General features: G+C 39.8%; 2 protein-coding genes and 2 non-coding genes across 5 annotated transcripts; 1 reads left to right on the top strand and 3 right to left on the bottom strand.

The window, feature by feature from the left end:
• Nucleotides 1-50,845: 50,845 nt before the first annotated feature.
• Nucleotides 50,846-50,977, bottom strand: LOC114116283 (small nucleolar RNA SNORA70). Its single transcript, XR_003590265.1, has one exon. It is a non-coding gene; the product is annotated as a small nucleolar RNA SNORA70 (small nucleolar RNA).
• A 53,791-nt stretch (nucleotides 50,978-104,768) lies between these two features.
• Nucleotides 104,769-218,820, bottom strand: EPM2A (EPM2A glucan phosphatase, laforin). The gene is made up of 4 exons (XM_015097458.4): nucleotides 218,467-218,820; nucleotides 162,875-163,049; nucleotides 115,917-116,158; nucleotides 104,769-107,175 (listed from the first exon to the last, which is right to left on the bottom strand). The coding sequence occupies exons 1-4, from the start codon at nucleotides 218,762-218,764 to the stop codon at nucleotides 106,898-106,900; spliced, it is 993 nt and encodes a 330-aa protein (XP_014952944.2). The 5' UTR covers nucleotides 218,765-218,820; the 3' UTR covers nucleotides 104,769-106,897.
• A 24,208-nt stretch (nucleotides 218,821-243,028) lies between these two features.
• Nucleotides 243,029-243,101, top strand: TRNAG-CCC (transfer RNA glycine (anticodon CCC)). The gene has a single exon. It is a non-coding gene; the product is annotated as a tRNA-Gly (tRNA).
• A 10,612-nt stretch (nucleotides 243,102-253,713) lies between these two features.
• Nucleotides 253,714-277,380, bottom strand: FBXO30 (F-box protein 30). 2 transcript variants are annotated; one of them, XM_060419294.1, is made up of 3 exons: nucleotides 277,325-277,380; nucleotides 266,384-268,433; nucleotides 253,714-261,347 (listed from the first exon to the last, which is right to left on the bottom strand). In XM_060419294.1, the coding sequence occupies exons 2-3, from the start codon at nucleotides 268,415-268,417 to the stop codon at nucleotides 261,144-261,146; spliced, it is 2,238 nt and encodes a 745-aa protein (XP_060275277.1). In that variant the 5' UTR covers nucleotides 268,418-268,433; nucleotides 277,325-277,380; the 3' UTR covers nucleotides 253,714-261,143. The 2 variants fall into 2 exon arrangements, with proteins under 2 accessions (XP_060275277.1, XP_014952945.2); XM_015097459.3 differs by having other exon boundaries at nucleotides 277,190-277,380.
• Nucleotides 277,381-288,358: the final 10,978 nt, after the last annotated feature.

The following is a 288,358-nucleotide window of genomic DNA, read 5'->3' on the forward strand; positions in this document are numbered from 1 at the left end:
TGCCTATGTTCTCCTCTAGGAGTTTTATAGTTTCTGATCTTACATTTAGATCTTTAATCCATTTTGAGTTTATTTTTGTGTGCAGTGTTAGAAAGTGATCTAGTTTCATTCTTTTACAAGTGGTTGACCAGTTTTCCCAGCACCACTTGTTAAAGAGATTATCTTTACTCCATTGTATATTCTTGCCTCCTTTGTCAAAGATAAGGTGTCCATAGGTGTTTGGATTTATCTCTGGGCTTTCTATTTTGTTCCATTGATCTATATGTCTGTCTTTGTGCCAGTACCATACTGTCTTGATGACTGTGGCTTTGTAGTAGAGCCTGAAGTTAGGCAAGTTGATTCCTCCAGTTCCATTCTTCTTTCTCAAGATTGCTTTGGCTATTCGAGGTTTTTTGTATTTCCATACAAATCTTGAAATTATTTGTTCTAGTTCTGTGAAAAATGTGGCTGGTAGCTTGACAGGGATTGCATTGAATTTGTAAATTGCTTTGGGTAGTATACTCATTTTCACTATGTTGATTCTTCCGATCCATGAACATGGTATATTTCTCCATCTATTAGTGTCCTCTTTGATTTCTTTCATCAGTGTTTTATAGTTTTCTATATATAGGTCTTTAGTTTCTTTAGGTAGATATAGTCCTAAGTATTTTATTCTTTTCATTGCAATGGTGAATGGAATTGTTTCCTTAATTTCTTTTTCTACTTTCTCATTATTCATGTATAGGAATGCAAGGGATTTCTGTGTGTTGATTTTATAACCTGCAACTTTACTATATTCATTGATGAGCTCTAGTAATTTTCTGGTGGAGTCTTTAGGGTTTTCCATGTAGAGGATCATGTCATCTGAAAACAGTGAGAGTTTTACTTCTTCTTTTCCAATTTGGATTCCTTTTATTTCTTTTTCTGCTCTGATTGCTGTGGCCAAAACTTCCAGAACTATGTTGAATAGTAGCAGTGAAAGTGGACACCCTTGTCTTGTTCCTGACTTTAGGGGAAATGCTTTCAATTTTTCACCATTGAGGATAATGTTTGCTGTGGGTTTGTCATAGATAGCTTTTATTATGTTGAGGTATGTTCCTTCTATTCCTGCTTTCTGGAGAGTTTTTATCATAAATGGATGTTGAATTTTGTCAAAGGCCTTCTCTGCATCTATTGAGATAATCATATGGTTTTTATTTTTCAATTTGTTAATGTGGTGAATTACATTGATTGATTTGCGGATATTCAAGAATCCTTGCATCCCTGGGATAAAGCCCACTTGGTCATGGTGTATGATCTTTTTAATGTGTTGTTGGATTCTGATTGCTAGAATTTTGTTGAGGATTTTTGCATCTATGTTCATCAGTGATATTGGCCTGTAGTTTTCTTTTTATGTGACATCTTTGTCAGCTTTTGGTATTAGGGTGATGGTGGCCTCATAGAATGAGTTTGGAAGTTTACCTTCCTCTGCAATTTTCTGGAAGAGTTTGAGGAGGATAGGTGTTAGCTCTTCTCGAAATTTTTGGTAGAATTCAGCTGTGAAGCGGTCTGGACCTGGGCTTTTGTTTGCTGGAAGATTTCTGATTGCAGTTTCAATTTCTGCGCTTGTGATGGGTCTGTTAAGATTTTCTATTTCTTCCTGGTTCAGTTTTGGATAATTGTACTTTTCTAAGAATTTGTCCATTTCTTCCACGTTGTCCATTTTATTGGCATACAACTGCTGATAGTAGTCTCTTATGATCCTTTGTATTTCTGTGTTGTCTGTTGTGATCTCTCCATTTTCATTTCTAATTTTATTGATTTTATTTTTCTCTCTTTCCTTCTTGATGAATCTGGCTAATGGTTTGTCAATTTTATTTATCCTTTCAAAGAACCAGCTTTTGGCTTTGTTGATATTTGCTATGGTCTCCTTTGTTTCTTTTGCATTTATTTCTGCCCTAATTTTTAAGATTTCTTTCCTTCTACTAACTCTGGGGTTCTCCAATTCTTCCTTTTCTAGTTGCTTTAGGTGTAGAGTTAGGTTATTTATTTGACTTTTTTCTTGTTTCTTGAGGTATGCCTGTATTGCTATGAACTTTCCTCTTAGCACTGCTTTTATAGTGTCCCACAGGTTTTGGGTTGTTGTGTTTTCATTTTCATTAGTTTCTATGCATATTTTGATTTCTTTTTTGATTTCTTCTGTGATTTGTTGGTTATTCAGAAGTGTGTTGTTCAACCTCCATATGTTGGAATGTTTAATAGTTTTTCTCCTGTAATTGAGATCTAATCTTAATGCATTATGGTCAGAAAAGATGCTTGGAATGATTTCGATTTTTTTGAATTTATCAAGTTTAGATTTATGGCCCAGGATGTGATCTATCCTGGAGAAGGTTCCATGAGCACTTGAAAAAAAGGTGAAATTCATTGTTTTGGGGTGAAATGTCCTATAGATATCAATTAGGTCTAATTGATCTAATGTATCATTTAAAGTTTGCATTTCTTTGTTAATTTTCTGTTTAGTTGATCTGTCCATAGGTGTGAGTGGTGTATTAAAGTCTCCCACTATTATTGTGTTATTGTTGATTTCCCCTTTCATACTTGTTAGCATTTGTCTTACATATTGTGGTGCTCCTATATTGGGTGCATATATATTTATAATTGTTATATCTTCTTCTTGGATTGTTCCTTTGATCATTATGTAGTGGCCTTCTTTGTCTCTTTTCACAGCCTTTGTTTTAAAGTCTATTTTATCGGATATGAGTATTGCCACTCCTGCTTTCTTTTGGTCTCTATTCGCGTGGTATATCTTTTTCCAGCCCTTCACTTTCAGTCTGTATGTGTCCCTTGTTTTGAGGTGGGTCTCTTGTAAGCAGCATATAGAGGGGTCTTGTTTTTGTATCCATTCGGCCAGTCTTTGTCTTTTGGTTGGGGCGTTCAGCCCATTTACGTTTAAGGTAGTTATTGATAAGTACGATCCTGTTACCATTTACTTTATTGTTTTGGGTTCGGGTTTATACACCCTTTTCGTGTATCCTGTCTAGAGAATATCCTTTAGCATTTGTTGGAGAGCTGGTTTTGTGGTGCTGAATTCTCTTAGCTTTTGCTTGTCTGTAAAGCTTTTGATTTCTCCTTCATATTTGAATGAGATCCTTGCTGGGTACAGTAATCTGGGCTGTAGGTTATTGGCTTTCATCACTTTAAGTATGTCTTGCCATTCCCTCCTGGCCTGAAGAGTTTCTATTGACAGATCAGCTGTTATCCTTATGGGAATCCCCTTGTGTGTTATTTGTTGTTTTTCCTTTGCTGCTTTTAATATTTGTTCTTTGTGTTTGATCTTTGTTAATTTGATTAATATGTGTCTTGGGGTGTTTCGCCTTGGGTTTATCCTATTTGGAACTCTGTGTTTCTTGGACTTGGGTGATTATTTCCTTCCCCATTTTAGGGAAGTTTTCAACTATTATCTCCTCAAGGATTTTCTCATGATCTTTCTTTCTGTCTTCTTCTTCTGGGACTCCTATAATTCGAATGTTGGAGCGTTTCATATTGTCCTGGAGGTCTCTGAGATTGTCCTCATTTCTTTTAATTCGTTTTTCTTTTTTCCTCTCTGATTCATTTATTTCTACCATTCTATCTTCTATTTCAGTAATCCTATCCTCTGCCTCTGTTATTCTACCATTTGTTGCCTCCAGAGTGTTTCTGATCTCATTTATTGCGTTATTCATTATATTTTGACTCTTTTTTATTTCTTCTAGGTCCTTGTTAAACCTTTCTTGCATCTTCTCAATCCTTGTCTCTAGGCTATTTATCTGTGATTCCATTTTGATTTCAAGATTTTGGATCATTTTCACTATCAATATTCGGAATTCCTTCTCCAGTAGATTCCCTACTTCTTCCTCTTTTGTTTGGTTTGGTGGGCAACTCTCCTGTTCCTTTACCTGCTGAGTATTCCTCTGTCTCTTCATCTTGGTTATATTGCTGCGTTTGGGGAGGCCTTTTTATATTCTGGTAATTTGTGGAGTTCTCTTTATTATGGAGCTTCCTCACTTTGGGTGGGGTTCTATCAGTGGCTTGTCAAGGTTTCCTAGTTAGGGAGGCTTGTGTTGGAGTTCTGGTGGGTGGAGCTGGGTTTCTTCTCTCTGGAGTGCAGTGGAGTGACCCGTAATGGGTTATGAGACATCAAATGTTTGGGGATAGTTTTGAGCTGCCTGTATATTGAAGCTCAGGGGAGTGTTCCTGTGTTGCTGGAGAATTTGAGTGGTATGTCTTGTTTTGGAACTTGTTGGCCCTTGGGTGGAGCTTGGTTTCGGTGTAGTTATGAAGGCATTTGATGGGCTCCTATTGCTTAATGTTCCCTGAATTCAAGAGTTCTCTAATGTTTTCAGGCTTTGGATTTAAGCCTCCTGCTTCTGGTTTTCAGTTTTATTTTTATAGTAGCCTCTAGACTTTTCCATCTATACAGCACCGATGATAAAACATCTAGGTTAAAGATGAAAAGTTTCTCCACATTGAGGGACACTCAGAGAGGTTCACTGAGTTACAAGGAGAAGAGAAGATGGAGGGGGTAGTTAGAGGTAACTGGAATGAGATGCAGTGAGATCAAAAGAGGAGAGAGCAAGCTAGCCAGGAGTCACTTCCTTATGTGCGCTCTATAGTCTGGACCGCTCAGAGGTATTTACAGAGTTATACAGGGAAGAGGAGAGGGAGGAAGTAGACAGAGGTGACCAGGAGGATACGGGAGAGGAATGAGTAGGAGAGAGACAAATCCTGCCAGTAACCAGTTCCTTAGGTGTTCTCCACCATCTGGAACACACAGAGATTCACAGAGTTGGATAGAGAAGAGATGGGGGAGAAAAGAGACAGAGGCCACCTGGTGGAGAAAAAGGAGAGTCCAGAGGAGGAGAGAGTGGTCAAGCCAGTAATCTCGCTCTCAGGTAAACTTGGGTAGTGAAGTTTGGGTTTTTAAATGTACAAAATTGACAACAAAAACCTAAGAGCAAAGATTAAAAATCTAGAGTAGAGGTTGGATTTTCAAAGATACAATATTAAAGAAAAGCAGAAGGAAAAAGGAAGAAAGAAAGAAAAAATTATTTAAAAAAAAAAAACCACCAACAACCATCCAAAGACTATATATGGTGTTTGCCTTAAAAAAAAAAAAAGTCTTTTTTTAAAATAGTAATAATAGGTTATAGAAATAAAAATTAGAGGAGAAATAGAAGACTTAACAATTTTAAAAAGTTAGAAAAAAAAAGAAAAAAAAAAGGAGTGATTTTTAAAATAGTAAAAATCTATCTGGGCCCTTCTCTGGTGTTATGGGCCGTGTGGGATCACTTCCAAGGTGGTTCCCTCTGTTTAACTTCTTCTGTTTGCTGGTTTTTAGGCTCACTAGTTCAGTCGCGCTGTGGGGAGGGGGGATGCTGCAAACAAATAGCACTGTCGTGTGCACACAGTATCTCTGCTCTGCTTGACCTGTCCTTTCTCGCGGCGCACAAACCGCTCCGGCTCTAGGATGCTCAGCCGGGAACCGTCTGGGGCCGGCCCTAGGCTGCGTGCACTTCCCCGGTCCAAGCCGCTCAGGTTCAGCGCTCAGGCAGCCCTCAGAGGCACAAATTCAGCTGGGACTGCGCTTTGTGCCCTTCCCAGGTCCGAGTAGCGCAAGAGTTTGGCGAGTGCGATCGCCGTGGCTTGTCACCTTTTCTGCCACTGCTGCTCAGCTTTCTGGGTGGACCGCTGGCGCCCCACTGTGAGGCAGATGGTGACTGTCCAGCACCCCCAGAAGTCTTAGCAAAGGAGCCTGCTTGCAGTTAGGTAAGTAAAGTCTCTCCGGGTCTGCAATTGCCCCTTTCCAGCCCTTACGGCTCTGGCTGACTGTCCCTGGCGGGGGATGGTCTGCAGCCGGCTTTTCCGTTCCGTCCTTTGTTCTGTGCTCGGTCCTGGCGGTGTCTTATGTTCGAGCTTTTCGCGTGGTAGCTATCCCACAGTCTGGTTTGCTAGCCCAAGTTAGATCGTTCTGGTTGCGCGTGGGGCGTTCCTGCCCAATTCTTACAAAGCACTGCAGCCCGCGCCTCCCGCGCGTCCCTGCCCTGCCCCCACTTCCCAATGGCGGATGCAGGCGTCTCTGCTGCTTTTCCGCTGGGGGAGTTACTGGTGGGCTTGTAATCTGTTGGTTTTAATTATTTATCTATTTTTCCTTCCTGTTATGTTGCCCTCTGTGTTTCCAAGGCTCGCCACAGACTCGGCAGGGAGAGTGTTTCCTGGTGTTTGGAAACCTCTCTTCTTAAAATTCCCTTCCCGGGACGGGCTTCCCTTCCCGGGACGGAGCTCCCTCCCCACCTTCTTTGTCTCCTTTTTCGTCTTTTATATTTTTTCTTACCTGTTTTTGAAGACAATGGTCTGCTTTTCTGGTTGCCTGATGTCCACTGCCAGCCTATAGAAGTTGTTTTGTGGAGTTTGCTCGGCGTTGAAATGTTCTTTTGAGGAATTTGTGAGGGAGAAAGTGGTCTTCCTGTCCTATTCCTCCGCCATCTTTTTGTATTCCCTGAAGAGAATGGATCTTGAGCTGCTTTGTTTATTGTTATATATCCAGTGCCTGGATCCATGCATGGGGCTTGACAAACATTTACACAATATTTTTTATTAAATTAACACAGCTTTGGAAACGTTTGGTAAGAAGAATTATTGGATTTATTAATTAACTTTAAGGGGTTGGGTAGCAATGAATACATAGAGCACAAAGCACTTTTAAGGCAGTGAAGCTATTATGTATGATACCATAATGGTGGACATATGTCATTATACATCTCTAAACCCATAGAATGTATGACATCAAGAGTGAACCTGGGACTTTCCTGGTGGCTCAGTGGTAAAGAATCCACCTGCCAATGCAGGAGACATGGTTTCTGTCCCTGATCCAGGAGGCTCCCACATGCTATGGGCAACTAAGCCCGAGTGCCACAACTACTGAAGCCAAAGCACTCTAGGGCCTGTGCTGCACAGCAAGAGAAGTCACTGCAATGAGAAGTCTGCACACCATGACGAGAGTAGCCCCCGCTCACTGCAACTAAATAAAACCCTGCAGAGCAATGAAGACCCAGCACAGCCATAAATAAATTAAACTAAAAAAATTTTTTTCCAAAAAAATAGTGAATCTGAATCTAGAAAAATTATATAGATGATCTTACTTGCAAAGCATAAATAATGAAACAGATGTAGAGAACAAACGTATGGATACCAAGGGGGAAGGGAAGTGGGATGAACTGGGAAACTGGGATTGATGTACACGTGTGTGCTGGGTGACTCAGTTGAGTCTAGCTGTTTGCCACCTCCTGGACTGTAGCTTCCCAGGCTCCTCTCTCTTTGGAATTCTCCAGGCAAAAATGTGTCTCAGTCTTTGCGACTCCATGGACTGTAGCCTACTAGGCTCCTCCATCCACGGGATTTTCCAGGCAAGAGAACTGCAGTGGGTTGCAATTTCCTTCTCCAGGAGATCTTCCCAACCCAGGGATCGAACCCTGGTTTCCCGCATTTCGGGCAGACGCTTTACCGACTGAGCCACCAGTGATTCTCAGATTCTCTGTAAAACAGATCACTAATGAGAACCTACTGTATGGCACAGGGAACTGTACTCAGTGTTCTCTGGTGACCTAAATGAGACAGAAATCCAAAAAAGAGGGATATATGTATATCTATATGTATAACTGATTCACTTTGCAGTACAGTAGAAACTAACAACGGAGAAAGCAACGGAACCCCACTCTGGTACTCTTGCCTGGAAACTCCCATGAATGGAGGAGCCTGGTGGGCTGCAGTCCATGCGGTCGCTGAGTCGGACACGACTGAGCGACTTCACTTTCACTTTTCATTTTCCCTTTTCCCTTTCATGCATTGGAGAAGGAAATGGCCATCCACTCCAGTGTTCTTGCCTAGAGAATCCCAGGGACGGACGAGCCTGGTGGGCTGCCGTCTATGGGGAACACAGAGTCGAACACAACTGAAGCGACTTAGCAGCAGTAGCAGCAGAAACTAACAAAATGTAAAGCAAATACACTCCAATAAAAATGAATTTAAAAAAGAGTGAATCCTAATGTAAACTATGAATTTTGGATGACAACGATGTGTCGACATAGGTCCACCAGTTGTAACACCCCTCTGGTAGATGATGTTGATAATAGAAGAGGCTATGGGTGTGTGGGGGCAGAGAGTCTACAGGAAACCTTTGTAGCTTACACTCAATTTTGCTGTGAAGTTAAATCTAATTTTAGAAATAAAAACCTATTAAAAATATTTGAAAACTTTAAAAATCTTTAACTATAATATTTTTATGGTTTCACATATTTATGCCCCTTGTTCCATTAGTAAATGTAATTGAAAATCTGTTGAATGTAAAAAGCAGCAGTTAAGCTGAAGTGATTTAACTCATAGAACATCTTTGTACTTTTGCAAGACTAGTCTTCATTTACTGTAAGCAATAAAGGCATGATTCGGGCTGCCAGGGTACCTCTCCTGCTCTGAAAGACATCATACACAAAATGTTATCTTTGAGGCACTTCTATACGCTGAGTGAGGGTGCTGTTGATCTTGTTTAGTTGCCAAGTCCTGTCTGACTCTTTGCAACCCCATGGACTGTAGCCTGCCAGCCTCCTCTGTCCATGGGATTCTCCAGCAATAATACTGGAATGGGTAGCTATTTCCTTCTCCAAGGGATCTTCCTGAATTAGGGATCAAACCTGTGTCTCCTGCATTGCAGCTGGGTTCCTTACTGCTATTGCCATGTTGGGGAAGGCACATATTACCCGGAAACTCTTTTCTCCTTGACTAATTAGAAGTTCAAGGACAAGGAGATTATTTTCTATCTTTTCAAACGCTAAGGAAATCCATACCCATCTAATAGGGGAAGTGGCTCTGACAGTCAAAGGGGGTGGAAGAAACTAAAAGACAACCTAAAGCAGTCATTTCTACAAAAACATATGCTAAGTAAATCAAGAATGCGGTCCTTTCTAAGTTATTCACTCCTCAGGAGGCTTCAAATGCTGTCACCGGACATGTCTGTGCAAGGAAAGTTCCAGGCAATGGGAGTTTGAAGGCCAGACTCTCTGCTGCTACAGAGGAGGATTAGTGAAAGAGCAGGCACTCTAACTTTTCTTCCCTAATTGTCTGGATATTAAAGGTTTTTGACAGTCTACTCACACTGTTATGATTCACTCTGTCCTGAAGGAAGTTCATTTATGATCTCATGAACTCTAGGAAACTAAGTCCCTCATAAAGAGTCACTTGGTGATATCTCTGCTTCCAAGTCTGAGATTAGGAGGCACAGTAACTGCAGATCCCAGGTGTCTGAATCAGTTTCCTGAGGCTTTCTCTAAATTCTTCAGTGCAAAGACACCACCGAATCTGCAGGTCCCATGTCCTTTGGGTGGTCACTGGCAATGGAGAAAGAAGACGAGCCAGCGTGGGATACTGTGTCATCACCAGCCATTCATACAACCAAGTTGGCATATGATCACTCTTCAACTCTTTGCCTCCTATACTATGTATCTGATCATTTTCATATTGAAAATCGATGCAACAGAGAAGTAATTCATCAATCTGCCTTCCACATCCTATTATTTCAAGTCAGGTCACCCCCACCACCACCACTCTTGGGTCCTGGGACACAGAGTATTGACAAGCCATTTGAGGGTCTGGAGAGTCCAGTTTGTAACATCTACGATACTATCACTTTAAAGCAACAAGGTAAAATTCTTTTATTAAATTTTGACAACCCTCAAACAAAGTGAATGCAATTCAAGGTGACACTTACTGTCAAGGAAATCTTGCCTTTTCAAGGAGAGTGTTTTTTCGACACTCTGTTCACATTAGAATCACCAGGGGAGCTCTTTTAAAAAATGTACTGAGAGGTTATGATTTAATTGGTCTGAGATGGGCTGGCTATAATGAACCATCATGGTTAAGAACCACCAACCTAAGGTGGTAAGTGGGAGCCTCCAGATTTCTATAACCCCAGTGAGGCTCCCTGCATTGCAGTGATGACCTTTGTAGCTAATAATGTACAAATATGAAACAATCAAGTGAGTGAAGAAACACAACTCAATTAGCACTGAAAATTAGGTAAGGAAGATCCATTCTACAGCTTAAAGGTCTCAGTCACAATTGTGTCCTGTTTACAATTAGTTTTGCTAAGCGAAATTGAGTGAAAATGCTCTGTTGTTAGTAGCTTCTAGTGTGTTTTATTTCTTCTGATGAGGTCCTTTCCTTTGCATGTTTACCTTTTCCAAATTGACTTTCATAGGGCTGAGTTATCCATCTGCCTGAGGCCCTGCTTTGATGTGTTTAAGGTAGGGGAAAATCCTTTTAAATGAATTTCAAGGCTATGTCAAAAACAGTTTAAAAGTTAGAAAAATATTGTCATAAAATTGCTCTAGTCAGTAGTGTTTTGAGTTTTCACAGCAGTGCATTGAACACTTGAAAGTACCGCTCAGTTTGTATTTTGTGGTTCTTTGCAAGCTATTGACTTTCCAACTTAATCCTCTCAGAATCCTGGAGGAGCGGTGCTATTTTGTTTTTGCCATTTCTATATCCAGTTCCTCTGGTTCGTTGCTAAGGTGTGAAGTTTGGTTGCCCGCACACACTCAGGTCTCTATGTTCACGCACTTGCACACAAACACAATGGACTGTCCACTTAGAACCCAGATACCATTGGCCAGCCTTGGCAGTCACTGAGTTCTCCCCCAGGGACAGATGGGAGGTAAGGGGAAGGATTGTTAATGAGCCTTCCAAACTCAGCCCACTTGTCCTTAGAACTAATGGAAATACATGAAGACCAATCAAATAAGGCTACTCTGAACTTGCCATTACAAGAGTATCAGCCTTGTTTCTGAACTTGCCATTACAAGAGTATCAGCCTTGTTTCTACCAAAACACATCACCTGTATTTTGGTAGAAACTCAAGGCAGGCAAAGGAGTAGGGATACTTCATAGTGGAAAAAAAATGGAAGACTTCACGTGTGCCTGTATTGGAAGCTGTCTGCACAAAGAAGCTGTAGGCGAAATAAGGAGATGTACTCTGTGATTGATTAGCTATAGGTGGGACAAGCATGTGTGCTCTGTGATTGGTAGGGTACATATCTGGCTTTCTCTGGATAGTCCTAAGTTGAACATGGCCGTAAAAATTAGGAAAGCTGTTAATTATTTATCATGTCCTGGCCATTTGGGGCTGTTATAGAAGTCATTGTTTAGCTTTATGGCCTGTCACTAGAGCTAGAAATCTGGCTTCCTTCAAGTGTGACTTACAGCAGGCGTGGTCTTCCTGCATGGCTTACTGGGGATAAGGGGTTGATTTTCCTAGGCAGGTTGCTGCAGGTTGTGGGTCAATGTTATTTTTTTAATCTGTGGTCTGGCCATTGTCTGTTGCTATATTCAGTCTCTCAGAACTAACAGAGTGTGGGTTATGGGGACTGTTTAATCCTCTGCTTTCCAGTCTGTCCCACATCCTGACTGTAGTGATTAGCCACAAATATACTGATAATTGTAGTTATTAAATATAACTTGTTTTTATATGCAGAATAACCAAGGAAGGTCCAGAAGTATCCTATTAGCTACCTATTTTAGTATCCTTTCTATTGGTGGGAAATCCTAAACTTTGGTTTAAAAGAAAAAGAAGGGCCTGGTAGTAAAAGCTGCACTACAACAGGGTTTTCCTTTATTTGCTTAGTGCCATGCACTGTAGGAGCTTAATACATATTTAACAATAACTTGGAAATAAGAGGAAAGCAGCTATGGCAAAATCAAGATGCCTGGGCAGTAAATTCTTGCTTCTTTGAATGCAAATCAGAGAGTACTTGCAGCTCTTCATCAAGGGCTCTTCGTGGCCCCACTCTGCACCCTGTCTCTCTCCAGCTTCTTGAAGCACCACTTATCTGATGATGAAGAAGCCTGAACCACAATCAGCAATGCTGGTTCCCTCAGGAGTATATCGTACCATCAGGCTTGATTGCCCCTCTAGTTCAGCTCAAAAAGTTTGCAGCTGACAAGAACACTAGCCAACATGTATCTCAAATGTAAATCTCTGTCCAGTTTCTTTTGTCCTTAGGATATCTGAATGTTGTAACAAATATTGTGTCCATCCATCAGTTGTAGACACATGAAAATACTGACTATGCTGAGATTTAGGTTGTAATTGCACTTGAGATTAATTTAGCCAAAGAACAGCAACCGCCAATAGTACTAAACTTGAGGCTAAACGCTTTTAAATACATTCTTCAGAGTAGTTCATGAGGTCATGTGATCCAGATGTTATTTCCATTTCTCAGAGGAGATTGTGAGCCTCTCTCAGGTCCAAGAGACCGCAGCGGGAAAATGGCACAGCTTTTATTCCATGGACCAGGGATCCTCACTCCTGGTTACTCGCGTATGACTCAGACTCTCCAGAGAATCACAACCAACAGGGAACCGGGAAAGCTAGGGTATAATCCAGTTTGACTCCAAACGCCTGAGAACTGGGAATACTGGTTGTCCCAGCTTGGAGACCAAAGTTGCCTGACTGCCTTTCTGATTTTTTTCAAGCCCCCAAAGGAGTGGATGATGCCAGTTTGTAACCAAAAGCGGGGTCTGAAAGCTCGCTGATCAAAAGGTGATAAAAATGTGAGTTTGGTGTAAAGAAAAGTTTGCTTTATTTTGGATGCCAGGGACACCTGTCCAAAGCCTGACACCGCCCCCCCACCCACCCATGACAACCAGGGTGCAAGTGCTTTTATAGACAGAAGGAGGAGATTATAGGCAGAAACAACACAGTCAGCTCTGACAGTCATCTTGAAATTGGTCATTGGTGGTCTGTCCCACATCATCTTGATTGTTTTAAGTACAGCTAGTCCTCAGTTCCAGGGTCCATTTGTTCCCATTTCCTTGAGGTCAGTTCTTGAAATTGTGGCACTTATGAGTACAGTCTGATTATCATGTAGTTAACTTCTGCCACCTGAAAGGGGTTTCAGTATCTGTAAGACAGCTCATGGGATATGGCTCAGAATATCATCTATAGCCCTTGAGAAGAAAAGTTCTTGACTTTGCTTAAGGACTAAATTTTAATATTTGGTCTCCTTTGACTGTTTTCCTTCATGTACTTTTTCACTTCTCTAATTAAAAGTATTCTTTGGCTACAGTTTCTTCGCAGACAAAAGGCAGATGGAGCACATTGAGAGGGGGTGATTGGCTGTGGGCGAGCCCGAAAGGACCACAGTGTACTGCTCCAACTCAAACTCACATGGGAGTATGGTCTTTATCCCATCTACCAGGTCAAATGCTAAATCTCTTCTAGGAACACTTTCACAGGCACCCAGAGATAATGTTTTACAAGTCATCAGGATATTCTGCAGATATCTCCTTTATGTAAAGGATATCTACAGATATATCTTTATATAAAGGTACTCAGAAATTGTTTTCTGATTATTCTCGCCCAATATAACCAGGGTTATAGAGATCACTAGACACCGGGTGGGCTTCCCAGGTGACTCAGAGGGTAAGGAATTCACCTATAGTGGAGATCTGGGTTCAATCCCTGGGTTGGGAAGATCCCCTGAGGAGGGCGTGGCAACCAACTTCAGCATTCTTGCCTGGAAATTCCATGGACAGAGGAGCCTGATGGGCTACAATTCACAGGGTTGCAGTGAATTAGACGTGACTGAAGGGATTTAGCACACACGCACACGCACACACACACACACACCAGGCAGGATTTATATGTTCATGTTGTCCAGCAAACCGTCCTCGATTCCCCCAAAATAGTAACACAAATTGCATTATGATAGTGTTAGTCGCTTAGTCATGCCTGACTCTACTCTTGGGACCCCATGGACTGTAGCTGCCCCAGGCTCATCTGTCCATGGGATTCTCCAGGCAAGAATACTGGAGTAGGTTGCCATTTCCTTCTCCAGAGGATGTTCCTGACCCAGGAATTGAACCTGGGTCTCTTGCATTGCAGGCAGACTCTTTACCAACTGAGCTATAAGGGAACCCTGCATTATAATAATACGAGCACATAACAGTAAATTCCTTCTACAAAAGTTTACAGGCCACGCCCTGTCTCAGAGAGCAAAGTCATGATATGCTTATCAACACTGCTGCCCAAACTGTCACTCAGGAGTCAACAGCACCACATTCTGCATCTTCACTTCAGGTTCAGTTTGTTCAGTTCAGTTCAGTTCAGTCTCTCAGTCATGTCTGACTCTTTGCGACCCCATGAATCCCAGCACACCAGGCCTCCCTGTCCATCACCAATTCCCGGAGTTCACTCAGACTCATGTCCATCGAGTCAGTGATGCTATCCAGCCATCTCATCCTCCGTCGTCCCCTTCTCCTCCTGCCCCCAATCCCTCCCAGCATCAGAGTCTTTTCCAATGAGTCAACTTTTGGCCTGAGGTGGCCAAAGTACTGGAGTGTCAGCTTTAGCATCATTCCTTCCAAAGAACACCCAGCACTGATCTCCTTTAGAATGGACTGGTTGGATCTCCTTGCAGTTAATTCAAAATCACGTATTGCATTTGTTATTTTCAGTTCTCCTCCATCCATCTTATCAGTGTGATGTTTATATATGTTTTGATGTTATCAGTAAGAGATAAGGAATTTTTATTTTCTTAGAAGTTGACAGAAGCATTTATCACAGGGAGAAGAGGTCCACCAGTGTTCAGAAAATTATTTGAAATCACAATTGTGGTCGAAACTAAGACTTTGGATAACCTAAAGGTAAGAATTTGCCCTACTGGAGGGAAGGATTGGGAAATCATTGTTTATACCAGACAGAGGAGGAGCTAGAAAAAGACAGTTGTTTATGATTCCTTGTAACTTTCCTTCCTTAAGGCCTAAGCTAACAAAAGTCTTGGTGTGATGAGGACTTTTGTGGGAACTGATGAAAGGGATATCTAAACTTTTGGTTCAAGTCTTGAAGGGGATGTACCAATATAGGAAGTTGGACCTAGTGTTAACTGGCCTTTTGTTTTCAGTATTCTGATGCTCTGACATCTGGGGTCTTTTGGACCCTCCCAGAATTAGCCAATTCCTAGAGATAGTCAACAACTCAGGGCTTCCCTGGTGACTCACACAGTAAAAAAAAACCGCCTGCAATGTGGGAGACCTGGATTTGATCCCTGGATTGGGAAGATCCCCTGGAGGAGGGCATGGCAACCCATTCCAGTATTCATGCCTGGAGAATCCCCATGGACAGAGGAGCCTGGTGGGGTAATGTCCACAGGGTCACAAAGAGTCAGATATGACTGAGCAACTAAGCACAGCACAGGAGCAGACTTTTAAAATGCAAACCAACCAAAGCAGAGCCCACAACCCCAGCCACCCTGATTATCAGACTCTCACATTCTGGGACACTATCCACCTGCTCTCTCACCCCAGTGTCAGTTACCAGACAATTAGAGATAGTTCCTAAGACCCAGAGCCCACTGAAATTGTTCAACTAGCCAATCTTAAGCCTGCTTACCCTCCCTCACCTGTTCTTTCTTGCAGAAACCCCAGTAAAGACCCTTGCTTACATGACCCCCACTTTGCCTCATGCTGACCTTAATGATTCCCCAAGCGGCCTCCATAGCTTCACATGACACTTTCTCTCGGGAACTGAGAGTAACTATCTTCACCATGGCAACCATCTCCTGACCTGTGGACCTTACTATATCTTTTCTATTAATGTACTATATTAGGAAAAAGTCCAGAGGAAAACACAAGGAAAAAAATATGTCAGAAGCTACTGACTTGGTGAGAAGGGCTCTAAATTCTCAAACACTCAAGGCTGAGGTTCAGCCAAATTTCCTTGTCTCTGAGAGTCAGAAAAGCCCCACTCTTGCTTCAGAAGGATATGTCTTTGCTTTATTCTCAGCACTACCTACCTTCCTTCTCCTTTTACCTGGTATGAATTTGTATTTCAATAAATCAACCCATAGCAATTTTCTTTCATGACACCAGGGGTTCTCATATCTATATCAGAATCACATGGTAGGGAAAGATCTTAAAAGTGCATATTTTCAGCTTTGAACCAAAGCAAGGATCTCCAACCTATGTCCCTGGTCAAGTTTGATCTGAACTGAATGGTGAGTAAAGAATAGAATGCTTTTTCTTTTTAGGGAAATGTGTCTTTTATGAAATAAGGACACAATGTATAACCCAAACTTTATACAAGAGAGGAGGGAAAGACATGTGAAAAAAGTAGTATGAAAACATTCATTCTTTCATAAGATCTCTTAACTTCTAGCTAAACATTTAGGTTCTTAGAAATTCCCTTTACACACATTCAGGAAGCTTAAAAAATGTACTAATCAAAATTTAAAAGTAAGGGTACAGTGAACTCAGAATCCTAAAATCACTTAGAAATGTGGATAATTTAGAAGCCAGGTGTATATGATAGAAATTATTTTCAATTTCCACGTAAAAGAATGTATCAAAATTTAGAATAACTATATGCACAGTCTGTTCTTATTTCTGATCTACAAAAAGATAAAAATAAGCAACTTAAAGTCAAATATAAGCTTTGGTCAATAAAAGACAGAACTAGAAGTCCGTTGGACTGTATGTGAGGATGCAACACACATTAACACATGCATGTATGGGCGCACACATGCACACTCAATTTTTTTCTAATTTAAAGGTATGTGACCAATTTTTTGTAACCGACAAATTAAGCATGTATGAAAACAATTTTAAGAAGAACTGAAAGCAATTTTAAATGATATTTAAGAATTTATACATTCCTAGATATTGAAATATTGAATCTACCTATTCATATATGTATTGGTTGCTCTTATTGGAATCAGTCTTTATTGGTAAGCCAGTGTAATAGACGGAGAAGGCACTGGCACCCCACTCCAGTACTCCTGCCTGGAAAATACCAGGGACAGGGGAGCCTGGTAGGCTACAGTCCACCGGGTCGCAAAGAGTTGGACACGACTAAGTGATTTCACTTTCACTTTTCATTTTTATGCTTGGAGAAGGAAATGCAACCCACTCCAGTGTTCTTGCCTGGAGAATCCCAGGGATGGAGGAGCCTGGTAGGCTGCTGTCTATGAGGTCGCACAGAGTCTGACACGACTGAAGTGACTTAGCAGCAGCAGCAGCAGCAGCAGCAGCAGTGTAATAGATGAATATACTTAGGTCTATTTTCATTTCTTATGCCGAAAGGACCTTCTGGGCCCTTATTTGCATGCAAACAAGCTATGTCATTCACATAGTAAAAATTAGAGATTTCATAGGCACTTGACCTAATTTTCAGCAAATGCCTCCATATTAACCAATTGAAGGATTCAAAGTCAAGAACTCAGGATTTTCATCTTTGTATTCTCAGTACTGGCAGTGTGCGTCATATTTTAACTATTAAATAGATGTTTTTAATAAATGAATGAAACAGAATTAAGGACACAGCCATAATGATGGTCACTAAATGCTAAAGTTCCTCCAGAGATAAACACTGGTCAAATTCACATAAATTTCTCTAAGTGTGATACATTAGAGGAGATTGTTGTACACAAAAAGATATTCAAATCACATTCGGCTTGGTTTCTGGCCCTTGAAAATCATAGAAAATTATATGGCAAAATACTATACATTTACAAACAATATGTGCCATGTTTTAGACTTTTTAAAAACATTTTTCTTTAAAACCTTAGCTTTATTTATAAGAAACTTAGGTAAATCAACTAAGGTTTCTTAAATAAAGCAGAGTTGCTTCAAAGACATCTGAAGCAAATATGCAATTAGTGGAAAAATTTATCAGACTACAAATACAAAAAGGAAAACAGTCAGAAAATCAAAGTCTACACTGAAACAAGGATATAGTTACCAAAGAAGGTGACAACTTTCTAATCATGAAACTTCTCTGCTAGCCAATTCCATCTGGGATCATTGCATTCCACCTTCCTGAATTTCTTCTGCCATTGCAAAAATCCAGATTCATTTCTTCTTCCTCTTTAAAAGATCACAGTTAAGGCTTGCTATCAGAGGGTCTCCTGGCCTTCTGGCAGGTAGGTAGATTTCAGATGTAGGGAGGAAAAAAAAAAAATAAACCTTTCCCTCTATTTTCAAATTCAGTAGTTGGGGCCTATGAATTAAAATGACAAAATACAGGTTAACAGAAGGAAAGATATACTACTTTTATTAACATTTGTTTAACTGTATGTGCACATGGGGTATCACAGTAAAGAAACAGAATCCAAAAGAAACAGACTCAGGGACTTATATACTTTTTTAAAAACAGGCAGTGCCTTATGTAGATGTGACTAGATAAATGAGGGCGGGGTCAGGCTTCCAGGGATGATGAATTGTGAGAAAATGACTAGGAAGTACATGGCGGTAGTGAATGGAAGATTATTTTAGTAAGATTTGTTTTTGCAGACTAATCTCAGTATGACTCTCCATTCTCAGTGATAAGAGTCTCCTTACCCCAGATGGTTGTAGGGAGGGTATTTAGGTTTTGTTTTCAGGCAGACAGAAGAGGGCAGTGAATTCTTCTTGTGTCTGATATTTCTCAACTGCCTTTAGCTGAAAAAAAAAAAAATCAATATGCCAAAATGGCATAATTTGGGATAGTATATTATGATCTCCTTCACAGAAATGGGTCAATAGCCACATATACTGGTTGAAGGCTGCTGAAAGTCATCATCAGTTCTTTCTAAAATGTCCCTCAAGACACCCAGATAAACAGCATCTTAAGAAACAATACTTTGGCCACCTAATGTGAAGAGCCAACACATTGGAAAAGACCCTGATGCTGGGAAAGATTGAGGACAGGAGGAGAACGGGAGACAGAGGATGAGATGGTTGGATGGCATCACCAACTTAATGGACAGAATTTGAGCAAACTCTGGGAGATGGTGAAGGACAGGGAATCCTGGCATGTGGCAGTCAATGGAGTCGCAAAGAGTTGGACACAACTTAGCAATTGAACACCAACAAGACACATACAGGTGAGAGCAGGATGTGAAGAGGATGCTGAAATAATGAGGCCAACTGCTAAGGCAAAGGGATTTTAATAAAAGGTCAAAATAGCTGGGGAATGAAACACTTTTCACAAAACCAGTTACATTGTCTTCAACTGATGTCATGTTGTGGGTAATTTAAATCACAGTTCCTTTCTAGATTCCTCTAAATCTAGCTTTGGATTTTTTAGCCTCTGGATTTATCCTTTACTTACTTATTTATTTATTTTTGTTTAATTATGTGTTTGATTTTGCCATTTTGTTTGTGTGTGTGTGTGTGTGTTTGCATTTCCTAGCAATTCATTCCTAGACTTACGAGATTAAAAGGTCAAGAAATATAGCTTCAAAATATAGAATGGAAGCAAAGGATGTGTTTTTATCTTAATCATGAAAAAGGAACGGCACTTATTATAATCAATCTAATCAAAACAAATTACTATCATATCAAGTCAAAGAATGATTAGTTAGTGAATTCTGAGAGTTGTTTACACATGCAAAAAATATTAATATGAAAATAAGCTATCCAGGTTCGTGTAAATTGCAACCCATGGAATGAAGAACATAACCGTTTGCCTAAAAACATCCTCTGGAGGTCACCTAAGAAAACCATTTCATTTACAGGATGAGGATTCTGCAGCTCAGAAGTGTTACATTGACTTGCCCAAGGCTATACAGTGAATTCTTGGCAAAGGCAAAACTAGACAAATGCAAAGTTTATCGGTTCCAAATCTCCTGCCCTTTCTGCTGAAACAGTATCTTTGTTAAGCAAAAAGAAAAAGAAAAAAAATACTTATTTGTTTTGTCTTTGGTTTTACATAAAAGAAGGAGCTTCCTTTCAGGATATGGGAGAGGTAAGGATGCTAAAATCATATTTCAGGTAACTTGAATATGAGTTGTTGATTACATTGATTACACAGCTTAAGGTTTTTTAGACCTCGTTCTGCGTTGATCTTTGTGCTGTCCTTCCTCCACAAGCAGCCTTATTTCCCCCAGACTTTCAAGAACTATGAAATGAAAAATCAGTCAATATATATTTTAGCATTTATTATCTGCTGCAATGAAAATCTTAAAGGAATATTGAACATGGGAGCCAAATGGAATATGTATATCTCATCTTTTCCAAGTTAAGACACTTATTAAAGAATTAACTTCTAATTAATCTTTCTAATTTTGGTGTCAAAAAGTGAACTTTTGGATAATTCCCACAGTGGCTGAGCTCTGTTGAAAGGAGAAAATCAACAAACCATTAAGCTGGGGCTAAATTTAATAGAGGCAAGTTCAGCCGACAGAACCCAGAAAATCAGACCTAATAGTTCAGATTGCCTGATAACGGTGCTTCTGATTCTGTAACCTCCATCAGAAAGGTCACAGCAACTGTGCTGCTTACAGACCTTTACAGACACCTAAAGCCCTCCAGCTGCTGGGAGAGAACCAATGAAACAATGAGTCAGTCTCTGCCTGGATCCGTTAGCTTTTCTGATATTCACAACCTAATTTTCTCAACAACTGGGCTGCCAAACATTTATTTTCTCACAAATTTAATGAAAACCATGCTGTTTACAGCTCACTAGCATTGGACAGAAAATATTTCCTTGCTTCCTTGAAAAAAACCAAAGGAAGAATTAGGATCGCCCGAACTAATCAGGAAATTGTGTGGGGGAAAGGACAGGCTATAAAACTGTGGATCTGAGTTCAAGCCCAAAGTGTGCTTTATGCAGAAAAGTCTGACAAGCACCAATGGGGATTTTTTTTTTCTTTTTTTGCTGCCTTGTAAAAGTGATAGGTTTAGCACTTCTTAACGGCAGAGGCTGGCATGCCTGTAACAACCCCCAAACGTAAACAGGACATCAGATATCAATCATGTCAGAGCCCAGGCTTTCAGCCCAGAGGCAACAGGTCCTCTGAAGCCTGGCCTGGTATTGCCTCCTTAGCAAGCGATGGTAGTAAATGCCCAGAAGCCTGGATCCTCCCCCACAGATCCCCAAGAGAAGGGACCCTGACTATTTAATTTTTTCACCAAAATAATAATCTCTATATTCACCTTTAAAATGACATACATTACTTGAAAGCTCTGGGCATATTCAATTGTCTTTAGAATTATAAGGGATGTCCCTGATGGCTCAAGCGATAAAGAATCTGCCTGCAATGCAGGAGACAATCCCTGGGTCAGAGATATGGATTCAATCCCTGGGTCAGGAAGATCCTGATAGCTTACGGTGAACGGTGTTGGATTCATGATCTCCAAACAAGAAGATTTAGCTTCAGGACCAGGGACCAGGCTTGATCACTCAGGAGTTTTTGTGTCACAGAGTTTTATAAAAGGGGACAGCCTTGACGTACTCCTTTTCCTATTTGGAACCAGTCTGTTGTTCCATGTCCAGGTCTAACTGTTGCTTCTTGACCTGCATACAGATTTCTCAGGAGGCAGGTTAGGTGGTCTGGGATTCCCATCTCTTAAAGAATTTTCCACAGTTTGTTGTGATCCACACAGTCAAAGGCTTTGGTGTAATCAATTAAGCAGAAGTAGATGTTTTTCTGGAACTCTCTTGCTTTTTCTATGATCCAACAGGTGTTGGCAATTTGATCTCTGATTTCTCTGCCTTTTCTGAATCCAGCTTGAACATCTGGAACTTCACGGTTCATGTACTGTTGAAGCCTGGCTTGGAGAATTTTGAGCATTACTTTGCTAGCATGTGAGGTGAGTGCAGTTGTGTGGCAGAAGTAGATATTTTTCTGGAACTCTTGCTTTTGCTATGATCCAACAAGTGTTGGCAATTTGATCTCTGATTTCTCTGCCTTTTCTAAATCCAGCTTGAACATCTGGAACTTCACGGTTCATGTACTGTTGAAGCCTGGCTTGGAGAATTCTGAGCATTACTTTGCTAGCACGTGAGGTGAGTGCAATTGTGTGGTAATTTGAACATTCTTTGACACTGCCCTTCTCTAGGATCAGAATGAAAACTGATCTTTTCCAGTCCTTTCCAGAACCTTTCCAGGGAACTTTTCCAGACGTTTTCAGGGAAATGACTACATCAAGGCTATATATTGTCACCCTGCTTATTTAACTGATATGCAGAGTACATCATGAGAAACGCTGGGCTGGATGAAGCACAAGCTGGAATCAAGATTGCCAGGAGAAATATCAATAACCTCAGATGTGCAGATGACACCACCCTTACGGTAAAAAGTCGAGAAGAACTAAAGAGCCTCTTGAGCAAAGTGAAAGAGGAGAGTGAAAAAGCTGGCTTAAAACTCAACATTCAAAAAATGAAGATCATGGCATTCAGTCCCATCACTTTGTGGCAAATAGGTGGGGAAACAATGGAAAAAGTGAGAGACTTTTGGGGGGCTCCAAAACCACTGCAGATGGTGACTGCAGCCATGAAATTAAAAGATGCTTGCTCCTTGGGAGAAAACCTATGACCAACCTAGACAGTATATTAAAAAGCAGAGACATTACTTTGTTAACAAAGGCCCATCTAGTCAAAGCTATTTTTCCAGTTGTCATGTATGGATATGAGAGTTGGACTATAAAGAAAGCTGAGGGCCAAGAATTGATGCTTTTGAACTGTGGTGTTGGAGAAGACTCTTGAGAGTCCCATGGACTACAAAGAGATCCAACCAGTCCATCCTAAAGGAAATCAGTCCTGAATAGTCATTGGAAGGACTGATGCTGAAGCTGAAACTCCAATACTTTGGCCACCTGATGTGAAGAGCTGACTCATTTGGAAAATACCCTGATGTTGGGAAAGATTGAAGGCAGAAGGAGAAGGGGACGACAGAGGATGAGATGATTGGATGGTATCACCGAACTCAGTGGACATGAGTTTGAGTAAGCCCCGGGAGTTGATGATGGACAGGGGAGCCTGTCATACTGCAGTCCTTGGGGTTGCAAAGAGTAGGACCTGACTGAGTGAACTGAACTGGGAAGGGGACAGAGAAAGCTTCTGATATAGACTCAGAGAGACATCAGAAGAGGGACGGAGAGTGTCCCTCTTGCTAGTCTTAGAAAAAGTTATATACTTTTTCAGTTGGTTATTATAGTAAATCAGAAGATTGTCTCAAGGTTGTAGACACACTCCCACAATATACATTTTAATATAACAGGATTAGAACTAACAATAGAAAGATCTTACCAGACCCAATCTCATAATATACATTTTAAGATGACAGGATTAGTCAGAAGTTTCTCAAGAAGGAGAAATATGTCCTCAAGCAGGATACATTGTTGTCATATAATTAATGGCACAGAGTCTAAGGGCAAACATATCCTTGAGCAAGAAGAGTTGTTTTGTTGTGCATCAGCTCTGGGTTTAGAGAAAAAAAGGTTTGTCCTTTTCTCCTCCTTGAGAACTCTAGACCCCTATCTCCTCGAGAGCCCCAGATCCATTTCTCCCCCTCCTCCTCCTCCAGGACCCTAGACTTCTTATCAACCTGCCTAGGAATTTCTTCTCTCAATTCCCTGGAGGAGGAAATGGCAACTCACTCCAGTAGTCTTGCCTCAGAAATCCCATGGAAAGAGGAGCCTGGTGGTTGAAATACCATCTTTGGTGTTGCCTTTCCTTACTTTTTCCTTCAGTCATCCATATTACCAATTCCAAAGCCTAAATATCTCTGGAATCTCTTCTTTCTATCATCTCCACAATGCCAACGATTTTAGTCCAATCCACCCTTATCTTTTACCTAGAACACTAACTTGTCTCTTTGCGTTCATTCTTATACCTTCCTGTCTGTGTTAGCAAAAGCTGCAGTGAGCACTCAGTGGCTTACAGCAAAAGTCATTTGTTTTGCTCACGTGAGGTATATGGGTTGGCTGCGCTCAGCTCTGTCTGTGTCTCCTTATGGGACCAGTGGCTGCAGAAGCACATTCTTTTCATAACTGATGTGGAGGCCAGAGGCCAAGACAAATCATGCCTGCACCTCTAAAACTTCTGCTCCAGGCACACACGCTAACATTTCATTGGCCAAAGCAAGTCACAGGGCCACCCTACAATCCAGCAGGTGAGTCTAATGATTGTTTCCGTTGCTAAAATGTAAGCTTCATGATTATAGAAACATTGTTTAGTGTAGGGATATGTTATGTTCCTACCATCCCCGTGTGTGTATGTATTTAGATATATCAATATTAATAGTTGCGTACTTCTGTTAACGATCTCCCCTATTCATTCTGCCCCTTCACCACTTCCTTGCTTAGCAAAACAGAAAGAGTTTTGGGCAGTTTAATTCTCAGTTCTGCCATTTAGTAGCTGTGCGGATTAATGATTTAATCTTGCTGAGACTTACCTATAAATTAGAGATGATAAGTTTTACTTTGGGAGGTTGGGGGACTTAAATGAGCCATGCATGAACAAACACTCAGGCTGTTGTTCCCTTCTCTATGCCAATTCTCAAGCCTAATTACCAAGCCTGCTGCTGCTAAGTCACCAAGCCTAACTGGTCCTATTTCTACTGAACGGTTTCATCCAGATTTGCTGACAATGATACATAGCTTCAATCAAACCTGTCAACTTTCTATCAAAACTGTCAACTCATCCTTGTTGTCTATTTCAGTTAGTTTTTCAATAGGTTCAGCTTGAAAATCTGGAAATTATTGCCCACTAATCCAACCAGTCCATTCTGAAGGAGATCAGCCCAGGGATTTCTTTGGAAGAAATGATGCTAAAGCTGAAACTCCAGTACTTTGGCCACCTCATGCGAAAAGTTGACTCATTGGAAAAGACTCTGACGCTGGGAGGTATTGGGGGCAGGAGGAGAAGGGGATGACAGAGGATGAGATGGCTGGATGGCATCACCGACTCAATGGGTGAACTCCAGGAGTTGGTGATGGACAGGGAGGCCCGGCGTGCTGAAATTCATGGGGTTGCAAAGAGTTGGACATGACTGAGTGACTAAACTGAACTGAGCTGAAGCCCTCCTCTGTCCCAATCTGTGGTCATTCCCAGTTTCTCTGTACTGACCCTGACATTACCTCCCTTGAGATGTCTCCTGGGCTTTGCCAGTTATCCAGGCTCTGGCCACTACAGTCAAGCACTTCATTCTAACATATTTGTTCACATAGGGTAGATTTCCAATCAAGTCTTCAAGGATATGCAAAGTGCAGTAGTTGACAAAGCAGTATGTGAATCATACTGACATTTTTAGTTTTTAAAACCTGTGTCTATACAAAAGAAAAAGATCAAATCCAGAAAGATTACAACAAAACATAGGTGCTAGGATTACCAAAGTATCTATTTTCCTTTTTTAATACTGTTCTGTGTTTCTTGGCTTTATATGACAAGAAAGGCACTGTTTTTAGAAGTAATAAAAAGACATTTTATAAATCTAAATTACCACCCAAAAACAAATATTCTCTTACACTTTTTTTTCTAAAAAAGATCCAAGTACTTGAGCCTGGGATTCAGATCTTTTGTGCATAAAAAGTCTTAACATGCTTTGGCTCCAGATTATGTTTCCAGCCTTGTCTCTCACCACTTTCCTTTATATTCCCCCATATTACAATCAAACCACACTCTATTTCTCTCTCCACATAGAGCTGAGATGGCCCCCCATTCCCATAAGTCTTTGACAAGACTCCTCAATTTTCACAAAGGCACAGCAGTTTCACTCTGTTTTGTGCCCTCTTTAACACTTTAATGAACTCTCAATCAAGGACTCAGTTTATTTGCACTTTAAGCACTCATGAGGAAATACAGCCTCAAGCATCTGCTCTTTAACTTCTATTAAGAGCCCAAAGAAGAAAAATATCACCCTCCACAATCGTATCTGTTAGGAATCTGTTAAATCTCTATTTAATTCACAACAACCTTAAAGCAGGGCATGGATAGATCTAATTCTAAAAATGTTAATAAAAAGTAGATATCTAATATGTATTGTGAAAAGAGCAGGGGAAAGAGTCACACAGTAGCAACACCTACACAAAACCCACTGTGACTGCCCATTCACTTTCTTCCTCCTCCCCTAGAAGCCTGAGATTCCTTGAGACACCTCATCTGTCTTCCACGTCTGCTCTCTACTGCCTTTTAAAATCCTCTTTATTTTCCTAAGAGCTAAATGCAGCTCACACTCACTTTGCTTGCTCTACTCAGTAAGTCAAAAGCCTAATACATAAGCCTGCACTTTGGTGGTCCCTGGACCCCAGGCCAAAAAAGAATTATGAAAGCATCCTTCAGACAAAATAAGGCTCCTCCTAGAAGAAAATTCTTTTAGCTAAGAAAATATGGTTTTTCCATAGTAGTGTTCATTCTTTAAAGCTTGATTCACTGCTGTGCCTAAATAGAATAAAATAGTAAGTTAAGTAATACACTCTGTAAAATTATGTTAAGAATTTTTTTACTACATAAACTACACCGAGGAGTAGAGACACCTGTACCTAACTTGGCACCTCCTTAAATATGACTTTAAGTTCTCTCTGTTATTGTACATAAAAATTCTCCAAAAATAACATTAAAACCTTCTGGGCAAAATTGCATAGCAAGAGGTCACGGCCCTGAGACATGATGAAAGTGCATGTGTGTGAGTCATAGACATTAAGATTCTTCCTCCCCTGCCCAGTTCTTTAGATGTTATTATCTGCTAGATTTAAAGAAGACAAAGGGCAATTTTGCTTCAAATGCCATCCTTATTTTTGCTTGAAAATGTACAAGCCTGCTTGACATTGCAAAATTGTATACAGGAATATGACATTTGTTTTGAAGAATTAGAACCCTAAAATTGTTTTTATGGTTTAAACAAGGTATTTTATCTGCAGTGCTGTAATTCCATGTCAGAATTTTACTTACATGCGCTGGCTCCAGACTCAAGTAATTGGAACAGGATTTTCATGAGCAGAAGTGAGCTCAGAGCAAGGGAGTATTTTACTCTTCAAATTCATGGACAGTAAATTGTTACACTTCTTAGTTCCTTGCCAAATAAATAAATAAATAAATAAATCCTCACACTATTCACACTGATACTACAAAATATTCCCAAGGAACAGATGACAGAAATCTATCCATTATGGTAATAGAACCAACCATAGGAAAATTGCTAAGGAAAATTGCATCTGGATAAGTTGTCCCAGATGGTGTCTTACGAGGAGCAGCCTGCCCTTCCTAGCACAAAATTATGGTCACGAGTCCTCCATCCCAGAGAGAGTGTGTATGTGTGGCATAATAGTGTCAGGAAGCTTTGCAAAGCCATATGGCTCTGTTTCTGTGCATCCACCTCATTACCATTCACTTCAGTATCCTCCATCACCTGCCCAGACATGATCTGTAATACCCAGGTAAGAGCTAATGGTAGCCAAACTGAGTCCAAGAGGCTTCTAATTAGAATTCATGTGAATTCTCCTATATTCATACATTGCGAAGTCTAGTATAATGGAAAGCTCATGAAGCGGTGTTTGCAATTGTAGCTTTCAACCCCCAAGCCAGAGAGTTCCCCTCAATACACTCAGTCAGCTCTCCTGATGGGGGTTCTGTGTGAGTGAGATTTCATGCCTTCAAATCAAATGGCCCTTGCAGAAGTCTGAGTAAAAACATGATATAATAAAATTGGATTTTGACTTCTGCTTTCAGCATGGTAACATTACATAACTTGAATAACTTTTCTGATGAAGACAAATTATTTCTTTGGAATTATTTTAAATGCACTGCTGAAGTAGCACACACACAAAAAATGAGGAACTCAAAGGCCTCAAATATCACATGGGCAGTAAACCTGGGAGGTTAGTAAATATCAAGACTGGCTTTTAATCCAAGGATTTTTGCTGAACTATGAATAACTTGAGTTTCCGATGTATTAACTTAATACATGAGGACAGCGGAAAAATCCCAAGGCCTGCTGAAGATAGAAAACCTTACAGGAGACCCTCATAACGTGGGGACCCTTAATGACACTAAAGGGAAAAGTAAGGAACTTCGCCTGTCTTGAATTGGACACTAGTTGAAGAGAGAAAAATCTGCTCTGAGAATTTGAAATCTCAACCTGGTCCTCAATTGGGTTTTGGCCCAAATTCGTACTTTGTGGTCCAAAAACCCGAAGTTAAGAAATAAATTTAAGTTGATTTTAAGTTAGATGTGTCATATAGAAGCGAATAAAATAAATGTCAACCCTCTTTGATAGTATCAGCATCAACCTTTTTTTAAAATTTATTTTTGGCTACATCAGGTCTTCATTGTGAGGTGTGGGCTTCTCTCTAATTGTAGCGCATGAGCTTAGTAAATACAGCACGTGGGCTTGGTTGCCTCATGGTATGTGGGATCTTAGTTCCTCCACCAGGGATTGAATTCACATCCTCTGCATTGGAAGATGGATTCTTAACCACTGGACAACCAAGGAAGTCCATGTCAGCTTCAACCTTAACCGAAACTTTGACACAGATATAGACCAAGAAAATAAATAGCTCACAGTACAAAATTCAACAATTCACAAGAATAAGGCACCATAAGAGAAAAACCATAGAAACAGATTTAAAATAATGTCAGAATTAGAATTATCAAATAAAGGATGCTAAACTGTTATGCATAATATGCTTAACTAAATTTTAAAAATAAGAAGCTTAAAAGCATGACCAAAGAGCAAGCATGTTAGAGATTTATCTGGTTTGATGAACCAAATAAAACTATGTTTCGATAATATATCTAAAATAAACCAAATCAAATTATATTCAGATGAAAACCAAACAAGTAAAAATAATGAAGTAAAGAATTTGAGATCAAACAGCAGATGAGATGCATGTTCATAAAGAATCAGAGAAGTGGAACATAACTATGAAGAAATTAGGTGTAAAATATGAAAAAATCTAGAGAAAAGAGTGACAAGGATTCTCCTAATGCCTAATCAGAAATTCAGAAAAAGGTAAAGAATTGAGAACAGACAATATTTGAAGGTAAAATAGTTAAGAACTTACAAGAACATTGTAAGATCGTTAGATCCAAGAGGGTGATACGTCTCAAATACGACAAATAAAAACAAATTCAATTTTAGACAAATATTAGAGAGACCAAAGAATGAGAAAGAAAAAATGTATTGAAAACCTTCCAAGGAGAAAGAGCTTATTGCTTCAGAGGAATGACGATTGGACTGATTGCTGACCTCCTATCTTAAAGAACAGATGCCAGCAGACTGCAAAAACATCCTGACAGAAAATCACTGTCAACCTGAATTTCTATACCATGAAAAGCTGTCTTTCAATAGCAAATAGGAAACCTGGGAAGCCCCTATGACTCAGTGGTAAAGAATCTACCTGCCAATGCAGGAGACACAGGAGACTCGGATTCGATCTCTGGCTGGAGAAGATTGCCTAGAGTAGGAAACAGCAGCCCACTCCAGTATTCTTTTCAGGAGAATCCCATGGACAGAGGAGCCTGGTGAGCTACAGTCCATGGGGCCACAAAGAGTCATCATGACTGAGCAACTTAGCACACACGCACAGAGGAAACAAAGGCACTGTCAGACAAAACAAACAGTCCAGTGTGTTTCTCACTTTAAGATCTAAAGTGACTTCTAAGCAATCTATGCATTTCATAAAGAAGAAAAGTCATTCCAGATGGAAGGCTTGATGTGCAAAAAATGGTATGCAAAGACATTGATAAATATGTGAGTAAAAGTAAGCAACCAATGACTGCTTAAAACTATGAAGTTAATGTCCAGTTTGTGGGGACATATAAGAGAAAACTGAAATACTCCCTAACAGTAATAGATATTTCTATCCTGGTATTGGCTTTAGACTTAGACCCTGATGGCTAATTCTTCTGATCCACCAAACATAGTCCTAAAAATATTTGTTAATTTATATGATTTTGGTGATTAAGGGGGAAAATGATGGAATGTGTATGTTAAAGACAGCACTGAATAAGCTGACCTTCACCTAGACAGGGGGCATGTTTTACCTGTGGTTCAAGGAATTTACTCTAGCTCCCTTTTAAACTGAAGCTTTATTCCTTTCCTTCCCAACAGCAAACTTTGCTAATTCAAAAAACACCAAGAGGACTGGTCTTGTATTTCTTAAATCAGGGCAGGGAACAAAACATCACTCTTGCTGCACTCACCCAACCCTTTGGCCAGGATGGAGCTTACTGGTTAATCAGGGAGCTCTTTGATGAGGGCCCATCTGCAGTCTCACAATCTTCTCAGATGCTGCAGGCAGTCACCACCAAAATCAATCAGAACTAACATTTGACATCAAACCTGGTTGCCTTTCTGAACATAAGGCTGCTGACTTTATCCTGGAAAAATGGTTTGTGATTCTTACTTCTTTCTTCAGTTGTTAGGGAGAGAAATGCATTTTTTTAATCTCAGAAATATTCTTTCACCCCTGGTTGCAGTCAAAGGTTAAAACAAGCTTATCAAGTAATAATACTGGCTTAAAGTTTCACACTGCCTTATGCACATAGTCAGACTTTTAGATATACATACTATATTTGTTTATAAATAACTGTACAAGAATGATGTGTTTGCCACAGAACAGAAAGGTCTCATATTTTTATAGTGCTTTACAGTTATCAAAGCACATAACCATAAATATTTTGTTCCAAACAAATATGCACAGAGTAATGCCATGTGACAGGCATTGTGCTGGATACTGAGGTCACAAGTTCCTGCCCACATGAGCTTATAGCTTAGAAGGGGGAAGCAAACACATAAATGGTGCGAACAGAGGATGACACCTTCTATAATGAAATGGAGGGGACAGCATGATGTAGTGATTAAATGTATGGACCTTGGAACCAGGAAAACCTGAATTCCTGTATCTACTCTATAATTTATTGGCTGTATATTAGTTAGGGATCTTCAGAGAAACAGAACCAATAGGATGAGGATGAGTATATATACATATATTGAGAGAGAGAAAGATATTTTAAGGAATTGTCTCACATGATGATGGGGCGGCTGGCAAGTCTGAAATTGAAATTCTGGCAGGCATTGATGTTGTAATCTTAAGTCCAAAGGCAGTGTGGAGACAGAATTCTTCTCATCAGGAGACCTCAGTCTTCCTTTTAAGGCCTTCAACTGATTTGATAATGCCCACCCACATGATGGGGTTTCCCAGGTGGCCCTAGTGGTAAAGAACCCACTTGCCAATGCAGGAGACATAAGAGACATGGGTTCAATTCCTGGGTCAGGAAGATCCTCTGGAGGAGGGCATGGCAACCCACTCCAGTATTCTTGCCTGGAAAATCCCATAGACAGAGGAGCCTGGCGGGCTACAGTCCATGGGGTTGCAAAGAGTCAGACATGCCTGAAGCAACTGAGCACACACGCATGCCCAAATGAGGGAGGGTAACATGCTTCACTTGAAGTCTAATAGTTTATATGCTAACCACATTGATTTCCTCTCTTCGCAGCCAATGTGCATGAGGCTTCCTCTGCCTGGAGCACTTAAACCAGTCTCTGTGCCTGAACTAGCTAACTCCATATGGGAGATGGACTATAATTTATGTTGAAACAGGAAAAATCAGCAATATTTGACATACAAAAATCAGCAATATCATATGGTTCAGCTTAATAAAATAAGTTATCAATACTTTGTAGCACTATCAGTGGGATTTCCAGGTGGCACTGGAGGTAAAGAACTGGCCTGCCAATGCAGGAGACATAAGAGACATGGGTTCAGTCTCTGAGGCAGGAAGATCCCCTGGAAGAGGGCATGGCAACCCACTCCAGTATTCTTGTCTGGAGGATCCCATGGACAGAGGAGCCTGGCAGGCTACAGTCCATAAGGTCACAAATTGTCAGACACGACTAAGGCAACTTAGCATGTAAGCACAGTGTAGTTGAAAAAGAAACCACAGGCCAACATTAAAAAATAATTCAAAGGAAATAAGGGAATTAAATTGTTAATCCAAAAATGAAATCTCTAAAATTCCTTTTCTTCTTTTTCTCTCAATACACACACACAAACGCACAGACACATAGCTAGAAAATTGTGTTTATGTGTGTATATGCAAAAGAGTTGGACAAGACTTGGCAAAAAAACAAAAATAAATATTTCTGTATAAAGAATCCATGCATGTGTGTATGTATTTCTGTATCACATGGGCCGCTAGGCCAGTAGCTCAGTCTGTTCCTCTGACTGGGCCTTGGCTCAGCACTCTCATCTCTCTTTTGTCTCCCCTCTCACCTTCTGGATTTATTCTTTTGCTTTCCCATAAGTAGTTGACCTTTCTGATGTAAACAATTCAAACTTGTTGTGCTTACTTAATAAAGGTGCAGCCCAGCAAAGACAAAGGTTCTGTAATGCAGGAAATTAATTGTTACACATTAACCTTTTTTCGTAGTCACAGCATGCTATGCATACATAATCTCTTTCTGAATTCCATTAATATTTTATATGCTTACACTGTGTGCTCTACAACTGAAGTCACTTTATTAAACACAATTTTTTTTAATGAACGTAAACTTTTACAAATTAGTTTGTTGTACCACTATGTTTTTTTTAACAAATAATGCTTTTTATAAATAAAACATGTCAAGATTCCGCAGGTCTCAAACTGCACCAGAGATATCTTCAACTGACAAATTGCTGAACACTCCCTTCAGCTGCACTGAAGGGTGGTGGGGGGTGACCAGAAACTATTTTTGTATTTCCTTGTGCAAAGCCAGAAGGTTCTAATTTGTTTTTATCTTGAAGCTTGACCCTGACGTGATAAAATTTTCTGAACTCAGAAAATGAGTAGCCCTTCCAAATTCTCCTGCTGGCTTCCTCATGGCTTTAGGGTTAAAAAGGAATATTTAGAAGGAACAAAGTGTTTAGAGCTCTGGGGACTGAGGTAAGCAGAGGTGAAGGAGAAGCACTTATAAGGTAATAAATGGGAAAGGAGAGTCAAACCGTTTGGTTACTGGAGAGCAGCCTTTGGCATCAGGCTCTACAAAGGCTTCCTGGAAAACAGAATTTCAAGTTCTCAGCTTATCTTACAAGGTAGTATTCTCCTTGGAATAACGGTCACCTATGTGCTGAAGAAATCCAAATTTCAGGCATGTCTGGTAGCTCAGTGGTAAAGAATCTACCTGCCAATGCAGGAGACACAGGTTTGATCCCTGTCCAGGAAGATCCCACATGCTTTGGAGCAACTAAGCCCGTGCACCACAACTATTGAGGCTGTGCTTTACAGACCATGAGCTGCAACTACTGAAGCCTGCATGCCCTAGAATCCACGATCCACAACAAGAGAAGCCACTGCAATGAGAAGCCCAGGAGCTGCAATGAGAAGCCCAGGCGTCGCAGCTAGAGAGCAGCCCCCACTCACTGCAACTAGAGAAAAGCCCACACAAAGCAATGAAGACCCAGCTCGGCCAAAAATAAATAAAATTACATTAAAAAAAGAAAGCTGACTTTCTCCTCCTTAAAAATATATGAAACCAATCACATAACTACTTATGTCTATGATTTTCATTCCCTCAATGAATATATTTGAAATATTTACAATGATTTTTGTGGACTTTTTGTGTTTGTACTTATATTTGTACATCGCAATCATTCCAGAAAGTCTGGTTGTATATATTAGCAAATATTGTACATAATCATGTTAAAAAATCAAGACAGATGGCCTTTCACTCATAGAAAAGCATAGTATGTCTTAGTTCTAGTCTGTCTCCAGTGATAAGGCACATTCATATGAAGACAGAAAATAAAAGTGTAACAAGCTTAATAGATTATCTATGCACATTTGTCTGAATGTAAAAAAAAAGTATCTAAATATGCAAATATCATATTATTACAACAGTGTTTCACTGAATTTTTAAATTCAAAAATGCTGTATTTTGAGGGTAATCTTTCCATCCATTTTCTGGCAGGAATTCCATAGAGCTGTAGGGAAGAAAAACAACATTTTCCTCAACCCAGAGGCCCTGGCTGGGTCTGAAAATTAAATTTACAAAGCTAGGTTAACAGAAGAAAAGCATACAAGCTTTATTGCATCTTTATATAAATACATAGAAGTCTTTACAAGAGAATGAAGACCTGGGAAAGTGACCACAACAGGAAACTTTTATACCTTTTAGACACTGAAACAATACATTGGTGAATAATTGACAAGGCTAAGGGGTTTGAGCTGGGATAGTGAATGATTGGAGAAGGAAATGGCAACCCACTCCAGTATTCTTGCCTGGAGAATCCCAGGGACAGAGGGGCCTAGTGGGCTGCCATCTATGGGGTCACACAAAGTCAGACACAACTGAAGCAACTTAGCAGCAGCAGCAGCAGCAGTGAATGGTTAAGGGCTTCCCAGGTGGCATTAGATGTAAAGAACTGGCTTGCCAATACAGGAGAAGGGACATGGGTTCAATCTCTGGATTGAGAAGATCCCCTGGAGAAGGGCATAGCAACCCACTCCAGTATTCTTGCCTGGAGAATCACATGGACAGAGGAGCCTGGTGGGCTATGATCCATAGGGTCGCAAAGAGTTGGACATGACTGAAGCAACTTAGCACATAACACATTGCTGGGGTCCAGCCCTGGTGTATCCAGGGAATTCGAAGCAGGGACAGAGTCAGCATCTGAGGAATTAATTGCTTAATTAAAGATAGAGAGAGAGATTAGAAAGAAATACTGTAGTAGGAAAATTAGTGGAGAAAAGATGCTGAATAACTTGGTTTACGTGGAAAACCAATAAAGTTCCAAGACAAGGAACTTGCACCATCTACGTAGGCCACTGGCGCCTGCTTGAATAGCAGAGGGTGCCCCGCCTTGGGCTCCCTCTCACGTGGGTCTTTGAAGCCAGGGCAAATAGCAAATAAGTAGATACGGTGAGCCTCCACACTCCAGATGGGAATTCAGCCAGAAAAGGGAGAAAAGAATGACATGAGGGAGCCAAGCATCGCTGCCAGACCCACAACTTTACTTTCAAAAGCAGCTTATATAACCCAAGTTGTATATAAAGAAATAATGGAATGTGCAGAGTTATGCAGGGGCAGCAGTCCTGACCCTTATTGAGACCAGGCTTTCTTTTTCCATACCTTCCCGTATACAAAAGGTCTCAGGTGGTTTACATTATATTCTGGCCAAGAGGCCTGCTAACATTTTTATGGCTCTCTTCCTAGATAAATGTCTATCAACCAGAAAACACTTTTTCCCTTGAAGTGTTTTTTCTTTAATCTGCATCACCCTCAAAATACTAAATAAAGTTACATTCCTGTAGAACAAAGGTGCAGTGGGTTATAACAAAGAAAGTACTTAACTCAAAGATCTAATGTTGCTAATACCAGGGCTACTACCTGTTTTTTCTATATACCAACTATATCTACAAATAAAAGATATGAAAACTTGGCAGCAAGTATTGGCTCAACAAATGAAACCCTGAATCAGTTCTATTCGAATGATTTTGATTCCTCAGAAGCCCCCACATTCCTAGGATGTTTTAAGCTTCCTGTGCCTCTAGCAGTCAGGAGGCCACAAACAATCACAGGCACAGCAGTAAGAGTCCAGCAGGTAGGCTAGAAAGCCATCAGAGGGGTTTTTGGATTGAAACACCCTTATTATGCCCAAGAGACTTATTATCTAAAAGCTCTAAATTAACTTTTTCCAGAAAAATGTGGTGGGGAGACAGCCCCCTGTTAATGTCAGAAGAGCAGGTGGAAAGCATAACACAGTAAATCAGGCAAACTCTGGTTTTGGGGGGTAGATGCTCGGGAACAGGGGGTCTCCTGAGGCTCGATCCCGCCTTTGCAGATCCTTCCTCATGACCTTTGCCACAGGCCGAGTTCCTCACGCTGGCTCCCAGCAGTACATAGTGAGTGGTAGAAAAGAAACTAAGGTTTAGTTTAATGAGGTTTATTTGAATGGATTTCTTGGCCCCAAATTCCGCATCTGTGGTGACAACCATGTCTGAACTGACTGAAATAAGTACAAGTGTATGATAACAGGAATCAGATAAAAATCTCAAGATTGAAGGGTCACCTGACCTCTTACTTTACCAAACTGTTATTCTAAATATTGCTTGAGAAAAACAACTTGTTAGGCTACATTAGAGAACTTAGATTTGAATAAGAGATAAAACTTGATAAAGTTCCAAATTATTAATATGGTAGGCATAGTAACAGTTTAAAACGGACTGTTTCCTACAGGTCCTGGGGCACCCTAGACCCCTCACCCCACCCCTTTTTAACAGTTGATGAGGCTGGCAGGCTGGTGCTTCAAGTTTCATCATGACAACTCTATCCCTCTTAAAATAGATACAACACACAGGAGAGATATTATATGGTCCATATTTGTCCAGTAGACATGTCTGTGAGTAAGGAGCTCCCCAAGGTCAGGGATGTTGTCTTCATTTTTAGAATTCAGAGGCAGGCAAGATGCATGGTGAAAGGACATCATGTTCAACTCACTGTAGAATATGTAAATGAACTAGTTCCAATCAGTCCCACTGTGAATTAATTTACCTTATCTCTGACAATCAGCAACCTATCTGGGAGCTAGATGTGGTGAGAAATAGAGAGGAAACGTAAACAGGCAATGCATAGGGCTCAGGGAAATATATATTAAAAACACACACACACACACAGGATTGAGTAGATGGTCCTGCTGACAGACAACAGAGGCAGAGGATTTGGGAAAAAATATAAGCTAGGATTCATCCCAATTTCTCTTTCTTGACTAAGTGATTTGGGCCAAGTTTCTTAGCTTTCTTAGTCTCGGTTTCTATTATAAAAATAATAGAATTATGTAAATTAAAGATCAGTTCAGTTCAGTCACTCAGTCCTGTCCGACTCCTTGCAGCCCCATGAGCTGCAGACACCAGGCTTCCCTGTCTGTCACCAACTCCTGGAGCTTGCTAAAACTCATGTACATCAAGTCAGTGATGCCATCCAACCATCTCATCCTCTAGTTTACATGATTTATAATAATTATCTAGTTATCTTCAACATCATTAGTGTCAATTAGGACAATAATCACTTGCAGGAACGAGATTTTTTGAATCCTGGTAGAAGGAACACAGAGAAATGTCCTCTTTCATAATGTTATATGGGGATGGCCCATATTTCCAAAGATACTTTCTCCCCAAAAATGATGGTCTTTTAAAATGTAAAGTAAGTGTGTGCATTCTCAGTCATGTCTGACTCTTTGCAATGTTATGAACTGTGGCCCACCAGCCTCCTCTGTCCATGGGATTAGGCAAGAATACTGGAGTGGGTTGCCATTTCCTCCTCCAGGGGATCTTCCAGACCCAGTGATCAAACCCACACATCCTGCATCTCCTCCATTGACAGGCAGATTCTTCACCACTGTTCCTCGTGGGAAGACTGTTTAGCATGTAAATACCAAATCAATAAGGTAAATTAGTTGATCCCAGCTTCCTAGGAAGCAACTCCCTTCACCACAATTAATCTAATTTGCAAAGTCATTACTTAAGAAGACATTATCCACGCTGGGAGAAATATCAATAACCTCAGATATGCAGATGACACCACCCTTATGGCAGAAAGTGAAGAAGAGCTAAAGAGCCTCTTGATGAAAGTGAAAGAGGAGAGTGAAAAAGCTGGCTTAAAGCTCAACATTCAGAACACAAAAATCATGGCATCCAGTCCTGTCACTTCATGGAAAATAGATGGAGAAGCAGTGGTAACACTGGCAGACTTTATCTATTTGGGCTCCAAAATCACTGCAGATGGTGACCGCAGCCATGAAATAAAAAGATGGTTACTTCTTGGAAGAAAAGTTATGACCAACCTAGACAGCATATTAAAAAGCAGAGACATTTCTTTGCCACAATGTGCATCTAGTCAAGGCTATGGTTTTTCCAGTAGTCATATACAGATGTGAGAGTTGGACTATAAAGAAAGCTGAGCACCGAAAAATTGATACTTTTTAACTGTGGTGCTGTAGAAGACTCTTGAGAGTCCCTTGGACTGTAAGGAGATTCATCCTAAAGGAAATCAGTCCTGAATGTTCACTGGAAGGACTGATGTTGCAACTGAAACTCCAATACTTTGGCCACCTGATGTGAAGAGCTGACTCATTGGAAAAGACCCTGATGCTGGGAAAGATTGAAGGCAGGAGGAGAAGGGGACGACAGAGGATGAGATGGTTGGATGGCATCACTGACTCAATGGACAAGAGTTTGGGTAAACTCTGGGAGCTGGGGATGGACAGGGAGGCCTAGTGTGCTGCAGTCTACGTGGTTGCAAAGAGTCAGACACAACCGAGTGATTGAACTGAACTGAACTATCCACCCTACTCTCTGCAGTCATAACCCAAACTCTAAGGTGTGCAATTCATAAAGCTTTGCAATCTATGTTACCGTATTGAAAGAAGGAAAAGAGGGAGGAAGAGGAGGAGAGGGAGGCTTGATTGACTTCTCGCAATGAGACAGCCCTGAGCAACACAAGGCCCCAAAGGTGGAAAGGCAGTTGAAAGCCACTCCTAGAACATTTAAATCCATTTAGTAGGAACAGCTAAAGGTAAAGGAGAAAAGGTAATATATACCCATTTGAATGCAGAGTTCCAAAGAATAGCAAAGAGAGATAAGAAAGCCTTCTTCAGGGATCAATGCAAAGAAACAGTGGAAAACAAAAGAATGGGAAAGACTAGAGATCTCTTCAAGAAAATTAGAGACACAAAGGGAACATTTCATGCAAAGCTGGACACAATAAAGGACAGAAATGGTATGGACCTAACAGAAGCAGAAGATACTAAGAAGAGGTGGCAAGAATACACAGAGGAACTATACAAAAAAGATCATGACCCAGAAAACCACAATGGTGTGATCACTCACCTAGAGCCACACATCCTGGAATGTGAAGTCAAGTAGACTGTAGGAAGCATCACTATTAACAAAGCTAGTGGAGGTGATGGGCTGCCGTCTATGGGGTCGCACAGAGTCGGACATGACTGAAGAGACTTAGCAGCAGCAGCAGCAGCAGTGGAGGTGATGAAGTTCCAGTTGAGCCATTTCAAATCCTCAAAGATGATGCTGTGAAAGTCCTGTACTCAGTATGCCAGCAAATTTGGAAAACTCAGCAGTGGCCACAGGACTGGAAAAGGTCAGTTTTCATTCCAATTCCAAAGAAAGGCAATGCCAAAGAATACTCAAACTAACACACAATTGTACTCATTTCACCTGCTAGCACAATAATACTCAAAATTCTCCAAGTCATGCTTCAACAGTACATGAACTGTGAACTTCCAGATGTTCAAGCTCGATTTAGAAAAGGCACAGGAACCAGAGATCAAATTGCCAACATCCGTTGGATCATCAAAAGCAAGAGAATTCCAGAGAAACATCTACTGCTTTATTGACTATGCCAAAGCCTTTGACTGTGTGGATCACAACAAACTGTGGAAAATTCTGAAAAAGATGGGAATCCCAGACCACCTTACCTGCCTCCTGAGAAATCTATATGCAGGTCAAGAAGCAACAGTTAGAACTGGACATGTAACAACAGACTGGTTACAAGTCAGAAAAGGAGTGCATCAAGGCTGCATATTGTCACCCTTCTTTTTTAACTTATATGCAGGGTACATCTTGAGAAATGCCAGTCTGGATAAAGCACAAGCTGGAATCAAGATTGCCAGGAGAAATATCAATAACCTCAGATATACAGATGGCACCACCCTTATGACAGAAAGAGAAAAAGAACTAAAGAGCCTCTTGATGAAAGTGAAAGAGGAGAGTGAAAAAGTTGGCTTAGAGCTCAACATTTAGAAAGCTAAGATCATGGCATCTGGTCCCATCACTTCACGGCAAATAGATGGAGAAACAATGGAAACAGTGACAGACTTTATTCTGGGGCTCCAAAATCACTGCAGATGGTGGCTGCAGCCATGAAATTAAAAGGTGCTTGTTCCTTGGAAGAAAAGCTATGACCAACCCAGACAGCATGTTAAAAAGCAGAGACATGCCTTTGCCATCAAAGATCCATTTAGTCAAAGCTATGGTTTTTGCAGTAGTCATGTATGGATGTGAGAGTTGGACTGAAAGAAATCTGAAAGCTGCAGAATTGATGCTTTTGAACTGTGGTGTTGGAGAAGACTCTTGAAGGACCCTTGGATTGCAAGGAGATCCAACGAGTCTATCCTAAAGGAAATCAGCCCTGAATATCAATTGGAAGGACTGATGCTGAAGCTGAAGCTCAATACTTTGGCCACCTGATGCGAAGAACTGACTCATTTGAAAAGACCCTGATGGTAGGAAAGGTTGAAGGCAGGAGGAGAAGAGAATGGCAGAGGATAAGACGGTTGAATGGCATCACCGACTTGATGGAGGTGTGCTTGAGTAAGTCCCAGGAGTTGGTGATGGACAGGGAAGCCTGGCATGCTGCAGTCCATGCCGTTACAAAGAGTTAGACATGACTGAGCTACTGAACTGAACTGAACTATGTACATCAAGTACCTTTATAACAGGTGCACGATGCTAAAGATAGACCTTAGCCTTGGAAATCAGCCCAGAAGACAATAGCGAGGATAGCAGCGAAATTCTTCTGGAAAAGACAATTTGCTGCAAATAGAACCCTCCTCTTAGTAAATCATTTCTGTTCAGGGTGGAATCTACTGACTTAGAATCTTCGAATGCAATTCACACTTTTCTAGGAACTGAAAGCAACAGAGTTATCTCAAAATTTATGAGTCATAGAGCACTCATCATATAATAAACTGAATCTTATTTTTTCCAGTTATTTAGGGGATGTTCAAGCCAATTTTCTAAGTTAGGATTTGGTACACTTTTTCTGTAAAGGGCCAAATAGCACATATCAGGCTTTGCAAGATATTCTGACTCAATTCTACCTTTAGCACAAAAGCAGCCATGAACAGTACTTAAATGAAAAGACATGGCTGTGTGTTTACAAAGATAGAGGGCAGGTTTTGGGCCACAGGTCATAGCATATCAACTCAAGCTAAAATACAAATCAACATCTAAATTATGCTATGCCATAAAATTAAATAACAATTTATCAGTCTTTCTGGTTGGAAATTCTATCAAGTAACTGTGTGATTTTTTTTACCAGCTTCAAGTAACTTCAGTGATTTAGAGCTAAAACTATAATAGGTGATCATGGTAAATGATCAATAACTACTTGTTGGGTGGATAACAGGATGTATCAAAAAGCAGCATCTCAGTCATGCTATATCTCCAGATGTTCCAAGTTTTTTTACCTCTCTGAAGCACATCTTCCTTTGTGTTATGGTGAGGTTTTCTTTATTATAGCATGTGTATGTTTTCAGTTTTGATCATTACAATGAAACTAGCTTATTTAAGAAAGTACATGCAGGTACTTCAAGGTATATAGTTGCTTATCCCCAAAACTTAAGGACAGAGTTTCCCTGGTGGCTTAGTGGTAAAGAATCAGCCTGCCAAGGCAGGAGACATGGGTTTAATCCTTGATACAGGAAGAGCCAACATGCTGTGGAATAAATAAGCCCATGTATCACAACTATTGAGCCTGTGCTCTAGAGCCCAGGAGCCATAACTACTCAAGCCCACGTGCCTTGGAGCCTGTGCTCTGCAGCAAGAGAACAGCCACCACTTTCTGCGATGAGAGAAAAGCCCATGCAGCATGGAAGACCCAGCATAGCCAAGAACACATTTTAATAAAGTTTTTTTTTTTAATTTAAGGACAGAATTTTGGTGGAACTTGAAATGTTTAATAGTTTACAAAGTTTATACAGTACAGACACTGTATTATATGTCATGCCCCCACATCTCTCAAAGTTTGCAGTAGCACCATTAATCAAACATAGCATTTCTCTAGTGAAACACATGAATATTCATATTAGTTCAGTCGCTCAGTCGTGTCTGACTCTTTGCAACCCCATGAATCGCAGCACGCCAGGCCTCCCTGTCCATCACCAACTCCTGGAGTTCACTCAGACTCGCGTGCATCGAGTCAGTGATGCCATCCAGCCATCTCATCCTCGGTCATCCATGAGATAAATAGAGATTATAATAATCCAGCCACTGTCAAAGTATAATTTATGGATCCTTGGGAATCTTCATAAAGTCAAAATTATTTTTATAAAGATACTTTACCTTTTTCACTCTTAATCTCTTATGAATGTATAGCAAAGTTTTCAAGGGGCTGCATGCTGTGTGATAGTACGATAAATTAAATGTAGAAGCAGAAATGAAAATCTGGCTGTCTCTATTAAGCAAGAGTGAAAAGAGATTTGAAAGAATATTAAATAATTCCACTCTTCTTACTAAAATTTGGTCTGGAAAAATACAGTAGAAATTTTCATAAACTATCACTTATGCTAATATGTAATGAACTTGTTATTTTTAAATAAATACAAAGTAATACTTTTTAACTTTCCATTTTAAATTTATAATGTGGTAACTGGATAGAAACACCTCATATCAGCAAATGAACTTTGGGGTCCATGAAAATTTTCAAGAATGAAACTCCCAAGACTAAACCAAAATGTCTTATAACTGCTATAAAAAGTTAACATCAGTTCAAAGAAAATTTAGCTGCCAAATGAAGGGAAGTGAAAGTTGCTCAGTCATGTTCAACTCTTTGCAACCCATGGACTATACAGTCCATGGTATTCTCTGTACTGGAGTGAGTAGCCTTTCCCTTCTCCAGGGGATCTTCCCAACCCAGGGATCGAACCCAGGTCTGCCTCATTGCAGGTGGATTCTTTTAGCGTCTGAGCCACAAGGGAAACCCAGCTGCCAAATGAGTTCAGCAAAAACTTTCAATTTTCTGAGCATATGGATGTCACAATTACAGTTGAGGGACTGCTGACTTTTTAGGAAGTCTGATACTAGAGGTTGTCTGATGTTTATTCTAAAGCAAAGTTCAGACCCTGGTGTCTTCGGTTTAGGAGGCTTTTATAGGTTGAAAATTAAATGCCTGCAGGATCTAGGCAGGTAAATGAATTGCATGAAACAAGGCAGTTGGAGACTGTGATACTTGGCCTATGTGATGCCTTACAGAAGAGCCTGGTTTTACCAAACCTTTAGAATTCCATAGGGCTTCCCTGGGGGCTCAGACTGTAAAGAATCTGCCTGCAATACAGGAGACCCAGCTTCCATACCTGGGTTGGGAAGATTCCCTGGAAAAGGAAATGGTTACCCACTCCAGTATTCTTGCCTGGAGAATTCCATGGACAGAGGAGTCTGTCCACGATGTCGCAAAGAGTCAGGCATGACTGAGCAACTAACATGGACCAACTGAGTAAAATTCGATAGAAACTGGAAATCTAGTATTTTTAAGTGAAAGTTTCTCATCGTATTTACTATTTAAACAGTTTTTTAAAAGAATACTTGAATCAGAAACATCCACTGGTTCTTGTCCATGTGATGCTCAAGCACTTATGTTAGGGGAGACACACCTACTGAAACTGCCCACCCTGGCCAGGCACCATCGTAGCCATGTGTGTGTTATTTTATGCCAGGAGGTCCTGGTAAGGAACACAGAACTAACAGAAGAGTTCTGTTAGTTAGGAGCACAGAACTAACCAGAAGAGTTTGGGAAAAGTCAAAAGGAGATGTCACATGTCCTCCCACCTCCCAGAATCCTCCTCATTGGCATTCATCCTGGCTGAGCAATGAATGCGCCACTAGGAAGGACCTGAGTCAGGATGACTGGCCAGAGACAACCCAGAAACTAACCCCATTATCATAAAACCAAGGACTGCAAGCCACATAGCAGAGCACTCTTCCTGGGTTCCTTACCCTACTGCTCTCCACCCAGGCACCCTTTCCCAATAAAGTCTCTTGCTTTGTCAGCATGTACGTCTCCTCACATGATTCATTTCTGAGTGTTAGACAAGAGCCTCCTTTCAGGCCCTGGAAGAAGCCCCCCTTCCTGCAATGCTTACATGGACTCGGCCACGTAAGTCTCCTGCCTGCCCTTGACAAATGCTGACTGAATGTTAGTTCGCTTTCTCTCAAGGGCATGGACAGATGGAAGTGGTGACCAGATGTGACAGTAAAAGGCATGGGGAGGCTCCACCACCGACTCCGCTGTTATTGCTGGCTCAGCTCCAAGGTCATGTAGTTTGAAAAGTCAGCTTTGTCAAATTCCTCGATCAGAGTTTTCATTTTGAAACCATCACTTTGAATTTTCTTTCACATATTAGTTACAGAGATATAAACAAACTGCTATACCTTCTGAACATTAGTTATTGATTTCCAAATGTCAGTAACACGATGCAGAAACATCTTTCACTACAAATATTCTGAGGAATACATATCACGGGATGAAAATAATTGAACGTGTATAATTATTGTGATTCTTCTTTTTCTCAGTTCCATGTCATACTGTGGATAAATACTGTGCTGATTTGGTTATAAATAAAGTATTGGTCAAAAAACAAAGCATCTTCCCTCTCTACCCATTTGCCTTATAAATAACTAAACCATTTCCTGTTTTTTATGATTATTAAAAAGTGCACATTCATTGTGGAAATTTTAGAAAATGTAAAAAAACTCACCATCCAGAGATAACTAGACTACATGTACAGGGATAGTTACAGATATAGATGTACTTACATGCACATCAAAAAAAATTTGCATATGTGTGTATTCTCCAAATACATACATATGTAGATAAACAATGGAATAGGAAATTGAAATGTTGTTCTGAATTACGAAAGATGCCGAGATTCTTGGCCTCCGACGGAAAAGAATTCAATTTGGGCCCAGAGACGAGGCTTGATAGCTCAGAGCTGTTGTGTAATAAAGTTTTATTAAAGTATAAAAGAGATAGAAAAAGCTTCTGACATAGATATCAGAAGAGGGCAGAAAGAGTGCCCCTTTCACTAGTGTTAGCAAGGGAGTTATATACTTTTTAATTAGTTATTCAGTTCAGTTCAGTCGCTCAGTCGTGTCCGACTCTTTGTAACCCCAAGAATCACAGCACGCCACACCTCCCTGTCCATCACCAACTCCCGGAGTTCACTCAAACTCATGTCCATCAGTTCGGTGATGCCATCCAGCCATCTTATCCTTTGTCGTAACCTTCCCCTCCTACCTCCAATCCCTCCTAGCATCAAGGTCTTTTCCAATGAGTCAACTCTTCCCATGAGATGGCCAAAGTATTGGAGTTTCAGCTTCAGCATCAGTCCTTCCAATGAACACCCAGGACTGATGTCCTTTAGGATGGACTGGTTGGACCAGTCCAAGGGACTCTCAAGAGTCTTCTCCAACACCACAGTTCAAAAGCATCAATTCTTCAGCGCTCAGCTTTCTTCACAGTCCAACTCTCACATCCATACATGACTACTGGAAAAACCATAGCCTTGGCTAGACAGACCTTTGTTGGCAAAGTAATGTCTCTGCTTTATAGGTTGGTCATAACTTTTCTTCCAAGGAGTAAGCATCTTTTAATTTCATGGCTGCAATAACCATTTGCAGTGATTTTGGAGCCCCCCAAAATAAAGTCAGCCACTGTTTCCTCTGTTTCCCCATCTATTTCCTATGAAGTGATGGGACCAGATGCCATGATCTTCGTTTTCTGAATGTTGAACTTTAAACCAACTTTTTCACTCTCCTCTTTCACTTTCATCAAGAGCCTTTTTAGTTCCTCTTCACTTTCGGCCATAAGGGTGGTGTCATCTGCATATCTGAGGTGATTGATATTTCTCCCAGAAATCTTGATTCCAGCTTGTGCTTCTTCTAGCCCAGCGTTTCTCATGAGGTACTCTGCACAGAAGTTAAATAAGCAGGGTGACAGTATACAGCCTTGACATTCTCCTTTTCCTATTTGGAACCAGTCTGTTGTTCCGTGTCCAGTTCTAACTGTTGCTTCCTGACCTGCATATAGGTTTCTCCAGAGGCAGGTCAGGTGGTCTGTATTCTCATCTCTTTCAGAATTTTCCACAGTTTATCGTGATCCACACAGTCAAAGGCTTTGGCATAGTCAATAAAGCAGAAATAGATGTTTTTCTGGAACTCTCTTGCTTTGTCCACGATCTAGCAGATATTGGCAATTTGATCTCTGGTTCCTCTGCCTTTTTGAAAACCAGCCTGAACATCTGAAAGTTCACGGTTCACATATTACTGAAGCCTGGCTTGGAGAATTTTGAGCACTACTTTACTAGCGTGTGAGATGAGTGCAATTGTGCAATAGTTTGAGCATTGTTTGGCATTGCCTTTCTTTGGGATTGGAATGAAAACTAACCTTTTCCAGTCCTGTGGCCACTGCTGAATTTTCCAAATTTGCTGGCATATTGAGTGCAGCACTTTCACAGCATCATCATCCAGGATTTGAAAGAGCTCAACTGGAATTCTATCACCTCCACTAGCTTTGTTCATAGTGATGCTTTCTAAGGCCTGCTTGACTTCACATTCCAGGATGTGTGGCTCTAGGTGAGTGATCACACCATCATGATTATCTGGGTCATGAAGCTCTTTTTTGTACAGTTCTTCTGTGTATTCTTGCCACCTCTTCTTAATTACAATGTATCAAAAGAATGTCTTGAGATTGTAAAGATCTTACTAGACCCACTCCCATAAATTACATTTTAAGATAACAGGATAAGCCAGAAGGTTTTCAGGAAGGAAAAACTGTCCTCAAGCAGGATACATTATTGTTATATAATCCTAAATAATGTAGAGGAAAAAACTTTTGTCCTTTCCTGCTGCTTGAGAACCCCAGACTCCTCTCTCCTTTGGGACTCCTGGACGTCTTATCAACCTGCCTAGGAATTGACTCTCTCAAAATGACGACCCATTTCAATATTCTTCCTTGGAAAATTCCATGGACGGAGAAGTCTGGCGGGCTACAGCCCTTGGGGTCGCAAAAGAGTGAGACACTTCTGAGAGTGCAGGGACACATGCACATAGATATTCAGTTAAGTTCAGTTCAGTTGCTCAATCGGGTCCGACTCTTTGCGACCCCATGGACTGCAGCACACCAGGCTTCTTGCTCAAATTCATTTTCATTGAGTCAGTGATGCCATCCAACATCTCATCCCCTGTTGTCCCCTTGTCCTCCCTGCCTTCAATCTTTCCCAGAATCAGGGTCTTTTCCAGTGAGTCTGTTCTTCCCATCAGGTGGCCAACGTAATAGAGCTTCAGCTTCAGCATCATCCCTTCCAATGAATATTCAAGACTAATTTCCTTTAGGATTGATTTTTTTGATCTCCTTGCAGTCCAAGGGACTCTTAAGAGTCTTCTCCATCATCACAGTATAAAAGCATCAATTCTTCGCTGCTCAGATGTCTGCATAGTCCAACTCTCACATCCATGTAAGACTACTGGAAAAACCATAGCTTTGACTAGATGGACTTTTGTTGGCAAAGTACTATCTCTGCTTTTTAATATGCTGTCTAGGTTGGTCATACAAATGGTAAAATTAGGGTAATATCTTGTATTCAGTTTTGTCTTCTGCTTTTCTTTTTTTATTAATGGGCACTTGCAGATTTGATTTTGAAGTGGGATTTCTTATTTTACTGACACACAGCTCTGAAACAAAGCAAGGGAAGATTCAGCAGAGCCCATCTCAGTAAGGACACACAAATAGGAGCTATTATTATAAATGATAGCTATGAGTCAGGCCAGCCCTAACAACTATCTGTTTTGCCTCCTGCTCTCTGACTCACATATCTCCTGTTATTTCTATATCTGATGGGTTACTGAATGCATGTGAACTACTGCTCAGCACTTGTACTATTTATGAGGAAATGATGATCAAGAAACTAAAGTCTGCCCCCCAGACAGTGTCGCTAGCCTTCCTGTCACAGAAACCTGGTTGTTACTTACGTGCAGCAAATTCTACTAGAGTCTGAAATGACCCAGTCCTCCAGGAGCTTCTGACATAGCTTGGGCAATATAATGCAAATATAAAGGAGGATGAATATCAGTGATAGATATAATGCTAATTTAATAAGTTAAATAAATCACTAGAGTAGTTAGTATAAAATAATAAGTGTGCAGTTCAGTTCAGTTCAGTCGCTCAGTCGTGTCTGACTCTTTGCGAACCCATGAATCGCAGCATGCCAGGCCTCCCTGTCCATTACCATCTCCCGGAGTTCATTCAGACTCACATCCATTGAGTCGGTGATGCCATCCAGCCAGCTCATCCTCGGTCGTCCCCTTCTCCTCCTGCCCCCAATCCCTCCCAGCATCAGAGTCTTTTCCAATGAGTCAACTCTTCGCATGAGGTGGCCAAAGTACTGGAGCTTCAGCTTTAGCATCATTCCTTCCAAAGAAATCCCAGGGTTGACCTCCTTCAGAATGGACTGGTTGGATCTCCTTGCAGTCCAAGGGACTCTCAAGAGTCTTCTCCAACACCACAGTTCAAAAGCATCAATTCTTCGGCACTCAGCCTTCTTCACAAGAATAGCACATATGTTTCTTTTCTAGATCAACCTTATTCTGGCCCAGACTGAAAGGAAATTCAACTTGAGTCAATGCCAAGGGCTCCCCTCCCTGAGTTAATGCAGCATCCCAGGTCTGGGTAGTCCACTGGTCACATGCTCACATGAATTATTTTGAGATACTATTGTTTGGTCTGCATGATTTCTTCAGGATCAAGGACTCTGCCACTTTGAAGCTCTGCATAGGGCTTGACAGTTCTTGGAGAGGCTGAATTCTGGCATCTAGGGTGCTGCCTCCCTTGCCATAACTACAGCTAAGCCCTATCAGTTTGCTCCTGCCCCTGGGATGTTGCCTTAGAACTGCTACCCAGTCTCCACTCTGTTGTGAGCCTCAGCACTCCCTCCCTCCTGTCCTATATCAGGGGACATTCACCTAGCTTCCTCTCAAAGACAATCTCTTCTCTCTACTGCTACTCCAGGGCACTAATGTCATCAACTCAATGGATTATGTTTTTACAAAACACAGGAAAAGATGTCAACTTCTCACGAGGCAAAATTCCTGAGGGTCTGGCTACCTTTTGAAATGAATGAAGGAACGTATAAGGAGAAAGCATGCCAGCAAATATTTCTACAAAAGTTGAGAAGTGGCAGTCATCATTGAGCTTTGACATTATTTAGCAGGGTTCATGGAAGAAATCTGAGACTTGGTGGATGGATCAGTCTTGAACAAGTAGAGGAGTCAGGGCTTTCTAAGTGAGTAGAGTGGCAATAAGAAAAAAGGTAGAATGGGAACAGTTATATCCTAGTCAGGACCTGCAAAGCCTAGTTAGTTGGGAGCTCAAAGAGCAGGGTAGACATGTGTAGAGATGCAATGGTCAGTTTGTAGAAGGCGTTGAATGTCAGATTACTTCTACTGCTATTTTACTTGTTTTGAAGACAACAGAAAGCAGTAAAGACTTTGCTGAGGACTATATTATTGAAAATGTGATAAGACAGAGAATCATGGACAAAGTCATCTTAGGGTGATTGTTAGAGAAGGCTTCTCTGAGGAAGTGTGCCATGGGGTTGCACCATGGAGGGTAAGGTCAAGCCACCCTTCAAAAGTGGATTTTAAATGGAGATTGATGAAGCCACACAGACACTCAGTTCAGTTCAGTTCAGTCGCTCAGTCATGTCCAACTCTTTGTGACCCCATGAATGACAGCACGCCAGGCCTCCCTGTCCATCACCACCTCCTGGAATTCACTCAAACTCATGTCCATCGAGTCGGTGATGCCATCCAACCATCTCATTCTCTGTTGTCCCCTTCTCCTCCTGCCTTCAACCTTTCCTAGCATCAGGGTCTTTTCCAGTGAGTCTGTTCCTCACATCATGTGGCCAACTTATTGGAGTTTCAGCTTCAGCCTCAGTCCTTCCAATGAATATTCAGCATTGATTTCCTTCACGATGGACTGATTGGAATCTCCTTGTGGTCCAAGGGACTCTCAAGAATCTTCTCCAACACCACAGTTCAAAAGCATCAATTCTTCAGTGCTCAGCCCTCTTTATAGTCCAGCTCTTACCTTCATACATGACTAGTGGAAAAACCATAGCTTTCACTAGATGGACCTTTGTTGGCAAAGTAATGTCTCTTTTTTAATATGCTTTCTAGGTTGGTCATAACTTTTCTTCCAAGGAGCAATCTTCAATTAATTTCAAGGCTGCAGTCACTATCTGCAATTTTGGAGCCCCCCAAAATAAAGTCTGTCACTGTTTCTACTGTTTCTCCATCTATTTGCAATGAAGTGATGGGACCATATGCCATGATCTTAGTCTTCTAAATGTTGAGTTTTAAGCCAACTTTTTCACTCTCCTCTTTCACTTTCATCAAGAGGCTCTTTAGTTCTTCTTCACTTTCTGCCATAAGGGTGGTGTCATCTGCATATCTGAAGTGATTGATATTTCTCCCAGCAATCTTGATTCCAGCTTGTGCTTCATCCAGCCCAACATTTCTCATGATGTACTCTGCATACAAGTTAAATAAGCAAGGTGACAATATGTAGCCTTGACATACTCCTTTCCCAATTTGGAACCAGTCTCTTGTTCCATATCCAGTTCGAACAGTTGCTTCCTGACCTGCATACAGATTTCTCAAGAGGCAGGTCAGGTGGTCTGGTATTAGGGAGGCCAGATCATGCCAAGAGCTTAAATTTAAAGCAAGAATAATGGGAGGTCAAGAAGTAAAGGTTAGAACTGGACATGGAACAAAAGGAAGATTCTGAGGCTGGAAACTCATAATTATGTACCTGCTGGGGGAAATAACCTACCTTGGCTCTTTTTTCTCTGACAAGAAAGTAGGATTTATTATTGGAATGAGTACAGAGGGGACAGTGCCAATGCTATCATGAGTGCAGGGGCCCACCATTGTGCCAGAGGTCCAGGAACAGGGGTATATTTGACCCCATAGCCACCCGAGATGAACCACTTTTCTGCAATAATGTTTTCAAATGTTTTCAAATTCATCTGCATTAAATTTAGAAAATCCCCCTTCTTGGAGATGTGGAGCTTCTGGCTGCCTGAGAACTTTAACTTGACCCTGAGGAGGGCCTCAGTCACATGCTCCTTGTTCTGCAGCTTGGTGCAGATGGACATTATGACTTAACCAGTGTGGACCCTAGCCACTGCCCTAGGGCTTTCCAAAGGCACTTCACATACCTGTCTGGAGCCTAGATTGCAGACAGCATGCCAGTCATGAATGTCCACTGTAAAGGGATGTATTCAAGTTCCTTAGGGCAACTCATACAGGCAACAGGCTGTATACACTACTGAGGAGGCTGTTATTTGCAGCCATTGCACACTGGCCTCCAGGGGGGAAATAGCACAGTTGGCTTGCTTTGTTCATGCTAAGTCACTTCAGTCATGTTCGACTCTGTGCAACCTCATGGACTGTAGCACGCCAGGCTCCTCTGTCTATGGGAGTCTCCAGGCAAGAATACTGGAGTCGGTTGTCATGCCCTCCTCCAGGAGATCTTCCTGACCCAGGGATCGAACCCATATCTCTTACATCCCCTGCATTGGCAAGTGGGTTCTTTACCACTAGCACCACATAGGAAGCCCATGGTTGGCTTAATTGGCTGCAGATTGTTGCTTCTTTATGAGGAATTCCTGCATCAAAGCTCACATCACTTATTTTTAGCTAAGAAAATTAGCTTTAGTGATAGATTTAAAATAACTGCCCATTTATTTTAAAAGCAATTGTTGCTCAAAATGACCATCCCTTTAATAACAATGTAATGTAATAGTTCTTATTCATTCTGTTTATGACCAGAGTGATTTATAGAACCTCTCAAATGATTGCTCCCCATATTCTTAATTATCACCACATTGCCTTTGCACTCCTAATGTAGGCAAGGTGACAGGAAGTCACCAAATATTAGTATTACATTCATCTTTAAGACCTGGAAATGCACAGGACTTCAGTGGGGTGGAATGTGCCCATGGTGAGGTGGGTGCCTGGGAATGTTGAGAATTTTGTCTTTAAAGTAGTTGATCTGTTTGAGAAATATACTTGTGTCTTTGACTTCACAAGATTTATGTTCTTGATCATCTAATTTTATATCTTAAATTTATCCTTTTAATATCATACTATTTCAGAAGTTACATTCTACAAAAGTAAAATGAAGTCAGTGCCAAATCAGTACCATTGTGTGCCCAGCTTTTTTTGGTTGCTATTACCCAGAACCTTTTTCCTTTTCTTTTTTGCCATTTGTAAACTGTTATGCACTAAGATATATCTTGAAACTTCCCTGGTGGTCCAGTGGGTAAGAATCCTCCTGACAATGGAGGGGACGCAGTATTGATCCTTGGCCGGGAAGATTCACATGCTGTGGGGCAGCTAAGCTTCTATGCCACAATGACTGAAGCTTGTGCCCTAGAGCCTGTGCTCCACAACTAGAGAATTCATCACAGTGAGAAGCCTGTGCACTGCAATGAAGGATAGCTCACACATAACAACCAAAGACCCAGAGCAACCAAAAATAAGCAAATAGAATCTTTCACAAAGAAATAGCTTGACAAATTAACATATATGATATTTTACATTTTGAGTTAGCAAATGAATTTAAGACTGAGGTGTCCCCAAGTTAATACTTAGAGCAAGCAGATAGCTATGGAATGTGATTTTGGAGACAAGGAGTTTCTCTCTTCTTGCTGATCACAAAGCTTTACCTTTCTACCACCTGGCAGTCAGGGCCTGAACTCAGGGGAGGCAAGAGAAGCTCTTCGGGTGATAAATCTAGGATGCTCACTCTCAGTGTCCTGTGAATACCTCCTTGAATTTTAAATCTGAGGCACCATTTACCTGGCTCTCATCCAGGCCCTGGCAGCAGACCATTTGCGATAAAACTCAGGACAGGTTAATATGCAAATATGCTCTCCAAACAGTATAACACACTGTCATTAATGACCAGCTAATGGAGCCAGCTTATTAGATTAGAACCCATCCCATCAAAAAGGTTCTTAGGAAATGGGACACTGAACAAGTCAGTTCTGAGGAGCTGAAAGCATTTGAAAAGGTTTGAAGCCTATGGTGCTGTCCAAGGCACAGCATGGAACCATGACCGAGAAATAGCAACTGATGGGGCTAATGTGGTGGGGCGCAGGGAAGGGTGCTAGCCTGAGGAAGGAGGAAATCACTGGATCTTTGGCAAGGGTACAAGAGTCTTGAAAAATTCAGTTTTGCGTGTGTATATGTATGGATGGACACATACATCATGTATATAATATTTCATGTTCATTATTCATGTATATAAACTATATAGCACATACACATGTATATACACACATGTGCACATATTTACACACATACTATGCATGTATGTGTATTTAGGAGTAGGGGTGGGAAGTCTTACAGTGGACACATAGGTAACAAATTCACTTCAGGTCCAGGGCTTACATTTACAAGGAAGGCCACCCAGCTAATCTGCAGGCCTTTCAATTTGCCTGAAGCTTATTTCTATGTTTGTGCCAAAGGAAGGGCTCATACCATCCCTGCTACTGTAATACAGGCGTCAGGGAGGTTTCAACCTCATCCTCTGTCAGTGGGCAGCACTCTGTCTAAAGAGAGAGCTATATGGTGAAGACTGTGTTAGAATGTCACACCTCTCAGCTTACAGGGGCCCTATGCTCATCTTCCCTCTCTGATTGGTCTGCATTTTGATTTCCCTGTTTGTCCTCAAGCCTTCTGTCTGACTGGGTCTTGCCTCCAGCCTTGGCCTCCAAGTCATAGGATCCATGGACTGTGTCCTCTTACTCAGCTTGGCATCCTCAGGTTGGCCACCTTTTGTAGTGCAATGCCCATTTTATGATCCCCAAAGGTATGGCCCATTGTGTTTTAACTCACCTGCTGTTTGATTCTGCTTCCAGTGTGTCTTATTCCCAACACACGGCACTAATAAGTGGTGCTCATGGCAACATGACTTTATGTGGTGATACAAATAAGAGCTCAAAACAGGGCCCCCAAGCAGTTGCAACATAATTTGTAAGCCCAGAGGAGGTGGTTATTTATGAAGCAGAGGGGAGGAGATGTCTAGGGAAGAAAAAAACCAACATGCTATAAACTTCAGATTCAAATTAGAATTCCTGGACAAACATGATCCTAGAACATGTACCTAGCTCCTACCCTTGCAGTCCCAACCCCCTTCCCAGGCAGGGCAGCTGCAGGGGCCTTGCTCATAAGAGAACGCATGTTCGTTCTCTGAGCCTGACTAAAGACCAGGGGCCGAGGAAGGGAAGGCCAAGAGTGAGCAGGAAAGCACTACTCTTCCTGGAAAGAGGTGGGCCCCAGGGGATCCACATAGTCCTGAAGGAAGGATGGGTGTCAACCTGTCTGATTGGTCCTGAAAAGACTCTCCATCTTGTCCCTGACGAGTTCTGGAAAAACAGAATAGGTGAACTGTATCCTCTCTTCTCTTGAGGCAGAGAGACAGGCATTAACCACTGTTGCTGTTGTTCAGTTGCTCAGCCGTCTCTGACTCTTTGCGACCCCATGGACTATAGCACACCAGGCTTCCCTGTCCTTCACCATCTCCTGGAGTTTGCTTAAACTCATGCCCATTGAGTCAATGATGCTATCCAAACATCTCATCCTCTGTCACCCTCTTCTCCTCCTGCCCTCAATCTTTCCCAGCATCTGAGTCTTTTCCAGTAAGGTGGCTCTTCACATCAGGTGGCCAAAGTATTAACCATTATACCCCAGGAAACAGAAATCAGGACTGGGGGCGGGGGGGCTCATTGTGGATTATAACTGCTTAAGACTTTAACCCTGGCAAACACTTAATAATGCTTAATAAGCAGAAGTATGCACTGCTGCTAAGTCGCTTGAGTTGTGTCCAACTCTGTGCAACCCCATAGACAGCAGCCCACCAGGCTCCCCCATCCCTGGGATTCTCCAGGCAGGAACAGTTGAGTGGGTTGCCATTGCCTTCTCCGAGGAATATGCACATCTCTCCTTTAAGTCAGTGTCAGGGAATACATTTTATGTAAGCATGAATGCTCATTGAAATCTGAAACAATGAATGAATGAATGATTGCCATAGAAACTCTACAATCTGAGGCCTTCTTTTTTTAGGTGGTTAAGTTGTACCAAAATTTAACTGCATAGTACATCTCCAAGGAATGTATCAGAGGTACAGATACAAAAGGCAATGATTGGAAAGTTGGGGACTTGAATGTTAGTCCTGCATTGGCATGACTTTGCCTGCCAGGAGTAAGAAAACTCCTGGAAATTAGAACACTGGGAACTTAGAAGAGCTCTAAGCTCCCTATGTTTTATTCCTTTCTGAAAAAAATTGTTTTGCTTAAAATAAAAACTCTAAATAGCCCTCAGAACAGTGCTTGTGTTGCTGGTGGCCAGTTCATAAGAAGATAATGTTGTGTTTGCACATGACTAACTTGTTGTCTTGAATTTTTCCACCTCAATATGCAGGTTCCAATTTCAATTTCTCACTCACCTCCTTCCCCTGATACTTCTTTTAAGGTGAGAACCACAGTCTGCTGAGTGGTGATTACCTTGGCCTCCATATTACCTCTTGTCCTAAGCATAAACCAGTGAAGGTTATTGAAGGTGAGCTGCTTTTATGGGGCCTGAAATTAGCAAAGCAAAGAGCCATTGACACCACCCTAAACAACAAAGAACATTCTGGTACTTCAGGCCACCTTTCAAAATGCTAGTCAATCTTTTTCACTTTTCACTGGGGTCAAAAGAAACTACCAAAGTTTGACTCTTTTAAAAGATGAACTTCTCTGTGGTGTTAGACCAAGGGCTTTAGGCTGTTGCCTGGCAATAATCATAAAGGCAAGAGTAGCCTAAGTCCTGAAAAGATCTAGTAAATTAGGAAAGAAAAGTGCCTGCTGCCCTAAAGCATGTCAAAGTCATCCTGCTTTAGGAGTCCTGTAAAATGACAGTGAAAATCCAATCAGTGGAGTCTGAAGTCTTTTCTTCCTTAAAAATCACAGAACAGTGAGTTGACTTTGACAAAGGGAGACATGCTCGGTACACTTTCAACAAACCCATCATTAATGAGTTAACGCTGTCTTAGACTCGCATAGCCTTTCACAGGCGGCATCTTAGCAAGTCTCTTGATAGTCAGGGGGACCAGAAGTGGGAGGAAGATTCCCAGAAGCTACTTAACAGCATCCTTGCCCACAAGATCTTCTTAAACTCTGTCATGCCCCAGAGCTCGCTATCTCACTGAATGAGTCAATATTTTTTTTTTCTTGACCACTATATTTTTGTAAAGTTCTCTGAGAATACTCTTCCTTAAGAGCTGGAATTGTTTCTAGGTAACTTTCAAACACTGGTTCTCACTCTCATATATTTTACCGTGGAACAATTAGCACTCACTACTGCAACAGACAAGCCCCTAAATGTGGATGCCTTAACACAACAAAGGTTTATTTCTTGCTCAAGTCCAGTCCAGCATAGGTTGGACAGCCAGCTCCTTCTTAGAGCTCACCAACCTGGAACATGTTGCCAAGCCAGATAACAGAAATTTGGTAGAAGAAGGCTAGCTTTTAGTGCTTCAGTCTGTAAGTGGCAACAACATACCTGCTCCAAATTCATTTGTTGGAATTGCAACTGACAAGCCCCCAAATTTGGATGGCTGAGAGCCTGGGAAATGTAGGACAGCATGAAGGTAGGGATTCAGTGGGTGCCAATTCTGTCTGCCACACCCTGTTCCCCCAGCCAAGCACACTGACGGGAAGCATGAGGCAGGTACCAGGACCTGACCCATCAGAGTGACATTGAATCCTGAAAGCAGGGCCATGCCAAGGAACAGCTGGTGTTTCTATGATCCAGAGGGGGCCCAGCAGTCATTCCTTCAGAGTCTGACATCTGGCCTTCTGTCTCTGTGCAGTGCCCCAAGTACGTGACTTTCTCTGTGTCCAGGCTGGGTGTTTAGAGGGCCTAGTGGTGTGAATCCCAGCTGTTCACACTTGCTGTTACTGTAAATATCTGTACTTGTGTCTCAAATCCACCTGCCAATGCAGGAGACACAAGTGACCCAGGTTCAATCCCTGGGTTGGGAAGATCCCCTGGAGAAGGAAGTGGCAACCCACTCCAGTATTCTTGCCTGAAAAATTCCATGGACAGTGGAGCCTGGCAGGCTACAGTCCATAGGATCACAAAGAGTCAGACACGACTGAGTCAATGGGCACACTCCAGACTCAGAGATTAAGAATTTGACGGGATGAAGGAAGGAAGTCACTTAACTATGTCATTTTAGATTAATTAAAATCATGTTAATTAAAATCTGCATTTCAGATACTCTCAAGTGACTAAAAGTGAGATGATATCTAGAAAAAGGACATAAGATTCTCTAATAGGCTGAAGAATTATGTTGTCATCAGACTCTGAATTGGGAAACTGAGACTCAGAAAGATTGAGTAAATTGTCTATACTTACCAGAAGACGAGCCTGGGAACTGCGATTTCTCATCCAGCACCACATGCTCTGTTAAGGGCGTGCCAAGAATTAGATTACAATCACCTCCACGCTTTCTCTTTTCAAATGTCAGAATACCCAGCTGACACTGCAGGGAAGGAAAAGATAGACAGCCAGGCCTTCTCTGATCCTGGCACCTGTGGTGTCAGCACCAGGCAAATAATAGGTGGTGGCAAATGCAGATTTAAATCATGCAGAAATTAGTGGCGATATGAGGACAATAAGAGGCCTCTGATGGAATAATTGCTTCCCCGTGGGGTGTTCCAGCAGCTCGAGGTTGCCGGTGCCCAGACTATAAATGAGTCTGCACTGGAGGTGTCACCGCAGCCAATACAAGGGAATATGAAGAGGGAGGAGGCAGCCACAGGCACGGAGTTTCTGAAACCAAATGATATGTGAATTGCTGGAATGCTATTCAGGAAAATTTACACCTCTTTAAAAGCTTTACACTTTGAGGAAGAAAAGGCAAAATGGCACTTTAGCACTGACTCCATCCTGACTCCTGCAAGGTTGGTGTTGTCAACATTCATTGTTGTAATAATAGTCTCGACAGGTATTTTAAAAAACTACCGTTAGGCAACCATAAATTTTTCAGACATGTTTTATTCCTCACTGGTACTAGAATTTTTCCATGACAGCGTCTGTGGTCCATGATGATGTGGATCACGACTACGGAAGGGACAGAACGCTCATGACAACACAGGGGATCTCGTGAACCCGCAGCAGGCAGTCCTGAGTAGCAGTTTACAGAAGCTTTTAATGAGAATTCTCACGACCGTAGTGGCAATGGCAAATGCGTTCTAGGAAATAAATGGATTGATTCTCATCTGCGGCATTTGCATGGTACTCTTGCAATCTCATACTCTTGCTTCTTGATCATTCAAGAAGGCAGAGTAGTTTCATTTGTCCCCATACAAAAGCATATATTCAAATGCATTACTTAAAAGCCCCTTTTGATTTTTGTAGTCCCTATTCTCTTATGCTTCCCTAGTTGCTCACTTGCAATGTAGGAGACTTGGATTCGATTCCTGGGTCAGAAGATTCCCTGGAGAAAGAAATGGCAACCCACTCTAGTGTTCTTGCCTGGAAAACTCCATGGACAGAAGAACCTTGCAGGATACAGTCCATGAAATTGCAAAGAGTTGGACACAACTGAGCAACTAACACTTTCACTTTCATTCTCTCATGAAGAGTAATAATTATTAACATTTGATAGTTTTTCCACGCACACAGCCAGACATTATTTTAATAATGTCTTATTCAAGACTCATATAGCAGTTGTAAAGTAGACTGGACAGACATTATTTTTTTAAGATTTATTTGTTGCTGTTGTTTAGTTGCTAAGTCACGTCTGACTCTTTGCAACGCCATGGACTGTAGCCCAACAGGCTCCTCTGTGCAAGGGATTTCCCAGGCAAGAACACTAGAGTGGGTTGCCATTTTCTTCTCCAAGGGATTATTTATTTATCTGGCTATGTCGGGTCTTAGTTGCCATACTCAGAGTCTTTGCTGTGTCATGCTCTGCATGGACTCTAGTGCTGGTGTAAGGGCTTAGTTGCTCCCTGATTGTGTGACCTTGGTTCCCCAACCAGGAGTCGAACCATACCTCTTGCATTGCAAGGCAGGTTCTTAACCACTGGACTGCCAGAGAAGTCCCATGGACAAACATTATTATCCTCATGTTTAAAAGTGAGGACGTGTGAGATTCAAGATGTTAGGTATTGATACTTTGCCCATGATCACACAGCTAGCAGGAAATAAAACCAAAATTCTTCATCAGGACTCACTCCCTGGTTCCTTTCAAAAGGCTACAAGACCTGTAGCGTCTCATTGTTCCCAAGTTTACCAGTCAGACTCATTTTAAAAAATAGACCCTGGAGCACAGATTGTGTCCAGAGTCCCAGTACCCTGAGGGCATTTGAAAACAAGGTGATTGAAGATACAGGCTCTGAGCCTGGAATCCACAAACAGCTGGGGCTGCATCTATAGAACCCTGACAGTTTTACAAAACACTAAGTCATGTTCATTTTCCTGGGGAAAAAGGCTCTGGCTTTCAAAACTCTTCAAAAGTTAAGAACCAATAATTCAAAAGTAATAGGAATATCCTAAAATAGCATTTCTCAGTCTTCATAAACCTTCCTCTCATGAATCAAAACAAAGAAAAAATCATAAATAGGACATAGATCTGCTTTGTTTTTAAACTACATACATCATCCCATCCTCCAAAGACTTTAATATACTCTTGCTCTCCATCCCTCCCTATCTCTCTTACCCCACAATTCCTTCCCTAGAATAAGTTCACCCCAGGCTGATAAAAGCTACTGTCCTTGAACTCAGAAGCAATGTCTGATGGGAATGGAAAGAATTCATAATTATGGATTTCTGAGGAACACTGCCTTCTTCTGTCTTGCATATTTATTTATTTATTTATTTATTTATTTATTTTTTGTCATTTGTTGTCCAGTTAATGAGATTAGTTGGAAAGAGACTAGAGGTCAGATTTAAGAGTCAAGAAATATCCTCATCGAGACAGCATAGCAGCAGTTTACCCTAATTTATGAAATAGCCAAAGTAAAAATATCGCAGTTTAAAAGCCAATGGACAAGAATAAATGGCAATTTAAAAAAAAATTTATTGGAGTATAGTTGATTTACAATGCTGTGTTACTTTCTGATGTACAGCAAATTGAATTAGATACTTGTTTAGGTATATCATCTTTCGGGGATTTCTTCCCCACTTAGGTGACCACGGAGCACTGAGTAGAGCTCCCTGTGCTCTCCAGTAGGTTCTCACTAGTTACCCATTGTGTATATAATATCAACAGTGCATACACGTCAATCCCAATCTCCCAGCTCATCCCACCCTCTTTTCCCCCCTTAGTGTCCATACATTTGTCCTCTAAGTCTGTCTTTATTTCTGCTTTCCAGTAGGTTCATCTGTACCATTTCTCTAGATTCTATGTATATGCCTTAATATATGATATTTGCTTTTCTCTTTCTGACTTACTTCACTCTGTATGACAGTCTCTAGGTCCATCCATGTCTCTGCAAATGGCATAACTCTGTTCCTTCTTATGGCTGAGTAATATTCCATTGTCTAATGTGCCACGTCTTCTTTATCCACTCCTCTGTTGATGGACATTTAAGTTCCTTCCAGGTTCTAGCTATTGCAAACAGTGCTGCCGTGAACACTAGGATGCATGAATTTTTTGGAATTAAGGTTTTCTCTGGGTATATGCCCAGGAATGGAGTTGCTTCTTTTTTAAAAACAATTTTATTAAGGTAATATTGACATATACTGAACTGTACATATTTAAAGTGCACAATTTGATAAGTTTTGATATATGTAAACTCCATGGAATCATCACCACAATCAAGATAGTGAACATATCCTTCATCCCCCAAAACTTCCTCGTTTCTCCTTTGTAATCTCTCCCTCCTGTTCTTCCTCAGTCTCAGGGAATCACTCATCCGTGTTTACTTCCATTTTCTGGAGTTTTATACAAATGGAATCAGTCATACATTGCGCACTCTTTTGTCTGGCCTCATTTCTGAACATGTTGGATACGTGCTCAGTTGCTCAGTTGTGTCTAACTCTTTGTGACTCCATGGGACTGTAGCCCAACAGGTTCCTCTTGTCCATGGAATTTTTCAGGCAAGAATACTGGAGTAGGTTGCCATTTCCTCCTCCAAGGGATCCGGACCTTATTATTGAACCCATGTCTCTTGCCTCTGTTGTGTCTTCTGCATTGGCAGAAAGATTCTTTATCACTAGCACCATCTGCAAAGCCCTATGTTGGATATATCAAGTTTATTCTTTCTAGTGTTGAATAGTATTTGACTGTATATATATATGCCACAATTTGTTTATGCACTTACCTAATGATGGATATTTGGGTTATTTTTGATTGGAGGTTATTACAAACAAAGTTTCTGGGAATGTTCCTATAAAAGTCTTTGTATGGCTTTCATTTCATTTGGTTAAATAACTGAGAGTATAATCATGGGATCACATGGGGCCAAGAGTTTAAATTTTTAAGGAAGCACCAATTTGTTTTCTAAATTTTTTGTACCATTTATATTCCCAGCAGCCATATATAAAGTTCCAGTTCTTTGACATCGCCTCCAACATTGGTATGGTTAAGCCTTTTTCATTTTACCCATTCTAATAGGTATGTAATGGTACTTTATCATAATTTTAGTTTGCATTTCCTTAATGGCAAGTGAAAAAGTTGGCTTAAAGCTCAACATTCAGAAAACTAAGATCATGGCATCCGGTCCCATCACTTCATGGGAAACAGATGGGGAAACAGTGGAAACAGTGTCAGACTTTATTTTTGGGGGCTCCAAAATCACTGCGGATGGTGACTGCAGCCATGAAATTAAAAGACGCTTACTTCTTGGAAGAAAAGTTATGACCAACCTAGATAGCAAATTCAAAAGCAGAGACATTACTTTGCCGACTAAGGTCTTACAGTCAAGGCTATGGTTTTTCCTGTGGTCATGTATGGATGTGAGAGTTGGACTGTGAAGGAGGCAGAGCGCCAAAGAATTGATGCTTTTGAACTGTGGTGTTGGAGAAGACTCTTGAGAGTCCCTTGGACTGCAAGGAGATCCAACCAGTCCATTCTGAAGGAGATCAACCCTGGGTGTTCTTTGGAAAGAATGATGCTAAAGCTGAAACTCCAGTACTTTGGCCACCTCATGTGAAGAGTTGACTCATTGGAAAAGACTCTGATGCTGGGAGGGATTGGGGGCAGGAGGAGAAGGGGAAAACAGAGGATGAGATGTCTGGATGGCATCACTGACTCGATGGACGTGAGTCTGAGTGAACTCCGGGAGTTGGTGGAGTGGGAGGCCTGGCGTGCTGCAGTTCATGGGGTCACAAAGAGTCGGACACAACTGAGTGACTGAACTGAACTGAATGGCAAATCACGTTTAGAATTAAACCAGATACCCATCAGAAAGAATCAAAGGGCTCAAACAAACCTCTGAGGTCCTGCACACCAGGACCCAGAGACCCCACAAAGACTGAGACAGAACTGTGTTTGAGCATCTGCTGTGGAGGTATGGGTCAGCAGTGGTCTGCCACAGGGGCGGGGCTCTGGGTGCAGCAGACTTGGGTATGGCATAAGCCCTCTTGGAGGAGGTGACTGTTAACCCCACCATAGAGCCCCAGAACTTACACAGGACTAGGAAACAGACTATTGGCAGTCACAAACAGAATCTTGTGCACCAGGATCCAGGAGAAAGGAGCAGTGACCTTGCAAGAGACTGACCCAGACTTGCCCATAAGTGTCCAGAAGTCTCTGGTGGAGACATGGGTTGGCAGTGGCTGCTACAGGGCCAGGTGCACTAAGTATAGCAGTGCATGCATGGGATCTTTTGAAGAAGGCCATTATCTTCATACTTTCACCATAGTTTTGCCCCAGGTAAATAACAGGGAGGGAACAAAGCCCCACATCAACAGAAAATTGGATTAGAGATTTATGAACATGGCCCCAACCCAGCAGAACAAGACCCAATTTCCCCTTCAGTCAGTCTCTCCCATCAGAAGCTTCATAGCCTCTTATCCTTCTCCATCAGAGGGCAGATGGACTGAAAACCACAATCACAGGAAACTAACCAATTGGACGACAGCCTTGTCTAACTCAATGAAACTATGAGTCATGCTGTGTAGGAACACCCAAGATGGACGGGTCATGGTGGAGAGTTCTAACAAAACGTGGTCCACTGGAGAAGGGAATGGCAAACCATTTCAGTATTCTTGCCTTGAGAATGCCATGAACAGAATGAAAAGGCAAAAAGATAGGACACTGAAAGATGAACTCCCCAGGTCAGTAGGTGCCCAATATGCTACTGAAGATCAGTGGAGAAATAACTGCAGAAAGAATAAAGAGATGGAGCCAAAGCAAAAACAACACCCAGCTGAGGATGTCACTGGTGATGGAAGTAAAGCCCAGTGTTGTAAAGAACAATATTGCATAGGAACCTAGAATGTTAGGTCCATGAATCAAGGCAAATTGGAAGTGGCAAAAGAGAATATCAATATCTTAGGAATCAGGGAACTAAAATGGACGGGAATGGGTGAATTTAACTCAGATGACCATTATATCTACTACTGTGGAAAAGAATCCCTTAAAAGACATGGAGTAGCCATCATAGTCAACAGAAGAGTCTGAAATGCAATGAAGTGAGCTCGCTCAGTCGTGGCCAACTCTTTGCGACCACATGGACTGTAGCCCACCAGGCTCTTCCATCCATGGGATTCTCCAGGCAAGGATACTGGAGTGGGTTGCCATTTCCTTCTCCAGGGGAACTTCCTGACCCAGGATCGAACCCAGGTCTCCCACATTGCAGGCAGGCTCTTTACCTTCTGAGCCAATGCAATACCTGGATGCAGTCTCAAAAATGACAGAATGATTTCTGTTCATTTCTAAGGCAAACTATTCAATATCACAGTAATCCAACTCTATGCCCCAACCAGTAATGTTGAAGAAGCTGAAGTTGAACTGTCCTGTGAAGACCTACAAGACCTTCTAGAACTAACACCCTAAAAAAATATCCTTTCCATCATAGGGGACTGGAATGCAAAAGTAGCAAGTCAAGAAATACCTGAAGTAACAGGCAAATTTGGCCTTGGAGTACAGAATGAAGCAGGGAAAACCTTAATAGAGTTTTGCCAAGAGAACACACTGGTCATAGCAAACACCCTCTTCCAACAACACAAGAGAACACTCTACACATGGACGTCACCAGATGGTTAACACTGATATCAGATTGATTATATTCTTTGCAATGAAAGATGGAGAAGTTCTATACAGTTAGCAATAATAAGACCGGGAGCTGACTGTGGCACAGATCATGAACTCCTTATTGGCAAATTCAGACTTAACTTGAAAAGTAGGGAAAACCACTAGATCATTCAGGTATGACTTAAATAAAAGCCCTTATGATTATACAGTGGAAATGACAAATAGATTCAAGGGATTAGATCTGATAGACAGAGTGCCTGAAGAACTATGGGTGGAGGCTTGTAGCATTGTACAGGAGGCAGGGATCAAGACCATCCCCAAGGAAGAGAAATGCAAAAGGCAAAATTGTTGGCTGAGGAGCCTTTTAAAAAAGCTGTGAATAGAAGAGAAGCTAAAGGCAAAGGAGAAAAGGAAAGATATACCCTTGTGAATGCAGAGTTCCAAAGATTAGCAAGGAGAGATAAGAAAGCCTTCTTCAGGGAACAATGCAAAGAAATAGAGGAAAACAATAGATGGGAAAGACTAGAGATCTCTTCCAGTACATTAGAGATGCCAAGGGAACATTTCATGCAAAGCTGGACACAATAAAGAACAGAAATGTTATGGACCTACCAGAAGCAGAAGATATTAAGAAGAGGTGGCAAGAATACACAGAGAATACACAGAAGAATTATACAGAAAAGATCCTCATGACCCAGATAATCACAATGGTGTGATCATTACCCTAGAGCCAGACATCTGGAATGCGAAGTCAAGTGGGCTGTAGGAAGGAAGCATCACTATGAACAAAGCTAGTGGAGGTGATGGAATTCCAGTTGAGCTATTTCAAATCCTGGAAGATGATGCTGTAAAAGTGCTGCATGCAATATCCCAGCAAATTTGGAAAACTCAGCAGTGGTCACAGGACTGGAAAAGGTCAGTTTTCATTCCAATCCCAAAGAAAGGCAATGCCAAAGAATGCTCAGACTACCACACAATTGCATTCATCTCACATGCTAATAAAGTAATGCTCAAAGTCCTCCAAGTCAGGCTCCAACAATATATGAACTGTGAACTTCCAAATGGTCAAAATCGATTTACAAAAGGCAGAGGAACCAGAGATCAAATTGCCAACATCTGTTGGATCACTGAAAAAGCAAGAGAGTTCCAGAAAAACATCTATTTCTGCTTTATTGACTATGCCAAAGCCTTTGACTGTGTGGATAACAACAAACTGTGGAAAATTCTGAAAGAGATGGGAATACCAGACTACCTGACTTGCCTCTTGAGAAATCTGTACACAGGTCAGGAAGCAACAGTTAGAACTGGACATGGAACAACAGACTGGTTCCAAATAGGAAAAGGAATATGTCAAGGCTGTATATTGTCACCCTGCTTATTTGACTTATATTCAGAGTACGTCATAAGAAATGCCAGGCTGGATGAAGCACAAGCTGGAATCAAGATTGCCAGGAGAAACATCAATAATCTCAGATAGGCAGATAACACTACCCTTATGGCAGAAAGTGAAGAAGAACTAAAGAGCCTCTTGATGAAAGTGAAAGAGGAGAGTGAAAAAGTTGGCTTAAAGCTCAACATTCAGAAAACTAAGATCATGGCATCTGGTCCCATCACTTCATTGCAAATAGATGGGGAAACAGTGGAAACAGTGTCTGACTTTATTTTTGGGGTCTCCAAAATCACTCCACTGGTGACTACAGCCATGAAATTAAAAGAGGTTTGCTTCTTGGAAGAAAAGTTATGACCAACCTAGACAGCATATTAGAAAGCAGAGACATTACTTTGCCAACAAAGGTCCTTCTAGTCAAAGCTATGGTTTTCCAGGTGTCATGTATGGATGTGAGAGTTGGCCTATAAAAACAGCTGAGTGCCGAAGAATTGATGCTTTTGAACTGTGGTGTTGGAGAAGACTCTTGAGAGTCCCTTGGACTGCAAGGAGATCCAACCAATGCATCCTAAAGGAAATCAGTCCTGAATATTCATTAGAAGAACTGATGTTGAAGCTAAACTCCAATAATTTGGCCACCTGATGCAAAGAACTGACTCAGTGGAAAAGACTGTGATGCTGGGAAAGATTGAAGGCAGGAGGTGAAGGGGATGACAGAAGATGAGATGGTTGGATGGCATCACCAACTCAATGGACATGAGTTTGAGTAAACTCCAGGAATTGGCAATGGACAGGGAGGCCTGGCATACTGCAATCCATGGGGTCGTAAAGAGTTGGACACGACTGAGCAACTGAACTGAATGGCAAATTGTATTTAACATCTTTTCACTTGCTAATTTCCCACTATCTTTGGATAATCTTCATTGGTGAAAGATCTTCCTCAAAATTTTGCTCAATATTCAGTTGAATTTTTTTTCTTGTTGATTAAGTATAGTCTCTGTATAGATCCTCTTATCACATATATCATTTGAAAATATTTCTTCCAGTTTGGGGACTTGTGGTTTCATTCTCTTAAGAGTGACATTCTAACCCGTATACTATCATGTGAATTGAATCGCCAGTCTATGTCTGACGCAGGATGCAGCATGCTTGGGGCTGGTGCATGGGGATGACCCAGAAAGATGTTATGGGGAGGGGAGGTGGGAGGGGGGTTCATGTTTGGGAATGCATGTAAGAATTAAAGATTTTAAAATTTAAAAAATAAAAAACAAAAAAAAAAGAAAAAAAAAAGAGTGTCTTTCAAAGAGCAGAAATTTTAAAACTGATGAATTCTAATTTTCTTTTTCTCCTTTTTACAGATAGTGAATTTGTGTCATACCTAGGATTTTTGTCTAGCCCAGTGTCACAAAGATTTTTCTCCAATATTTTCTCTCAAAAGTTTTATATATTTAGTATTTCTTTGGCCTATTGTCCATTTTGTGTTAATTTGTTTTACGGTGTGAGCTATGGATCAATGCTCCTTGTTGCTATTCTGGAATTTTTTTGCCCATATACACCCAATTTTTCTAGCACCATTTGTTGCAAAGACCATACTTTCTCCCCTGAACAACCTCTGTACCTTGTTGAAAATCAGTTGTCACTTCTATCTGAATCTACTTCTGAACTCAATATTCTGGTTCACTGATTTGTTTGTCGTTTTCTATGCCATTACTACACTATCTTGAAAACTGAAGCTTTATAGTAAGCATTCGTGTCAAGGAGCCTTTCAAATTTGTTCTTATTTTGCATTTCCTTATGAATTTTAGAACCAGATTATCTCTACTGAAAAGAAAAGCATGCTAGCTTCTGAATGGAATTGCTTGAATCTGTATATGGAGAATTGACATGTTAGTCATAGTGACTTTCCCAGACCATAAACTCTGTATATCACTCCATTTATTAAGGTCTATTTTTTCTCAATTTTGCGACTTTTAATATACTAGTTTTATACATTTCAGATTTATCCATAAGTATTTCATTTTTAATACTATTGTAAATGAAACACTTTTTGAATTTAATTTTTGGCTGTTTATTGCTTGTACAAAGAAACACAATTGATTTTTGTATTTTAATTTTGCTTTCTATTGTACAATATTGCTAAGTTATTAGTTCTTGAAGCTTTTTTTGTACATCTCATCAGATATTCCACATGGATGACCATGTTTTCTGCAAATACCAACAATTTTACTTTTTTCTTTCCAATCTATAGTATTTTGATTAAGTGCTTTTTAAAAAATGCTATTCTTATTGGACTGACTAAATCTTCCAGTACAAAGCTAAAAATAAGGAAAGTGAATGTACTTGTCTTGTTCCTGATCCTAAAGGAAATCCATTCAGTCTTTCATCATTAAGTTGTGATAGCAGCCCAAGTTTTTGTAAATGCCCTTTTTTAAATATTCAAGATATTCCCTTTTATTTCTCTGTTTCTGACAGTTTTTATCAGAAATAAATTTTGAATTTTATTAAAATATTCTTGCATCTATTAAGATAACCATACAGAAATAATTTTTAATTTCTGATATGTAATTTTCAAATATGTGAACCAAACTGGAATTCCTGGAATAAACTTTACTTAGTCGTGACGCATTACTCCTGTTATATATTATTAATTTAATTTGCTAAAATTGTGGTTAGAAATTTTGCATCTAAGCTCAGGCAAGATATTGGTTTACAGCTTAATTATTCTTGTTAGATCTTTGTTCTTGGGGTAATGCTGAGATTTGGACTGTGAAGAAGGCTGAGCGCTGAAGAACTGATGCTTTTGAACTGTGGTGTTGGAGAAGACTCTTGGGAGTCTCTTGGACTGCAAGGAGATCCAACCAGTCCATTCTAAAGGAGATCAGTCCTGGGATTTCTTTGGAAGGAATGATGCTAAAGCTGAAACTCCAGTACTTTGGCCACCTCATGCGAACAGTTGACTCATTGGAAAAGACTCTGATGCTGGGAGGGATTGGGGGCAGGAGGAGAAGGGGATGACAGAGGATGAGATGGCTGGATGGCATCACTGACTCGATGGACGTGAGTCTGAGTGAACTCTGGGAGTTGCTGATGGACAGGGAGGCCTGGCGTGCTGTGATTCATGGGGTCACAAAGAGTCGGACATGACTGAGCAACTGAACTGACTGACTGACTGGGGTAATGCTGGCCTCATAGAATGAGTCAGAAAGTAATTCCCTCCTCTTCAATTTTCCCAAAGTGTCCTGTAATATTAGGAATATGTCCTTAAAATTTGGAGACAGTTTGATCTTTTGGGGTCTTGTGTTTAAAATATATCAAGCAGGACAAGAACAGCTTTGGTCTAAGGCTAATTTTGCCTCATTACTGATGCAAATCTTTTCTATGTATTTACCCAATTTTCCATGAATTATTAGGTTTTCCAGTCTGGTTGGTAGGAACAGGCACAATTTCCAATCCTGCATGAGTGCTGGAAACATTCACATCTCTTCTTTTTCTCAGTCTAGTTCTCATCTCTTCAGTACTCTGTCTTGCAAACTCTAGCTGCTTTGATCATCCTAAATCCTCAGTGTGTGCGTGCATGCTAAGTTGGTTCAGTCATGTCCAACTCTGTGTAACCCCATGGACTGTAGCCCTCCAGGCTCCTTTGTCCGTGGGGATTCTCCAGGCAAGAATACTGGAGTGGATTGCCATGCCCTCCTCCAAAAATCCTCAGTCCATCTCCTCAACTCAGGGCATCTTAGAGTCCCCCTCCCTGGGCTTCAGCCTGAAAACTCTTTGAAGCCAGTATTTCTGGAGCAGTCACTGAGCTCAAGCCACTTGTTTCTCATCACTCAGCATCAGTTTCCTTCATTATCTGATGTATAGCATCTTAACCATTTATTCGTGTTTTTTATCTAGTGTTTTGCTTTAATGTGGGATGATAAATCTTTTTGACCCTGTTATATCATATTCACAATCCTTTAAAAAATAACTTTAGTCTTTTTTAATAGAGATCTTATATTTTCTATGTTTTTTCTGAGCTAAACTTTGGCACTCAGAATATGGGCTTGGCCTCAGGAAAGGAGCAAGCAGCTTAGGTGTGATAGCAAGGTATTATTAAATACTGTAATACTTAAGATCTATCTATGCTTTGAACTTATATTAACTCTGTGTTATTGAGACTACAGCCCAAGCATCCTTTTTTTGAGCAGCAGTGAACGACATTATATTTGACGATAAACTGATGTGATAAGTTATATACAAGCTATATACAAGATACACACTCAAAAATGTTTTTCTTTATTTAGATTTTTTAGTGATGTGAAGATAATCACTTTCCCCCAAAAATTATCTTTCCTATTTGTTGTTTTTCAGTTGCCAAATCACATCCAACTCTTTGCAACCTGATGAACTGCAGCATGCCATCCTCTGTCACCTTCTCCTTCTGCCCTCAATCTTTCCCAGCATCAGGGTCTTTTCCAATGAGTCTGCTCTTTGCATCATGTGGCCAAAGCATTGGAACTTCAGCTTCAGCATCACTCCTTCCAGTGAATATTCAGGGTTGATTTCCTTTAGGATTGACTGGTTTGACCTCTTTGCAGTCCAAGAGAATCTCAAGAGTCTTCTCCAAACTGTTGATTCTTCTTCAGTGATTAGCCTTCCTTATGGTCCAACTCTCACATCCACACATGACTACTGGATAAATCTTAGCTTTGGCTATACAGACCTTTGTTCACAAAGTGATGCCTCTGCTCTTTAATGCACTGTCCAGGTTTATCATAGCTTTCCTTCCAAGGAGAAAGCGTCTTTAATTTCATGGCTGCAGTCACCATCTGCAGTGATTTTGGAGCCCAAGAAAATAAAATCTGTCACTGTTTCCATTGTTTCCCAATCTATTTGCCATGAAGTGATGGGACCAGATTCCATGATCTTTGTTTTTTGAATGCTAAGTTTTAAGCCAGCTTTTTCACTCTCCTCTTTCACCCTCATTGAGAAGCTCTTTAGTCCCTCTTTGCTTTCTGCTATCTTCCTATTTACTTAGTGATAATTTCTAAGCATCCTCCACAAACCTTAGCCAACTTCCAAACAGAAAATTTTAGAAATTACTATGATGGGAATATTTGCATATTATTCCCAACTGAAAGAAATGCATACTGCCTACTCTATCTGAAACAAAACTCCAAATGAACTCTAATGGTCTTTAATGCCAATCTCTTTGAAAGAGTTATCAGTCTCTACTCTTTGCAGTATAGTTCCCAAGTGTACTGAAACATTACCAAAACCTTTCTAACTGCCAAATTTAATGACTGCTCTTAGATTGGAGGGATTTTTTTCATTTACTTTTATATATGATCTCTTTGAAGTTTTCAAAATACTTGAAAACTTTCATCTTATTGAAATATTCTTAATCCAATCACTGTTCCTCTGGTTCACTCTCATAATATCTCACTTGGTCTATTGCAATAGCTGTATAATTATAAAAGGAATGCAATAATTGGTAACAACATAATACAGCAGAATATAGAAACCGCTAAATCAGGGATTTGACTGCTTTGAAAGAAATATTCCCATCTTAACATGATGTTCTTAAGATTAATGAGAAAAGTAAACCAAATCCATGTTCCTATTTTGTACTCATTTTGCTCAATAAAGAACTGCATTGCACATGGCTCAGAATATATGAATTACTAATGTGCCTCAAAGTGGTATTCCTCATGTAGTGAGAGGAAGAGTGATTGCCTGATGTTCACTCTCACATACACACTTTATAATCCACAACAGAGGACAAAATATTGAGAAACAAGTTGCTCAAGAGTGAAAAATATCCTCTGCCCAGGCTGCTGTGTTTATTCTCCCGCTGTGATCCATTAGTAAACAGCTGTTTCTTGACATCTGTAGATAAGAATTCTCTCAGTGCAGCAAGTTGGGAAGAGAAGGGACTCATTTTTTTCAAACAGGTAAAGCTGGGACCAGAATTATTTGCAATTTCTTGCAACATATCACACAAAGTGAATACCCCATTCATATATTCTAATTGTCATTACTGAGTATAATTCTCAATTTACTCCATTCTTTTGCTTTTTTGTTTTATTTTAATATTTATTTTTTAATTGGAGGATAATTGTTTCACAATATTGTGTTGGTTTTTGCCATAAAACAATATGAACCAGTTATAGTTATACATATATGCCCTCCTACTCCCCACCCCAAGCCACCCCTCTAGGTTGGCACAGAGCAGTGGGTTGAGCTCCCAGCATCATACAACAGATTCCCACCGACTCTGTCTCACACATAGGAGTGTATATGTCGCAATGCTACCCTCTCAATATGTCCCACCCTCTCCTTCCCTCGCTATGTCCACAGTCTGTTCTCTACATCTGTGTCGCTATGCACCCTGCAAATAGGCTCATCAATACTACTCTTCTACACACCATATATATGCATTAATATACAATATTTGTTTTTTCTCTTTCTGACTTACTTCACTATGTGTAACTGGCTCTAGGTCCATCCACCTCACTATAACTTACTCAAATGTATTCCTTTGTATGGCTTAGTAATATTTCATTGTATATATGTACCAAACCTTCATCTGTTCATATCTTGATGAACACCTAGGTTGCTTCTATGTCCTAGCTATTGTAAATATCATTCCCAAGAGGAGAAAAAGAAAAAAAACAAGAATTTGAGTTAAAGGAACTTTTGATGACATATAAAACATACCAAAATATCTAATATCTTGAGAGGTGTGCCATTTTTCTTAAACAAATCCATCTTATTCTCTATAATTCAATTTGTCATCAAGAGACTTCAAAATGAAAATGCAATGTAGGTGAAATCTCATAAATAAAGCTTCTGAATTAAATACAAGTTATACATGCACAAATCAGGTAGTAGGCTGTTTGGTAAACTGCTTACAGATATAGCTGTCATTCACTCTGTTGCAAAATGTATTGAGGCCACACTTAACTGCTGACAATGAACACCAAAAGCCTCAGGATAAATTTCTCTGATGAACCATAATGAGTTATGCAGATGACTGGAATGCCTTAATAATGAGTCTTCATTGCCAGATATAGAATTTTTTAGACTTCATTGAGTATAGTATTGACATGTTTATCTTCTGGGAAAAAATATAATCTCACAGTTTAACATCCCTTAATATTGGAAAGAACCTAATAAAAAGTATGAATGCTACAGGAAAATAAATTAGCTTTACTTTAGAGGCTTATGTATTCTTTACTTAACAAGAATGGACAAATCATGCATTTCATGAATTAATACCTTAGAGAACAGAATTTAAATTCCTCATGTGGGGAGAATTGAGTTATTTTTGAGAAATGTCCTTCAGGAAACTTTATTCAATTCAAACTAATTCAAATTTGGGAAAATATTGAAGTATGAAAGTTTAAAAATAATCATACTAACCGTCATTCATTGCTGTAAGTTGTTTTTCCCTTTGTATCATAAATATATATAAACATTCCCAGATTATTGCTAAATAAATCACCACTATTATTCATTTATTTATTCACCAAACTATTTTTGAGTACTTGTTGCATGCCAGAAATAGTGCAAGATGTTAAAGGTTAAAAGGGGACCAAAATATAGTCTGTGATTTATGTTTTATAGTCTATAAACTTAAACATTTTGTATCAAAAAGAAACAGGTAAAGACTCAGAAACAATGTGTTGACAAATGGCTCTGGTCCATCCGAATAAAGAAACCATGCTGATATTTGAACAGAAAAACTGTACTACAAGGAATTATTCATTAGTTATGAAAGAGAACTCTAAGGGGTCCAAAGGTAGCAGATACTAAAAGCTGCTACTCCCTAAGGAAGAGTAGAAAATACAGAAACTAATGACTAGGAGAGTACCTTGCCCTCACCCAAGGCTGAGATCTAGCCCTCTTTGAAAAAGGTATGTCTATGACAGGAGCACAAAATCTGAGGGTGACAAGGAAAATTGCCAGAGGGAAAGGGACAGTGCTATTCTGTAGAAACAGCCCACGTTTCTGAAGTCCGAGGCAGCCCAGGTTTGGTTTGCAGATGCAGCCCACCACTGTGAGAGAGTGCAGGCGGATTAGACCTTCTTGGAAATGGCTACTGGTGAGGGAAAGATGATCAGAAATGCAACTGGATAGAGTATTTCATTATTTCTCTCATTTACAAATGGGCTTATTTCCACAAAATAATAAATGCATTATGTGTAGAATCTGACTTTCATTTGAGAAGTGGAAGCTGAGTCTTACTGCTGAGGAGGGTACGTAGGGTATCCAGGGCATTGGGCAGTAGACTACCAAAAGCAGCAACAGGACAGAGAGGTTTTGTAAGAGTTGTGTTCAGTGGGGATTTGTCTAGGGGCAGGATGTGTAGTGTGTGACTGTCATCCTTTTCAGTGCCTCTATAAATCTTAAGTAGAGCTTACAAAAATAAGAAGAAAAAACGAACGATGATGAATGGTAAGTGCAATTGGATTTCATGCGAAACTAAGTAAAGGGGCTGAGTTTCATGTACTGATTGATGTTAGACCAAAAGTAGGGGTGAGAAGACCAATAATAACTGGGTTACTCAAGCAATGCATGGTCACTGCACAATTCAAAGTTTTAAAAGAAAGAAACATGAAAAAAGCAAAGCAAAACTTTTGAAAAGCATTCCCAACTTTGAGTTTCCATTCTGACATATAAAGAGCTTGGCAATTGTTGCTCCCATCCTCAAAATGAGAAAAAGAAAGCCACACAAATTAAAAAAAACAATGACCTCCATTAGAAAACTGAGGTCATAGGGCAAACTGCCACTCTGAAGTCTGGGAAGGCAAGAGAATACAGAAAACCACAGCTGAGATCTGTTTACCTTGAGCAGAAGTTGCTGGAGCCATCTACTGTAGGAACACGTAATGATAACTTTGACAAATTTCTGGAGTTTTGAGAGTGGTCTAGACTGAGAATGAACAACTCCTGGGGGCCACCTTCTAAGGGAAACCCTCACACGGAGGCCTTTCCTTCCAGAAAACTCACACGGTTTTCATGGAAAAGAACCAACAGAGATCTCCTCACAGTGCTAGCCAGGGGAAGGAGAGTAATCATCTTGAAATATGGCCAGAATGTTCTCCAAAACAAACACAAACGTGGCAAGATAGGAATAGGGGATGAAGAGGTACAAAATATTATGTATAAAATAGATAAGTTACAAAGATGTATTTTACAGAGCAGGGACTATAGTCAATATAATAACTATAAATGGAGCAGAACATTGAAATATTGTGACTCACTATGTTACACATCAGTAAATTACTTCAACTAAAATATATTGAACTTTAATAAAAAAAATTAGAGCAGAAACCAAAAAAAAATTAAAACAGGTAAATAACAGAGAAAATCAATAAAACCAAAAGCTGGTCCTTTGAAAATATCAATAAAAAGACGAGAGAGAGACAGGGGAAGGAAGGGAGGGAAAAAGGGAGACAAGCAGAGGGAAGACACAAATTAACAACCTAAGAAATAAAAGATGGATTGTTATGGATTGTATGAATATTAAAAAAATAAGAAAGGTATCCTATGAAATAACTCTATGCCCAAAATTTTGATAATTTAGATGACACTGACCAATTCCTTGAAAGTTATAAACTGCAAATAGTTTTATGAATATATTAATTAATATGTTGCTTATTATTAGATCTGTTAGATGAATTGAATTAATAATCAATGACCTTAAAAAGGAAAGCACCAGGCCCCAATAGTTTCACTGGGGAATTTTTTCACATATTTAAGTAAGAAATGATACCAATTCATCAAAAATTTCTTCCAGAAAACAAAAACAGAGGAAATACTTGCTAACTCGATCTATGATGGTAGCAATACCTGAATACCAAAATCAGACTGACATTATAAGAAAGGAAGTCTATAAGCCAAAATTGCTCATGAATATACATGAAGAATATTTAATAAGATATTAGCAAATTGAATCCATAAATGCTTTTAAAAGATTTATACCAGGGTATATATTGAAGAAAGTAGGGAAAACCACTAGACCATTCAGGTATGACCTAAATCAAATCCCTTATACAGGGGAAGTGACAAATCAATTCAAGGGATTAGATCCGATAGACAGAGTGCCTGAGGAACTATGGATGGAGGTTCATGACATTGTACAGGAGGCAGTGATCAAGACCATCCCCAAGAAAAAGAAATGCAAAAATGCAAAATGGTTGTCTAAGGAGGCCTTACAAATAGCTGAGAAAAGAAGAGAACCTAAAGGCAAAGGAGAAAAGGAAAGATATACCCATCTGAATGCAGAGTTCCAAAGAATAGAAAAGAGAGATAAGAAAGCCTTCCTCAGTGATCAATGCAGAGAAATCATGTAAAAAACAGAATGGGAAAGACTAGAGATCTCTTCAAGAAAATTACAGATACCAATGGAACATTTCATGCAAAGCTGGGCACAATAAAGGACAGAAATGGTATGGATCTAACAGAAGCAGAAGATATTAAGAAGAGGTGGCAAGAATACACAGAAGAACTATACAAAAAAGATCATGACCCAGATAACCATGATGGTGTGATCACTCACCTAGAGCCAGACATCCTGGAATGCAAAGTCAAGTGGACCTTAGGAAGCATCACCACGAACAAAGACAGCAGAGGTGACAGAATTCCAGTTAAGCTATTTCAAATCTTAAAAGATGATGTTGTGAAAGTGCTGCACTCAATATGCCAGCAAATTTGGAAAACTCAGCAGTGGCCACAAACTGGAAAGGGTCAGTTTTCATTCTAATTCCAAAGAAAAGCAATGCCAAAGAATGTTCAAACTACTGCACAATTGTATTCATCTCACAGGTTAACAAAGCCACGCTTACAATTCTCCAAGACAGGCTTCAACAGTATGTGAACTGTGAACTTGCAGATATTCAAGCTGGATTTGGAAAAGGCAGAGGAATCAGAGATTGCCAACATCCGCTGGATCATTGAAAAAGCGAGAGTTCCAGAAAAACATCTACTTCTACTTTATTGACTATGCCAAAGCCTTTGACTGTGTGGCTCACAACAAACTGGAAAATTCTGAAAGAGATGGTAATACCAGACCACCTGACCTGCCTCCGGAGAAACCTGTATGCAGGTCAGGAAGCAACAGTTAGAACTGGACGACAGACTGTTCCAAATCAGGAAAGGAGTACGTCAAGGCTATATATTGTCACTCTGCTTATTTGACTTATATGCAGAGTACGTCATGAGAAATGCTGGGCTGGATGAAGCACAAACTGGAATGAAGATTGCCGGGAGAAATATCAATCACCTCAGATATACAGATGACACCACCCTTATCAAGGCAGAAAGTGAAGAACTAAAGAGTCTCTTGATGAAAGAGGAGAGTGAAAAAGTTGGCTTAAAACTCAACATTCAGAAAACTAATATCATGGCACATGGTCCCATCACTTCATGGCAAATAGATGGGGAAATAAAGGAAACAGTGACAGACTTTATTTTTTGGGCTCCAATATCACTGCAGATGGTGACTGCAGCCATGAAGTTAAAAGACGCTTGCTCCTTGGAAGAAAAGCTATGACCAACCTAGACAGCATATTAGAAAGCAGAGATGTTATTTTGCTAACAAATGTTCATCTAGTCAAAGCTATGGTTTTTCCAGTAGTCATGTATGGATATGAGAGTTGGACTATAGAAAAAGCTGAGTGCCAAAGAATTGATGCTTTTGAACTGTGATGCTGGGAAAAACCCTTGAGAGTCCCTTGGGCTGTAAGGAGATCCAACCAATCCATCCTAAAGGAAATCAGTCCTGAATATTCATTGGAAGGACTGGTGCTGAAGCTGAAACCCCAAGACTTTGGCCACCTGATCCGAAAAACTGACTCATTTGAAAAGACCTTGATGCTGGGAAAGATTGAAGGCAGGAGGAGAAGGGGACAACAGAGGATGAGATGGCTGGATGACATCACTGACTCGAAGTATTTGAATTTGATCAAGCTTTGGAAGTTGATGATGGAAAGGGAAGCCTGGCCTGCTGCAATCCATGGGATCACAAAGAGTCAGACACAACTAAGCGACTGAACTGTGAACTGTGGACTGTGATACCAGGATCATGTTGCATAAACATCTTGGCATGTATATTTTTGTGTGCTTATTTAATTATTTCCTTGGGATAAAGTTCTGGAAATAGAATTCCCAGATTATAAGGTGTGTATATCCTAAAGAATTTTAATGAATATTATTAAAACTACCTTCAAGAGAGCTGATCTGATTTTTATTTCCACTGTAAGAACCTATGACAACTGTTTGATTATATATATATATTTTATTTTGTTTCTGTTAGATTTTCTCTAAAGTTTTAAAACAATGATTCATAAAGTAAGAATTTATGAGAATTTTGCATATTTTGCACCTTATTTTTCCTGTTTTGTCATTTGTCGTCTAGCTCTAGTCTTGGCATTTTGGCCATAGGAATTTTTTTTTAACATGTATGTAATTTAAAATCTGAATATTTAGTCCATTGTATGTTTTGAAATAGTATCTCAGCTGTATTCCCCACTGACTTTAATTTTTAAATTTATTGCTATTCAATTGTAAATTTAGGGATCTATTTTACATTTTTTATTTTATTCTTTTGATATATCTTTCTTCTCTGACAATAGAACCTTCTTTAGTTATAGAAATCATGTATTACCTTTAAATTTCTTTAAACTTTACAGTTACTCAGATTAATTTATTTTTTTTAGGTTGAGTATAAAATCATGTAATAAATTCTCAGAATGTATTACATTGATTTCTGTTTAGCTGAATTGCAATTTTGAGAGAATTAACAGCTTTCAATATACACTGACTGCACAGATTACATCATCTCATTTGTTCAAATACACAAAGATGTAACATGTGCATCTTAGGTTGAGATTTATTTCACATTTTTGTTGTTCTTTTAAACAATAAACATATTTAAACCTTTGTTTTCTAGCCACTTATTATTCTAGGTAGGAAGCAAAGCTACTGTTTTTTTATATTGACTTTGAAGCCAGTCACATTTCAACTCATTAATTTCCAGAAAATTTTTTGAAGCAGTTACATTATTGCAAATAACAGTGAGTTTTGCCTTCCTTTACAGTCATTTTTAGACCTTTTTTTTTCCTTCTTGCTTGCTTATCCTAGCTGCATTTCCAGAAAAAAAAAATGTGCACTAGTAGCTACAACTGTTTGCGTCCCCATTTGCATCTTGGTTTAATGAGAAAGCCCTCTGACCATGGCCTTCCCTTTCTATTACAGGAAAGCCCTCTGACTAATGATGCTGGCTGTTGGGATCTGTCCTCTCAGAACACAATGCAATAAAACAGGGTGTTAATAAAGAATGTTAATCCTGAACAGTAATACTACAGTGATCATTTAGTTATAACTATAATAGAAACTTAAAAGCCCTAAACAACTAATAACATTAAGTGTTATGGTTGATAGTATCCTTCTCTTAGTGTTCTTAGGCAACATATCAGTAATGTATATTATGATTCATCAAATATGTTTATTAGTGTTGAGACTGACAAATGTTTTCTATCCTTTGATAAAATACATTAATAGATTTCCTGATAAAACATTCTTCCATGACTGGATTGTATTGTATTGTATTGTATTATACAATTTTCAATTTAGTGGTGCTGTAGTTAGGCAATGTTAGTGACAGTTGCTCAGTTGTGTCCAACTCTTTGTGACTCAATGGACTGTAGCCTGCCAGGTTCCCTCTGTCCATGGAATTCTCCAGGCAAGAATACTGGAGTAAGTATCCAATCCCTTCTCCAGGGGATCTTCCCAACTCAGGGACTGAACCTGGGTCTCTTGCATTACAGGCAGTATTTTTACCATCTGAGCCACCGGAGAAGCCCAGCAGTGCTTTATATATTGCTTCTATATTTGCAAGTAAAATAAAGTCAGTCCTCTGGATTTGTATATGTGTGTGTGCTCACATTTTCCATTTTAGTACTGTTGCATGAAAAACTTTTCAATTCTTTTTATAAAAGAGTCCCAATGCTATAGAAATATTTATGCCTTGAAGGTTCCTAGAACTCCTGTATAATATAAGCTTAATGTGTATTCTTCAGTTGTGTGTGTGTTTGTTTGAAGATGTTTTGAATGATAAATTTCTCCTTTTCTTTCCAAAGTTACTTTTTCTTGATTTCTTATCTTTCATAATTTCAATTTTGCTAGGAAAAGTGTTTCATTAAAATTTTCAAATATGTGCATAATATTATATAATATTTTAAAATTATTTTAATATATGTAGTTATATCCATTATTTTTCATGTTATAGATTTGTGCTTTACTGATTTTTTCTTGATTAACATTGCCAGAGGCTTCTTTTGATCTTATGTATATCAATTCAGCTTTTTTCTTCTAATTCATTTACTTCTGTTCTTCATAATTTTCCCATTTTCTTCACTCCTGCTTTTCTAGTTTCTCAAATTAAAGGCTTAATTTGTTTATATTTATTGCTTTTTTTAGAATAATACAATGTTTTAGTGCTGCGGTTTGCTTCCGAGTACAGCTTTCTCTGCATCCTACATGTCCTACTTATTTTTTTTATTATTTTTATTAAAGAGATATAACAGTAACTTTCAGCTGTAAGTAGTGCCATTTCTTTTCAGAGAGCTTGAGGGAAAGTGTATATGTATTTAGATTTCTCACAATGAACAATAGATTCTGTTGGCATTAGACACCCAAAGATTGGGGCTTCCCAGGTGGCTCAGTGTTAAAGAATCTGCCTGTCAATGTAGGAAATGTGGGTTCAATTCCTGGGTCAGGAAGATCCCAGAAGGAAAGGAAATGGCAACACATTCCAGTATTCTTGCCTGGGAAATCCCATGGTCAGAGGAGCCTGGCAGGCTATAGTCCATGGTATCACAAAGAGCTAGACATGACTGAGCAACTAAGCACACACACACACACATCCAAAGATTAGGTGTGCCAAATATTCTGCAATGCATAGGTGTGTCCCACAGAAAGAAGCATCGCCACAGAATAAAGCCTGGTTGCCAGAGGAACCAACCACATGATTAAGCAGTTGGAAATTACAACCCTCCTTCTTTCTCCTGGCAGGGGAGAGGGCCTGGAGTTTGAATCAGTCGCCAGTAGCCACTGGGTTTAATCAACTGTGCCTATATAATGAAGCCTCCATAAAAACCCAAAAGGGCAGGGTTTGGAGAGCTTCAGAGGTGAACATATGGAGGTGCTTCAAAAGTGACATGCCCAGCGAGGACATGGAAGCCCCCCACCCCTTCCCGCATGCATTGTCCTATACATCTTCTCTGGAAGAGAATCTATTATTCCTAAATAAAAGAAAAACTTTTTTTTTTCTTTGCTTAACTATTAAAAGTCAGTAAGCTGGATCCCTTTAGTTTGTGGGTTATCCCAGCGACTAGATGAGATGGAAGACTTTCCTGACTTGGGGAAGTCAGTCAGGTCCCTTTGTTATGTGCCCTTCTAGAACTGCATTCAAGACATCAATATTAGTTTTTATCATACATTTTTATCTGATTTGTTTACTGACATCTGTCCCCCAAAAGACTACAAACCCTGAGATCAGAGACTGTCGATTTTACTTCACCAATACTTATTACCTGGCACTTCGTGTAGGTAACCATCAGGAACATTTCCTGGAGAAGGAAACGGCAGCCCACTCCAGTATTCTTGCCTGGAGAATTTCACGGACAAGAGGAGCCTGGCAGGGTACAGTCCATAGGGTTGCAAAGAGTCAGACATGACTGAAGTGACTTAGCACGCATGCATGCACCCAATAAATGCTAGTTGAAGAAAAATAAAATCACTTATCAGGTGAATCCATTCTTCTATTTTTATACTTTCATCCTGCACTTGTCCTTATTACTGTACTTAACACATTATATTGATATTATCTATTTACTGGTCTGCACATCCTAATAGAGTATAAGCTCTTAGAAGGGCAACATTATTTCTCAATTATTTAAAAATCCTTAAGAACTACTCAATAAATGTTTGTTGAACTGATCTGTGCCTTGAACTGCGAATTAGTGTTTCTGCCATGTATATCAGATGGCTTACATAGCTTCTTTGAGATTCAATTTTTTTATCTGTAGAATGAAGAAGTTATTCTAAAACTAATCTCTTAGAATCCCTTTCAATTAAAAAAACTAAAAGTTATATGATTTTAAACATAAAATACACTGTCATATCCCAAATCACTAACAATATCTTAAGCAACTTAAATGAGAAAAAAAAAAAGGACCTTCAGGGAAATTTGAAGGTGTGGGGAGAAGTTTCATAAAAGTATATAGGATAGAATTTTGCTGATTATTTTATTTTTACTCAACAGATTTATAAGCAATAAAACATTTATTCACAGAAACCTAATTGGATAACAATAAAGACTTTATGCTCTTCTGGGGGCATGGGAGGTGGGGGGAAAAAACCCTTAAAATGTGGGTGCATTTTTAAAACTTATCATTTTAAGAAATAAAGTAGTTTGTACTTCTTGGGAATTTGAGAAATGTGATTATGCCTGCTGGATAGTCTTACTGTATACAAAGAGTTGAAAGTTTCCTTCAGGAATTTACTATTACACTCCAGAACAATGTGTTAGATTTTGGGCACATTAGACCATTTATGATAATTCTCTTTTAACAAATGAGATTTCTGGTAAAGAATAAAAGATATATATTTGAATGATTCTGTTTTCTATATTGAATCTACAAAATATAACCATTGGAAAAAACCTAACCCAGACACAAAAGAGTATCTTGAAATACTCTATCCAACATGAAATAATGCTTTCCTCATAAATAAAACTTTCCCCACATAATTTTATGGTGGTGATGGTTTAGTCGCTAAGTCATGTCCAACTCTTAGGATCCCATTGACTGTAGGATCCCAGGTTCCTCTGTCCATGGAATTTTCCAGGCAAGAATACTGAAATGGGTTGCCATTTCTTGCTTTAGGGGATCTTCCCAACCCAGGGGTCGAATTCACGTCTCCTACATTGCAGGTGGATCCTTAACTGCTGAGTCATCAGGGAAGCCCATTAAGCTTTCTAGCAATCTTCCAAATAAATAATTTATTTAGTGGCATTTAGAGCCTAAGAATAATTTTCATAAATCAAATAGTTTATCAAGTTGTTTCAAAGAAACAGAAAAGAATGGTAGTTTGAAAACAATGGATAAATGAGAGTAGCTGCTTTCTTTCTCATATCATCATGCAAAATATACATCCCTTAGGCAACAATATTACTTCTTTTTGGAAAGCATCAGATAGAGTATATTACCTCCAATTCCCTCCAACCTTACTTTCAAATGACCATGAGGACCTTAAATATAAGCATGTAGAAAAAGATCTGAGTTTGAGAAACACTAATGAGGTCCACTGGCCTCTAAAGATGAACTCACCTCAACTGTCAGACTATCAGACATTTCACTACTAGGGATTCACTCCTTGGGGATTTTTGCCATGTGGAAACAGGTCCCTTTTTGTGTCTAATTTTGGATGGAGCACCAAATACATCAAAATTTTGCTATTCAATCATATTATATCTGGAACTTAGAATACTTTGTTAGCCCAACCATGAGAGTAAGTCACAAGCAGGAAGTAATATCAGATAGGCTGGAGAGATGAGGAGAGGCATCTAACCATCTGCTCAGGGACCAGGGAGGCATGCCTTATTGGCATCACTAGGGGTGGGAAGAGGGAAGGAAGGAACAGGAAGAGTGATGGATGCTTAACGGAACAGCTGGACATGAGTCTGAGCAAGCTCCGGGAGATGATGAAGGACAGGGAAGCCTGGCGTGCTGCAGTCCATGGGGTTGCAAAGAGTTGGACATGACTCAGCAGCTGAACAACAACAACAAAAGGAACAGCTACATTATGGCAAAAATTAAATTTACAACTTTTCCAGTGACAGATTACATGTTTCATGGTCAACTTATTATAGAAATGTTGCTTCTGAAAGTCAGAAAGTGGCTTTAACTACTAATCTTCCTTTGAGAGACATATCAGAATTTCTAAAAACAACATGTATTCCCCAGTTATAGCAATATACCAACATGCCATACATGGTAAGTCAAATATTTTTTGGTTTAACACGTTCTCATTTGAGTATTAAATGGTTTTTTCCCTATTTTTAAAATTTTTTATAAAAACACAGAGGAACATACTCTGAACAGTGTGGGCACTACTCTAACTTTTGATATCACCAACCCCTGGTACCTGACCCTGTACCAGGACATGTGTACTGCATAAACTCAGGCTCTTCCATTAGACTGTTCTCTGAAACAGGGATGCGAAACAGAAATTCTTCATTCTGAATTTCAGCCACAAAAAAGGTAAGAGTATGATTATGCTGACTGCAAGCTTCAAAAAGGAATATATATGGCTGCTATATATGGCTCAGAGGTAGACCAACATCACTGTAATTCAGGAAAACTGACATTCAAAGCAAAGACACATTGCTTATGCTGTTTTCCAGATGCAAAAAGGGAGTGGTAACGTTAGCATCAAATTTTTATTATCATTATTTAACATTTATGTCCATTAAAAATATTTAAAACAAAAAACTTCATGGTCAAAAAGAAACAAAAAATCTGTTTTCAAACAGTGATACATCGAATGGCAACATATTTAATATGGTTAAGAAGAAAGTGTGGGGACTTCCCTGGTGGTCCAGTGGTTAAGAATCTGCCTTACAGTGCAGGGGATGTGGGTTCAAGCCCTGGTTGGGGAACTGGTATCTCACATGCCTCAGAGCAACTAAGCCATGTGTTGCAAGCACTGAGCCCATGCATCACATCTAGAGAGTCCACGCACCAAAAAGAAAGATCCCTCGTGGCACAACTAAGACGTGGTGCAGCCAAATAAATAAACATTAAAAAAAATTTATTGAAGAAAAGAAGAAATTGTGAAAAAATAAACGACAGGAAATTTTCATCACACCTTAGATTCATTGACAAAGAAGCCACTTATAACCCTACCTATTCATCATACAGTTTTTCACTTCTGCTAATTGAGAATTCCTTTAGAAACCATCTAAATTCTTATTAATTTCATATCCAGTAAAGAGACAAAGAAGAAAATGAAAATCAAGTCCAAGAACAAGAGTAGAGAAGTTTGACTCTGCATGAATAAAAGCCAAATTGCTTATGGCTCTTATGCCCCCCTACTCAGCTATTTATGTGCCTTGCATGAACTTCTGGAGGTAGCACACATGTATAATTTAATTTTTCATTTCTTAACTGTGCAATTTATTTTATTTTTTAAACATCATCATTCATTTTCCACATTGGTGCATTTTCTACATGTAGGAAAAATAATACTCAATACCCTGGTGTAAATTAAAAATATATATGCTTTTTAAAGCATATGCTTACATTTTACATTAATTTAAATATTTATACATTATATTAAACTTTTATGCAGAAAGCGTTTCTAAATCACTAACCAGAATCCATTTGAGCTATTCCAGACAAAAATAAAGGCTTTATAGTTTTTTATTAACCATTTTAAATACTATTCTTCTACTTTAAAAGATATATACAGTTTGTCTTCAATACAAATCTTAAAAATAAATCAGCTGTAATGGCAACAGGCACAGTGGTTAAGACTGGGTTTGTGATATCAGAAAGCCTGATTTTAACTCTGCCTCTAACGCTTTCAAGCTGTTTTGCCTTAGAAAAGGTATTAACCTCTCTGCATCTCAGTTTTCTCATCAGCAAATGAGAACAATCATAATACCTACATCAAAAAATTGTTATGAGCCGTATTCATTAAAACCATTACTGTTTCGGTTACCACAGGAGAAGAATAGGGGTGAGGGATAGTTAGGGAGTTTGGGATTGACATGTATACACAACTATACTTAAAATGGGTAACCCATAAGGATCTATTGAATAGCACAGAGAACTCTGTCCAATATTATATAACAACCTAAATGGGGAAAGAATTTTTAAAAGAATACATACATGCATGTGTAAAAAAAAAAAAAAAGAATTTGAACCTAAAAAAAAAGAAAAAGATTACTTTTGTGTCTGGTGCCAGCCAAGGAGACAGGTATCTTGACAATATCTTTTCATTGTCATCCTGAAGAATCAATTCTGTACCTTTATACACATGAGAGTGTTTGCTTTGATAGACACAAGGTACATGAGTTCATCAGTTGAGTCCTCTCAGAACCTGCAGACTCACACGTGTGCACATGCATACATACACACATCCTGCAAGAGAATGGCCTGTACCAATCTCTGAGATACGCAAGTAAGAACGTCACCTATGGATGTGCTGGGTTGACATTAGAAACAGGTCAAAGGTAAATTGGAAGGGATATGGAGTTGCACGTGGACGTCCATGGGAATTATGTGTTTCATAAAGAAAAGAGCTGATCCCCTCTGGTTAACCCAGAAAGGCTTCAGAAAAGACTAGTGATGGCGACAATTTAATGACAGGAGAGACACACTTGGGTGGATTTGAAAGAAAACCTAATCTAGGCTTACAAGGATGTTATCTTAAAGGCTTTGCATTTGCACTGGAATGACTGTATCATGGGAGTGTGAGATAACGTTGTCTAACAAGACATCCATCAGCCTCTAGATGGGGGCATATGAGAGAAGCCCGAAGGCCCTCCTTCACACACAACCCAGCCCACCATGATCGCTCCCACGCCCGCATGCAACCCTCACAAAAGGGGAGGGAACACAGGGCATGCACCCGGCCAAAAAAGTCAGTTCTCCATGGCAGGTGGTGAGGACGACAATGACAAAGCAGCACTTCGCCCCCCAACCGAAGGGACAAGGTCAATAGGCACACCTCTCTTACCATCTTGAAAATTGCCTCACAGAAAACTAACCAAACTGATCACATGGACCACCGCCTTGTCTAACTCAATGAAACTATGAGCCTTGCCATGTAGGGCCACCCAAGATGGATGGGTCATGGAGGAGACTTCTGACAAAACATAGTCCACTGGAGAAGGGAACGGCAAACTATTTCAATATTCTCGCCTTGAGAACCTCATGAACAGTATAAAAAGGCAAACAGATAAGAAACTGAAAGATGAACTCCCCAGGCCAGTAGGTGGCCAACATGCTGCTGGAGATCAGTGGAGAAACAGTTCTAGAAAGAATGAAGAGATGAAGCCAAAGCAAAACTGATGATGGAAGTAAGTCCAATGCTGTAAAAACAAATATTGCATAGGAACCTGGAATGTTAGGTCCATGAATCAAGACAAATTGGAAGTGGTCAAATAGGAGACAGCAAGAATGAACATCGATGTTTTGGGAATCAGGGAACTAAAATGGACAGGAATGGGTGAATTTAATTCAGATGACCATTATATCTACTACTGTGGAAAAGAATCACTTAGAAGAAATGGAGTAGCCATCATAGTCAATAAAAGAGTCTGAAATGCAGTACTTGGATGTAGTCTCAAAAGTGACAGAATGATTTCTGTTTGTTTCCAAGGCAAACCATTCAATATCAGAGTAATCCAAGTCTATGCCCCAACCAGTAATGCTGAGAAGCTGAAGTTGAACAGTTCTATGAAGACCTAGAACACCTTCTAGAACTAACACCCCAAAATGATGTCCTTTTCATTATAGGGGACTGGAATGCAAAAAGGGAAGTCAAAAGATATCTGGAATAACAGGCAGATTTGGCCTCAGAGGACAAAACAAACAGACCAGAATGCACTGGTCAGAGCAAACACCCTCTTCCAACAACACAAGAGAAGACTCTACACATGAACATCACCAGATGGTCAATACTGAAATCAGACTGATTATATTCTTTGCAGCCAAAGATGAAGCTCTATGCAGTCAGCAAAAACAAGACCTGGAGCTGACTGTGGCTCAGATCATGAACTCCTTATTGCCAAATTGAGACTTAAATTGAAGAAAGTAGGGGAAACCACTAGACCATTCAGATATGACCTAAATCAAATCCCTTATGATTATACAGTGAAAGTGACAAATAGATTCAAGGGATTAGATCTTATAGACAGAGTGCCTGAAGAACAATGGATGGAGGTTCACGACAGTGTACAGGAGGCAGTGATCAAGATCATCCCTAAGAAAAAGAAATGCAAAACGGCAAAATGGTTGTCTAAGAAAAGAAGAGAAGCTAAAGGCCAAGGATAAAAGGAAAAATATACCCATTTGAATGCAGAGTTCCAAAGAATAGCAAAGAGAGATAAGAAAGCCTTCCTCAGTGATCAATGCAGAGAAATCATGTAAAAAGAATAGAATGGGAAAGACTAGAGATCTCTTCAAGAAAATTAGAGATACCAAGAGATCATTCCATGCAAAGCTGGGCACAATAAAGGAAAGTAATGGTATGGACCTAGCAGAAGTAGAAGATATTAAGAAGAGGTGGAAAAAATACACAGAAGAATTATACAAAAAGATCTTCATGTCCCAGATAACTGTGATGGTGTGCTCACTCACCTAGAGCCAGTCTTCCTGGAATATGAAGTCAAGTGGGCCTTAGGAAGCATCATTATGAACAAAGATAGTGGAGGTGATGGAATTCCAGTTGAGCTATTTCAAATCTTAAAAGATGATGCTATGAAAGTGCTGCACTCAATATGCCAGCAAATTTGGAAAACTCAGCAGTAGCCACAGGACTGGAACAGGTCAGTTTTCATTCCAATCCCAAAGAAAGGCAATGCCAAAGAATGCTCAAACTACCACACAATTGCACTCATCTCATATGCTAGTAAAGTAATACCCAAAATTCTCCAAGTCAGGCTTCCATGAACTTCCAGATGTTCAAGCTTGATTTAGAAAAGACAAAGGAACCAGAGATCAAATTGCCAACATCCACTGGATCATCAAAAAAGCAAGAGAATTCCAGAAAAACATCTACTTCGGCTTTATTGACTATGCCAAAGCCTTTGATTGTGTGGATCACAATAAACTGTGGAAAATTCTGAAAGAGATGGGAATCCCAGACCACCTGACCTGCCTCTTGAGAAACCTATATGCAGGTCAGGAAGCAACAGTTAGAACTGGACATGGAACAACAGACTGGATCCATAGGAAAGGGAGTACGTCAAGGCTGTATATTGTCACCCTGCTGATTTAACTTATATGCAGAGTACATCATGAGAAATGCCCAGTTGGATAAGGCATAAGCTGGAATCAAGATTGCCAGGAGAAATATCAATAACCTCAGATATACAGATGACACCACTCTTATGGCAGAAAGCAAAGAACTAAAGAGTCTCGAGCAAAGTGGAAGAGGAGAGTGAAAAAGTTGGCTTAAAACTCAACATTCAGAAAACCAGGATCAAGGCATCTGGTCCCATTTCTTCATGGCAAATAGATGGGGAAACAAAGGAAACAGTGAGAGACTTTATTTTGGAGGGTTCCAAAATCACTGTAGATGGTGACTGCAGCTATGAAATTAAAAGACGCTTGCTCCTTGGAAGAAAAGTTTTGACCAACCTAGATAGCATATTAGAAAGCAGAGAAATTACTTTGCCAACAAAGCCCTATCTAGTCAAAGCTATGATTTTTCCAGTAGTCATATATGGATGTGAGAATTGGACTATAAAGAAAGCAGAGTACCAAAGAACTGATGCTTTTGAAATGTGGCATTAGAGAAGACTCTTGAGAGTCCCTTGGGCTGCCCGGAAATCCAACCAGTCCATCCTAAAGGAAATCAGTCCTGAATATTCATTGGAAGAACTGATGCTGAAGCTGAAACTCCAAAACTTTGGCCACCTGATATGAAGAACTGACTCACTGGAAAAGGCCTTAATTCTGGGAAAGATTGAAGGTAGGAAGTGAAGGGGATGACAGAGGAAGAGATGGTTGGATGGCATCACCAACTCGATGGACATAAGTTTGAGTAAGATCCAGAAGTTGGTGATGGACAGGGAAGCCTGGTGTGCTGCAGTCGATGGGGTGGCAAAGAGTCGGACATGACTGAGCGACTGAACTGAACTATCTAACAAGATTAAAGACACATGAACCGCAGAACAGAAATAAGGAAGTGAAGTCGAAGGTTTGTCCATGAGAGACTGTGATGTATGCTATGTGCATCTAAACTCTCCAAGCAAGAGTACTAAAGTAGGTAGCCATTCTCTTCTCCAGGGGATCCTCCCAACCCAGAGATTGAACCTGAGTCTCCTGCATACCCGGCTGATTCTGTACTGTCTGAGCCACCCGTGAAGCCCAATTCTGGAGAACATAGTCAGTGACAAGACACTGTAACCTTTTGGGGAAAGGGCCAAGAGCACTTTAGAAAGAACTTCAAGGGGCTGAGGTGTGGATGAGGAAAACAATGCTGACCCCACGGATGACATTGAGACGTGCAGAACAGCTGTAGGTAGGGAGTCCATGAGAGACTAAAATTGATCAAGATACAAAATTAAATGCATCTGGGACAGGTAGCTATCTGGCTTGGAAAAAAATGTGGGAGAGATGTGAGAGGGAAACACAAAGCAAAATGAAGTGTAGTTTACCAATAAAATGTATGAACAGAATTCAGAATGCAGAGGGGGTGAAATGACACTAGTTTGTGGCTTGAAAGGGAAAAGAGGTGATGATGGCACAACTGCTTTGATTGACAGCAAGGTGGAAGGGAGGATCAGGAGGAAAATATATCACTGTTCTTGAATCTTCAGCTGACATGGGATCTCCATCCCTGAACCTCACTCTAGGTTCAGGGAAATATAAATCAAGAGAGTGAGCAGGCAAGAGGAAAACTCCATTTGTATTTTAAAACTCTTGATATCATGTGAGGTCAACACTCACTGTCTAAACCCTTTGCTCAGATCAGTAGCTCAAACATATCTGACGCTTTGCAACCCCATGAATCTCAGCATGCCAGGCCTCCCTGTCCATCACCTTCTCGCAGAGTTCATTCAAACTCATGTCCATTGAGTCGGTGATGCCATCCAGCCATCTCATCCTCTGTCGTCCCCTTTTCCTTCTGCCCCCAATCCTTCCCAGCATCAGAATTGTTTCCAATGAGTCAACTCTTCACTTACGGTGGCCAAAGGGTTGGAGTTTCAGCTTTAGCATCATTCCTTCCACAGAAATCTCAGGTCTGATCTTTAGAATGGACTGGTTGGATCTCCCTGCAGTCCAAGGGACTCTCAAGAGTCTTCTCCAACACCACAGTTCAAAAGCATCAATTCTTTGGCGCTCAGCTTTCTTCACAGTCCAACACATCCATACATGACCACTGGAAAAACCATAGCCTTAACTAGATGGACCTTTGTTGGCAAAGTAATGTCTCTGCTTTTGAATATGCTATCTAGGTTGGTCATAACTTTCCTTCCAAGGAGTAAGCGTCTTTTAATTTCATGGCTGCAATCACTATCAGCAGTGATTTTGGAGCCCCCCAAAAGAAAGTCTGATACTGTTTCCACTGTTTCCTTATCTATTTCCCATGAAGTGATGAGACCAGATGCCATGATCTTCACTTTCTGAATGTTGAGCTTTAAGCCAACATTTTCATGTTCCTCTTTCACTCTCATCAAGAGGCTTTTTAGTTCCTCTTCACTTTCTGCCATAAGGGTGGTGTCATCTGCATATCTGAGGTTATTGATATTTCTCCCGGCAATCTTGATTCCAGCTTGTGATTCTTCCAGCCCAACATTTCTCATGATGTACTCTGCATAGAAGTTAAATAAGCAGGGTGACAATATATAGCCTTGATGTATTCCTTTTCCTATTTGGAACCAGTCTGTTGTTCCGTGTCCAGTTCTAACTGTTGCTTCCTGACCTGCATATAGGTTTCTCAAGAGGCAGGTCAGGTGGTCTGTATTCCCATCTGTTTCAGAATTTCCCACAGTTTATTCTGATCCACACAGTCAAAGGCTTTGGCATAGTCAATAAAGCAGAAATAGATGGTTTTCTGGAACTCTCTTGCTTTTTTGATGATCCAGTGGATGTTGGCAATTTGATCTCTGGTTCCTCTGCCTTTTCTAAAACCAGCTTGAACATCTGGAAATTCACGATTCACATATTGCTGAAGCCTGGCTTGAAGAATGTTGAGCATTACTTCACTAGCATGTGAGATAAGTGCAATTGTGCGGTAGTTTGAGCATTCTTTGGCATTGCCTTTCTTTGGGATTGGAATGAAAACTGACCTGTTCCAGTCCTGTGGCCACTGCTGAGTTTTCCAAATTTGCTGGCATATCGAGTGCAGCACTTTCACAGCATCATCTTTCAGGATTTGAAACAGCTCAACTGGAATTCCATCACCTCCACTATCTTTGTTTATAGTGATGCTTTCTAAGGCCCACTTGACTTCACATTCCAGGATGTCTGGCTCTAGGTGAGTGATCATACCATCGTGATTATCTGGGTCATGAAGATCTTTTTTCGTACAGTTCTTCTGTGTATCTTGCCACCTCTTCTTAATATTTTCTGCTCTGTTAGGTCCATACCATTTCTGTCCTTTATCGAGCCAATCTTTGCATGAAATGTTCCCTTGGTATCTCTAATTTTCTTGAAGAGATCTCTAGTCTTTCCCATTCTGTTGTTTTCCTCTATTTCTTGCATTGATCGCTGAGGAAGGCATTCTTATCTCTTCTTTCTATTCTTTGGAACTCTGCATTCAGATGCTTCTATCTTTCCTTTTCTCCTTTGCTTTTCTCTTCTCTTCTTTCAAAACTATTTGTAAGGCCTCCCCAGACACCCATTTTGCTTTTTGGCATTTCTTTTCCATGGGGAAGGTCTTGATCCCTGTCTCCTATACAATGTCATGAACCTCTGTCCATAGTTCATCAGGCACTCTTTCTAGCAGATCTAGTCCCTTATATCTATTTCTCACTTTCACTGTATAATCATAAGGGATTTGATTTAGGTCATACCTGAATGGTCTAGTGGTTTTCCTACTTTCTTCAATTTCAGTCTGAATTTGGCAATAAGGAGTTCATGATCTGAGCCACAGTCAGCTGCTGATCGTGTTTTTGCTGACTGTATAGAGCTTCTCCATTTTTGGCTGCAAAGAATATAATCAGTCTGATTTCGGTGTTGGCCATTTGGTGATGTCCACGTGTAGAGGCTTCTCTTGTGTTGTTGGAAGAGGGTGTTTACTCTGACTAGTGCTTTCTCTTGGCAAAACTCTATTAGCCTTTGCCCTGCTTCATTCCGTATTCCAAGGCCAAATTTGCCTGTTACTTCAGGTATTTCTTGACTTCCTACTTTTGCATTCCAGTCCCCTATGATGAAAAGGACATCTTTTTTGGGTGTTAGTTCTAGATGGTCTTGTAGGTCTTTGTGGAACTGTTCAACTTCAGCTTCTTCAGTGTTACTGGTTGGGGCATAGACTTGATTACTGTGATATTGAATAGTTTGCCATGGAAACGAACAGAGATCATTTTGTCGTTTTGAGATTGCATCCAAGTACTGCATTTCAGACTCTTTTGTTGACCATCATGGCTAATCCATTTCGTCTAAGGGATTCCTGCCCTCAGTAGTAGATATAATGGTCATCTGAGTTAAATTCACCCATTATAGTCCATTTTAGTTTGCTGATTCCTAGAATATCGATGTTCACTCTTGCCATCTCCTGTTTGACCACTTCCAATTTGCCTTGATTCATGGACCTGATATTCCAGATTCCTATGCAATATTGCTCTTTATAGCATCGTACCTTGCTTCTATCACCAGTCACCTCCAGAACTGGGTATTATTTTTGCTTTGGCTCCATCCCTTCATTCTTTCTGGAGAACCCTTTGCTGCTTCTCTTCTATTGTTAACTCTTTATTTCTTATCAATTATCATGTCCGTTATCAGGCACTTCACCTGTGCAGGGCGAAGACAGTGCATAGGTTTCAAAAATGGCTTTATGTACACACAGACTGGTGTATGCATGCACACACATCCACCTTCCAAAGCTGCAAAACATACCAGAATTAAACGTTGGTTGAGACTTCACTTTCCAGTGCAGAAGGTGCAGGTTCAGTCTTTGGTTGGGGAGCTAAGAGCCACCGTGCCTCAATGCCAAAAACCCAAAACATTAAAAAAAAAAACCAGAAACAATATTGTAATAAATTCAATAAAGACTTTAAAAATGATCCACATCAAAGAAATCTTTTTTAGAAAAGCTACTTTATTAACACCCTTTTCATGTCATTTTCTTCCCTAAAATGACTCATGCTTTCTGTACTTACTTATATGAAAATACTTTTGCTATTCCTTACACTTGTTTCACAAGTTTCACTTCATAAACAGTTGAACTGTGGTAAATGAGGATTATGCACATTACCTCTTTAGCCGGTCATCTCTCTTCTCCAGCGGTACTAAAGAAGAAAGTCATATAATCAACACACTTTTAAGCAGCAAACAGCACAGAAGAAGTGCTGCTTTGAGGGCCATTTTAGTTTGATGTAGTTTTAGAGAGCCATACAACAAGGTTGAACAAATAGGCTGTGCCTCAGAGAAAACAGCAAAACAAAAAGTTACTCTCAGGATAAACTTCTGCAAGCCACTTCCCATCCTGAGCTAAGTACCTTCACTTCAGCCCAGACAATAAATATCTAATTAACACAAATATCTAATTGCTTTAACAGAATAAGCAGTAAATTATATCAAAGGGAAAAATTGAAACAGTAGGGAAAATGGGGAGAAAACTACTCAGGGTTTATTTATGTGAGAAATGTGCTTATACTCACAAATATTCTTCTCTGTAATGTACTCGGCTAAGACATTTCCTCAGCAAACAGCTCTTGTCCCATGAAACAGTAAACGGAAGTAAGTTCTTTCAGCAGGAGGGAGAGGATGGTGGTTGGCCACAAGACTAGGTAATTAGGCAATGGCAACCCTCTCCAGTACTCTTGCTTGGAGAATCCCATGGATGGAGGAGTCTGGTAGGCTGCAGTCCATGGGGTCACTAAGAGTTGGACACGACTGAGCGACTTCACTTTCAATTTTCACTTTCATGCTTTGGAGAAGGAAATGGCAATCCACTCCAGTGTTCTTGCATGGAGAATCCCAGGGATGGGGGAGCCTGGTGGGCTGCCATCTATGGGTTCACACAGAGTTGGACACGACTGAAGCGACTTAGCAGCAGCAACATGTTTAATACACTTGCCTTGAGTAGCATTCTGAGTCAATTGATCTGATTCTATGCTTGACTCAAAGTTAAAAAATGAATAGGTGAGCAGGAACTGATCAGTCAATATACCTTATCTCTCAAGAATCCCATGGACAGAGGAGCCTGGTAGGCTACAGTCCAAAGGGTTGCAAAGAGCCTGACGCAACTGAAGCAACTTAGTATGTATGCATGAACATAAACCATAGAATTATCTGCCAATAAACTAGAACTGTGTCCAGAAATGATCATATTTAAATAAGTTTTCCTGACACCAGGTTGGATTGTTGTTAGAGATGTTTTAAAGTAAAATTTTCATGAATTCTAGATAAACATCTTACATGGAAAATGCAAGACACTTATATGAACTCCTAATGATTTCAGAGATTGACTCCTGTGGCAAAGGTAGCCTCTTCTCTCCTGAAGGCTATGAGCTTCTTTTGCCTTTAAAGTTCATCTCATTAGAGTTCTCTGCAGCTCATTCCATTGGCCTCAGATATGTTATTCCAGTGTTGCCTACATACGTATTGTGAACCCTTGCATCTCAACAGAAGGTTATACTTATTTACTTATCTGTTCATTCATTCATTCATTCCTTTACACTATCTTCTCCATCATCATTAGGGAGGAGCAAGAGCCAGCTGAGCATTTAGGTTTCTCTTTGAGCATGGTAGGACATCTGTACTGTCCTCTCATGTCCTTTGATAGCCTTGGTAAATGTCAGTTTGTAGCTTTCAATGTTCAAGGGAAAAGAGGAAATTGAAAATTGACATAAATCATTCATTAGAAGCATAGATTGTTAAGTTTGAAAAGGACCTCAGAAGTCACAAAATCAAGTCTTCCATCTAGGAACTAATCCTCTTTAAAATATTTGTAGAGGGAGAGGTTTCAACTTCTAGTTTAAAATCATTTAGTGGTGTGAAGCTCATTATATCACAAAGCAAATCTGTTTCACCATTTTCCAGTTCTGTTCAGAAAGTTATTCCCTAAAGGAAGCCAAAACTGAAAGTGTTAGTCTCTCAGTCATGTCCAACTCTTTGCTGACTGTAGTCTGCCAGGTTCCGCTGTCCATGGAATTCTCCCAGAAAGAATACTGGAGTGGGTTGCCATTCCCTTCTCCAGGGGATCTTCCCAACCCCAAAACCACCACCATATAACTCCCAGCCATGAACATTTCTATTGGCCTCTGGAGAAGCAAGTGCAAGTGCAAAAATTGCCTTATTTATATGTCAGTCCTTCAAATATTTGGAGTGTTATTTCTTTCCGTAGTCTTCTTCTCTCCAAATGAATTGTTCCAAGCTCGTTTATATATATTTTGATGCTTGCATCCATTTAATAAAACCATTGTGAATATTAAATGAAAGTCCCAAATACCTAAAAAATAGTAAGCATTTGCACGATTGTTCAAAAGTTGAATTTACTAGTGCAAAGAGATCCCACGGACTATGTAGTCTATGGAATCTCCAGGCCAGAATATTGGAGTGGGTAGCATTTCCCTTCTCCAGGGCATCTTCCCAACCCAGGAATTGAACTGGGGTCTCCTGCATTGCAGGCTGATTCTTTACAAACTGAGCTATCAGGGAAGTTCACAAAGCAATCTCTGGATCTTGTTTTCTCTATCCATACTTCTGAAGAAATCAGAAATCCTCTTTGGAAAACCGTCTAATCTGTAAATGTCAATATCATACTGCAAACTTGTTAATAAAACAGCATAATTCTTCAGTGAACTCATGGTCAAAACAAAAATTACGTACTAAATACTTTATGTGGTCAAGACCTGAGTGCTCCTTGTTTGTATATTTTTGTATTTAAAATCAGTGCATCATTTTGTTAGTCTTTTTAGCAACAACAGCAAATGGTGGGCTTATTTAAATACCCTAGATTTTTTTCACTATTCCTAAATCAGGTTTCTCTCTTTTTTATTTTTGCAAAATATCTCATTGATAACATTTTTATTATGAGCTGAGGGAAGATTGATTCCTGACTAAAATGTGGATTTTGTTTACATATCTTCTATTTCTTTTATTAAAAATGGCAATCAAAAATCATATATCATATGAATCAGAAAAGTTTTCTCTTTGATCTAAAAAAAGTAGACTGCTGAGGGATAAAACCTATTCTGTGCTAACAACAAATTCCTGGAGAAAGACTATTGGCAAATACTTCAAACTGAGACATTTGCTTATAGACACTTCAAAATCACTTTGCAAAAGACACTTGAAACATAACAGTTGTTCTTTCTCATGCTTAATCAGAACTATTTAAATAACTTAATAATAAAAAAATTTTCTTTACACAACTCTGATTACTGCTTGCCAATGATTATACACAAGCCTACTTTATCTAATTGGTTTTCATATGCAATGATCTATTATTTTCCAAAGAATGTCACCTCCATTTTCAAATAATAAGCTTAATATATTTAAAACACTGAAAAATTTCTGTGTACAGAAATTTGAATCTTTTTAAGAAATAAGTTAACAATTTTTTTATTATTCTTTGAGAAAACAGTATACAATATACAGGAAAAAGTTAAAATGATGTTAATTTCATAAGGGAATACTGCTAATGTCATAGAAATACTATCAGATCTGCAGTTTTCTCTGGCAGAGAGAATTCCACTATTCAGACATCTGAAGTGTAACAGATCACTAGTTTGTCTGATCTTTCAGTTGTGAGTTTTATTTATGACTTTCTGAGGACTGCAGCTGTATTTATGCTCAACAGAATAAATAGCGGAAGAACAGGTGTTCACATCTGATTACTTACTCCATTGATTCTAAATGAAATAATGGACATGAGGCGATTTTTTGGATTAGTCAGAAAAGGAAAAGAAAAACACATCCCTCCATCTGTAAAGTTTTAGACATACAGGAAACTTACAATGATGACCTGAATTCTAGCTTATCCTTGCCTAATCGTAAGAATGCATCTATCAGTCAAATCAATACATAGGCATGAAGACAGTCTGTGGATTTGAGACAATCCTCTGATATTTGTGTCCCTGAAGCAAAGGATGAAGAATACTATTTTTAGAGTATCTTCTGGGTTCCAAGGTGGCACTAGTGGTAAAGAATCCTCCTGCCAATGCAGGAGACATAAGAGAAGTAGGGTCAATCCCTGGGGAGGAAAAGAGGCCTTGGACAAGGAAATGGCAGCCCACTCCAGTACTCTTGCCTGGAGAATCCCATGAAGAGAGAAGCCTGATGGGCTAAGGTCCATAGGGTTGCAAAGAGCTGGACACAACTTAAGTGACTTAGCATGCACGCACACAGAGTATCTTCATTACTAAAGAGACAGAATTTTACCCTGAAACACAGACATTTCACTTCTTTTTGACATTTATACAAATAGTATTCATTCTTTATTGTGCAAATGCTTCAACATGGCAACTATTTTATTTGTGTATTTATTTACACTGCTCTTTCTCCAAAAGGAATTAAATATGACACTTATAATGAATTAAACAATATAGAAAAATAAAAATAAAATTTTCAATAAGTAAGAAAGATGAGGCAATGGAGTAAAAATGGGTAGAAATACAAGGCAGAGTAAAGTTAGTTCAAGAAATGTGTACTACATAATCCTAGTTGTTACTGAGAAGAAGAAAACAATTATTTGTAAGCTTCACACTCACATGAAGTACTTTTTATTGCTCAAGAAAACAACAACTGTGCCTAATTCCTTGATCAGAAGGAAATTTCTTCCACAAGATCACTCACCGTGAGAAGACTAAGCAGTACAATACAATCAATAATATTCTTGGTACACATAACATTGTATTTCATAAGGCTGTTCTTTTTGGAAAGCCATCAGTATTAGCCTATGATGGCAGACCAAAGGGGGATTGAAGAAACGCAACTTTCAGCAAGAGATTGGGTTGAAAATGCAATATAAAATTTTATAGGATCATGGCTTTCTGATATTTGCTATGACTGCAAGGAAATCCAACCAGTCCATCCTAAAGGAGACCAGTCCTGGGTGTTCATTGGAAGGACTGATGCTGAGGCTGAAACTCCAATACTTTAGCCACCTCATGGGAAGAGTTGACTCACTGGAAAAGACCCTGATGCTGGGAGGGATTGGGGGCAGGAGGAGAAGGCAATGACAGAGGATGAGATGGCTGGATGGCATCACGGACTTGATGGACGTGAGTCTGAGTGAACTCCAGGAGTTGGTGATGGAAAGGGAGGTCTGGCGTGCTGCAATTCATGGGATCGCAAAGAGTTGGACATGACTGAGCAACTAAACTGAACTGAACTGAATATCATTAAATACTAGTGGTATACACAGAAATGGATATTAAACAAAAAACAAAAAAAGCAAGCCTCTTATAGTAGTTTTCAATAAATTACCCAATCATTAACTTACATGAAACAAAGTTATTCTGAAATGTTTTCTTCACATTTCTCTTAGGTTAAAATGTACATTTGACCTGAGCACCAGTGCTAAAGAAGTATTTAGCTAAATTAATATCTAAAAACGTGCAAAAGCCTATGTTGCTAAACACTATTTGCAATTCTTACCTAAATATGTTATGGTCCTGTGGGGTAAGTGCTTGAAGAACAGCAAACATGGGTCCTATGAAAATAACAGAGAGGAGCCACTTTAAGCACCAATGAAGACACCTCTGCGAAGGTGACCTTGGAGAACAAAGAACAGGCCAGGCGTAGATGGAAGGTAGAGGGTTCCAGGCAGAGGAAAGAGTATGTGCAAAAGCCAGAGGGTAAGAAAAGGTCACAGAACATTTAATTCACTGTGTGCTCTTGAAAGATACAAGAAAGAAGGAAAGCATGATCTGGATCATAAGAAGCTGTGTGTGTGTGTGAATGAGTGCTCTGTCATGTCCAACCCTTTTCGACCCCACAGGCTATAGTTCATCAGGCTCCTCTGTCCATGGGATTCTCCAGGCAAGAATACTGGAGTGGGTTGCCATCTCCTCCTCTAGGGCATCTTCTCAACACAGGGATCAAACCCGTGTCTTTTGTGTTTCCTACACTGGCAGGTAGGTTCTTTACCAACTGAGCCACCAGAGAAGCCCTCCATTTCACAATAAGAACTTTTTAACCTTTTCCCTAGAACCATGAGGAACCATTGAGAAATGCTGAGCAAGAAAGAGACAGGATCATATTTGAATTTTAGAAAAATTTCTCTGGTAGCCATATAAAGAATGGTCTGGAAAGGGGTAAGAATAACAGTAGGAAGATAAGTCAGAATGTTTTAATAATCATGTCAGAGAAGATAGTTGGAAGTGGAAACACTTAAGAGATGTTTAGGAAGCTGAAAGAAATAATTGATAGAACTTGTTGAATCATTAGAGGGTTGGTGAATGTGAGGAAAGTGGCAAAAATGACATTCAGCTTCTGACTTGAGTAACTGGGAGAAAGATGTGGCCACTGTCTGCCCAACGGAAAAAATACGGGATGCTCAGTAAAAGAAAGAAAACTTCATTTTGTGGCATGTTGAATTTGAAAGCTATTCTTGGAGATGTCCAAATAAAAATGTTCAGAAAAAAAAATTTGATATATGGGCCTGGAACTCAAGAAAGAGCTTGAGGATTGAGGTTTGGGCGTCACTGGTATAGACGATGATTGAGAAAATTCTGATTTAACAAGGCAAACCTGCTATCCCTCCTGACATCTTAATGGAAATTACAACATAAAATTTGAGGATAGAAATCCACCTGCAACAATTAATAAAAAAGTAAGAAGGATGACCAGCAGATAAGCTCGTTCAGCACTTGTTTCTGGAAGTGCATTGATGGATGATCTAAAGGAACGAAATTGTGGCTCAGAACACCTAACAGGGAGATGTGATACTGCAGGGAGATGGGCAGTAATGTGCTCATTGGTACCTTGAAACTCACTAGGGTTAAAATTCTTACATATAATTGAAGTTGGGAGAGATACAAAGAAAATCAGATAGGGTAGTAACTGTAAGTCTGGCAAAAGAAGAATGTGTCCTCATCAACATTTGCTCTGCCCTCCCTAACAACTGAAAAACAGAAATACAAAAGGAAAAAAGAAAGTAATCTAAAACAATTCATAACTATAATTGTGATAATGTCAATAGGAAGGAGAGATAAAGACCCGTGGCTGTAGGGAAATGTTAATGTGCTTTCCTTTAAAGAACAGGAAATAAAGTCAAAACTAAAAGCAAGAAAGGAGTGAATAAGGCATAGAAAAGCAGAAAAATATTGGGAAATAAAAACTAAACCATAGAAATATGTCCAAATATATAAGTAATCATAATAAACAGAAATGGCCTAAGCCCCTGAAACATGTGAGATTCTGGGCAGACAAAAGTTTTGTTTGAACATCATTCTGTAAGAAACGGGGTATGCTTATCTTGTTCACCCACAATGGGTACAGAATCTTCACTGCAATTGTCTGGACCATGAATCCATGTTTGGATTTGTCATTTAGCTTTAAGAAAGCAACAATAGGGATCTCTATTGAATGAAGAATATATTCTATCAAACTAAATTTTATTCAATGAGTTTTGGGTTTTCTCTCACTAGGAATTGATGAAAGCCTTGATAAGTATGACAATTACCTGTTCAGCTCTTTATTCTTTCAATGTCCAGTTTGTTCTGAATTTCTTTTTTGTAATCCATACCAGGTCATTTAATACTAATCATTTACAGTTCAGGTTTTAAATGACAACAATCTTACTCACTGAATGCTAAGTAGTATTTCCTTTAGTAATGTTGCTATAATGCCTGATATGACTATAGTACAGGAATTCATCCTGCCTGTTACTTGAGTGGCCCCGCATTTTCTGTCTGCCTCCAAATATTTCTTCAGCTGTCTCTGGATTTTGTTCTTTGGTTTCTGTCCTTTGAGGCAAATGATAACTTCCCAATTGTATTTGAGTTTAAAGCTTTTCCCCATTGGCCAGATTCTTAGGTACTCTACTATATCTTCTAGTTACAGGAGCCTAACTGTTTAACTACTCTATGCCTACTATAATGTAAACCAACCACATATTTTATGTTGACACTAAATTAGTGCTAAGAAATCAAAGAAAAAAAAAAAACAAGAAGAACTAATAAGACATCTTTAGAAGGTGATAAGAGTTGATATGGTTTTTCCAGTAGTCATGTATGGATGTGAGAGTTGGACCATAACAAAGTCTGAGCACCGAAGGATTGGCGCTTTTGAACTGTGGTGTTGGAAAAGACTCTTGAGAGTTTTGGACTGCGAGGAGATCAAACCAGTCAATTCTAAAGGAAATCAATCCTGAATATTCATTGGGAGCACTGATACTAAAGCTGAAGCTCCAATACTTCAGCCATCTGGTGCGAAGAGTTGACTCACTAGAAAAGACCATGATGCTGGGAAAGACTGAAAGCAGAAGGAGAAGGGGATGACAGAGGATGAGATGGTTGGATGGCCTCACCGACTCAATGAACATGAGTTTGGGCAAACTCCAGGAAATGATGAAGCACAGGGAAGCTTGGCATGCTGCAGTCCATTCAGTCACAAAGAGTCGGAAATGACTGAGCAGCTGAACAGCAAGAGTTGCTCAGTAGAAGACTAATGATATGAAATACACAAACACATTTTTACCAAACTATGAATAATCTTACACAATTAAAAATAGCTAATTATTCAACCAAAGAAAATTCTGAATGTGTTTTGTGTTAGGGTTTTAAATAAAATACAAAATGTTTTTGGTGTTTAAAAAAAAAAAAAAAAAAACTTGGTCCGAGGGTCTTCCCTGGTGGCTCAGTGGTAAAGAATCCTCCTGCCAATGAAGGAGACCCAATTGCTGGGTCAGGAAGACCCCCTGGAAAAGGAAATGGCAACCCACTCCAGTATTCTTGCCTGGGACATCCCATGGACTGACGAGCCTAGAGGGCTACAGTCCGTGGGTTTGCAAAGAGTCAGACATGACTTAGCAACTGAGCAGGGACACCATCAAACCAGGAGTGAAACTGTCCTGCTTGCCTTAGAATAAGTTCACATTTTCTCTGTGACTCTAGATTTCTTATCTGTAAAATGGGGATAGTAATAATATTTACCTTATAGGATTTGCTGGGAAGATGAAATATACTGATATATATATAGCACTTAGACTTACACGGACCACGTATGCTTTCAATAGTTACTAACTACTCTTGGCCTTAACTCATCAAACCACACCAAGCTCCATTACAGGCACTGTAAGTACATCATCAAACATTATGTTATGATTAATGTGAAGTCACTCAGTCATGTCTGACTCTTTTTGACCCCATGGACTATAACCTACCAGGCTCCTCCATCCATGGGATTTTCCAGACAAGAGTACTGGGGTGGGTTGCCATTTCCTTCTCCAAACAAAATGAATACAAATTTTGGCCTTTCTGATTTGTACATTTGTAGTAAGAGGACGCAGACAATAAAACAAATAAGCAAATGATGTGCTGTACCAGCCAGTAATATGTTCCATGAAGAAGAATGAAGCAGAGAGTGAGGAGTGGGAGGCTGGGACTGGTGTGGTGATTTTAGTAGGGTGGTGCAGAGAGACATTGCTAGAGAAGGGATGGGAGTGAGCCCTGCGCATACGAGGGAAGAGACCACTCCAGGCAGAGAGAAGAGGAGTCTACATGGAATAATCAAGGAGCACGACGGCCAGTGTGGGTAGAGCAGAGTGAGGCAGAAAGCAGTAGGAGGTTAGGTCAGAGACGTAACAGGAGACCAGGTTGTGGAGGTCCTTTTATTCTGAGCGACAAAGCAAGACACTGGAGGTTGTGAGCATGGGAGTGGCATGATCTCACATAAATTTTCTAGGATTGCCCTGGCCACTGATGAGCATGGTTAGGGCAGGAGGAGAGGCAAGGTGAGACACAGGCAGGGAGATCAGGTAGGAGGCTGTTTCTGAAGTCCAGTCTACATAGATCATGGTGGCTTTACCTAGGGCTGTTTGAGGGAGGAGGTAAAACATAGTCAGGTTATATAGATATTTCTTAAGGAGAGGTAACAGGTTTTCCTGACGGATTAAATGTGAGCTTTGAAAGGAAGAGTGGGGCAAAAAATGACTTAACGCCACCAAGGTTTGTCAGCAATCAGATCAACAGAAATGGAAATCTGGAATAGAAAAAAAAAAAAGAAAACAAAAAACAAGAATGACTTAATTCCATTGAGGTCGGAACCTGAGACTTTGCTAGCTTATTTATATTAACCGGATTGGGGAAGACTTCTGGGGTAATGGTTTGGGGAAGGAAGGAACAAAGTTGTCACTGTTGTTCTATTATTGCCATTATTTTTGTTGTAATGAGAGGGAGTTTCACCAGTCCTTCTCTTTTTATTCTTAATCCATCTCCTATCAGATTTTCTCTTTTTTTCCCAGCAGGTAATAAGCACTGTGCATCCCACTCCTCTATTTGGTCAACACACTACAGCAAGCTGATCCTTTTTCCTATTGTGATCTAGTCCCATAGAGAAGTAGATGGATACTTAGCGTGACCCTCTATCCAGGGAACATAACCTTGATCCTACCCCTACCCCTCGTTTCTACATTCATATCTTCCTTTTCAATCTCCTCAGTAGTATCGTTATAAAAGGAAACACCTGCTTTTTCTTCTTTTGGAAATTTTGCTGTTCTTTGCTTTTTTTCATTTTAGCCATTTCTCTTCCACTTACTCCAGGTTCCATTAATCCTCCCACCAATTCTTCCCCACTAACAACACTGTCTGCTCTCACTCCCATGAAACTCTCCAGCAACCCATCAACACGGCAATAAATCTCCTGACCTATCTCCCTAGCTCATCCCTTTCCACCGGTCCTCAATCTTTTTTTTTTTTTTTTTTTTTTTTGCTGCAGGAAGAGTCATTTGAGGTCTCTGAGTTCGATCTTCTGTAAAATAAAGGACTCAAACTAGATTATCTCCAAAGATATTTTCAGTTCTAACTTCTGACCAAATTGACTCTGTTTAGTTATTCAGGATTTTTTCATGTATGGCAATTTCTCATTTCCTAGTGAGCTCATCCTCAATTTTTTACCCCCTTCATTACTTCCTATAGTTTCCAAAATCCTAACCACATTTTTCCTTAAAATGGTCAAACCAAATAGTTTTCACCCATACCTTAATGTCAATCAAAAGAGTGTGTTTCTTTTTTTAATTTTTCCTAACATTAGCACACAAAATAATTAAAGGAAAATGTTTCGAGTCTAAGAGAAAGTAAATTTATTTGGACATTTCTTCACCCTGGGTGAGATGTTATGATTTTCTTTGAAAAATGTGTGACTGAAAAGTATTGTTAATGCCAGTGACAAGCAGCTAATAGAACAACATCACTTTGATTTTCTCTGACACACCCTTGAGCTTTCCATCTTCCTGTCTTTGTGGTGTCCTCACCTATGACTTTCTTTTGTCCTGTAACTGCCCATTTTGATCAGCTAATGAGAAAGTGAGAGTGATAAGGAAGAAACAATTTAGCTCAGCCAACTGACTCATTTTCAAATAAGGAAACAGTTTGTTCCTTGAGATTTCAGTCTAAGTTAGAAATATTTTAAAAACCCTGTACACAGAGGTCATTTTTAATGTTTTTATTTAGCAAAAGTTCCAGGTGATTTTTAAATACATTGGATATCCCATTCATTGAAGATGGGAAGTTTTTCCAAAACATTTTTTAATAGCCCTAAACTGATTTTGTCTGTCGAAGCAAAACAGGGAAAAATCTACCCAAAAAAATGTCTTTCTATAGTGAAAGTTACATAGCTGGACTTCCTAGACATTAAAGAAATTCACAGACACACACACACATACACATTATATAATTAGAAATATTCCATTTTTAAGATTAAATTTTACCAAACATGATATGACTATAAATGGGTTACTTGAACACAGTAGTTGTTTTTACTTGTTGTTAGCTAGAGAGCTGGTCTTCACATTATATAATCTTAGCTTATAAATTTTACTCTGAAAATCATAGGATACATTTGTCCTGCCTAGCCTTCTCTGCTCAAATGAAACACCATTTCCTCTGAGTCCTAGCTACAGGCCACCTCTCCTTCCTCTCAATTCCACTGGAACTCACCTTTCCTCCTTCTAGTCCCCATACTTCCTAAATCAGACTCTCTCACAACTATCAATAAATATTTATGGAAGAAAAGAAGGAGCAGAAAAATAAATAAGCATTGTAGGTTAACAGAAAAAAGTATGGCTCTGAGTCAAACAAACCTCATCATATTTCATCTATTTATTCACCACATGACTGAGGACAGCTGATTTCATCTCTGTGAGTCTTAGTTTCCTCATCTCTATAAGAGAGATAATAAAAACCTTCCACATGGGGTACCATGAAGATCACATTACATAAGATTGTAAAGCATCCAGCACATAAGAGGCACCCAATAAAAATTATTTCCCCTTTCCCGTACCAGCCAATCATTACTAGTTCAACCCTGCAGTGCACCTGATTGAACACAGGGATGCTTCTAGGCTATGAGCTTTTTGAAGGCAAACTCTTATTAATCTTCGAATTTCTTAGAGAGCCCCAGATAGTGAATTGCACTGTCTGAAGGCACAGTAACTGTTTTGCATTAAACTGAGCATAAACCAGGATCATCCCTAATCTGTGAAACAATTAACTATGGACTTTGGCACTTGGGGCTCTTCTGAGAACACAGCTCCTCTTGTAAGCGACATATGGCTGGGGCCACTCCAGCCTGGAGACAGCCCACTGTGGTTTAAATTAGGATAACTAACTTTCCTGAATTCTATGGTGACTGTTAGAACACTGCTCCATTTCTCACTGTAGAAACTGCTGCAGACAAGTTGACCTTCCACTGGGAGAGACTGAACTCACTAAAGTGTGCTGGCAACACCACAGGTGGTGTGCGCTTCACAACACTGAGTCAAATAAACCTGGGTGATAAACTCCAGCTCATCCCTGGCCAGCCTTGAGACCTGGGCACCCTAGCTCTGAGCACAGAGCCTCAGCTAAAACACACAAAGATAGTAAGGTTACTGAGGTCATCGCACTGGGTTGTGCATACAGAAGGAAGGTGAGGCTTTGGAACACGTTTCAACAACCCTGAAGTAGGATGCAAAAAAAAAAAAAAAAAAACAAAGGCTAGAAAGTCATCTTCTGGGGCCATATGGGGTTCTCCTTTTATCATAGTCCAGGCTCTCACCCACTCTATTCTCTTCTTTGGCCAACTGACCAATTCTTACAATTCCATTTCAGTTCAGCAGAAAAGTTGTGTGCGTGTGTGTAACATCTAGGTAACTCCCGAACCTCTCCTCCGCCTGCCAAGTCGCAAGGCAACAAGCCAAAGCAGGGGTGTGTTCACAGGACAGCCAAGCACTGACCGTGCAGCAGGGGCCATCTGCCTGCCGGCACAGACTTGAGCCCGGTCCCTTTCCGTCTGATGCTGGAACCGCACTGCACGGCCCAACTGCTCGTGGATTTTTCTCGGAATCAGTCACAGCACCCTTTGCAAAATATTTCAAAGAACATCCAGTTCAACTAAAGCAGAGCCGAAAGTCAGCCCCAGACTAAAGAAGGCGGGTCGGGATTGGGGGGTGGAGGGAGTGGGGGTGACAGGACCCGTCTTTCCAGTCGAGGAAGAATCTTGGCTTTTAGGTCAGTAACTAGCGTCACTCCAGGCTTCCTAAGGAAACTCGGAGGGAAGGAGGCGGATCCATCATCACCCTACACACCGCACACGGAAGATCGAATCCTCCCGAATTTCTGATAAAAGTCTTCCTCTGCGCGGGCCAGGGCTTCTTCGTCAATGTACACTGCCGGCCTCTTGGCCACGAGGAAATACTGCACTTTCCGGCGGCTCCAGCCCAGCACGTACTGCAGCCAGCCGCACACGGCGGCGGTGGAGCGCCCCACGCCGGCGTTGCAGTGCACGTACACCGTGTGTCCCTTCTCCAGCAGCGCGTGCAGGAGACACACCGCCTGCGGCAGCATCTGGACGCGGCCTGCGGTTGAGAGAGCACAGCACAGACGGGTGAGACCGGAACCACCCCGGGCCGCCCCTAACAGTCATTCCTGCGGCGCACCCCAGAAAGCGCGGCGTTTCGGCGGGAGAGGCGGAGATGGCGGAGCTTGCTTCCCTCCTTTGTATAGAAGAAAAGGGTGAGACGATGGCAGAGCCTGCTCATCACAAAGTGGAAAGAGCAGCCGGGAGGCAATAGGTCAGATCTGAATTGTCACTGGATTTTGCTGCTCTTTTGAGTGAGCCTGCATCCTTGCAAACCTCCCTTCAAAGGGAAGTTCACTAGAGCCTAGCCTCAGAAGCATGGGTCCTTTCATCTATCAGAGGGGTCTGGGCAGAGGTTTAAAGGATTTTAAAGAGAAGCTCACAGGTCCTATCACCTGAATTTCCTTTAATCCAATAGGATCTTCCAGGTAAATGCAAGCAGAATTAGTCCCCATTGGTTAAAGGAGTCCATCTGCCTCATCGGACAAAAGCTAAGTTTGATTTGTCCAGGGGAATGGCTAACTTGTTAATTGACACACGTGGGATAGCCAGTCATTTATGTATTCCCTCATGATAGTGTGTACTGGGGCTTCCCTGGTAGCTCAGCAGTAAAGTATCTGCCTGCAACACCGGAGACCTGGCCTCGATCCCTGGGTCAGGAAGATCCCCTGGAGAAGGGAATGACAACCCATTCCAGTATTCTTGCCTGGGAATTCCCATGGACAGAGGAGCCTGGTGGGCTACAGTCCATGGGGTCGCAAAGAGTCAAACACGACTTCGTGTCTAAATCACCACCACCATCACAGTGTGTATTGAAACTGATTCAGTTTCCCTCTACTGGGCAATTAGGATTATAGGTGTTGCTGGCCTGTGGCTCCTGTCCTGATGATTGGATGTCCAGTGTCTTCCCCTCAGCACACTGAAACAGGATATACAATGCTCAGCTGAGGCCCGCTTGACCCACTCCCTCTCTGTCATCCTAGGGACAGAGAGCCCCCTAAAGCCAGCAAACTCTTAGATGCCTAGAGCTTCTTCTACTCTCAGATTCTCAGAGCAAAATGAATCTGGTGGGTTATTTTTGGAAAGTGGAGGATGGTCATTGTAAATTACTTCGAGAATGGGTGGAAGAGGGAAACTATACAGAGTCTTGGGTGAAACCCATGTGCTCTGAGCTCACATCCTCCAGCAGCTGTCTGTCCTCACCCACACGGAGACACCACAGCCCGGGGGGGAGGGGAGCGGGGGGATCTTTCGAGGGCCACAGAGAAGGCCTGTCCAGCCTTCACACGTACCATCCCACTGGATCACTGCAGAGGTGGGAAATGCCCCTCCCTCACTGAGGCCTAGAATTCTCCCATGAAGCTGCTTAGGTAAGTTTAAACTTGCCTTAGATGTCCTTTTTTTAAAATGCAAGTGCCTTGAAGGGGCCCACACAACACATTGCAGTCAGGCGTCAGCACCTTAGGAGAGAGTTACCGAAAACCCCGCTGTGGCCTGAAGACCCTCCCAGTGACCACTCTACTGTGACAGGAGGGGCCTTAGCTTTAGGCCCAGCCTGCTATGATATCAGAGTCGGAGATCTATATGGAAGCCAAAAAGGATTTTAGTAGCTTCCAGTGTGCTGTTACTCCCTCTGACTAAGGAATTTAAAGGCCCCACATGGCAGTTTAGAGATGGTTTTAACAGGAATGATTTAAGCAGAGCACACTTCACAGATCCTGCAGCTCCATCTCTCCCCACTGCCTGTTGCCACACTTTCATGCTCCCTGCCTGGTCCCTGAGGGCATCTGAGTTGAAGCCACACTAGCCCCTAGGCCTTGCTTGACTTCTGAGTCCAAACTGTGCCATAAACTTTAATTGATCTATGCCTCTGTGCTTGGTTCAGGGTGCTCTGAGGACAGCTTGGGGGGCATGCCATATAGTCGGTTACTCACAGCACTCTCCTAGAGGCAGTGAAGTAACACTAGAGATGTAACAAGGCGTAAGACACCATATGTATCAGAGCATGGTCTTGCTGGATGTCTCAGGGAGAGGGCTGTGTATTTGGTCCACTATTTGAGTTGGAAAATCAGATGAGGCAAAACCTCCAAGGTCTGTGTGAGTGACCCTGCTGATAACTGTGAGGCCTATTCGAATGCAGAACTTCTCTTCCGTGGAGTAGGGGGGAGTTGGGGAGGGGCGGTGTTAGACGTTTAAGGATTGTTGGTCAGGAAGGGAACTTCCAGGGATGGATCCAGGAAGCTTGGGCTCTTTCTGCTCCTGGCACAGCTGGCATCACTTCCCAAGTTCCCCATTACAGTTGCCTCTCCAGTTTCCATGTTTATTGCCAGGGAATTAACAGAAACATTTTTAATGGGAGTTTTCAGTAAATCCCCAATACACAAGTAGACCACAGCGGCCATTAGCAGGAGGAGCTGCTGGAGTCAGAGACCCAGAGTTAATACTCACCTTCTGTAGCGTCAGGACCAGCCTGCCCTGGCCAGGTCTACATGGACCCATCAGAATCCCCTCTCTTGACCTTCTCTCTGGCCAGAAATACCCCAAGGAAGGGTCTGCACCAAGTGACCAAAATGACCTAGTATTTCCCCCCTTCCTTTTTATCTGTAAAAGATTCTTCAAGAGGTATTTTAAAAGTTGAGAAAGGATTTGTGTTAGTTTAAGGTTCAGTGAGCTCAGACACATAATCCTGGAATGTAAATGTCAGCTGCCACTGGGAAACTCCAGAAGGCTCCCAGTTTAAACACAGCTCTCACCCTCTAGACCCTTCTAGAATCACTCAGCCGAACACTTATTTAAATAACACGAAGAAAGAATAAAAAGGGGCACCAGCCTATCTAGGGTGCCCACCCAGCTCAGCCTGGCCCCAGCTGGGCCCTCCTTTATTTTGACTGTGCTTTGATTGGTAGCTCAGACGGTAAACAATCAGCCTGCAATGCGGGGGACTCGAGCCCAGTTCCTGGGTTGGAAAGATTCCCTGGAGAAGGGAAGGGCTACCCACTCCAGTATTCTTGCCTGGAGAATTTCATGAGCAAAGGAACCTGGTGGGCTACAGTCCATGGGGTCGCAAAGAGCTGGACACGACTGAATGACTTGCATTTCACTTCACTTTGATTGATGACAGCGAACATGTACTGAGCTCTTTCTATCTGCTCAGCACGGCTCTAAGCTCTGTGTGCAATAGCTCCTTAACAGCCACCTGTCAACAAATATGGGCCTGGCACTATCATCACCCTCAGTTATATCAGAAATTTGCGCAAGGTTATTCCTTAATGGCCACTCCAGCCGTCCAAATTCTGAAGTCTCTGGTTCTGTACCACTATCTTCCCTAACCTAGCTGGTCCATGGTTGGCTTGCTGGCCCCCTGCAGTCAATGTGAAGCCCCAGTGAGCCCCTGCTTCCACTTCCCTAGTCAGGCTGCAGCTGTCACCCCAGTGGGACAGTGACACCCTCCCTGGGGCTCAGCATCTCTGTCCCTACCCAGACGGCTGTCTGTGCCCTGCATGTCTTCTTGCTTGAAAACCATTCTAGGGAGCCTGAGCAAATACACGTCATCTTGAAAAAATAATCACAACCTAAAAGTTGGGAGTTATGTTTTATTTGATGGGAATTTTTAGGACTTCAAGCCCGGGAGACAGCATCTTAAGTCACCCTGAGAGAACTGCTCCAAGGAGGTGAGGGGATGAGCCAGGTTATACAGAAATTTTACAACAAAGGGCAGGGAGTTTGAACATCAAAAGATTATTGTTAAGTAAAGGAAACCAGATGTCCCCTGTTAAGGAATGTATCTTTTCTATGTAGGGGAAGATGCAAGAGTCTGAGCTCACTGGAACCATTCCTTTCATATGCATCTGAGCTATTCTGGGGCCAGTATCCTGTGCTCTTCACATCCTGAGCTCCTGCGGGCTCAACCATAGGGAGTGACTGTAGTCTGAGTGCTGTGGATTATGGGTATTCTTCTTCCTCAGTGCCCTTTGACCTCACGAGCTCACATCAGAGGGCTGGAATCACTGATGACTTGACATCCTTGTTTACTGATGTGGCAGGAAATATTCCATTTCTCATACATAACCCACCAAGGAATCACACAAGGGTGCCCAGGATCAGGGCTCACACAATAAAGGCAGCGTCAATCAGAGGCCCTAACTTGAATGTTTCATATGTTTAGCCTCCAGATGGAATTTAATTCAATAAAATGCTTCCATTTTTAAAAACAATAATACCCCCAAGGCAAGAGAGAACCACTGATTTTTTTTTAATGTAAAATATTCCAAATTTTAAATGCTGGCAAGTAAGTTGAAAATTTTAAAGCCAGTGCAGGTCCAACAAAACACTCCACCATCTGTCATTTTTACTTTGGAATTTAAAACAGGCCTTGACTCCCCATAGATGCTCAATAAACATTCACTGAATACATGAATTAAAACAAAGTAAAACAAAACCATTAATACTGATTTGATCTGAGACAGCCCAAGACCCTTCTTATCTAATTTCTGGTCCACATCTCCTCCAAGTTAATCCAACTCTGGAATGGCTTTTGGGGGTCCCTGAAGATATCTGAGGTTGACCTAAGGCTGACCCTGAAAGAAATTGTTCCTGGCATAAGTTTCAGCCTTTCCAATACACACACACACGTCTTTCCTTTCTTAACCCAGAGGCAGATTAATGCTGAATATATTACAATTTTATTTGAGTGCATCTTCTTTTCTTTAATATAGATAAGGTCCCTGTTATCTATAACACCCTTTAATAGAAATGGAAGAACTGGCACTGATAATATGGCCCCAACTTTGGAATTTTCAAAGCTCTTCCATATCAATTATCTTATTCTACTGCTATAATCCTGTGAGGCAGATATTATGACTCCCCATTTTCCAAGTCTGCCCGTATCACACAGCTGCTCCAGGGTGATGAGGCTCAAGCCAGGTGCCATGGCCCCGGCAACACTGCATTTAGTGTGTTGAGTCAGAGAAAAGACTCAGACCGTGGCAACAAAGGGGTGGGCAAGGACTCTGGAGCGCATATGAGCCCCTTTGGGAGGCAAGGCTAGACCGTTTGTTATAAATGGCACTGCGCTGACAGAGGTCAAAACACAGTGTGAGTGCTTCCCGTGGGAAGGATAACTTCCTCTAGTGAACAGATTTCATGTGTTCAGGTGAGTGCTACATTCGGGAACTTTTCGTTTCTCAAGTGAAAGACACAAACCAAAAAAAAAAAAAAAATTTTTTTTACGAAAAGAAAAAAATCCCTAAACAATCCCAACCCTTCTGCATGACAAAAAGTACAAGAGTGAGAATCGATGGCACGATTGATTATAACAGGTCTGTGACAACCAGTGGTGACAGTCAGGCCTAACAAACAGTCTTTCTTCTCAGACTTTATCTGACAGCATTATGCTGTGGCTCAAAACACTTCCAGATGGATTTTTCTCTAGAGTTCTAAAAATATTCAGCTGAATTAATCTATGTGTTCATTGTGCTAATATTGTGAGCCACGGAGATTGATCTATTGGTCAAAAATTCCTCTGCAATTCAGGAGTGGTTGTTAACCCTTTGATTACTCCCCCAGGTTTTGCTGAACCAGAGAAACTCTTTGCTCTCAGGTTCCCCCAGGTTTTGCTGAACCAGAGAAACTCTTTACTCTCAGGTTTTGGCTTTTTTCAACTGGGAGCTTTCATTTTGTTGCCATTTCTCTTGTTTCCAAACTGCCTCAGTGTGAAAGACAGTCCACTGTATACGTGGGTCCTGGGACTCCATGACCCCCACAAGATTTTAACAAAATTACAGTGGCTCCTTAGGGATAGCATTTTCCCTCAGGCTTCTGCATATTCCCAAACTATCGAACAAATTCCCTAGCAATTAGCAAGGTTTTGGGGTAATCAGTGCTTGGGGTAGGGCAAGCCATATTTATCTCAGCTTCTCTGAGCCTAGTCTCACATCCTATTCCAATGCGATAATGAAGCTAGAAGCAAAACCCTCCCTGGAAGCTATGGGCACACTTTCCTAACAACCTTCTCAGTTTTGAAGCCAGAGAAGCAAACTGGACAGGGCAAATGTGACCCAGGTTCACTGCACTTTTCTGTGCAAATAATGATTCGGGTTTTTTTTTTTTTTTTAATTCCTTGGAAAAAGACGGAGCTCTCGAAGCTCTCCAATGAATGGATCAGCATTCATTATCAAGAAGAGTAACCAACCAACCAAACCTTCAGAAAGAAAAACAATACCTCATCTCCAGTGATATTTCAGTTCAGACAGGCCCATTGAGGAGCCTGGCTTGGCCAGCAGGACCATAAATATTCATAAAGAGTTAAGATGGCCAAGGTCCTAAGACTGTCAGAGTCCCCAGGTCCCCACCTACATCTTGGAGTATTGACTAGGGAGACAAGCTATCTCCCTAAAAACTCATGAAGTGAAAATGAAAGTTGCTCTGTTGTGTCCGACTCTTTGCAACCCTGTGGACTGTAGCCTGCCAGGATCCTCAGTCCATGGAATTCTCCAGGCCAGAATACTGGAGTGGGTAGCCATTCCCTTTTCCAGGGGGTCTTCCCAACCAAAGAATCGAACCCAGGTCTCCCGGAGGCAGATTCTTTACCCTTTGAGACACCAGGGAAGACCAAGAAGCTCATGTCTTTGTCTAAATCCAGCTGATGATGAACATGGCAGGTTGAAAGTGTGGGTGGTGGTCTGTATAAAGTGCATGAAGAGTCCATGTGAGCATGTAAAGAAGCTTCATTGCACGGTGGCAAGCGCAGTATTCTGAGTCTGACTGTGTGTGCTGAAATCCAGGCTGTGTCTCTGCTGTATGACACCAGCCAGGTTACTTAACTTTTGTGTCCCTCATTCTCTTTCTCAGAAAAATGAAGATAACACCTGCCTGGACTCTTGTCATGAGAATTAAATGAGTTAACATTCAAAATTGTTCAAACCAGAGTTTGATACATAATGCATTTTGGGGGGAAGACGACTGATGATAGAAACATTTCCTTGCTGGACATCACTGTCTTCCTTCTTTCCTCCAGAATAGCAGTTCACCAAATGCCCTCAGAAGGACTGATGCTGAAGCTGAAACTCCAGTACTTTGGCCACCTGATGCAAAGAACTGACTCATTGGAAAAGACCCTGATGCTGGGAAATGTTGAAGGCAGGAGAAGGGGACGACAGAGGATGAGATAGTTGGATGGCATCACCGACTCGATGGACATGCGTTTGAGCAAGCTCCTGAAGTTGGTGATGGACAGGGAGGCCTGGCATGCTGAAGTCCATGGGGTCGCAGAGTGGGACAGGGCTGAGCCCCTGAACTGAACTGAACCGCCCTCATTCTGCGCCAGTCCATAGCTCTCTGCTGCCCTCTGCTGGCTTCTGATTGATATTATTCGAGTAGCTTGTTCTCTTGGATTCAGAGATCTCCACTCCTTTCCTTCAAGAACCCTATTCCCCGACCAGGATGAAATACAGATTATTCCTCTAAAACCCCACGCCTCTGTGCCTTGGTTGTTCCTCCCACCTGGCATGCCCTTTCTCCCTCTACGTTGACCTGCCTCAAATCCCAGGACACTCACATCGCCTCTCTGTGCTTCTCTGCAGAAATTCTCCTCCCACACCATAAACCTCCTAGCGCGTGTGACTCATCCTCATCACCTTCTTCTTTGCACTTTAATTAGCTTTGAACTTGCCTTACTGCCTCTTACCGTGAGATCAAACTGTTCCTCATTTGTCTCTGATTCTTGGCAGCACCTGTGTCACACCCTAATTCCCTCTTCACAGAGACAAGTTCAGCCAGTGTTTGTGCAGTAAATGGAAGCATCACATTGCCACCCTGCCCCCAGCTGCAGTTCTCTCTCCTTACCTCTCACCTTAACTGCTGCAGTAACTTCCTAACTGGCCTCCCCAGACCACTGTGGGCCCATCCCTACGTACTCCAAACTGCAATCAAAGGGCACTTTGGGGGGGTAGTGGGGAGAAAGGTTATCTTAGCATCTCTCAGCCTCCCTCCCTTTCAACTGCTTCTGACTGCATAAGGATAGAGTCTCAAGTTTTCTTTGTGTCTGCAGGACTCTGCTCCCTTCTTTCCAGACCTGCAGCCACGCTGCCCATCTTTCAGTTCCTGCAATACTATGTGCTCTCCTGCAAGGAGGACTCTCTACAAGCTACTGCCTTTGTCTGGAAGCCTCTGCCCACCTCACTTGTGCCCAACTCCCACTTTGGATCTCAGCTCAAGCACACCCAAGGAAACCTTCCCTGACCCTTCTTCCTAGGTCTGATTCGCCTGTGCATGCTCTCATTGCAGGATCTATGTAACTCTCTAATCAGAAAACTGACCAGAGCTTTACATTTCTATTTGCAGCCATTTGATTACTGCTTATCTTCCCTATTGGACTGTCCTGAGGACAGGAGCTGTGCCTGCTTTTCTTCACCTTTGAATTCCCAGCCACCAGCCTAGGGCCCCACACACATAGTAGATACACAATAAATATGTTTGATGAATAAATAAGTTAAAAGAACCAATGTGAAACAGAATCTTAGCCAAGGTGTCAAAAGATATATAGATCTTATATATATATCATATATGTATATATATATATAATATATTAACCCCCAAACCTTATATTTTTCCATAGCTATCATTCACATACAGGTTTTCAGTTATAGACAGGTAGGTAGGTAAATAGGCAGACAGACAGACAGGCAAAAACCAACAAGGGCTTCTCTGAAACACATCCAGCAAGCTCCCTTGGACACTTACCTTCAGTGCTCATATCCGGTGTGGGCATCCAGATGTAGGCCAAGCCTTCCTCCTTATACAGCCTAATCATAGTGTCTGGTGTCATGGGTTCTGGGTAGCGGTTACAGCCTGAGGAATTCTGTACAATATCCCATTCCGTCTGGAAATTCATGACAGCTGTAACCCCTAGTTCATGCTTCAGTTTGATGGTTACGTGTTCCACTTGGCGAGGGCAGCTACCCAGCCAGATATTTGGTAGAATCCTAAGAAGAACACATGGAGTCAACTATAACTATTGTTGGTGTTATTGCAGCTGCATAAAACATGCAGTATTAAAATGCAATTAACCTTTAACACTGGGCACAGGAAAAGCTGTATTAAGAACATGAGAACCAATATTACTATTAAAAGACAAAAATACTGGTGGTGGCGTTTTGAGGGAAACAAATAATTCAATTAACTAGAAGGTCAGGGTATAGGCATCAGGAAACCAAATCTAGAAATATATTAAAATAAGTCCACCACGTTATACTTATTCCATGAATGTATATGTGGTTCAATATTAGGAAATCCATCAACATATTTAAAAGTACTAACAAATTAAGGGCAAAATTCCTATGACTATATCATAAATTCTGGAAAATATGTGCTAGAATTCAGCAATCATTCCTGTTTAAAGCTCTGTATAAAAATTTCAAATAGTATGAGATTAAAAGAAACTAATAACAACCTTCTTTTAAATAAAATCAAAGTAAGGACTATTTCCATTAGTATTCAACACTATTCTATATGCTTCATCTAAAGCTATAATGTAGAAGAAGAAATATCTCTCTGTCAAAAAAGATTCAACTATAAGAGCTATGAACAATATTAAAAGTGTTAAGATTAAATTATCTGGATGAAAGAAAATACACAAAAATCAAATAACCATTCTCTGTACTACTAATAGCCAGGTAGAAACAGATTGGGAGCAGGAGGGGAAGTCTTATTCAAAAATAATGACAAAATTATAAAATATCTAGGAATGTCTTTAATCCAGAAAAAACTATAAAATTTTATTAGAGGACATTATAAAAATAATAACAACAAATAAGTAGACACACTGTGATGCTGTAATTTATTATAAGAAATATATATTTGTTCTTCATCCCCATATCTGACACAGAGTTCCAAAATCCATTGAAATTTCCTAAGTGCTGACAGCCATAAAGGTGTCTTTTCTTAATGAATTTGAAATTCAGCTAAGGGTGGGACTGGTTCCTCTGCCGTTCCCTTCTCCTCTTGCCTTCAAACTTTCCCAACATCAGGGTCTTTTCAAATGAATCAGCTCTTCACATTAGGTGGCCAAAATACTGCAGTTTCAGCTTTAACATCGGTCCTTTCAATGAACACCCAGGACCAGTTTCCCTTAGGATGGACTGGTTGGATCTCCTTGCAGTCCAAGGGACTCTCAAGAGTCTTCTCCAGCACCACAGTTCATAAGTATCAATTCTTCTGCATTCAGCCCTCTTTATAGTCCAACTCTCAATCCATACATGACTACTAGAAAAACCATAACCTTGACTAGACGGACCTTTGTTGGCAAAGTAATGTCTCTGCTTTTGAATATGCTATCTAGGTTGGTCATAACTTTTCTTCCAAGGAGTAAGCGTCTTTTAATTTCATGGCTACAGTCACAATCTGCAGTGATCTTAGAGCCCCACAAAGTAAGTCAGCCACTGTTTCCACTGTTTCCCCATCTATTTCCCATGAAGTGATGGGACTGGATGCCATGGTCTTAGTTATCTGAATGTTGAGCTTTAAGCCAACTTTTTCACTCTCCTCTTTCACTTTCATCAAGAGGCTCATTAGTTCTTCTTCACTTTCTGCCATAAGGGTGGTGTTATCTGCATATCTCAGGTTACTGATATTTCTCCAGGCAATCTTGATTCCAGCTTGTGCTTCCTCCAGCCCAGTGTATCTCATGATGTACTCTGCATAGGAGTTAAATATGCAAGGTGACAATATACAGGCTTGACGTACTCCTTTTCCTATTTGGAACCAGTCTGTTGTTCCATGTCCAGATCTAACTGTTGCTTCCTGACCTGCATACAGGTTTTTCAAGAGGTAAGTCAGGTAGTCTGGTATTCCCATCTCTTTCAGAATTTTCCAGTTTATTGTGATCCACACAGTCAAAGGCTTTGGCATAGTTGATAAAGCAGAAGTAGATGTTTTTCTGGAACTCTCTTGCTTTTTTGATGATCCAGCAGATGTTGGCAATTTGATCTCTGGTTCCTCTGCCTTTTCTAACACCAGCTTGAACATCTGGAAATTCACAGTTCACGCATTGCTGAAGCCTGGCTTGGAGAATTTTGAGCATTAGTTTACTAGTGGGTGAGATGAGTGCAATTGTGTGGTAGTTTGAGCATTCTTTGGCATTGCCTTTCTTTGGGATTGGAATGAAAACTGACCTTTTCCAGTCCTGTGGCCACTGCTGAGTTTTCCAAATTTCCTGGCATATTGAGTGCAGCACTTTCACAGCACTGTCTTTTAGAATTTGAAATAGCTCAACTGGAATTCCATCACCTCCACTAGCTTTGTTCATACTCATGCCTTCTAAGGCCCACTTGACTTCACATTCCAGGATGTCTGGCTCTAGGTGAGTGATCACACCATCATGATTATCTGGGTCATGAAGATCTTTTTTGTATAGTTCTTCTGAGTATTCTTGCCACCTCTTCTTAATATCTTCTGCTTCTGTTAGGTCCATACAATTTCTGTCCTTTATCGAGCCCATCTTTGCATGAAATGTTCCCTTGGTATCTCTAGTTTTCTTGAAAGGATCTCTAGTCTTTCCCATTCTACTGTTTTCATCTATTTCTTTGCATTGATCACTGAGGAAGGCTTTCTTATCTCTCCTTGCTATTCTTTGAAACTCTGCCTTCAGTTGGATATATCTTTCCTTTTCTCCTTTGCTTTTCACTTCTCTTCTTTTCACAGCTATTTGTAAGGCCTCCTCAGATAGCCATTTTGCTTTTTTGCATTTCTTTTTCTTGAAATGGTCTTGATCCCTGTCTCCTGTACAATGTCCTGAACCTCCGTCCATAGTTCATCAGGCACTCTGTCTATCAGATCTAGACCCTTAAATCTATTTCTCACTTCCACTGTATAATCATAAGGGATTTTATTTAGGTCATGTCTGAATGGTCTAGTGGTTTTGCCCACTTTCTTCAATTTCAGTCTGAATTTGGCAATAAGGAGCTCATGATCTGAGCCACAGTCAGCTCCTGGTCTTGTTTTTGCTGACTGTATAGAGCTTCTCCATTTTTGGCTGCAAAGAATATAATCAATCTGATTTTGGTGTTGACCATCTGGTGATGTCCATGTGTAGAGACTTCTCTTGTGTTACTGGAAGAGGTTGTTTGCTCTGACCAGTGCTTTCTCTTGGCAACACTCTATTAGCCTTTGCCCTGCTTCATTCCGTATTCCAAGGCCAAATTTGCCTGTTACTTTAGGTATTTCTTGACTTCCTACTTTTGCATTCCAGTCCCCTATAATGAAAAGGACATCTTTTTTGGGTGTTAGTTCTGGAAGGTCTTCTAGGTCTTCAAAGAACCATTCAACTTCAGCTTCTTCAGTGTTACTGGTTAGGGCATAGACTTGGATTACCATGATTTTGAATGGTTTGCCTTAGAAATGAACAGAGATCATTTTGTCGTTTTTGAGATTGCATCCAAGAACTGCATTTCAGACTCTTTTGTTGACTATGATGGCTACTCCATTTTTTCTAAGGGATTCCTGACCACAGTAGTAGATATAATGGTCATCTGAGTTAAATTCATCCATTCTAGTCCATCTTAGTTCACTGATTCCTAGAATGTAGACGTTCACTCTGCCATCTCCTGTTTGACCACTTCCAATTTGCCTTGATTCATGGACCTAACATTTCAGATTCCTATGCAATATTGCTCTTTACAGCATCGGACCTTGCTTTTATCACCCTTCTCCAAAGGAATTTCCAATCCCAGGAATCAAACCCAGGTCTCATGCATTGCAGGCAGAATCTTTACAGTCTGAGCCACCAGAGAACCCCATGTGAAGAGGGGCAGAGGATCTAAAGGTTTTTTACTTTATTACTGACTCCAAAGAATTCTCAGACACTCCACTGGGCCCAGTGGGCTGAGAAAAAGACCACAAGAAGGGATACATTTAGAGCAGCCCAGAGCTATGCTTGACCAGGACTCTGAGTTGAGTAGTCAGTCTTTGCAGGAATGGAAACGTCACACCTATGGGTCACTGCCTCTTCTCTCTGGCAGTTGTAATGAGAGAAGGAAACTTCCTCTATCTGGACATTCCCTTCCTTCTTTCAAACTATCCCATAAAGACTCCTCCCGCAGCAATCTGCTGGGGGACAAAGCAGGTAATAGTGTTGGGCCGCCATACCTATACTTTGGGGTTTAACTGAGCATACTTATGTACACTCAACTGGAAAAGAGGCAAGTGGACAGCTCAATTATACAGCCTTCTGAACAATCATGTACTTTTACTGGCAAAATTTTGAAGTGAACTAGTTACATATTAAAATGAATATTCATGACAGACAAGCTAAATTCCAAATGTTACCTAGAGTTTTATTAAATACTGTACTCTTTGAGTAGGAGCATTTAGTATTTGCTAGTAAATAAATGCCAAAATAAAGTGGCTAGCATGCAACAATTGCATAAATACCAAAGAGTTCATATAGATATACAAAGGGTAAATCAGGACATTTGAGCCTATGAAATAAGAAACCAGAATCCCAAACCAGACTCACTATATAGATCATACTGTGTTGCTTAAAAAGAGCATTATTTTATCATCTCATTCAGTCTTGGTCTTCAAATGTATTTAAACTAACCAGTAACCTTAAGAAACTTAGAATAAATCAAATATAAAGAGGCCCAAAGTTGGTACCTTAACATACATATTTCCCACATCAAGTTTCTAATGGAAATAAGCCCTTGAAATACACACCAACAGATACACATGAATAACACCAGTTTCTATATCAGATATTTCCAACTTTCACATAGCATAATTAATTTGCCCTCTAAAAATGCTAGGAGTCAGAGTACAGATTTAAGAAATTAATATAAAGTAATTCCTGATTTTTTAAAGTAAGATGTCCTGAACCTAGGAGATGGGTAACTAAAGTTAAATTCTGAAAACAAGCAGCATATTAAAGGAGAGAAAATTGAAGTTGTAAGGTAAATTATATAGAACCATTCTATGGGATATGGAGACAAAATACTGGGCTTGTTGGAAACACACAGAACCATAGAATATGCTTAATCAGACAGCTAATGTGCCCTTGATATGCATCTTGTTTCAGCTTGTTGTCTCTTATAGTAGGTGATACATCTCTAGTCATGTGTGTCCTTTCTAAATAGTAATTAAACTTTTACTTCTCCACTCAAAAGAGAAGATTTGACACCATTAAAAAATCAATTTTTACTCATCTCAGTTTTAATCTCCTTTTGGTGTCAAAGATACTTTAGATGATAAAATTAGGATTTTTTTTTTAAAGGTGAGAAGCAATTTGTTGAAATATGAATAAAAAGTCTTCTGTAAGGTAGTTTTAATGAGAAGACATACCAAACTTCAAAGACTCAATAACAGAATAAAAATCATAGCTTGCAATTATATTGTAAATGACATCATAAAACTTCCAGAGAACTATTTTATGAATAACTCACTATCAATCATGAATTACATCAGAGATTTCTGGCATCTTCACTATAGATTATTTGGAAAGGTCAAAGAGAAAGCACTGTACCAAATGGATATTGACAGTCAACCCAGATGTGGCTTTGCATTCAAGACACATGTGGTGCTTTTATAAAAACTATTATCAGGATCTATCCCAGAGATACTCACAAAGAGGCTCCAAAGTGAGGTCTCAGATTCTGTGAATTGATTTTTATTTTATTTTTTTAGAAATTAACCATATTACATGCATAATATATGCAGCTAGATTCCAGAACCATTAGCTAGAAGATCCCAATAAGTGTGCAGGAGGAGCTGAGTATATAAATCTCAATACCTTTTGGCAGCAATAAAGATTATGGAGACCAGAGGACGTGGACTTGCTTAGCTCTACACATGGACCAGTAAAGTGAAGCTCTTACTTTTTCCAACACTAGTTTCAAGACCACAAATGATTCCTAGACAAACAGTGAGGAATGGGAACTCTCGGTTGTGAGAGAGTATGTGGAATGCAGGATCTTTAGCTGCAGCATGTGGGATCTATTTTTTTGCTGTTGGGACATGCAGGATCTTTAGTTGTGACATGCAAACCCTTAGTTGAGGCATGTGGGAACTAGTTCCCTGACCAGGGATTGGACCCAGGCCCCTGGCATTGGGAGGACAGTCTTAGCCCCTGGACCACCAGTGGAGTTCCAAGAATGTACCATTATTGAAAAAAACTACTCACATCAGTTTTGACTATTGCTACCATGACTCAACACAGTTGAATTTAAATAAAATCCACCCTAGTGATGTCACAACTTGGTTGAAGACCAACGGAAAAACATGGATGGCTGACATTCTGGAACCTTACTTTCTTGGATTGCAAATCAAAAGCAGTTGCATTCATTTGAGTGAATCTGGATTTGTGGTTCCAGGTAATTACATCACAATCCTACACCATGTGCTTCACTTGTCAGTCTGGGACCTGTGGTACAACAGCTACTGAAGCATATGAATCAGAATTCACTTGCCACCTCAGCTGTCAATCAAAGGAGCCCTCACTGGCAATAATGAGTACAATGGGCAGAATGAGCACCCAAGCACTTCACACAAAACATCACAGGGTATTGAGAGAAGGGGAGGGGGAACGTGCAAAAGACAAGAGAGATATCAAGAAAGAAGACAGTTTTATAGGCTCCACATTGCAAATTCCATCCTTAATGGCCAGAAGAAATGGCAGAATAACCTTTTCTTGAAGGTGAAAATTAGCATTATTTTTTGTCCGCAGGAAAGAAAAAATTAGGAAAACTACAGGAATGGTGACATCAATGTAGGAACATAAGCTTTTGTTTATTTCTTATCACACTAAGAGATACAGCTCTTGAATTGTGGCACCCTATTCTTAGCCATACAGACAAAGAACCATTTGAAAGACAGAGAAAACAGATTTTGCTGAGGTTCTTCGCAAATTCCAGCTTAAGAATTTAGGACAAAAAGAAAAATGAACACATTTCCTAAGATGGATAATTGTGCTACGTTTACCTTATTTAATATTTTGTGGGCAATCTGATGTGAAATTAAAATGTGATCTGGCTTTTAAATAATGGGTGAAGAAAAAGTCTATCAGTCCTATAATTTAGATCTCATTAGTGAGAAAGCAAGAGAAACATTAAAATCAACCTCCAGTAAGCTCCAAGCTTCATTAGCATGTATAGCTCCTTCCACTGAAAATTTGTTCTCTGGTGTCAGGTGTTAAGTTATTGATGCCAAATTTCTACCCCCAAAGGGTGCTTGTAACAGATTTCAGTCAAGGCTGAATAACTGCTTAAAGACAAATTCTAATTTAGTGAGTGATGCTAATTAACTTCTTCAATAAAAAATAATTTTATTATTGCTTATGGGTCATAGACTGCAGAGTATAGAGAGCGTATGTGAATTTCGCGCAGTTAGTCTCTTAGACTTTTTGGATGTTCAGTGTAGTTTTTAGCCACATGAAGCAAATATTTTTAACATATGTTCTTTTATTTTCTATATTATAAAATGCCATATAGGTAAATTAATTGTGAAGGTCTGTTATGGGTTGGATCACATTTCTCCCACATTCCTGTGTTGAAGTCCTTAACCCCATGCACCTTAAAGTGTAATGGTATTTGGAGATAGGTTCTCTACAAGGGGTAATCAAGTTAAAGTGAAGCCACGAGGGAAGGCTAATTCAATACGAATGTTGTCATAAGAAGGGAAAATTTGGTCACAGACATGTATGGAGAGAAGAGGACGTGAAGATAAAAAGAATGAGATTTCACTCTTACAGGCCTCCAGAACAAATCAATCTTATAGACACATTGATCCCATACTTTTAATCTCCAGAACTGTGAGACAATGTATGTGTGCTATCCAAGCCCTCTGGTTGGTGGCACTTTGTTATTGGCAGCCCCAGGAAGTGAATACAGGGTCTAAAATTCAAAGGTTAAAATATATACAATTAACCAGACTCTTCAAATATCCATATATCAGGTGCACATAAAGTTACGCATTTTGATAGATATTTCTCAACTTTTATCCTGATGTTCAGAATTCTACAAATACAACTAACATTTGATTATGGTGCCAAATTATTCTCTTACACACAATTCTGCCCACTGTCCCTCCTTTATTCGGGTCCTTCAGTCTATCACTTGAGCACTTACAACATGGCAGAAGAGCTCATCAGGCCCCTGACTGTGCTTTTGTCTTTTTTCTTGATATAATGACCCAGTTCTAAAGTCCTGAGGTATTTAGTTTTGATAAATACAAAAGAATCTTGGGATCCTCTGCTTGGCTTTCAGAGAATGAATGACAATGGAGAATTACCTGAAATGTATAAGAGCACAGTCTCTCAGATTCATAACTTCTTCAGACTCTTAGATCCCAGAGAGTTTGGCCTTCTTATTTTTGCAAATGTGTTGCCCTGAAATGTAGGTTTATATGGCATATTGTGAAGAAGGCAATGGCAACCCACTCCAGTACTCTTGCCTGGAAAATCCCATGGACAGAGGAGCCTGGTGGGCTGCAGTCCATGGGGTCGCGAAGAGTCGGACACAACTGAGCGACCTCACTTTCACTTTTCACTTTCATGCATTGGAGAAGGAAATGGCAACCCACTCCAGTCTTCTTGCCTGGAGAATCCCAGGGACAGAGGAGCCTGATGGGCTGCCGTCTATGGGGTCGCACAGAGTCGGACACGACTGAAGCAACTTAGCAGCAGCAGCAGCATGCCATATTGACAGATAAAGAAGGCAGCTAGCACACTTCAGTTTCTCAGTCAAACAAGGTACCACAAACTGAGACAAATAACTAGGTTAGCAGCCTTAATTGTTTACCTTGATACAAATTTCAACAAATGTTCTATTAAAATATCCTCATGGCATGTTAATTTTGTTTCCAGTGCTGAGCATTCCTTGAAAGAATAAAATGTCATGTTTAACATTTCTTCACTAATGAACTTGGGAGGATTTGTTCAAAATTAATCACTTGCATAATGAATTAGGTACCACAGAAGATCAAAGAAGTAATAAAAAATTAAGCATGTGAATTTTGTATTTATTTTAAAGTTATCTTGTCTATTCAATAAAAATGTAATGATGTCTGCTTTTTGCCAGGTACTCAACAATCAATGGTGAGCAAACAGTCAAGGCATGCCCTTATTTGAGCCTACATTCTTTGAGGAAAACAGACAATAACTAAATAAATATTCAAAATGTATAATATTTATAAATTAATTTGGATTGTGCTATTGATGATTTTTATATTTCTCCCAGCAATCTTGATTCCAGCCTGTGCTTCATCCAGCCTGGTATTTTGCATGATGTACTCTGCATATAGGTTAAATAAGCAGGCTGACAAAATACAAAATTGACGTACTCATTTCCCAATTCGGAACCAGTCCATTGTTCCATGTCTAGTTCTAATTGTTGCTTCTTGACCTGCATACAGATTTCTCAGGAGGCAGGTCAGGTGGTCTGGCATTCCCATCTTTTGAAGAATTTTTGACAGCTTATTGTGATCCACACAGCCAAAGGCTTTGGCATAGTCAATAAAGTAGAAATAGATGTTTTTCTAGAATTCTCTTGCTTTTTCAATGATTCAACAGATGTTGGCAATTTGATCTTGGTTCCTCTGCCTTTTCTAAATCCAGCTTGAACATCTGCAAATTCATGGTTCATGTACTGTTGAAGCCTGGCTTGGAGAATTTTGAGCATTACTTTGCTAGCATGTGGGATGAGTGCAATTGTGTGGTAGTTTGAACATTCTTTGGCACTGCCTTTCTTTGGGATTGGAATGAAAACTGACCCTTTCTATTCCTGCGGCCACTGCCGAGTTTTCCAAATTTGCTACCATATTGAGTGCAACACTTTGACAGTATCATGTTTTAGGACTTGAAATAGCTCAGCTGGAATTCCATCACCTCCACTAGCTTTGTTCATAGTGATGCTTCCTAAGGCTCACTTGACTTCAGACTCCAGGATGTCTGGCTTTAGGCGAGTGATCACACTCACACCACACAACTTCATACCACACATGATCACACCACACAACCTCAGATATGCAGATGACACCACCCTTATGGAAAAAAGCAAAAAGTAACTAAAGAGCCTCTTGTTGAAAGTCAAACAGGAGAGTGAAAAAGTTGGCTCAAAACTCAACATTCAAAAAACTAAAATCATGGCATCTGGTCCCATCACTTCATGGCAAATAGATGGGGAAACAAAGCACACAGTGACAGGCTTTATTTTCTTGGGCTCCAAAATTACTGCAGATGGTGACAACAGCCATGAAATTAAAAGACACTTGCTCCTTGGAAGAAAAGCGATGACAAACCTAGACAGCATATTAGAAAGCAGAGACATTACTTTGCCAACAAAGTCCATCTAATCGAGGCTGTGGGTTTCCCAGTAGTCATGCATGGATGTGAGAGTTGGACCATAAAGAAAGCTGAGCACTGAAGAATTGATGCTTTTGAACTGTGGTGTTGGAGAAGACTCTTGGATCAAACCATTCAATTCTAAAGGAAATCAGTACTGAATATTCATTGGAAGGACTGATGCTGAAGCTGAAGCTCCAATACTTTGGCCACCTGATGTGAAGAACTGACTCACTGGAAAATACCTTGATGTTGAGCCTCTTGTTGAAAGTCAAACAGGAGAGTGAAAAAGTTGGCTCAAAACTCAACATTCAAAAAACTAAAATCATGGCATCTGGTCCCATCACTTCATGGCAAAGACTGAAGGCAGAAGGAGAAGGGGACAACAGAGGATGAGACGGTTGCACGGCATCATCGACTCGATGGACACTGAGTTTGAGCAAGCTCCTGGAGTTGGTGATGGACAGGGAAGCCTGGTGTGCTGCAGTCCATGGGGTCACAAACAGTCAGACATGACTGAGTGACTGAACAGAATTGTGCTATAGAGAACATTAAAAGGGAACTAAAATAGAGAACCACAAAGGAACTAGAATTTACATAAGACAATCAGGAAGGTCATTCCTGAAAAAGTGACATTATTCATTTTTTTAAATTGAAGTATAGTTGATTCACAATGTTGCGTAAATTTTTGCTGCACAGTCTATAAGTGTGATTCAGTTATAACATATCCATGCATTCTTTTTTATATTATTTTCCATTATGGTTTATCATAGAATATTGAATACAGTTTCCTGTGCAGTACAGTAGGACCTTGTTATTTATCCATTCTAGATATACTAGTTTGCATCTGCTAACTCCAAACTCACTCTCCATCCCTCTCCTCCTCCCCTCCCCCCTTGGCAACCACAAGTCTATTCTCTGTATCTGCATCTGTTTCTGTTTCACAGATAAGTTCGTTTGTGTCATAGTTTAGATTCCACATATAAGTAATATCATATGGTACTTGTCTTTCTCTTTCCGATGTACTTCACTTAGTATGATGACTCTACATGCCCATGCTCACGCTTAGTCACTTCAGTCCAGCCCTATGGACTATAGCCCTCGAGGCTCTGTCCATGGTATTTCTCAGGCAAGAAAAATGGAGTGAGTCTCCAGGGGATCTTCTCAAAGCAGGGATCAAACCCACAGCCCCTGCACGGCAGGTGGATTCCTTACCCGTGAGCCATGGTGAGAAGCCCATGATAACTCAGCCCATCCACACTGCTGCAAATGGCATTATTTCACTCCTTTCTCTAGCTGAGTGCTATTCCAGTGTGTATATGCGCCACATCCTCTCTGTCCATTCATTTGTCAGTGGACATTTACATTGTTTCCTTGTCTTGGCTATTGTGAATATGCCGCTATGAACATAGAGGTTCATATATCTTTTTGACTTATGCTTTTGTCTGGATGTAAATGGCTCAGTGGGTAAAGAATCCAACGGCAGTGTAGGAGATACAGGAGAAGTGAGTTCAATCTCTGGGTCGTGAAGGTCCCCTGAAGGAGAAAACGGCAACCCACTCCAGCCAGTATTCTTGCCTGAAAAATCTCATGGACAGAGGAGCCTGGAGGGCTAAGTCCATAGGGTTGCAAAGAGTCAGACACAACTGAGCGATTAAGCACACACACACACATGCCTAGGAGTAGGTTCCTGGATCGTATGGTAACTATATTTCTAGATTTTTAGGAACCTCCATACAGTTTTCCACAGTGGCTATACCAATTTACATTCCTATCAACAATGTACAAGGGTTCCCTTGAAAAGATAACATAAAACCGAGACATGCTGTAGAAAAACGAGCAAGAGATGCCATGCTTAATGGTGAGAAAGAAGATATATTCTTTAAGAACCGATGATGGAGTGAAAGGAATAAGGAATAAGTGTGGCATGAGATAGATGGAAAAGACCGTGCCAGGCCTCACTGATCCACCAAGGAATTTGTACAAGAATATAAAAGCAGTGAAATGTCAATGAGTGATTTTTAAGCCTAGGAGTCACATGGACTTGTTTTATAGTTTTTAAAAGGTGAGTGTGGCTGCTATGAGAAAGAGGAAAGACCTTTTGAATAGTGATGGCTTGGAATAGAGTTAGTAGCGCAGATTGAGAAGTGGATTAATTCAAGATGTACTTTAGCAGTGGAACCAGCAGCACTTGCACATTAATTGGATGAAAGGACTGAGGAGAGGGAGAGATGCTAAAATGGCTCTAAGCTTCCGTGTGTGCATGCGTGCTAAGTCACTTCAGTCGTGTCCAGCTCTTTGCAACCCTATGGACTGCCACCCACCAGGCTCCTCAGTCCAGGGGATTTTCCAGGCAAGAATACTGGAGTGGGTTGCCATGCCCTTCTCCAGGGGATCTTCAAGACCTAAGGATTGAACCCAGGTCTTTGCATTGCAGGCAGATTCTTTACCATCTGAGCCACCAGGGAAACCACGGCAGACAACGTGGTCCACAGCAAAACTGATTTGATTTAATCAGTTCTCTAAGGAGTTACTTTTTAAAAATTTATTCTTTGTACCTGTAGGTCTTTATTTCAGCTAGAATACAAAAAGGCTGGAAAATGAAAAAAATCATGATTGTTTTTCTTTCTGATGTTAATTCCTCATCAGCGCCATTAATCATTTGTTTGAAATACAGGGAAGTTCTATTGTGAAAAGGATTCTATTAGGTACTTTGAGCCATAGCAGGTGCTTTCTTTATAATTTTCTTCATTCAGGGTATTTGTATGATTATTATTCATCTAGATCAGCATTTCTTAAATATTAATATACAGAGGAATCATCTGGGATGGTGAGAAGATGCAGATAGTGATTCAATAAATCTAGGTTAGAGACTGAGATTCTGCATTTTCACAAGCTCCCTTCTAATAGTATCAATGCTGCTGACCTTTGGAACACGCTTGAGTAGCAAGGAAACCTGAGTCTCCCACTTTGGCAGGTGGATTCTTTACCACTGAGCCACTAGGGTAGCCCCATACATCACAACTGATCAATACAATTCATAATCTTCAGGTGTACTGAGAAGGAAACAAAATAAGGTTCTCTTGCAAGTAGAAACAGAAAGACAAGCCTTTTATCTCTGTTGTTGATACTAATACTACAGACCTAATCCCTGAGCAGAGAGGCTTGCTATTTTTAAAAATTCTACTAATTACAGAAAAAAATTAAATCTCTTTAGCCCTCTTTCTTGATTTCTCACTGAAGAATCTGTAGAAAGCCAAATGGTTATATTTACATAATAACCTCCCTTGGTTCTAAAACATTCCTCTTTTCTTCTTATTTACAATGCTTATTGGCCTCTTGATAGAATGAAAAGTTCCCCTTTGTGTTATCTTTTTAAAATGAAACGAGTATTTTTACATGTAGATGCTGAAAACTAGGAATGATACACACAAGACTTGAAATGTGTGGAACATCAGGGAATTTAAACGGTTGAGAGCTCTGATACAATTAACAGTGTTACTGTCAGGGGTGGGCTTCCCTGATAGCTCAGTTGGTAAAGAATCCACCTGCAATGCAGGAGACCCCAATTCAACTCCTAGGTTGAGAAGATCTGCTGGAGAAGGAATAGCTAGTCACTCCGATATTCTTGGGCTTCCCTTCTGGCTCAGCTGGTAAAGAATCCAGCTACAATATGGGATACCTGGGTTTGATTCCTGGGTTGAGAAGATCCTCTGGAGAAGAAAAGACTACCCACTCCAGAATTCTGGCCTGAAGAATTCCATGGACTGTATAGTCCATGGGGTTGAAAAGAGTCTGACACAACTGAGCGACTTTCACTTTCACAGTCAAGGGTGTCAGAAGTTAGATAAGGTTGCAGAAAGATGAACATTAAACACCACCTCTTGAGATGTAAGTAGTTTGAATGTCAAGTATAGAAGAGAGAGATTTGTAGCTATCAGTTCAGTTCAGTTCAGTTCAGTTACTCAGTCATGTCCAACTCTTTGCCACCCCATGAACTGCAGCATGCCAGGCCTCCCTGTCCATCACCAACTCCCACAGTTTACTCAAACTCATACTCACTGAGTCAGTGATGCCATCCAACCATCTCATCCTCTGTCGCCCCCTTCTCCTCCCACCTTCAATCTTTCCCAGCATCAGGTCTTTCCTAATGAGTCAGTTCTTCGCATCAGGTGGCCAAAGTATTGGAGTTTCAGCTTCAGTATCAGTCCTTCCAATGAATATTCAGGACTGATTTCCTTTAGGATGGACTGGTTGTATCTCTTTGCTGTCCAAAGGACTCTCAAGAGTCTTCTCCAACCAAATCAACTTTTGAATTGATTCAAAAGCATCAGTTCTTCTGCGCTCAGCTTCCTTTATAGTCCAGCTCTCACATCTATATGTGACTACTGGAAAAACCATAGCTTTGACTAGACGGACCTTTGTTAGCAAAGTAATATCTCTGCTTTGTAGCTATAAATACTGTAATACTGGGACCTAGAAAATCCCTGTGAATTTTGCTTCTTTCATTCTGCCTACATTCAGGGCAAATATACTTCATGATGTCCAAAACATAGCCATGACAGTCGATTAACCTACTTAAGGAGGTTGAATCAAGTTACCCACACATCCTGAGAATCCATAAATATGGGGAAAAAAATCCACAGATATGCCAAGTGGTCTCAAATAAACAGTCAGACATGTATTCTAATACAATTCACAAAGAGAATTAAATACAAATAATACCCAAACTAAAATTGTCACGTTTAAATTGGTGAAATTTCAAACAACCCTAGTCATCACGAGATTGCCTTCGGCTATGTGGTGCTCTTACATGCAGTTAATTCATTCTGGCAAGACCTTCTCAATACAGTTTTATTTCAGGTCATCCATTCCACTGAGCATACTTAACTTCCATTCATTTAAGTGCTTCATTGGGAAAAACTGGCCTTACACTGTTTCAGCTAAAACTGCCTCTTCCATGTTTCATGGCCAAGGACATCGTCACCCCCACCTTGTGCTGTGTTTAGATGTTTTCAAGAGTTTTCAGGAAACTTATTCTGTATTTGCAACTGGGTTTAAATGTGTGGAGGAATGTTCAGATTTCAAACTTTTGAAACATAACTGGTATCTAAATCTCTGTCTCTTGAATAATATAAATCATCCACAGGCTCCTACTAAGAGAAATCAGTCTAGCAGCCAGAGACCCAACACCTGTCAAGTCCCATCTGGCACAGTTGACATTTCACGGTTTAATGAACACTTTCTATCTCTGTCTCAAATTACCTCTCAATTACACCTAGCAAATTACCAAATTACATCCTGATTACATTATCCCAAGTTACACATATCCTATTGATCACTTCCATTATCCCACAAACGCCTAGTTTATTCTTGCTTATGCTTCTGCTTCCTTCATAAACTATGTCCTCTAGAAGCCTTGTAAGTGCATTTCTCAGCATTTCAGACTCTGGTCTCTGTTTGATTTATATACTCTTATCTCACTAATATACGTTTCCATCTATAACTGCCATCTACATGCTGGTAAATTTCAAATATATTGCCTGCAGCTCAGACCTCAATGCTCTATTGGAATTCTCAACCCATATTCCCATTAAGTATCACCTGAACTCATCTCCACCATCTTCTACTCTTTGCTCCTGATCCATAAACCTGATCCTCCCGGTTGCTTAAGAGACCCATGAATTGTACCGCAAGTCACCCAGTCACCTAAGCCAGGGAACTTTTCTTCCCTCTTTCCACTTCCCCTCCCTACAGGCCATTATCTCAGTCATATAAGTCAAGCTCCTGAAGCTGGAGAATCGGTCCTCTGTCCTCCATTCCCATTGCTTTCCTTCAGATTCTCAATACTCTAGAAGTGAATTACACTAGTACACTAAAATAACCTCCCAGTCTGTCTCCTTTCCACACTGTAGCTAAAATGATCTTTCTAAAACACAAATCTGATCATGTGACTCTACTGCCTAAAACACTAAGGTGACTACCCATCACTTTCATATGAAGTCTCAAGTCTTCAGCCTGACCCTTGGGAATCTGACCCCTGCACACGTCTCTCATCCTGATTCCCCATATGAACCCCACTCTCCACTTAGGGGAGACAGTAATAATTCTCCTGAGGCACTGTGCATGCTCCCTTCTCTGCCACTTATCCTGCGCTCTTCCTCTTGGGATTCATTTTCACTGCTCATCCATCTGATTAAACCTATTCAATCTTCCCTGGTCCCTCACAATCTCACTTAGGTCCTCCTTCTTTGTGTTCCCATAACAAACACACAGGGTTTCCCTGATAGCTCAGCTAGTAAAGAATCCACCTGCAATGCAGGAGATTCCAGTTCAATTCCTGGGTCAGGAAGATCCCCTGGAGAAGAGATAGGCTGCCCATGCCCATATTCTTGGGCTTCCCTAGTGGCTCAGATGGAAACGGATCTTCATGCACTGTGGGATACCTGGGTTGGGAAGATCCCCTGGAGGAGGGCATGGCAACCCACTCCTGTATGCTTGCCTGGAGTATTCTCACGGACAGAGGAGCCTGTCTGGCTAGAGTCCATGGGGTTGCAGAGTCAGACACAACTGAGAGGCTAAGCACAGCACAACACACACACACCATTATTTCAGGCTCTGACCTCTCCCACTCAAAATTTTGGTTTCTCTGAGCATTTTCCCCACTATACTGTGAGCCGCTTGAGAACAAGAATGACATCTTATTGATCACTGTATTTCCAGAACTTAACACTGTATCCATCATAATGTTAGCAATTGAAAGCAAACAGGTGATTGAATAAATGAATGAGTGAATGAATGACTGAACAAGTGTCTTTACTTGGTTCATTTGACTGCATGATGGTTCTTACAGCTATCACCAATGGAACAGCATTTCTATGACTTGGGAAACTGTAGAGAAGATACTTTTAATTGCGTTATCCCAAGGATATAGGTGTTAAATTACTGGTTGAAATTAGTTTAAAAATAACAGTTTTCTCTGCAGACAAATGCGGAAGTTGTTTTTAGCCATAATATAAAGCTATGTCACCCAGCACATTTCCTTTTTTTGCATTAACTACCAGAAAAGTTAAAGACAAACTTAGTGTTCAATAGTAGTAATTAGACCATCTCAATTCACTAATAATTTCTATCCCATTTCCTCTCATAGATGGTCAGTTTCTACCTAAATTATTTTACTACAGATAATTTATTCTCTAAATTCTTCTATTATAAATTATTTTAATATCTGTAAGTAGGTAGAGAATGGTGGCAAAAACCTAATCCTTTCAAATATATTTCTTCCACCTTAAGTCCCAGGTATTAAAAAGTCACATCAAATTAAAGAGAGAAGGGACAAATTAGGATGGGATTAACAGAAAGTAGATACGCAATAAGAATTTACTGTATAGCACAGGGTATTATATTCAGAAACATGTAATAACCTATAATGGAAAATAATCAGAAAACAATAATTGAATCACTTTGCTGTACACCTGAAACTACCACAATATTGTAAATCAACTATACTTCATTCTTTTAAAAAAAGGTCAAGATCAGCCTCTGTTTGAGCCACACAGACTCCTGGCAACCTACCAGAATCCCTGAGTTTCTTGGGTAGTCTTGTTCTGCAGCTATGCGTGTCAATCCAAAAGTCCCACTCACATAAAACTGATTGAATATTATAGCCACCGGTACAATTTATCTGTAATAATAAAGTTCCACTCATGCTTGGAATGTGGTCACAGTTTTATTAATTATAACCCATGGACCATAGCCATAAGTTTCATTTCATGCCATGTAGTATTTTAAATGTAAGCTGTTAATGCAGCTGGACAAATTTAGCAGACAATAACAAATGTGATTCACAACCTGGCTCCACATGAGAATCTCCTGGGGATAGCTTTTGAAATACTTACACCAGATCCTCAGTAAAAACGTAGTTTCTGAAGATGTAAGGTGGGGCCCAGCATCCTTTTGCCCAAGTACCTCGAGTGATTCTACCATACATTGAGGCTTGAGAATCAAGGACTCAGAGCCAGAAAAGAAGTCCGAGTTAGAGATGAATATTCATCATCTTTCTCTTGAGAGGAGATTGCCTATCAGAATTTTTAAACTGAAAATAATTCTACTTTTTAAAAATCAAACTCTTTATTTACCCCCATTGAAATGAAACTCATTATAAAAATCTGAATTAAAAAGGGGAAATTAGAGATTATTATTCATTTTTAAAAGGATTTCTGTCTTTATAAAGGATTAATTTAAGCATTTCTTCAAGTACCAGTTACTGACTGAATTGACTTGTAGACTTGTCTCAGTCATTAATTATACTTGTGACCTTTGCAAAGTCACCTGAATCTCTCTAGATGTTGCTTTTCCAATCTGTTAACTGAGAGAACTGAAAGAAAGACGTACTTTCTGAGCTCACACTATTTCCCAGAGATGTCAAGGCATTACACAGAGGTGGAAGGGTGGCTGAGGGCACAGACCATGGAGCCAGGCCGCCTAAATTTGAATCGGGACACCATTGATTATGCTACCTTGGGCAGATTAAGTAAACTTTCAGTGCCTCAGCTCCATCAAATATGAAGTGGCGTTAACGATACTACATTGTTAGTATTCCCTGGTGGTCCAGTGGCTAAGAAGACTCAGATCTCCCAATGCAGGGGACCTGGGTTTGATCCCCGGTCGGGGAACTAGATACCACATGCCGCAACTGAAATAAAATAAGAAGATCTAGTGCAGTCAAATAAGTAAGTAAGCAAAAAAAAAAATACTACATACTTCACAGAGTTTTGAGATTAAATGAAATAATATATGTAAAAGCATTTACAATGGTTCTGACCATGTAGTAATCACTGTTAAAGCATTAGTTACCATTTCTACCACTAATATTACACCCCCAAAAAAGTCAGGGTCCTGAGTATTGCTGGTGCATTGATGAACCTTTAAGAAGGGGGTTCATCATGTAGCATTTCAAAATATATTTGACCAGTTAACCTTTGGTTGCAGGGGGACAGCTTTCTATAGATCACACTTTGGAGAAAGCTGGACTACATGACTGTCCTGTCCCTTTAAACACGAGTATCCTGTGATTCATCTCCATATCTTAGAGACCCAGAAAACTATGGCCCGTGGGCTAAATCCAGCCGGCCATCTGTTTTTGTAAATAAAGTTTTCAGGGAACACTGCCATTCTCATTTGTTTACATATTCCTGTATCTACTTTCACACTACAACAAAAGAGTTGAGTAGCTGCAACAGAAACCATATGGCCCACGTAGCCTAAAATATATACTGTCCGACCCTGTGCCAATGCCCATCTTAGATGTGTAATGCACCGCAAAGCCTACAGCTCTTCTCCATAGTAACTCAACCCAGAGAAATTTTATTCTATGAATAGGCATGTCTATTCTATCAACCCAGTTGGCTGGAGAGAGAGAAAAAGAGTCATCAATGTGGGAGGCAAAGAGAGACTGGATATGGAGGTTCTCAATTATATGGTCTGGAAGATAAACAGCAAAAATCACAGAAGAAAAACTGCTGATGAGGAAAAAAAGGAAAGCAATTGGAAAAACAGGAGGTGACCCGAAGTCCTTGACCCTCTTTAAAGGTGCAACGTAGGAAGAACATATTTTCCCATCACTTTCCCAAAAGTCTACTCATCCTCCCCAAAATATTAGATTCCCTTTATAATTACTACGATTAATCAAGAACAATCCTAGAGAAATGCTTTCCTAGAAAAATGCTTTTGTTATGCTATTTGTTTCTTTACATAGATGTGTATGATTATCTTAATTTTATAGAGGAATAAACAGCAAAGTTTATACAACTTTCCCATAGCTGATTAATGGTTGAGCTCTTAGTCAAAACTTGTTTTATTGGTCTCAGATTTCCCATTATGCCTTCACTGAAGTTATTTGGCTTTAGAAATTCTCTTAAATGCAGATAAGTGCTAGGTAAAATTCTGATGACCAGAATTTCTTATGCACTGTGCTAAATAATTGTTTATCACTGGGCAAAGCTTTACTATTTCTATCCATATGAATAATCTATTGCTCTCCATTAGCTGAGCTTTTGAGTGGGGGGGGGGGCGGTAAGGAAGGAGGGGAATGGAGAGCCAGGTGATATAAGGAATCTGACTGCATCCTGTACAGATAGCAACCCTGTTGAAATGTATCTTACCAAGAAAGATAAAGAAAGGATTTCATTCAGTATGAATAGAAACACAGGAAGCTATTGAAGAATAGACAAAAATGCACTGTTTGAAATCACAGCTGCAAACCTTATCACTTATATTCCGTTACTACAAAGACTAGTCAGCTTTTCTTAGCCAAATGTGAATTAGAAGAAATATAATTTAGTGTTTAGAAAATATGCCTAATTTACCACCCAAGCCATACAATTTTGTCTTGAAGTAAGGAATTCTACATCAGCTTTTTAAAATGATGGTGATTAAGTAGACTACAATATACTTCCAGTCCTCTCTTCTTTTCATTATTCGTGGCACCCTGATGAAAAGTAATTATGCTTTGGTGAATTTTCCTCTTAGATGTAATTTGGACCACTTATCTGAGATTCTCAGAAGGGAGCTGACTTGACAACTAAAGAGAACACCTGTTTCTATCAATGTAAAGGAAGCTTTCCTGAGAGGCTTTTCCTCTGCTTAGCAATGCATAGCATTTCTGCAACCAGAAATATTGAGTGATGTATTAATGAACTGCCTTCTCTATTCAGCAAACAGAATCAGGAATTGAATGGTATATTTTTACATTTACATAAGGGAAGAAGGACTAATGGTCATGAATATAAAATAACCAAAAGAGGAGAGGGAGTGTGGCAGTGATTAGGAGGACTGAGCTAGGCTATCGGCTCTAGTGACTTGCCCTACCTGCATTGAGACCTCTCAGTTACTCAAGTGCATAAAAAAATTCAAAACTTGGGATTCTGTTATTTTATTGAATAGGCCAAAGGAGATCTGCAGAAAAGGATGGGATATGTTTTATTGTTTCCAACACACATTATGTGTGTGAAAATTCCATCCATCCTCTTTTCATTGATATTAAAAGCAGGTAGCTGGCATGATACTAACTGTTCATAAAAAGAGTATGGTCCCTCCATTTTATTGAAACACTAAGTAATTCCATTTTCTGACTAGGACCAGTGATGCTTCAAATATAAGAGGCTTTATTTTTTCCTTTTATGATCAATAAAAAGGCTATACTCCTATTACTTTGGCTTTTCCATCCTGTTTTAATGAACATCAAAAAGCACTTTTACAAATATAATCTTTTGACCTCACTGCATTCTTGAGATGAACATCAACAAGTAAAATAAGTACAGCACCAAAGATCTAAAACACAATTTAGGTGGATCTACTGAAAATCAGTTAATGGTATTTAAGGAAATTTGATTTTCTTTGCCTGTACTTTACCATCCCTTTCTGTTTGCTTCTAATGGGAATTTAATTTCCTTCCCTTCCTTTACTGAAAGGAAATGCTGCAACAAGTTGTTTCGGTTGTTAATATTTGTAACACATTAGGAGTTTGCACCCTATCAAGTTTTCTAAGCAAATCCCATGGATGGAGGAGTCTGGTAGGCTGCAGTCCATTGGGTCGCTAAGAACACGACTGAGCGACTTCACTTTCACTTTTCACTTTTATGCTTTGGAGAAAGAAATGGTAACCCACTCCAGTGTTCTTGCATGGAGAATCCCAGGGATGGGGGAGCCTGGTGGGCTGCCGTCTCTGGGGTCGCACAGAGCTGGACACGACTGAAGCGACTTAGCAGCAGCAGCAGCAGCAATACTCAGCACATGAACTTTGAAAAACTTTCCACCGAAACACAATATACACTAAAAATACATGCAAGTGTACTGCTTAATGATTTTTTTATAAATAATATATTCATATAGCCAGGACCCAAAATCAGAAACAGAATTTCTACCAGGCCCTAGAAGACTCTCTTCACATTCCTTTCTAGTCATTATAAAGATAACCACCATTTGAACTTCTTCTGACCCTAAAGATGTCAGTTCCATAGGGTCAAAGGTAAGTATGTTAAATCTTACAAGCAGGAATTTCCTACTTGTGTGGTTAGGACTGTACACACTCATCGCCACACACTCATCGCCACACACTCATTGCCACAGGCTCAGGTTCAGTCCCCAGTCAGAGAACTATGATCCCACAAAGCTGTGCAACATGACCATAAATAAATCAATAAAATTAATCTTACCAATCCTCATTGATCCCCCAAACATAAACCTGGCTTCAAAATTCTCCATAGTGATAATCAAGTCAGGAGACTAAAAACAATATCTAAATCTATTTGAAAATAATTTAAAACTCTATACCATCTATGTATAAAGATAATAGGCTGCTGCTGCTGCTGCTGCTGCTGCTAAGTCACTTCAATCACGTCTGACTCTGTGCGATCCCAGTGAAAGTGAAGTCACTCAGTCATGTCCGACTCGTAGCAACCCCATAGACTGCAGCCTACCAGGCTCCACTGTCCATGGGATTTTCCAGGCAAGAGTACTGGAATGGGGTGCCATTGCCTTCTCCAAAAGATAATATGAAGACATATATATATATAAATATGTAAAAGATTTAAGAAATAAACTTCCATGAATCCTTCTTAAAACTACCCTGTAACTTAATTCAGCCAACCTGGGGATGATTTTTAAAAGACTAAGAGCAGATAATGCCCCTATATGAAAGACATGATCATCAAGCAATTTATTTAAATATGTAATTAAATCTAAAGAGTTGATTACAATGACAAAACAATGTGCTATCACTTAAAAAATAAAGCCATACAATATTAAAAATAAAAATAATTGTAAAGGACAGGGGGAAAAAAACCATTAACACTAAGAATTGAGATTGTAGTCAAGAGAGAGTGGGTTCTTTACCTATCAATGTAATGATATCTACAGTCATTCAAGAGGAGGCCTGTTGGCCTTTGAATTGATTAAATTGAATTTGAAGTAACAGTATGTTCACATTCAAAACATAACCTAATGGAAGACAAGAAACATTCTGTATATCTTCTAATCATCAGAAAGAAGATCCTATATAAAAGAAAGAATAACAGGAAATATTTAGAAAGCATTAAAAACAAGAAACAAAATAAAATGGTATAATTAAAACTGAGCATCTTATAACACTAAATATTAACACACTATATTTACCTATTAATGGAAAACTACTTTTCCACTGTCACAAAATATAAATCTAACTACATGTTAAACATAAAAGGCAAGGTAAAAACACTAATTTGGAAATGAGTAAAATAAGTGGATAGACAAAAATTTACCTTTTTACTATTAATTTGTCCTTAGATTCTAATTTGCAAAAATTAATCAAGGAACAAGATTTTAATGGCAGGCAAGATTGAATTCAAGGCAAGAATATTAGAAGATTTTATTTTATATTAAATGAAAGATTTCACTTTTTCAAAGGAGACAACCTTCTGAGTAGAAAATTAAGATTGTATTTTATGACTCAAATAAATATAGAGTTTTTATTGTCTATAAGTGACCAAGGAAATTACTGATCTGCCCAAACTTTTATCCAGGAAGAATTTTCCTACAGAATTCTGGAAAACAAGGTTGTTGCTTGTTCATAGTGCCAGTTGCGAAAATAATTAAGCATGTATCAGGCACTTACTGGAGAAGGAAATGGCAACCCACTTCAGTGTTCTTGCCTGGAGAATCCTAGCGACGGGGGAGCCTGGTGGGCTGCCGTGGATGGGGTCGCACAGAGTCGGACACTACTGAAGTGACTTAGCAGCAGCAGGCACTTACTAAGTGTGTTAATGTTTTATCTCCTTTAATCTTGGCAACAGCCTATTAAGGTTTTACCTCATTGTTATCTTACAGATGATGCACAGCAGTTAAGTAACAAAGCTCTACTGCTTCAGTTCAGTTCAGTTCAGTTCAGTCGCCCAATCATGTCCTACGCTTTGCAACCCCATGAATCGCAGCACACCAGGCCTCCCTGTCCATCACCAACTCCTGGAGTTCACTCAGACTCACGTACATCGAGTACGTGATGCCATCCAGCCATCTCATCCTCGGTGGTCCCCTTCTCTTCCTGTCCCCAATCCCTCCCAGCATCAGAGTCTTTTCCAATGATTCAACTCTTTGCATCAGGTGGCCAAAGTACTGGAGTTTCAGCTTCAGCATCATTCCCTCCAAAGAAATCCCACGACTGATCTCCTTCAGAATGGACTGGTTGGATCTCCCTGCAGTCCAAAGGACTCTCAAGAGTCTTCTCCAACACCACAGTTCAAAAGCATCAATTCTTCGGCTCTCAGCTTTCTTCACAGTCCAACTCTCACATCCATACACGACCAGTGGAAAAACCATAGCCTTGACTAGATGGACCTTTGTTGGCAAAGTAATATCTCTGCTTTTGAATATGCTATCTAGGTTGGTCATAACTTTTCTTCCAAGGAGTAAGCATCTTTTAATTTTATGGCTGCAGTCACCATCTGCAGTGATTTTGGGGCCCAAAAAAATAAAGTCTGACACTGTTTTCACTGTTTCCTCATCTATTTCCTATGAAGTGATGGGACCAGATGCCATGATCTTCGTTTTCTGAATGTTGAGCTTTAAGCCAACTTTTTCACTCTCCTCTTTCACTTTCATCAAAAGGCTTTTTAGTTCCTCTTCACTTTCTGCCATAAGGGTGGTATCATCTGCATATCTGAGGTTATTGATATTTCCCCCGGCAATTTTGATTCCAGCTTGTGATTCTTCCAGCCCAGGGTTTCTCATGATGTATTTTGCACATAAGTTAAATAAGCAGGGTGACGAGATACAGCCTTGACATACTCCTTTTCATATTTGGAACTAGTCTATTGTTCTATGTCCAGTTCTAACTGTCACTTCCTGACCTGCATATAGGTTTCTCAAGAGGCAGGTCAGGTGGTCTGGTATTCCCATCTCTTTCACAATTTTCCACAGTTTATTGTGATCCACAGTCAAAGGCTTTGGCATAGTCAATAAAGCAGAAATAGATGTTTTTCTGGAACTCTCTTGCTTTTTCCATGATCCAGCGGATGTTGGCAATTTGATCTCTGGTTCCTCTGCCTTTTTTAACACCAGCTTGAACATCAGGGAGTTTACGGTTCACGTATTGTTGAAGCCAGACTTGGAGAATTTTGAGCATTACTTTACTAGCATGTGAGATGAGTGCAATTGTGCGGTAGTTTGAGCATTCTTTGGCATTACCTTTCCTTGGGATTGGAATGAAAACTGACCTTTTCCAGTCCTGTGGCCACTGCTGAGTTTTCCAAATTTGCTGGCATATTGAGTGCAGCACTTTCACAGCATCATCTTTCAAGATTTGAAAGAGCTCAACTGGAATTCCATCACCTCCACTACCTTTGTTCGTAGTGATGCTTTCTAAGGCCCACTTGACTTCACATTCCAGGATGTCTGGCTCTAGGTGAGTGATCACACCATCGTGATCATCTTGGTCGTGAAGATCTTTTTCGTATACTTCTTCTGTGTATTCTTGCCACCTCTTCTTAACATCTTGTGCTTCTGTTAGGTTCATACCATTTCTGTCCTTTATCGAGCACATCTTTGCATGAAATGTTCCCTCGCGTCTCTAATTTTCTTGCATTGATCGCTAAGGAAGGCTTTCTTATCTCTTCTTGCCATTCTTTGGAACTCTGCATTCAGATGCTTATATCTTTCCTTTTCTCATTTGCTTTTCGCTTCTCTTCTTTTCACAGGTATTTGTAAGGCCTCCTCAGACAGCCATTTTGCATTTCTTTTCCATGAGGATGGTCTTGATCCCCACCTCCTGTACAGTCACGAACCTCCGTCCATAGTTCATCAAGCACTCTATCAGATCTAGTCCCTTAAATCTATTTCTCACTTCCACTGTATAATCATAAGGGATTTGATTTAGGTCATACCTGAATGGTCTAGTGGTTTTCCCTACTTTCTTCAATTTAAGTATGAATTTGGCAATAAGGCTGCGACGGCACGCAGAGAGCGGGCATCTGCGACAGCGCGCACAGCGCGGCCGAGAGGAGCTACCCCACGTCTGAGGTCAGGGGCGGCAGCCGGAAAGAGTTATCCCGCATCCGAGGTCAGGGGCGGCGGCTGAGAGTGCCAGGCTGTGACAGCGCAGGAGCAGCGGAGAGGAGCTATCCCCGCCCTGAGGCAAGGGGCGGCAGCCGGGAGAAGCAACCCCACCCACGTCCAAGGAGCAGTGGCTGCGCGGGCGCTGGAGGGCCTAGAGGAGCTATTCCACGTTCAAGGTCAGGGGGGGCAGCGGTGAGGAGATATCCCTTGTCCAAGGTAAGGAGCAGCGGCTGCGCTTTGCTGGAGCAGCCGCGAAGAGATACCCCACGTCCAAGCTATGAGAAACCCCAAGTAAGACGGTAGGTGTTGCAAGAGGGCAGACACACTGAAACCATAATCACAGAAAACTAGTCAATCTAATCACACTAGGACCACAGCCTTGTCTAACTCAGTGAAACTAAGCTCTACTGCTTAGGAATTGTTAAAGTGGAATTCAATACCTGGCAGTTCAACTCAGAGCACATGCTTTTCATGAATACATTAAAATATGATGGAGAGAAAAGGCTACTAACACAGATTGAGTATGCATGTACCTTGAATTCACATGAGGATGACCAGATAATAGTCTAAGACTGAAAGGCTACCTGCACCTCTGCTGATTGGTGGTGATGGCCCTTCTGAGATCCTACAATCCTGGCCAGGACTGGCTAAACACATTACCTAGGCTGAATACCATAAAGTGAGTATGTCAGGGCTCCTCAAGATCACTCCAGGTTTGTTGATTTACTAGATAATCTCACAGGACTCAGCATATAGTTGTACTTGTGCTGAGATTTTATTACAGTAAAAAGATACAAAGCAAAATCAGCAAAAGGTACATAGGAGAAGGCTGGATGAAACCAGATGCAAGCTTCCAAGAGTCCCCCAAAACACACAGCATAATTGCATGGGCATGCTCAATTCCTCCAGCAACAAGTTGTTAAAATAAATAGGAAGAATTTTCTACCAGGGCAGCTCATTAGAGACACCATCAGTGGTTTTTACCGGAGGCTGAGAAATAGGTATCCTCTGCCTGTGGGCATGCTAAGTCACTTCAGTTGTGTCCAACTCTTGGAGACCCTATGAACTGTAGCCCACCAGGCTCCTCTGTCCGTGGGATTTTCCAAGCAAGAATACTTGAGTGGGTTGCCATGTCCTTCTCCAAGGGATCTTCCCCAGCCAGGGGTCAAACCCACATCTCTTATGTTACCTGTGTGGGCAGGCAGGTTCTTTACCACTAGCGCCACCTGGGAAGCCCTGCCTAATATGTACCAAAATTCTAGATTCCCAAAAGGAAGGCAGGTGTTAAGTATAAACACATCTTTTTGCAGTTTGGGTGTAGTGAGCCACCATTATTTTTTAGGGAAAATTTTTTTAATCAGTCTTGGGTCAATGGGGTGGGGGGGCGGTTCTTTATTAGTAAGATTCCCAGAGACCACCAAGACAGCCAACCTTGCAAGCATGTTTTTCAAAGAATAAGCTATTTTAGATCTGCTCTGTTCTTTTTCTGCACAGTGAACATGAAGCAATTACCTTGATCTAAAAATTCCCCTCTATGCTTTGTGATCAATTGACCCTCTAACATATGCATTGATCCTCTACACTTATGACTCTCAGTTATGTGCAAGGCATTGTTTTAAAAGCAGTGAACAGATGTGATGCTGAATTCAGGCATATATCCTTCGCTGAAGGAGTATATAGTCTTCTTATAGGCTTCATCGTTAATTAACTTTTACATGGGTTACACATGGAGGCACCACAACTGGGAATACAACAGTAAGTGAAACGGACAGAGTCTTTACTCTCATTACCAGAAAAGGGGTAGGTGGCATCAGAGAAGGGGCCTGATCTATATCCAGATATGTCAACATGATGACACAGCATTATCGTCATGGAAAACAGTTGACACCGGTACAGTCCTGCTGCCAAAGGAGCCATCTGAAGCTGGATGGGATAATTTCCTGATCCAGTGTGACTATGTCCTATCTGCAGGATGCCATGCACAGTATTTAAAGTCTCAAAATATCCTTGTTCTCCAAGGCTCTATAACACTCCTTTGATAGGGTGGCAACATGAAATTTGCCTAACCATATAGATTAAAATGGGAGCAATTGAATATTGTACTTCTACAGGTCAAATAATCTGAATCTTACATTTATTAGTCAATTTTTTAGGAAATGCTAGAAATGTTTTTTCAGTGTTCTATGCTTTCTTCTCGTTTACATTCTTTATTTCTTTTCTTCCATTAGCTCCTTCTCCTTCTGTGCTAGTTTCTCTTAACCACCTGATCCGTAATCTGAGACCTAACTTTCAATTTAAGTAGCATTTTTGTAACAATCTGTATGGTCAGTTGGGATCTGAAGCTGCTACAGGGCAGATTTTAATTGGAATTTTAGAAACAGGAAACAGCCTTTTGTGAAGATTTTCAAGTTCATTTTAAGGACCAATTTCATGCTCTCATCAAATGACAGACATTTTGCTCTTAAAATAGCAGATTTACAATCTCTGTTCCCAGAATCTGCTGAACTCAGACATAAGATCACTCAGGTGACGCATCTCTGGGGACTGCTCTTTAACCTTGTCCTAAACTGTCACTATCAAATTCCCATCAGTTTAGTATATCATAAGTCTATGCTTGGTCTTTCAACTTCTGGGTTAAACTTTGTTTCCTTAATTTGTCTTAGCACACTAGCTACCTTTATGTGCACGCTACATTTGCTATTAATATTTCAGTTGTCCCGGAAAATCTGTTTGCATTAGCAAGAGGGCAGCCTGAGACAAACATCTTTAAATAAGCTAAAGGAATTGGTCAAGTCAACAAGAAAAAAATATGTTAAGCCAAAATTGGATAGTAAATACTGTCTGCATCTGTCTAAGCATTATGCTTCACCTTCTCTTTATTTTGTGTTTTATCTATAGATATGCTCCATTAAATGACCTGTGCTGAACTACTTTATAGCATTTTTTTTAATGTATGGGCTTCTTATTTTTAATGAATATCTGTAGTTTGGATTCACCATTTACAACACAAAAGATGGTTTTTGCTCCTAGACTCATTATTTCTTCTTCTCCTTGCAATTACTAGACCTCTGAGACAGCTTCAGTCAGAGTTAGTTGTTCCTTACTGTTATTTCTAAAGGCTTCCCTGATTGTTCAGTTGGTAAAGAATCTGCCTGCAATGCAGGAGATCCGCGTGCGATTCCTGGGTCGGGAAGATCTGCTGGAGAAGCCCACTCCAGTATTCTTGGGCTTCCCTTGTGGCTCAGCTGGTAAAGAATCCCCCTGCAATGCAAGAGACCTGGGTTTGATCCCTGGGTTGGGGAGATCCCTTGGAAAAGGGAAAGACTTCCTGCTCCAGTATTCTGGCCTGGAAAATAGTCCATGGGGTCGCAAAGAGTTGGACATGACTGAGTGACTTTCACTTTCATTTTCACTTTATGTCTAATCCTAGAAGATGTCTTTCCTATTCTTTTCATTTAAAACTCAACTTATTCTGTGATGGCATAGTTCACTGAATCCCAGATGGAAGCTATGTTGTTTTCATTAAAATTCATTTCATAATTAAGCAATAAAAGATCAACTATGGGATGACATGCCTTATAAGGCTATTTCTATTTCAAAAAGCTAAATACTAGGAAAATCTACTTAGCCTTTTCTAAGTTAAAGTAACAAAAATCCATCTAAATTCAAAATCCAAAAGTAGTTTTATTTTTAATTAAAGTAATGTCAAGTGTTAATCTTGCCAGTGTATTAGGGGTTTCATACAATTTTTGAATCTCCATTTCCCTACAGTGTTTAGAAATATTTGTTTCTAGGTTTAGATACTTTTCCCTTTGCAAATTCCAGGAAGACTTTTCAAACTCTTGTAGAGGAGGAATAAATTTCTTTCCTATTGTCCTTCTATGGGCTTCCCAGGTGGTGTAGTGGTAAAGAACCCGTCTGCCAGTGCAGGAGACCAAAGAGATGTGTGTTCGATCCCTGGGTTGGAAAGATACCCTGGAGGAGGAAATGGCACCCCACTCCATTATTCTTGTCTGGAAAATTCCGTGGGTAGAGAAGCCTGGCAGGCGACAGTCCATGGGGCTGCAAAGAGTCGGGCACAACTGAGCACATAAAGCATTATTGCGGTTTTACTCGCCCAGTAGAATCCTCTGTACATCCTCTAAAACCTAATCCCTGCTTTCATTAGCCTAAATCTGAGAGTAAGGCCCCAGCAGTCCTGTTAAACACTTCCTGTAGCCTGTGGACAGAAAACAATCCTTTCATTATAAAACGAGAGCCTGAACAAGTAGGTGTTATTAAGGTCTGTGTGTGTGTGTGTGTGTGTGTTGCTACATCCAGCGTTTTTTTCAGAGTATTTATCAACTACTTGGTGAAACACTTAGCATTTACATATGCTAAATTAATATTTAATTACCATTGATTTATTTATCAGGAAAAATAAGTCTATAGGACCTTCAAAGCAAAAAATGTAAAGAACTTTAAGAAAGAAGGACAAAAAAGGCAATTCACAACTTATCAAAGCATGAAAATAAAGATCTTACTTTTCAAAAAAAAATCTTTGAGTGTACAAGTCATAATAGGGCTTTTATGATGTAGAAATATTCAACAGCAAAACTGATTATCTTATTTAGTATGTAACATACGCATTTTCACTATTCTTTCTTCATTGATCCCTTCTCCGTGGGTTTCATGATTTTGCATTCTGTTTGGCCAAAGATGAGACTATGATCTAAGAAACTAGTCATTTTCAATCTATTTAAATGATCACAATCAATGACCGGCAAAGTAATATACATATACCAACGCTCTGAAAACAGGAAAGAGCATTCCCCAGTGTGTTCATTGACTCCAATATAAGTAGGACCACTGTTCTTCTGGAAGTGGACATTCATAATGGGTAGCATAATTACTTAGACTACTTTCTGATCTGGGTAGAGTCACACAGAAAACTATCAAAACTATTCGGTCTTCAGTACTCATTTTAAATGAGGGAATAACTTCTTTGATTGTCATAGCTACTGTAATATTGGAATTGGGTGAGTCTTGCAAAAATTAAAATTCATGAGTCAATACATTTACATTCCATTAATTACCCAGCTCGTGAGTGTATGTCTACCCAGTCGTGTCCAACTCTTTGCAACCCCATGGACCATAGCCTGTAGCCAGCCAGGCTTCTCTGTCCACGGCATTTTTCAGGCAAGAATACTGGAGTGGGTTGCCATTTCCTCCTCCAGGGGATCTTCCCAACCCAGGGATCCAACTCGCAACTTCTGCATCTCTGGCATTGGCAGGGGGATTCTTTACCACTGCACCACCTGGGAAGACCTTATTCTGCTCACTCAAACCTAGAAGTCCTGTCTCTTCTCACTCTCATCTGATGACGTTGGTTCCTATCTCATGGAGAAAAGAGAAGCAATCCACATGCCCTCACTACTTCATTGACTTACCTACACACATACCCATTGTCTGCTTCCTCCGAGACCACAGGTGAACTCTTTGCTCTCACGTATTCAGATCACTCTTGTTTACAAAAAATATTTTGCCCCATGATTCTTCCCTTTCTTCTCTAAATCATTAATTGTTTCCACTTTATGGAATCACTGTCTTTAACACCCAAGCATTCTGTAATAGCACCGATTTTACAAATTACCCTTTCCCACCCTATATTTCCCTGATTCTCTGCTGTCTTTTATAGCAAAATTGTCATTTTTCCTCACATAATGACTTAGGAATCCAAATTGCTTAACTTATATGATAGAATAGTCCCCTTTTCTTACTACCATTCCTATAGACACACCCTGAGATCTGAAAATCAAGTTCTCTCTTTTAATCAAGTTTCTCTCTCAGTCTCCTGAACAAGACATTTCAATCATAATTTAAATAACAATGTTGCTGACAATAAAAAAAGGCAGCACATAATCCAGCTGCTTCCTTTTATACTTGTACATAAGCCACAACAGCATTATCAGCAGAAACTGACTTCTCCATAAACTTTAGCAGACACATTTTAAATGACTCCTAAGAAAAAAAGAATTAAAGGGAAGGTTTACAATTAGTTCATATTACCATTAAGGTGCTAATAGTTATCACTTATTTTTTATATGATACTGAAAATAAATCATCCTAATATAATAATCTATATAACATGAGATATATAATCTATTTAAAATATTTTTAAAATTTTATAAATAAAAATATGTATTTTAATCATTAGAAAAACAGGACATCCATCAATTTGACCTTATAAAATATAAACAGCATTATTTATATAAGGAAAAGGAACTCTTTATTCTTTTTTTTTTTTCAGGAATTCTTTGAAGAAATCTCACACATTCAATTAAATTGTTGCTGTTATTGTTGTTCAGTCACTAAGTTGTGTCCAACTCTTTGCAACCCCATGGACTGTAGTATGTTAGGCTTCCCTGTCCTTCACTACCTCCCTGAGTTTGCTCAAATTCAGGTCTATTGAGCCAGTGATACTATCTAACCATCTCATCCTCTGCTGCCCTCTTTTCCTTTAGCCTTCAATCTGTCCCAGCATCAGGGTCTTTTCCAATGAGTTGGAAGTTTGCATCAGGTGGACAAAGAATTGGAGCGTCAGCATCAGTTCTTGCAATGAATATTCTGGGTTGATTTCCTTTTAGGATTGACTGGTATGATCTCCTTGCAGTACAACGGACTCTCAAGAATCTTCTCTAGCACCACAGTTCGAAGGCACCAAATCTTTGACGCTCAGCCTTATTTATGATCCAAGCCTCACATCTGCACCTGACTACTGGAAAAACTGTAGCTTTTACTATACAGACCTTTGTGGGCAAATAAATGGATTCATTGCCCAATCAGAAGAACTCAATAAGAAGGAAGATTATGTTTCTATTCTATGCTTAGTATGATGATCAATTATATCTTGGCTTTTATGTTTACAAAAATTTCAAATCATTCAATCAGATGCAAATATCAATTGAAATTACATTCTTCCTTTGGCGAGAAATGTGTTGATTGTGAACTACAGAAGGAGCACAATGTAATTAAATTCTGTTCAGTTCAGTTCAGTTCCTTGGCTCAGTCATGTCCGACTGTTTGCGACCCATGAATTGCAGCACGCCAGGCCTCCCTCTCTGTCCATCACCATCTCCCGGAGTTCACGCAAACTCACGTCCATCGAGTAGGTGATGCCATCCAGCCATCTCAATCTCTGTCATCCCCTCTTCCACCTGTCCCCAATCCCTCCCAGCATCAGAGTCTTTTCTAATGAGACAACTCTTCGCATGAGGTGGCCAAAGTATTGGAGTTTCAGCTTCAGCATCATTCCTTCCAAAGATATCCCAGGGCTGATCTCCTTTAGAATGGACTAGTTCGATCTCCTTACAGTCCAAGCGACTCTCAAGAGTCTTCTCCAACACCACAGTTCAAAAGCATCAATTCTTTAGCGCTCAGCTTTCTTCACAGTCTAACTCTTACATCTATACATGACTACTGGAAAAACCATAGCCTTGACTAGATGGAACTTTGTTGGCAAAGTAATGTCTCTACTTTTGAATATGCTATCTAGGTTGGTCATAACTTTTCTTCCAAGAAGTAAGCATCTTTTAATTTCATGGCTGCAATCACCATCTGCAGTGATTTTGGAGCCCCAAAAAATAAAGTCTGACACTGTTTGCACTGTTTCCCCATCTATTTCCCATGAAGTGATGAGACCAGATGCCATGATCTTCGTTTTCTGAATGTTGAGCTTTAAGCCAACTTTTTCATTCTCCTCTTTCACTTTCATCAAGAGGCTTTTTAGCTCTTCTTCACTTTCTGCCATAAGGGTGGTATCATCTGCATATCTGAGGTTATTGATATTTCTCCTGGCAATCTTGATTCCAACTTGTGCTTCTTCCAGCCCAGGGTTTCTCATGATGTATTCTGCATATAAGTTAAATAAGCAGGGTGACAATATACAGCCTTGACATACTCCTTTTCCTATTTGGAACCAGTCTGTTGTTCCAAGTCCAGTTCTAACTGCTGCTTCCTGACCTGCATATAGGTTTCTCAAGAGGCAGGTCAGGTGGTCTGGTATTCCCATCTCTTCCAGATTTCTCCACAGTTTATTGTGATCCACACAGTCAAAGGCTTTGGCATAGTCAATAAAGGAGAAATAGATGGTTTTCAGGAACTCTCTTGCTTTTTCCATGATCCAGCGGATGTTGGCAATTTGATCTCTGGTTCCTCTGCCTTTTCTAAAACCAGCTTGAACATCAGGAAGTTCACTGTTCACATATTGCTGACGTCTGGCTTGAGGAATTTTGAGCATTACTTTACTAGCTTGTGAGATGAGTGCAATTGTGTGGTAGTTTGAGCATTCTTTGGCATTGCCTTTCTTTGGGATTGGAATGAAAACTGACCTTTTCCAGTCCTGTGGCCACTGCTGAGTTTTCCAAACTTGCTGGCATATTGAATGCAGCAGTTTCACAGCATCATCTTTTAGGATTTGAAAGAGCTCAACTGGAATTCCATCACCTCCACTACCTTTGTTCATAGTGATGCTTTCTAAGGCCCACTTGACTTCACATTCCAGGATGTCTGACTCTAAGTGAGTGATCACACCATCTTGATTATCTGGGTCATGAAGATCTTTCTTGTACAGTTCTTCTGTGTATTCTTGCCACCTCTTCTTAATATCTTCTGCTTCTGTTAGGTCCATACCATTTCTGTCCTTTATCAAGCCCATCTTTGCATGAAATGTTCCCTTGGTATCTCTGATTTTCTTGAAGAGATCTATAGTCTTTCCCATTCTGTTGTTTTCCTCTATTTCTTTGCATTGATCGCTGAGGAAGGCTTTCTTATCTCTTCTTGCTATTCTTTGGAATTCTGCATTCAGATGCTTATATCTTTCCTTTTCTCCTTTGCTTTTTGCTTCTCTTCTTTTCACAACTATTTGTAAGGCCTCCCCAGACAGCCATTTTGCTTTTGGGCATTTCTTTTCCATGGGGATGGTCTTGATCCCTGTCTCCTGTACAATGTCATGAACCTCATTCCATAGTTCATCAGGCACTCTATCTATCAGATCCAGGCCCTTAAATCTATTTCCTACTTCCACTGTATAATCATAAGGGATTTGATTTAGGTCATGCCTGAATGGTCTAGCCATTTTCCCTACTTTCTTAAATTTAAGTCTGAATTTGGCAATAAGGAACTCATTATCTGAGCCACAGTCAGCTCCCAGTCTTGTTTTTATTGACTGTATAGAACTTCTCCATCTTTGGCTGCAAAGTATATAATCAATCTGATTTCGGTGTTGACCATCTGATGATGTCCATGTATAGTCTTCTCTTGTGTTGTTGGAAGAGGTCGTTTGCTATGACCAGTGCATTCTCTTGGCAAAACTCTATTAGTCTTTGCCCTGCTTCATTCTGTATTCCAAGGCCAAATTTGCCTGTTACTCCAGGTGTTTCTTGACTTCCTACTTTTGCATTCCAGTCCCCTATAATGAAAAGAACATCTTTTTGGAGTGTTAGTTCTAAAAGGTCTTGTAGGTCTTCAAAGAACCGTTCAACTACAGCTTCTTCAGTGTTACTGATTGGGGCTTAGACTTGGATTACTGTGATATTGAATGGTTTGCCTTGGAAACGAATGGAGATCATTCTGTTGTTTTTGAGATTGTATCCAAGTACTGCATTTCGGACTCTTTTGTTGACCATGATGGCTACTCCATTTCTTCTAAGGGATTCCTGCCCACAGTAGTAGATATAATGGTCATCTGAGTTAAATTCACCCATTCTAGTCCATTTTAGTTTGCTGATTCCTAGAATGTCGATGTTCACCCTTGCCATCTCCTGTTTGACCACTTCCAATTTGCCTTGATTCATGAGCTTAACATTCCAGGTTCCTATGCAATATTAATATTTCTCTTTACAGCATCAGACCCTGCTTCTATCACCAGTCACATCCACAACTGGGTATTGTTTTTGTTTTGGCTCCATCCCTTCATTCTTTCTGGAGTTATTTCTCCACTGATCTCCAGTAGCATACTGGGCAACTACTGACCTGGGGAGTTCCTCTTTCAGCATCCTATCATTTTGCCTTTTCATACTGTTCATGGGGTTCTTCTCCAGTGGACCACATTCTGTCAGATCTCTCCCCCATGATCCACCCATCTTGAGTGGCCCCACAGGGTATGGCTTAGTTTCTTTGATTTAGACAAGGCTATGGTCCTAGTGTGATTAGATTGACTAGTTTTCTGTGATTATGGTTTCAGTGTCTGCCCTCTGATGCCCTCTTATAAAAGCATATTAAAAAGCAGAAAATGACTTTTCCAACAAAGGTCCATCCAGTCAAAGCTATGGTTTTTCTAGTGGTCGTATATGGACTTGAACATTGGACCATAAAGAAACTGAGCACCGAAGAATTGATGCTTTAGAACTATAGTGTTGGAGAAGACTCTTGAGAGTACCTTGGACTGCAAGGAGATCCAACCAGTCAATCCTAAAGGAAATCAAAGAGTTGGACACCATTGAGTGACTAAAGGAAATAAGTCCTGAATATTCATTAGAAGGACTGATGCTGTAGCTGAAACTCCAACGCTTTGGCCACCTGATGCAAAGAACTGACTCATTAGAAAAGACCTTGATGCTGGGAAAGATTGAAGGCCAGAGGAGAAGGGGACGACAGAGTATGAGATGGTTGGATGGCATCACCAACTCAATGGACATGAGTTTGAGCAAGCTGCAGGAGTTGGTGATGGACAGAGAAGCCTGGTGTGCTGCAGTCCATCGGTTTGCAAAGAGTCATACACAACTGAGTGACTGAACTGAACTGAATAAGTTTTAAGGATTAATTGTTCACTGACTATATATAAAGTTGTATATTTCCAAATATTTCTGAAGAGTGGGAATGAATGTAGGTCCTGGGATTATAAAAATGAAGTAACGTGTCACTAGAAGCAGCACAAGATTACAGGCATTTGATGGCTCCCTCTGAAGCCAAAGAAGCTGATATGGAGTACAGTCACTGTTAGGTCAATATAGCAGCAAAATGTTGCATAATGCTTTTGTCTTTAACTGTAATCCTTGATTATTTCTAGAACTGCCTTTGGCATTCATCAAGTTCAACTAGCTCACTTTGCAAATCAGGAGACTGAAATTCAGAACTGTTATAGGATTTTCCCAAGGTTGCCCTGCAGTAAATGAGAGAGCTAGGCTGGCACCAAATTCCTCACTCTTTCTCCAAAGTAATTAATGCCATTCATTTGGAAAATGTGCTAGATAAAACAGTATCCAAAATGTGTGAAATTATTATTCTACAGTGTATAAAATAATTTTGACTTTTGAAAATTACCCAATATCTTTTCTTCATAAACCAAAGAGGCTACAAAATATAAGTGTGCTTTTATAACACATTTTCTAAACTATAACATTTTTATAAGAGTTTAAAGTGTGACTCATAAAGTCTAATTTATGGCTCTTGAAATGTGTTTAATTGGCAATAAGCCTTTTCAAGGTACAGATAGCACAGTCCCTTCCCACTAAAGTCTCATTAGGTTAGTTATCTCTGTCTTTAATGCAAACATTCATTCTTTGGCATAAAAAAATCTGTCGATGAGAGAGATGTAGTTTGGTACCAAATATATGAATATGGAAGTGCATACCAATTTATAAAATCTCATTCTGGCATGGTAGAATCTTACTTAGTTTGGAGGACAAAATACAAACTAAATGTTAGAAATGAAGAATGTACTTAATATTTATTGAGCTACTCTTTACCAAGTTTATGTCAGACATTTTGAATACTTTATTTAACTTTAATTTTATTGCAGAAAAATTGATTTCACAGATCTAACTTGACTTTTACCAAATCCCTTTACAACAAGAATAAAGACAGTCTGTCAGAAATTAAACACATAAAACCCCAAGAAAGAGATAACGTGAGGAAAGACAACAACAGAATTGTGGAAACTGGAAAGCAATTGATTGATAACTGAATAATTTAACAGACTGAGGACAAATAAATTCAAAGGTCAACAGTAAAGAAAGCTGAGAACTGACTGGAATTGAACTACAGAATCCCCAACAGGCTCAGAAACTGGATTTCCAGGTACTTCCAAATGTAAGTGAAAAGCACAGAATTGGCAAGTCTGTTTAGGACACAGCCAGACCCTCAGATTCATTTTCCCACTCTTTTCAGCTGGGACACTTTGCCTCCATGCTCCTGATAAAGAGTAGAACTGTGTTCTCTGTGGAAGGTTAAACAAGTCTCTGAACTGGGCAACACAGATAATTAAATGAAGAGTTTCTGGAAAACAAAAAGATGATAGCAGAAATAAAAAACTAAATATTAGTGATGGATGATTAAGTAAGTTAAGAAAATCTGTCAGAACAGAAATTTTAAAAAAAAAAACCCACAGATAAGCAAAATATAAAAGACTCAGACTAGGATTCCAGTATCTGAATAATAGAAGGTTCAGAAAGGGAAATCAGTCATCAAAGAAATAATTCAAGTAGTTTACCTAAAAAGAATTTGGAACTTCAGAATTTACAGATTTAGGAAATCTATTCACTGAGAGCTTAGCAAAATGCATAAAACAATGGCCACATCAAGACATTCCATCATTAAATTTCACAATACTGAAAATGAAGATTCTGACAGCTTCTCCAGATGGGAAAAAACACAGTTCAAACCTAAAGGATCAGGAGCCATAATGGCTTCAATACTCAATAGCAAAGCTGGAAGGAATACATTCTTTGCAGAAGATTTAGATATATGTGAACAGTTAGGGGTGTTAAATAGCATTTACACAGGCATATGAATAAACATGGATACTGATCTCATTAGGATGATGGTATAACTATATTGGGAGGACTGAACAAGAGAAGGATGTCACTGAGGTTTGTGGGGGAACAGGAAGAAAAAAGAGTGACAGTTTCATTTTTCATGGTGTGAAAGCAGTAGATAATAACAAAAACTAAAATCAAGAAGTAGTAATATAGTCATATTTTTTATCATTTGTTTCTGTGTGTGCTCACTCAGTCATGTCCGACTCTTTGCAATCCCATGGACTGTAGCACCAGGCTCCTCTGTCCATGGAATTTTCCAGGCAAGAATACTGCATTGGGATGCCATGTCCTCCTCCAGGAGATCTTCCCAACCCAGGATTTGAATCCCCATTTCTTGTGTCTCCTGCATTGGCAGGGGGATTCTTTACCACTGTACAACCTGGGAAGCACTATTTAGCATTTATCTGAAGGTACCTTTGATGGTGTGGATCACAATAAACTGGAAAATTCTGAAAGAGATGGGAATCCCAGACCACCTGACCTGCCCCTTGAGAAACCTGTATGCAGGTCAGGAAGCAACAGTTAGAACCGGACATGGAACAACAGACTGGTTCCAAATAGGAAAAGGAGTACTTCAAGGCTGTATATTGTCACCCTGCTTATTTAACTTACATGCAGAGTACATCATGAGAAATGCTGGGCTGGAGGAAGCACAAGCTGGAATCAAGATTGCCGGGAGAAATATCAATCACCTCAGATATGCAGATGACACCACCCTTATGGCAGAAAGTGAAGAGGAACTAAAGAGACTCTTGATGAAAGTGAAAGAGGAGAGTGAAAAAGTTGGCTTAAAGCTCAACATTCAGAAAACTAAGATCATGGTATCCAGTCCCATCACTTCATGGCAGATAGATGGGAAAACAGTGGAAACAGTGGCTGACTTTATTTTCTTGGGCTCCAAAATCACTACAGATGGTGATTGCAGCCATGAAATTAAAAGACACTTACTCCTTGGAAGGAAAGTTATGACGAACCTAGATAGCATATTAAAAAGCAGAGACATTCCTTTGTCAACAAAGGTCCATCTAGTTAAGGCTATGGTTTTTCCAGTGGTCATGTATGGATGTGAGAGTTGGGCTATAAAGAAAGCTGAGTGCCAAAGAATTGGTGCTTTTGAAGTATGGTGTTGGAGAAGACTCCTGAGAGTTCCTTGGACCACAAGGAGATCCAACCAGTCCATCCTAAAGGAGATCAGCCCTGGGTGTTCATTGGAAGGACTGATGCTAAAGCTGAAACTCCAATCCTTTGGCCACCTGATGTGAAGAGCTGACTCATTGGAAAAGACCCTGATGCTGGGAAAGATTGAGGGCAGGAGGAGAAGGGGACAACAGAGGATGAGATGGTTGGATGGCATCATTGACTCGATGGACGTGGGTTTGGATGGACTCCAGGAGTTGGTGATGGACAGGGAGGCCTGGTTTGCTGTGGTTCATGGGGTCTCAAAGAGTCGGACACGACTGAGCGACTGAACTGAACTGAAATTAGCAAATAATCAGCTTAAAGATGTGAAGGCGGTTTTCTACAGACACACCGAATGAGTGGTGATACAGAGTTTGGGGCGTGGCAGACTTCTCTTCATAATAAAGCCTATTGATCTACTAGATTCGTGAAACATGTGCATGTACACCTTGGTTGACTTTTAAAACTACACGGTATACACAAACCTCCTAACCATTGTCACACCATAGAGTGTGAATTTCTGTAAAGGACATCCACAGTCCCTCTATTGGAGGTTATCTCTCTGGATCTGATTATGGGGATCAGATGTTCTCTTCTACATGATCTGCTCTCTAGGTTGCCCTGTGTTCTGGTGTTCTCAGAAGAGTCCTCGTTTATACCTGTATGCAGGCTGATTATCGAAAGTACCTATTTTTACTCTCAAAATTATCCTGATTGGGTCAACTTAATATTGCTCTCACAGTTCCATACCTTTGTACTTGCTATTGTCTTTACCTTGACTTTCCTCCCCCAAATGTCCTCCTGGAAAAGAAAAATCCTCCCCATTTCCCTTCCAGTTCTACTGATAAAGATTTCCTTGCACTAAAGATTTCTATTCCGGTCCCTCATTCCGCTGCAAATACAACTTCACTTCAGCAATCATCTTACAATATTAGAGCTGTTTATGTGTTTGTCATCCACAAGAAGATGAGTTCCTGAGAGCAGGGATCACTGTTGCTGCATCTCTAATGGTCCAGCACTGAGCCCAGGGGCTCCGCAGAGTAATCCATACAATTCTTACTCAGTGAATGAAATTGTCACACTACACAACATTCCTCTTGATAAAAGTGAAAGAGGAAAATGAAAAAGCTGGCTTAAAACTCAACATTCAAACAACGAAGATCATGGCATCTGGTCCCATCACTTCATGGCAAATAGATTGGGAAACAATGGAAACAGTGTCACACTTTATTTTCTTGGGCTCCAAAATCACTACAGATGGTGACTGCAGCCATGAAATTAAAAGACGCTTGCTCCTTGTCAACATTCAAAAAATGAAGATCACGGCATCCGGTTCCATCACTTCATGGCAAATAGACTGGGAAACAATGGAAACAGTGACACACTTTATTTTCTTGGGCTCCAAAATTACTACAGATGGTGACTGCAGCCATGAAATTAAAAGACGCTTGCTCCTTGGAAGAAAAGCTATGACAAAATTAGATAGCATATTAAAAAGCAGAGATATTACTTTGCCCACAAAGGTCCATCTAGTCAAAGCTATGGTTTTTCCAGTAGTCATATATGAATGTGAGTTGGACTACAAAGAAAGCTGAGCACCGAAGAATTGATGTTTTTGAACTATGATGTTGGAAAAGACTCTTGAGAGTCCCTTGGACTGCAAGGAAATCAAACCATTCAATTCTAAAGGAAATCAGTCCTGAATATTCATTGGAAGGACTAACGCTGAAGCTGAAGCTCCAGTACTTCGGCCACCTAATGCAAAGAACTGACTTATTGGAAAAGACCCTGATGCTGGGAAAGAGTGAAGGCAGGAGGAGAGGGGATGACAGAGGATGAGATGGTTGGATGGCATCACTGATTCGATGGACATGCGTTTGAGTAAACTCCGGGAGTTGATGATGGACAGGGAAGCCTGGTGTGCTGCAGTCCATAGGGTCATAAAGAGTCATACATTACTGAGCAACTGAACTGAACTGAACTGAACTGAACATTTAATTATTAGATATTTTTTAAATCTTCAGTTCTTGACAGTCTTATCATTATGAAGGGTACTGACCTCACAATTTTTTTACCCCAACCATAAAAATAAAACTAGGCAAAATTCCATTCCCATATCCAAACTAAAGGCTGATAATTTGTGATTATAAATTATTAGGTGAGTTTGACTATCTCTATTATTATATATGCTCAAACATATAACCTATCATGGATGCATCTCTCTCAGCAATAAAAACAAATCCACAAATAACTTTAGCATTGTACATCAAATGAATACAGTAAGTAGATAGCTATTAGATGTTTTCAGTTTAACGATGAAATATATTATTGTCTTTTCAACTTATAAACTGAATTCACATTTTTATCTTGTCCAGTTTCAAGTGAGGATGAATTGTAGCTAAAATTTATAAGGGGAGTTAGACTGAAATAACTGATAGCACATAAAAGTCTTCCCCTTTTAAATTCTAAATTAGTCTTTATTTAACTAATCACAGAAGTTCTCACATTTTTTATGTCTCAAAAAATCATATGAAGAGGTTGGAAAAGAAATTCCAGGAATTGATGGGGCTCATCAATCTATATTTTTTAAAAAAACAAAACATCCAATTGATTTTTATGTTTAAAAATCATACCACCCAATTGATTTTCAAGAAGATAATTTTGAGACAGAACTGTGAGAAACACTGGAGGTTAATGGAACTTCTTAAAATCAGAGAGATGCCAACAGATCCACTGTGAACAATTGCTATTTATTTACATGTTCCCAGTTATCTCTATTAAAGAAATAAATAAATAGAAGGAATACTGTTAGGCCCAAAATTCTGAGCATGAGATTTTTTCTCATTTATATATGTATGTAGGTATTGTATCTGTGTTATACTACATATATATAATACACCATGTGTAAATATATATATTCTACATACTATACATATTATGTATCTATCGTCTATTTTATGTACATATATTATTATATAATTTTATATATTATATATTTTTTTCTTTTTATACCTGAGGAAGATAACAGGCTGAATTACCTGAAAATTCAGTAGGACAGAGACTTAGTGAAACTAAACTGCTTTGAAGAAAATTTTTAATGTAACCTTTCTTGCATAAACAATGAATACATGAACTATGTTTCATATTCAATTTCATATTCATATACAGCCATTATACCATATGTGAAACTGAAGAAATACCTTCTTTAAAAATGGAAACATTTTTTAATAAAAATTGAAACGTTTACTTGGGGAGGGAAAGTTCTCAGAGTGAGAGGTGTGCCCCACACAGATCCTCCCATCTCTTCATTCCAGAAGGGGTGGTAGGAGGGCCCAGGCTGATTATCTGCTTCTCTTCCACTCACTGAGATGTGATCTGCCCAAATGCACACAGCCTGGGTGAACACGCTCATAGGTATAAAAGCTAGTAATGGCAGATGAAATTCATGCTCACCTACTGTTTCAAATAATGACTATGAAAAATTAAGGGTTAGCAGTTACTTTTTAAGCAAACAATGAAAGAGAGAAGGATCAAAAATGAATAGAGAACAACTGATTTAGGAGGAAACAAGATCACTCCAGGAATAGAAGATAACTTTAAAATAATTCTCCATAGTAATTTAAGCAAGTACTCATTCATAAACTAGAACAAACAAATATGCAAAAAGAGAATAAAAGAATAAGGAAGAGCCCATGAAAATTAAGAACCAAAATTAAGAGAAAAAAAAAATAGGTAAGCTGGAAAAACAATGAAGTCTCCCAAAATGTAAAGCAATAAAACCAGAAGCTGAAAAATATTTTTTAAGAGTCAAAAATACAGTACAAGTCCATGAGGTCTAACATCCATCTAAAGAGTGTCTTCAATGACAGAACAAAGACAAGGAAGGAGGAGAAATAATCCAATAGCAGAAGAAAAAATCCCTAGAGCCCAAGACATGTCTCAGCACATGAAAGGGTTCAGAAAATGTGACTCAGCAAAAATGAAAAAGAATCCATTAACACATCTTGATTAAGTGTCAGAACATCTCAATGGATGTTCCTTCTCATTCTATTCTTTTGATCTTTTTCTCCTTGATTCCTAAATTGTGTGAATCTGAGGACTCTTCTTTGTGACTTCTTTATTTTCATCACCTCATCTATTGGCTCAATCATGTCTGACTCTTTGTGACTCCATGGGCCACCAGGCTCCTATGTCCATGGGATTCTCCAGGCAAGAGTACTGGAGTGGGTTGCCAGCTCCTTCTCTTTATTTTGCTTATTTGCTACATGGTCTCAACTAGAGTGATCACTTTGAATGTCACCTGTATATTGATAACCCCAAGTTTATATTTCCATTTCCAACCTATCCCTGAAACTCCAAAACTAATAAACAACCTACTCTTTCAAATAATAACTATGAAAAATTAAGGGTTAGCAGTTACTTTTTAAACAAACAACGAAAGAGACAGGGATCAAACTCCACACAACACATGGATTTCTTTTCTGCAATCTAGCCTACATGTCAAAGGCAATATGTCTAAAATAAAATTTTCATCTCAGTCCCTACTCCAAATTGTTCTTCTCCTAAATCTTCCTCATCTTATTTATCCAGTTGCTCAGACCATAAAAACACAAGTCATACAGAACTCTTTTCCTCCTGCTGTGCATCCAATCCATTAGCAAAGCCAACATCTAACATGAATTTATAAGAAAAGTGTGTCCAAGAAGAATATTCATTTCTTAACACTATGATAAAGTTGTTTTCTCCGTCTCTCCTACCCCTTATAGCCCTGTTTATATTAGTTATATCTCTCATTCAAAGCAATACAATTTTTAAGAACATGAGAATGCATCTTTGTCTATGGTACAAACATCGTGTGTCCTACAGTAAATAATACATACAGAGAATTTTAAATGTTGAATATTGGTTTTAAATTTCAAATCATCAAATTACAAAAGATTCATTTATATTTGCTAAATTAAATCCAACTTCTATAACCCTTGAAAATGTAAAAATAATGAAAAATAGAAGTTAATGGGTGAAAGTAGATGTGGAGGAAAATATAGGGACAATAAATCTCTGACCTCACACATTAGAAAATCAAGGGGCACAGTCAAAAATTTATGGGTCAAGAAATAGAATTTTTATGATGTTAAATAACAAAAGAATTTTTTTAATGAACCTGGTAGGGGTTGGAAGAGGGGAGAAAAAATAAGTGAGCTAAATTTGTCTCATGTAATAGCGGGGAGTCAAAAGCTATTTTTTTCTCTATTTTTCTGAAATATTTTAATTAAAAAAATTTTTTTTTGTATTGGAGTATAGTTGATTAACAATGTTATGATAGTTTCAGGTGAACAGCAAAGGGACTAAGGCATACATATACATGTATCCATCCTCCTCCAAACTCCCCTCCCATCCAGCCTGCCACATAACATTAGGCAGAGTTCCGTGTGTTATACGAAGGTCCTTGTTGCTTATCCATTTTTAAATATGGCAGTGTGTACATGTCCATCTCAAATTCCCTATCACTTCCCCATATCCTTCCCCCTGGCAACCATAAGTTTGTTCTCTAAGTCAGTGAGTCTCTTTCTGTGTTGTAAGTAAGTTCATTGGTATTATTTCTTTCAAAAACTATTTTTAAATTGACATATTAATAAATAAAATATGTGCATATTATTTAACTCTTGGATTTAAGTTTCAGAAAAACTAGCAATAAAATAGTTTAAAATAATTATTTCTGGTGAGTGGGAATGAAAGGAAAGTGTATGGAACCTTACTTTCCATTTAGTATCCTCTTCAGTGTCGAATTTGTATTATGACACATACTGTTAGTATAATAATTAAATAGACAAATAAATAAAAATAAATCTGTTAATAAATAACAAAACAAATGACCACATCCAATCTAGTCTTATGTCTAGATCTTCATACATATTTATTTGAATCATATTTTATAAAGAGACATCAATTTTTGTTTCACTGCTGGTCAGTAGCATAAAAGATACAAAAGCTGATTTATGATATTTTTAATCTAGTTTTTATTTTTAACCTACTATATAAGTACAAAAATTGGTTAACTAGTGTCTGGTCAAAATATGTTGATGCCAGAGTATGTATTTAGTAAAAAAAAAAATTCTATAAAAAGGATTCTTCATGTCTAGAACCAGAAAAGCTCTTACAGCAATTCACTGTAATTTACCTCCTCAAAGTACCCCAGGCCTATATAACCCTCCAGAGGGAGAGGCTGCAGTTTTGAACATAGTGACCACTTCCATTGTCCTAATGCTACCCTTGTCCTACTTCTATGCTTATAAACATGGCACTATTTTTACCTTGAATAATGCATGGCTTGGTGGCCTGCAATATTAAAATAGAAGTCCGTTGTGTGCTTCATCTCATTGGTGTGCCCAGTGGCCTCGATCCAGTGTCCTATTGGGAGACAATAAACACCATCCACCAAGTTGTTTTCATTGTAAGTACAGCAACGGTCATGGTGAGGCCCGTTGCCTAGAACAAGAAGAAATGACAAACAAAGCAATTACATCAATGCTTTGCTTCAACAGTCATAGAGTTGCTGATACAAAATTAATAGCAAGACAAAAATAAATACAAAGCTGCATAATCTACACATCTCAGATCTCAGTATAAACAAAAATAGACTAAGTTGGTGATGGACAGGGAAGTTAGGTGTGCTGCAGTCCATAGGGTCGCAAAGAGTCAGACACCACTGAGCGACTGAACTGAAGAGGGAACACAGTAAAAATATGTAAAGAATTACTTGTTAACTTCAGAGTACTATGCTCCCAATGAATACATGGATATTTACAAAAGCATATTAACTCAGAATTTCATGGGACTGCTCAGGGCCTTAAGAGCCCATTGTGAGTCACTCTGCAGCCTGATAAGCTGTTGAAAGGGGCTTCCCAGATGGCTCAGATGGTAAAGAATCTCCCTGCAATGCAGGAGATCTGGGTTCAATCCCTGGGCCATGAAAATCCCCTGGAGAAGGAAATGGAAAACCACCCCATTATTCTTGCTTGAAGAATTCCATGGGCAGAGGAGCCTGGTGGGCTATAGTCCACAGAGTCACAAAGAGTCGGACATGACTGAGCAACTAACAGTTTTACTTTTCACTTTTCAAGCTGATGATAAGGGCTCTTAAGGCTATTTATGTCCCTATGCTGCATACTTTTATCTCCCTGGAATTTATGACTCCCTCCACATTTATGACTAAAATCAGTAATAAAATGTTTCAGTATCAGCTCAAACAACAGATTAATTTTTTTAATAAATACATTTATAAATAATAAAATAAAGGACCATATCCAATCCAGTTTGCATGTAAATCAGTGGTTAGTATTATGTTCAGATGAGAAAACTAAGCATCACAGAGATTAACCAGCTTGCCCAGGATCATAGAACAAAGTACAGAGTGATCAGTAACCTGGGACCCCTAAGCCCCCACCTTTTAGGCACTTGATACCTTCATGCTGTTTTCTACTGCTTACTTTATAAAAGCACCAAGACAGACCCTCTGCCCTCCAGGGAGTGCAGCAAAAGAGGCAAGACAGGACAGCATGCCTCTGATAACATTATTTGCTTACATCACAGTTCTGCCCGGTATCCACTTCACTAGTAAACAGACCCTCAATTTCTATGACAATTATTTCTACATTATTTTTATAATCTCTATGTGACTACCACATTTCAAGTCAATCTTTTCCTTAAACTACCTAATTTTCATATATTGTCATTAATAAGAAAAACATATAAAATGTTAGTCACTCACTCATCTCCACTTCTGTGTAACCCCATGGACTATAGCCCACCAACCTCCTCTGTCCATGGAATTCTCCAGGCAAGAATACTGAAGTGGTTTGCCATTCCCTTCTCCAGGGGATCACCCGACCCACAGATTGATCCCAGGTCTCCTGCACTGCAGGTGGATCCTTTACCATCTGAGCCACCAGAGAAGCCCAAGAAAAACATATAATCAAAATAAAATAGGAATAAGTCACAATTATTATAAATATGAAAATTTGATTCAGTCATTCCTTGCTCTGTCTTCCAAAATATTTTATCTAAGGTTATTTAGCATATAGTGGCTCAGACGGTAAAGCGTCTGTCTACGATGTGGGAGACCAGAGTTCGATCCCTGGGTTGGGAAGATCCCTTGGAGAAGGAAATGGCAATCCACTCCAGTACTCTAGCCTGGAAAATCCCATGGACAGAGGAGCCTGGTAGGCTACAGTCCATGGGGTCGCGAAGAGTTGGACACGACTAAGCGACTCCACGTTCACGTTCACATTCATGTTCTATCTTTTAAAATGCTTAAGTGATTGGGCAGTTCTCTAGAACATAATTCCCCTTACCAGACAGAGGGTACAGGATGGCCCCTTTAATAAATAAATCATCATTGATCTTCCTAGCTTAGGTTCTTCTTTTTCTCTTGATGGCTACAAGGTACTATACCAATTGCCTTATCAACCTTGATATTTAATAGAGAAAACCAAACTATACTAGCAATCTTACTTCTAGAAACATATCCAACAGAAATATAACAAAAGTAAAGAAAGATACTTGGATACATACATGTGTGTAACAATACTATTTTAATAGCAAATACCACAAACTATCTCAGTTCAACTATTCATTCTCCTAAAAAATACTTATTGAATGTTGACTATATGACAGGCATTATACTAAATCTTGTTAAGGATTTAGGTATTTCCCATAAAAGCAATTTTAAAAAATGAATTATTTTAATCAGGCGGGTGACATGACCAAATTTTTATTGTGAAAATATCTCTCTGGTTACAGAGTAAAAAATTAACTCAAACACAATGAGATTAGAAGCAGAAAGTCCACTTAGGAAATTTCTGTGTTAGCCCAGTAAGAGTGATAAAAGCCTGAAAATAGAAAGGAATGGGACAATTCAGGAGGGGAAAGCCACAGGACTTAATGATTAATTGGATATGGGAGGTGAAGATAAAAAGAGAATCAGAAATGATTCCTAGGCTTCTGCTGAATACAACTCAATATATAGTGATACCATTTACTGAGATGTGAAAACTGGCAGAGTTGGAAGAAAAGACAGTCAGTCTGGTTTTGGCATTTGGGACTTGGAGTGCTATTTAGATACAAAAGGAGTTGTCAAGTAGAGAGCTGGAGTTATTGATTTGACACTCAGACCAGAGATCTGAAGTAGAAAAATAAATTCATAAGTCATCTAAGTATAAATGGTAACTGAGACAAAGATATAGATGACTTACAAAGAAAAACAATGTTGATTGAGGAGATAAGACTTCTGGAACCAATTTTGAAAGCATCTCAACATTTTACAGCTGGATAGAGAAGAATAAGATTAGAAAGGAGGAATAGAAAGGGAAGCTGTAGAGGAAAACTAGGAGTGAGTAAGTGAGGTGGGAAACCATAGACTAAAAACTGAAACCATAGACTAAAACAGGACGGATGCCTATCTAACTCGCAACAGTAGTTATATCTGGAGAATGTAACTGGGAAGGAAGGAATATTTTACTCTAAATTATTTTGAATCCATTGGATTTGCTATAAAAAGAAGGCATTACTTTTTAGCTATGAAAGAATAATATCTATGGCTCTTGCTGATCAGTACGAGACTTACAACAATTTACATGTTATAACTTAAATAAATATAATTATTGAGGAACTCAAATATACATAAATTACACTGTTCAAGAAAAATTATGTATGTAACATGAACTTCCTAAGAATGCTTCGTTCCTAGAATTGGGGTTTTTAATTACTCATTTTTACAAATACATATTTTAGGAGAAGTAACAAGACACATCTATCTCTCTCAGTCAGAGAGGTATCATGTCAGTGAAGGTGTAGCAGAGAATGGGAGCTCCCACCTCATTCAGTAGTAACAAGGAGTCTGATTCCTTCAGCTGTCAATGTAAACTGGATTGGGAACCTGGGTGATGAGGTAATACCTCCACCCTCCTGCTGGAGCAATGTCAGAGAACCAGAAGGTGGATCAGATGCAGAGTCTCATAAAATACTCAAAATGCCCCAGCTTCAATAGAAAGTCACTCATTATATGAAGACTCACAAAAACCTCAAGCTGAATGGGAAAAAAATGCTCGAAAGATGTTAAATTCAAGATGACAGACATGTTAGAACTATCTGACAAAGACTTTAAGCTTCAACAATCCATTGAACACACTTGAAATGAAAAATTGCAGTCTTATTAAGGAAATAGAAGATGTAAATAGGAACTAAATGGCAGTTTTAGAACTGAAAAATATAACAGTTGAAATAGTAACCTCAGAGGATGGGCTCAAGAGCAGAATGGAGGTCAGAAAGAAAAGAAATAGCAAGCTATAAGATAGAACATAAATTATTCAACAGAGAGAACACAGATTAAAAAAAAAAAAATAGAGCCTTAGGGACTTGTAGGACTGTAACAAAAGATGTAACATTCCTGTAAATGGAATCTGAAGAAGAAATGAGAAAGGGGATGTAGCAGAAAAATATTTGAGAAAAATGATATCTAAATATGTCTAAATATTTTCTAAATTTGCCAACAAACATACAGGTTCGAGAACTAGCACAAACTCCAAAGAGGATAAACAAAAAGAAATCCATGCCACAACATATCATAATTAAATTTTTGGAAACTAAACACAAAGAAAAATCTTGAAAATAGCCAGAGAAAGATAACAATTTAGGAAAACACAAAGAAAAAGTCTTGAAAGTAGCCAGAGAAAAATAACAATTTAGGGAAATAATCATTCTTATGTCAGTAGTTTTCTAAAAAAATAAAAGCCAGGGCAAGGTGGGGAGGGGGGTGGGGAGTGGGGGGGGGGGGGGGGGGGGGGGGTGGTGGGGAGCCTAAACAGAAGATCTCTATAAATAGAAAGGAAGTTGTTTAACATCAGAAAGGAAGAACATGATAAGCAAATGGGTAAATATAGTAGGTTTTCTTTCTTCTCTTGAGTTTCTAACAAATATTACAGTGCTCTCTGATGTCCTACATGTATGTAGTGGAAATATTTAAGGCAGTTATATGGAGAAGGGCAAAGAAATAAGATTCCTCCAATTCATTTAATATGGCAAAATGATGAAACCAGTCATCTATGACAAGTTTGTATAATATAGGTAAATCAAAATAGAATTCAAAAACAAAAAACTGTTTAAGTATGAACCATATTTCCATAAGAAGGCAGAGAAAGGAAATAGAAAAAAAAAAAGAGAGAGAGAAAATGACCATAAACAAATGAAAAAAAAAATAGCAAACTTAAGTCCTAATATACCAATAATCTCATTAAACATAAACTGTCTAAATACACATTAAAATACAGAAATTTTAAGAGTAGATTTTTTTTTTTTTTTTTTTTTTTTAGTGAACCAGCTATCTGCTGTCTGGGAAAAACTCACTTCAGATTAAACAGGCAAGTGAAAAGTAAAAGTATAGAAAAAGATACACCATGGAAGCACTAACTAAAAGAAAGTAGAAGTGGTTACATTCTTATCATATAAACTAGAACCTGAAAACAAAGAAAAGCACTAGAGATAATGAGGGTAATTATATGGTGGTCAAAGTATCAATTCAACCTGGATTGATGGAAGGATTATGCAAAGTGAAATAAGACAGAGAAAGACTAATACTATGTGATCTCACTTACATGTGGAATCTACAAAACAAAACACAAAAAGCAATGAAAATGTGTTTCAATGAGTGAATAACAAATTCTGGTATGTCCATACCATGAGTCAGCCAAAACAAACAAACAAAAAAAGGAATGACCTGTTGATAATGCAATAACCTGGGTAAATCTCAAAAAATTATGCTGAGTGAAAAAAAAGTCAATCCCACATATTATATAATACCATTTTTATAACATTCTCGAAAAAATGTATAGAAATGGAGAACAGTTTAGTGGTTGCCAGGGTTTGGAGGGTAGAGGAGGTGGTAATCAGGTGAGGCTGTAAAGAGGACATGGAAGATCCTGGTGGTGAATACGTTACTAATGAGAGAAATGACAAAAGTTACTCAAAATCTTTCTGTATTGTTTCTTACAACTTCATGTGAATAAAACAAAATTACTTCAAAATAAAAAGTTTCATTCAAAAATAAATAAATCTTGGTTTGCCTGTGTTTTCCAAATAGACGAGAGAATTTTTAGGTATCCAATCCACTTGTTGTTCCATAGGACTGGCCTAAGAGTACAATGTGTAGTTGTTCAGTCACCCAGTTGTGTCAGACTCTTTGAGAACCCATGTATTGCAGCACACCAGGCCTCCCTGTCTTTCAACACCTGGAGGTGGCCCAAGTTCATGTCCATTGCACTGGTAATGGCATCCAATCATCTCATCCTAGTAAACACATTGTTCACTAGCACTGTGATCATTTATGCCTAGAGGTTTAGTTAAATTTTCCAGGTCTCTTCTACCTCATGAAGGTGTCAGTTGGCTACTACGCTGTATCAGGTTAAAAGGTAACTTTGTGGCTTCTTTGAAGTTTGGGGTAGGATGAGGAGGGAACCTGCAGGAGTGAATTCTCTGTTCCATTGGAGCCGCCCACTGTCAGTCACTTATTAGCATTAATTTTAAATAAATAAACATACAAACAACTCACTAAGGCAAGATAAACTAACCTGTGTTATTGGCAGAAAAGTAGAAAAGGATTCATTTAATTAACAATAAATGCCTATTTCCTTAGAGCGGACTTGGCCATAATGTTATTAGTTCATTGAGGCAAATCACGTGAATTAAAATAAAGTGACGAATGTGAAGGAGTAAGAAGACAGCTTTCTGGCATTCCAATTAAAGCCAGGGAAATAAGAAACCTCAAAAAAATCTAAAACTCTGGACTAACACGTTATTTTAAATAGTTCTGTAAGTTTGAAAGTTCAAGTTAAAATGACTTTATTTTTTAGTCAGAACGTTTGAAATATGGGACAAGCAAAATTCATTGGATAGCAGTCTACTTAAAATTCTAATTATTTTGCATATGTTGTTTTATTTGAATCTATCCTCTTCAGAGTTTAATTACCTTGCAGTTTTTATTTCTAGCACGTGAACATCAATTTGAACCTAACACATTAATCTCTAATTTTAGCTAGTAATTCACCCAAATCAGATCGCTCTCATGCCCATCTGTTACTTACTACTCCAGAAGTTATTGGTGCATAAAGTTGTACAAACATGGTATAATCATTACCAGCGCTGGCATTTTGATATTCTGTTCCAGTGGCAAAAGCAAAACAAAATAAAATGCAAAAAAATATTTTTGTTCAACCAACTGCCTCTTTGAGAGAGTGGCTCTTGTTCCAGTTGAGCACTTTGATAAATTGCAGCAGGCAATGGTTGAAAATAGTTGAGTTTGGGAGTAGTGGTATCTGTAATTTTCTTGAAGAGATCTCTAGTCTTTCCCATTCTGTTCTTTTCCTCTATTTCTTTGCATTGATCGCTGAGGAAGGCTTTCTTATCTCTTCTTGCTATTCTTTGGAACTCTGCATTCAGATGCTTATATCTTTCCTTTCTCCTTTGCTTTTTGCCTCTCTTCTTTTCACAGCTATTTGTAAGCCTCCCCAGACAGCCATTTTGCTTTTTTGCATTTCTTTTCCATGGGGATGGTCTTGATCCCTGTCTCCTGTACAATGTCACGAACCTCATTCCAGAGATCAGATTGCCAACATCTGCTGGATCATGGAAAAAGCAAGAGAGTTCCAGAAAAACATCTATTTCTGCTTTATTGACTATGCCAAAGACTTTGACTGTGTGGATCACAATAAACTGTGGAAAATTTTGAAAGAGATGGGAATACCAGACCACCTGACCTGTCTCTTGAGAAATCTGTATGCAGGTCAGGAAGCAACAGTTAGAACTGGCCATGGAACAACAGACTGGTTCCAAATAAGAAAAGGAGTACGTCAAGGCTGTATATTGTCACCCTGCTTATTTAACTTATATGCAGAGTACATCATGAGAAACACTGGACTGGAAGAAACACAAGCTGGAATCAAGATTGCCGGGAGAAATATCAATCACCTCAGATATGCAGATGACACCACCCTTATGGCAGAAAGTGAAGAGGACCTAAAAGCCTCTTGATGAAAGTGAAAGAGGAGAGTGGAAAAGTTGGCTTAAAACTCAACATTAAGAAAATGAAGATCATGGCATCTGGTCTCATCACTTCATGGGAAATAGATGGGGAAACAGTAGAAACAGGGTCAGACTTTATTTTGGGGGGCTCCAAAATCACTGCAGATGGTGACTGCAGCCATGAAATTTAAAGATGCTTACTCCTTGGAAGAAAAGTTATGACCAACCTAGATAGTATATTCAAAAGCAGAGACATTACTTTGCTGACTAAGGTCCGCCTAGTCAAGGCTACGGTTTTTCCTGTGGTCATGTATGGATGTGAGAGTTGGACTGTGAAGAAGGCTGAGCGCCGAAGAATTGATGCTTTTGAACTGTGGTGTTGGAGAAGACTCTTGAGAGTCCCTTGGGCTACAAGGAGATCCAACCAGTCCATTCTGAAGGAGATCAACCCTGGGATTTCTTTGGAAGGAATGATGCTAAAGCTGAAGCTCCAGTACTTAGGACACCTCATGCGAAGAGTTGACTCATTGGAAAAGACTGATGCTGGGAGGGATTGAGGGCAGGAGGAGAAGGGGACGACCCAGGATGAGATGGCTGGATGGCATCACGGACTCAATGGACGTGAGTCTGGGTGAGCTCCGGGAGATGGTGATGGACCGGGAGGCCTGGCGTGCTGCGGTTCATGGGGTCTCAAAGAGTTGGACACGACTGAGTGACTGAACTGAACTGAACTGGGAGTAGTGGTGGGAAACAGCTAAACTGCATCACAGAAGAGAGGACATGGGGGCAACCAAAGAAGGAAAGGATAGGAAAAGAAATGTGAAGATTGAGAAAGAGAAGGAAAGGTGAGATGGAGAAAGAGGAGAGAGATGGGAAGATACAGCTCGCAGACTACGTAAAGCAAAGTTGATAATCAGTGCACATTGGTCATGAGACCACCAGAGAGCAGGTAAAGGCAAGTGTTTTAATACCTAATTTGAAGTTGTTTGTCCTTCTATAATATTCCTCTCTACTCACCAAGCCCCCCACCCCAACCTTCAATATAACCTACTACATTCACACACAAATTTCTTGCATGGAGAGAGAGAGAGGATAGTTCATTAATGAAAATTCATTTTAAAACTTAATTCCTTGCCAGTGTTGACTTGATGTATAACAGGGCAATATAAGCAAAGCAACAAGAAGCTATATCTGCTAAGCAGAGCAGAAGCAGGGAAGCAGATGTAAGGAAGACCCAGAGGATTTAAATCTTCCCTTCTCCACAGTTATCTTAGAGAGTGTTCCATCCTCCCCAATCTATAGGAACAGGGATACATACATGTATCATAAGGAGGAAGACCACAGTTTATATCTAACCTATGCAATTATACAGTCACTTTCAGAATCTGCATACACACCACAAAATAAAACTTTAAGAGCAAAAACAAGAAAAGTTAATAGGAAAATAATAAGTAACATAAAATTATGAAAGAATATTATTATTTACAGGATTTTTATCTCATTTGGTTATAGAATGCAAAAATCTAAACTGCAAAGTGTTAAGTAGACAACACTTCATGCTAATGGCAAAAAAAAAAAATGAAATCTGGCTAATGAAAATTAGGAAATCAAAGACTATCTATGGGCAGGAAGAAAGTGCTATACCAATTCAGGTAGGTATGTAGATGAAAGTTCACTTTCTGTATAACAATATTGCATTAAAATAATAGGAGGTTTATATACGCAAGAGTCCTATGCCATGAGTTAAAGTTAAAGTAACTCCAAGGAAAAATCCAATACAAAACAATTCCACAAATTCAGGAAAGAGCTCCAAGAGTTTTGATTTAAAATTATAGTAATGACTACAAAGACACTTCACAATGATGAAAATAGGAACTAGATTTAGAAATAATAAGGCTTTTCTACAATAGACATGAGAATATTATTGTTAAGGAGGCTAGAATTTGGAGGACCAGAAAGGAAAACACTAAATGTGACAGGATGATTATGATAATGAATCAAACATCAGACTCCTCTGTATGTGTGTATGTGTGTGTGTGTGTGTGTGTGTGTGTGCACCCACATGCATGCAAATGTGTATATGTGTGTGTGACTATCTTTCAAGTTTAAAAACAACTGATTATTATTGGTGATTGATATTTTTATGGCAAATGGTAAGTTGAAATGCGATATCTAAGCATCATCCTTTCGGTAAATCTGTACAGGTAAATTTGTCTAAGCCTTCAAAATAAGCTACTCAGCTTAAGATGGTTACTTGACAGAACCACAAGTCAGGGGGCTCCTACCTTTGTATGTAATAGGTCTGGCTTCACTTGTTCTTGTTAATAATCAGACTTAAGACCATTCACTTATGCTTCAAATTCTATGAAACAATCAACAAAAATCCTTAGACAGTTGTTTATTAGGCAGGTGTAATGTTTTGGTCCTCTCAAAGCTGAGCTTAAGGTGTGCAGAAAACGGGAACAGCAGGAGTGATTAATAAAGCTTAGCCTTGGATTCACTCTCTGCCAGGCCTCCAGAGGGGATCTTTTAGGTAAAACTCCCCAAAGAGCCTTGATCAGTTCCAGCTAAGAATTTAAAGAAAAACTTAATTAACACCTGCCAAACCATGCAGAGCAGAATATTAGGAGGGAATTTTCCATGATTAAATCAAGGTTTAGATCAAGCTAGGTTGAAGAAATATAATTAAAAAATGGTTATGCGCAAAGCAAAATTCAATAGTTCTTTTCCTAAAAGATTTGCTAATAATTTAATATCTCTTCATTGCAAACAAAATTAGGTACCCCTGAAATTTATATGTTGAAACTCTAACCCCCAAAATTACTTTCTCTGGATATAGGGCTGTTAGGGAATTCAGGTTGAATGAGAACATAAGGGTGGAGTCCTAAACCAACAGGACTGGTGCCCTTCTAAGAAGGGAAAGAGAAACAGGAATCTCTCTCTCCATGCAGGCATTGAAGACAGGCTATGTGAGGACACACCAAGAAGGCAGCCATGTGCGATACAGGAGAAGAGTCCTCTCCAGAAACCAAATCTGCTGGCCCTCTGATTTGGGACTTCTAATTTTCAGAACTGTGAGAAAATAAATTTCTGTCATTTAATCTACCCAGTCAATGGTATATTATAGCAGCTCAAGCAGATGAATGCACTCACATATATGAAATATTCTAGAATTTAATTCGGTTAATAGACTATCCAAGGATTATTGAGAGATTGTTGTATATCCAGTCCTGGGGTAAACTGAAGTAGACAAATGAAATTTACCACATGATTCTCACAATGAATAGATTATTGTTGATTAGACAACCATTACACAAAGCAATTTGTGAATGAAACAAAACTAAACTAAATGATGAAAATAATTTTAAAACTACCTAAGACACTGATACATAAGCAGACTATTCAAGGACTGCAAATAAGCTTAATCTCCAGGGACACTTTCCATTCATTATGACTGGAATGCAATGTTGGGATGAATTCTAAAGAGCAATTGGCCCACTAGGAAAGGAACTATGATAGATTTGTGGTGTGTACATGGGTTTCCCTGGTGGCTCAGTTGGTAAAGAATCCATCTGCAATACGGGAGACCTGGGTTCAGTCTCTGGGTTAGGAAGGGAAAGGCTACCCACTCAGTATTCTGGCCTGGAGAATTCCAAGGACTCTATAGTCCATGGGGTCACAAAGAGTTAGACATGACTGAGAGACTTTCACTTTCATTTTTCACATGGATATGGAAGACTGAATTTCGGAGTATCAGTGTGAGCTACATCTAGTGAGAAAGGTTTTGTGATAAAGAGGATGGATCACAAACTGGGATGACAATATCAGATGCTTTAGATACATAACAAAGATGACAATACTGGATGCTTTAGATACTTAACTAGCCACAACAATGTATCAATGAGTATGATTTAAAGCAGGAAATAGATAACAAGAACAAATGTCTATTTTAGTGAGTAGAGTGAAAACAAAATATGGACTTGTAGGGGGTCCATGCTGCTGCTAAGTTGCTTCAGTCGTGTCCGACTCTGTGCGACCCCATAGATGGCAGCCCGCCAGGCTCCCCCATCCCTGGAATTCTCCAGGCTATAATACTTTCCAAATTCTAAAGCAAGCTGTGTAAAACAACCGGATTTCATGACTTGGAAAAGCAGAAAAGAGAATTACCAGTTTTCTAACCATTATTTAGGCAACTAGACTTCCTTTTTTATTACAGATGATTTCTATGAATTAATGATTCATAAGGATGCACACGTCTTAAAACGGAAAGCATCACAAAGATTGAAGATTCTCTTAAAAAACATCCCCCAAATGGCATTACTAGGCAATTATGCTTCCATTTAAAATTAACTACAACAACAAAGCTCTCCGTTTTATATAATTTTTAGAAAAGATCTGAAACTTAGATTGTTCTTAATAGGCTTGACTCAAAGCACCAAGACTGAATATTAATAATTCATTCAATGTGATGGTAATCTAGAGAGAAGCCAAAAGATTTGACCACCTGATTTGAAGCGATCAGATCTTGTGGTAGCTAATTATGCCATGACTCAAGGGATTAAACAAGAAGATCCAGATATTAAAATGCTCCATCTCTGCATAATTGGACATACTTCTACATACTGCAGTTACTTTCTAAGTTACACGCAGTGATGTTTATTCACGTATTTAATATATTTTTATTTGATTGCTCTAATAATGTTTAATGTTGATTTTCCTACTGCCATTTAAACAATTTTTATAGTAGTGTCTAGACTTTTGTTGTTGTTTAATTGTCAGGTCAATTTTTCTCTCCATAGCACTCTTAGACTTGACTAGAAATTTCATCACATTTCATTGTCTGAACATAAATCCAAGTTACACTATAAAAATAAAGCATTTACATTAATATTACACTCACTATATGAAGCAAATGCTTTCAACCAAATTTCACTACTTTGTTTGACATACCTTGAAGCCCACGACAAAAGTTCTCACGTCACCTATCTTTTGTGCATGCATGCTAAGGCACTTCAGGCATGTCCGACTCTTTGAGACCCTGTGGACTGTAGCCCGCCAGGCTCCTCTGTCCGTAGGATTCTCCAGGCAAGAATACTGGAGTGGGTTGGTATGCCCTCCTCCAGGGGATCTTCCCAACCAAGGGAAGGGACCTGCATCTCTTATGTCTCCTGCATTGGCAGGTGGGTTCTTTACCACTGGCACCACCTGGGAAGCCCTTATCTTTGTGTACTTTAAGTCAAACAATGCTGAGGCAGAAGGCAATACCTTCCCTAGTAACCATATCTCAAATGTCCCACGTTTAGATGCAAAGAACTCGAGATAATCATCTTCATCCCAGGAACTCTGAAAAACAGTGAGGATTATTTTACATTTAACTTCGTTCTGACCCAGTTCACAAGTGCACAAGCATTGCAATAGTTTCAAAGTAAGTCAACGCTTTCTAGAAAGTGGACTAAATGGTTTAATGAGACATTCCCTTGATCTGATCTAGGTCCAATGTGAAAACCATCTCTGTGGCTTCATGCTTTAGTTTCTTCCATGACAAAAATATTTTTTTATATGATGGAGATACAGCTAATGTAAACATCACATAAGCACTGCTCTAGTTACTGAAAAGAAATTAGAACTAAACAACTAGTTGAAATAAAGGATAGAGTGGCCCAATGTTTTTAAACACTAAATTGTTTCTGAAATTGATAAGCCAGCTTAAAACCTTTTTAATGAGACATTATACTGTGAAGAAAGCTGAGAACCGAAGAATTGATGCTTCTGAACTGTGGTGTTGGAGAAGACTCTTGAGGGTCCCTTGGACTGCAAGGAGATCCAACCAGTCCATTCTGAAGGAGATCAGCCCTGGGGTTTCTTTGGAAGGAATGATGCTAAAGCTGAAACTCCAGTACTTTGGCCACCTCACACGAAGAGTTGACTCATTGGAAAAGACTCTGATGCTGGGAGGGATTGTGGGCAGGAGGAGAAGGGGACGACAGAGGATGAGATGGCTGGATGGCATCACTGACTCAATGGATGTGAGTCTGAGTGAACTCCAGGAGTTGGTAATGGACAGGGAGGCCTGGCATGCTGCGATTCATGGGGTCTCAAAGAGTTGGACACGACTGAGTGACTGAACTGAACTGATAAGCTGTAAAAATAAATTAGAGAGATTTTCTTAAAATTTACCAAAGCCATAAACTACACATGTATGAAAAATAGTTGATGGAGATTTTTGCTTCTCTGAATCTTATGTCTGACTGCAAGCAACAGAAAAACTAACAGTGACTTCAATAAATACACATAGATCTTTCATGCAACAAAAGATGCAAAGCCAGGCAGTCCAGAACTGGTGAAATACCAAGTACCTTCTAAATGTCTGCTTTGCCATCCTTCACACATTGACTTTGCTGTCATGCCTGTCAACTCATGTTCAAAGGGTGACACTCTACTAGTCATGAAAAAGAGTGAGGAGCCCCTGTTCCTTTTCATGAGGAAATTGAAAGCTTTCCTGGGAGCCTCACCCAAAAGACCTCTTACATCTCATTAGCTAGAGCTAGGCAACATGGACATCCTTAGACCGATTATTAACCAAGATGAATAAGAGTACCACACTCATTAGAGCAATAATGACTGATCCCATTGCTACCCAAACAAATAAGGATTTCTGGTATCCTGAGAAAATGGGGAAAAACAAATGCTAATTAGGCCACTGAGGGTGATGATAATGGGTTGGAACACATCATCTTTCTCCAGCAAATAATCTCAGAAGATAGACCAAATTTCTTTTGGTATCTCACGTTTCTCCTTGATTTAATTCAAAAGTACCTAATGCATTAAATTTTTATTTGTGAAATATTTTAAAATAAGTTGATGATAAAACTAAAAGCATTTTAATATATTTTTAAAACTTTAAAATTGCCCACAACCCACCCTTAAAAAAATAGAGAATATAGGCTGTCTGGTTCTTGACTGTGTTTGTCTTGTGCTAATATAACCTCTTCACTCTAACAGACTCTTCTTCTATGAGTGGCCTTATAAGTATGTGCTTTCAGCCATGTCCAACTCCTCATGACCCCATGGACTGTGACCCACCAGACTCCTCTATCCATGGAATTTTCCAGGCAAGAATAATGGAGCAGGTTGCCATTTCCTTCTCCAGGTTATCTTCCCAACCCAGGGTTCTAACCCGCATCTCTTGCATCTCCTGGATTGGCAGGCGGGTTCTTTACCCCTGAGCTACCAGGGAATCTCCTACTCTTAAATCGCCCCCAATCCCTCCTCTTCCAGTTTTCCTTTAGTCTCTGCCCCACCATCATCTCTGACAGCCTCATTTTCCTTCTAACGGCCCCAGTTCTCAATAAATATCCTCATTTCCCTATTCATTCTTCAGGGGCTACAGTTTGACATCTGCCCTCATCGGCTTACTGAGGGGGGGGAAAAAAACAACTTCAAATGAAGTCATCGTATCAGATTGATTTTTCGCTTTTCTTTACCAGCCTCCAGCTTGTAATGATAGTGTGTACTCTGTTGAAACTCTCCTCTCTCAGCTCCATATTACTATTCCCCTGGGAGGATATCATAGCAGTATAATAGTGTATGGACTCTACATTCAAACTCAGACTGCATTCCAAGTTATACTATTCACTACTTGTAAACAGTAATAAGTCATTTAAGCAATCTATGCCTCTGTTTTCTCATTTGTGAAAAAGGGAGAGTAGTACTATCTACTTCATACGTGTGTTCTGAGAGAATTCAATTAAGTGATCCATTTAAAGAATTTAGCACAGTACCTACCACAGGTGCTGTTCAATAACAGCTCAGTAGGAACACTTAACTATTACTCTTCTTTCTATCTCTTCCACTCCTGGTCTGTTTGCAAAACTGGTCACTGATATGCAAAACAGGTATACCTCAAAAATAAGCTCAAAATTTTTTAACAGCTTTGTTCATATCTACATGTTCCAAAGATAAGACCAATGATTTCTTTCCAGCACCTCAGCTGGTTTACAAATTCTGACCAATCTCTTATCAAACCATACTAACTTCTTCCTAAAATCAGAACTAATTGAAACTCCCAGATCTTTTCACTTTGAATTGCTCTCTAGATAAATTCTCTAGGTCTCTATTTTTACAAAATAATTTATTAATGCACATATAAGGCTTGACTTTTATTAATTTCTTGTTGGTTTATTCCTATTTGGGGGACTTAAAATTTTGAATAATGCTTCTCTCAAACGAAATAGCAACTCTTTCCCGGTTTTCTCTCATCAGCAAGTGTGACAAAGCATGCTTCCTAAATTACTGATAAAGAGATTTAGCAGGAAAGGACCTAGAATAAAGTGACTTGTGAAATGCCAGTTGCACTTATCCTCATGTTCCTACGAGTTTATCAATCAGAGTACTTTAGGTCAGTCGTACAACTTCAGTGAACCCACCTAACTAAACTAATTAGCCATTCAGTCACTTTCTAATCTGTAAAAGTGTTGGTCTCTCAGTCATGTCTGACTCTTTGTGGCTCCATGGACTGTAGCACACCAGGTTCCTCTGACAATGCAAATCTCCTGGCAAGAATACCAGAGTGGGTTGCCATTTCCTTCTCTAGGGGATTTTCCTGACCCAGGAATCGAACCCAGGTCTCGTACATTTCAGGCAGATTCTTTACCATCTAAGCTAAAAAATCCTTAAATAAGATACACTGTTCCTACATTTTTTCCATTTGTACAAATGAGAATTGATATTTTATGAAGTAAAAATTCTAAAAAAGATTTTAAACCTACTTTAAAATATGTAATGATGATGAAATGCCAGATTTTTTTTTAACTTTTTGGAGTCATAAATTCTTTCAAGAATCAATAAAACTCTATGGATCATCTTCCACAAAAAAAAAAAAAAAAATGTTTGTGTGTTCATGCAAATAGCTTATCACTATTCTGTACATAAGAAGAGAGGATATATGATTCATAATTATGACCTTAAGAGAAATAAATGAAATTCATTTTAACAAATCAATTTGTGTTTAAACATCTATCTTTCTATCATTACTTTTTTCCTCCTTGAAAAGAGGAAAAATTTACTTGACATAAAACAATTAAAATTTAAATTTCTTATCAAATGTCAGCCATTTAAAAATAAAGATTTCTCTATTTACACCATTTTACAAACAACTTTTAAACAGCTTTTCAAAGGAGTTACTTTCTCTTATATATAATGCAGTGATTATGGCAGTTTAGAAATTGCACTGATGGCTCCTTCCAAGGGGAAACTAGCAACCCACTATGTTGCTAAAGAATCTTGGTTGTTTTTTTTTTTTTTTCATGCTACATGGAAAGACAACTCAAGTAGACCCAGACCATCACTCTGTTGTTGTTGTTTAGTTGCTAAGTCGTATCCGACTCCTTTGCGACCCCATGGACTGTAACCCGCAGGGCTCTTCTGTCTATGGAATTTCCCAGGTAAGAATACTGAGGTGGGTAGCCATTCCCTTCTCCAGGGGATCTTCCGACCCAGGGATGGAACCTGTGACTCCTGCATTGGCAGGCAGATTCTTTATCACTGAGCCACCTGGGAAGCCAACCATCCCTTATATGGAAGCCTTACTATCAAAAGAAGTCAGCAAGGAATAACTCATCAAGCTTTACAAGTGTACTTTTCCTATTGAACTGATCTTGTAGAATTAATTTTCTAAGAAATTCTGACACAAGGTAAACTGATTTGCAACCCTGACTGTGTTTCACAAACATGTCATAGACATCAAAGGATTCAGCATAACAACTTTATTATCTTAGGGTACATAGGATAAAACTAGCATCAGTGGTATTATCAGTCAAAAATGTCTATGTGAGTTTATTGAAAAATAAAATTGTTAAAGCACTCACAAAAGCCAACAGCAAGATATTTGTAGGTGATTTTAACTGATTTTAATTACCTACATCAAAGTAATTTAACTACATCTGAGCTAAGTTAAGCTATCTAAGGCTTCTTCCCAAAAGAAGCAAAGTGTTTGTCCCTCAGTTGTGTCCAACTCTTTTCAACCCCATGGACCATAGCTCTCCAGGCTCCTCTGTCCATGAGATTCTCCAGAAGAGAATCCTGGAGTGGGTAGCCATTCCCTTCTCCAGGGGATCTTCTCAACCCAGGGATTAAACCAGGGTTCCAAAAGTTCTGGATAAATTGCTAAGTTTTAGTGATTGTCCTCATATTTATGTCAATCACTTTTAAACAAATGGTAACAGATTCTCAGAATTATTTTGGGAGGGAGTGCATGGGATGGGAAAGGGTGGAAATAAGATTGGGAGAAAATGAGATGGTGATTAAATTCTTTTCTATGACATTATATACAAACTATAAAATTATAGTAGAGTGCAAGTGAAATACTGCCACCCAGTGGAATTAAGATAGAAATAAAATCTTTGAATTTGAAAAGAATGCAAGAATTTCATACCACTTTTCAACTAGAACAATAGAGCTTAATAATTTTTAAAGTACTTTCAAATATATTATTTCTCAAAAAAAAAAAAAAAAACCCCAGTGGGACCGACAACAAACATGTGAGTACCTCTTTTCCTGAGTGTGAGGTTCTGGCAGATTACATGACTTGACAGAGTCCTATATTTATCCAGCAGCAAAGCAAACCCCAGAGCTCAGGGATGCTGGCACTCAGTCCGCTGCTGCTGATACCATGCAGTTCCTTCTAAAAAGAGCCTCTATCATAGAGGAGAAAAGTGAGACTCAGAGATTATCTGGTCTTCTCAAACATTTCCAAGGGATTGCAGGAATATAGATTAAAGTAGAACCCTACTGGGGTTTCCCTGGTGGCTCAGGGGTAAAGAATCCGCCTGCAATGCAGGAGCCGCAGGTGATGCAGGTTCGATCCCTGGGTAAAGAAGATCCCCAGGAGGAGGGCATGGCAACACACTCCAGTATTCTTGCCTGGAAAACCCTATGGACAGAGGAACCTGGTGGGCTACAGCGCAGTTGCAATAGTCACACAAGACTGAACTGACAGCACACACACACACACTTACACCCACTGTGATAACTGACAACTCCAAGTTTTCAGTGGCATAGAAGAGCAAAGGTTTACTTCTCTCCTGTGCTAGAGCTCATTATAGATTGGCTCAAGGAGATCCAACCAGTCCATTCTGAAGTAGATCAGCCCTGGGATTTCTTTGGAAGGAAAGCTGAAACTCCAGTACTTCGGCCACCTCGTGTGAAGAGTTGAGTCATTGGAAAGACTCTGATGCTGGGAGGGATTGGGGGCAGGAGGAGAAGGGGACAACAGAGGATGAGATGGCTGGATGGCATCACCGACTCGATGGACGTGAGTCTGAGTCAACTCCGGGAGTTGGTGATGGACAGGGAGGCTTGGTGTGCCGCGATTCATGGGGTCGCAAAGAGTCAGACACGACTGAGTGACTGAACTGAAGTAAGGACTCTCCTTCATGTGGTCATCATCTCTGTGCTGGGACCTTCAGAAAGAGGAACCATTTTTTGGAATATCAATAGTAATCTCTTTTCAGAGAGAAAAAAGTAAGGCAAAGCAACAGGAAGTGACATACATCATTTCTTCTTACACTTCATTGACTAAAGCAATCCATATGACAAAGGTATACATCTTCAATAGGGCAAAGAACAATCTCCCACAGGGAAAGGATGCAGATATTGGTAAACAATAATCAACTACCATACCCCCATCTGTTCAAAATATGCTAAGGAAAAAGTGGTTCTCAATTACACAGAGGAAAGAGGTCAGATCCTTTAATATGTGGCATGGGATTCAAGCAACTTTACTTAAATATCAAAAAGAAAGGTTAGGAACTTCCCAGGTGGTCCCACAGCTAAGAAGCTACCAATTCAGGGGACCTGGGTTTGATCACTGGTCAAAGAACTACATCCCAATATGCCACAACTAAGAGTTTGCATGCCCCAAATAAGACCCAGCACAGCTAAATAAATAAAAGGAAAATCTATCACAGAAGGCAAGGGCTTGAAATATTTGTTTCATAAATGGGAAATAAAAATGAGTATATATTAAACAAGTAGACCAAGAAAACATATTTAGAATGTTTGTAAGTATAAGTAATGACTCTAAGTCCTAGTCCTGGATACAGCACTTTATCAATAGAAACTCATAGAAGTTGCCTGTGTTCAGGGAAGGATACCATATCTCATCAGATATGGCAGGGTTACTCTCATCACATGGCAGGGTTACTTAATCTACATATACACAAAACTATAGTTATGTGGCTGGGGATACCAGAGCTAGATAAACACAAATTATATCTATTATCAATCATCATTGCTGCCTTACTTACACATAAGTTAAATCTACAACAAGTTGATTGGGGGTAACAGAACCAGCATATGCACTAATTGCATATATGATGAACATGTTGTTGTTCAGCTGCTAAGTCACATCCACCTCTTTGCAACCACATGGACGGCAGCATGCCAGGCTTCCCTGTCCTTTACTAGCTCATGGAGTTTGCTCAAACTCATGTCCATTGACATAAGTGTTGATTAGATTCAGTAGAAATGTTTTCATTTTAGGGCTTCTGATCAGAGACTTAACATTAGCATAGGCAGAGGGAATGAACCATACCCATCTCTCCTGCTAGAGCAGGTTTTCATATTATTTCCCCAAAGCCAATGGAATAATGCAGCATGGTTTGTTACAGATCTGAGACTGCTATGGTTTTAACAGAAATCCAAGAAAAGGATACAGCACTAACAAAGAGGTGCATCAAATATTGCGAGAAAATAAGCCTCTAGGTAGACTGAAAGTTAGATTGTTTTTAGGAAATGGCAGGAAAGTACAGGCAAAGTACATTTTTTAAAGTAAATAACTGCCAGATTTTGAGGAAACTGAAAGGTCAGACTAGAAGTTTAGACTCATAGGAAATAAGAAACCATCAAAGAACATTCAATCACACATGGGACATGATCGAATCTGTGCTTTAGGAAGACAGCAGCATGGAAGAAAGAATGAATAGAGAAGGGAAGCAGGGGAGTTAGACCTGTAAATGCCAAGGAACCAAACTGACTGCAGAGGCAGGAAGATGAACATAAAATGGGATGCAGGTGCAGTTTGAAATATTTAACCTGCATAATCTCTTACAGTGGTCTTCCAAGTCAGCTGCTTATCAAAAGCACTTGTAAAATTCTTACTCTCTGGACAATCTCAGAATTGTTAAATCAAAATCTTGGCCTAGGAAATGCCCTAGGGACTCATGATGCAGGCATTCCAGTCTAAGAAGTACGAATATTCCATACACTTGAGTGACTAAGCTATAGTGTCTTCAAACCAGGATGACAGAAAAAGAAACTTTGCAAAGGCTGATTATAACTTGAGGTTTGAATAGCCTGAGTTTAAAGTACTTGCAGGACATCCAGATGCAAAAGTCTCATAGACGATAGAGTAGATAAGCCTGACACCCAGAAGAGGGATTAGAGCTAGAGATATATTATCATGGAATTGGAGGAGGTCCTCCTAAGAAAGAAGGTAACTTAATATAAGAGGTGATCTGAGGGAAGAAGCTCAAAGAGCACTTAAACCTAACAGCAGTGCACAGAAAGATGAACATGGTAATGTTAGGGTTAGCCAAGAAAGGACAAATGTATTTAACAGATAATGCCAATAAATCAGCATTAAACCAAATTGCTCCACTTGTTTACAACAGAGTGAAGCACTATACAAAACCAATTCATGCATTTCATCCTTTTATATGCCCACTGCCTATTCTATAGTTTTTATTATCCATCCAAGTATCTGCATCGATATCACCCGAAATGGTTTAAAAAAAAAAAAAAACACCTCTCAGTGATTGAACATCTGAAAGACAAATAGCCCAATGAAATTTGAGTGAAAAGATGTGAATAGACATTTCTCCAAGAATATACAACACACATGTATCTTCTGATTGACACGTGGCCAATAAGCATATGAAAAGATACTCAACATCATCAGCCATTCAGTTCGGTTCAGTTCAATCGCTCAGTCGTGTCCGACTCTTTGTGACCCCATGAATTGCAGCACACCAGGCCTCCCTGTCCATCACCAACTCCCGGAGTTCACTCAGACTCACATCCATCGAGTCGGTGATGCCATCCAGCCATCTCATCCTCTGTCATCCCCTTCTCCTCCTGCCCCCAATCCCTCCCAGCATCAGAGTCATTTCCAATGAGTCAACTCTTTGCATGAGGTGGCCAAAGTACTGGAGTTTCATCTTCAGCATCATTCCATCAGCCATTAGGGAAATGCAAATCAAAACCACAATGAAACATCACTTCACACCCCCAGAATGACTAAAATAAAAAATACAGAAAATAACAAGCATTGTCAACCAAGTGAGAAACGGAAACTCTGAAACATTGTTGGTGGGAATTTAAAATGCTGCAGTCACTTTGGAAAACATTTTGGCAGTTCCTCAAAAGTTAAACAATGGAGTTCCCATATGATTCAGCAGCAAACTTCTGGGTATATACCCAAAAGAAGTAAAAACATCGGTCCCCACAAAACTGTACATGAATGTTTATAGCAGCATTATTCAAAAACTTCGGAGAAGGCAATGGCACCCCACTCCAGTACTCTTGCCTGGAAAATCCTATGGACAGAGGAGCCTGGTAGGCTGCAGTCCATAGGGTCGCTAAGAATCAGATACGACTGAGCGACTTCACTTTCACTTTTCACTTTCATGCATTGGAGAAGAAAATGGCAACACACTCCAGTGTTCTTGCCTGGAGAATCCCAGGGATGGGGGACCCTGGTGGGCTGCCGTCTATGGGGTTGCACAGAGTCAGATACAACTGAAGTGACTTACCTTACCTTATTCAAAAACTTAGAATAACCCATATGTCCATAAGGGGTGAGCAATGAATAAACAAAATGTCATACATTCATACAGTGAATATGATTCAGTCATAAAAGCAAGATGAGCTGAGACATGCTACAGGATTCAGGAACATTTGAAAACATCATGCTTAGTGAAAGTTGGTTACACAGGGCTGCATAGTGTATGGTCCCATGTACATGAAATACCCAGAACAGGCAAATCCATAGAGACTGAGAGTACAATAGTGTTTGCCAGAGGACAGGGGTATGGGGAGGAATGGGAACTGATCAATAATGAGCACAAGGTTTCTTTTTGGAGTAGTGGAAATATTTGAGAATGGGTGTTGGTGGTTATACAACTTTATGAATATGCTGAAAACCCCTGAATTATATAACTTGAAGGGGTGAATTGTATGATACATGAATTATATCTTAACAAAACTGTTAAAAACATGGATTTCCAAGCATCATTTTTGGAGATTGTGTTAAGTCTGTGATTGACCCCAAATCTGTATTTTAAACAGCTCCCCTGGTGATTCCAATGCTCCAAAAGTTTGGGGTGGGGAGACAGAGGGGGTCACTGATGCACCTAGAAACTTCACCAGCGAGTTACTTGAGTTATATTTGAAGAAAAAAGATGCCAACAGAGAAGGTTAAAAATGAACAATGTGGCAAGAAAGGCTGCTTCCGCCCAAGTCCTCTAAGTCCCAAGAAAGGTCCTCCTCATCAGCCCAGCAGATGCCCCCAGGTCCCCTGCAGACACCATTACCACCCTCCTCCCCAGCTGCCCCTACAGCAAGACCTCCTTTACCAAAACCCTACTTTCCTACAGCTCACCCCACCTGACCCTAGGACATGCAGGGAGCCCCTCCATAAAAGGCTGAATGGCTTACATGCCTCTGAGCCCTCCGATTTGGGCTTTGTCCTTCTCACTTCAGTAAAACCAGGACTCTCACTTGAGGAGGATAAAGGCAGGACACCAATTTCCTGTTGGATACACATCAGGCAGATTTTTTTAAAATAATCTAGTTTTTATTTTCGTAGTTACAGATAAAAGGGGGCAGGGAAGAACTTATTATTCTTTAAATACCAAGTTCAAAATACTACCCCCAAGACTTTCCCAACTCTTTCTTGAATTCCCACCTGAATGAACTTCCTCCATAACACCGTAAATAGATTCTTAGATTTCTGTCACAGTCCTTACTTGATTAAAAGTCTTTTTCTCTCAGCTAGAATATGTCTCTCAAATGCAAGGGCTGTGAATTTTTCACCTATGTTTCCAGCACCTATTGCAATTCCAGGTGGATAACTGAGCCTCAAAATTGTTTGTTAAATGAATTGAATATACAAATCAATACAGATTCTGATTTCTTTGTTTTTGCCTAATTGAGGGATTTTTTTCTCAAAGGCTAAAACCAAAGTAAGGTTTTAAATAATAATAAAATTGGTGGTTTAAAGATACTGATATATTTTTATTTTCATGACACTTTCCCCTTTGTAATAGCAGACTACCTAGAAGAGTTTCTTTTTTAAGTTTGATTTGGATTATGTCTCTCTATTCACACCTAATTACATTGATCCACTAATGAATTCTAAGTACATCTCTCTGAGAAATAATAAAACCTCTTCAACCATCTGGAGAAGGTGATGGCCCCCTACTCCAGTACTCTTGCCTGGAAAATCCCATGGATGGAGGAGCCTGGTGGGCTGCAGTCCATGGGGTCGCAAAGAGTCGGATATGACTGAGCGACTTCCCTTTCACTTTTCACTTTCCTGCATTGGAGAAGGAAATGGCAACCTACTCCAGTGTTCTTGCCTGGAGAATCCCAGGGACAGGGGAGCCTGGTGGGCTGCCGTCTATAGGGTCACAGAGTCGGACACGACTGAAGTGACTTAGCAGCAGCAGCAACCATCATCAAAAATAACATTATCAAGTGAAAATTTCAGATTCAGATTTCTAAACAGATCAAGTAAAGACAAAAGTCTGTGCAAAAAAAGCATACACGGCTCAGGGATAAAGTACTTTTAATAAATTTTTATGGGATACTCTTTCATTACAAATAATATTGGAAATGTAACCAAAAAATAATAATGATAAATAGGCCAATAACAAAATCTTAATATTTTTAATACAAAATATTCATCACTTTAATTTACAAAGAATGCTCCTCTATATTAATTCAATTCTTCCTCATAATTATTCTGAATTAGTAAGTGTTAAAGCAACACTTAAAACCAATGTGTTCTGCACAACACCCAGAATCTGCGCAAACTCAGAATTCAATAAGTTATATATTGTATGGTTCTGAGGGCTTCCCTGATGGCTCAGTGGTAAAGAGCCTGCCTGCAATGCAGGAGACCTGGGCTCAATCCCTGTGTTGGGAAGATCCCCTGGAGGAGGGCATGGCAACCCACTCCAGTAATCTTGCCTGGAGAATTCCATGGACAGAGGAGCCTGACGGGCTACAGTCCATGGGGTCACACAGAGTCAGCACGACTGAAGTGACTAAGCAGCAGCAACAGAATAGTTCTGAATCTAAGATCATGGAAATAACAGTATAACTCCCAAATATAATTTTCTGTGTATGGGACTCTGAATTATTCTTCTTCTGGATAGTGATTCTCACACTCATCAAATAGATTCTTAGCAATTGTGGTCAGTAAAGACAGTAGTATATGACATAAATGTAGTAAGGACATAGATGTAAATGCTATATTACAAACATAAATCTACAAACATAACATCCAGAACAAGCTACAATATGCATGAACCTTTGAAAACATTATGCTAAGTGAAAGTCGATTGTACTACAACAGAAATTTTGTCAATAACAGGTCAAATCTATTATTTCTCACAGAATAGAGCCTCTTAACAGTAAGCTGAAAAAAGGAAATGATTTCAAAGTAACCATTCCTCTAATTCTCTTTAATTAGCTAAAATTTGGGATAAAGCTCTTTGTTAACATAACATTATGATTTAACATTAAAAAAAATGAAGGTCATGAAACTGAAAATGTTAAGTATCTCACTCCACTGTATACTGGCTGTACTACAGACCTCAGCCAGCTGCACATGGCCCATGATCCCACCATCAGAGCAGAAAACAGAAAATTTTTAACAGAAAATAAAGAAACTCAAATTGATGGTCATCTTGGAATAATGGAAAAATTTCATTAGCTTACTGCTATGGAAACACTGGCACCAACACTGGTAACCAAGACAGAGCTATCTCTCATGCCTAGAGGAGACCCACCCAGCTAGTCAGACCTGACCTGTCAGCCAAGTCAGTTTCTTTCACAGAAAGTTGAAATCTCCTTGGGCTTCTTCCATCTCATTAAGCTATCCATTCTCTGACTTTCTACAAATCAAAATTTATAAATCTTTTTCTCATTCACTCTCATGTTCCAGACACTCCTGAGCTTTATCTTTACACAAAGAAACATTGATTGGAGTATAAAATCTCTACCATATACATTTCATTTCCCTAAATTCCCCACCATAAAATATGTTATACTGGTTTAAACTAATATTTTATCTAGCTCATTTTGTTTCTACAAGAGCACCAAGGGACATTTTTTGGATTTTAGTTGTTCTGCCACCTCTTAGGAAAAAAAAATTTCCAGAGCATTTCTCCCTCCTCACTGGGTGAGGATGCAATGATATTTTCTTTAATTTTCACTAAAATTAGAACCCCATTCTGCTTCTAGAGAACAAGAATAAGTCATCTAAAAGCAGCAAGCATTTTCATTTCAGTTCTCTGGCAAATTATGGAAGGTCAGGTACTGGGGGAGATGGAATGAGAAACTGTATGTCCAGTTCTTTGCAACCCCACAGACTATACAGTCCATGGAATTCTCCAGGCCAGGATACTGGAGTGGGTAGCCTTTCCATTCTTCAGGGGATCTTCCCAACCCTGGGATCGAACCCAGGTCTCCCACATTGCAGCTGGATTCTTTACCAGCTGAGCCAAAAGGGAAGCCCAAGAATCCTGGAGTGGGTAGCCTATCCCTTCTCCAGCGGATCTTCCCGACCCAGGAATCAAACCAGAGTCTCCTGCATTGCAGGCAGATTCTTTACCAACTGAGCTATCAGGGAAGTGTAATAACATCTATTCCTGGATTATTTTAGTCTGGCACAATTTATTTTGGATATGTGGCTATGTGGTAGGCTATGGTTTGGTCCAAGAGCAGGAAAAAAAAAAAAAAGGCCATTTATTTTGATTTCAATGTCATTCCTCTTGGTCTCAAAACTTTGAGTCATTTTAGCTGAAAAAACACATTAAAAAAATATTTTGAAGGAAAAGAAGGTTGAAGAAGATTAAGAGAGTATCAAAAGAAAGAACCATTTGTAATAAATTAAGTCTCAACTCACTTCTCCATTGTTTCTCCATCAAATCCCTTCTTAGTGACCGTGCAGAGATAGCCTAGGTATTACACAGCCACCATGACCTCCTGCTCACCTATGAAGTCCCAGAGCTCAGAGTTTATGTACAAGATATTAAAATTCACTCATCAAACTATTTGCAGGGCAGGAGTAGAGACAGAGATGTAGAGGACGGACTTGTGGGGGAAGGAGAGAGTGGGACAAATTGAGAGAGAAGCATTGACATATACACACTACCATGTGTAAAACAGATAACAGAGATTAGCTCAGTGCTCTGTGATGATCTAGGGGGGTGGGGCCGCGCAGGTGGGAGGGAGGCTCAAGAGACGGCATATATGTATACCTAAATAGCTGATTAATGTTGTACAGCAGAAACTAACAGAACATTGTAAAGCAATTAAACTCCAATTTTTAAAATGTAAAAATAATAAAATTGACTCATCAAATCTCCATGCCCTGCAGAGGTGATATTGTCAGGAAGGAAAAGTGCTAAATCATGACACTTGTGTTCTAGCCTAATGTTTCTCACAAGGCTAGCAGTGTGTGAGCTTAGGTCATCCACTTAAACTTTATGGGTCCCACTTTATCCATCAAAAAATGAGGAGAGTTAATTTGGTGATGTTATGGTTCAACATAAACTCAGGTTTCCTAGGATGGTTTCAAGATGATTAAGAAAGAGTAAAATTAAATTTATTGTAATTTTTAGTGAGTAGAATTTTTCATTCAACAGTAATAAACTATCGCTGAAATGAATATTTATTTCTTAGCATTTCATGAGTCACTCTTCAAAGTTTTATTTATACTTGTTTTCCATAACTATCTCATTAAGCTATCTCATGTAATGCTCTACCAGGTACCTCAATTTATGTTCCCCTTTTAATGGTTTATTTGATAGTTTGAGTGCAGTAAGCATAGTTATGCTCTTCAAAGACCCTCATCTCCTAATGGATGAAACAAAGGACCAAAGTTATATTTAGGAGAACTTTCTTCTACTCAAAGTTTATCCAATTAAGAGTGAGCGAACTGTATTCACAAAATTGGACTGAAATGTGGATAATATCTCTTATGCAGTATGTATCCATTTATCCTCCACTCAAACACAGTCCTCACCAAGGCATAGCACAGTAAAAGCAGAAGCATAGTAGAAATGGGTGGTGCAAGTAATTTTTCAGAGGCTGCAGCATGGTCTAGAATACACTGGCAACACAGGTATAGTTTGGGGTCAGTGTATGGAGTAGTCTAATATTACTTAAAACTGGTGCCTCAATAAGCACAAACTGTCTTTAAGATCAAGAAATTTCATCGTGGTAAAAATGGAAATGGACAGGTAATTCAGTTCCTAGAAAATGCTGACTATCTTAAAGCTACTACATTTTTCTAGATACTTTATAAATTAGTCCTCACAATAGCCCTGGTGTGTTAATTACCCTTTTGTAGAAGGGAAGAAATGAACTCCTGGCATTAGGTAATTCATGTAAGGTAATACAATAATTCTGGTAGAATCTGCAGTGTAACCTGGGTTTATCTTATTGCAAATATTTGTCCTTCCTACTGTACTATTATTTCCTTTCCTATTGCCTTCCAATAGGTGTTTTCATCAAGAATATCGATAACAGTAAAGTAACTATAGAGGATTTTTCTTCCCAAAGACAAATGATAACCTGCCTTAATAATACAGACTGTAGAGAACCGTTTGATAAATTAAATATATATTGGAAAAGATTTACTACTGATTATAGGTTGAATTGTGCCTCCTCAAAATTGTATTGCTCAAGCCTTACTCAATGCCCATTTCTTCAGAGTAAAATTATTTGGGGAGTCTTTGCAGTGGTAATAATGTTAGAATGACGGCATTGGGGTGGACTTTATTCCAATGTGACTGGTATCTACATAAAAAGAGTAAATTTGCACAGAGAGACACAAGGAACGTGATGTGAAGACACAGGGAGGAAGACAACCATCTGTAAGTCAACGGGTGAGGACTAGAACACAGTTCTTCCTCATGAGTCTCAGAAGAAACAAACCGTGCCCACACTTTAATTTTGGACTTCTATCCTCCAAAACTGTGAGACAATAAATTTCTGTAGTTTATCCCATCCAGTCAATAGGAGTTTATTATGACAGCCTTAGCAAAAAAACGCATTATCTTAAAAACATAAAGTTGCATGTTTATTTGCATAATCTTCCTAAATTATTATAATCAATTATTTAAGTATTAACATTTTAACATGTCAGTTCAGTTCAGTCGCTCAGTCGCATCCAACTCTTTGCAAACCCCATGAATCGCAGCATGCCAGGCCTCCCTGTCCATCACCAGTTGCGGAGTTCACTCAGACTCATGTCCATCGAGTCCATGATGCCATGCAGCCAGTTCATCCTCTGTCGTCCCCTTCTCCTCCTGCCCCCAATCCCTCCCAGCATCAGAGTCTTTCCAATGAGTCAACTCTTTGCATGAGGTGGCCAAAGTACTGGAGTTTTTCAGCTTTAGCACCATTCTTTCCAAAGAAATCCCAGGGCTGATCTCCTTCAGAATGGATTGGATGGATCTCCTTGCAGTCCAAGGGACTCTCAAGAGTCTTCTCCAACACCACAGTTCAAAAGCATCAATTCTTCAGCGCTCAGTCTTCTTCACAGTTCAACTCTCACATCCATACATGACCACCGGAAAAACCATAGCCTTGACTAGATGGACCTTTGTTGGCAAAGTAATGTCTCTGCTTTTGAATATGCTATCTAGGTTGGTCGTAACTTTTCTTCCAAGGAGTAAGTATCTTTGAATTTCATGGCTGCAGTCACCATCTGCAGTGATTTTGGAGCCCCCAAAAATAAAGTCTGACACTGTTTCCACTGTTTCCCCATCTATTTCCCATGAAGTGATGGGACCAGATGCCATGATCTCGTTTTCTGAATGTTGAGCTTTAAGCCAACTTTTTCACTCTCCTCTTTCACTCTCATCAAGAGGCTTTTGAGTTCCTCTTCACTTTCTGCCATGAGGGTGGTGTCATCTGCATATCTGAGGTGATTGATATTTCTCCCAGCAATCTTGATTCCAGCTTCTGCTTCTTCCAGCCCAGCATTTCTCATGATGTACTCTGCATATAAGTTAAATAAGCAGGGTGACAATATACAGCCTTGATGTACTCCTTTTCCTATTTGGAACCAGTCTGTTGTTCCATGTCGAGTTCTAACTGTTGCTTCTTGACCTGCACAATAGGTTTCTCAAGAGGCAGGTCAGGTGGTCTGGTATTCCCATCTCTTTCACAATTTTCCACAGTTTATTGTGATCCACACAGTCAAAGGTTTTGGCATAGTCAATAAAGCAGAAATAGATGTCTCTTCTGGAACTCTCTTGCTTTTTCCATGATCCAGCGGATGTTGGCAATTTGATCTCTGGTTCCTCTGCCTTTTCTAAAACCAGCTTGAACATCAGGAAGGTCACTGTTCACATATTGCTGACGTCTGGCTTGAAGAATTTTGAGCATTACTTTACTAGCGGGTGAGATGAGTGCAATTGTGCACTAGTTTGAGCATTCTTTGGCATTGCCTTTCTTTGGGATTGGAATGAAAACTGACCTTTTCCAGTCCTGTGGCCACTGCTGAGTTTTCCAAATTTCCTGGCATATTGAGTGCAGCACTATCATAGCATCATCTTTCAGCATTTGAAATAGCTCAACTGGAATTCCATCACCTCCACTAGCTTTGTTTGTAGTGACGCTTTCTAAGGCCCACTTGACTTCATATTCCAGGATGTCTGGCTCTAGGTGAGTGATCACACCATCGTGATTATCTTGGTCATGAAGATCTTTTTTGTCCAGTTCTTCTGTGTATTCTTGCCACCTCCTCTTAATATCTTCTGCTTCTGCTAGGTCCATACCATTTCTGTCCTTTATCGAGCCCATCTTTATATGAAATGTTCCCTTGGTATCTCTAATTTTCTTGAAGAGATCTCTAGTCTTTCCCATTCTGTTCTTTTCCTCCATTTCTTTGCGTTGATCACTGAGGAATTCTTTCTTATCTCTTCTTGCTATTCTTTGGAAGTCTGCATTCAGATGCTTATATCTTTCCTTTTCTCCTTTGCTTTTCACCTCTCTTCTTTTCACAGCTATTTGTAAGGCCTCCTCAGACAGCCATTTTGCTTTTGTGCATTTCTTTTCCATGGGGATGGTCTTGATCCCTGTCTCCTGTACAATGTCATGAACCTCATTCCATAGTTCATCAGGCACTCTATCTATCAGATCCAGGCCCTTAAATCTATTTCTCACTTCCACTGTATAATCATAAAGGATTTGATTTAGGTCATACCTGAATGGTCTAGTGGTTTTCCCTACTTTCTTAAAATTGTCTGAATTTGGCAATAAGGAGCTCATGATCTGAGCCACAGTCACCTCCTGGTCTTGTTTTTGTTGACTGTATACAGCTTCTCCATCTTTAGCTGCAAAGAATGTAATCAATCTGATTTCAGTGTTGACCATCTGGTGATGTCCATGTGTAGAGTCTTCTCTTGTGTTGTTGGTAGAGGGTGTTTGCTATGACCAGTGCATTTTCTTGGCCTAACTCTATTAGTCTTTGCCCTGCTTCATTCCACATTCCAAGGCCGAATTTGCCTGTTACTCCAGGTGTTTCTTGACTTCCTACTTTTGCATTCCAGTCCCCTATAATGAAAAGGACATCTTTTTTGGGTGTTAGTTCTAAAAGGTCTTGTAGGTCTTCGTGGAACCATTCAACTTCAGATTCCTCAGCGTTACTGGTTGGGGCATAGACTTGGATAACTGTGATATTGAATGGTTTGCCTTAGAAATGAACAAAGATCATTCTGTCATTTTTGAGATTGCATCCAAGTACTGCATTTCAGACTCTTTTGTTGATCATGATGGCTACTCCATTTCTTCTGAGGGATTCCTGCCTGCAGTAGTAAATATAATGGTCATCTGAGTTAGATTCACCCATTCCAGTCCATTTTAGTTCTCTGATTCCTAGAATGTTGACGTTCGCTCTTGCTATCTCTTTTTTGACCACTTCCAATTTGCCTTGATTCATGGTCCTGATATTCCAAGTTCCTATGCAATATTGCTCTTTAAAGCATCAGACCTTGCTTCCATCACCAGTCACATCCACACCTGGGTATTGGTTTGCTTTGGCTCCATCCCTTCATTCTTTCTGGAGTTATTTCTCCACTGATCTCCAGTAGCATGTTGAGAACCTACTGACCTGGGGAGTTCCTCTTTCAGTATCCTATCATTTTGCCTTTTCACACTGTTCATGGGGTTATCAAGGCAAGAATACTGAAGTGGTTTGCCATTCCCTTCTCCAGTGGACCACATTCTGTCAGACCTCTCCACCATGAGCTGCCCATCTTGGGTTGCCCCATGGGCATGGCTTAGTTTCATTGAGTTAGACAAGGCTGTGGTCCTAGTGTGATTAGATTGACTAGTTTTCTGTGAGTATGGTTTCAGTGTGTCTGCCCTCTGATGCCCTCTTGCAACACCTACCATCTTACTTGGGTTTCTCTTACCTTGGGCGTGGGGTATCTCTTCATGGTTGCTCCAGCAAAGTGCAACTGCTGCTCCTTTACATGTCAATACTACTCTAAACAAATCACAGTTATGGCAAAAAAAAAAAAAAAAACAACAGTAAGACATGAAGACAAATTAGTTTTTGCTTAGGAATAAAAGTGGAATAAAAAATAGTGATAACGATGTTGAATTTATGATCATTACAATCTAAGATTAGGATGCTGAATACAGAGTGTGATTGACTGTAAACAAATGCCAGTTTAATACTAAAGAGTTAGTAATCTGTTTGTTTCCAAGGCAAACCATTCAATACCATGGTAATCCGAGCCTATGTCCCAACCTGTAATGCTAAAGAAGCTGAAGTTAAACAGTTCTATGAAGACCTACAAGACCTTTTAGAACTAACACCCAAAAAGATGTTCTTTTCACTATAGGGGACTGGAATGCAAAAGTAGGAAGTCAAGAAACACCTGGAGTAACAGGCAAATTTGGCCTTGGAGTATGGAATAAAGTAGGTCAAAGATTAACAGAGTTTTGCCAACAGAACGCACTGGTCATAACAAACACCCTCTTCCAACAACAGAAAAGAAGGCTCTACACATGGACATCAACAAATGGTCAACACTGAAATCAGATTGATTATATTATTTGCAGCCAAAGATGGAGAAGCTCTATACCATCAGCAAAAACAAGACCAGGAGCTGACTGTGACTCAGATCATGAACTCTTTATTGCCAAATTCAGACTTAAATTGAAGAAAGTAGGGAAAACCACTAGACCATTCAGGTATGACCTAAATCAAATTCCTTATGATTATACAGTGGAAGTGAGAAATAGATTTAAGGGCCTGGATCTGATAGATAGAGTACCTGATGAACTATGGAATGAGGTTCGTGACATTGTACAGGAGACAGGGATCAAGACCATCCCCATGGAAAAGAAATGCACAAAAGCAAATTGGCTGTCTGAGGAGGCCTTACAAATAGCTGTGGAAAGAAGGGAAGTGAAAAGCAAAGGAGAAAAGGAAAGATATAAACATCTGAATGCAGAGTTCCAAAGAAGAGCAAAGAGAGATAAGAAGGAATTCCTTAGCGACCAATGCAAAGAAATAGAGTAAAGAACACAATGGGTAAGACTAGAGATCACTTCAAGAAAATTAGAGATACCAAGGGAACATTTCATATAAAGATGGGCTCGATAAAGGACAGAAATGGTATGGACCTAACAGAAGCAGAAGATATTAAGAAGAGGTGGCAAGAATACACAGAAGAACTGGACAAAAAAGATCTTCATGACCAAGATAATCACGATGGTGTGATCACTCACCTAGAGCCAGACATCCTGGAATATGAAGTCAAGTGGGCCTTAGAAAGCGTCACTACAAACAAAGCTAGTGGAGGTGATGGAATTCCAGTTGAGCTATTTCAAATGCTGAAAGATGATGCTATGATAGTGCTGCACTCAATATGCCAGGAAATTTGGAAAACTCAGCAGTGGCCACAGGACTGGAAAAGGTCAGTTTTCATTCCAATCCCAAAGAAAGGCAATGCCAAAGAATGCTCAAACTAGTGCACAATTGCACTCATCTCACAGGCTAGTAAAGTAATGCTCAAAATTCTTCAAGCCAGACGTCAGCAATATGTGAACAGTGACCTTCCTGATGTTCAAGCTGGTTTTAGAAAAGGCAGAGGAACCAGAGATCAAATTGCCAACATCCGCTGGATCATGGAAAAAGCAAGAGAGTTCCAGAAGAGACATCTATTTCTGCTTTATTGACTATGCCAAAACCTTTGACTGTGTGGATCACAATAAACTGTGGGAAATTGTGAAAGAGATGGGAATACCAGACCACCTGACCTGCCTCTTGAGAAACCTATTGTGCAGGTCAAGAAGCAACAGTTAGAACTCGACATGGAACAACAGACTGGTTCCAAATAGGAAAAGGAGTACATCAAGGCTGTATATTGTCACCCTGCTTATTTAACTTATATGCAGAGTACATCATGAGTAACGCTGGGCTGGAGGAACACAAGCTGGAATCAAGATTGCTGGGAGAAATATCAATCACCTCAGATATGCAGATGACACCACCCTTATGGCAGAAAGTGAAGAGGAACTCAAAAGCCTCTTGTTGAAAGTGAAAGAGGAGAGTGAAAAAGTTGGCTTAAAGCTCAACATTCAGAAAACTAAGATCATAGCATCCGGTCCCATCACTTCATGGGAAATAGATGGGGAAACAGTGGAAACAGTGGCTGTCTTTATTTTGGGGGGCTCCAAAAACACTGAAGATCGTGATTGCACCCATGAAATTAAAAGATGTTTATGCCTTGGAAGGAAAGTTATGACCAGGTATGGATGTGAGAGTTGGACTGTGAAGAAAGCTGAGCACCAAAGAATTTATGCTTTTGAACTGTGGTGTTGTAGAAGACTCTTGAAAGTCCCTTGGACTGCAAGGAGATCCAAACAACCCATTCTAATGGAGATCAGTACCGGGTGTTCATTGGAAGGACTGATGCTAAAGCTGAAACTCCAGTACTTTGGCCACTTCATTCAAAGAATTGACTCATTGGAAAAGACTCTGATGCTGGGAGGGATTGGGGGCAGGAGGAGAAGGGGATGACAGAGGATGAGATGGCTGGATGGCATAACCAACTCAATGGACATGAGTATGAGTAATCTCTAGAGCTGGGGGTGACAGGGAGGCCTGGCGTGCTGCGATTCATGGGGTCGCTAAAAGTCGGACACAACTGAGTGACTGACTGAACTGAACTGAACTAAATCTTCAGCAGGAAAGAAAACAGTACCAAATATAAAGGCTATTTTAAAAAGAAAGATATAGGTTGGATTCTAATGTGTGTGTTTGTCTGTGTGTGTACACACATATATACATATATACACCCATACACAAATATATTAGAAATTAAACACAATAAGAATTGTCATTTTGCACAATTTTTAATAATATGCTGTAAAAAAATTTAACAGCAAACTTTTAAAAATGAAATGAGATGTGTGAGATGGTAACAGGCAAGAAGGCCAGGGGTCTTCAATTGGAGGAAATAGGCTGCAAGTGTCAGATATTTTTCTCTCTCTCTTAAGCAGCAGGAAGAAACAAACTACAAGTGCCAGATTTTTTTTTCCTTTTTCCATACAAAATTAAAAGGTTTCTCTTAAAATTCTGTGTTGCCATGATGACACTTCATTCTACCTGATCTTAACTTTTCTCAAACCTTGAGCTAACCAATGCGTTTTTCTTATGGAAATGTTTTTCTTAAGCGATGTTAACGAAATTATGTATTTGCTTTGGAATTTGTCTTTCTTCAAAATGATTTCTCCTAAGACTAAGTTTTTTTCTTTTCTCAAACCTTGAGCTAATAATAGCTCAACAAACCAGTATTCATATCAATTGTTTCATGGCTGGGGGATGACACAACTGTGCCATCCTATCTCAAAAATGCATGTTGTGGGAGAGGGGCCTGGTGAAACTCCCTCAGCCTTGACGTGTCTCTCTTATCTGATTAATTGTTTTCTAACAGACATAGGGCAATGGCACCCCACTCCAGTACTCTTGCCTGGAAAATCCCATGGACAAAGGAGCCTGGTAAGCTGCAGTCCATGGGGTCACGAAGAGTCGAACATGACCGAGCGACTTCACTTTCACTTTTCACTTTCATGCACTGGAGAAGGAAATGGCCACCCACCACAGTGTTCTTGCCTGGGGAATCCCAGGAACGGGGGAGCCTGGTGGGCTGCCGTCTATGGGGTCGCACAGAGTCAGACACGACTGAAGCGACTTAGCAGCAGTAGTAGCAGCAACAGACATAAAACATCTGGCTAAAGACTAGCAGGGGGGCACTCTTTCTGCCCCCTTCTGATGTCTATGTCAGAAGCTTTGTCTATCTATTTTATACTTTAATAAAAGGTTTTTACTACACAAAAACTCTGAGCAATCAACCCTCGTCTCTGGCCCCATATTGAATTCTTCTCCTCTGGAGGCCAAGAATCCTGGTGTCTTTCACGGCTCAGCAACAACATTTGACTTGTTACAGGCAAGTTATAGAGACTTCTTCCTATAAGAGGAACAACTTAAAAAATGGCAAAATATATGAACAATGTTTTTTGGATGTTGAACAAAAGGCAGTACAGGACAGATATCTCTGAGAAAAGGAAAAAAGACAAGGGAAACAATATGAATGCCATGGATATCTGCTTGTAGAGAATTTCTGAACCATGACCCAGGGATAGAATCCCAAATAGCATCCAACAGTGTCACTGATTGAGAAACTAGAAATACGAATATAGGGAGAATAAATTGACTAGAATTTGCACGGCCTAATTCTAGACAGGAGAAAGCTGTATGGAGAGGTCCATAAATATTCATAAAGGTCTCTTAGATTCTTTGGTTTCATGCCTATCTGTGGACGTATAAGTTGGAATTTGACAGAGTCATATAACAAATGATAGAAAAAAGAAATTTCTAAAAATTGTAAGCCAAAAAATTAGCACAGCTCACAGAGCTGGGACACATTTGTGTTTCTATCAGATAGAGTGAGAAGATCTTATTTAATACATGAAGCAACCAGGAGAAAATGTAGAGGGATCATTGCTTAGTAGTGGGGCTAAAGTAGCTCTACAGTAAAAGCTACTGTGCCATGCTTTTATAAACCTTCAAGATAAACCTCAAAAGGGACAAGCTAATCAATAAAGAACTGCTACAAAGAAAAATCCCAAACTTTCTTAAAAACAATGTAAAATTACAATGTCTACAACCCAAACAAAAATCAATAGATACAAATGTCATTTTTTTCTATATACTATCAACGAACAATTGAAACTTAAAATTGAAAAGTTTTAAAATACACCATTAAAAGCATCACCCCCCCCCCATTAAAAAAAATGTATAAATCTAATGAAACATGTATAAGATCTGTATTTGGAAACTACAAAACATTGGTAAAAGAAATTAAAGACCTAATTACATGTTTTTAATTTATTTATTTGGCTGCACTGAGTCTTAGTTGCAGCACTTGGGATCTTTGTTGCCATGTGCAGGATCTAGTTCCCCAACCAGGGATCAAAACTATGCCCCCTGCATTGGGACCATGGAGTTTTAACCACTGAACTACCAGGAAACTCTGCACAAAGACCTAATTAAATGGAAATGTATTCCATGTTCACAGATTGAAAGAATTAATAGTGTTAATATGTCAATTCTTCTGAATTTGATCTATAGATTCAGTGCAGTCCCAACAAAATTACAGCAAGCCATTTTGTAGATTAAACAAATTGATTCTAAATACATATGAAAGGGCAAAAGACCAAGAAAAGCCAACACAATACTGAAGAACAAACTTGGGGGACTCATGCTACACTATTTCAAGATTATAAAGCTACAGTGATCCAAACAGTACAATATGGTACAACAGTAGACACAGATTAGTGGAACTAAATAAAGAGCCCAGAAATAGATCTGTACAAATACAGTCAACCTATTTTTGATTAAGGCAATTCAAACAAGACAGGATACTATTTTCAACAAATGGTGCTAGAAAAACTGGACACTCATATGCAGTCCACGGGGTTGCAAAGAGACATGACTGAACACCTTCACTTTCACGTTCATATAGAGAAGAAGAAAAAAAAAAAAAAACCTAGATGCAGACCTTATATCATACACAAAAATTAACACAAAATGGATTATAGACCTGCAAATAAAATGCAAAATTATAAAACTTCCAGAAGATAACATATGAGAAAATCTAGATAACCTTGGATTTGGGGAAGAGTTTTTTAATTCAAAAACCACAAGCACAACCCATGAAAGGAAAAAATGGTAAACTGGACTGAATTAAAATTAAAATTTTTCATGGTAAAAGACACTACTAAGAGAATAAAAAGATAAGTTATAGACAGGGAGGAAATGTTTGCAGATAACATATCTCTTAAGAATTTGCATATGAAATACACAAAGAAGCCTTAAAAATCACTAACAAGGAAACAACCAACTAAAAAATAGAGAAAAGAACTGAGCAGACTTCCAATTAAAGATGTTATACAGATGGAAAATAAGGATTTACAAAAATACACAACATGATTTATTTCTAGAGTATTGGAAATTAAAACAATGAGATACCATGACACACCTATTAGAATGGTTAAAATCCAAAAAATGAACAAAACCAGAACTGTTGTATTGGGCTACATCTACTGCAGAAGAGACTGGAGCTCTTTTTTTTTTTTTTTTAATTCATTTTATTCAAGTTGATTTTATTCAAGTTGTAAATACTTGATTTAAAATATTGTGGTTTTTTAAATGTATTTATTTTAATTGAAGGCTAACAGAATCCAACATCATATTACAAAGATCATACATCATGACCAAGTGGGCTTTATCCCAGGAATGTAAGGATTCTTTAATATCCACAAATCAATCAATGTAATACACCACATTAACAAATTGAAAGGTAAAAACCATATGATTATCTTAATAGATGTAGAGACAGCCTTTGACAAAATTCAACATCCATTTATGATTAAAAAAAAAAAAAAAAAAAAAACCTCCAGAAAGCAGGAATAGAAGGAACCTACTTCAACACAATAAAAGCTATATATGACAAACCTACAGCAAACATTATCTTCAATGGTGAAAAATTGAAAGCATTTCTACTAAAGTCAGGAACAAGGCAAGGGTGCCCATTCTCACCACTACTGTTCAACATAGTTTTGGAAGTTTTGGCCACAGCAATCAGAGAAGAAAAAGAAATAAAAGGAATCCAGATTGGGAAAGAAGAAGTGAAACTCTCACTGTTTGCAGATGACATGATCCTCTACATAGAAAACCCTAAAGACTCCACCAGAAAATTATTAGAGCTAATCAATGAATTAGTAAAGTTGCAGGATATAAAATTAAAACACAGAAATTCCTTGCATTCCTATACACCACCAATGAGAAAATAGAAAGAGAAATTAAGGAAACAATTCCATTCACCATTGCAACAAAAAGAATAAAATACTTAGGAATATATCTATCTAAAGAAACAAAAGACCTATATATACAAAACTATAAAACACTGATTAAAGAAATCAAAGAGGACACAATCATTATGTAGTGGCCTTCTTTGTCTCTTTTCACAGCCTTTGTTTTAAAGTCTATTTTATCGGATATGAGTATTGCCACTCCTGCTTTCTTTTGGTCTCTATTTGCATGATATATCTTTTTCCAGCCCTTCACTTTCAGTCTGTATGTGTCGCTTGTTTTGAGGTGGGTCTCCTGTAGGCAGCATATATAGGGGTCTTGTTTTTGCATCCATTCAGCCAGTCTTTGCCTTTTGGTTGGGGCATTCAACCCATTTACGTTTAAGGTAATTATTGATAAGTATGATCCTGTTGCCATTTACTTTATTGTTTTGGATTCAGGTTTATACACCCTTTTTGTGTTTCTTGTCTAGAGAATATCCTTTAGCATTTGTTGAGAGCTGGTTTGGTGGTGCTGAATTCTCTCAGCTTTTGCTTGTCTGTAAAGCTTTTGATTTCTCCTTCGTATTTGAATGAGATCCTTGCTGGGTACAGTATTCTGGGCTGTAGGTTATTTTCTTTCATCCCTTTAAGTATGTCTTGCCATTCCCTCCTGGCCTGAAGCGTTTCTATTGAAAGATCAGCTGTTATCCTTATGGGAATCCCCTTGTGTGTTATTTGTTGTTTTTCCCTTGCTGCTTTTAATATTTGTTCTTTGTGTTTGATCTTTGTTAATTTGATTAATATGTGTCTTGGGGTATTTCGCCTTGGGTTTATCCTATTTGGAACTCTCTGTGTTTCTTGGACTTGGGTGATTATTTCCTTCCCCATTTTAGGGAAGTTTTCAACTATTATCTCCTCAAGGATTTTCTCATGGTCTTTCTTTTTGTCTTCTTCTTCTGGGACTCCTATAATTCGAATGTTGGAGCATTTTATATTGTCCTGTAGGTCTCTGAGATTGTCCTCATTTCTTTTAATTCGTTTTTCTTTTTTCCTCTCCAATTCATTTATTTCTACCATTCTATCTATTTCACTAATCCTATCTTCTGCCTCCGTTATTCTACTATTTGTTGCCTCCAGAGTGTTTCTGATCTCATTTACTGCATTATTCATTATATATTGACTCTATTTTATTTCTTCTAGGTCTTTGTTAAACCTTTCTTGCATCTTCTCAATCCTTGTCTCCAGGCTATCTATCTGTGATTCCATTTTTATTTCAAGATTTTGGATCATTTTCACTATCAATATTTGGAATTCTTTCTCAGGTAGATTTCCTGTCTCTTCCTCTTTTGTTTGGTTTGGTGGGCATTTCTCCTGTTCCTTTACCTGCTGAGTATTCCTCTGTCTCTTCATCTTGGTTATATTGCTGTGTTTAGGGTGGCCTTTCTATATTCTGGGAATTTGTGGAGTTCTCTTTATTATGGAGCTTCCTCACTGTGAGTGGGGTTGTATCAGTGGCTTGTCAATGTTTCTTGGTTAGGGAGGCTTGTGTGGGAGTTCTGGTGGGTGGAGCTGGATTTCTTCTCTCTGGAGTGCAATGGAGTGACAAGTACTGGGTTATGAGATGTCAATGGTTTTGGAGTAACTTGAGCTGCCTGTATATTGAAGCTCAGGGGTGTATTCCTGTGTTGCTGGAGAATTTGCGTGGTATGTCTTGCTCTGGAACTTGTTGGCCCTTGGGTGGTGCTTGGTTTCAGTGTAGGTATTGAGGCATTTGATGAGCTCCTATTGATTAACGTTCCCTGGATTCAAGAGTTCTCTGATGTTCTCAGGATTTGGACTTAAGCCTCCTGCTTCTGGTTTTCAGTTTTATTTTTACAGTAGCCTTAAGACTTCTCCATCTATACAGCACCAATGATAAAACATCTAGGTTAAAGATGAAAAGTTTCTCCACATTGAGGGATACCCAGAGAGTTTCACCTTCTGCCTGGCCCATGGGCAGTTTCCCCAGACATAGTGATAAGATGGATCCCAGATTCCAAACAGCTTAGGGTCCCAGCAGCATCCACAGTGGTATTTTTCACAGAACTAGAACAAATAATTTCAAGATTTGTATGGAAATACAAAAACCTCAAATAGCCAAAGCACTCTTGAGAAAGAAGAATGGAACTGGAGGAATCAACCTGCCTGACTTCAGGCTCTACTACAAAGCCACAGGCATCAAGACAGTATGATACTGGCACAAAGACAGAAATATAGATCAATGGAACAAAATAGAAAGCCCAGAGATAAATCCACACACATATGGACACCTTATCTTTGACAAAGGAGGCAAGAATATACAATGGAGTAAAGACAATCTCTTTAACAAGTGGTGCTGGGAAAACTGGTCAACCACTTGTAAAAGAATGAAACTAGATCACTTTCTAACACCACACACAAAAGTAAACTCAAAATGGATTAAAGATCTAAATATAAGACTAGAAACTATAAAACGGCTAGAGGAGAACATAGGCAAAACACTCTCCGACATAAATCACAGCAGGATCCTCTATGATCCACCTCCCAGAATTCTGGAAATAAGAGCAACAATAAACAAATGGGATCTAATTAAAATTAAAAGCTTCTGCACAACAAAGGAAACTATAAGCAAGGTGAAAAGACAGCCTTTGGAATGGGAGAAAATAATAGCAAATGAAGCAACTGACAAACAACTCATCTCAAAAATATACAAGCAACTTATGCAGCTCAATTCCAGAAAAATAAATGACCCAATCAAAAAATGGGCCAAAGAACTAAATAGACATTTCTCCAAAGAAGATATATGGATGGCTAACAAACACATGAAAAGATGCTCAACATCACTCATTATTAGAGAAATGCAAATCAAAACCACAGTGAGGTACCACTTCACACCAGTCAGAATGGCTGCGATCCAAAAGTCTGCAAGCAATAATTGCTGGAGAGGGTGTGGAGAAAAGGGAACCTTCTTACACTGTTGGTGGGAATGCAAACTAGTCACTAGGCAAACAGCCACTATGGAGAACAGTGTGGAGATTCCTTAAAAATTGCAAATAAAACTGCCTTATGACCCAGCAATCCCACTACAGGGCATACACACCAAGGAAACTAGAATAGAAAGAGACACATGTACCCCAATGTTCATCGCAGCACTGTTTATAATAGCCAGGACATGGAAACAACCTAGATGTCTATCAGCAGATGAATGGATAAGAAAGCTGTGGTACATATACACAATGGAGTATTACTCAGCCATTAAAAAGAATACATTTGAATCAGTTCTAATGAGATGGATGAAACTGGAGCCAATTATACAGAGTGAAGTAAGCCAGAAAGAAAAACACCAATGCAGTATACTAACACATATATATGGAATTTAGAAAGATGGTAATGATAATCCTGTATGCGAGACAGCAAAAGAGACACAGATGTGTATAGTGGACTTTTGGACTCTGAGGGAGAGGGAGAGGGAAAGGGTGGGATGGTTTGGGAGAATGGCATTGAAACATGTATACTATCATGTAAGAAACGAATCGCTAGTCTATGTTCGATGCAGGATACAGGATGCTTGGGGCTGGTGCACCGGGATGATCCAGAGAGATGATATGGGGTGGGAGGTGGAAGGGGGGATCATGTTTGGGAACTCATGTACACCCGTGGTGGATTCATGTCAATGTATGGCAAAACCAATACAGCACTGTAAAGTAAAATAAATAAAAAATAAAAATTTAAAAAAAAAAAACAAAACAAAGAGGACACAAATAGATGGAGAAATATACCATGTTCATGGACTGGAAGAATCAATATAGTGAAAATGAGTATACAACCCAAAGCAATCTATAGATTCAATGCAATCCCTATCAAGCTACCAATGGTATTTTTCACAGAACTAGAACAAATAATTTCAAGATTTGTATGGAAATACAAAACACCTAAAATAGCCAAAGCAATCTTGAGAAAGAAGAATGGAACTGGAAGAATCAACCTGCCTGACTTCAGGCTCTACTACAAAGCCACAGGCATCAAGACAGTATGCTACTGGCACAAAGACAGAAATGTAGAACAATGGAACAAAACAGAAAGCCCAGATATAAATCCATGCATCTATGGACACCTTATCTTTGACAAAAGAGGCAAGAATATGCGATGGAGAAAAGACAGTCTCTTTAACAAGTGGTGCTGGGAAAACTGGCCAACCACTTGTAAAAGAATGAAACTAGAACACTTTCTAACACCATACACAAAAATAAACTCAAAATGGATTAAAGATCTAAATGTAAGACCAGAAACTATAAAACTCCTAGTGGAGAACATAGGCAAAACATTCTCTGACATAATCACAGCAGGATTTTTTATGACCCACCTCCCAGAGTAATGGAAATAAAAGCAAAAATAAACACATGGGACCTAATTAAACTTAAAAACTTTTGCACAACAAAGGAAACTATAAGCAAAGTGAAAAGATAGGTTTCAGAATTGGAGAAAATAATAGTAAACAAAGCAAATGACAAAGAATCTCAAAAATATACAAGCAACTCCTGCAGCTCAATTCCAGAAAAATAAATGACCCAATCAAAGAATGGGCCAAAGAACTAAACAGACATTTCTCCAAAGAAGACAGATGGCTAACAAACACATGAAAAGATGCTCGACATCACTCATTATCAGTTCAGTTCAGTCGCTCAGTCGTGTCCGACTGTTTGCAACCCCATGAATTACAGCACACCAGGCCTCCCTGTCCATCACCAACTCCTGGAGTTCACTCAGACTCACGTCCATTGAGTCGGTGATGCCATCCAGCCATCTCATCCTCTGTCATCCCCTTCTCCTCCTGCCCCCAATCCCTCCCAGCATCAGAGTCTTTTCCAATGACTCATCTCTTCGCATGAAGTGGCCAAAGTACTGGACTTTCAGCTTTAGCATCATTCCTTCCAAAGAAATCCCAAGGTTGATCCCCTTCAGAATGGATTGGTTGGATCTCCTTGCAGCCCAAAGGACTCTCAAGAGTCTTCTCCAACACCACAGTTCAAAAGCATCAATTCTTCAGCACTCAGCTTTCTTCACAGTCCAACTCTCACATCCATACATGACCACTGGAAGAACCATAGCCTTGACTAGACAGACCTTTGTTGGCAAAGTAATGTCTCTGCTTTTCAGTATGCTATCTAGGTTGGTCATAACTTCCTTCCAAGGAGTAAGCGTCTTTTAATTTCATGGCTGCAGTCACCATCCCCAGTGATTTTGGAGCCCCCCAAAAAAGTCTGACACTGTTTCCACTGTTATCATTGTCACTCATTATCAGAGAAATGCAAATCAAAACCACAATAAGGTATCATCTCATGCCAGTCAGAATGGCTGCTATCCAAAACTCTACCAACAATAAATGCTGGAGAGGGTGTAGAGAAAGGGGGACCTTCTTACACTGTTGGTGGGAATGCAAACTAGTGTAGCCACTATGGAGAACAGTGTGGAGATTCCTTAAAAAACTGGAAATAGAATGGCCATATGACCCAACAATCCCACTGCTGGGCATACACACCGAGGAAACCAGAATTGAAAGAGACACATGTACCTCCATGTTCATCGCAGCACTGTTTATAATAGCCAGGACATGGAAGCAACTGGAAATCTTTATTGAAAAATTCAGTCTTAAATTGAAGAAAGTAGGGAATACCACCAGGCCATTCAGGTATGACCTAAATCAAATCCCTTATGATTATATATATAGTGGAGGTGACAAATAGATTCAATGGATTACATCTGGTAGACAGAGTACCACAGTCAGCTTCAGATCTTGTTTTTATTGACTGCATCAGTTCAGTTCAGTTCAGTTCAGTCGCTCAGTCGTGTCCGACTCTTTGCGACCCCATGAATCGCAGCACGCCAGGCCACCCTGGAGTTCACTCAGACTGATGTCCATCGAGTCAGTGATACCATCCAGCCATCTCATCCTCTGTCGTCCCCTCTCCTCCTGCCCCTAATCCCTCCCAGCATCAGAGTCTTTTCCAATGAGTCAACTCTTCACATGAGGTGGCCAAAGTACTGGACTTTCAGCTTTAGCATCATTCCTTCCAAGAAATCCCAGGGTTGATCTCCTTCAGAATGGACTGGTTGGATCTCCTTGCAGTCCAAGGGACTCTCAAGAGTCTTCTCCAACACCACAGTTCAAAAGCATCAATTCTTCGGTGCTCAGCCTTCTCACAGTCCAACTCTCACATCCATACATGACTACTGGAAAAACCATAGCCTTGACTAAACAGACCTTAGTCGGCAAAGTAACAGAGCTTTTCTATCTTTGGCTGCAAAGACCGTAATCAATCTGGCTTCAGTACTGACCATCTGGTCATGTCCACGTGTAGAGCAGACTCTTGTGTTATTAGAAAATGATGTTTGCTATGACCAGTGTGTTCTCTTGACAAAACTCTATTAGCCTTTGCCCTGCTTCATTTTGTATTTCAAGGCCAAACTTGCCTGTTACTCAAGGTATCCCTTGACTTTCTTCTTTTGCATTCCACTCCCCTATGATGAAATGACATCTTTTTCTGGTGTTAGTTCTAGAAGGTGCTGTAGGTCTTCACAGAACAGGTCAACTTCAGCTCTTCAGCATAAGTGCTTGGAGTATAGAGTTGGACTACTGGTGATGTTGAATGGTTTTCCTTGGAAAAGAACTGAGATCATTCTGTCATTTTTGGAGAGTGTACCCAAGTACCGCATTTCTTGGGCTTCCCAGGTGGCAGTAGCAGTAAAGAACCCATTTGCCAATGCAGGAGACATAAGAGACACAGGTTCTGATCCTTGGTCAGGAAGTTTCCCTGGAGGAGGAAATGACAACCAATACCAGAATTCTTGCCTGGAGAATCCCATGGACAGAAGAGCCTGGCAGGCTATAGTCCATAGGGTCACAAAATGTTAGACATGACTGAAATGACTTAGCACATAGCACATACTGTATTTCTTACTTTTTTTTTGACTGTGAGAACTACTCCATTTCTTCTGAGGGATTCTTGGCCACAGTAGTAGAAGTAATGGTCATCTAAATTAAAATCACCCATTCCCATCCATTTTAGTTCACTGATTCCTAAAATGTTGATGTTCACTCTTGCCATCTCCTGCTTGACCACATATAATTTTCCTTGATTCATGGACCTAACATTCCAGATTCCTATGCAATATTGTTCTTTACAACATTGGACTTTACTTTCACTACCAGACACTTCTACAGCTGAACATCATTCCTGCTTTGGCCCAGCCACTTCCATTCTTACTGGAGCTATTAGTAATTGTCTTCCCCCAATAGCATATTGAACACCTTCTGACCTGGGTGGGAGCTGGTGTCATATATTTTTGCCTTTTCAGACTGTACATGGGGTTCTTCAGGCAAGAATACTGGAGTGAGTTGCCATTTCATTCTCCAGTGATCCACGTTTTGTCAGAACTCTTTGCTATGACCCATCCATCTTGGGTGGCCCTGCATGGCATGGCTCATAGCTCCTTCACAATGATAAAGCTGTAATCCATGAAGGGATGGTTTTTAATACCATTCTACAATAAAACAAACCAGAGCTCTTTGGAGAAATGACTGATTTTTTTCTTTAGGGCTTCTACAGTAGATGTAGCATAGTACAACAGTTCTGTTCAATTATAAATATGAAAAAGAACTATAGGAATACCTTAATGAAATTGCCAATTCAGTTCCAGGCTATCAAAATAAAGGAAATATCAAAATAAGGCAATTTTAAAAAACAATTTAAATACCTTAAACATACCCTGTTGCTAAAAATGCTGATCATCATCTGTGCCTTCACCAAGTCATAATTTTGTTTGCTGATGGAGGGTCTTGCCTCAATGCTGATGACTACTGATCTGTTAGGATGGTGGCTGGTAAAGGCTACAGTGGCTGTAGTAATTTCTTTAAAAAAAGACAACAGTGAAATTTGCCATGTCAATTGACTCTTTCTTTCATGAACAGTATTTCTGAAGCACACAATACTATTTGATAGCCTTTGACCCATGACAGGACTTCTTTCAAAACTGGAGCTAATCTTCCCAAGCCCTGCTCCTGCTTTATCAATTAAGTTTATGTAATATTCTAAATATCCTCTTGTCATTTCAACAGTCTTCATGACATCTTCCCAGGAGTAGATTCTATTCAAGAAATCACATTCTTTGTATATGCATAAGAAACAACTCCTCATGGAGAAAGCCTTACCATGAGACTGAAGCAACTGAGTCACATTTTCAGGCTCCACTTCTAATTTGAGTTCTCTTGCTATTTCCACCACATCTGCTAATACTTCTTCCAAGTCTTGAACCCCTCAAAGTCATTCCTGAAGCCTGGAATCAACTTCTCCCAAACTTCTATTAATATTGATATTTTGACCTCTTTCCATGAATCACAAATGTTCTGAATGGCATCTAGGATGGTGAATCTTTCGCAGAAGGATAAAAAATATAAAAATAATGAAAAAGTTTGAAGTATTGCAAGAATTACCAAAATGTGACACAGAGACATTAAGTGAGCAAACGCTGTTTATAAATGGCACCAATAGACTTGTTTAACACAAAGTTGCCACAAATCCTCAATGTAAGAAGAAAAAAAAAATGTAACATCTGCAAAGCTCAATAAAGTGAAGTAGAATAAAGTAAGGTATACCTGTATGTGTGTTGAAGGGTAGGGAGAATGCCAGCAAAGTTAATGCTTTCTAGATTAAAGGGGATGCCTATGGCTGACATTTCCACTCTTTCCTCTTCTCCCTTATTCTACTGAATGCAGATGCAATGATTAGAACAGCAGCTGTAGCCTTGAGGGAAAAGCTAAGAAAATACAATGGCACCTTACTTTTGGTATCCACAAGCTATGAACCATTATCATTATCATCTACCTATGAAATTTTTATAGCACAAAAACTAACCCTTATTTGTTTAAGCAATTGCCTGTTGTGTTTTCTGTTACTTGCAGCCTGTTGCCTTGCCCTCCTCCAAGGGATCTTCCCAACCCAGGCATCGAACCCAGGTCTCCCACATTGCAGGTGGATTCTTTACTGTCTGAGCCACCAGCCTCCAAGAACACTGGAGTGGATAGCCTATCTATTTTCCAGGGGATCTTCCCAACCAAGGAATTGAACCCAGGTCTCCTTCATTGCAGGCTGATTCTTTACCAGCTGAGCTACCAGAGAAACCCAACCTGCAGTCTATTGCATTCCAAACTGTTTATCAAACAGTCCACATTTTTTGCAGGGGGGAGATCCTCCTCCCTACTGTTCATACTGTTTCTATTTCTTACAATCAGAGTCCAAGGCATTATAACTAATGCAATTTTAAACTATAAAAGAGGTATAAGGAAAGGAACAGGTGCCAAGAGAAAGAATAAAAAAGTAGTTAAGAAAGACATGTGGGACTTCCCTGGTGTTTCAGTGGTTAAGAATCCTCTATTTCCACAGCAAGGGCATGGGTTTGATCCTTGGTCGGAGAACTATGATCCTATATGCCAAGGGGAATGGCATCAATAAATAAATATTTTTTAAAAAGAAGAAGAAAGACTTGTAAGAAGAGACTTAGCAAATAGATGCCAATGTGGAAAAGTTGAAGGAATGGTCTCCCACCTGCCTCCTTCCACCCTACCTTATCCCTAACATGAAATAACTATGCTCTCAATACAGGACGGAATGGTTTTCCGGGAAAGGACCTTAGAAGAGGTGTAAGGTCTAGAGATCTGAACAGAACATATCTTGAGATAACTATGTATTCACCAACGGACTAGAAGGTAAAAGAAAAAGGGAGCAGCATTCAGGAATAAAATAGATTGAAATATTTCTACCTATAATCACATTTTTGTTTGCTTTGTTTTGTTTTACTTTCTTAATGATAAGGACTACGAGTCCTCTGGATTCTCACCCATTAACCCTAAGTGAAGAAACTTTCCCCTCCACAAAATCTGCCAAATTACACGATATCCCATGAGTATACTTCCATTTAGAGGAGATTTTGGATAAACACAAGCAACTTCAGCAGGGATCCAGCATAGTTGCTTCTACAAATCAACATAACCTTTATTCATAAAAATAAATGGTCACCTAAAGATTACCAGACACTAGAGGAAAACTTTTAGCATTAAAAAAAATATTGCTATGGGGAAAGGAACAGAAAGTTAATGCAAGACAAAAACAAATTCAATCAATTCTATTATATGCTCAGAAAGATTTAAATATAAATTATCCATACCGGAAGAAAAACCAGCTCTGGGGAAAAAAAAAAAGAAATCAGAGAATAACAGAAAAATGTGGGAGATTAAAAATGACTGTCAAAAAAAAATTTTAAGTCAGTTCTCTTGCCTGGAAAATCCCATGGACAGAGGAGCCTGGTAGGCTGCAGTCCATGGGGTCGCTAAGAGTCGGGCACGACTGAGCGACTTCACTTTCACTTTTCACTGTCATGCATTGGAGAAGGAAATGGCAACCCACTCCAGTGTTCTTGCCTGGAGAATCCCAGGGACGGGGCAGCCTAGTAGGCTGCCATCTGTGGGGTCCCACAGAGTCGGACACGACTGAAGCGACTTGCAGCAGCAGTAGCAGTATAAGACGTAACTAATGGGATGGATAGTATTAAAAACAAAACAGTGATCTGGAAACATAGTCAGGGAAATCTATCCAAACAAAAGATGGAAAACACAGGAGAAATGCTAAGAGATACTCATATAAAAGCAGAAGGCACAGTATATGAGTAATACATGTCAGAGCAAAGAACAGAGAAAACAGAGAGGGGGAAATATAGAAACAATAGAAAGTTTCCATTAGTAAAAAAAATAATTCCTGGAATTGAAAAAGGCAACCAATTGTAAAGTCATGGCACCCCACTCCAGTACTCTTGCCTGGAAAATCCCATGGACGGAGGAGCCTGGTGGGCTGCAGTCCATGGGGTCGCTAAGAGTCAGACACGACTGAGCGACTTCACTTTTCACTTTCATGCTTTGGAGAAGGAAATGGCAACCCACTCCAATGTTCTTGCCTGGAGAATCCCAGGGACGGGGGAGCCTGGTTGGCTGCCATCTATGGGGTCGCACAGAGTCGGACACGACTGAAGCAACTTAGCAGCAGCAGCAGCAAGAACAACAACAACAAAAGACTGAGACACAACCTGGTAAAATAATGTAAGGAAAAGTTTTTAAGCTTCAAAGAGGAAAAAAAAAAAAGTGCCAACAAAGAAATGGGCTTACTTTGATGTGAGAATTATCAACTACAACTGGTGCTAGAAGGTACTGAGGCAGTGCCTTCAAAGCAAACATTATTTTGAGACTAGAATACTGTACCAGATGACTAATCAAACGTGAAAGCAAGATAAAGACCTTTTCAGGCATTTAAGAACTCAGGTAGTTTATCTCTCAGTTACTGTTTCTTTAAATTATTTCAGGATACGATTGAATGAAAGGACTAAGATATTCAAGAAAGTGGAAAATGTGAATCCTAAACAATGCAATTAACGCAGGAATCCAAGTAAAAGCAACAACAATAATATAAATCCCAGATAGCTATGCTCAGAAAGACATACATCAATATAGGTGAAAATTAAAACAAACCCCCCAAATCTTCAAGGAACAATGTTTTCAAACTGTGAGGAATTTACATTCATCAGATAGTTCATTTAAACTAGGAAATTTTGAGGATCAAATGCTGTTCCTGTTTTTAAAAAGTAACTAGAAAGTTTAAAACAAGGTATAAAAAAACATTGCCACTCAAATATAAAGTAAAATGAACTCTGATATCATTTTACATAAAATCTGAGCATGATTTATAGTGTAAGAGAACTTTTCCTCCTAGTACACAGGTTTCATGTTACAGAATTATATTTCTAAACTTTTAAATTAGTGCAATTACACTACTTGGTTCTGCAATAATTATTTCCCAATCATAATAGTAAAAATAACAACAAGTAACACTTATTTAACACTTATATGTCCTATCCTAAGCTCTTTAGATTTATTAGCTAGTTTGGTCCTTTTAACAATAGCACAGTAAAGTTAAGTGACTTGCCCAAGGTCATACACTGGTTGGTGAAGCTAGACATTCTGGCTCTAGAATCCCTGCTCTTAAATACTGGCTATGCTGCTTCTCATTTTGCTGTCTGTTAACTTACAATTCTTTGAATCAACCTATCAGCCTAAAACAAAATGGCATAATAACAATTATACTACAAAATACAAATTATATAGAACTTAACATAGAAACAATGATTAACCGAAGTAAAGAAAAGGAAAGAAGTGTGCAGGTGTTATTTTTCTTAATCTTTTATATATACATGGGCTTCCCAGGTGGCGCTGGTGGTAAAGAATCTGCCTGCCAATTCCGGAGACATAAGAGACACAAGTTCTATTCCTGGGTAGGGAAGATCCCCTGGAGGAAGGCAAGGCAACCTACTCCAGTATTCTTGCCTGCAGAATCTCATGGACAGAGGAGCCTGGGGAGGAGGCCACAGTTTATAGGGCTGAAAAGTGTCAGACACGACTGAAGTGACTTAGCATGCACACATACAACTTTCTATATAAAAGAAGCATAAAAGAAGAAATTTCTACATAATAGAAAGTCAACAGTAAACTACATGAGTATAATGTAAAATAATAATATGAAAATCAGCAGGGAGGGGAGAGATAATGAACCTGAGCTAAATTTCTCATATTTCACAGCAAGTAAGATGATTAATTTTATAGGTATATAGCAGCAGTCAGTAGACATTGTCTAATTTTAAAGTGTAACATATAATTCATGTGGCAACTCTCAGAAAAACCTAAAAACAGAAAAATTCAAGTTGATACATTAAGAAATTCAGAAAAATATCTGAATTTGGGAGAATTCAGAAAAACTAAAAATAGAAAAGGAGGACTGGAAAAAGGGAAGATCTTTGTTTTTAACCATCTTAATTTTTATTAAAATTATCAGATATTACTTTATTATGAAAATAACTATGCAATACTACTAATAATAGAATATCCTATAAAGAAGGGCATAATCGATGAGAGTACCTTTCAATTGTCATGGTAACACAAAAGGACAATAAATGGTACCAGACTATGAAACTCAGTGGGGTGCAAAAAGAGGAACAAGGATAACATATAAACATATTACAGAACATTCATGCTCTTTGCTGATTCTTTGTTTCCACATCACTATGGCCACTCCAGTACTCTTGCCTGGAAAATCCTATGGACAGAGGAGCCTGGTAGGCTGCAGTCCATGGGGTTGCTAAGAGTCGGGCACAACTGAGCAACTTCACTTTCACTTTTCACTGTTATGCATTGGAGAAGGAAATGGCAACCCACTCCAGTGTTCTTGCCTGGAGAATCCCAGGGTCAGAGGAGCCTAGTGGGCTGCCATCTATGGGGTCGCACAGAGGCAGACATGACTGAAGTCACTTAGCAGCAGCAGCATGAGCTAAATGGCCCACTTTTTCATATAAACTTCCCCAGGGACCTTTCATCCACTTTAGACAACCACTGAGCCACACACGCTCCAGTCCCCTACTCTGTACGTTTCATTTAAAGAAAGGGCTGTCTAAATTCAAACTCGGGCAGGAGTCTACACTTGGCATCACTTTTTCAGGGAATAATTTGGCAACCAGAATAATTTGGCAACCCTTATTCCCTGGTGGCTCAGATGGTAAAGAATCTGCCTACAATGCAGGAGACCTGGGTTGGGTTCCTGGATGGGGAAGATACCCTGGAGAAGAGAATGACAACCCACTCCAGTATTCTTGCCTGAAAAATTCCATGGACAGAGGAGACTGGCAGGCTACAGACTATGGGGTTGCAAAGAGTTGGGCACAACTGAGCAACTAACACTACTACTACTACTGAAATGTAAAACACGGCTACTCTTTGACTTAACAATTTCACATCTCAGAATCTACCCTACAAAGACATTTCCAAATGCTCAAAGAGAACTTTATACAAGGACTTTCAATTAAGCTGTTACTGTTTATAACAGAAGATGGAACGCAATCTAAATGCACACTGGTAGATACAGAATATTTCATTACCATTTAGAAAATGAAATACATCTACATGGAGTAACACTAAAAAGTTTTTGCAACATGTTGCAGAGCAAGAAAAGGCAAGAAGGTGAAGATATTATACAACTTGTGTGTGAGACAAGTACACACTTCATATATTGGTATACATGGGCTTAGGGTGAGTGGAGGAAACAAGTTTTTACTTTTGTACATGTTTTTGCTTTTTTTTTTCCCAGCCACCACATGGTTTTGTATTTTTGTATTGGTTTTGTATTTTAAGAAATCAGAGCATATCTCCACTGCCAAATTATGCTGTGCTTAGTTGCTCAGTCGTGTCTGACTCTTTGTGACCCCATGCCTCTTGATGAAAGTGAAAGAGGAGAGTGAAAAAGTTGGCTTAAAGCTCAACATTCAGAAAATGAAGATCATAGCATCTGGTCCCACCACTTCATGGGAAATAGATGGAGAAACAGTGGAAACAATGTCAGACTTTATTTTTGGGGGCTCCAAAATCACTGCAGATGGTGACTGTAGCCATGAAATTCAAAGACACTTACTCCTTGGAAGAAAAGTTATGACCAAACTAGATAGCATATTCAAAAGCAGAGATATTACTTTGCCGACTAAGGTCCATCTGGTCAAGGCTATGGTTTTCCAGTAGTCATGTATGGATGTGAGAGTTGGACTGTGAAGAAGGCTGAGCACCGAAGAATTGATGCTTTTGAACTGCGGTGTTGGAGAAGACTCTTGAGAGTTCCTTGGACAGCAAGGAGATCCAACCAGTCCATTCTGAAGGAGATCAGCCCTGGGATTTCTTTGGAAGGAATGATGCTCAAGCTGAAACTCTACTTTGGCCACCTCATGAGAAGAGTTGACTCATTGGAAAAAACTCTGATGCTGGGAGGGATTGGGGGCAGGAGGAGAAGGGGACGACGGCGGATGAGATGACTGGATAGCATCATGGACTCGATGGAGTTGGGTCTGAGTGAACTCCAGGAGTTGGTGATGGACAGGGAGGCCTGGCCTGCTGCGATTCATGGGGTCGCAAAGAGTCAGACACGACTGAGCGACTGAACTGAACTGAACTGGGCTGTAGCCAGCCAGGCTCCTCTCTCCATGGGATTCTCCAGGCAAGAATACCTGAGTGGGTTGATATGCCCTCCTCCAGGGGACGGTGAAGGCAATGGCACCCCACTCCAGTACTCTTGCCTGGAAAATCCCATGGACGGTGGAGCTTGGTAGGCTGCTGCAGTCCATGGGGTTGCCAAGAGTGGGGCACAACTGAGCGACTTCACTTTCACTTTTCACTGTCATGCATTTGAGAAGGAAATGGCAACCCACTCCGGTGTTCTTGCCTGGAGAATCCCAGGGACGGTGGAGCCTGGTGGGCTGCCGTCTATGGGGTCGCACAGAGCCGGACACGACTGAAGCGACTTAGCAGCAGCAGCAGCCTCCAGGGGATCTTCCCGACCCAGGGATCGAACCCAGTTCTCCCGCACTGCAGGAGGATTCTTTACCTTCTGAGACACTAGGGAAGCCACATATTCTGGGCTTTGAAAAAAAATTCGAAAAGAGAAAACGCTCAACGTCTTGCCATTTGTTCAGTCTCAAATGGAAAAGAAGAAAAATAAAATACACTAAGCAGCATGCTGCCGTTTAGGATTAGCGAAAAGGCTAGCTTTACTGGGTGGGTCATTTTTTAGTGGATTGGGGCAGGAAAATGAGGGCACAAAAACAGTCACGGCGGAGTTGAGGAGCAAAACCCAGGGGCGGCGGGGCCCAGGGAGCCCGCCTCAGGGAGGATGCGGGGGGCCAGGCGGGCGGAGGCCAGAGCGTCTGGGCAGCAGGCGCAAGACACCAGGTCCCGGGTGTGTGGGAAAGAGGCCGGAGGGGTAGAGACCGAACTGACGGCAGACCGGGAACACAGCCTCCACCAGGGGAATCGGTCGGGAGCGGGACGCCCGGCTGGTGGCGACAGCTGGGCGGCCAGGCCAGGGTCAGCCCGGGGCGCCCGGGCAGTCCGGGCGGCGGGCAAAGCCCGAGATCCAGGCCGAGCGCCCGGGGAGCCGCGGGGGGACAGTGGAATCCGCCCCAGGCCGAGGCCGGGGCCCCGGGGTGCAGGGCGGCACAGCAGCCCCCGTACCTTCCCAGGAGAGCTCTCCTCCCGGCTCGCGCTTCAGGAACTTGTACCAGAACGTGTCCACGCGGCCCGGCTCCGCCCCGTCCTGCGCCGCCTCCTCCGCCAGCTCCACCTCCCCGAGCCACAGGCCCGGCTCCTGCAGCGCCAGCGCGCCCGCGCCCGCCGCCGTGCCCGCCGGCCTCAGACGCACGGCCCCACGCGGCTCCCAGTGCCCCAGCTCGGGCCGGGACCCCACGACAAGCAGCTCCGGCCCTGCCCCGGCCACGGCGGGCGACACCACCACCCCGAAGCGGAACCGCATGGCGGCGGCGGGCGGCGCGACTCCGGGTGCCCCGTGTCCCTGCGACCGGGAGACGCGGCCCGAGCGCTAGGCGGACGCGGCGATTGGGTCCCGGGCGCGGGCGGGGACACGTGCGAGGCTGCACCTTTTTTGGGCTGCATCACGCGGCCCAGGAGCCCGAGCCTGATCCAGGCCGGGGCCTCTGGCCGTGGGAGGTGGTTCGCTGCGGCCACGACCCGTCGCGCCGGGAGAAGGAGGCTGCGCCCGACCCGCGGCCTCTTCTAGCGGCTCCGCGGTTGGCTGGGGACCCGGGGAAAGCAAAAAAAAAAAAAAAAAAACGGGCTAGGAAAGCAAACTCCCCATAAACTCCGAGAGTTTCCAGTGACCTTTCCAAAAGACTCGAAATTATTTCTGTGATTATAGGAATAATGTGGTCTTTTCTATCAAAGAATATAATCAACTTCCTTCCTAGGAAACCCATGCCAGTTTGTAGTCTTAAGTTCCTGTACTGCATGGCAAATAGAAGGGAAAAGGTTGGAAATAGTGACAGAGTTCCTCTTCTTGGGCTCCAGACTCAGTGCAGGCTGTGACTGTAACCATGAAATCAGTGTGGACGGTAACTGTAGCCATGAAATCGGAATAGGATTGCTTCTTGCCAGGAAAGCTATGACAAACAGTGTGTGGAAAAGTAGAGACATTATTCTGCCCACACAGGCCGGTTTAGTCAAGGCTGTGGTCTTCCCAGTGGTCACTTTTGGTTGTAAGAGCTGGACCTGGACCATAATGAAGGCAGAACCCAAAGGCAGAATGCCTTCAAACTGTGGTGCTGGATGAGACTCCTGAAAGTCTCTTGGACAGCAAGAAGATCAAACCAGTCAAGAGAGAGATCAACACTGAATATTCACCGGAAGGACTGATGCTGAAGCTGAAACTCTGGTATTTTGGTCATCTGAAGTGAACAGACAACTCATTGGAAAAGTCCCCCATGCTGGGAAAGATTGATAGCAGAAGGAGGAGAGGGCATCAGAGGAGGAGGCATGACCGATGATGGACATGACCTTGGGCAAACGTCCAGAGATAATGAGGCATGGAAATGCCTGGCGTGCTGCAATCCATGGGGTCGCAGAGAGTCGGACAGGACTGGGCGACTGAACAACAACTAGGAAAGTTCCTGTAACCAAGCTGCACATGTTGGTAGGTCTCCAGCGTCGCAAGCGGATTCTTTACCAACTGAGCCACCAGGGAAGCCCCTCCCCCACCCAGATGCTTCATTCGTTCCCGGCCTCCTCACTTGGCAGCTGCTTCAATTGAATTAGCCAATCGCGCTGGATTGTGCTACCACGCTCCCATCAATCCGAATTGTTGTTGTTCAGTCGCCCTGTGCGAGTCTTCAGGGTCCCAAGGACTGCAGCACGCCAGGACTCCCGGTCCCTCACAATCTCCCAGAGTAAGGTACAGCATGTCAGGGATAAACACGGAGAGAAGCAGACTTCCCGCTCAGTGTGATTGACCGCCAGACTGTTATAGAGTATTTTTCTCATTCTCCCCGGCACGAGTCGGATTAGATTTCCAACAATTTGGGAGCTCGTCGGGGATCCACATGACCTGGAGAGATCGAATGAACTACCCACCCCTACAAGTAGCTAAGAAGCACCTCTTCTGGGGATATTTCTCCTACAAGGGAAACAGCTGGAATTGAAGCTACTGGAAAAGAGTGCAAGAAACCTCTGAAGAAAGAAGGGGGGTGGATGGTGATGAGCCTCCAGTCGAGTGCACACAATCAGAGGAGATGTGTGCGTGCTAACTCGCTTCAGTCGTGTCCGACTTTGCAACGTATGGACTGTAGCCTGCCAGGCTCCTCTGTCTGTGGAATTCTCCAGGCAAGAATACTGGAGTGGGTTGCCATGCCCTCCAAGAATCAGATGATAGGGATAAGGTCGTAAGAATTCTTCCTTAGGCAAGAAGGATTCCAAGGGGGAAAAGGCCAATAACTAGATTCGCCTAAATGGTCCCCTAGGACACATGCTCCAACATTGGGGAGATAATCCTAGGAGGAAAGGGAAAAAACAGATGGTTCTGTTTCATTTGGACTCAAGAACCTATGTTGAAACCATCAGTATTTTGGCCTAAGTTTGGGTTAGATGAAGGTTGGATCTGCCAATTGCTTATAGAGTTTGTTAATGACAGGAGTCCAGTTGCCCAGGAAGAAATAGATTATGTTCTTTGTTGGAGAAAGGGGCCAGTGGTTCTGTTCCCCTTAAAGATGGAACTAGGTAAAGAAAGGAGAAGGAAAATAGGAAGTGGGATCCTCTCAACTGTTAGCCTCATCCTTATAACCCAGGAGGCCTACAGCCTGAACTGCCCAGGAACCGCTTCAGGTAGAAGAGGAAATAAGAACAGAAGAGAGGGAAACCAAGATGGCCACCATGGCCTCAGCACCCTCTCCAGCACTGTTCCCCTCCCTTCCTCCACTGAGGAAGGAGATAAAACAATGTAAAGTGGACATTCAAAGTTCACCCTTCCCCTCAAAAGGAGAGAAACCTCAGGCCGTCTACTTCTCCAAGAAGTTCACCTAGGAGGAAGGGGAACTGGATTTGTGGACATCCCCCTTACCAGCTCCAAGGTTCAAGAATTGAAGAAAGAACTGAAGGCCCTACTAGAGGATCTACCTGGGGTTGCAGACCAGCTGGATCAACTTCTAGGCCCCCAGATTTTTACATGGGCCGAACTTATGTCTATCTTAGGTGTTGTGTTTTCTCGCTAGGAAAGATCAGTGATTCGGAGAGCAGCAATGGCCGGCTGATTCGAAAAGGAAATACCCAGCTAGCCCAAATGCCTTAGTAGCTGAAGTGAAATTCCCTAACCAAGAAGCCACAATGGGATAATAACAGTCCTGAACATAGGGGTCATATGAGAGATCTCAGGGACCTAATAATAAAAGGGATCAGAGAGTCAGTTCCCCAATCCCAAAATATTACTAAGGGCTTTGACATCAAGCAAGGAAAAGATGAAGGGCTGGTTGAATTTCTGAGTAGGTTAAAAGACCAAATAAGAAAATACTCTGGATTGAATTTAGATGATCCTCTTGGCCAAAATATGTTAAAATTGCATCTTATAACTAATACTTGGCCAGGTATTTCTAAGAAATTACAGAAATTAGACAATTGTAAATATATAAGTTTAGAAAAATTAAGGGAAGCCAGAAGGTATATGTAGGTAGGGATGAAGAAAAACAAATAATTAATGTTAGAAACCAAATTTCCTTGGACCAAGTGCCTCCCAATTACTCTTCTCAGAATCAGAACTGCCCCTCATAAGAATACTGGATTATTCCCATATGAGATGCTGTATGGCTTACCATATATGGGTCCAATTGCTGACCTGCCAAGCCTGGAAACTAAAGACCAATTTCTGAGAAATAAATACGTGGCCTCTCCTCTACTCTGCCTTCTCTTAAGTTGCAGGGCCTGTTGGTTGGCTCAGGCTCCATCCTTGGATTTCCCATGCATCCTCATCAGCCTGCTGATCGTGTTCTGAGGAAAACCTGGAAGGAAGACAACTCAAACTGGCCTGAGAAGGACCTGATAAGGTACTGCTCATGAAGGAAACAGCTGCCCGCACTGCAGAGAAAGGTTGAACTCATTATAGGAGAATCAAAGGGACTCCATCCCCTAACAAAAAAGAACAATGGGCTGTGGTCCAACACTCCAATCCTATAAAGCTGTCTTTGAAAAGACTTTAATATCCCTCTTGGTCATTCTGTATACCAAGATGCTGATTGTTGGGGGCAGCCCTTATCAGGTCAACTTAATTATTAATGTGACCATTAGCATGGATCCCCTAACTGTGAAATTTGATGCTTTCCAGGTCTTGCCTTATGGTGACCTACACAGCCAAAAACAGCTATCTGAAGAACATAAGTACCTTTGTCCTGAACCATATCGGGCATGTCAGGAAATGATCCATGACAACTCTCCTGCTATATTTGGGCCAAAGTATGGGGGACTACCCAGGACTGGTTACACGGCTGAGCCATATAAAGCAGCTCCCACCCTAGTGGAACTAAAAGATTATCCCTGGCAAGGGGGGGTCTCTGAGATGATTATGGGAATCTACAGTGTAACCCACTGTTGTTAACAGTCAAACCAGAGATAAGCATCCATCTCTTGAGCATTGGTATGGACTAGGGGCAGACATATCTGGGAGATATCCACTGGGAAGGTTAGCTATTAAGCTTGTTAAAAATTTTACCTCCTCATTAGTGACATAGACCCAGAACTCTAAACAAACTTGACCCTCAGTTCCTAATGACCCTACTAAGGTCACCATGGTAGAAGTGAAGGATTTACACCAAACTCTAGATCAAAGCTAGAAACCAGATAGCAGAGAGATTAGAACCGGTGTTATTCTGATGGTCCACCATCAATAAAAGTGTGGATTGGATAAACTGTATTTATTCTAACCAGCAGAGATTTGTCAACTATACTAGAGACACTATCAAGGGAATAGAAAACAATTAGACTCAACCAGTAAGATGACCTGGGAGACTGACTGGCCTTAGACATGATCCTGGCAGAAAAGCAGGGAGTATGTTACGCATGTGTGCATGCTCAGTCGCTCCCATCAGGTCTGACTCTTTGTGACCCTATAGACTGTAACCTGCCGGGATCCTCTGTTCATGGGATTCTCCAGGCAAGAATACTGGAGTGGGTTGCCATTTTCTTCTCCAGAGGATCTTCCTGACCCAGGGATCAAACCAGTGTCTCATGGGTCTCATGCCTTGCAGGCAGATTCTTTACTACTGAGCCACCAAGGAAGCCCGTATGTGTCATGATAGGAGGTCAATGTTGTACCTTCATCCCCAACAGGGCCGCCCCTTATGGCACAACAACAAGAGTCCTGCAAGGTCTTACCACCTTGGCTAATGTGTAGGCTGAAAACTCAGGGACAGATAATCCTTTCTCCATCCTGATAGTGGCTCAGCAAATGGAAAGGTATAAAGACCTCTGTCCTGACCTCCCTAATCATTGTATTTGGAGGAATGGCCCTAGGAGGATGTTGTATAATTCCATGTATTAGAAGTCTTGTGTTAAGAGTAATGGAAACTGCCCTGTCTAAACAGTCTGCAAAAGACCATCAGAACAACTCTTACTATTAGACACCTCAGAACATGAACTCCAGACCTTCCATAGGTCATTTACTCTCTGGGCCTCAGGTTCTTACCTATGAATTGAGGAAATAATGACCTATAAAGACCCTTCCAGCTCTAAAGTTTCTCTGGTTAGTGCAAGAGGCACCGCTCAGAGCCACGATCTCATGCAAAAACATTTCATACTTTTCCCTTGTCGAGACCGATGTGATGCCTGAAATGACACACAATCACTTTATTTTTGGAAGAATGTTATAATACTTTTAGTATGTATTAAATGGGTTTACAGTAAACATTTTCAAGCTTTTCCGAGGTAAAACAAACAAACAAACAAAAAAAGGTAATTCTATGACTATGAATTTATGGCTTTGATAATTTTTAAATGGCATAAAATAAAACCTTTTGCTTTAAATCTGCTTTCAGTAAAAGTCAGAAATATTTTTTCAACTTAAAACATCATTTTGGGCCCAAAACACAGGCTGTTTGGTCAAAAGAAAACTATTGAGGATGAGGTGCAGAGGACAGGGGCTTTAATTTTGGTTACTGCCTTAAGAAAACCAGTTGTCCTGTTTACATATTTGTGACTTTTTGATTCTTTATTAAAATTTTCTTCGTGGTCTTAACATGTCTGTATTCACCGACACTTAAGATATCAATCTTCTGTGAACTAAAGACACTAAAGGATGCCTCTTTCAGTATTGAAAAGCTTGTGGGTTACAGTCCATAGGGTCGCAAAGATTCAGACACTACTGAACAAGCACTCACTTGCTTAAAGCTTGCGAATAGTTGGGGAGAAAGTCAACATTTCACGCCTTCAGAATATCATAAGTAAAACAAAGAAGTACAAATATGTAACCTACAAACTCAGTCTCTCAGTGGAGCAATTAGTAAGCTATTAATACATTTCATTTTAAATATTGATATTCCAGTCAGTGTTTGGTTAGTTGCTAAGCATAAGGATAAACACAAAGAAAATTGTGAAGACAGAAGAGCTGGCCAAATACGGCTAATTCGGTAGCAAAGTAGACATTAAATCACAGTGGAAGTGAGTCAGTTTATTCAAATTGCTGTTACACAATATCCTCAGGGTCATTTTGGGAAAATGAGAGTGCTTTGAGCATGCAAAGACCCTGGAAGCTGGCAGTTGAGACCTTTCTTGAGCTCTGCATGCTGCCCCTGCTGCGTGGGTTCCAGATGGCATTATTCCCACCGGCTCTTCCAGAGGGAATACTACCCATTCTGGAGATGAAACAGTAGCAAAAAACGAAAACAATGTATTTGTTCAACAGACATTATTTCCTTTTCTTCTCTCTCCTCGTAAAGAAGTTGAGTAACAGTTGGAAGCACCATTTTTTAAGGCCCTAAACAAAATTTGTAATGGCTTATTTTTGGCAATGGCAACCCACTCCAGTACTCTTGCTGGAAAATCCAGTGGATGGAGGAGCCTGGTAGGCAGCAGTCCATGGGGTCTCGAAGAGTCAGATACGACTGAGGGACTTCACTTTCCCTTTTCACTTTCATGTATTGGAGAAGGAAATGGCAACTCACTCCAGTGTTCTTGCCTGGAGAATGCCAGGGACTGGGGAGCCTGGTGGGCTACCGTCTATGGGGTCACACAGAGTCAGACACAACTGAAGCAACTTAGCAGCAGCAGCAGCAGCAGCATTTTTGGCATAAATTTAAATATAGTATAAAAGTGCTAGCTACATTGTACCCTTGGTAAAATGCAGTTGGGAAGAGAGACAGATATGGATTAACAGACATATTTTAAAGTTTCATCCATACTTTGTCAATCATTTGAACTTTTTAACAGTGATAATTAGAATAGCTATGGGGCCCTTTTTATGTGCCAGACACAGGGTTTTCATATTCATATTATCTCATTTAATTCTCTCACCACTCCTATGAGATGACTGCAGTTGTTATCCTCATTTTTATATGTGAGGAACCAGGCTAGAGAGGTCTAGTAAACACAGCAAGGAAGGGGCAGAACCACGTGCTAAAAGACATCCATTGAGCTCATAGTTAAAGATAATTTAATATAATATTTGTTTTCTGATAATGAAATCATTTACCGAATTTGAAATTCCAGCATATTTGAATAGGTTATTCCCCATTAGTTCTTAAAAATTAACTTTATGTAATTATTTCCTGTAACAAAACTCATGCTTAGGAATAATTAGAACAGATGAATCATAAGTGGCAGTCTTAACTGATCAATGAGTCTGTAAAACTCATAAATATCTTGGTATTTAATGTGAATTTGCCCTCAGGTGATAGAAAAATGGTAACTTTTAATGCCTTAATATGCCTATCTTGTTGGCAGAGGAAACACAGATTTAAGAAGGCAGTATGAAAAAATTTATCAATCATTAAGCTGTGTTATTTCCAGCTCCTTTTCCTTGTTGTCTATGTGAGATTTCTTTTTACATTTCAATAACTGAGGATACTTATTAAAAGAGATTATTTATGAAACCCATTTGGGATCAGATTCTTGATGCTATAATGACCAGCTGAATTAGAGCAAGAATTAGAACAAGAATTAGCTCAGCAGAGTAACATAATTCTGATGATAATTTTTAAAAGACAAAACTAATTTATTGTCATTTAATTTCATTTCTGTAGTGCTATCTCCTATATAACTATAATATATCTTCACAGATGGGTGATAAGTTCAAATTTAGAGTTTAAGGATCCAATTCAAATGTAAATTCTTTCAAAGCTCCCTCAGGGAAAGCTATTACTGGGATCTGGTAATTTCTGTTTTCTGGAGCAATCTTTCACTAGTCAGTGGGTTATCATAAATCTTTCCTTATAATATTGTGTGTGTATTCACACACTCACTGATGTAAAACATATTTCAACCAAGTAGTTTAGAAACTATTATAAGGATTAGTTTATTACTTGTCAGAATATACTGAATTAAATGTGTCACATACTACTGCCAATTGTGTAGCTTAAAAAAAATAACAAAAGGAAAACCAAAAACACCTTCCAGAGAAAATTTGAATACAGCTTAAAAACATTTGCATATTGCAGCTTCTCTTCCGGCTTGGAAAACTGTAGGTTAAGCTACTTGAAATCTCTTTGAGTATCTGGAGCAGTAAAAGGATTTGAACCCTACCAAGGCTTTGTTCAAAAATCCCACAACGTTTCTCAACTATTTAAAAAATCCATGTTCCTTTTGGATATATGTAAAAAATCTTCTATTTCCAGGAGATTCCAATAATTCCATTTCCCACCCCCGCACAGACAATGCATCATCAACAACAGCTAGTTTTGTCATGCTTATTTCTCTATAATTTATGCAATCAAAAAGGTTAATGTTTAAAATGCTCCAAGTATAAGATGACAATGAAATGCATACCTTTTCCAAAGGCGTTAACTTTGCCCCTTCCCTCACACATTTCTTCCCACTCTCTGAATTGTGAAATCCACATGTCTTCCTGGAATTTCTCAATTGGGAGCTTCTATTCAGCAGGTCAGCCTGGTTTCTGTTAGGCAATGACCTCAGCTGACTTTTCCTATGGAAAGGAGAGAGCCAAGCTAGGTGGCCAGACCTCGAGGTTAGAGACCCCAGTCTAGAGTTCCTTCAGTGGTAAAAAGATCCTCCTAGGGCCTGGATAACTTGCATGGCAGGCTAATTAACACCTTTCTCCAGGAGGGTAGAGAGCCTGATAATGCAACACTTGGGAATAAAACAGCAGTAGGTAGAAGGGATGATTTAAAACTCCCAAGGGAACTTTCAAAGAGTTTGCGAAAAAGGAAAGAGGTTAGCTGAAAGCAGAGCTGGCTCGTTTGTCCTTAAATGGAGAATGGAGATTGAGGTGGGAGAGGAGGACAGTTGTTGGCGGTCGGGGGACCCAGGAGGCAAACCTGACAGCACTTTTTAAGAATTTGAATGCACTGTAATTTACCCTTTGCATATTTTTCCTTAACCATTGTATTATATGTGTTTATATTAAGTATGTGTGTTAATTGCTCAGTTATGTCTAACTCTTTGCAACCCCATGGACTGCAGCCCACCAGGCTCCTCTATTCATGGAATTCTCCAAGCAGGAATACTGGAGTGGGTTACCATCTCCTTCTCTAGAGGATCTTCCCAACCCAGGGATCAAACTCAGTCCTCCTAAATTGCAGGCAGATTCTTTACCATCTGAGCCACCAGGGAAAGTGAAAGTGAAGTTGCTCAGTCATGTCCGACTCTTTGCCACCCCATGGACTGTAGCCTACCAGGTTCCTCCATCCATCCATGGGATTTTCCAGGCAAGAGTACTGGAGCAGGTTGGTATATCCTTCTCCAGAGGGATCTTTCTGACCCAGGGATCGAACCTGGGTCTCCCACTTTGTAGGCAGATGATTTTACCGTCTGAACCACCAGGGAAGTCCTATTAAGGAAGCCCTATATTAAGTATAAATACTTTAAACATGAAACGGTTTAGGGTGCCGATTTCTGAGGTGGGAAGAAAACAGCAGGCAGGAAGTTGGGGTGACAACATTCCTTTACTTCACCATCGCTGGACAAAGGCCAGGATGCTAGAGAGAAGGTAGGCATTGGTGGGAACCATAGGGAGAAACCTGAGGGGGAACCCCACTAGCCTTCAAGAGGAAAGAAAGGATAAAGCAGTATCTGAGTAAATGCCGTGGGCCTTCCCCAAATCTCTAATTCTTTTCAGGGCTCCCTCAAAATGCAAAAATAGGTTAGAAGGGGAACACGTCTTCATATTTTAATTAATGAAACCAGCCACTTTTTAAAGAAATATACTTGTCCAAGCAGGCACTATGGACATTGCCAATGTATAATTTTCCAGAATGAATCTGCTGCAAATTAATAAGGGAACCAGCAAGATGGTAAAGATGGTTCAAAAACAATTCAAGAAACAAAGTCTATAGACACTAAAAAATTGCTAGATCACTAGGTTAGATACAAAATTGATTAATTTCCCACTGGGCAATAAAACTGTGACCTTTGGGTTTCTCTGTTCCACCACACAGAAATCAATTGCATCTTTAACCATGAAGCATTTACAAAATATAATATATAACTTTGAGGGTAGGGTCTTAATCAATGATTAACAGTAACATAAATCAAGGCAGGAAGAATAATTCTTCAATGCATCTGATGGATACTGTTCCCGTCTGCCCGACATGCAGTCAACTTGCATTTTACTTCTAAGTTTTGAATACTTTTTCCTAACTATATAATAATAATAATAATAACTTCTCATTTATTTGAGCGCTGATCTACTGTGAGGTAGGCACCGTGCTGGGTGTCTAACATACCTCATCTTACTTAACCTTCTCCACACTTCCACAACATAATTATGATCTCCATTATACAGAAGGATGAAAGTTTCTGAAACATTAACCTATTTACCTCAAGCCGTACAGCTGATAAATGACAGAGCCGGGAACTGTACTCAGGAACGTCTTCTCCAGCATATGGTTGTGCAGCTCACGTATTGCACAGAAGCACTGAGATGGAGGGATCGGTGGAGCTGAAATGCAGCCCATGCTGCCCTTGCAAACCCTTTTAATCTGTGTCCTTTTTTCTTCCCATAAAACACCTGCTCCTTGGTAAGCCTAGTACCACAGAGTAAATCCATAGAAAGCCATGGGGGCTGAGAATACTAGGGGTGACACACATCACTATTTCCTTCTCCCAGAGGAAAATATTCCCAGTTCTTACAAAGGTATATATGTAAGCTAAAGCCCTGATTCCACACTGGGATGATCCAGAGGGATGGTACGGGGAGGGAGGTGGAAGGGGGGTTCAGAATGAGGAACACATGTATTCCTGTGGCGGATTCATGTTGATGTATGGCAAAACCAATACAATATTTTAAAGTAATTAACCTCCAATTAAAATAAATAAATTTATATTTTAAAATAAATTAATTAATTTTAAAAAATAAAATAAAAATTAAAAATGGGCAGAACTGAATAGGCATTTTCCCAAAGAGGAAATGCAGATCATCAACAGGCACATGAACAGACGCTCAACATCGCTAATAACCAGGCAATTATAAACCAAGACCACGACAAGATGTCACCTCACACCTGTCCAAACAGCTGTCATCAAAAAGGGCACAAATATCAAACGTTGGTGAGGATGTAGAGAAAAGGGATCCCTCATACACTGTCGGTGTGAAAGTAAATTTGCGCAGCCACTGTGGAAAATAGTACAGAGGATTCTCAAAAAACTAAAAATAGAGCTACCATATGACCCAGCAATTCCACCCCTAGGTATCTAGTCGAAAAACACCAAAGCACTAATTTGAAAAGAAACATGCCCTCTAGTGTTCATGGCAGCATTATTTACAATAGCTAAGATATGGGAGCAACCTAGGTATCTATCAAGTGATGAGTGGATAAGGAAGATGTGGCATTTATATACAACGTAATACTACTCAGCCATGAAAGACTGAGGCAACGTGGATGGACTTAAAGGACATCAGGCTCAGTGAAATAAGTCAGAAATACAAATACCGTATGATATCACTTACATGTAGAATCTAAAGACTACAACAAACGAACAAATATAACAAAAAATAAGCAGACTCACAGAGAGAACAAACTAGTAGTCACTGGTGTGAAGAAAGATGGAGAAGTAATATAGGGACAGAGGTTTAAGATGGACAAACTATTAGGTATAAAAGAGACTACAAGGATACACTGTAAAACATGGGGAATATAGCCAATCTTTTATGATAACTATAGATGGAGTATAACCTTTAAAATTTGTGTATCACTGTATTATACATCTGTAATATAATATTGTACATCAATTTTTTTAAGTAAATGAACAAAAACAAAGGCAGCAGTCTGCCACACAATATGTTCATAGACACAGTATCACAGTGCAGAGCTTGTGTAAGAAGGAAGGAGGGAGAGAGGGAACAAGAAAAAGCATTATTTTTTAAAAAGTGGAGAAACAAAAGAAAATCGTTTAGACGCAGTTTGGTAAATATCTATATTTTCACTCATTAGGACAGATCCTTTGCAAAAATTACAGCTCTAAGCAGATTGTATATATCAGCCTGGGGGGCGGGGGCGGAAACAGATGTATCTAACTAGATGTAGAAGAGTAGTGTAGATGTTATATACATTCTCTGTGGTGAGATTATCTGCCTTTGGAGTTCTACCAAGTGGAGGAGTCTGCATCCTCTGCTAAGACTTGGAGAACTAGAGGCTTCACAGTCATTCCGTAGCTCTAGGAACTCCAAAAGATGAATGAAGCAGGGAACAAAAATTCTTCTGCTTCCTTCCTTAAAAGGAGGCCAGAAGAGGCTGTGGTGAGGGAAACAGTTTTCTGAACCTGACTTAGCAGTTTCCACTTCAGCTTATCAATATAAATATGAACCAGATGGAGTGAAGTGCTATTCTCTCTATGCCACCACATGCAAAAAAAGAGCTTGCAGGATGTACCCAAAAAAAGCAAATGAACTGTTGTATTGCCCCTTTAAGTCACGTGAATTGTGAACTCTGCTTTTCAAAGGAAAACACATATAAACTTGGTTTGTAAAAATCTAGGAGAGACTTTGTTCACTTCACCATACACTAAGGTTCTAATTTGTACTTTATAGTGGTAGATAGGAAAAATAACCATTTCATTTTTTTTTCAAATCCCTCCCCCCAAAGCAACTAATTCATATCAGAAAATCAATATACAAATACTGTTGAAATCGACAGCACTGGATTAGGCAACTTGGACTTCATAAATATATGATCCTTGGCCTCAAGGAGTTTATGGCGTAGTCGTTAGAGACAAACACACGTGAAAAATAGACTTACAGCACAGATGTTATTTTTAATATAAGGATACTAAATTATGTGTCACAGAGCAAGGACTGACAACTAGAAACAGAAATCAGAAAGGGCCGAACAGGACTGAAACACCAAGGACCCAGACGGCTGCGTCTGACCATCAGGTCATCAACAACTTGGAAGCAGAACATGGGAGAGACAGCAAACAAGAGATGGAGATAAGGGGACATACATATCCCAAGTCAGGGGACTGCATCCGCAAAATCGGAAGCAGAAAGCCTCAAAGCATGTTTCAGGTAAAGTCATTTTAAAGGACCAAAGGATATGGATTCCAGAAGTTGGTTTTCTAAAATAATTATATAACAGACATGTATTTTTGCCCTACTCAGTTACATTTCAGAGTAGTCATGCACTTTATTTCACATGTTTCACATGCCACAATTTGGTTTTTTTCTGTCTTTATTGAATGTGTGACAATATTGCTTCTGTTTTTTATGTTTTGGTTTTTTAGTCACAAGGCATGTAGACGAGGGATCGAACCTGTATCCCCTGTGCTAGAAGGCGAAGTCTCAACCACTGGACTGCCAGAGAAGCCCCCACATATCACAATTTGTAATAAAAAGCAATGGATAAAGAGACAAGCCGCTGCTGCTGCTGCTAAGTCACGTCAGTCATGTCCGACTCTGTGCGACCCCATAGACGGCAGCCCACCAAGGCTCCTCTGTCCCTGAGATTCTCCAGGCAAGAACATTGGCGTGGCTTGCCATTGCCTTCTCTGAAAGAGGCAAGTATGTTATGGAAATTCTATTGCAAAGGAGTGGAAAATGAAAAAAAAAAAAAAAAAAGAAAATGTCCTGGGTGTTAATGTTAAAGAGAGAATAAGAAACTTATTGAAATCAAGAGGTGAAGCATTTCACATACCTTCAGTTCAGTCGCTCAGTCGTGTCCGACTCTTTGCGACCCCATGAGTAGCAGCACGCCAGGCCTCCCTATCCATCACCAGCTCCCGGAGTTCACTCAAACTCCCCACACACCTTAGTTCAATATAAAGACATGAGTTCACTTAGGCTATTTCGTAACAGCAGGAATGAGCACATGGTAAATTTCGATAGTCTATTTGCTCATTACCTTCTGCGGTGAATATGTGAGTGCATCACCTTCAAGCCTATCAGGCAAACAATATTAATCATGGAAAGACTGATATATATACATTCAATAATTTCATTTAGGTATCAAGCTTTTTGGAGTATTAATTTAGGTGCGGATAGTGTATTCTTAAGTGAATCTCTTTGGGATGCAGTAACACTCTTTTTAGAGCGTGTGATTTATTATCACTTTGAGGTAAGGATTGATTTTCCAGAGTCTTTAATTTTCAATAAATGTCCAGCTCTGACATAGTCACTGCAGGGCCACTAAATTCACCAGGAAAAAAAAAAAAGAATCTGTGGTTTAACTACATCTGTATGTTCCAGGTGGAGCAGCAATTGATCCTATAATTCAATTTAGAAATTCCTCCATAGAATAAAAGAAAACATCCTTTGTTTCACCAGATTAATGCCTTTAATATTTAATTAGTTTAATATACTTAGTTTACCATTTTGCCCTGAATTAAAAAATTCAAGCTACTGTATTTAGAACTGCAGATTTTCAAGATCCTCCTGGTTCTGCGTATTCCAGCCTCTTTGTGTAACACACAAGCAAACTGAGGCATTTATGAAACCATTTTTTAAGTTTCCATTCATTTGTTTTCACCTATACATCTAGGTTCCTAAAACATGAAGGATTCTTAGAGACACACTTCCTCTTATTTCTATCCTCCTTATTCTCACTCCCTTTCCTGAAGGGCTGACTATTTGGTAACCTCGTGTCACTGATACATTCACCAGAACATTCCCAATCCATGATGAATAATAATGTTTTCACTGTGTTGTGCAATTAGCACCAAAATCTTAATTCCAGAACTTTTTATCAATCCGAACAAGGTCCCATGCATATTCATGTGTGTGAGCACGTGCATGCTCAGTCATGTCCACCTCTTTGCAACCTCGTGGACTGTAGCCCACAAGTCTCCTCTGTCCGTGGGATTCTCTGGGCAAGAATGCTGGAGTCGGTTGCCATTTCCTTCTCCAGGGGATTTTCCCGACCCCGGGATTGAACCTGCATGTCTTGCATCTTCTGCGCTGGCAGGTGGGGTCTTTACATATTCTTAAACAGTCTCAATTTCCCTCTTCCTCCATCTCCTGGTAATCCCCATTCATCTTTCCATCACTATGGATTTGCCTATCCTGGAGATTTCATACAAATGGAATTGCCTTAAAGTCTCTACTGTTGTCTCTAAGATGTCTTTACAAGCCACTGATAATCGAATCGACAAGCTTTGATACTGGTACTTTCCTTTTTACTAAACTGATAGTTGCATTGTTTTCTATCCAAAGAATCCCATGCCACCTTTTGTTTAAAGCAAACAGTTTCTGAAATTTGAAGTTTGATACCTTGGTGACGGTTGTCCACATCAGCCTGTCACAGTTTTAAATACTGTGCCATTCTACTAAGGGGTATGGTACCTCTCCTGCCCTTAGTTGCATCACTTGGCATGTGATAAACAAGACTTCTGCATGTGTCTTAGTAACAGAACAGCTCTGCTTCATCCACCTGCGGCACTCTCTGTCAGGTCCCATAAAGCACTTTGGGATATTGCTTTGCATGAAAATAGGAAAAAGTTTAACATTATAATCTCTCTAGAATTTTGACCCAGATATGCATAAAACAAATTTAGAAGTTTTTAGTGGGTTTCCCAGGTGGCTCAGCCGGTAAAGAGTCCACCTACAGTGCAGAAGACATAGAAGAAGGGGGTTCGATCTCTGGATTTGGAAGATCCCCTGAAGGAGGAAATGGCAACCCACTCCAGTATTCTTGCTCAGAGAATCCCATGGACAGAGGAGCCTGGCTGGCTACAATCTATGGGGTTTTCAAGAGTTGAACATGACTGAGGCGACTGAGCAGAAAGGGAATTGTGATCTTTTCACTAATGATAAATTCTTTCTTCAATAGTATAAAACTTTCACTTTGCTGATTCCTTGCCTTCCTTGTATACAAGAAGTTTTCAGATTCTAGACTGGATCATACTGTAAACTTTTTGAAGATACTTTGGAGGGCAAACCAGTCACAAGTAGTCGCCATCAGGGACATGGTTGAAATGAAGTGACAACAATATAAAGAGCTATGATCAAGCTGCCACAGTGATGGACCCAAGGCAGACGTCAGCAAACTTTTTCTGTAAAGGGCCAGATAGTAAATAGTTTATGCTTTGTGGACTACCTGGTTTCTGTCCCAATAACTCGACTTGCAACACAAATACACCATGGGCAATGTGTAAGATGATGAGTGTGGTTGGGTTCTAATAAAGCTTTATTACAAAACTAGGCACAGGATACAGTTTATTAACCGTTGTTGAAGGAATGGCACATGATCTAAGCTGGTCCATTAAGATTTCTTCCCCAGCTGGGGAAGGAAAACTCTCTGAATATTAGATTCTAAGACTAAAGCTGAGAGCTACCTGCATCAAAGGTTCTAGCCTCAAGGGCACAGTCTGAGAAGGGAGCTGACACACTAAGAGGAGCAAAGACAAGAGACAGAATCATCTCATTATTCAAGGCTATGAATCCTTTTTTTCAGGTCAGCACTTCTCCGGCCCTTCTGTGCTTAGGTTTTATGTACCTTTTTACTCTTTTTTTTTTTTTGGTGTCAGCTGATTCAACTTGTGTTTCTTGTGTTCATTATCCCTGACTGTGTAATCTTGTTTAAGCTCTCAAACTCTGCCTCACTTTCTTCACTTGTAAAATGAGAAGAAAAATGAACCTGCTTCACTGGGTGGATGAAGAAATCAAATGAGATATAGTATATGGGAAAGTGCTTAGAACAATGCTTGGCAGATAAGAAACACTATGCAAATATTATTGCCATCATTCTCATCATCACTATTGTTAAGAATCTGGTTGCTTGGAAGAACTTAATATGTATCTGGAATGTGACATTTTCATTGAAAGAAAGAATAATTAGTTCACACAGGCAAACCTCCTGGGCAAAAATAACTCATTAATTTTTCCCTTTGTAATAAAGGTTATGAAGGTAATGGAAGGAAAGAACTGTCAACACCATGGATTCTAAGACTGATATTTTCAGAATTCAGGAATATGTACTAAATTAAACAGTCATGACCTTTAGAATAAGCAGTGAAGTCTATGTTTAAAATGCAAGGGCTTAAACGTCATTTTGCTTTATTTCTTAACTAGGTTACACAGATCACCTAGCTGGCATATGTTCATTAGTAAATTGGATATTCAGTAAGGTGTCTCCATTAATCTTCAATAATACTAATGCTTCAGCAGTTTGAGATGCCAAGATAAAAACTACCTGTGCAAATCCAGACCATTCTTAGAACTAGTTAAATCATTCATATCTACTAAAGAACACTGCAAACTTTCATTTTGTGATAATCATTTCCTTATTTCTCTTTATACTTTTATTTCCTACATATATAACCATCATATAGTATGGCAGAGGTTACTAGTATTCCCTAGCAATTACTAGGGTTAAGTCTCAATGTAGTCTGATAGGAAACAAACTATTCTTCTCTGAGAGGAAACCATTTATCAAATGTGCTACAGGGCCTGGCTAAAACATACAGGCAGAAATTGACAGGCTATACCTGAAAATGAGGGAATGGAATATAAGCTGGATAAGATATTGGGTTATTTATTTGAAGGCCCTCTTCTGTACTTCGGGATATATCATCTTTAGCAAGGACTCCTGAAGTCAGTCCTAATACATTCTAGGAATGGCTCCTTCAAATCTGGGGCCGCGGAAGGCGGGGAGTCGAAGGGGGGAAGATAGTACGTAGTGAATGATGTGAATGTTGAAATTGCCTTGGCAGAGTATTAAGAAATTAATCACTCAGTCATGTCTGACTCTTTGTGACCCCATGGACTGTAGCCCACCAGACTCCTCTGTCTATGGAATTCTCCAGGCAAGAGTACTGGAGTAGGTGGCCATTTCCTTCTCCAGGGTATCTTCCCGACCCAGGGATCAAACCCAGTTCTCCCACATTGCAGACGGACGCTTTACTGACTGAGCCACCAGGGAAGCCAAGGCAGAGTATTAAGGAAGGGATAAAAAGACAATGGGGTGAGCAGGCTAGATTTTATTTAGAATACAGGGTAAGCGAAGCCATCAGCTGACCTTGCTTCGTGAAGAGCCAATAGAGTGTTTTAAGAGTCAGTAGTCTGAGATGTGCCAGCATATTCCCTTAGAAGTAAAGAACTGCCATCTTGCAATTCCTACAACTAAGAAAAAGACACAGACTTTGTTATGCCTCTTTGGATTTTGGAGAATATATACCTCAGGAGAATATCACCTCAGCCCATTCACTGGGTCCCTGGGAAGACTACCAGTTGTGGTCGAGCCCAGAAGAAAAAGGTCTCTGCAGCAATTCCAGTATATGGTGCAAGTGACAATGCCTTTAGTAGCGTATGTCTCAGCTGCTCCCATCAAACTAGGGATGTTTGACGTAGTCAGCAGTGCTGTCTGGCATCTCTGCAAACTCCAGAGCAGCTCTCCAATAAAAATTAACAAGAAATGGTGCATAAATATCTTAATTTCTTTGTCCCTAAAATAAGTTAATTCTGGCTCCCCTGAGTTCCCTGATGGGGCTAAGCTCTAGTCATCCACAGTAATAGCTGGTTTGAAAAGTACCATATGTTGTCAGCTTCCACTTCTTGTCTATTTCCCCACTGCAACTAATATTGTTCTTTCCTTCCCAAAATAAACTATTGGATTGAACCATATTTGCCGTTTTTGCAAGTCATAAATTATTAGATACCAGTAGTTTCATAAGTTTCAAATTAACTTTTGAGCTGAATCCTTGATTTAGGATTCTGAAGACACACATACTAAAAAGTTATTTCACCTATTTTTTGAATTTTGTGTAAATGAAACCATATCACATGTATTCCTTTAAAACTTAAGCTTTTCGTTCAACATTATGTTTTTGAGATACATTCATATTGGGTCATGGAAATGCAGTTTTTGTGTATATACAGTATATTTTATTGCTTGAATATTTCATATTTTATAAATTTTGTTGTCAATAGATAGGCAAATTAGTTTTAGTATGGTCCTATTATAAACAGTGGTGCTGTTGACAGCCTGGTATCTACATGCTGATGTACATGCACAATCTCTCTGGAGTATGTAACTAAAAGTCAAATTGCTAAACCATAAAGTATGTTGATATTCTATTTGTTCTTTAAAGAATACCCAAAATAGGAAAAAGTAACCTTTACTAGGATTCAACTCAGTGTGTGCAGCATCTTCCTAACCTCTGCTTTCTACACGGCATATCTCCAGTGAGAGAACTTTAATTCTATGCAGACCTGAGTGGGAAAGAAGACACAGATTTCTGATTCTTCTTAGAGTAACTTCTTCTATGTTTTCTCCTTGAAGAGTGTAATCTCCCTGTTTTCTCTTTTCTTCAACAAATAAATAAACCTAATTCCTTTAGTTATTTCTTTATAGAACTTATTTCCTATGGCTCTGATTATTTTCATGACTCTTCTGGGCCACCCCTTGATTTTTCAAATCTAGGATGACTATAAAATTTATTGTCCAAAGCAGGTCAATTTTGAGGATGGAAAGAAATATTAAAATAATGAACTGTGCTAACTGACTTAGAACAGATCTAAACAAGATCCATCTTAGGCAAACCAGAATGTACTTTATTCATATCACACTTTATGTGGAGTGTTCTCAAACCAAATAAGGAATGCTTCTGGAGGACTGGCTCGTATTAAGTGTTATAGAGGAGGGGTTGGCTCCATGGCACGTTCCCATTTACAACCCCAGTCTCAGGGATGTTATTATGAAGTTATTATGCCTAAGTAACAGCGCATAATGGTATTCCTAAACAGAAAGAGCAGACCATCAGTCTCTTAGAGGCAACAAGAATATACTAACTAGGTTTCAACTGTGTCCTTTAGGGAAATTGTGACTGCATATTTGATCTTCCTTTTGGCAATAGACACAAATCTCATGGTAATTTAGTATTCAAAGGAGATTTTTCAAAAGTATTAGCTGGTTGCTGAGTAACGATAGGAAAGAAGGTGAAATGGGGGGAATTTTGCCAACTTCCCTTGTATTTACTGGCTTCAGAAAACAGGTCTTTTATGGTTAGGGTCCATTTGACAATTTCTACTTAAAAAATTGAAAGTGTGACATTTTTCTGCAAGAAGAAATATGCAAAACAAAACTATTTTAGGCACAAAGAAATTTCACAGGGTTAGTATTTGTTTATATAGAACAGTCTGTAATGCATCTCATTGTTTAGATAAGTGAAATATCCGAATAAAGAAGTAAAATGTTTGGGAAAAAGTCAAATTGCTTCGGAAATACTTGGATTTTCTCAAATAATTCGGTAATAATAATAGAAGTGGCCATTTAATAGGAGCTGCCTTTTCGTGGTCACTGAGCTGCAACTTGAGTTATATCACAAAATCAGTTCTGTTCAGTCGCTCAGTCGTGTCCAACTCTTTGCGACCCCATGAACCACAGTACGCCAGGCCTCCCTGTCCATCACCAACTCCCGGAGTACACCCAAACCCATATCCATTGTGTCGGTGATTCCATACAACCATCTCATCCTCTGTCATCGCCTTCTCCTCCTGCCCTCAATCTTTCCCAGCATCAGGGTCTTTTCAAATGAATCAGCTCTCCTCATCAGGTGGCCAAAGTATTGAAGTTTCAGCTTCAACATCAGTCCTTCCAATGAACTCCCAGGACTGATCTCCTTTAGGATGGACTGGTTGGATCTCCTTGCAGTCCAAGGGACTCTCAAGAGTCTTCTCCAACACCACAGTTCCAAAGCATCAATTCTTCAGGGCTCAGCTTTCTTCACAGTCCAACTCTCACATCCATACATGACTGCTGGAAAAACCATAGCCTTGACTAGATGGACCTTTGTTGGCAAAGCAATGTCTCTGCTTTTTAATATGCTGTCTATGTTGCTCATAACTTTCCTTCCAAGGAGCAAGCGTCTTTTAATTTCATGGCTGCAGTCACCATCTGCAGTGATTTTGAAGCCCCCCAAAATAAAGTCTGACACTGTCTCCACTGTTTCCCCATCTATTTCCCATGAAGTGATGGGACCAGATGCCATGATCTTAGTTTTCTGAATGTTGAACTTTAAGCCAACCTTTTCACTCTCCTCTTTCACTTTCATCAAGAGGCTCTTTAACACTTCTTCACTTTCTGCCATAAAGGTGGTGTCATCTGCATATCTGAGGTTATTGATATTTCTCCCAGCAATCTTGATTCCAGCTTGTGCTTCTTCCAGTCCAGTGTTTCTCATGATGTACTCTGCATAGAAGTTAAATAAGCAGGGTGACAATATACAGCCTTGACATACTCCTTTTCCTATTTGGAACCAGTCTGTTGTTCCATGTCTAGTTCTAACTGTTGCTTCTTGACCTGCATATAGGTTTTTCAAGAGGTACGTCAGGTAGTCTAGTATTCCCATCTCTTTCAAAATTTTCCACAGTTTATTGTGATCCACACAGTCAAAGGCTTTGGCATAGTCAATAAAGCAGAAATAGATGTTTTTCTGGAATTCTCTTGCTTTTTCGATAATCCAGCAGATGTTGGCAATTTGGCCTCTGGTTCCTTTGCCTTTTCTAAATACAGCTTGAACATCTGGAAGTTCATGATTCACGCACTGTTGAAGCCTGGCTTAGAGAATTTTGAGCATTACTTTACTAGAGTGTGAGATGAGTACAGTTGTGCGGTAGTTTGAGCATTCTTTGGCATTGCCTTTCTTTGGGATTGGAATGAAAACTGACCTTTTCCAGTCCTGTGGCCACTGCTGAGTTTTCCAAATTTGCTGGCATATTGAGTGCAGCACTTTCACAGCATCGTCTTTCAGGATTTGAAATAACTTAACTGGAATTCCATCACTTCCACTAGCTTTGTTTGTAGTGATGCTTTCTAAGGCCCACTTGACTTCACGTTCCAGGATGTCTGGCTCTAGGTGAGTGATCATAACATCGTGATTATCTTGGTCGTGAAGATCTTTTTGGTACAGTTCTTCTGTGTATTCTTGCCACCTCTTCTAATATCTTCTGCTTCTGTTCGGTCCATACCATTTCTGTCCTTTATCGAGCTCGTCTTTGCACTAAATGTTCCCTTGGTATCTCTAATTTTCTTGAAGAGATCTCTAGTCTTTCTCATTCTATTGTTTTCCTCTATTTCTTTGCATTGATCACTGAGGAAGGATTTCTTACCTCTCCTTGTTATTCTCTGGAACTCTGCATTCAAATAGGTATATCTTTCCTTTTCTCCTTTGCTTTTCACAATTTTATTTATCACAAAATAAAATCTCCTTAATTTTCTTAACTAGAAATTATGATTCCATTTTGTTGACTAAGATAGTGAAGCTTAAGTAGTTAAGTAAATTATTCTTCTGTTACAAGTTAGAAAGGGTTCATGCAATATTTGAACCCAAAACTGTTTGACTCCCATGGCCTCTTTAATAAGATATTTGTAAGGCTTTGCTTTTATTTGCTACCGTGTAAATGCTACAGTCGAATGACACTAAGTTAATAGAGACATAAAACATATCACTGAGACTTGAGGTAAGTAGAGATTTGGGAGGACTACTTTAAAAAGCAATCTACACTTTCCTTGAAAAGATGTTTCTAAACTAAAAAAAATCAATTGTTTAATACTTATACATTAAAGAGGTTGATGTAATCTAGGAAATATAAAAGAATTCTATTTTAAAATAAATACTGAATTTCATATTCTTTCTTGGGAAGTCAAACAATGTCATTTAGGAAAAATAGGTGTTAATTAGCAGAATAATGTAAATAATCACATAGGAGGCATTTAATACCCAAATTAACAGAGATAAGATATGTTTTCTGGTTACCTCTCAATTCTATCCAATTTTTGTTATGACAAAAATTCACTTTGGTGGATAATTGTGTAGCTCACTTGTATTTTTTTACTTTAATTTACTTTAAAGCTAAGATAAATAAAAGAAGGTAGGCCAGAAGTTAAGAAGATTAGAGAAAAGTGGTGATTAACTTATGGAAATTAGATGGAAAGAATAAAATGAAAAAGAAAAAAATTATTATGCATGATGGGCAATAACATCAAAGTTTAATATTATTCTGAAGCAGAAAACTCGAAATCATTAGAATAATGCCCCTGTATAACCTTTTTCAAGATGAATTGAAGCTTTCAAGAAGCTTTGGAAATTATATTTTTTCACTGTTCTTCTCCTCATTGCCTATCGTGCATACAATTTTTTTCTCTCCCATTTTATTCTTTCCATCTAATTTCCATGAGTCAATCACTATTTTTCTCTAATCTTATTGCCCTCTGACTCATATTCTTTTATTTTGTTGATCTTACTTTGTAACTTCTAGCAACTTCTTTTGAAATATCTGAACCACATTCTGTTTCTTTCTTCATAGTAAAGTGATCCTTTATTAGAAAAAAAGGTCATAAAGAACCATGTTTATTTTAAACTTTGGCCTTACTGAGGATAAATACAAAATAAATTATTATGGTTAAGGGGAAAAGTTTTCAATAGTAAAATTACATATAAGTTCCCAAATGTAATACATGCCACATCTTCAGTAGAAAATATTAGAAATGTCAAGATAACTTTTTTGTGAGCTTTCTAGATATGATTCTTTTATTGCTAGCAAAGCTAAAGATAACACATGAAACTAACTCTGGACAATATTGCTAACTTAGTGTCTCAAAATCAAGAATGATGGATTTCTGAGAAACTCTTATGATTTTAAAAAGTGATGTTAGGTAGCATTTTTCTCAATTTCTGCACACTATAAAGAAATAAATTTAATTGTCTGATTCTGCAAAAGGAATATCATTTAAATCCCTGACCACTGAAGATCTGATTTTGAATAAAAGATTTTGTTAAATTATAATATCATAAGGCTTGGGATTCAGAAATCCCAAAGAGAATTTGTGAGTCTTTTTTAATAAAACAGCAAAAACACAATCCTAAAATCCTAAACACGAATCCTAAGAGATTTAGGGTGTATGTGTGCGTGTGCTGACTAACAACAGTAGAAGAAAAGGAAACCAATATAAGAGTAGTGAGGTAGAAAAATAATGACCTTTCAGTGTAGTTTGGCTCTGCGGTGGGGGCGGGGTGGGGGCTGGGTATGTATTTAAGAGCACTAATAGGCCTGGGGATGGAGAATAATGATCGTCCTAGTTGTGGTGAGAAGGAGACCTGAGCAGCTCCAAATCACAAGGACATGGATAAGAACAGTAGCTATAGGACTTCCCTGATGGTCCAGTGGCTAAGACTCTGCACTCCCAATGCAAGGGGCCCAGGTTCAATCCCTAGTCAGGGAACTAGGTCCTACAAGCAACAATGAACAGTTCACGTGACACAAAAAGAGATCCACATGCCATAACTAAGACCTCGTGTAGCCAAATAAATAAAATAAAATGAAGTATAATATTTAAAAAACAACAGTGGGATACTAGGAGTTCACCTTGGGAAAAAAATAACAGGAGCGTATTTAATCTACAAATTATGAACAAATTAGCTTTTTGCTTAAACACGTAAGTGGTAAAATCTTTATAGAGTTATTAGTATTAAACAAGTGGTTATTATTTATAATCAGTATCTGAGGAAACTATAGACAAGCAGATGGGCTGATGACACGTAGTTAAATATACTCAAAAGATAAAATTACATAGCAAATTTTAGTTAGTGATGTGATTGGAATAAACGTTACATTTGTGCTTGGTAAGGTCAAAGTGAAAGCGAAAGTGATATTGGAGGAGGAAATGGCAACCCACTCCAGTGTTCTTGCCTGGAGAATCCCAGGGACAGTGGAGCCTGGTGGGCTGCTATCTACGGGGTCGCACGGAGTTGGACACGACTGAAGCGACTTAGCAGCAGCAGCGGCGGCAGCAACAGTGTTTACACTTGGGGTCCAACAGTTGCCAGATGTTTTTCTATTCATCCTTTCTTTTGAAGTCTTCATATCAAGAGAAGGATAAGTAAGAGCCTTTAAAAAGAGAATAAATAATATTCTGGAAATTTTTTAAGGTTACAAATTAACAAGAGAGATCTGAAAAGTCAGCCGAATTATCCACTTGCTCTTCAACTATAGCCTTTTATAAACTAGCATCTTACATATTTGCAGGGAACCAGCTTAGTTTCCTGTGGCAGTTCATTTCTCAACCCTTTAACTATCTGAAATTTCAGATTTATTTTACTGGGTTGGGCATTGTCCTTGACTCCTTTTTCTAGTGAGCATTATTTGGTAAAAACAGTTCCAATCTTAGTGCTGAGAACCCATGTGGGTCTTAAATACAGCTCTACTTTGTGATCGTGAGCAGATTCTTAATCTTGTCTGAGCCTTAGTTTCTTCATGGAGAAAAATGAGTAATAATACTTCTTGAAATTTCACAATGTTCTGGTAAGAATCAGTGGGATAACTGATTTATAATCATGTAATTAAAATGTATGTGAAAGTATTTGGTGACCTACATTCTGTTAGGCATACAGACATGATTACTGTATCTCATGCACAAAAGTAAAGAAACTTCTCAATTTTGTTCTTCTCTAATGGTATGTCCTGAGGAGAAGGGGACGACCCAGGATGGGATGGCTGGATGGCATCACTGACTCGATGGATGAGAGTCTGAGTGAACTCCGGGAGTTGGTGATGGACAGGGAGGCCTGACATGCTGCGATTCATGGGGTCGCAAAGAGTCGGACACGACTGAGCGACTGAACTGAACTGAACTGAGATGAATGATTCTACTTCTTTTCAGTGTTTTCTTACATGTCATGTTTGTTAACTTTGAAATAACTTGTTTTCTTCTGGGGCCTCTAGTGTTTACCATGGTTTTACTATTCCTTCAGGAAAACATTTTCAGCCCTTTTCTGGCTCAAGTATCTTTTAAATGCACTGCAGTCAGGAAACTATAGTTAGTCAATAGACCTTTCCTTATTGAAATTTGTGAAGTCTAAAGGACTTCATGACTTATAAATGGTCTATTTTACCCCTAAATAAACTAATTCAATAAATGGATGAATAAAAGCCTCTTTAAAGTTACTTAAGACTTCATAGCTGGAGAAGGCAATGGCACTCCACTCCAGTACTCTTGCCTGGAAAATCCCATGGACAGAGGAGCCTGGTAGGTTGCAGTCCATGGTGTCGCTAAGAGTCGGACAGGACTGAGAGACTTCACTTCCACTTTTATGCATTGGAGAAGGAAATGGCAACCCACTCCAGTGTTCTTGCCTGGAGAATCCCAGGGACGGGGGAGCCTGGTGGGCTGCCAACTGTGGGGTCACAAAGAGTCAGACATGACTGAAGTGACTTAAAAAAAAGGTCAAAATTTTTGATGCTCAATATCTATCTTTATCTCTAGATAAACAGAAAAATATTTTAAAAGATACTTACTTTTACATTTTATTATATATGTGGCAAAATGGAATTTTTCCTTTTCTCAATTTTTTTCACTTAATGGTGTACACACACATTCGCACGTGTGTGCACACACATACACTCTTTTCCCAATGATCTCTTCAGGCTCTGGTCCATCCTCAAACAGAATCATTCAAAATGAAGTTTTAGACTTTGGCAAAGCATAGAAAAGATTCATCAGAGACCCATACGAAAGTGCAAGTTGCTCAGTTGTGTCCAACTCTTTGCAAGTCCATGAGCTATAGAGTCCATGGAATTCTCCAGGCCAGAATACTAGAGTGGGTAGCCTTTCCCTTCTTCAAGGGATCTTTCCAACCCAGGGATTGAACCCAGGTCTCCCACATTGCTGGCAGATTCTTTACCAGCTGAGCCACAAGGGAAGTCCAAGACCCATATAGGTTATGCTATGCTGCTGCTGCTGCTGCTGCTGCTGCTAAGTGACTTCAGTTGTGTCTGTCTCTGTACAACCCCATAGACGGCAGCCCACCAGGCTCCCCCATCCCTGGGATTCTCTAGGCAAGAACACTGGAGTGGGTTGCCATTTCCTTCTCCAGTGCATGAAAGTGAAAAGTGAAAGTGAAGTCGCTCAGTCATGTCCGACTCTTCACAACCCCATGGACTGCAGCCTACCAGGCTCCTCCGTCGATGGGATTTTCCAGACAAGAGTACTGGAGTGCTATAAAAGCAGTCTATTAGTAAGAAAACCGTCTCTCATGAATGTTTCTTTTTGAAAACTAAAGGAATCAAAGCACTCTGCACTCAGAAATTAGCTAATTGAGAACAGAAGTCTGCTCACAGCATCTATGCTGTTAACAGCTACTCATGTGGATATTTGTTGATGTTCATTTGCTTAGTCGTGTCCGACTCTTTAAGACCCCATGGGCTGCAGCATGCCAGGCTTCCCTGTCCTTCCGCATTTCCCGGAGCTTGCTCATGTAGGTATAAAGAAGTGATTTTGAAAGGAAAGATGAGGAAAGCTTTGTCTATGTTGAACTGTGACCCTTGCAGGCCATTTAGGAGATAAAGACAAATAGGTCAACACTATAGCGTTTAAAGGAGGTTTAGATTTTGCTGTTGCTGTTCAGTCCTTCAGTCATGTCTGTTTGGAAGTATCAAATCTAGAGTGCCAGAAGGTGAAAAGTGAAGGTAATTACCCAGTCAACTGGCTACAACGAGTGGATAAAGGGCCAAGGGTGAAGTTCCAGTGTGCCCCACTGTCAGAGAAGGGCCCTGATACAGAGAAGGAGCACTTACTCATTCATTCGACAATTACTTGTGTGTCTGCTCTACCTGGCAGGAGCTTGGTAATGGAAAGACGAAGAAGACAAAGTCCATGCCCTTTAGGAGACCAGTTACGAGCAGCCAAAATAAATTAAAGGAAAATAGGAGGAAGTAGTTAAGAGGAGACACGGGAAGCAAGAGTTTCAAGTGTCACAGTGTTTAAATAAGATAAAGACAGAAAAATACTCTCATGGAATTGGCAATTAAAAAGTCTTTGCTAAAAATGGTTTTTTTTTTTTTTTTTTTTTTTTGCCATTGCTGCAGGGGAAAACAAATTGCTTAAGGTGGCTAGCGAATGAGACATGAACTAATAAATACACAGTGAGGGTAAACTACTCTTTCAAGGGGCTTAAATATGATGAACCACGAGATATGATGGGATGGAGGAAAGGGAGGAGGGCAGTGAAATACATATGGAGGTTTCTACTTAAGATGAAGAACACAATCATATTTATGAACTGAGAGAATATTTAATATGGAGATGGAATTTGAATGTACAGGGCAATAAATGCTAATGGATGGAGCGTATTTCCCTGGATGGAGAGAAAGATGAAATCCAGAGCACTGATATAAGAGATTAACCTTGTAAACCACTTAGGAAGAGTATTTTAACAAAAAAAGGTTGGTGGGGGCGAGAAAGATAAGTACACATGCAAAACAAATTTTTAGAATAAATATGGGGAGGAACATGCTGGGCTGTCTGATTGAGTCTTCTGTTTCCTGTTATGTTACAAACAAGTTTCCCCACTGAGAGTGAAGGAATGGAGATGTTCCAGACCCTGAGGGAATGCAGAGTGGCTGAGTAGCTCTGCATGCCTTTTGGTGTTTGGTTTAGAAGATACTTTCTTGACATTGACCCTCAATGAGAACAGTGAACCAAAAGTTTCCACACACCCTTTGATATCAGGATTTTCTAGGGTTCACAGTATACCTCCTTAAGAAAGTATTGATCAAAGTTGAAGAGCTGGACAATGGTAGAGAGCAGCAATGTGAATGCAGTGATACAATAAAGAGTTAACTATTTTTAGGAGGCTATTTTAAGAGGTAAATATTTCAGTAACCTAGGGTTTGCACTGTCCTCAAGTTCTCAACTCCAGCGTCTCATACTAACTTGCTATTAGTATCAAAGATCTAAAGTTTGACAATGGTGCACTGTTTAAAGTTCGTCACTATGTAAACATCATTTCCACTCACTGGCTTTCCAGAAGTGTTTGGTTGAGTAGCAAAAAAAGGAGAGGATGTTGGAGTCAACATGAAGAGAATGGTGAATAACCGAAGTCCCTTTCTGTGCTGCACTCATTAATGGGTGATTATTACTGTTGCTGGATTATCAATTATTCAAAGTGCCTATCAGTTGTGATGTTGTTATCAGTTTTTTGTACTTTTAATTTTACACATGGATAAAATTTTAATGCAGAAGGAAGCAAAGATAAATGAGGAAATTATGAGTGTTAGATCTACTTTGCAGCACACAAATGAGATTAATGCTCTGAACATTTCTGTTTGTAACAACAATTTTGATGATCAAATTAAGAGCAGACAAAATAAAGCACAGGTGAAAATTTCAATATCCTATGTAGGCTAATGATAATAAATCCTGTGTGTGGATATTTTAAATTGAAATAGAGCTTATGCCACAAAATTACCCTTTTTAGGTGCAAAATTCACTGCTCTTTAGTATATGCGCATGCTCAGTTAAGTCCACCTCTTTGCAACCCCATGGACTGCAGCCTGCCAGGCTCCTCTTGTCCATGGAATTTTCCAGGCAAGAATATTGGAGTGGGCTGCCGTTTCCTCCTCCAGAGGATCTTTTTGACCCAGGGATCGGACCTGCATCTCCTGCGTCACCTGCCTGCCAGGCAGATTCTTTATCACTGAGCCACCTGGGAAGCCTCAGGTATATTTTTACAAAATATTTTCACTATCTGAAGAAGAATCCCCAACTTATAACGAGTAATTCCATATATCCCTTTTATCTCAGTCCTGGGAAACCGGTAATCAACCTCCCTTCTCTTATGAGTTGGCCTATTCTGGACATTTCGTATGAATGGAATGATGCAGTGTCCTCTCATTCATCTATTGTTCTGGTAACTTAAGTCCATTTTCTTATTTGCTTGGTCAGTCTGGGGAAAGGTTTGCCAATTTTATTGATCTTTCTGAAAAACTAACTGATGGTTTGGTTGATAGTTTCTATTCTCCATTTCCTTTATTTCTCTTATCAGTTCAGTTGCTCAGTTGTGTCCAACTCTTTACGACCCCATGAAACACAGCACGCCAGACCTTCCTGTCCATCACCAACTCCTGGAGTTCACGCAGACTCCCGTCCATCAAGTCAGTGATGCCATCCAGCCATCTCATCCTCTGTCGTCCCCTTCTCCTCCTGCCCCCAATCCCTCCTAGTATCAAAGTCTTTTCCAATGAGTCAACTCTTCGCATGAGGTGGCCAAAGTACTGGAGTTTCAGCTTTAGCATCAGTCCTTCCAATGAACACCCGGGACTGATCTCCTTTAGAATGAATTGGTTGGATCTCCTTGCAGTCCAAGGGACTCTCAAGAGTCTTCTCCAACACCACAGTTCAAAAGCATCAATTCGTCAGTGCTCAGCCTTCTTCACAGTCCAACTCTCACATCCATACATGACTACTGGAAAAACCATAGCCTTGACTAGACGGACCTTAGTTGGCAAAGCAATGTCTCTGCTTTTGAATATGCTATCTAGGTTGGTCATAACTTTTCTTCCAAGGAGTAGGCGTCTTTTAATTCCATGGCTGCAATCACCATCTGCAGTGATTTTGGAGCCCAAAAAGATAAAGTCTGACATTGTTTCCACTGTTTCCCCATCTATTTCCCATGAAGTGATGGGACTGGATGCCATGATCTTTGTTTTCTGAATGTTGAGCTTTAAGCCAACTTTTTCACTAGAGTTTATTATTTCCTGTCTCTGTTTGCTTGGAGTTTAGTTTATTCTTTTTTTCTTGCTTTCTTAAGGTAGATGATTGACTAATTGATTGAGATATTTGAGATGTTTCTTTTTTTGATGTAGACATTTATAAAGGTGTTTGTAGCACTGCTTTAGCTTCATCCTATTTCAGTATTTTTTTAAATTTTCATTCATCTCAAATTATTTCCTGATTTTCCTTGTGACTTCTTATTTGATCCATTGGTTATTTAGAAGTGTGATGCTTAGTTTCCACATATTTTTGATTTTCCCAAATTTCCTTCTATTATTGACATCCAATTTTATTCCTTGTGGTCAGAGATTATGTGTAATTTTAATCCTTTTAAATATATTGTTTCATGTCTAAAATAGGATCTGTATTGAATTATTCTCCCTGTGCACTTAAGGAGAATAGTTATTCTGCCATTGTTAGATGAAACGTTTCATAGGTGTCTGTTAGGCCTAATTGATTAATAGTATTTAATCAAGTTTTCTATATCCTTGATGATTTTCTGGGATGCTTGTTCTATCCATTATTGAATGTGAATTTTTGAAGGTTTAACTATTATTGTTCAATGTCTAGTTTTCCTTTTAATTCTGACAGGTTTTGCTTTATATGTTATGTTTCCCTTATTAGATGCACCTATGTTTATAGTTGTCATGTCTTCTTGATGGGTTGCTCATTTTATCACTATAAAATCTTTCTTCATATCTAGTGACACATTTATATTAAAGTCTATTTTGTCTGATATGAGTAGAGTCACTCAACTCTTCTGATTATTGCTTGCAGGATATATCTTCTGCATTATTTTTTAACTTTTTATTTAAAATTTTTATGGGAGTATAGTTGATTTATAATGTTGTGTTAGTTTCAGGTATACAGCAAGAGAATCAGTTACATATATACATATACATATATCCACTTTTTCCCATGAAGGCCATTACAAAGTATTGAGTAGAGTTCCCTGTGCTATACAGTAGGTCCTTATTAGTTATCTATTCTATATGTAGTAGTACATATGTCCAGAGAAGGCAATGGCACCCCACTCCAGTACTCTTACCTGGAAAATCTCATGGATGGAGGAGCCTGGTGGGCTGCAGTCCATGGGAGTGCGAAGAGTTGGGCACGACTGAGCAACTTCACTTTCACCTTTCACTTTCATGCATTGGAGAAGGAAACGGCAGCCCACTCCAGTGTTCTTGCCTGGAGAATCGCAGGGACGGGGGAGCCTGGTGGGCTGCCGTCTATGGGGTCGCACAGAGTCAGACACAACTGAAGCGACTTAAGTAGCAGAAGCAGCAGCAGCAGTAGCAGTCCATTATGTCAATCCATCTCCCAATTTCTCTCTCCTCCCACCGCTTATTCCCTGGTAACCATGAGTTTGTTTTCTATATCAGTGACTCTACTTCTGTTTTGTAAAAAGGCTCATCATTCTAAGATTTCATGTGATATCATATTTCTTTCTCCAGTTCACTCAGTATGACCATCTCGAGGTCCATCAATATTGCTGCAAATGGCATTGTCTTGTTCTTTTTTATGACTGAATAGTATTCCATTGTATATATGAGCCCCCTCATCTTTATCCATTCCTCTATTGATCGGCATTTAGCTTGCTTCCATGCCCTGCCTCCTGTAAACAGTGCTGGAATGAACATTAGGCTGCATGTATTTTTGAATTATGGTTTTCTCCAGGTATATGCCTAGGAGTGGGGGGGGGGGCATATAGACCAATCCAACAGGATAGAAAGTTCAGAGATAAAGCCCTATGAAAAGTGGTTAAGAAAAACAAAAAAGAACTTACAAGTTACTAATATTAGCAACGAGAGATAGGTGATGACTACAGATCCTGTAAATATTAAAAGTATAAAAAGGCGTCCCTTTTCTACCACAATGCTGCCCTCCTGCTGCTGCTTCTCTGACCTGTGCAGCTCTCCCTCTGCCCTTAAAAACTGCGATGCTCTCCTCCATTTTGGAACTGGCTCTTAATTTTTGAATAGTGTGTAATATTTAAGGGATTTTGCTAGAAAAATCTAAAGAGGAAAGGCAAGACTACCAAATTGGAAATTTCCGGGCATTTGTGGTAGATTTAAATGGCCAGATTCTCCCCATTTCTATACACACACTCATTTGCAACATGCCTTTGCTTCTTCTCCCATCCAGACACAGAATCTGTTTCTCCATTTGTTGCATCTGGGCTTAGCCATGTAGCTGCTTTGGGAAATGTGGCATTCACAGAGGTGACAAGCAGCAGCTCGCACACTGGGGCTTACTCTCGTGTTCTTGATACTGCCACAAAAATAAGCCTGGGCTAGCCTGAGGGATGATGAGAGACATGTGGCCTAATGATCCCTACCACTCCAGCCAACAACCTGGCAACTGCCAGATATGTCTGTAACACTGTCTTAGGTCACCTAACCTCTAGCTGACCCATCAGCTGACCGTGGATGTATACGCCAACCAGACAGAGATCAGCCAAGTTAGGCCAGACCAAACCCAGTCAACTAATCATGAGTTAATTAAACTAGTTTCAAGCCATGTAGTTTTGGGGTGGCATGTTATGCAGCAAAAGCTAACTGCAGGTGCTCAGTTGTGTCTGACGCTTTTGTGGCCTCATGAAACCTGTCAGGCTCCTCTGTCCATGGGATTTTCCAGGCAAGAATACTGGAATAGGGTGCCATTTCCTCCTCCAGGGGATCTTCCCAAAGCAGGGGACTGAATCTGTGTCTCTTGAGTCTCCTGCATTAGAGGGCAGATTCTTTACCACTAATAGCTAACTGAAATAGCATTAAAAATATTCAATTGTTTTTCATTAGTTCAGCAGACAACTACTGAATGCCTTCTGTGTGTAAGGCCTTCTGCTAGGGACAGGGATTCAAAGCTAATTAAGACATGGTTTCTGCCTAGAGGGTACAGATATCAACAAATGACAGTGCAGTGTGATGAATACTGAGAAAAAGTTATGATTTAAGTGGATGAGGACATAGATGAGGGCGACTCACTGGGTTGGGATGGTCTAGAAAAAAACAGGTGATATCAGAACTGGTTCCTCTGAACCAAGCATCTGAAGTTTACCAAAGAATTTGGAGGCCATCCTAGGCAAGACTTGCTTGGTGTCTCAGATGGTAAGGAAATCTACCTGCAGTGCAGGAGACCTGGGTTCAATCCCTAGGTCAGGAAGATCCTCTGGAGAAAGGAATGGAGAATTCTATGGACAGAGTCCATGCGGTCACCAAGAGTCAGAGAGCCAGACACACGGAGCAACTAACAATTTCCCTTTTCATTGTAGGCAAAAGAAGCATATGCAAAGGGTCAGAGATGTGAAAGGATAAGTGTTTGAGAAATGGTGCAGAAATGTAGCCTACCAGCGGACAGACGATGATGGTGAAGTAATGACTAAGGAAATCTGGGTCAAATAATCTCTTTGATAAGAAGTCCTAGCTATTGTAGAAATATCACAAAATTGATAAATCATGAAAGTAATAAATCACAACAAATTGAGTATGAATTATCACAATTATTTCCCTTCCTCCTAGTCTTTGTGGACCTCGCTGCAGGGTGTAAGTGAACCTATTGTGGTGTAAGTCTCCTTTTGTCTACCCCATTTATCTTAACGGTTTAGATCATACTGGCAGCCTCAGTCTATTTAGCTCATTTAATTATACTTATTGCTCAAGTTGGAGCAGACCTGCGCCTTAGTTGGCATATATACCCCCAATCATATGAGACACAGTTATTTGCTAAATAACTTAACTTTTTTAATATCAATTTTAATCAACGCTTTTTCAGAGTCAGCTCTTTAGAACACAATGGAAAGTAACTGGCTTAAAGTAATCTAAACATACCTCCTTCCTAAAGCCATGAAAACAAATCTGTTAATAAATGCATTCCTCAAGTAGTAGACTCTTTGGAATCATGTGTATTTTACTGTACTAAAGAATATGTCTTTTGAATTTGAGGAAGATATATATGAAGAACATTTACAAGTGCTTGAAGTCTTTCTTTTTCTGGAACTTATCCATCTGTCCGTGTACCTGGCTTAGTTACCAGATACACAGTAGTCATAGGAGGAGGAGGAGGAAGCAGGTAGAAGAACTCATGAGACATGTCATAATCTTCCAGAATTCAGCCTACATAGTGCCTGGCATCAGCACCCAAGAAATTCTTGTTTAATGAACAAACACAGACAAACATTTCGATTTCTCCAAACACAAAGTGAGAAATTATATCATCATTAAAGTCCCTACTAATCCCAAGATTCAGGTATTTTCCCACAAGACAATTCAAAATACAAAATGTATACACATCAGTTCAATTTATTAATTTAGTCTTATCTAATACATCAGTGTATTTGCTCTTTAAAAGGAAAACAAAATATAAAACTGTAAAAAATGACCATGAAAATTATACACAGTTTTTCAAAGCATGATTTTATATATGGATCTTTAAAAAAGTGTGATTGATTTGTGCCACAAAGAATCAATAGAAAATGTGAAAGGTGAAAAATGAACATGGACACCAATACTCCGTTAACAGTTCTTTAAATATAAGAATAATTAAGATGAATTACAATTTTATTTCTGCTGCGGTCAGCAGTACTTCTGTGATGGACTTCATGAATTTCACCAGGACTTTAAACTGAATAAATGTGTTACATTACTAACGCTGTTATTTAATTCTAAACCACAGCTTGAGCATGCACACTTGAGAACACTTTACTTTTTGGCTTTAGTAATGACTTGCAAACACTCCCTCTTTTTAAAAACACTGGGGTAAAATACACATAAATTTACCATTTTAAAATGAACAGTTTAGTAGCATTTAGTACATTCACAGCATTGTGCGATCCACACTGTTTTGTCCTAGAATATTTTTACTACTGAAAGGAAACCAGTACCCAATTAGGCAGTCACTTCCTGCTCTTCCCTCTGCACAACCCTTAATCTGATTTCTCTCAATGGACTTGCCTATTCTGGATTATTTCATATAAATGGAATTGAATCCTACAACATGGAGCCTTTTGTGTATAGCTTCTTTCACTTAGCATGTTTTTCAAGAAATACCATATCCTTTTGCAATTAAAATAAAGAAAATTATGTAAATCAGGAAGAAAAGAAGACACTTTGGAAACTAAATGACATCTGAGGTAAGTTAATGAGTCAGTGCAATTACCTCTCAGAATGCAATTCAAGTTTTCAGGATTGACTGGTACTTAAACGCCGCTCAGATGAACAATACATCTTCAACATTTTAAATGCAGCATAAAACCCTTTAGAATTCATATCCAGTGATTTATTAATCATTTAAAGCAACATTTCATATGTCAGAGTTTTTAATCATAAAAGTACTGGAATGTTGTAGGCAATCAATACTATTCATTTCAAATCTCTGATATAGGTTAACAGCTTTTTAAAGTTATTGGTTGATATAAAAGAAATCCCAGTTGACATATTCACTTGGTAATTTTACTCTTGAACAGATGTAGTAACCCATTATTGTTTCTATTTCTATGACTTGACTTCTTTTAATCAAATAATGTGATGAAACTTGAATACTGATAATTCTTCAACCCTACAAACTTGTGAGCTTTAAAAGAAGACTTTAAAAGAAACTAAGTTACTTTATTAAATCTGAACTTTCTTGACCAAGTGACAAAACGTAGGCTGATCAGCAAAAGAAGTTTCTGAAAACTCTGTGTGCTTAATCTGGGTTTTTTGATCACCTGATCAGAAAATTGAAGTCATAGGATAAAACAAGAAACAATGACAATGTGGAAAGGAGGACTTCGATGGAAAAAAAAAATGTAGGACAACAAAAGGCAGGATCTTCTTTTTTCAACTTTAATCTTTTGAGCGAGAACAAATTATTGCTCCTGTTCTTGTATTAGACCACTGGATAATAATCTAATAGTGTTACTCTCTGACTGGAAGGGGTATAGAAAGCTATCTAACTCCAGTCAGTTCCTCCACAAGGATGAAACAACACATGTATCTACCGATTTACCTGTTTGAAGATCTGAGTAAAAAATTCTAATAATTTATGTTAGAAAAAAGGAAAAACTAAACCTGATAAATTTGCTTTTACTGAGAAAGGACAATTTGACCTGGTTAGTCGGTTAGTCTTAAAAGAGTTCAACAGAAATGCAGTTTTATTTCTTTCAAACAAACAATTAAACACCACTACTACAACTCAGGTATTGGAGGATCATTTCCTATCATATTTACAAGCGAACAGGTTAATAATACAATTTTGGGGATGCTTAAAATTCTACTGGTGTTACTGAGAAAGAAACAGATTTCCCTTGCTTCTGCTGTCAGTTTGCTTCCAAAATGCTTTTCTTCATAGTAAATAATAGATGCTTCAGTACAGCATGTCAAAAATAAAAATTTATAAAATAGGGGATTCATCAATGAATTTTATTGTATTTCTATAGAGCATGTTCATGTATCATCCTTGTATGTAACTCATTTCTATGTAGTTTATTAATGAAAAGTCACTCCCCACTTAACACATTGGAATGTCGAACATTCTGAATACCAAATGTCAGTTTTGAAATGTCCTAAGGTAAAATAGCACTTCAAGATGTATCTCCATTAGTATATCTCAACATGTTGTTTATTAAAATCTACTTGGCCAATTTATGGAGATTTCATATACAAATAAATATATGTATAAACAATACATTTACAGAATTTTACAAATCACAGATGCAGCAAAATACTCCTGAAAACTCAGCAAAAGACTATTTCTGCAAAGGATTTTCAGAGCAGCATTCTGTACTTGATTTCTATTAATACTTTGTTTCCTTTTGGTATTACCTAATAACTCATTCTAAAACACTTGTTAGGAATCAAATATTCTATGCAACTATATTTTCCAAAATAATTTCCCTACATCTGAATGTCCCTTCTCTTTATGCATTTGTAAACAACTGTGTCAGAACACACTGCTCTCAAACACTCTAATACACTCATCAGTATCTAAACTTTGAGTACCTAGGTTTTTTAATCCATACAATGGTAACTTAAAAGAAACGTCTTAACTTTTGAACTTACTTAGTTCTTTTAAATCAAGGAAAAACAGTGTAAAAGATGACTGTAAAGGAAACCATTCTTCCTCTTCCTTCATTTTACTTAAAAAGGAGTTTACTAGTTGGCCTTTACTTTGTACATCTGAAACTTTTTTGTTTGGAAATCAGATTTATATCAAATTTTAAAAAAATCACTGAATTATTTTAACCACAATGGATGAGTCACTGATAAAACTGATTAAAGGCATGACTTACAGAGTCTTGCTTCCAGGGCCTCACAGGCTTGTCAAAACTGCTAAGAGCTACATTTAGATAACCAGCTAAATACACATCAGAGAAATTATTTCCGTCAGAAGGCTCTGTACAGCCTTGTGAAAGAATGAGGGATTTCTTTCTACTGTAATTCTTGACACTCACTTCTGCATGTTCCAATTAATCACCTTCCAGTGTGATGTGTCATGCATGAAATATTTTTTAATGTTTCCAAAACTATCCCTTAGAAAATTTAAAAAATAAACTTTTTTTAGACTGAGATGCAAGACACGAAATCATGTTTTGCTTCTAAACACCAACACTTACATACAAATTCCCAGAAATTAAAAATCTATTACCAGTGTAGTTGTATAAACTACCAAATCTGCAAGAATCCCAATCTTCAAATTCTTGGGACATGTAGCACAGAGTCAAAGACCAAAAGAGAGTCAGTATTACTGATAAATCAGAAACCCAATTTTTAATACCTCTTATTGATAGCACTGAAAGAATTCCTACAGAATTCTTTTCAAATTTAATCTAGTATCTTTTTATTTCTACCCCATTTATCCTAGAAATCTAATATGTTCACAAAAGCCTACAACCACTAAACAAGAGAATGAATGATAAGCTAAATGTTAGCGCTAATAAACAATCTGCAATTTACTTTGACCAGAAGACACACTAGTGAAACACTAGTAATAAGAGTAAATTTAAAATACTAGTAAATACTAGCTTTTTAAAAAAATGTCCAACAATCATGGTATCCAACGTATTAATATTTGTCATATGGCTGTAAGATCAAGACAACATATATCATTAAATTTAATCATTTAAGTAATACTAATAAATTACTATTACTCTTAATTTTGGATTATACATGTAGGTACATACACACATGTATCTGTTCTAACAACGTATTATTCACGATAAGCCTGGGCATGTCCCAGGCTTTCCTTAAATTCTCACACATTACCATGCATCAGAATCCTCTGGGGAGGCCTTTGTTAAAAGATTGCCAGTTCCGACACCAGAGTTTCAGATACTGTAAGTCGGTGAAGAGGTCCAAAAATCTGCATTTTGAACAAATTCCCAGGTGATGCTGATGGTCAAGGGACCACACTTTGGGAAACACTACTCTTAAGTAATCTGTGAACCTCAGAAGCTGGAGTGAGGGAGAGAGAAAGCGGGACAGAGAGTGGGGAAAGAGAGAGACAGAGAAAGAGGCAAGGATGGAGGGAGAAAGGGGAAAAGAAAGGTTGAGATTAAGCTAATAGGCAGTTCTGGGGACGAAGGCAGAGGAGAAAAGTGAATTCAGGTATTTCCCTCCTTCTTAATACTTGCCTTTATCTTTCTGGCTAGCAAAGACTAAGGAATCAATAAAGACTTCTCAAATGACAACATACTTGGCCAACACACAAACCTTTTCATGCTTAAAAGGCTAGACAGATTGTTCCGACTACAAGTTTTAGAAAAATACTATTGCTAGAAACTCTTCAGCCGTTCAACAGCCCCAGGTGGGACTACTTTCAAGAAGACACTGAAGGGGCGGAGTAAAGCTAACTATTTAGTTTTCCGTATTAAATAAAAATAGTAATAATGTTCACTAGTAAAACATGGGTGAGCAATGATAATCATCAAGGAATTCCTATAACATGCAGAAAATCGCACTATAGAAACAGTATGACTGTGTCTCAACTTTGTCAAACAAGGATAAATATTTTATTTAAATGTTTTTTTCAAGTTACTGAGCCATATAAAGGAAAATATTAATTTTATTAGAACTTGAACAAATACTACACAAAGAAAACATTTTAACAAAATAATATGGTGGCATAACAAAAAGAAAACAGCCAAAGATGTGTAAAAGAAAATAAAAGGTGAAAAATGGTAAGTATCTCATGATCTAATGTGAAAATAAGGAGTCTAAACTTAAAAGAACAAGGATTTTTAAAAAGCACAACCATAAAACAAAAAGTTAATGTTTGTGCTATCCCAACCAGACATATTCTTCAGCAAAACTTCAAGAGGCAGAATTATATTTTACAGTATTTGATATCTTACTTCTGACTTTTTCACATAAAGAGACTGTTGATGTAATTCAAATCTCACAGTTCAAAACAATAGTTTAAGCACTGAGAAATAAGTATTCTACTAATTAAAATGACAAGTGAGGCAAAACAACTAATTAGTCTTCAATGCTGTATTTTTCAACTGTAATAAGGACTTGATCCAACCAAATCAGGTTTTAAGCAATTCAGAATTCTTTTGTAATGCCCAAAGAATGCCTCTTCCCAGCCCGATTGCCATATATGGGAATCAAGAATCTAGTTAACAATAGAGCACTCTTAGGGACAAATGTAGGAAGAGAAGACAAAACAGAGTTTTGAAATTTTATATATAACAAAGTAATTTGTAACCATTTCAGACTACCAAATGCCAGAAGTTACCTAAATTATTTACGTACATGTCCCCATCTTTGCCATTTATTTCTTAATATTGATATATTCATTTTTTAAACTGACCATATCAGGTTAATGATAGCATAAATCAATTTGAAAACTGTAATAAAATACCTCAAGAATAGGTCTTTGAAGATATTTCTGTTAAATTTTGATTTATACATAAAGGTGCAATTCTTACTTTTTTGGTACAGAAGTGTATGGAATACTAACCTGGAAATGTTTTAAAGAGATTGTCAACCAAGACAGGCTTCTCTGCAGTTTATGATTGTCATCTTAAAAGGACAGCAAATGTCACATTTTTACATGTCTTAAAACAACATAATTGTGATTTTTATAAACACCAAAAGGCAAAAATTTTAAACACTTCTGAAAAAAGTTAAGCCCTCTGCACTGTGAATATCTGGAATTTATTCACAGAACATGCCCAACTCAAACTTAAAATGGGGCATACAGTCAGTTGTCCCTTGGTGTCTGCAGAAGATTGGGTCCAGGACTCCCTGCAGTACCAAAATTCACAGATGTTCAACTGCTTCATATAAAATGGCACAGTATCTGCACATAACCCATGCACACCTCCCATACACTTTATATCATCTCTAAACTATTAACAGTATCTAATGCAAAGATTGAAGGCAGGAGAAGGGGATGACAGAGCATGAGATGGTTAGATGGCACCACTGACTCGATGGACATTGAGTTTTAGCAAGCTCCAGGAGTTGGTGATGGACAGGGAAGCCTGGCATGCATTGCAGTCTATAGGGTCACACAGAAGCAGACAAGACTGAGCAATTGAACTGAATGCAATGAAAACACCATGTAAATAATTGTAAATATAATGTAGTAGTAGTGTAATGTTAGTCGCCCAGTCATGTCTGACTCTTTGCGACCCCATGGACTGTAGCCCGCCAGGCTCCTCTGTCCATGGAATTCTCCAGGCAAGAACACTGGAGTGGGTGGCCATTTCCTTCTCCAGGGGATCTTCCTGATCCATGGATCAAACCATGTCTCCTGCATTGCAGGCAGATTCTTTACTGTCTGAGCCACCAGGAAAGCCCAAATATAATGTAAGTGCTATGTAAATAGTTGAAGATGAGTGGCAAATTCAAGTTGTGTTTTTTGGAATTTCATGAAATTTTTTTTCCCAAATATTTTTCATCCTTCGATTGAATCCATGCATATGCAGATATGAAGGGTCGACTGTATCTTCTTCTCTCCAAATATCAAATTCCTAGCAAATATATACAATTTCAAATTAAATTCACAGGCTTTTTGTTTTGTTTTGCTTTAACCTGTCACGTAACATATTGCCATGAGTCTTTGGATGTGGCATCTAACCAAAAAAAGCTGCAAATGGTAACTCTCTGTATGAGAGGTGTAAACACAACAGGAGACAACATTTTTGTGGACTTTTTTTAAAACACGACAAATGGCCTTATCCACATCATTCACGATTTAAATATTATGTATACATTACAGATCATCTCCATATCAACAATTATGTAAGGGGAACACTAGAAAATAAAAATTTTATAATGTTTTTATGCAGTGCTTAAGCAACTGAATGCTTTATCTGAAGAGCCTATGATGTAAAAATCAGAATCAAAGTTTTGCTTTTTGAATGCATGGGTTGTAACCCACAGAAAATGAGGAATAAATTGGTCAGGATCTTGTTAGTTTAAGAAGCAAAAAAATGTAAGAACCAAAATATGCACACCATTAAAAATACTAATTCTGAAAATTATATAGCTAAAAATTAAATCACCCTGTCCAGCAAGTTCCAAAAAATTCACACATTTCAAATATTAAGGCAACTTTTTCCCAACTAATCAGTACTTTATAAAAATATATGTCACTTCAAAACATTATATACATAGTGACAATAAATTTAGCTAGTTGTAATCTTTAATACATTAATAAAGTGTCACATATTACAAAGAAATTATACTAGGAGCTTGCACATATGTGCAAGTGGAATTTGACTTTTTAAAGTACAGGTTTTAAAACTGAGCGAAGTGAACGTCCCTCTTTAGTGAGTTCTCGCGTCACGCACATACACGGCAGTGGGATCGCTTCCTCCCGCTTCTCTACAATGTTGTAACTGCACTTCTTCAGGTGGTCAGCCATGCTCAGGATGTCAGCAAACTTCCATTCATCGACAGAACAAAATGCGGTACTGAATCGCCATACCTAGAAGAAAACTCTACTTCAGGTTTAAACCAGTCAATTTATAAGAATTAAAACATTCATTTCTAACTGTTATGAGAAGTAAGTTTCAAGTGGCTTGCTACAAAATTCATTTTGATACAAATCTTTTTATTAAATATTTATAAGATAACTTCTATGACATTATGACTTTAAGAAATCTAATAGCAAAAAAGAAAAAACTTAGCATTAAAAAATCACATCCAACCTGGCTTATTAAGCAATTTTTAATTTCTATAGAACATTTAGAGTCACTTCCTAAAATAATATACACTGTACTAGATTTTCATCCTACCCAAAGGACTATGTATATAGGAGATATTGGTAATACAAGTGTTTTTCCTCCAAAAAAATTTCCATGACACCATATGAAGTATACTAAAAAACACTCTAGGATACTGTGCAGAGAACCTTTTCTTTTCACTATTTATAAATAGTAATGGCATTTAGTAATACTGACGAATACAAGTTCTTCTGCATATAAGTTAAATGTTTCTGGAAATTTCTGTAGAACTTTTTGTAAAATGAACAGTTCTTAATTCCATATCAATAAACAATGCATTTCTGGGAAAAAATGCACCTAAGAACTTTCGGAGAAGGCTTTCTTGACGAGATAAGATCTGAGGAATAAGCAGGATATACCAAGGAGATGAGGATCACAAGCTCCAGAAACAGCTTCCCAGGTCTGAATCCAAGGACATGTTACTTAACCAGTTTTTTTATCCATAAATAGGGACAGCAGATTAAATAAATTAATAAAAGTGGACACTGTCTATACATTTCAAGCATTCAAATGGAGGTTTCAGGGACAGTGTACTCAAACACCTTAAGGCAAGAAGAAAACATTCAACAACTACTAGTAAATTCCATGGCTGGAATATAAAGGAAACTGAAGAGGCAAGTAAGGACAAACTTATGAAAACTCTTAAATGTTTCATTAAGGAATCTGCCCCTAACCCAGGGCAATGGATAGACATTTTAAAAGTTTTTAAGCACTACAGCATAAGAACTGTATTCAAGAAATTATTTACCACTCTACATCTTCTACAGGCAATATGTTGGAGAGGGACTCAGTTGGAAAGAGAAGCCCAGAAAGGAAGTGGCTGCTACAGTAACCCAGAAGAGAACCACAGGCGGGACCAGCCAGGGAAATAGCAGTAGAAAAGCTTGAGAGGCATGAAGAAGGGGAGCAACCGGACTGTGGGAATACCAGGAAAAGGAAACAAGGGGGGTAAAAAGGGGCTAACCTTAACTCCCAAATTCCTAGTTTAGGCAACTTAAGAGATGATAATGCAACTTTCTGAGATTAAGAGGGGTAGAGAAATGGAGTAGGCTGGATATGCTGAGTTTACTGAAGATAATCAAATGGAGATGTCTAGTAGGTGCCTATATATAGTGACCTGGAATTCAGAGGAGAAAATGGCCAGGGATATACACATGTAAGTAATTTGTATAAATGATGGCAATTTAAACTCCACGAGTAGATGACATTTTCTGTAGTGACAGAATCCCCAGAAAATATTTCACCTCATAGATCAATACTAGTGGGCAAGGACAGAAAGGGACCATGCTCTGAGTGTCCCAGTCCAATGGCAGAAATACGCAAAATCATGTAGTAAATGAAGACACACACATACTCACATATACATAGCAAGTATGAAATTTTCTACATAAAATAATTAATGTGTGCATTTACTGGTCAAAGCTTCAGGAGAGCACAGAAGCAGATGCAAAATTCTCAAAAACTGGAGCAATGGAAAAAAAAACCAAAACTGGAGCAATGAGTCAAAATAAGAGAAAACCTAAGGGTGGTAAAAACAAAGTACCCAGAAATATGACCCCTGTTCAACCAATATGAAGGTTATCAAATTTTTTTATACTTTATGAAATCAGTTTCATATTATAAATGTTCTAAAATGAAAAAACACTTTCAAAGACAGCTGTAATGCCTTCTAGTTTCTACTGGACAGTGCCTCAAACAGAAGCTGGCAAAAATAAGATATCACACAAGGAAAATGGTGGAGCTAGGCTTTGTTCCCAGACCTGCCTAAATCTCCTGGTCAAGCTTCCAATCTGCAACACACCCTTGTTCCATGCTAAACCCACAGTCTGCACCAATAACAAATGCTACTGCCCTTATTTCACTTCAAGCCATCTCCACATCCATGCATTTTGTTTTCTATATCCCAAATTGACACCGTCAAACTGTGGTGATACAGAAGACTCTTGAGAGTCCCTTTGACTGCAAGATGACCTAACTAGTCAACCCTAAAGGGAATCAACCCTGAATACTCATTGGAAGGACTGATACCAAAGCCCCAATACTTTGGCCACTTGATGCGAAGAGATAACTCACTGGAAAAGATACTGATGCTGGGAAAGACTGAAGGCAAAAGGAGAAGGGGGCAGCAGAGGATGAGATGGTTGGATGGCATCACAGACTCAATGGACATGAATTTGGGCAAACTCTGGGAAACAGTGAAGGACAGGGAAGCCTGGCCTGCTGCAGTCCATGGGGCTGCAATGTGTCAGATGCAACTTAGGGACTGAACAACAATACCCCAAATATTCCACTGGTCACCTGCTAGTAGTAAATGTTTTTTTCATGTCTCCTTATTTAAGTTTTACTTGTAACAACCAACTTCTAAGAAAGAAAGGGCTAAGAATGTACAGAAGCTGCCAACTGCAAGCAATTAAAAAGAAACCTTCTTCTTGATTCCTCCATCGTCCTACAGAGCTAATGTGCCGGGGGCCAGCGTGAGGAACTCCGCCCATGGCAAAGGTCATGAGGAAGGAGGCTTGGCTTACGCAAAGGCATGATCAAGCCTCAGGAAACCCCCTGTTCCTGAGCATCTACCCCCAAAACCAGAGTCTATCTACTTTACTGTTTCATGCTCTCACCTACACCTCTGACTTTATGGGGGGCTGTTCCCCACCGGTTCTCTTGGAGAAGGAGTAAACGTGCAGTTCAAAGTCAATAAAAATTCCTGGGCATGACAAGAGTGTTTCAACTTAAGGACTCCTCTGAAGGTTCTCTAGCCTGCCTGAGTGGGTTCGTCCGGCCACATGTGATTGTACAGCCTCCCAACCATGAGAGGCACAAGATGCTTTAAAACTTTCTAAATACAGACTCTTTTGAGAAGTTAGAAAATTATTAGTATAGTATAGTGGGTTGATTAGGAATTATATTGGTGAAGGGTTTTTCATTTATTGTGCCAATAGTTACTGCTAATTCCCTGCCCTGGGTGTGACAAGGGTGTCTCAGGTCAAACCTCTCTGCTGACAGACTAGCTTGTGTGACAACCTATCAACCATAAACAGCACAGAGAGTTTGGAGTATTTTGAGAGTCTTAATTAGCATAGGGCTTTTATCATTGTTGAGTCAATGATTGCCGCCAGGCCTCCATATCCTTAGGCACCTGGGAATATATTAATCAATGTATTTGGAATATAGAAAAGGAAATATAGTAGTTTTTAAGGTTAGCAATACCAGACTTTTTGAGTTAATGAATTTTCTCTTTTGTAATAGATCACTGTACTTTGTTATAAATCACTGTGTCCTTGGTATGTAAAAATGTAACTTCATCACTATCTTAAGACTAAATAGATCTTAAGGGGAGCACTGGTGAAAGGATTTTCATTTGTTGGGCTGATGTTTGCTGCTAAATCTCCATATTCCCTGCCCTTATAATGAATATAACTAGCATATAGGAGAAATAAATATTAACCTTTAAGATTAATCATGTTAACCTTGGGTTAAATAAATTCCTTTCTTGATTGTAACTCACTACACCCTCAGCCTATAGGAATGCAACTTTATTTGGAGGGTGGTGCCTGGTTTAAGAAAAAACACCCTTGGAAAAAATAAGTTTTTTGGTTATCAGAAAGAAAGGGTAGTAAAATGTCACCAGGTCTCACAGCCAGAAGATGATGTAAAACCCCTAAGACCTTTTTTTTATACATTTATGTGAAGCACCTGATTTTGATAAAGGTCAGGACTGCTGACCCCCGTGTGACTCTGTATTCATCCCTATGTGAAACAAAAGGTATTTAAGCAAACCCCAAAATAAAGAAATCGGATCAGTTTCCGGAAAGACTGATTCCCCCATGTTGCTTCTTTCTTGCTCTCCGTTTTTCTGGCCGAATTCCCATCTGGTGCATGGGTACCCACCAAGTCTGCTATTTTGCCTGGGCTTCTAAGATCGGACCGGGGGAGGGGGGGGCCTCAGCGCCTCCTCTCCTTCGGGAGAATGGGAAGACGCTTGCGGCCTACGTAGGTGGTGATTGGTATTCCATGTGAACCAAGTTATTCAGCCTCTTTTTCTCTGCTAATTTTCTAATCCTTCTCTATCTGTAATTAAATAAGTTATTTCCAAGGATGCCGACTCCATCCCTACCTTCGAATCACCCTGGATCCAGGGGGCTGTACCCCGGCACAAATGTTTCAGATGGAGCCCAAATTAGAAAGAAGGTGGTTAATATGGACTCAAGCAAAGGGAGTTGTTTCAGAAGTGAGTAGGTACAGAACCCCTCAACTGCAGAACTACAAGTGGCCTCTGTCATACGACATTAGAATCTAGTTCTAGGATGTCTGCAGTAAATATGCGATTATGACTAACAATGTATTCACATTGTTATTATCTTTATAAAAAAGTTTGTCATCATACTGAATTATTTTTAAGGATGGTCAATTTCACAATGGGCTTCCCAGGTGGCATTAGTGGTAAAGAATCTGCCTGTCAATGCAGGAAACATTAAGACATGGGTTTGATCCCTGGGTCGGAAGATCCCCTGGAGGAGGGCATAGCAACCCACTCCAGTATTCTTGCTTGGAGAATCCCATGGACAGAGGAGCCTGGCAGGCTATAGTCCATAGGGTTGCAAAGAGATGGACATGACTAAAGCAACTTAGCATGCACGCACGCAATTTCACAACAAGGATGATCAATTTCACAGCAACAACATTATTAAGTGCCTATTATATGTCAAATAAGGAACTGATACAATTAAATGACACCAACCTTTTCTTTGATCTGCCATGACGAATTTCCTTCTGGATACTTCTTTTTCCCCCACTGAAGTATGACCATTCCGCGAGACTGGAGAAGACTGCCACATACATCCCTCATTAACTTGGATACACATGAGAGCTGGCATAAGCTGAAGCCATCGAGAAACCCTGCAATATGTTGCAGGACTTCAAAAGGAAGACTACTTAGATGGTCACTATGTAAACCCAGCACACAGTTTCTAGCAGGCTCTACTAACACTGTGGATACAGACGGCTGAACTCCAAATGACCGCAAATGGTGGTCATGTATAATCTTTGCTCCTTGTGTTGACGGACAAAATCTACGCTGTGAATAGGTACAACCATAATATGCTAGAGGACACCTCTGTTCCATCCAGCCGTTGAGTCCAGCATGAATGTCACCATGCACATTCTTAAAATGCGATGAAAATTCTTTTCTTCTAAATAATTGTCCACAAACAAATGTAAACATTGGACGCTGCTTGGGCTGGTACCTAGCAACACATTCCAATACTAAGTCCAGCCCCAGTGTCTGAAAAGGGCTTGGATTTGAAAGCTGTGGGTTGGCATGATCACAAGCTGAAGCTGAAGCTATTTCCCCAACCATTGTATTTGTAGCTAAAATGGCAGATGGAAGTGAAAAAGTCTGAGTCCCAAAGTCAACGTGATAAACATCAGCCATTCGACTATCAGATATACCTCTCCCACCTGGAGAATCTCCTAGACAAAACAGTAATGCTGCTGTGATTAGATCTATTCCCTGGAGACCCATTGGATCTTCTGCAACTTCCAAATCTGATGTATCTACTGCTTTATCTTCCTTTGGTTTAGACCAACATGAATTCGAAAGAAATTTGAATGAAGGAGGGTGACTGAAAGATAAGACATCCACATTCCGTAGGTCCCCTAAGTCTACCTTTTTCCAACACAAGTCTTCATCATCATCTGGCATGAGGATATGCTGAACTGTGCCATTAGGCAAAGCATCAGGTGGTATTACTTCCCTAATTTGTGCTGCTACTAAAAGTGAACTAGAAGGTTCTGAAGAGCCATCTGATGCTACACATTCTCCATTTGTTAAGTTACTTTGTTTTGAGTCAGTATGTAAATCCTGGTTCTGCTCAATGACCTGTGCACATATATCTTCCAAAGGAAAGCCATTACAAAGAGCAGGAGTGCCGTAAGAACTGGCATCCAAGTCACACAATAAATCACTTGAGCCATTTTGTTCCAACTGGGCACTCTGACTTGCGTCCTTATGGTCAATCCCACCTACTGCTCCCATCTCATCCTCATAAAGATGGTCCTGGTCTTTCGGGTTTCTATTCTGTAAGCTTTCTCTGGCATTTTGCTCTTCATTCATTTCATTTGGGGAAGCACAAAGACTCGTACTTAACATGCCAATGTCTCTTGTAGCAGTATTCAGAATATCTAAAGCAGCAGCCAAACTTCGGGTTGTTTCAACAGTAGCTTGATACAGTGCACCATAAGATTCTTCATCAACAGACACCAAACCATTAGTATGTGGTATTTCTGAGACACTTGGTTTAACTGAGATCTGTTCTCTAGGTTCTGACACTTTATCAGTTGCTTTTGACATCATGGTGGCTACTTTAAGAGATTCTAAGAGCATCCGCTGGTCTTGAAGGGCCAAGGCCATATCTAATTGTGCCACTTCATCAACATCTCTGCTTAGATTTTCATATGATTTCCGGTCTGCATAACTAACTGGCCATCGGTTCCATTCCATTGTACAGCACACCACACTTGCAGGACACATTTCTAGATGTTCAGCAACTTTATTTCGAGCCATTGTAAATGGACATCCAAAGTCACTATTTAAGCAAGGCACTCGTTCAAATGGACATAGAAGTCGATGCTCATCAGCCTTACATCCATGGAAAACTGCTCCACAAACCAATGGACAACCAATCAAGTCACAGGAAATCCCAGGCTCTGGTCTTGTCATACATCGTCTACTGACACAATTAACGCAGTGCGAATGCTGCAGCTCTTCCTCCATGATGGCCAGTTCAGCTCTGGTTATTGAGATGGAAAAGAAATAAGATGTTAGGCAAAAAGTGGCTGATTTTTAAAACAATGTTTTAAGAATAAAAATCAAATCATGAAGGTATATTGGCTTACATGAGAATGAAATATATAAAATAAACATATTTAATGAGTTTATTTTACATATAATTGATCCATCTTGAACCAACTTAAGAACATCAATTCAAGAAGTCAAAAATTCAGTTCTACATAACATGCAACAATCTGCTCAAAAGGCCAAACGTTTCAAAATATAATACTTAAATTCTAGTATATTATGTAGTGTATAAATTAATGTCAAAAACAAATTAATGCATATTTAACTTCGAGATTTCAGAGAATACTTGTATCTTTTTACACTTTACTTAAACTGATTATGATGTGCCCCCACATTACACAGACCTCATCATATTCCTGAAACAGAATAATTTGAATTTCATGAAAATATTTAACTAGAATCTGATTAGAAGTTTTCTTTATATTCTTTCTAAATACATCAATTCACTTCAGATTTCAGCTACTGACCTCTCCTTCTACGTATGCCTTAAGAAATTCTAAAACAAATCAAGAGAGTAAGCCTTATTATTAATAAAACATAGAGGGCACTTAACCAAAAAATGTAAGTTCTAGCTCCAGTTCTGTGACAGTGGGCAAACCACTTACTTCTGAGGGCCATGGTTTCCATTCATTTATTCAACACTTATTTATTGTGTAACTGCCACGAACCAGACTCTGTGTTTGGTATGGCAATAATTAGGAGACACAGTGCCGCTTCCCAAGGAGCTACAGCACAGGGTCAGAGATGAAAGTAAAACCATGCCACTTTTTAATATGACTAATATGACAGAGAAAATAATTAATATGGGAAGAGAGTAGAGAATTCACAGCGGTCTTGAAAGATGAGGAGTCTTAATCATAGGAGGGAAGGGTTAGAAAGGAAGAAGGGTATTCAGTGCTGAAGCAACAGCATATGCAAATACAGAACGCAAAAACTGGCAAACCCGCCAAGGGACCCTCAGGTTTCCCAGTGTTGTTGGCTCACAGGTGACATGCAAAGTTCCTGTGAGAGATGCGGCCGGACAGGAATAAGGCAGATCATGGAAAGTGCACTGTATGCTATTCTAAGGAGTTCAGACCTCAAGTAGTTAGAAATCACTGAGGATTTTAAGCAAAGAAATAGCATCCATAAAATAACATGAAAGGATTACAGATAACTAACGGTCTTTCCTGCTTTTATCAAGACAAGTTTTATACACAAAGAAGAGAAGGCACTGCCACAATGCACCGATTTAAATCATAATTACTAAGCCTGTTCAATGTCTTCTTTTCTATAAATCTTCAACTTCTTTAATGGCTTGTTCCTATTAGCAGCAAAACCTTAGAAGGCTATTTCATCTTTAAACCCTAAGTAATAAAGCAGTATCTTCCTTTTGCTACTACTTTGTTCCTATTCACTCAAGCTTTCAAAAGAAAAACAACAAATAAACAAACCCTGTTAACGTCCCATGTACTCTTCAGCCCTCTAATGTGGCTTTATTTTTACAACCACTCACTAACACCACTGCATGAAGATTCTCAGTGCTAAATTCAAAGGGCATTTTTTTCCACACTCATCTTTTTAGCCATTACATCATTTTGTTGACTAATTCCTCCTCCTTTCCGAACTACTATCTTTCTTTAGTTTCTATGATCTCACATTTCCCTGCTTTTTCCCCTATCTCTGGTTATTCCTTAATCTTTTCTTCTAAAATATTTCTCTTCTTCAAGGATCGATGTTATTTCTGGTTCAATCTATACATTCTCCCAGGGTGCTCTCAATTTCTCAAAAGCTTCAACTGCCACTTATATGCTGAAAACTTATCTGTACCTCCTGCCCAGACCCCTCGTCCAAACTTCAGATCTCCACAGCTACTTACTTACTATATACTTCCACTTGCATACGGCACAGGTAACTCACCTCAAAATTCCCCAAATTAAATTAATAATTTTCTGGATAAGAAGCCAATTTTTAGCCTATTTTCTTCACTTTCGTGCATAAGAGATTGCTAGCTCTTTCAATATTGTTTTTCATAAATTCAATCTTACATCTAGGTGGCTAATGTAAAATAGTTATTTCCCAGATTGCTATCTGTCTCTAAGACAGACTTAATTTTCCTCAAACTCAAATAGCAAAAGTCCACCATTGACAGAGCTTTGGTGATTAAGCAGCAAAGTTCTGAGTTGATATTATGGTATGCACTGCTGCCAGAGACAGAAGAAAACGAGGCACACATTTATCAACAAATCTGCATTTTAAAATGCTTTTTAAAATTACAAATTATGAATACTTATGAATGTTTATCCCTATAAAATTTAAAGCCAAGGAAATGACCTATAAATTAAAGATATACTGCTAAAGGGGTCAAAATAGAACAGATGACAGGCTAATGATGACATCTGTAACTTATGCAGAGAAACTTTAATAAGAAGACAAGTTTTACTGAGTGATTAGATTGTGGAAACAGCTGCAGCTTTCTTATTTTGCAACAACTAGACTGAGTTCATCTCACATGCTGAAGGTTATAAACTTGACTGTTACTAAGAGAGAAACCTAAAAATACAAGCAGTTCCAACAGAAGTGACCAGTGCTCTCAGAACTAGTAGGAACACTTTATGTTACATGCACATCACATGACCACACCAGACAGAACACATCTCAAAACATCCCTTAATTCAGATGTGTTTAAAATAGCAACTGTTACAAACAACTGAGTTAAGGCATAATAGCAACAACTTTAAAAGGCAAAAGTAGAAGGCTCTCAAGGTTCAAAATAAATAGACTCCTCCACACTATTCCTCCTTCGGACAAATGTTTAAAAAAATAATAAATAAAAGTATCCACAGCAATAAGTCCATAACATTTATTATTTATTGAAGTAAGCTTAAAGGAAAAAGGAACATTAACTAGGTACTCTATCCTTCTTGGTATTAATATATACCATGTTAATGTCACTTAATCCTTGTAATAGCCCAGAGAAAACTGAGGTACAGAAAGGCTAAGTGACTTAGCCAAGGTCATCTACCTAGTAAGCGGCAGAGCTAGGACTGCAATCTGTATCTGATCAATATATATGGACAAAAACAGATATGCTTACTTACGAAAGTTTAAGAAAATAACACAGCACTTCAGTAACCAGTGATGCAATTTTAACATGTTGTTTGAGGAATGGAGGTTACACAACTTTGCTTTGCTTGTAGTTTATCCCAGCACTTAATCACTCTTGTGGTCAAGAAAGTCTTTTTGGTCCTTTCTAATTATAATAGCACATTACTTTGCTTTGAACATTAGTGTTTTACTAAATTATTTTTTAAAAAACTTACATATGTACTGCTCAATATAAATGTACAAATTTACTGTTTGTAAACTGAGCTGTTTACTCAAAACAGTTATACAAAGAAGCAATCAAGTTTGAGTCCATTTTACAATTAAATATATTAAGGTCAAGAAAGTCTTTTTGGTCCTTTCTAATTATAATAGCACATTACTTTGCTTTGAACATTAGTGTTTTACTAAATTATTTTTTAAAAAACTTACATATGTACTGCTCAATATAAATGTACAAATTTACTGTTTGTAAACTGAGCTGTTTACTCAAAACAGTTATACAAAGAAGCAATCGAGTTTGAGTCCATTTTACAATTAAATATCTTAAGAAATAAGATTTTTAAGAATGTACTAGACAATACCCAAAGAGTATTCTTGGGTATTCTTTCAGAATTTAAAACTTTCAGATCCATCCTCTTTCAAAATCGCTATTATCAAATTAAATATGCCTCCTAAAAATATTTCACAATTGCTCAGGAATTCTATGAAACAAGTTTAAAATGCCGATCCCTGATTTATCAGTTGAACAGTGACACAGCAGGTCCGGCAGAAAATATATTGCTACAACTGAGCTTCAAGCTCAAGATGAGCTTAATTTAAAACTCCTCAATATTAAGTTTTTTAAAAACTCTAAAACAGAATCGTAATCTTCCAAATAACATATCTATTTACACTTAAAGTTGAATGACTGAAAAAAGTTTCATTAGACTGCAAAATATTATAAATGATTAAATGCTTTACAATAGTTTCGATGTTCTCCAACAGAAATTCTAGGCCAACTCATAATCCAAGTGGCTGACAAGTAATCCATAAAAACAATTTTAAGACATGGCATTTGCCCATACAATGAAATGAGATCTTTTTATTTAAGGCTATTTCTAGACATAAAGATATTGCCTTCAAAAAAGAATTATTTTTCCAAATTCATGACAATACATAAGGCAATAGATAAAGAAAGAATTGCAAATTAGCATGATTTTAAAATATGCTAAATCAAGTCATCCAAATATTCAACACAATGTGCTGCCTCAGGCTGATCTTAAGGTGTGCCTCTGACTCAAAGACAGACAGACACAGATACAGACACACACATATACACACACACACACACTCCCTCTCTCCCCCCTTTCCTGTTGTCTCAAATCTTTATCAGCTTAAATGGTACTTTTCCACATACCCAAAGGCAAGGTATGACACGGATTCCATATACTCATGTGTTCATTACACACTGCATTTTTCCTTGGTAATACTAGTCATGCTGCTCTTGCTGTTTAGTCACTAAGTCATGCCTGACTCTTTTGTGACCCCATGGACTGTAGTCCACCACGCTTCTCTGTCCATGGGATTTCCCAGGCAAGGATTCTGGAGTGGGTTTCCACTTCCTTCTCCAGGGGATCTCCAGTGTTCCTTGTATTCAAGATTGTGCCTTGTTTAGAGACTTGTTTATTAATATGAGCGAAATTATTATAGTATAAGAAATAACCAATGGATTCCAAAACAATTCTTGATCCATGGAAAGCTACATACATCATAAAAACATACTTTATAAATCTACTATTAGTCAACCAGATTGACTCAAAATTAAAAATTACCTCATTGTACCTTCTATAAAAAGTCAAAAGTATTCAAATATTTACTGAGTATCTAGGGCATATGTTCCAGGCATTATATGTGGAATAAGCTAAATTGTCCATCAAAAAAAGCAACTCAAAGGGAAAAATAAATCAAAGAAAATTAATTTCAACCTTCCATTGTTTAAAATAATAATAATAATACAAGGCACAGAAGGAAATGTTTAACTGTATATTTTCTTTAACTTTTTAATGAATCCTGCAGTCTGGTTACAGGTTACTGACTATACACGGATGCAATTCAAAAAGAATAGCACAGATTGAGGTGTCCACATGTGTGCAGGTGACTGAGTACGTAGAGGGTGAGGAAAGGAAGTGGCATCAGTCTACTTCCTTAATATTACAATCAATATGATATCAGACCTTTACTGACAAAGGTCCGTATAGTTAAAGCTATGGTTTTTCCAGTAGTCATGTATGGATGCGAGAGTTGGACCATAAAGAAAGCTGAGTACCAAAGAATTGATGCTTTTGAACTGTGGTGTTGGAGAAGACTCTTTTGAGAGTCCCTTGGACTGCAAGAAGATCAAACCAGACCATCCTAAAGGAAAGCAGTCCTGAATATTCACTGGAAGGTCTGATGCTGAAGTTCCAATACTTTGGCCACCTGATGTGAAGAACTGACTCACTGGAAAAGACTCTGATGCTGGGAAAGACAGAAGGCAGGAGGAGAAAAGGAATGACAGAGGATGCGATGGTTGGATGGCATCACCAACTCAATGGACATGAGTTTGAGCAAGCTCTGGGAGTTAGTGATGGGCAGGGAATAATGGCGTGCTGCAGTCCATGGGATTGCAAAGAGTCGGACATGACTGAGTGACTGAACTGAATGATATTAGATTAAAAAAATTCCACTGAGACAATAAAACGTTGCTTCAATGAAAGGCTGAAATAGAACTATAGACAGACTTACTCATTAGTTAACCAGTAGGTCTATGACTGAAATTTCATATTTAGCAATCAGTTCTGACTCCTCCAGACAGAGTCTCATGCTTATTGCCTAGTCAGAGGTGCTGCTGCACAATAAATACAAACACTGCTGCTGATTTACTAATCAGGTGTGCTCAGTTTTAAAGGCCATAATAAAAATATAATCTTAATTGGATATTTTATTTTACTGGTATAAAAAAGGGGGCTGGGATGACTAGCCAAGACTGAAAAATCCAAGATCATTAAACTCCCATCTCAAACTACCTGGCCTACTGATGAGTTCAAAATGGCTAAACTGGTTACACAGTATACATTCTTTTATTAAATTTTGGTTCTGACTTTTTTTAATAGAATGATGACCTAATTATGTGGAATTTTGTTTTCAAGTTTCTACCCTTCCAGTTATGATATAATCAAAACATAAATCTTGCATTTCTAAATATGGTCATAGGTAACTGATCTCAAAGTGAAAGTCCTAACTACTTGAAATTGTTCTCCACTAAATAAACGAAAGAAATTACTATAGACTTACATCAGAAATTAAAGTAACAAATATTAATCTTTAATTTCATACTAGAATCTATTTGAGTTGATACTCGGATAAAAATAATCCACCAGAATGGTGGAACTCAACTAATTACAACGGGCAGCATGGCACAGGGGAATGGGCTTCCAAGGACTCAGCTTTGTGACCGTGATGCAATTACTCTACTGTGAAAACAACCTAGTACTCTACAAAGGCTGAATGTAATTATTAGCATGTCCAGTACAACACAAACATGTATTGCTCAGAAGACAGATGAACTTCACTTTACACAACAGACACACACATGCACAAAATTTTATCTATATATATATTTCCATATCAGGTCATTTATACTTATAAAGTTTATTAAAAACAATCATATGAGGATCTAATGCTAACATTATTCACTCTTAAAAAAAAACAGACAAACCTTTTTGGAAAAAGATTTTCAAAGACTGGGTTGTGTTTGAGGTATGCTTATCTTGTATTTAATTATTGAGCTACCTATAGTGTAAAAACCACTAGTCCAAAGCCAATCTCACTTATTTCATCAAAAATAAATTTGAAATTAAATATTTTATAGCCTTTTGACTGAAGACTTGAATATTAATAAATTCTACAAATACCATGTCATTTCACAGCATGTGCTAACTTCTTTTAATGAAACAAGCAGTCATGGTAACTTAGTTACAAGAATTACCAAAACCACCCGGAATAGCATAAGGCTTATGCCATTAAAAGCCACATTTTAGTAACACAGTCTATCAAATAGTAAACACACATGAAACAAGACCTATTTCGGTGACCTTAAAGCACCTCTCTAACTATATACAGTATCTCAAAATATGTATTATTTTTCTTTAATAGCTTAAAAAAAAACTCCAATGCTAGCCATACAAAAGTACTGGATTGAAATTAAATACCTAGTACACTTGGAATACATAAAAGTTTGCCTATATCCGAAACTTCAGTTCTCTGATAACACTCTCAAAACTCCACCCACTAATATTTCCAGAATCACACATACACAAAGAGCTATGTCACCGCATTAAAATACTAAATAAAAAGAAATTAGCAATTTAAAAAGTTAGCAAAACATCATGTTATCCCCAATTAAACTTCTGTAGTAAGAAACAGTGACTAAGCATAATGAACATGATTCAGCGAAAACTGTAAACTGAAAACCTGAACCCTTAGGAAAACCCTCATCTTATATTTTATGCTACTCTCTTCCCTCTTGGCCGTCAACAACTCTGGAAAAGCTTAAAAAATATGAGGACACGCAAAATGTGTTAATAGAATTTCTAGGACTCTAACGGACACAAAAATGGATTGAACTGTAGCAAATAGAAATTAAAAGCTTAGAAAGCTTGGGGTTTTGTATGTAAAGTTTTAAGTTAATCTACACTGAAACCAGAATGCCCATAAATAACTTCATCTTGGATCCAAGTCAACAAAGCAATTATGGAATAAAAGGTCAATTCCTTCCCAAGCATCTTTTATCCAAGACTTACGACAGGGCTCAGAAACAAAAACAAGACACAGGGAGAGGGGGGAATGGAGTACTAGAACCACGATAAACAACACGTTGTTCTGGCTCTATTCTCTAAATACACGCGTAAAAAAACGCGCTCAAATGAGATTACTTTGAATTCAACGTGCACGCTATGCTCCCTTCCCAGCAATGCACTTCCAGGAGACAGGACACAAACAACTTGGAAATGGTCATATCCCTCAGACCTATAAAATCAGGATATTTCTCTTTAACGAGGGCTGAGGCTAATACTAAGATCCTCTCACTTCCATGAATGGAAAAGTTACCAAGTTCACTCATCCCGTGGAGACAGTCGGCGATGCCTCTCAGTATTACTTTAACCCGTCTGTCCCCAAACAAAGCAAGTTTCTAATCTGCAAAAGGGAAGAGAAGCCGGGTTTTCGAGGATCTTAGGGCTTCCTAAGTTTAACTCTGGCTTCTCCCCCACCTACCCTCACCCACAGACCCGCGAGCCCGGGTGGCACCGAGGGGTCGGCCCACGGGGTCTGAGGCGCCATTTGCCGGCAGCCTCCAGGGCCGGCCGGGCAGCGGGCTGGGCGCGGAGGCCAAGCCGCCGCCGCCCTCTCGCCGCCAGGACCCGGCCTGGGACTCGCGGGGTCCCCGCGAGGCCGTGTTTACTCCGCCCCAGGCCCGGCCGGGCCCGCCCGCCGCAACGGCGCCTCCGGCTCGGCCGCCGCCTCTGCCCCCGGGCACAGCCCGGGCCGCGCCAGCCTCCCGGGCAGTCTGCCCCCGACACTCACCGGCCGGCCCGGCCGAACCGCGGCCCAAATCCCAGCTGCCGCGGCCGCCGTGCTCAGCTGCTCCCCGCTGTCCCGGCGCCACTCAGCGCCCCACACCCCCGTGCAACCGGCCTCCTGCTCGCCCCTCTGCCCCACCGGGCCGCCGGCTTTTCTCTCCTCCTCGGCGTCCTCTCCCGGCGCCGGTCCTCTCCGCGCGCCCCGCCCCGCTCCGCTCTTCTCCGCTGTGCCCCGCCCACCCGGCCCAGACTCCGGATCTGTGGCAAGTCGCGCGGAGACGCGCGCGCCGAGCCAGCCGGGGACGCGCACGCTGAGCTCCCACCGTCACTCGCCCTCCTCCCCGGAAGGGACGTGGCAAGAGGGTGTGGTCTGGAGTCAGAAATCGCTGGGTTCCGCGCGTTCAGCTTGCGGGGGGCGCGGGGGTGGGGAGGGGGTTCCAGCTGGGCTACACGTGACTTCTGCCCCGCAAGTCTACCAAATCCTGTTCGATTTTAGAAGCTTGTATTCCTGAACGAAATCCTAGGCACGCAGTTTTGGAATTCAAGAAACAGACCCAATTTAAAGTGACTACTTTAATTGTAGGATAAGCAACCCAGATCCCTTAATTCTGGGCGCAGCAGTCTTCCCCGTAGGTCATATTTAGAAAATGGGGCAGCTGTCACTGAATCTTAGGTGAGCAGGCCTTCCTGCCGGCTGATAGGGCCCAGTTCAGTTCAGTTGCCCAGTCGTGTCCCGACTCTGTGACCCCGTGGACTGCAGAACGTGAGGCTTCCCTGTCCATGACTAACTCCCGGAGTTTACTCCAACTCATGTCCATTGAGTTGGTGAGGCCATCCAACCATCGCAACCCGTGTCGGCACCTTCTCCTGCTTTTAATCTTTCCTAGCATCAAGGTCTTTTCAAATGTCAGTTCTTTGCATCAGGTTGCCAAAGTATTGGAGTTTCAGCTTCAGCATCAGTCCTTCCAGTGAATATTCAGGACTGGTTTCCTTTAGGATGGACTGGTTGGATCTCCTTGAAGTCCAAGGGACTCTCAAGAGTCTTTTCCAACACCGCAGTTCAAAAGCATCAATTCTTTGGCTCTTTGCGTTCTTTTTAGTGGGATTCTCACATCTATATATGACTACTGTAAAAGCCATAACTGACTCTACAGACCTTTGTTGACAAAGTAATGTCTTTGCTTTTTAATATGCTGTCTAGGTTGGTCACAGCTTTTCTTCTGAGGAGGAAGCATCTTTTAATTTCATGGCTGCAGTCACCATCTGCAGTGATTTTGGAGCCCAAGAAAATAGTCTCTCACTTTTTCCATTGTTTCCTCATCTATTTGCCATAAAGTGATAGGACCGATGCTATGATCTTAATTCTTTAAATGTTGAGTTTTAAGCTAGCTTTTTCACTCTCCTGTTTCACTTTCATCGGGAGGCTCTTTAGTTCCTCTTTGTTTTGTACCATAAGGGTGGTGTCATCTGCATATCTGAGATGGTTGATATTTCTCCTAGCAATCTTCATTCTGGCTTGTGCTTCATCCAACCAAGCATTCACATGATGTAATCTGCATATAGGTTAAATAAGAAGGATGACAATATACAGCCTTTCCCAATTTGGAACCAGTCCATTGTTCCATGTCAGGTTCCAACTGTTTGTTGCCTCTTGACCTGCATACAGATTTCTCAGGAGGCAGGTAAGGTGGTCTGGTACTCCCATTTCTTAAAGAATTTTCCACAGTTTGTTGTGATCCACACAGTCAAAGGCTTTGGTGTAGTCAATAAAGCAAAAATAGATGTTTTTCTGGGATTCTCTTTCTTTTTTGACAATCCAACGGATGTTGGCAATTTGATCCCTGGTTCCTCTGCCTTTTCTAAATCCAGCTTGAACATCTGGATTTAGAACATCTGAAAGTTCTCGGTTCACATACTGTTGAAACTTAGCTTGGAGAATTTTGAGGATTACTTTGCTAGCATGTGAGATGAGTGCAATTGTGCAATAATTTGAACATTCTCCGGCATTGCCTTTCTTTGGGTTTGGCATGAAAACACCTTTTCTAGTCCTGTGACACTGCTGAGTTTTCCTAATTTGCCAGCATATTGAGTGCAGCACTTTAACAGCATCATCTTTAAAGACTTGAAATAGCTCAGCTGGAATTCCATCACCTCCATTAGCTTTGTTTGTAGTGAAGCTTTCTAAGGCCCACTTGACTTTGGCTTCAGATGAGTGATCATAGCATCATGGTTATCTGGGTCATGAAGATCTTTTTGTACAGTTCTTCTGTGTATTCTTGCTACTTCTTTTTAATATCTCCTGCTTCTGTTAGGTCCATACCATTTCTGTCCTTTATTGTGCCCATCTTTGCATGAAATGTTCCCTTGGTGTCTCTAATTTTCGTGAAGAGATCTCTAGTCTTTCCCATTCTATTGTTTTCCTCTATTTCTTTGAATTGATCACTTAGAAAGTCTTTCTTATCTCTCCTTGCTATTCTTTGGAACTCTGCATTCAAATGGGTTTATCTTTCCTTTTCTCCTTTGCCTTTCACTTCTCTTCTTTTCTCAGTCATTTGGAACGCCTCCTCAGACAACTATTTTGACTTTTTGCATTTCTTTTTCTTGGGGTGTCCAGATTCTTGTAAGTTCTGCCTCCCCTGGGACCAAGATCAGCCCAGCAGGATTCGGGCAGCTGTTGCGAAGCCCTGATGGAGCAGCCCACCAAAGTCTGCTTCTGTGAGGGACTGTGATCCTCCACACAGACCATAGCAGTGAGGTTGACTTTGTGGGAAAGACAATTCGATCTAATGGAAAGGCGGCTAGAAGCTGCTTTTGCAGGTTACTTTGCAAATGACTAAGGGATGACGTCAAATGACATCAAATGACATCAGGGCTTCCCTGATGGCTCCCACAGTAAAGCGTCTGCCCGCAATGCGGGAGACCCAGCTTCGATTCCTGGGTCAGGAAAGTCCCCTGGAGAAGGAAATGGCAATCCACTCCAGCACTCTTGCCTGGAAAATCCCATGGACGGAGGAGCCTGATAGGCTACAGTCCATGGGGTCGCAAAGAGTCAGACACAACTGAGCGACTTCTCTTCACTTCAAGGGATGAAGAAATATCATAGAGCCATATAGAGAACTGGGGTCCATTTCCCACGGCTACTGCCATGCCTTGGTCTAAGGCCAAGGGACAGGAAGTAAAAGTGCCCGGTAGTAGTTATCCCTTATATCCCCTCATGGGCTTCTCTTGTGGCTCACCTGGTAGAGAATCCACCTGCAATACAGGAGACCTGGGTTCAATCCCTGGTTCGGGAAGAAACCTGAAGAAGGGAAAGGCTACCCACTCCAGTATTCTGGCCTGGAGAATTCCATTGACTGTGTAGTCATAGGGTTTCAAAGAGTCCGACATGACCGAGTGACTTTCACTTTCACATCCCCTTACCTCTACCCCAGTGTCCATCCCGAGGGCTCCTGCCCAGGCCTAAGGGAAGAGAAGGATAAAGAAATGATGACTAACAGTATATAAAAGCTAGTGTTAAAAAAGACAGGAAAAATTGTACCATGCATATCAGTGTCTCATTTCCTAGATGACAGGGGGTTGTAACACCAACTATTAAACAAGGACGTCATCCCTTAATAAAGGTCAGTTCCTTAAATAAATGAATTTAGCTTTTTGAAAAACTTAGTCTATTTTGATTTTGTCTATTAATAATTTGGCAGTAGATGGGCCCTGGTCCTCAGTCCCGAGTGTGAGAGCTATTGTCGTGAGAACTAGACAGACTGAATGGCGAAGCAGGCAGGATGGCCCTGTGGAAAAAGATGTGGGCAGCCATCTATGTGGGCTGCTACATTGGCCCTCCTTTGCTCCTCGGTTTCCCTACACTTGCTCACTGCCCTGGATTGAGTGGCACGTCTGCCCTGTGCTTCAGCTCTCCTCCTATCAAATGAAGGGGCTAGAATAGATGAACTCTGAAGCCCTTTGTAGCTTTAAAATCTCTTGATTCCATGTTTATACTTATTGAAATCTGGGGTTTTCCTCTTTACGAAATCACCTAGCTGACACTGGGTCACTCTCAACCCCTCTCAAGCTGAGTAATTTCAGGGGTAGACCTCACAGTCTTCTTTTCTCCCTCCATCTCAATAATTTCCTATGTGCAGACATTAAAAAAAAAAAAAAAAAACACCTTTCTTCTCAACCTGTTCATTTCTTCCTGTTACCATCCTAAGCACATTCGACTTCTGCTATTGCCTGACCTGTCTTTCCTCCTCCAGTGCTTCCCACCTCAAAACTACCACCAACTTCATTCTTCCTATGACATCCATTTCATTTTGTCATTTCTCTATTCAGATGTCTATGATGACTATCTAATGCTCATGGGGTAAGTCTCAGTTCCTATCTTCAACTGCCCGAGGTAAATCTTTCATTCTAGCCTGATCAGTTTCCTTCTTATCTCCATCAGACACAATTCCAAGTCCAATTCCAAGTCATCTGTGCTCATGTAATAATAGTAACTTCTTCCCTCCTAGCTGTGAAGCTCTGACCCCATGTCCTCTGTGAGGCACTTCTGTAGTACATCCTGCCTGTGTGCAGCACTTTGACCTCTGCCTCACTCCACTGTCACCTGCTTCACTGGTGTACATCAGCCTACAGTATCTCCAGCCCCATGGAAGCATGTTTTGCATTGTCTTCCTATCTCCCTTCAGTATCTAGTATTCAGTTCAGTTGCTCAGTTGTGTCTAACTCTTTGCGACCCCGTGAACCGCAGCATGCCAGGCTTCTCTGTCCATCACCAACTCCCGGAGTCTACCCAAACTCATGTCCATTGAGTCGTGATGCCATCCAACCATCTCATCCTCTGTTGTCCCCTTCTCCTCCTGCCCCCAATCTTTTCCAGCATCAAGGTCTTTTCAAATAAGTCAGCTCTTCACATCAGGTGTCTGAAGCATTGGAGTTTCAGCTTCAACATCAGTCCTTCCAATGAACACCCAGGACTGATCTCCTTTAGGATGGGCTGGTTGGATCTCCTTGCAGTCCAAGGGACTGTCAAGAGTCTTCTCCAACACCACAGTTCAAAAGCATCAATTCTTCGGCGCTCAGCTTTCTTTATAGTCCAACTCTCACGTCCATACATGGCCACTGGAAAAACCATAGGCTTGACTACCTCCTGTATAATGTAGATGCTTAACGTTTGTTTGTCACTTCCGGAACAAATAAAACATATGCTTCTCTCATTTTATCCTATCCCCATTTTCACTTTCCGTCCTATGGTTTCATTCCTCAGGAAACTTTCTCTTGGTAACTTTTTAAGAAAATAGGTCTTTTTGTTTCAAGCGGAGAGAATGCCAGGAATCACAGATTTCCTTATGTAAGTTCTCTTCTCTACCTGTATGCAACTTGGACTTCTAGAACAAAGCTATCATCTATATGACTTAACCACTGAGAGAAGTGACAGCAACCCTGACATTTTAAAATCAAAAAAGGAAGAAAGGGCAGTATTTTGTTTGCTTCACCTCTGCCCTCAAAAAGGAGGGCCTTGCATCTCCTCAAATCACACTCTGCAGGCTGTCTCTCACAGGCTTAGCTCTTAGTGGCTTTTTTAAGAGGCCATTTTCAAGTTGGAGAAGGTTTAAGAACCATAAGAATGAAAACAGCAGAAATATAGGTACAAACCTTAGACATGAGATGAAATTGTAAGAGAGAGAAGTTCTCAGCAAATGCAAATGCAGTAGAAACTCAACAACCAGAAAAATTACTCCCTCCCTTTTTCAGTGTCAGGCAAATAGCATCACTGTTAAAGTAGGTTTTCTTTCCCAATTAGACGAGCCTGCACTCAGGTAACCCAGGGACCAAAGCAACAGACAAATCAGGGCTCAAGTTTGTCATGTACTAATTAAAGAAAGCATCACTGGCCTGAGACAAGTGTGAAAGAGTGGGGGCCGAATTGCAGCTGTGAAATCATGGGACAATCAGAATTGCCAGCTGGGGCTGCGGTGGGGGATACCATTCCTCTTTTATGATATGTGCCTAAGGAATTATAAGAGAGAGACAGCCAGTTTGAATCACCTAATTGCAGAATTTAGAACCTAATAGCTGTAATTATATTTCTTATATAGTTTATTTGAAGTACGGAGAATGTGACAAATAACATACAATTATATGGTAATTTAGAAACAGCTTGCCAAGGATAATGTTCATAACCCCAAATCAACCTTGCAATTTTATTTAAATAAACAAGGGAATTTGAGTCTTCCCAGGTGTGTAAAGAATCTGCCTGCAATGCGGGAGACACTTTTTCACATGGGTTCAATCCCTGGGTCAGAAAGATTCCCTGGAGAGGAAAATGGCAACCCACTGCAGTACTCTTGCCTGGGACGTCCCATGGACAGAGGAGGCTGGCAGGCTACGGTCCATGGGGTCGCAAGAGTTGGACACCACTGGGCAACTAAACCACTACCACTGAGGGAATTTGAACCAAGTCAGCTTGGAATTTTGGGAAAGTAGAAGACCCAGGTGCTGAAGCTGAAGCTGAAGCTCCAATACTTTGGCTACCTGATGCTGAGAAAAATTGAGGGCATGAGGAAAAGGGGACAACAGAGGATGAGACGGTTGGATGGCACCACTGACTTGATGGACATGAATTTGAGCAAGCTCTGGGAGATGATGAAGAACAGGGAAGCCTGGTATGCCGCAGTCCATGGAGTCGCAAAGAGTCAGACACGATTGAGCAACTGAACAAGGACCCAGGTATTGTTCCTGTATACCACAGACTTGGTATAGGACACTGTTGATATTGTCAATCAGCTGCATTTCAGTGTTTCACAATTTTAGTTATTATAATTAGACCTATTAGTATAGTTACTAGCATACAGACCATAGGGTTGCAAAGAGTTGGACATGACTGAAGTGACGTAGCACTCCTTAGCATACAAAATATATGTCTACTGATCAAATAAAGGAATAAATGAATAATTCTATTTCCCAAAAGGTTTTTGAGTGCCCCTAAGGTGTTGCATTTATATTTCCAGTAGCTACCACTAGGTAGAATAGTTTGTGCATGAGCAGATAAGCAGGTAGCCTTCTCGCAGGTGGGGGTAATAATGACACTGTCTTATATCAATGGTCTACAAATAAATATGTGTAACTTCGTTAAGGTGACAGCACATCTTAAGGGTGATATTTAATTTATAGGTATAAATACCACATTGTTCCAAGAAACTTGATATAGGTTAGATATAAAGGAGAAACTAATTTTAAGTTACCCCATAAATAGGCTCACTATTCAGTGTTCAGGCCTACTGTGCCCTCTACACAATTTTAATGGTAGCAAAGTCAAATGCCTACAGTCAAAGGGCATGCTAGTAACAAGAAAAGGGCTCAAAGGGAGTTGGAATCAGACAAACACATTGTTACTGTTACTTAGCTGTAGACAATAGTTGATGCAACCCGAAAATGAAGGAAACAGACTTACCACATCTTCTGATTATTTTTTTTAAAGCTCCTGGCAGTCTAGGTAGGTTTTTGAGGTTGCACAGTGGTAAAGAATCTACCTGCAATACAGGATATATAGGTTTGATCTCTGGGTCGGGAAGATTCCCCTGGAGGAGGAAATAGCAACCCACTCCAGTATTCTTGCCTGGAAAATTCCATGGAGGAGTCTAGTGGACACTCAGAGTCAGACACTACTGAGCACCCATGAACCCATGGGAATCTAGATAATTTTGTTTAAGTCAGATAGTGTTGTTTTCCTGTTTTTTGAAAACCTGTATGGGGGAAAAAATCAACAATCACAAAAAAGCTTCCATCTTCAGCAACTTTTATTTTAGTGACTCATTCCAAGGATGATAAAAGAGAAATAATACATCCTTGTTCTGAGTGTAGCCTAATTTACAGTCCATTTGAACTTCACTATCCTTTGGAGCAGGTTTTCCTGTACTCAAATGCTGACTTAATTGTCTATTAGTTGTTAATTCTTGGGTAAGTGCAGTAGATGGAATGTCTGTGGCTCTTACCCAAATTCATATCCTGAAACCCAATCCCCAAGGTGATGGTATTAGGTGGTAGGGCCTGTAAGATGTGATTAAGTTATGGGGGCAGAGCTCTCATAAATAAAATTAGTGTTCTTACAAAATAGTCCCTACAGCAGTCTTTGTGCTCCTTCCACCAAGTGAGGGTACAGTGAAGGGCTCTTACCAGGCACTGAATCTGCTGGTGCCATGGTCTTACACTTTGCAGTCTCCAGAACTGGAAGAAATAAATGCCTGTTATTTGTAAGTCACTTTAATCTGTGATATTTTGTTATAGCTGTCCCAAAGGGATAAGAGAGGAAGTTACTTAACCTATCTGCATGTGGCATACAGAGAGGCCCTCAATGGCCCCCAAATGCCCCCCAATGACTCATGTCTCCTTGTATGTATGGACGCTTATGTAATCTTCTTCCTATGAGTGTGGGCAGGAGCTGTGACTTGCTTCTAACCAATGGAATATGTCAAAGGAGTTGGGCTATCACTTCTACAATTAGGCTACAAATACTGTGACTTTTATCTTCTTGGCAGACTTTCCCTTGCTTGCTTTGATGAAATAATTCACCCAGTCGGGAAGGCCCACATGGCAGGGAACTGAGGGTGTCCACAGGACAACAGCCAGCTAAGAACTAAGGCCCTCAGTTCAATGTCCCAAAGGAAGTGAATCTTGCCAATAGCTATGTACATGAGATCAGAAACAGATCCTTTCCCAGTGAAGACTTCAGATGAGACCTGAACCTTAGCCAACACCTTGATTGCAGCCATATGAGAGACCCTGAAGCAGAGCATCAGTTAAGTTATGCACTGACCCATAGAAAATGTGACATACGTATCTATTGTTTTAAACCGCTAACTTTGTGGTCAATTGTTGTGTACCAGTAGATAACTAACATACTATACCTTATTTTCCCCATCCTTAAGATGGAAAAGCTAATAGCACAGATCACACCTACCCCTAACATAGGCTAGCGTGAGGTTTAAATGAGTTCATCCACATAAAGTGCTTAGAACACTGCCTGGCACATATGAGCACTCAGTAATGTTGGGCATCTTATCCTCCGGCAGATTCTAGAAGAGAAGTCAGGCATCTTAGCCAGGAAGATGTAGTAGAAGAAGCTGGAAGAGCTATTTCTGTGCTGCTTCCAGCCCAGTTGTGATATTGTGTTGAGTAGAGGAAAATTTGTTCCCACTTGTGTACAACCATGGAGAAACTGCTGAAGAGCCTGACAGAATGACAGGGGTACCTATGGAAACCAGGGGTAAGAGTGTGTCCTCACAGAAGGCACTGGGCCTTGAAGAAGGGCCAGTGCAGATCATTAGTGGGTTTATTCTTGAGCACATGTGTCAGACTCCCTGGGAAAACCGAGAAACAACTGAGCCAGCCTGTGAAAGGCGGCGAGTCCTACCATCAAGATTTATAACTTAATGCTTCTATTAAGCCTTGGAGTGCCAATCTAGTAAGCCCAAATGACCTAGAGTCAGGGTTTATTGTCTGTCTTGCTTATTTCCCCAGAACACAGGGAATTATGATATAGATGATGTTAAATAAATGTTTGTTAAAAGACATTTGTGTTGCCCCAATAATAGTAAATTATTATTATTTTGTACTTTGAGATGGCAGCAAGTTTTCACAGACTTTTCTCTTGCCAGACCTTACACATTGAAAATAAAGGAAAGAAAGTGCATAATAACATTAGGCTAGCCCTTCACCTGCCCGCAGTTACCTTGGCATATTTCTAGGAGCAGAAGCAAGGTGATCTTCAGGATCAATGGATTATTTCCCACTCCAGTGAAATATCTGAAGTGACAAGCTTGGTTAGTTTGTCTTGCTTAGACAGAGCATTTCCTAAATAAATAAACTAACCAGCATTACTTTCATTTCTCTTTTGGGCTTCCCAGGTGACACTAGTGGTAAAGAACCCTCCTGCCAATGCAGGAGACATAAGAGATGGTGGGTTTGGTCCCTGGGTCAGAAAGATCCCCTGGAGGAGGGCAGAGCAACCCACTGCAGTATTCTTGCCTGGAGAATTCCGTGGACAGAGAAGCCTGGTGGGCTATAGTCCATGGGGTTGTAAAGAGTCAGACACGACTGAAGCAACTTGGCATGCATACACACACACTTTCATTTCTCTCTAGGTAGACGAACAGTTCAGTATGTGTTCAGAATTTAGAAAATGGGGCTGGAGGGAAAATATAGATGATGGGGCTGGAAGAAAGAAGTTTGTTTGTTTGTTGTTGTTTTTTTGGCTGGCCATGTAGCATGTGGGATCCTGTTTCCCCAACCAGGGGTGGAACCCAAGCGCCCTGCAGTGGAAGCACAAAGTCATAACCACTGGACCACTAGGGAGGTCCAATAAGTGTGAGCTGATACTAGCGATCATTCTAGCAGGTCAGCAGGAATGTAGGAGAGGCTTGCAATAGGAAAGGTTCTGTCACACCAGGACTGAAAGCCAAAATGCGAACTTAGGGGCGTTTTCCCAGTAAAAGAAAAATCAGATGTCTTTCAGAGTGTAGATGAGAGTGGGCCTTTCTAACTCTCTCCTCCAGAATTCAAAGGATTAAAGAGTGAGAGTTTCTCCATTCCTATCAGCTTACTAAGCTGAAGCTACTGTCTGGGAAATGGCCTCCTGGTTTCTCTCTGGACCAGCTTTCCTTTGAAGAAAACAAGATTCTAGCAGAGAATGTGTTTTGTCTTCTTCAAGGTTGGGGAATCTGAGGTCTACAGAGCTATGTGAAAGATAAGTCCTCTGGGTGGGACACCAATTTATCAATGTGTTTCTTTGATGACTATGAGGTCTTCTAGGATCACCTATTAAAAGACAGATAACCCTTGACTAGGCAGTACTTTATTTAGAAGGATTATGGACGGTTGGAAGTCTGAAGATCTGAAATGTGGGGCTCAGGATGGTGAGAAGATTAACAGGAGAAATGGAAGCTTCCAAATTTAGCTCTGGAAGTTTCTATCCATATCCTATTTGTTTCACCTATGGACTCTGGAGAGAGTCTGAAAGTGATCCCAGGTCTGGGTCTGCATCTGTTTGTTTGTTTTCATACAATTTGCACACTGATGGTGGTTTAGTTGCTAAGTCATGTCCTAAGCTTACAACCCTCTGGACTGTAGCTCACCAGGCTCCTCTGTCCCTGGGATTTCCCAGGCAAGAATACTGGAGTGT

Source organism: Ovis aries, chromosome 8, assembly GCF_016772045.2.
Source record: "Ovis aries strain OAR_USU_Benz2616 breed Rambouillet chromosome 8, ARS-UI_Ramb_v3.0, whole genome shotgun sequence".
Taxonomy (NCBI): Eukaryota; Metazoa; Chordata; class Mammalia; order Artiodactyla; family Bovidae; genus Ovis; species Ovis aries.

What these genes read in the sequence shown, in the direction of transcription:
- EPM2A (XM_015097458.4), bottom strand. Translation starts at nt 218,764, where the DNA reads ATGCGGTTCCGCTTCGGGGTGGTGGTGTCGCCCGCCGTGGCCGGGGCA. An exon ending in AGGAGAGCTCTCCTGGGAAG is followed by an intron (nt 163,050 to 218,466) that starts GTACGGGGGCTG and finishes TTCTTGTTCTAG; the next exon opens with GCAACGGGCCTCACCATGAC. An exon ending in ACCGGATATGAGCACTGAAG is followed by an intron (nt 107,176 to 115,916) that starts GTAAGTGTCCAA and finishes TCTCAACCGCAG; the next exon opens with GCCGCGTCCAGATGCTGCCG.
- FBXO30 (XM_060419294.1), bottom strand. Translation starts at nt 268,417, where the DNA reads ATGGAGGAAGAGCTGCAGCATTCGCACTGCGTTAATTGTGTCAGTAGA. An exon ending in CATGGCAGATCAAAGAAAAG is followed by an intron (nt 261,348 to 266,383) that starts GTTGGTGTCATT and finishes GTTTTCTTCTAG; the next exon opens with GTATGGCGATTCAGTACCGC.